This window comes from Ovis canadensis, chromosome 9 (genome assembly GCF_042477335.2).
Source record: "Ovis canadensis isolate MfBH-ARS-UI-01 breed Bighorn chromosome 9, ARS-UI_OviCan_v2, whole genome shotgun sequence".
NCBI classification, from domain to species: Eukaryota; Metazoa; Chordata; class Mammalia; order Artiodactyla; family Bovidae; genus Ovis; species Ovis canadensis.
In genome coordinates, this window is record NC_091253.1 from 78,521,307 (window position 1) to 78,809,664 (window position 288,358).

General features: G+C 38.7%; 1 protein-coding gene across 1 annotated transcript; it reads left to right on the top strand.

The window, feature by feature from the left end:
* The first annotated feature begins 82,622 nt into the window (after positions 1-82,622).
* On the top strand, positions 82,623-86,850 carry TMEM74 (transmembrane protein 74). Its single transcript, XM_069600818.1, has 2 exons — positions 82,623-82,775; positions 85,151-86,850. Exon 2 carries the CDS (start codon positions 85,190-85,192, stop codon positions 86,105-86,107), a length of 918 nt encoding a protein of 305 aa, XP_069456919.1. The 5' UTR covers positions 82,623-82,775; positions 85,151-85,189; the 3' UTR covers positions 86,108-86,850.
* Positions 86,851-288,358: the final 201,508 nt, after the last annotated feature.

Here is a 288,358-nt window from a genome sequence, read left to right on the forward strand (position 1 = left end):
GAAAAGGAAGACACAAAGAAATCAGTTTTATTTCCCATGTTGTACAGCATGGTTGGTGGGAATGGGGAATTACTAACATTCGTTTGGTGGAAAACTAAAGATTGCTATTCCTTTCTTTCTGTTTTTAAATTTGCGAATTAGAGATTTCAAATTATAATTTTTATAGAAGTGTAAACTAAGAGAAAAAATCAGCATGTAAATAAGGACTAATGGTAACCCATGTCTTTGGCTGGTAATACTTTATTTGTAAGGGTAGTATTAAAACTACCATCCCTTCTTCTTCCATCTGTCAGGCTATATTTTACTTGGATTATATCAGCACAATTATATCTTTAACAAAAAGCTCCTTCAAAGAAAATTTCATTTAATTAGAAAAGAAGTGAAGAAGGCATGTCACACTTGGTGATATAAGGCCACTTCTGTCATCAGAGTGTGAAAATCGTTTCTCCAGATGGCAGCTTCTTGCTTAGATGAGCTCATGATTCCCAACAGTAGGGTTGTTTTTTATTTTCCCTTTCTGAAGCATACTTACTTTCATTTATATGTGAATGGTTAACTTTTAATTATATGACTTTTTGACAAAAAAAAATTCAACCACCATCTATTTCCAAGGTATTTTTCAAAACAAAATGTCATGTTCTTGAACTTCACCTCTTTTTAGGATGACAAGTGATGATTAGCTACATTAAAAATGTAACTAAAAAAACACACACACATAATTCCATGTGATACAATTTTCTAGTTTAACAAGATGTAAAGGTTGGTAGAAATGATATACTAGGTCTGCTAAGTCTTAACAAGCAATTTTTTTAGGTTAGTAGGTAATAGATACCTTCCATGCAGGTAGGATAAACAAATAAGAACATACTGGTAGTTAAAAAGTATTGCTTTATTATTAGCCTTTAAAAATAACCTCTGTGTGGCAGGAATTATGATGTGTGTTAGGGTAACAATGTTGAACAAAAGAAAGAGATTCCTGACCTCAAACAGATAAGACAGACAGTCCTATGGTCATATATTTATAGTCCCATTGAAATAAGGGAGATGGTCGTAAGAGCATGTCTTAGAAAGACCTGATATATTCCAAGGGGTCAGAGAAGTCTTCATCTGAGGACTAATACTGAAATAAGATCTCAAGAATGACTGGAAGTTAACTGAACAAAACTGTGGAAAAACAGAGAGGAAATCAATGTGTCTGAAAGTCAGGAAGCAAACGAGAAAAAGATCCAGGAGTCAGCAGATGTCCCTTCAGTTCAGTTCAGTCGCTCAGTCGTGTCCGACTATTTGCAACCCCATGAATCGCAGCACGCCAGGCCTCCCTGTCCATCACCAACTCCCAGAGTTCACTCAGACTCATGTCCATCGAGTCAGTGATGCCATCCAGCCATCTCACCCTCTGTTGTCCCCTTCTCCTCCTGCCCCCAATCTCTCCCAGCATCAGAGTCTTTTCCAATGAGTCAACTCTTCGCAGGAGGTGGCCAAAGTATTGGAGTTTCAGCTTTAGCATCATTCCTTCCAAAGAAATCCCAGGGTTGATCTCCTTCAGAATGGACTGGTTGGATCTCCTTGCAGTCCAAGGGACTCTCAAGAGTCTTCTCCAACACCTCAGTTCAAAAGCATCAATTCTTCGGCGCTCAGCCTTCTCCATAGTCCAACTCTCACATCCATACATGACCACTGGAAAAACCATAGCCTTGACTAGACGGACCTTAGTCGGCAAAGTAATGTCTCTGCTTTTGAATATGCTATCTAGGTTGGTCATAACTTTTCTTCCAAAGAGTAAGTGTCTTTTAATTTCATGGCTGCAGTCACCATCTGCAGTGATTTTGGAGCCCCCCAAAATAAAGTTTGACACTGTTTCCACTATTTCCCCATCTATTTCCCATGAAGTGATGGGACCAGATGCCATGATCTTCGTTTTCTGAATGTTGAGCTTTAAGCCAACTTTTTCACTCTCCTCTTTCACTTTCATCAAGAGGCTTTTTAGTTCCTCTTCGCTTTCTGCCATAAGGGTGGTGTCATCTGCATATCTGAGGTTATTGATATTTCTCCTTCCAATCTTGATTCCAGCTTGTGTTTCTCAGGGAGGGCCTTTTAGATCTTGTTTAGGATTTTGGTCTTTATTCTTGGAATGTAGGAAAGTTTTTAATAATTTTAAGCAGGAAAATGATATAATCAGATTTTGTATTTTAAATTATCACCATAGCTAGAGTATAGACCCTGCACTGTATAAGAAATGATTAGAAGTGGTTAAAGGTAGACCTAGTGAAAACACTGAGAAGGCACATTGATGTGAATTAAAGGAAATTAATCCCCAGTATTACATTTTATTCAGACAGACTTCCTGTCTCTCTAGATATAAAAACAAAGCTGTGTATATATGTAGACACATTATGGTATAGACAGAGAGGATAAAATCAAAGGAAATAGAGGAAAACAATATGAATAAAAAATGATAATTAGACCTCCTAACAGACTTAACGCAACACAGAGGTGTGAAGATAATGGAATATTTTTAAACTGTGAAACCAAAATAGCGATTACTATAGAACTCTATGGGATCTTGAACTGTTACTCAAGAATGAGTGTAAACTAAAGATATTTTCAGATACACTATGAGAGATTTTACTACTAGCATGCACTTAGTGAAAGAGATACTAAACAAGATACATTTCAGGAAGAAATAATGAGCCAAGAATGAAGAAGTCGGATGTGAAAAGCAATTATAAGTAAAGTAATTGAGAAAGACATGAGTAAATTCAAATAGCATAAAAAATAAGTAATATTTAGAAATTTAAAAACAAAATAATAATAGTTTTTAAGACAGAGAGGGGTGATCATATTTATATATTTACAGCATTTTAAGCTCCCTTTAAAGGAGGAAGGTAGAATTGTAGATAAAATTCAGACATGGTTAGGTGAAGTTTATGTGTAAGAATTCTAAGGATCATCACTGAAGTGAAGTGAAGTGAAGTGAGCTGATTTCACTCAGTCGTGTCCGACTCTTTGCGACCCCTTGTACTTGTAGCCTACCAGGCTTCTCCGTCCATGGGATTTTCCAGGCAAGGATACTGGAAGGGGTTGTCATTTCCTTCTCCAGGAAATCTTCCTGACCCAGGGATTGAACCCGGGCCTCCCACAATGTAGGCAGACGCTTTACCATCTGAGCCACCAGGGAAGTCTTTAAGGATCATCACTGAAATAATAGAAATAATATGGGTAACTTCCCAAATGTTGCTAAGGCAAATGGAAGAAACGCAAACCTTGATAAATGTAGGAAATACAATACAAAACAAAAAATTAAATATACAAATAATCACAAAACATAGAAATGATATACAGATTATGGACATCTTTTCTCTCTGGGTCTCCAGCACTTCCACCTTAACTCACATGATAGGTTTACCATGGGAATGAGTGGTTTTAGTGGGAGGCCTGGCTCAACTTTTTGGAGCTGACACTTCACTTTTTAAGATCGTGAATTTAGGAAGACTTGGATATGCCTCTAGTTAAAAGGCTTCCATATTTCACTGGCAAAGAGTGAAATGTATATATTTTTTCTTATAGTTTAGATTTAAATGAGATTATATCGATTTCCTATAATTTCCTACCGAGTAAAGCATTTTTTAAAACATATGGGCATAATTTCACAGTTGCTTATCCTCAGTGAGACTTCTTTGCAGAACAGAGATAATTGACCTGATCTTACAGAGTCTTTCTAAATATATCAGAGTGGAGTCAGCATGCAAGCCTTTCACATTCCCTGAGGGTCTACATCTGCTACAAGTGGCTCCTGCAGCAGATGGGGGGACTGTGCAGAGATCCTTAGCACCTTCGTGGTACTTTTATTTATGAACGTCCTATTCATCTGCAGTCTAATCAGTCAGAAAGCTAATCAACCCCAAAGTATCTGCTTATTTACATTGCTCCATTTTGAAGTAAGAGATCCCAAAATTCTATTTCGGCCCACATGCTATGATTGGGCCTATAGGTCAGTTGAAACCAATCTTGCCTCTCAGGCCAGATTTTGGTACATTATCTGAAAAGTATCTTCCTGACCAAACACAAAAGAGATCAGGTGCCTCTGAGACTCAAGTTAGGTGGCAACAACCTAGCATAATTATATCATCTCTTTTTGTTAAAGTTTATAGAAAAAAGAAATAAGAGGAGGAAAAAGAGCAGCTGTTTTGGACAATGCCTGGTTATGTTCTGGTGCTCATGATGGCAGCTGTAGCTCTCAGTCTTGCATGCCCTGGATACCATGTAACTTCACTGTTCTTGCTACCCTATAGGGAGAACTCCTACCAGCCCTGAATATAATCTGTGCATGATCTGTCTTTGTGTTCCTGAAATTGCAGTCAAGAAAGAATCCCAGGGTAGGGATATCAGTCAGGGAATTCCAGGGAGGGGGACCTGAATATTGTCAACTCAAGTTAAAGCAGATTTTAAAATGCCAGATGCTGCAGCAGGTGTCTCCAGGTCATCAGCATCAGACCAAGACAATCTTAACGTGGGACTAAAGATCTAACCTCTCCTGTCTCCAACCAAGATGGAGCTAGGGAAACCTCATAATGGGCTTGTTTCAGCGACACATGGAGTTTGGAAGTAAAGAGCTAATGTAGAATATTATCCAGAATATACTTTCAGATGTGGTTTTCTCTAATGCTCTATAGAGAGAATTTCAATATTCTTCTACATTACTTTGCCTCTTTTCATAGCACTGACACAGTTTCTAAACAAGTTTTTTTTCTCCAAGTTGTTGGAAATGAGTCATAAAATAAATGACTTGTGTTTGACTTTCAAGTATTTCTAGCACCAAGCATTAGCACTAAATGAAATCCTTCTAATATTTCCTATGGGTGGGAATGTGTCAGATGCCTTCGGCTTTTAGATTAAACTAGAGTCAATTTCAATTTGCTATGTTTCATCACACATAGAGCAGGTTTATTCAGAAACTATCCAGCATGTGTCAAGGTGTTATCTGACAGAAAATTCACCCTGTGCTTTAGAATAAATACAGGTGAATCACTTCCCTCCTCTATCACTTCAAAACAAATTTATTTTGTTGAACGTCTTGGGAATTCAGCCCAGAATGAGAGAACACAGAATGTTATAACTGAAAAGAGGAAAAAAAAAACAAACAAACCCCAAAACCTGAATAGATCAGCTAACCTAATCCTTTAGCTTTACAAGGGAGGAAACCAAAGATCCAGGTGACAAGTTTCTCTTTGGGTCACAAAAAAGCAGGTAGCTTAAAATACTGATTTCCTGACAACCATTCTAGTGGTGTTTGAGCCATAAAAGGATCCTCCTGCTGTCAACAGCATTAAAAATTTTCTCTCTGCTCACACTGAAGATGTATATTCCCCATAAAAAGAGAATTGCTGTGATATTTTCTTTGCTTCAGAAATGTTTTCCAGGTTTTTTCTCCCACTTTACCCCTTCATATCAGGTTTCTGTCTATGGATTTCTAGAAGTCTGTCTGGTTGACTCAGTTGGATGGCCTGTCCTGGCTTTGGGTTAAGTTTTTCCCTAAAGGCAACCTTCCCCTTGGACTCTCCCATCTCAGTCTAAGCTGTTTCAGCACTGAAAACGCACACCAGATACTGCACATTCTCTGGTGCTTGAATTTGGTGCCTGCTCCTAGACTCAGATCAGCCTAAAGTCCCAGGATAATCTGAGAAGTCTTAGACATCTTCACAGCACTTGATGAGCCATCTAAAAACCAATATTCTTTCCCCAGTGGAATAGTAATACAAGTTCTCTGTAGTAAATTTAGAATATGAAGAATTTCAATGAAGCAAAAACCATCCACATTTTTCATCACCCACTCATAAATAGTTTTGGTTTATTTATTGATTCATTTAAGCATGTATTCATTCATGTATTTATTGATTCAATATGTCTTCATTAGGCACTCATTACATGATACGACCTGTTCTAAAGCTTCAAGATAGAGCAAAGAAAGAAAAGTCCCTGCTTGTGGAATTTACAGTCTAGAGATCTGGAGAGTGAACAAGAAATTATAATACAGAGTAGTGAGTAAGAGGGGGAAGAAGAGTGCTATAAGATTACCTAAGAATAGCACCCATTCCCAGGTGGCGCTAGTGGTAAAGAACTCGCCTGTCAATGCAAGAGAAATAAGAGATGCAGATTTGATCCCCGGGTTAGGAAGATTCCCCTGAAGAAGAAAATGGCAACCTACTCAGAACTGTTGCCTGGAGAATCCCGAGGACAGAGGAACCTGGTGGGCTACGGTCCACAGGCTCGCAAAGAATCAAGCATGACTGAAGCGACTTAGCTCGCGCGTGCGCACGAGCACACACACACACACACACACACACACAGAGTACCTACCAGACTTGGAGGATTCAAGGAAGGCTCCCCCAGTGAAATCATGTCATAGGTGAGACCTGAAGGAAGTATATGATTTAATCAAATAAAAGAGGGGCAGGATGGATGGAGGACTGTTTCAGGCAGAAGACACAGCCTTGACAAAGACTACAAGGTGAAAGAGAAGAGTATGTGTGAATAACTGAAGGAAATTCAATATGGTGGAAGTCTAGAACAGGAGGCAGTTAGTGGAAAAGGGCTAGGTGAGTGAAAAATACTGGCGCAAAGTCCTGCAGAGCCTTAGAAACCCAGAGTGGAATTTGGCTTTAGTTCCAAGAACGAAGGTATGATCTTGAAGTTTTGAGCAGGGGAGTGACATGATCCAATCTGTTCCAAAAGAATAATTTTGGCTACATTGTGGAGGATGGATGAGATGAGGAGAAATCCAGAAGCAGAGATGCCATTTTAGAGATGTTTGCATAATTTAGGCAAAAGACAACGTGGTCTAGAAAGGAAGTCCGGTTTGTGAGGATGGAAAGCAAAGCACAGACTTCAGAAATGGTTTAGGCAGTAAAATCGACTTCACTCTGTATTTCAACCCGGGGGTCAATTTTCTCTTCCATGTCACGCTGCCTTTCTCATGACTGAAAACTTCAGGTCTCAACTTGATGTCATCTTCTCAGAGAGGATATTCCTGACCATCCTACTTGAAATGTCTTCCATCATCATTATGTCAGAACATCAATTTTATTCCTTCACAGAATTATGAAAATATTTAATGATTTTATTTCTTTTCAATGACATAATTAGTGCCTCTTTCCCACTAGACAAGGAGCAGCTACATGGATGCAGGTACTGTTTCGATTTTAGATCCATAAAGGCCCTTTGGACCCTTCCACTTAGGTGATAGGGGTCTGGATTCAAATATATGTCAGCATACTTTTTCTCCATCCTGTAAGTTCTCAATTATTAAATAGGACCAATTTGAGATAATTGTACATTCTCCTGTAACAGGATCCCATTTTATTTTCTCCTTATATCAGGTTAATGGATAGGATTTGTGGATCATTTTGTTTGTCTGATCTACTTCTGCTAGATATAGAAGAGGATATAAACTGATATGTGAAGTTGAGTATAATCTATGTGAAAATATGTTCAGGTTTATGGACAGATGCTATACATTATAAGATACCAATAGCTCTCCAAAAGCTAAAATAATATCTGCAAAGTAAAATTGGATATAACAGTTTCCCTGGCAGTCTCTTTAAGTTCATCTTCTTGGACCGTGGGTTGCTGTGATGATGAGAGGTGATGCTTATACATAAAAATAGTATTCACTTTTTCAATGAGAAAAGTGTATGTGTGTTTGTGTGTGAGTGTGTGTGTGCACACACACGCATGTTTAAATAAGCTTTGCTCAAAGCATGTATTCTTTGGAGTTAGACTTGAGGGAGCCATGGCTTTGTTCTTATTATCAAGGCAAGCGTGAGTTCAATAAAGTTTTACAAGGTTCTTAAACCAATTTGGTCTCTCTGCTCTTATATGACCCTTAGGACTCAAAAAAAAGTAGAGCAACAAAATAAAGGGGACTCTTGATACATTTAAAATGTTTCTTCTAAGTTACTGTGTTCTTGCCGGGCTTTTCATTCACTTTGATATTTGATAGAACTGGAGATGTACAAAAATTTTGCATATCAAGGTCAATATGAGTGTAAGTGAATCTTTGAGATCATCAGAACCTGGAAGCAATGTGGGAGTGAGATGGAATCCAGGAACAAGCCACCTCCCAACCCAGGGCATTGCTGCCAACCTCCCTAACAGTTGGAATGAAGCTGTGACACCAGCTGCCTCTTTTGGGAAGGGAAAGAGGAGGATTTTTAATTCTCTGTGGTGAAACTTAAAGCTTTCATGCTAAAATCCTTTTCTCCTCCCACTCCTTTCCCTTTTTAGGAAGCTTGTGGCTGACCACCTGGTGTTCTGAATCATTAATTCATGGACGACATTCTATCAGGAATAACATGGAATAGACACCCTGGCAACTGCCATTGAAACCCTTCCAACTCCCCTTTCATTTTAATTCACTTCAGTAATTATTAATTGTACACCTACAATCATACCCAACCTGGTGATAGGCAATGAGGCTTTCAAATGAAGAAAGCATAGAATTCTTACCCTGGAGATTTAAATTTTTCATTTAATGCTGGATTCATTTTAGGAAGAGCTGATAAAATATTATATGAAACAGAAAATTTTCCAAAATTTACATAAGTTTTTCAAAGCACTATAGGAGTAAAAAAAAAATGAGGAAAAAATAGCTTCAGTGCTCAAGTATTTTACTAAGCAAGAGGTACCATACATGTATAGACGCTGGGTGCTTTTCACATGTCATCTCACTGAATTCTCAAAGCTACCTTAAGAGAAAGGAAAATTCCCACATGAGACAAGCAAAAATAGAGGTCTTAAAACTGGTTAACTAATCTTCTCACAATAGTTGATCCTTCAGTCAAGGAATTAGGAGTCCAAAGTCTATTAGGATAGGTGTAAATGTCCACATGACTGTAATAGGTAAGGCAATCAAGAGGTTTAGAGAAACCACGAGGGACTCCAGGTAGAACCGACTGTCAGTTGTCTGAGTCTGAAGCATGTGTCAAGAGTGGCAAGAAAAATGAAGAATATCAAAAGGCAGGTGACATGGGTATAGAAAACCAAGAGACAAAAAGGTGTAGGAGTACATAATCTGAAACTCAGATTAAATGATTAAAAATGCAGATTCTATGGGAACTGAGGGAACACAATGACGATGAATGTAAAGCAAATCACCACTAACAGGACTTTCCCTACAACCTAGTCCTGGTTTTTGATGGTTCGTAGGTGTTGGAAACCTATTCCAGGCAACTGGGGACAGATGAGTCAGAGATGGGGCTTCTGAGTTAGGAATATTAACATCTTTGATGAATCATTATTTTCCAATTTGAAATTTCTGTAACTGTAAGAACTTTCTTTTAGCTTATATTTTCTTCATGAAGCCTTGAAATAAGGAATTTCATTATATTTCTCAGTTATGTGTGTGTGTGTGTTAGTAGCACAGTTGTGTGTGACTCTTTGTGACCCCATGGACTATATCCTGCCAAGTTCCTCTGTCCATGGAATTCTCCAGGCAAGAATACTGGAGTAGGTGGCCATTTCCTTCTCCAGGGGATCTTCCCAACCCACGGATCAAACCTGGGCCTCTCAGTTATAAAGTTCAGGTAACTGGCCAAAAAGCAAATGATATTCTCCTCAGGTTATTGTAACTAAATATTTTGCATTTTCACTTTGTGCAGACATCTTGGGACTAAACTTGTTTTTCAAAATGTCATGGTTACCAAACAAGAAAATCAGCAGCACAATTGCTTAGCTCCACAGAGAACTGTATGATTAGGAATTTCCTCCTTACATATGTAAGGATATCCTTACATAATATCTTCTACAGAATACGTTTGAGGTTTTATGGTTATTCTCCTAATAAAATTTTCTCTGTGTTCTTGCGTGCATTTAGAACAAAAGTGTCAATCTGGCAAAGATCTCACCATCAAAATGAGATGTCTCTCTAATTAAGGTCATCATATTCTGTTTAGTAATTAGAATCAGAAGAACTAGATGTACTGAGTTCTTGAATGATCGCTGCAAGTACTGTGAAGGACTGTACTACCTGCCAGTCACTGGAGGCCTCAGTGTACTGGGTCACTGGGTAGGAAACCAAAATGGATTCAAGTGCATTGCCACTTAACTGAAGTATACAGCTGATGTCTAAACATGTAACAATTAGTTGGCCATGAAAATAATCACATCACAGTCAACCTTAAACACATTTGAAACTGTTATGCCCTTAGATAACTGTACTGATTTTTCCTGGAAAGAAGTAAACATTTATTTTGTTTTTATTTGAGATTCCTTTTTATTTGGAAATAATCAGAACATTTTTTTTAATTCCAGGAAGGAAATTATGTAAAGCAACAATACTGAGAATAAGGATTTGAATTGCCTCTAATGTTTATATTTTACAGAACCTTTTCCTAATTCTTTATTTTAATATATCCTGCTATAATAGTTGCAGTACAATTGCCTTTTTCTCCTAACTGATTCTATATTGATGACTGAGGAAATATCTAAGTCACTGATTCTCAAGTTATAGAACAAAACAAGAATCACCCAAATAACTAATTTAAACTGTAAATTCTCCTAGTTATTCTGATGTAGGTAGGCCACAAAATACGTATTGAGGTCTTTTATTAGTATTTAAAATTTTGTGTTTTGCTCAAAGCAATGTCAAATTTTTCATCCCCTTCATGAGATATGTTATGATAGAAACAGTGCTGTGTTCAGACTCAAACCAAGGTTCCATCTACTTCATCATCGATGAATTAAATGACTCAGGAGACATTTATTTCACCTTTAAAATGAAGTTGCCTCATATACCATTTTATCTCTATAAAGTCTATGCTATGATTGATTATATAGCCCCTATATTTCTTATTTACCCCAAATACTATTGATATTCTTAACAATTTATTGAAAAATGTAGTCACTTTAAAAAGTTAACATGTGTATAAATAAAATATTGAAGTATTGAGAGAGAACTATACCAATTTCATTATAATTTTGCTTGTAAGTGAAAATAAAACATTAATAGTAATAAAATATGAAGTTACCAAAGCAATAATCTATGTTCTGAGAGTAAATGAGATAATAGATGTAAACCGCCTAATGCCCATGACATGAAACTTACTCAATAAATGCTTGATTTCTTCTTCTTCTTTTTTTTTTTTTTTCCTGACATCTCAGCACAAAATGTAACCAGGTGAGCTGGATTGTCTCTTATCAACTCAGCGCCTTCCTTACTCTTTCCAACGCTGGGAACTACATCTCTGCAAGCCCTTTCCCTGTGTGATTCTAGCTTCAGTTCAGTTCAGTCACTCAGTTGTGTCTGACTCTTTGCATCCCCATGGACTGCAGCATGCCAGGCTTCCCTGTCCTTTACTAACTCCTAGAGCTTTCTCAAACTCATATCCATCGAGTTGGTGCTGCCATCCAATGATTCTAGCTTAGAGGTTGCTAATGAGGGAAACAGATTTGGAAGGCAAAAGAAAAGGGGAGACATATTCTCAAAAAGCATGTTGATGAGGCATGGTAGCTTTCTACAAATATTTCTGTGGCTGCCTCTTCTGGGTCATGGGGACCACAAGCAATGGTTTCTCAGACTCCTGTGTGAGCTCCAGCTTCTCCACCCTCTCTAGTGTTTAAAACTGAAGTCATCAGTGACTTTCCCAGTCCTCTAGTTTACCACATTTGTGTAAACCTAATTCCTATTTTAACTTTCTTATTCCAGTGATACTTATAGTGTATCTATAAGTGTATCTGTAGTGTATCTATAAGTACACTATAAATAAGTGATACTTATTTCTCTACCTAAACTGACGGATACACCGAAGTACCCTGACACATACTCTAATGTTATACTTTGCAACTAATATGTTTTTTAACAAACACTTATTGGATATAGGATACCCCCAATGTGCATTCCAGTTCTCTTTAAGTGTTCCCACGGAAACACATCTATTTTGGAAAAGCCTGGTTGTGTTTCATGTTTAACATGTAGGTCTCCAGCATTGCATTTCATGAAAGCTAAGTGTGGTGTATGCCAGATTAATGACCTCTGGCCATACTGTCTAAGCCAGAACAAGCTTAAGGAGACTTCTGACCTAAAATTGTAAGTGAAGGTATTCAAAGAACAATTAACATAGGCATTTAAACTACTATTGGATGTTCAGTTCTATCATTTCAATCCAATTCTACATCAGTTTCTTATTTGACAGTCAGTACAGGACTTTGTTTTCAAGACTAGCTTTAAAATCCAACCTAAATAAATCCAAACTTTATTTCCCAGATGGTGAATTCTTTGTCTTGCAAAAACTCCCTGAAGGTAGGCTGAGTGAGGCTTTTGCCTACCAGTTGGAGAGATTAGTTTCACTCTTGTCAAGGCTAGATCTGACTCTGAGACATGACTCATTTCAAATCATAAAAATGCTATTCTTTGTCAAACAGAAGTTATGATATGACCTATGGTCAGATTATGTAAAAGAATTTTATTATCCAGTAACAACCATCATAGACACAAGATTGATAGCTCTTTTTATGCTATTCTGCTTTTGGTGTTTGCTTATTTAATTTGTTTTCATTTTAGCCTAGGAGACACCTAATTTATAGGATATCTTTAGCCAGGAACATTATAAGATTAATCACTTGAGTCAGATATTTTTATCCTAATGTCATAGAAGAGCAAACTGAAGTTGAGAAAGATTAATAAACCTATTCAGGGTAATTAGTTAGGAAGTAGCAGAACTAGTACCCAATATTTGATCTGTTTGATTCCATAATGGGTGTGCTTCTTACTCTTCAAGTTTGCTTCACACTATAGATCTTATTATTAAAAAAAAATTATCCAGAAAGAAGCATTTCTTGTGACCCACTGAGCTGAATAAAGAATAAAATTTAGTGTTCAGTTGCTGCCCTCTTTTATCTCCTTAGGAGATTTTATTGAAATTGAAGACCTATGTGACCAGGACCCTAGCTTCTATGCACATCTTGCACAGCAGAGTCACAATAATTATTTTTTCTGCCAATCTACAGAAAGTTTGAACACTGCATGCCAGCGGGCACTCTTTGTAAGTGAGGCATCAGATGATTCCTGATACCAGTGTGACATTTGTCTATGTTTCAGCTAGACCATACTCATTTCACAGAGTTCTCCATGCCTTAGTTTTGGGCCCCTATAAATATTAAAATACCATTAAAAACTCTCCAAAAATTTCCACGTTTACCCTGTGCTATGGTTTGAATAAATAATCCAGAGAGCTGTAACCCAGTAACTATGAATGAATACATTGGTAGGAATGGTCTTATGATCATATGTGCGCATGCGTGCTTAGTTGTTCAGTCATGTCCAGCTCTTTGTGACCCTATGGACTGTAGCCAGGCTCCTCTGTCCATGGGATTCTTCCCTCTCCATAGGATTCTCCAGATGAGAATACAGGAGTGGGTAGCCATTCCCTTCTCCAGGGGATCTTCCTGACCCAGGGATTGAACCCAGGTCTCCTGCATTGCAGGTAGGTTCTTTTCCATCTGAGCCCCCAGGGACCATATGGGATGTGACAGACTCTCTGTCCCACTTCTCCTCTCTTCCAGTAGAGAAATGGAAGATTGGGGTGGGGGGAAGTAATGGGTCAAGGTCAACATCACGACACTTGGAGGTAGAAATTCAATATGAGGAGCCCTTTTCTCACTTGAGAGTCATAGTCTTTGGCTCCACTTATGAAGGGTTTCCTACTATGTGTCATACTGTAAGATAGGTCAGGGACTGGCTCTTCCTTGTAGTCTTGGAAAGCCTCGGGGTAGGGGTGGGCAGCTGAGTATGGTTATGCTATGCCTCTTGCCTCCTGAGTGGCAGAATCTCAAAGGCTTAGATAAAGGGGAGATTTGGGTAAAGCGCCCTAAGAGTCCAGAATTTACTCTAAGTCAGAGTTCCCAAAATATCTATTTTATATGGATATTAATAGGAATTTCATAGTTAAGAGTGTCTAGAAAAGCACAACATAATCAGTTCTTAATATTTATAACATATAGCAGTATCTTAATGCTTTTGGAAAATCTTAAGGAAGTCTCCTTACCTTTGTTCAATAGTTTCTCAAGTTTATTTGAGCACTGAACATTATTTTTAATGTTTTTTTTTTAAAATTTTCTTGTGTAATAGTGTTTCATGGGACACTCAGTTTGGGAAGCTGTGGTCTAGGTGTTACACTAAAAGGGCAGCAGAGGTCTCAAGGCATATGCTAGGACCACAGATCCACATGGAGATCTGGGTCCAATATCCTGCTGTAATGCGCGTGCGCATGCACACACACACACACACACACACACAGAGTGGATCAGTTTATACTCCTTCTTTTCTCAAGGCATATGCTAGGACCACAGATCCACATGGAGATCTGGGTCCAATATCCTGCTGTAATGCGCGCGTGCATACACACACACACACACACACACACAGAGTGGATCAGTTTATACTCCTTCTTTTCTCACAAAACTGATAATACAGATCTTTCACTACAAAAGAGCAAATTCTTTCCATTCATTTTGGCAAATTGGCATCCTGGGTTGTGTAGGCTTGCCTAATGCCAGAGGAATACAATAAAAGTGGTACATCTATCTTCCAGCTGCTGATTCTGTTTTGAAGATAAATCAGTTCTAACTGGGTTGAATCTATTTTATGCTTTCAATTTTGTTCATTTGTTGCCTTTTGTTATATTCAATCACATCTTGGAAAAACATTGATTTTTTTCTTTTTTTTCGGCCTAGCTTTCTTGTCTCCTGCAATATTAGCTTAAAAATTTTTTTGAGGGGCAGGGACTAGAGAGTATTTTCTCTTGGAATAGTCCCCATCTCAAGCAGGCAGTGTTTGGATTGTCCTTCAATGCATGAAGTGTTCATCCTGGGCATAATTGACGAATCTTTTCTGACAACTAGTGGCATAGCTTTGTTAGACTGAGAACGTTCTATTACAGATAAAGATGAACATTTGATTAAAAATCATACACAGGTATTAGATGCCTGGGTAAGCCCTTATCAAAATGTTTTTTTCTAAAAAAATTGGAGATAAATCTTCTTTGAAAATACAGAAATATAGTTACTTAAACAAATAAGTGAGTTTTCTCTATTTTATGAAAAGTGGATAATGTGTCTAAGTCTTGGTAAGAGTACAGTCCAATTATGCCTGTTACTTATTGGAACAGACAGTAAAGTGCATTTTCTTGCATGAAGAGAGAGAAACAACAAATAAATATTGTTGGTCCTAAAATGAAATATCTTCAGAACTGAGTGAAAAACACTGTGTCCTCTGCAAGCTTAACTAGTAAAGCACGTGCACAATCTAAGCGCCCTGACAATGGTGGGAGCTGAGGAAACAGGCGATACTAAAGTCTCTTGGCAGCAGATCTGCCTGTCAGCCTTTGTAGCCAAAGGGAACTGCAACCTATTCAGATACAGGAAGCACAATGCTAGACTAATCACAATCAGTTGTTATTTTCAGATTGAAGCAACATAACTTCAAGTGCATGTGGTTTTATGTATAAGTAGTATTGCTATACTAAGAAGCTGAGGGTCTTGGAAAGAAGAAACAAAAACCAGTCTTTGTGCAGGCAAACGGTCTTGATTGTGAACTGAAGCACTCTATCTCCTTGACAAGTTGTCCCTATAGTGGGAAGCAGTGCTTCATGTTATCTTAGCTCTGAGAGACTCTTAAAGATCGCCTAAATCCCTTTGTTCTGTTTCTGTTCTGGCCAGGCAAAACTTTGATTTTACACTGGCTGCCCACATGGCTCACCTACAGTAAGAGTGCACATATCTGCAGACAAGAACATTCCTGCCAATTTTGAACGAGCTCTCTCTCTTATGGCAAGTCATCCTTGGGTAATAGGAAAAAAATATATACTTCCTATATTTGCAAAATGGAAGCCTCCATTCCTCAAAATGGTAAATTCAATCTAGTATTGTTTCTAAAAACACTAAGTAAGTAGGTGTTAGAACTTCATGGAGCTACCATAAGTTTTGAAAAATTATCTTTTTCAATCTCAATATTGTACATTTTTCCTTCCAAAAAGTGGACAATAATAATTTTCGTTATAAAATAGCTGTTTTCTAACAGTGTAATACACTAATCATTGCCATTAGATCTGATTATCAAACACAATTCCTTCTCTGTAGGCAATATTACCCTATATTAGTAAAATTCTTCACAATAATACCCTTTACTGAAATTAATTATGAGCCAAGGCCCCCAAATTACTTTATTTATTCCCAGAATTTTATCTGTCCTATAATTTGTAATTTTCACAAGTAATTGAAATTATGTCACACTCCATGTTAATAATTATTCATATATATGTGTAGAGAAATATATTTTCCTAATTCTTTCACTACTAAAGAAGCAAAATAAACAAGAATTTTGGTAACTTGGGAGTGATTAATGAGAGGGAGGAAAGAAAATGCCTTGGTCCAATATAAAAAATGTTAAGTTCTGTTAGACAGTCTCTATTGTTCTTCCATTTGGCTTAAAATGCATCAATATGAAAAAAAGCAACATGAATACAAAAAAGAAAGATATGTCAAAAAATGTCAGTGTATGGCAAAACCAATACAGTATCGTAAAGTAAAAAAACAAAAAACAAAAAACAAAAGATGTAGAGATGAGAGTAGAACACGGACATTTTAAATCATTGTTTAAAACATTTCAAGCAAAGCAACTAAATAAAATGAAAGAAGCTACTGGAATAGGTAAGTATATCCATCAATTAATCCCCCCCGCCACCATCTCCACCAATTCTAATACTATTCCCTTCACACATAACTCTTAGGATGGGGATGCATATTAAGAGAAATTATACTTATGAGATCCTGAATAGAGGGCATGATAGTGGGATGGGGTGAACAAGACAAGTCAGAGAGGTTTTAGAAAATAGACTAGATAAGACTTGGTGAAGAACTGGATACTGGGAGGATAACTGGGAGGAGTCTGGAATAACTTCCAGGATACTCAGTGCCTTTAGAGACAGTCTTGAAGAAAAAAGAACAAGCAGACCTCAGTGGAAATGATTGATTCATTTTTAAAAATAGATTTATTGATGTATAATTCACCTACCATACAATTCCTATATTTTAAGTGTAAAATCTGTGGTTTTTAATATTTTCAGAGATATGTGCAAACATTAACACAGTCAATTTTAGAATATTTTATCAAAAAAAAGAACCTACAACTAATCTTTCTATCTCAATAGATCTAGACTTTCTTATGAATAGAACCACATACTGCGTGGTCTTTTGTGAGTAGCTTCTGTCACTTAATATACTGTTATCAAGGTTTACCCACATTGTAGCATGTATCAGTAGTTCATTCTTTTTTATGGCCAAATAATAGTCCATTATATGGATATACCACATTTGGTTATCCATTTGTTCCTTGGTAAAAATTTGGTTGGTTTCCACCTTTGACTATTATGAATAAAAACATAAATGGCTATAAACATTTGTGTACATGTAAAGAGCCTCTTGATGAGGCTGAAAGAAGAGAGTTAGCCACCAGTCCCATCACTTCATAACAAGTAGAAAGGGAAAAAGTGGAAGAAGTAACAGATTTTATTTTCTTTGGCTCCAAAATCACTATGATGGTGACTGTAGCCATGAAATTAAAAGATGCTTGCTCCTTGAAAGGAAAGCTATGACTAACCTAGGCAGCATATTAAAAACCAGAGACATCATTTTACTGACAAAGTCCATCTAGTCAAAGCTATGGTTTTTCAAGTTGTCGTATACTGATGTGAGTGTTGGTCTATAAAGAAGGCTGAGTGCCAAAGAACTAATGCTTTTGAATTATGGTGCTGGAGAAGACTCTTGAGAGTTCCTTGGACTGCAAGGGTATCAACCCAGTCAATAATAAAGGAAATCAACCTTGAATATTCATTGGAAGGGCTGATGCTGAATCTGAAGCTCCAATACTTTGGCCACCTGATGCAAAAAGCCTACTCATTGGAAAAGACCCTGATGCTGGGAAAGATTGAAGGCAAAAGGAGAAGGGGGCAGGAGAAGATGAGATGGTTAGATGGCATCGCTGAGTCAACTGACATGAATTTTAGCAAACTCCAGGAGATAGTGAAGGACAGGGGAGCTCGGTGTGTTGCAGTCAATGGGGTTGCAAAGAGTCAGACACAACTTAGTGACTGAACAACAACAACAACAAGTTTCTGTGTAGATATATGCTTTTATTTCTTTGGGGTATATACCTAGGAGTCAAGAGGCTTTATATGGTTGTATTTAAAATTTACTTTTTCCCAGTTTCATTGTGGAACAGATTAGAAGAGCCCCTCATGCTGTCGTGGTAGACTGATTGAATTAATTTTGAATACACAGAGTTGGGATGCTTATTATTTATCTAGGTGGAGAGCCTGAGCAAGCAGAAAGAAATATGGAACTGGTAGTCAAGGAACAGACTTAAGTGGATATTTAGATTTAAAGGTTGACCTTCAAACAGTGGTAAAAGTAATGGTAGAATGATAGAATGGTAGAGTAACAGGATTAGAAAAGGGTCAAGATCAGAACCTAAAAGAGTGCAAACACTTAAAGGACTTGGTGAAGGAATCTGAGAGGAACTGGTTTAGAGAAGTAAAAGCAAACCTAAGAAAGTGTTTTCTAAGGAAGAAAAGACTCAGTAAAGGATTTCAAACAGACAATTGTCAGAAGTACCAGAACAAAGAATTATAAAATCAGAGCTAAAATGTTTTGAGATGTAAAAACCATTACATTTTACTTCTAAAAATGTAAGATTTTCAAGTGTGAAATATATTACAAGATTGACACATGTTATTGAATTTGACAATTAGAAAGACACTGGTGAATTCTGCCAGAGTGGTTGGGGTGTCCTGTGGGTGGTGAAACCAGATTGCAGAGGGTGGATTTACAAGGAAGTGGTATTGAGGGGTGTAAACTGTTAGGAGTTTGATTGAGGCTGGTGTCCTAAACCTGTCATTTATCTGTGACTCTCCAAGATTCAGGCCATCATTGTATGGCCAGGCACAAAGACCAGGCATCAAGATGGTGATCACAGTGTAGGCTTCATTCATCTGATTTGTTAACACTTTGAGAGTAGGAATGAGAGGAGTCTCAGGTCTTCTTAAATGTCCATGAGACCTACAGTGAGAAATACAATGAAGTCAACTGCCTTTTTTGGGAACACAACAATTACATGCATAATTAATGTGGATCAAAGCAAACCAGATTTGGTACTTTACTAGGGAGAAGTGAGTAAGGAGAAGCTAGCTAGCTAGCTAAGTCACTCAGTCGTGTCCGACTCTTTGCGACCCTGTGGACTGTGGCTCACCAGGCTCCTCTGTCCATGAGATTCTCCAGGCAAGAATACTGGAGTGGGTTGCCATTTGTAAGGAGAAGGTGAAGGCTAAAGTGAAGGTGTCAGGGAAGAGGCAGATTCTGAAAATTCAGACAACAATAATAAGAGGCCTAAGCTCCTGCAGAAGATGGGTAGGGATTTAGATAGTTTGTATATAAGGAATCAGGGCTTCCCTGGTGGCTCAGTGGTAAAGAATTCACCTGCCAATGCAGGAGACATGGGTTAGAGCCCTGGTCTGGGAAGATCCCCTAGAGAAGGAAATGGCTACCCTTGTATTCTTGCCTGGGAAATCCCATGGTGGACAGAGGAGAGTGGCGTACTGCAGTCCATCTGGTTCCAAAGAGTTGGACATGACTGAGCGACTGGACAACAGCAACAACAGATACGTGGAACCAGGAGACTTCTGGCCTCAGTTTTCTCAAGATAAAGGAAGTAAGGTTGAATGCTGGGAGGAAGCGTGTGGAACTGTGCTGGCAGCTGGAAGAGGGTGAAAAGTGTGATTGTGAAGTTCAGCACATGCGCAGGAGACTGGCATGACAAGCGAAGCCTTGCTTCATGTTCCTTGGTGCCCCTGATGGGATAGAATTTGGGGCTGTAAAGACCGTTGGCCTTGACTAGAATAAGAGTGTCACATACTTGTGTTCACTTTCATTTTTCTACTGTATCTTTGAGAAAAGGTTTTCAAATACATATGTGTTTGTGGAACAGTTAATGTAATGTTCAATAGCCTAATAGAATGAATAAAGACAATGTGATTGATATTTTATAGAACTCTTCAAATTAAAGAATGTCTCCTATTTTAAAATTGTCCTTCCTACTTTTGGAGGACAAAATGTCCATTCTTTACTAAAACTAGGGAACTGGATGATTAGTTAAAAATTTTTGTCCTTATTTAGCAATAAAGCAGAAAAACATATATTCTCTAACATTTAAATTTTTTAGCCTGTAAAGTCCCCAAATCTGATCATCAGGGCTCTGGAGAATGTTTTCTGAACTGCGAGCATAATTAAGCAAATGAAAGAGGAGAATAAAAAATTATTTAGCAACTTGAATATTTTTAGGTCCTAAATAGAAATTAGGACCTACGGAATTGACATAAGGAAAACCTAATCCTCTGGGGCACATGGACATTAAGGTTCAGATGAGGGGTCGTTTAGGGATCCATAATGACAATATCTCATTGTGAAGCACTGCAGTGTCACTCTCAAATAGCTGCCATGGCAGAGACCATAGCTTATAATGTCATAGTCTATGTTGCCAAGGCAACAACACAGCCAGCAACAGAGGCTGACATTTTGAAACACACATGTGATTTCATTATTTACAAGCTATAGAGAGGAGAGCAGAGCCACTGTGGTGGCTTAGAAACATCTGTTCTAATACTGCCTACTTACTTTTAGAAAACAGCGCATTATCACAGGTACCCACACTCATAAAGAGGCATAAGCAGACTCATTCATTCATTCATTCATTCAACAAGCATTTACCTACTGAGCATCTGCTATATCCCTAATGCTGGAAATGGGACATAGCCTTTGCTATTTTTGCTACATGCCTGGTATATGATATAATGAAACTATCACAGAGATCAACGTACAATGTCTTAATCTGAGGGGGAAAGGTAATGCTCAAACAAGCAAGAGGTTGTGATTCTCCCCCATCTGTTGTCATGAACCTTTGGATGGTGATAATCTCTGCTACTGTTTGTTTTCATTCTTCCCTCAAATAGCAGTTCTAGTGGGGCATTTATCCTTCAAGATATTTTGTGAAAGGGGAACTCCTAATTGAATAATTTTGAAAAATGCAACAGCATATCTTGTTGCTACAGATTCACAGGAACATTTCTTGGTAGGGTGTCTCTCTAAAACTCTGTTATGCAGTGTTAGTCTTCCAACGGATACACTTTGGGAAAAGCCATCTCAATGTCTATTATAAATTAAGATGATGGTGATGACACTGGCAATAAGTGCATTAGTCATGGGCAATTGAAAGGCAGTAAGCAACATACATACCACGGCATCAACCAAAGGCTGCACTCATAATTTATGAATCCCAAAGATGTTATTCAACCTTTTATTACATCTTCCCATCAGAAACAGGCAGCAGGCACCCTGCAATATGAAAATGTTTCTCACAACATGCCTCGTTTATATGTCGTTTATGTACCTGCCTGATGAGCTCAAATTTAGTCATCTGAAAGCCAACCCTACTGGCTGTACGTAGGAGCATATTTAAATGGATGAATGCAACACTCTTACTGAAGGCACTTATTTATTAAAGCATAGGCGCAAATCTAAATACGGGGTAGGGTGGCAATGGTACAGATTTGCAGGGGGACGGGGAGGCATGGCTCAGCTGCAGACAGATTCCCCCCTAAGATGGCTGTTAGCTAGTGATTTCTGCTCCATGCCACTCCTGGCTTGAGATTTAGTGAGCAGCACCATGGTGCTGGCATGGCACTCAGGCTCATGGCTGGTTGAGTTATTGCTTTCAAAATAAAATCTCTCACTCTCAAACACCGTGGAGGACACTGGGATTCTTCTGTCTGCTTTTGTCATCAGTTTTATTCAGCTGGCACTGCCCTATTGCTACCTGGTCGTACAATTTAATTTGGGAGGGGAAGATAAATCATAGCTCTTATTCCCTAGGGAGGGCAAGACGACTGAAGGAGCCACGCTGAGCCCCTTGCTGTGGAGAGGCTGCAAAGGTGTTATTAGATAGAGACAGTGCATAATTCTGATGCTCTTTGCAGCATCAGTGAGCAAATTGTATTTGTGGGCAGGTGCTCCTGAATAGCAGCATTGCCACGACTGTGTGTGGAGGATGAGGTCTGCGGGGAGGTTTGGCTCAAAGCCTTTCTCTGAGACAGCTTGGTGCAGGCACAGATGTCCCAAGTAGTAATGCGACAGAGCAGCCCTCATGCTGAGAAACACTGTATTGTCTGACTCTTTTCAACACCCTCTGCATATGTTCTTGTATTTTTATATCCATTTAGCTCTCACACTTCACTGATCTTTTAAATTTGTAAATTAACAAAAGAGATGTCTGTTTTGAGAGAACCTAAACTGGATTACATACTAAAAAAGAGAAGGCTTCTATCTAAAGGGTGCATGTGTGGGAAGAAGACCACCAGTTTTATCTGGGCTTCAGTTAAAATGCCAAATGGAGATTTTTTTAAATGCACATGAATATTCTTTTCTATGATATTAGAAAGTTGAAATCTAGTAGTTAGCAGAAAGCAAAAAGCAAATGTTTGGGGGCCTTCTGTTTCTGAAATGAGGATTTTCCGAATAGTTTCAGTCATTCTAGTTTCATTCATTCCTTCTTTGCTATGCTGCATCAGATCTTTCGATATATGCTAAAATTACATCTTAAAAAGGACAAGACTTTATTACAGTACATGGCGTCTGATATAACTGGTGCTTTCAGTGTGAGAACAATATACTATTTCTTACCATTTCTAAATACCAGTTTCCTCAAGAGGTTAATGGGGATCATAGTGGAATCTCTTAAAGTGAGAATACTATAAACATAAGAATGTTGTGAAGAAAAAGCACTATATATAAATACTTTATATAGTGTTTGGCATAGTACATGCTTCTCAAATAATATTTATTATCTTTCTCTAAAAATGAATAATCTGTCAAAAACTTAAAAAGGTGAAGTACTGACCTTATTTTCATGTATGTGTACTTGGGTCCTTGTATCTATGTGTTTTGTTTTTCAACTGAAAGTGAAGATATGTAGTGTAAATCATCATACTTGTTTGAGCTACAATTTCTACCCCTTGTGTGATGAGAGATGATTTAGAATAAATGTAAACTTGGTTTTCAGTAGTATTTGGATGCCACTAAAATGGTACGGAAAACAGTGAGGAAGAATTCTAGATTTATAATTTTACTTTTGTCACCAAGTTACTGTGAAGTGAGAGCATTTGAAATAATGCAGATTTTTAGAGAATAATCAGAAAGTGCAAGTAACCCAGAAGCTTGGTGTGTAGAGGCATTCATACTTATTCATTCATGTATTCACTCACTTAATAAATATTAATATCACATCTATCATGTTGCCTATGAGAGTTACTAGTTGTAAAAAATAGATGAGTAAGAGGTAAAAATCCTTGCCCTTAAGGAGCTCGCCACCTTAGCTGAGAGACAAACAAGTAAAGAAATAACATCAATGTAATATGCAAAGAATTATAAGCACAAATTCAGCTAATTTGATTTGCACAGCAAGTTAACATCTCTCCCCTATTGAAAGGAACTGGAGGTCTTAATTCATAAATATATAGCACCACCTTTAAAATTCTTGAATAATTTTATTTCAACTAACTTTTACTTTTGCTTCATATATATACTCTCTCTTGAAAATGCTCAAGATTGTATATTTCTTTAAGCTTTTGTTAGCTTTTCATATTTTTTCTTTTAGAACAATTTACAGTTCAGTTTATTAAATGCCATCACAAACACAGGAGAGAATACAAAGAATTTAAAAGTAAAATAAACATAGTTCATTTTAAAGAAGTTATCATAAAATATTTATTTTCCATCAATATATGATATTAAGTAAAAGTAAATTTTATATGTTTTTGGTTTGATATAAAAATGGATTTCAGGGGATCAGCCCCAAATGTAGTTGTGTTGATCAAAACAATTTTCTTTCTCTCTTCTCCTTTATTTATCCATCTCTCATTTCCTTCATTTTTCTTTCATTCTCTCTCCTCCCTTTTATACTCCTTTCTCTCTCTTCATGTCATTTTTTTCCCTAAACTTGCTTCTTTAATCACATTTATAAAAATAGTCAAGTATTTCTATTCTCTGAAGCAACAAATAGTCAGTCTTACATAGAATTAAGACATAAACTTGGAAAATCACTCTTTATTAATTGGCTTTAAAACTAAAACAAACAAACCCTATAAACATTTCGACAGAAGTTATTTCCAAAAATTACATGGAGGAAGAGCCACATGTGAGTAGAAAGGACACTGGTGCCTGGCTCTCCCTCTAAAATGTTATTTTTCTCAGGGAAGTTTCTTTACATCATGGGTTTCTACAATTATTATCTGTAAAATGAGGTGGTACATTGACTGTCTCACAATTTTGAGTATCAGAATACTTTTTTTTTTTTTCAAGTGAAAGCTAACAAGTTATATCACATGAAACAGTAAAAAAAATAATTGGGTTAGCCAAAGTGAAGGTGAGCAGCTGAATGGGTAGGTCCTTGGTGCATCTGAGGAGTCCAGGGCACCAAAGAATGTAGTTTGAAAACTTCTGAGCTAGAAAATCTCTAAGGGCTTTCCTAGTGCTAACAGTGCATGACTACTGGCACTAAATAATTCACACTAAATTACACTTTAAAATCAATGGATGCCTCCCATTTTCAAGGAAGAAGTAACCAACGTTCTTTCTGCTTATGACATGTACTGCTTTTTTTAGCAACAAAACTCAGTAACCTAGAAGAAATCTGCCTGAAAATTATCCATGACCAGAAAGAAATTTAGGCATAAAATAGACTGCTATTATTAGATCAGTAGATGAGGGCTATTGAAAAGCATGTATTTTATATACCATGAAAAGAGACCTTTAAATATAATAATCTAATATAGTAGTTCTTTAACTATTTGATTACACTATGATTTCCCTTCAAACAACCTCTATTGACCTACGGTGCAGTTGACTGTACTATTATCTACATTTTTCTACATATGTACAATGTGCTGTGCTTAGTCGCTCAGTCATGCCCAACTCTTTGAGACCCCATTGACTGTAATCCCCTAGGTTTCTCTGTTCATGGGGATTCTCCAGGCAAGAATACTGGAATGGGTTGCCATGCCCTCCTCCAGGGGATCTTCCCAACCCAGGGACTGAACCCAGGTCTCCCGTATTGCTGGTAGATTTTCTACTGTCTGAGCCACCAGGGAAGCCCACCTATATACAATAATTAATACCTATTCACCAGAAAAGATATGTAACATTAGAAAGTTAATGAGTCAATGTTTGATTTTAGCATTTCTTTTATAAGGGAAGCTTCACACATTTATTTTGCTGACACCATATATTACCATCAATTACTCACTTTGTACACACTTTATTCATCTATTCACATTAATTTCTTGAGCTCCAAAATCGCTGCAGATGGTGACTGCAGCCATGAAACTAAAAAGATGCTTGCTCCTTGGAAGAAGCTATGACCAACCTAGACAGCATTTTAAAAAGCAGAGACATTACTTTGCCAACAAAGGTCCGTCTAGTCAAAGCTCTGGTTTTTCCAGTAGTCGTGTATGGATGTGAGAGTTGGACTGTAAAGAAAACTGAAAGTGAAATTCACTCAGTTGTGTCTGACTTTTTGCGACCTCATGGACTATATAGTCCATGGAAAGAAAGCTGAGTGCTAAAGAACTGATGTTCTTGAACTGTGGTATTGGAGAAAACTCTTGAGATTCCCTTGGACAGCACAGAGATCCAACCAGTCCATCCTAAAGGAAATCAGTTCTGAATACTCATTGGAATGACTGATGATGAAGCTGAAACTCCAATACTTTGGCCACCTGATGAGAAGAACTGACTCATTTAAAAGACACTGATGCTGGGAAAGATTGAAGGCAGGAGGAGGTGGGGACGACAGAGGATAAGATGGTTGGATGACATTACCGACTCAATGGACATGAGTTTGAGTAAGCTCTGGAAGCTGGTGATGGACAGGGAAGCCTAGTGTGCTGCAGTCCATGGGGTTGCAAAGAGTCGGACATGACTGAGCAATTGAACTGAACTGACTGACTGATGATTCACATTAAAGATAGGCAGAGAATTCCATTTAAAGTTTTTGATAGGATATGTTTTCTTCTTTACATCTCTCCCATAGGACCAGAGCTGCTTCTTTCTGCAGTGGCAGCTCATTATATTACAGGTATTAGGGATGGGAGGTGGATAACCTAGGAGATTTTCATTTCATGGAGGAGTTCCTCTCACAGTATTATCAGATAAAAAATGTTAACTTGATGTAAGGAGGATTACATCATGTTTTTACTTTTGTTACAATTGTAGATGGAGTTTTTCTTTACCAAAAATTGAGAGCTGGGATTTGGAGGGTGTGTGTGGAAATGTTCACCAGAACAGGAAGTACACTGTGTCATGCCTGCCTTCTTTTTATTAATGAAACGGAAGGTATATTAAGGCTTGGTAGGCTCATACATCTATTATTGCTATGGGTCTTGTCTTTTGGGAGAAGTGATTTATTAGGGTAAAGAATCTTCCTTTACCTTCCTGTACTCCTTATATTAGGCTTCCCTGGTGGCTCAGCAGTAAAGATCTCACTTCAGTGTAGCAGATGCTGGTTCGATCTCTGGGTCAGGAAGATCTCCTGAAGAAGGGCATGGCAGACTCCTCCAGTATTCTTGTCTGGAGAATCCCTGGACAGAGGAGCCTTGTGGGTTACAGCCCATAGGGTTGCACAGAGTTGGACACGACTGAAGCAACTTAGCACGTACAAACACACTCCATGTATCAACACATTTTATACCATGTGATCAAATTTACCTTTTCATGGTTCTTAGATATCTTAGTCACATTGGAAATGTCACTCTATTTGCACACATTATTTGTACTTAGTATTGAAATAGTGAGCAAATTTTACCTTGTGTCCCAAGAGTAGCCTGAAAAAGTTGTGAAATCTGTGGTCCATTCAGCATGAGTGAGAAGAGCTAAATATTTTTTATTCTCAACCAAAAGTCACTTTTGGCATGCATGTTTTCTCATCCTGGTGGTTAACATACACACACACACAAAATCAATAATATTCAGCACATCTTTAGTTTCTAATTCTTTTCAGAGTCTGGAGTGTTGTGTTAGGAAATTCAGAGGCTGCATCCAAGACCAAAAGGAAAGAATGCCATAATCAATAGGAATGTCTGCCAGAGGTACAGACGGAAGCAGTGACATATTCAATAAATCTGTCATATTTGTATTATTAGAAAATGTTGTTTAATGTATTTATTTAGTTATTTGAGAATGCTCAGACATCTTATCTTGCTCAAAGTTTATCAGGATGGAGTTTTACTCAAAATTTGCCATTATTTTGATTTCTCTATACAGTTTGGGTAAGTGCTGGTATCTGAAGTATTTTTCTGGTAACAGCTATTTTTTTTTTCCTGCTCCAATAAATTGGCATTTAAGCAGATTTTTGTGCATTTTTAACAACTCCAAACTGCTATTTTAAAATTTCTAGCATTTTAGATATATCTTTGGCATTAATGAAACACTAATGCATGAAGCAGCCTCATAGAAATACCTCTGTAACTTTATTATAACTCTGTTATTAGGAACCCTGTTCATTATATTTTCAATGTCTCATCTGTAAAAAAAGAAAATGTTGATACAATTTCTCCTGGAGTCCAGCATGTGGAACACATTTATATCTGTTGTTCAACTGGTTTGCTACCTCCCATTAAGAGCCATGTTTACATTTTTGCCCTGGCTTCTAGGAAACCTAGTAGAAACTTGATGTAAATTTCTTCTCATTTACAAAGTAGTTTTGTCTTTTTGATTGGATTAATGGTTTTTGGTTTGTTACCCCATTCCATTTTCATCGTCTTAAATTCTGTCTCAAATTGGATAAATTTTAAAGTAAAGTAAAAAATCTACACCTTTTCCATCTTATTCACACTCTTTCTTTTTCCAGCTTGTATGCTTTCGTGTGGGTCTGAAATGCTCTTGAAAGCAGTAACTGAGACAAGGGCTTTTGCGCAGATGGTGTTAGGGAAGTTAGAAGAGAGAAGAGGAAGGGAAGACAAGAGACAGTGAAACAAAAGGAGGGGCAGCCAACCCTCTGGGAATGTGCCACCATGGTTTCTGTGAGGCACCATGGAAGCTCTCTCCAGCCAAGACTTTTTGAAGTGTCATAGAGAACACACCTCAGGAATGTCTTCTTCTGTGAAAGAAAGGATCAGATTCCTTCTACCCTCTCTGTCAGTCAAAATGAGCCTCCTGGACAGATAATAAGTGTCACACCCACCCCATAATGTGGCATCCAAGAGTCTCCAGGCTAAAAACATGACAGATATATCGAGTTGTCGGGTTACACTGGTGAAAACCCATTGCTGTAGCACTGCTCAGGAAAAAAAGTGAGTCAGATGGATGCGAAGCAGTGGGCAAGAAACGTCCTATATGCTTTTCAACTCCAGGTAGTGCACCCTGAGGGCATGGCCTGAGTTTTCCCTCTAAGACCCGACCCCACTCTATGCTGCAGATCAGCATGAGGGTGGCATATACCGCACCCCTTCCTTGGTAGTCAGAGAACAGGGCCACACCATTTTGTTTATTGAGTGGGTCTTTTTGGGGGAGAATAAATTCACTTAGTGAAAGATAAAAGGGATATAATCAGGGAGTCTTAAAGGATCTCCCAGAGGTGGAGAATTGGGAATTACCTCAGTGGTTTTACTGAGATTTCTGGGATGGTGAAAATGATTCTTTTTCTGAACTGACATCTGTCAAATACACCTGGGTCTGTGTGACTAGGAATTAGTTTGCCATAGAGTTTGAATCATAGGAGCTGCCAATTAAGCAGAAAGGAGAATGCAGAATCTTGGTTATTGTTTACTCTATTTTCCTTCGCTTATCTTTGCCTCCTTCCTAACCCTCAACTTCCAATAACTGGCCCCCTTTCTCCATCTGAAGAGCTCTTACCAAATATCAAAAACTAGCATGAAGGTATATGCTACTCTTGTCTTCTCAGCTCCCACAGAACAATCTGGTATTTCCAGATTGGTGAATAGGTTTGAAATCTGTTGTTAGCCATGGGATCAGTTTACTAGATCCTTTATAGGACGTGGAAGCATATGTGACAACAGTTTACACTCCTGGTGGAGAAAACTGATAGATGTTCAAAGATGGAAAGCTGGAGGTTGTTGCCTAGGCAGTAGCAGCATTTCGTGTTTAGAGGCAAAGTCCCCAGGTTGCTGATCTGGCTTCAACACATTCTGGCTATATGGCCTTTGGAAAATTTACTTATCCTCTGTAGGCCTCGGTTCTTTCAACCAATAAAAGATTGAAAATTATGTAAATCGTATAGGTCTTTTGTGAGGAACAAATGAGGTTGTTTATGAAAATTGCTTAATATAGTGCCATGCACAAAGAAAGTGATTAACAAGGCTAGTTAGTAGTATACCAACCACTACAGTAAGAAAATGGAGAAGGTAGAGCCAGAGACTCCAAGGGATCCAGAAGTGAGGAAAATTAAGACGTGGTGAATTCTGTGACCGATACAAATCAACAAAGAAGATAAACCACATAATCTTGCAGCCCAACCAACTTATTGTCCCCATAGTCATGCTCTTTTATGGGGCCTAATTTACCCTCTTAATGGCTATACCAACTCTTAGTCCCAATAGCTAAAACACCCCAGCAGACTCAAAGGAATTTCTCTCATTAATTTGGTTCTTCCTCTTACCTACTTTGGGTCTTCCAGCTGCCATCTTAATACAGATGAACTAAAAGACGTTGCTGCAGCAAGGGTAGTGCAAAACAGTCACTCCGCACAAACTCATCAAAGCAAATCAAACTTCTGATTTCTCTAAGAGCATAGGAGAAATGTTTCCAAACAAAACTTTACAAATCAAGAAGAACGAGAATATGATGTTGATCTCAATAATTAAAAGCCATTAGGTAAATAGTCACTGACTAGATATTTTCACTGCATCCACTTTAGAACTGATTTTTCATTTGATAACTTTAATCTCCTAGTCCATAAAAGTGTATCATCTTTAGTTTGGAAAACTGTTTAAATTTTTTTTTTTTCTGTTCTATTATAGAAAACTAAACTAATAGTAGACAAGGTTATCTCATGTACAACTATCAGTGTTTGGGAACAGTTGCTAAACAGATAGAAAGTCATGCTTTTGCAGAGAATGAGTTTTTAAACCAGTGCTAATCTCTGTCTGGCTTCCCTAGTGGCTCAGACAGTAAAAGCGTCTGCCTGCAATGTGGGAGACCTGGGTTTGATTCCTGGGTCGGGAAGATCCCCTGGAGAAGGAAATGGCAATCCACTCCAGCACTCTTGCCTGGAAAATCCCATGAATGGAGGAGCCTGATAGGCTACAGTCTATGGGGTTGCAAAGAGTCTATTTTATTATTGCATTTTAAATTAGATCTCTTTTCAACTTAGCTAATTCTCTGTGGGTGTAGACACACATTGTCATAAATGTTAAGGAGCAATGGAAACAGATATTCCACGTCTTCATCATATTCTTTGATATGATATTGATACTATTTTCTATTGATTGAATACCAAAGAACTAATAATCTCTGAAAATGTAGCAGAATGCCTTGTATTCTCCAGATGAAGTGTTATTGTTTATCCACACAGAATTCATCTGCAGGGTAAGCTAATATTGAATTTTACATATCACCATGTACTCAGGCAATCATTGAACTGAAGATTTCAGAAGTCAAGATTGTTTGACTTATTTTAAAATCAAGTAGATATAAATGAATTTCATGGGAAAGAAAAAAGAACACCTAGTCAGGAAGGGAGTTTGATTGTGATGAGCCTATCAAGGGTGAGTAAGATGTCAACAGTCTCTTCAAAGCAGTTAAATTGCTTGGTTAATTGAAGTATTTTCCACATTGAAGGAAGTGTGCCATAGGTAGTCCATGAGCTCAGAGTTAAAATGCATTGTCTCCAGTTAAGAAGGAAATTATGCATTTTCAACTATTTTTTAATTCTTCTGATTACGTGTGTGAGATAGCCTCAGCTTGATGCTAAATGTCTTGTTTTTCCAACATTTACAAATTTCCTTTCTTAACATATAAGGAGAAGGGCTTAAGTTTTTGCTTTCTGCAGGCAAGAACATCAATAACAATACAAAAATAATAGCAAATGATTTTTAGAGCTCTATGTACCAGGTAGGCTTCCCAGGTAGCTCAGTGATAAAACAATCCACCTGCCAATGCAAGAGGCACAGGAGATGTGGGTTTGATCCCTAGGTCGGGAGGGTCCCCTGGAGTAGAAAAAGGCAATCCACCCCAGTATTCTTGCCTGGAAAATTCCATGGAGAAGAGCTGGCAGGCTACAGTCCATGGGGCTGCAAATAGTCAGACATAACTGAGCATGCATACACATGTACCAGGTAAACTTATAAGAACCTCACATATGTAAACTCACAGAGAAGTTCAGTTTATGTATACAGGAAAGTGGGTAAGTCATATATTCAGACTAATGATTTTAAAAAACTGAACTCATCCTTTTAACCTAAACCCTAGAGAAGAAACAGAATATAGCAAGCATCCTTCTGTTGGAAGACCTTTTCTATTCCTACATCATGTTAGTGCTAAGTTGCTTCGGTTGTGTCCAACTCTTTGCAACCCTATGGACTGTAGCCCACCAGGCTCCTGTGCCCATGGAATTCTCCAGGCAAGAATATTGGAGTGGGTTGCCACATCCTCCTCCAGGGGATCTTCCTGACCCAGGGATCAAACCCATATATTTTGTGGCTCCTACACCTCAGGCAGATTTTTTACTGCTGAGCCATCAGGGAAGCCCACTATTCCTACCTACCTGAGGGTAATTGTATCCTGACTTCTAACAACTTAGATTAATTTTGCCTCTTAACGTATTATATGAATAGATACAGCTGTATATCCTTCTTGTACTCAACGTTTTGTTTGTGAGATTCATCCATAACATTATTTGGAATTATAAATTATTTATTTTCATTGCTGAATACTATTCTATTGTTTAAAGATATCACCATTCATTTATCCATTCCATTATCATCCATTCCATTATTGTCCATTTGTACAGTTTCCAACTTGGGGCTGCAAAGAATGGTGCTGCTATGAATATTCTATTACATGTCTTTTGACAAATACATAAGTATATTTCTATTGTGCATATGCCCTATGAGTAGAATTGTTGAATTATGGGTATGCCTTGAATCAACTTTAGTAGAAGAGTTTTCCAAAGTGATTATACCAATTTACATTTATACCTGTAGTTTGTGAGTATTCCACTTACTCCATAATCCTCTCAATACTTGCTACTTTTTTTCATTTTAGCCATTCTAAAGGAGCCAAAGAAACACATCAGATATTCTAGACTAAGCTTCTATGAATTTAGTCATCCTGAAGAATTGGATTGCCAGGTGAGCTGTGCCTTTGTCATGACCCATATCAACAAAACAGATCCCCTTTCTCTATTTCTCTTTTCTTTTTACAACATTTAAAAATTGTAAAATATAGCATAATATATATAGAAAAGCTGTAAAGCTTAATAAATAATGGAGTGAACATTATTCATCAGCATCCAGATTAAGAAAGAGAACACTGTCTCCAGCTCCCAGAAGACCCTGTCTGTTTCTTCTGACCTTAAATTTCTACTTCCAACAACCTGACTTTTTGATGATACTTCTGTAAAAATTTCCTAATATTTCTTAATAGTTCTACCACATATATGTAAACATGTTAGCTTACTTTCTTTTTTGTTTTGAAGACAATCATCCTGAACTATTGTTGTATGTCATGCTTCTCTGTGAGGATCTTACATGTTACATGTATTGATAGCATAGTATTTTTCATTGCTTTATGATACCCTATTGCATATACTAAAAATTATTTATTCATTCTAATGTTAAAAGACTGGGCTTATTGCCTGTTGTTGGCCATCCTGAACAATGCTGCTACGAGAATTCTTATGTGTTCTTTGTACAAGTGTATAGGTTAATGGTGTATGCCTAACAAGTTTTTCACTTTTAATAGATAATGCAGGAGATGTGGGTTTGATCCCTGGGTCAGGAAGATCCCCTGGAGAAGAAAATGTCAACCCACTCCAGTATTCTTGCCTGGGAAATCCTATAGACAGAGGAGCCTGTCAGGCCTCAGTCCATGGGACCACAAAGAGTTGAACATGACTGAATGACTAAACAACAGCGACAGAATTTTCAGAAATTGTTTTGCTAATTTAAACTATTACTGGAAGTTTACAAGAATAGATATTGTTCTAAATTCTTACCCACACTTGTTATTGGTAGCCTTTATGTGACCTAGCCATTATGTTGTAATATTACATTGTGGTTTTTAATTTGTATTTCCATGATGATGGAGGAAGTTTAACACCTTTGCACGTTTATTGGTTCTTTGGATTTCATTCTTTGTGAATGGCCTGTTCAAGTCTTTTGCCCATTCTTCTACTGGGTAGTCTGTCCTATTGATTTCATTTTCAGAAATACTTTATATATTCTGGATACTAGTTTTGTGCCATGAAGTTCAGTTCAGTCGCTCAGTCGTGTCTGACTCTTTGTGACCCCATGAATCGCAACATGCCAGGCCTCCCTGTCCATCACCATCTCCTGGAATTCACTCAGAATCACATCCATCGAGTCAGTGATGTCATCCAGCCATCTCATCCTCTGTCATCCCCTTCTCCTCCTGCCCCCAATCCCTCCCAGCATCAGAGTCTTTTCCAATGAGTCAACTCTTCACATGAGGTGGCCAAAGTACTGGAGTTTGAGCTTTAGCATAAGTTCTTCCAAAGAAATCCCAGGGCTAATCTCCTTCAGAATGGACTGGTTGGATCTTCTTGCAGTCCAAGGGACTCTCAAGAGTCTTCTCCAACACCACAGTTCAAAAGCATCAATTCTTCAGTGCTCAGCCTTCTTCACAGCCCAACTCTCACATCCATACAAGACCGCTGGAAAAACCATAGCCTTGACTAGACGGACCTTTGTTGGCAAAGTAATGTCTCTGCTTTTGAATATGCTATCTAGGTCATAGCTTTTCTTCCAAGGAATAAGTGTCTTTTAATTTCATGGCTGCAATCACCATCTGCAGTGAATTTGGAGCCCCCTAAAACAAAGTCTGACACTGTTTCCACTGTTTCCCCATCTATTTCCCATGAAGTGTTGGGACCGGATGCCATGATCTTAGTTTTCTGAATGTTGAGCTTTAAGCCATTTTCACTCTCCTCTTCCACTTTCATCAAGAGGCTTTTTAGTTCCTCTTCACTTTCTGCCATAAGGGTGGTGTCATCTGCATATCTGAGGTTACCGATATTTCTCCCAGAAATCTTGATTCCAGCTTGTGTTCCAGTCCAGCATTTCTCATGATGTATTCTGCATAGAAGTTAAATAAGCAGGGTGACAACATACAGCCTTGACGTACTCCTTTTCCTATTTGGAACCAGTCTGTTGTTCCATGTCCAGTTCTAACTGCTGCTTCCTGACCTGCATACAGGTATCTCAAGAGGCAGGTCAGGTGGTCTGGTATTCCCAACTCGTTCAGAATTTTCCACAGCTTATTGGGATCCACACAGTCAAAGGCTTTGGCATAGTCAATAAAGCAGAAATAGATGTTTTTCTGGAACTCTCTTGCTTTTTCCATGATCCAACGGATGTTGGCAATTTGATCTCTGGTTCCTCTGCCTTTTCTAAAACCAGCTTGAACATTAGGAAGTTCATGGTTCACGTATTGTTGAAGTCTGGCTTGGAGAATTTTGAGCATTACTTTACTAGCATGTGAAATGAGTACAATTGTTCAGTAGTTTGAGCATTCTTAGGCATTGCCTTTCTTTGGGCTTGGAATGAAAACTGACTTTTTCCAGTCCTGTGGCCACTGCTGAGTTTTCCAAATTTGCTGGCATATTGAGTGTAGCACTTTCACAGCATCGTCTTTCAGGATTTGAACTAGCTCCACTGGAATGCCATCACCTCCACTAGCTTTGTTCGTAATGATGCTTTCTAAGGCCTACTTGACTTCACATTCCAGGATGTCTGGCTCTAGATGAGTGATCGCACCATCATGATTATCCAGGTCATGAAGATCTTTTTTGTACAGTGCTTATGTGTATTCTTGCCACCTCTTCTTAATATCTTCTGCTTCTGTTAAGTCTATACAATTTCTGTCCTTTATCGAGCCCATGTTTGCATGAAATGTTCCCTTGGTATCTCTAATTTTCTTGAAGAGACCTCTAGTCTTTCCTATTCTGTTCTTTTCCTCTATTTCTTTGCATTGATCGCTGAAGAAGGCTTTCTTATCTCTTCTTGCTATTCTTTGGAGCTCTGCATTCAGATGCTTATATCTTTCCTTTTCTCCTTTTCTTTTCACCTCTCTTCTTTTCACAGCTATTTGTAAGGCCTCCCCAGACAGCTATTTTGCTTTTTTGCTTTTCTTTCCATGGGGATGGTCTTGATCCCTGTCTCCTGTACAATGTCACGAACCTCATTCCATAGTTCATCAGGCACTCTATCTATCAGATCTAGGCCCTTAAATCTATTTCTCACTTCCACTGTAGAATCAGAAGGGATTTGATTGAGGTCATACCTGAATGGTCTAGCAGTTTTCCCTACTTTCTTCAATGTAAGTCTGAATTTGGTAATAAGGAGTTCATGATCTGAGCCACAGTCAGCTCCCTGTCTTGTTTTTGCTGACTGTATAGAGCTTCTCCATCTTTGGCTGCAAAGAATATAATCAATCTGATTTCATTGTTGACCATCTGGTGATGTCCATGTGTAGAGTCTTCTCTTGTGTTGTTGGAAGAGGGTGTTTGCTATGACCATTGCATTTTCTTGGCAAGACTCTATTAGTCTTTGCCCTGCTTCATTCCGCATTCCAAGGCCAAATTTGCCTGTTACTCCAGGTGTTTCTTGACTTCCTACTTTTGCATTCCAGTACCCTATAATGAAAAGGACATCTTTTTGGGGTGTTAGGACTAAAAGGTCTTGTAGGTCTTCATAGAACCCTTCAACTTCAGCTTCTTCAGCGTTACTGGTTGGGGCATAGACTTGGATTACTGTGATATTGAATGGCTTGCCTTGGAAATGAACAGAGATCATTCTGTCGTTTCTGAGATTGCATCCAAGTACTGCATTTTGGACTCTTTTGTTGACCAAGATGGCTACTCCATTTCTTCTGAGGGATTCCTGCCCGCAGTAGTAGGTATAATGGTCATCTGAGTTAAATTCACCCATTCCAGTCCATTTTAGTTTGCTGATTCCTAGAATGTCGACGTTCACTCTTGCCATCACTTGTTTGACCACTTCCAATTTGCCTTGATTCATGGACCTGACATTCCAGGTTCCTATGCAATATTGCTCTTTATAGCATCGGACCTTGCTTCTATCACCAGTCACATCCACAGCTGGGTATTGTTTTTGCTTTGGCTCCATCCCTTCATTCTTTCTGGAGTTATTTCTCCACTGATCTCCAGTAGCATATTGGGCACCTACTGACCTGGGGAGTTCCTCTTTCAATATCCTATCATTTTGCCTTTTCATACTGTTCATGGGGTTCTCAAGGCAAGAATACTGAAGTGGTTTGCCATTCCCTTCTCCAGTGGACCCCATTCTGTCAGACCTCTCCACCATGACCCACCCGTTTTGGGTTGCCCCGCGGGCATGGCTTAGTTTCATTGAGTTAGACAAGGCTGTGGTCCTAGTGTGATTAGACTGACTAGTTTTCTGTGAGTATGGTTTCAGTGTGTCTGCCCTCTGATGCCCTCTTGCAACACCTACCATCTTACTTGGGTTTCTCTTACCTTGGGCGTGGAGTCTTTCTTCATGGCTGCTCCAGCAAAGCACAGCCACTGCTCCTTACCTTGGACGAGGGCTAGCTCCTCACCACCGCCCTTCCTGACCTTCAACGTGGGATAGCTCCTCTCGGCCCTCCTGCGCCCACGTAGGCACCACTCCTTGGATGTGGGGAGGCTCCTCGCAGCCGCCGCCCGTGACCTTGGACGTGGGGTAGCTCCTCTTGGCCACCACCCTTCCGGCATGGGATCCTCCCGGCTTCTGCCCCCAACCTCGGATGCGGGGTAACTCCTCTAGGCTGCGCTTCGGTCGCAGCTGCCTGCGCTTAGTGCGCCGGTCGCAGCCGCCTGCACTAGTGTCATGCAACTATATTACAAATATATCATCTTATACTATGGGTGCTTTAATTTTCATTACCTTTGTAACTCCTGAAGTACAATATCTTTTTATGTTTATTAAGCATTTAGACATTCTCTTTGGAGAAATATTCAAACTTTTTTGTACAGATTTTTGTTTGGTTGTATAATTTGCAAGAGATTGTTGATTTGTAGTTCAGTTCAGTTCAGTTGCTCAGTTGTGTCCGACTCTTTGCAACACCATGGACAGCAGCATGCCAGGCCTCCCTGTCCATCACCAACTCCCGGAGTTCACTCAGACTCATGTCCATCGAGTTGGTGATGTCATCCAGCCATCTCATCCTCTGCCATCCCCTTCTCCTCCTGCCCCCAATCCCTCCCAGCATCAGAGTCTTTTCCAATGAGTCAGTTCTTTGCATGAGGTGGCCAGAGTATTGGAATTTCAGCTTCAACATCAGTCCTTCCAATGATTAGTCAGGACTGATCTCCTTTAGAATGGACTGGTTGGATTTCCTTGCAGTCAAAGGGACTCTCAAGAGTCTTTTCCAACACCACAGTTCAAAAGCATCAATTCTGTGGTGCTCAGCTTTCTTCACGGTCCAACTCTCACATCCATACATGACCACTGGAAAAACCATAGTCTTGACTAGATGACCTTTGTTGGTAAAGCAATGTCTTTGCTTTTGAATATGCTATCTAGGTTGACCATAACTTTCGTTCCAGGGAGTAAGCGTCTTTTAATTTTTCATGGCTGCAATCACCATCTGCAGCGATTTTGGAGCCCCTCAAAATAAAGCCTGACACTGTTTCCACTGTTTCCCCATCTATTTCCCATGAAGTGATTGGACCGGATGTCATGATCTTTGTTTTCTGAATGTTGAGCTTTAAGCCAACTTTTTCACTCTCCTCTTTCACTTTCATCAAGAGGCTTTTTAGTTCCTCTTCACTTTCTGCCATAAGGGTGGCATCATCTGCATATCTGAGGTGATTGATATTTCTCCCGGCAATCTTAATTCCAGCTTGTGCTTCTTCCAGCCCTGCATTTCTCATGGTGTACTCTGCATATAAGTGAAATAATCAGGGTGACAGTATACAGCCTTGACCTACTCCTTCCCTATTTGGAACCAGTCTGTTGTTCCATGTCCAGTTCTAACTGTTACTTCCTTACCTGCCCACAGGTATCTCAAGAGGCAGGTCAGGTGGTCTGGTATTCCCATCTCTTTCAGAATTTTCCACAGTTTTTTGGGATCCACACAGTCAAAGGCTTTGGCATAGTCAATAAAGCAGAAATAGATGTTTTTCTGGGACTCTCTTCTTTTTACCATGATCCAGTTGATGTTGGCGATTTGATCTCTGGTTCCTCTGCCTTTTCTAAAACCAGCTTGAACATCAGGAAGTTCATGGTTCACATATTGCTGAAGTCTGGCTTGGAGAATTTTGAGCATTACTTTACTAGTGTGTGAGATTAGTGCAATTGTGCGGTAGTTTGAGCATTCTTTGGCATTGCCTTTCTTTGGGATTGGAATGAAAACTGACCTTTTCCAGTCCTGTGGCCACTACTGAGTTTTCCAAATTTGCTGGCATATTGAGTGTAGCACTTTCACAGCATCATCTTTCAGGATTTGAAAAAGCTCAACTGGAATTCCATCACAAGGTTTTCTTTAAAAAATATATCATGGGTATAAGTTCTTTGTCAGATAAATATATTATAAATATATATATTTTTGCCCATGGTTTGCTTTTAGAACTATTATCACTGTCTTGATATACATAAATTCACAGTAAAATTCCATTTTAATTTTTTAAAAGGTAATGGTTTGTGGGCTTTGTTTTCTGCCTAAGAAATCTTTGTTTTAAATCTAACTCATGAAGATGGTCTTCTGTAAGTTTTGTTTTCTTTTTCGCGTTTACATCTTCAATTCACTGGAATTGATGTTTTGGTATAGTATGAAATAGGAGTCGAGATACATATTTTTCAATAGCTATCCAGTTGATGCAGCACTATTGAGCAGGAAGACTCTCCCCTTTCCACTGCATTGTGTGCTGCTATCTGAATTGTATTTCAGGTGACAGAAACAGGTAGCACTGAGCACATCGATTTCTGGCACTATATTTTGTCTATTGATCAGTTTGTCTATCTTCTCCAATGTACTGTTATCTTGATTACTATAGCTTTCTAATAGTGAAATGCTTTCAAGTTTGCTCTGCTTTTTCAAATTGCCTTGGCCATTTTCCTTATAAACTGCCCTGTACTTCATATAAAACTTAAAATCAAGTTGTAAATTTTCTTAAAACAACAACAACAAAAAATACTGTAGAGAATTTGATTAGAAAAATATAACATCTTTAGATCAGTTCCAAGAGACTTGACACCTTTATTTCATTTAATTTTCACTAAAGTTCTCTGCAATAAGAATTATTACTATCCACAATTTATCAGTGAGATAACTGATGCAAAGATCTTGAGAAATTTATCATCCAGATTATTAGTACTTTATTTTGAATTCTTATCCAGATTGTCCAAAGAAGAATATAGGTAAAAATTAATACATGTTTCATTTACATAACATTTAACTTTATAATTACTTTATACTTATGACCTGTGATAAAAGTTTCCAAATAAATAGTAATGGGAAGTTTATATTTGAAATTAAAAATGAAGCTATTTAATGAAAATTTTAAACAAATAATTTAGGTTCCAGGGAGACAGTAAAAATTGAGAAGTTTGTACATGAAAGATAAACTGTTCTTCAGGAAACTTTGACCAACTGACTTTAAGTTGCTTGTTTGGTGGTTACAAATTAATGCTGAGCTTGTCTGAAACAATAACTAGTCAAAGATGTCTAGCTCATGCCATTGACATTGATGCAGGTAGTTTACTTGATTTAACTCCTGCTACGTGGATGACATATGACTCTAAAACCATTAGGTACACCAAAATATTTAGGAAATGAGAAGGGAAACCAGGACACAGCCTCATTTTGAACTGTTTAGAATTGATATCTCCTCCATTAAAAAGCTATGTTATTTTTGCTTTTATTTCCAGAGTTCTGGGAGGTGGATCATAGAGGATCCTGCTGTGATTTATGTCTGAGAGTGTTTTGCCTATGTTCTCCTCTAGGAGTTTTATAGTTTCTGATCTTACATTTAGATCTTTAATCCATTTTGAGTTTATTTTTGTGTGCGGTGTTAGAAAGTGATCTAGTTTCATTCTTTTACAAGTGGTTGACCAGTTTTCCCAGCACCACTTGTCAAAGAGATTGTCTTTACTCCATTGTATATTCTTGCCTCCTTTGTCAAAGATAAGGTGTCCATATGTGTGTGGATTTATCTCTGGGCTTTCTATTTTGTTCCATTGATCTATATGTCTGTCTTTGTGCCAGTACCATACTGTCTTGATGACTGTGGCTTTGTAGTAGAGCCTGAAGTCAGGCAAGTTGATTCCTCCAGTTCCATTCTTCTTTCTCAAGATTGCTTTGGCTACTCGAGGTTTTTTGTATTTCCATACAAATCTTGAAATTATTTGTTCTAGCTCTGTGAAAAATGTGGCTGGTAGCTTGATAGGGATTGCATTGAATTTGTAAATTGCTTTGGGTAGTATACTCATTTTCACTATATTGATTCTTCCGATCCATGAACATGGTATATTTCTCCATCTATTAGTGTCCTCTTTGATTTCTTTCATCAGTGTTTTATAGTTTTCTATATATAGGTCTGGAAATAAAAGCAAAAATAAACAAATGGGATCTAATTAAAATTAAAAGCTTCTGCACAACAAAGGAAAATATAAGCAAGGTGAAAAGACAGCCTTCTGAATGGGAGAAAATAATAGCAAATGAAGCAACTGACAAACAACTAATCTCAAAAATATACAAGCAACTTATGCAGCTCAATTCCAGAAAAATAAATGACCCAATCAAAAAATGGGCCAAAGAACTAAATAGATATTTCTCCAAAGAAGCCATACGGATGGCTAACAAACACATGAAAAGATGCTCAACATCACTCATTATTAGAGAAATGCAAATCAAAACCACAATGAGGTACCACTTCACACCAGTCAGAATGGCTGCGATCCAAAAATCTGCAAGCAATAAATGCTGGAGAGGGTGTGGAGAAAAGGGAACCCTCCTACACTGTTGGTGGGAATGCAAACTAGTACAGCCACTATGGAGAACAGTGTGGAGATTCCTTAAAAAATTTCAAATAGAACTACCTTATGACCCAGCAATCCCACTGCTGGGCATACACACTGAGGAAACCAGAATTGAAAGAGACACATGTACCCCAATGCTCATCGCAGCACTGTTTATAATAGCCAGGACATGGAAACAACCTAGATGTCCATCAGCAGATGAATGGATAAGAAAGCTTTGGTACATATACACAATGGAGTATTACTTAGCCGTTAAAAAGAATTCATTTGAATCAGTTCTGATGAGATGGATGAAACTGGAGCCAATTATACAGAGTGAAGTAAGCTAGAAAGAAAAACACCGATACAGTATACTAACACATATATATGGAATTTAGGAAGATGGCAATGACGACCCTGTATGCAAGACAGGGAAAAAGACACAGATGTGTATAATGGACTTTTGGACTCAGAGGGAGAGGGAGAGGGTGGGATGATTTGGGAGAATGGGAATTCTAACATGTATACTATCATGTAAGAATTGAATCGCCAGTCTATGTCTGACGCAGGGTGCAGCATGCTTGGGGCTGGTGCACAGGGATGACCCAGAGAGATGTTGTGGGGAGGGAGGTGGGAGGGGGGTTCATGTTTGGGAACGCATGTAAGAATTAAAGATTTTAAAATTTAAAAAATAAAAAAACTAAAAAAATATATATATTGGCTTAAATAAAATATGTTAAATGTAAAAAAAAAAAGCTATGTTATAAACATTCCCATTCCAGTAATAATATTAATTTCTTAAAACCAAGATTAACTTGAACTTTACAATACAATTATTTTGCTTTAGGAACAGACATTCAGTTATGAGGGAACTGAGCTTATAATCCTGAAGTTTCCCTCAATGTATAAAATTCTATTATTCTGTGAAATCAAAGAACTGGAAAAGATTATTGAATACTGCAAAAAAAAAATCCTATACTATTTTCTTGGTGAAAATGAAACAGAGTTCATTCCATGGTAGCTATGACTTTAGCATGAACAATTAACAAATGCTTACTAAGCTACAGGCACAGTTGTAGGTATTGTGCATATGTGTGTGTTAGTCGCTAAGTCATGTCTGACTCTTTGCGAACCCGTGGACTGTAGCCCTCCAGGCTTCTCTGTCCATGGAATGTTCCAGGCAAGAATACTGGGGTGGGTAACCCCTTCCTTCTCCAGGGGTCTTCCTAACTCATGGATCAAAATTGGGTTTCCTGTATTGCAGGCGGATTCTTTACTGTCTGAGCCACCATATCACTAAACCAAATATACTTCTGCTTGTATGAAGCTTATAATCTATTAAATTAGTCTCCATGGAATATGTGTATGTGTGTGAGGTGGCAAGGATACACAGAAGAACTATATAAAAAAGATCTTCATGACCCAGATAATCACAATGGTGTAATCACTCGCCTAGAGCCAGACATCCTGGAATGTGAAGTCAAGTGGGCCTTAGGAAGAAGCGTCACTAGAAACAAAGCTAGTGGAGGTGATGGAATTCCAGTGGAACTATTTCAAATCCTAGAAGATGATGCTGAAAAAGTGCTGCACTCAATACGCCAGTAAATCTGGAAAACGCAGCAGTGGCCACAAGTTTGGAAAAGGTCAGTTTTCATTCCAATCCCAAAGAAAGGCAATGCCAAAGAATGCTCAAACTACCACACAATTGCACTCATCTTACATGCCAGCAAAGTAATGCTCAAAATTCTCCAAGCCAGGCTTCAACAGTACATGAACCATGAAATTCCAGATGTTCAAGCTGGATTTAGAAAAGGCAGGGGAACCAGAGATCAAATTGCCAACATCATTGAAAAGTGAGAGAGTTCCAGAAAAACATCTACTTTTGCTTTATTGACTCTGCCAAAGCCTTTGACTGTGTGGATCCCAAAAAAATGTGGAAAATTCTGAAAGAGGTGGGAATACCAGACCACCTGACCTGCCTCTTGAGATACCTGTGTGCAGGTCAGGAAGCAACAGTTAGAACTGGACATGGAACAACAGACTGGTTCCAAACAGGAAAAAGAGTGCGTCAAGGCTGTATATTGCTGCCCTGCTTATTTAACTTATATGCAGTGTACATCATGAGAAATCCAGGACTGGATGAAGCACAGCTGGAATCAAGATTGCCAGGAGAAATATCAATAACCTCAAATACACAGATGACACCACCCTTATGGCAGAAGATGAAGAACTAAAGAGCCTCTTGATGAAAGTGAAAGAGGGGAGTGAAAAAGTTGACTTAAAACTCAACATTAAGAAAACTAAGATCATGGCATCTGGTCCCATCACTTCATGGCAAATAGATGGGGAAACAGTGGATACAGTGACAGACTTTATTTTTTCGGGCTCCAAAATCACTGCAGATGGCGACTGCAGCCATAAAATTAAAAGACACTTGCTCCTTGAAAGAAAAGTTATGACTAACTTAGCATATTAAAAAGCAGAGTCATTAAAAGCTCTGGTTTTTCCAGTGGTCATGTATGGATGTGAGGTTGGACTATAAAGAAAGCTGAGTGCCAAAGAATTGGTGCTTTTGAACTGTGGTGTTGGAGAAGACTCTTGAGAGTCCCTTCGACTGCAAGGAGATCCAACCAGTCAATCCTAAAGGAAATCAGTCCTGAATATTCATTGGAAGGACTGATGCTAAAGCTGAAACTCCAATACTCTGGCCACCTGATGTGAAGAACTGACTTATTTGAAAAGACCCTGATGCTGGGGAAGATTGAGGGCAGGAGGAGAAGGGCACAACAGAGGATGAGATGTTTGGATGGCATCACTGATACAATGGGCATGAGTTTAAGTAAGCTCCAGGAGTTGGTGATGGACAGAGAGGCCTGGTGTGCTGCAGTCCATGGGGTCACAAAGAGTCGGGCATGTCTGAGTGACTGAACTCTGTGTGTGTGTGTGTTGTAGTCTCTTAGTCATGTCCGACTTTTGCGACCCCATGGACTTTAACTTGCCAGGCTCCTCTGTCCAAGGAATTCTCCAAGTAAGAATACTGGGTGGTTGTCATTTTCTTCTCTATTCCATGGAATATCACAATGAAAATTAAGTCTTGAAATTCGGCAAGACACTGAGAAAATTTCTGTTACTTCTTTGAGTCCTCGGTTGCCTATAGGGTGCTATTTTATAGGTTGTATGTGTTGATATGCATTTAGAGAGAAAGACCTCTCAGAAAAATCATGAGCAGAATACTGAGTATTTTTTTTTAACTTCTAAGTTCACTCATGAAATTCTAAAGAGCCTCAATTTGTTTTTTACCGTTCCAGTTATATGCTTTATCAGATCAGGTGCAATATTGAAGGTCAGAGTAAAGTTAAGGGAGAAATGATTCTCACCTGAGTCTAAAATAGCTTTCTTAAGGAAGGAGGGAAAAGTGTTGACCATTAAATAATGAAATATATTTCTCCCTTAATCAGAAAGGTAAGTAAATATTCCCTTTGGGCTTAATCGGAAGCCTATTTAGCATTTGCAATATATAATCATACAAAGTGTAAGCAAGAATTTTCATGTATTATTAATGTAGTAACTTCTGATATAAGAGCTGAAATAGCTTTTCCAAATGAGATTTTTCAATGTAAGAATCCTTTTCAGAATTACTGCCAGTTCAATCAGGCTGATATCCTAATACTGTGATGTCACCTAACAGACTATATTTGGTTAGAAAAACTGTGTACACATTAGCATTTGTGGTTGTATATTTTATAATATACCAGGCCAAAGATGCTCATCATCGCTTATTATTCAGTTCAGTTCAGTTCAGTTCAGTTCAGTCGCTCAGTCGTGTCCGACTCTTTGCGATCCCATGAATTGCAGCACGCCAGGCCTCCCTGTCCATCACCAATTCCCAAAGTTTACACAAATTCATGTCCATCGAGTCCGTGATGCCATCCAGCCATCTCATCCTTGGTCAACTCCTTCTCCTCCTGCCCCCAATCCTTCCCAGCATCACAGTCTTTTCCAATGAGTCAACTCTTCTCATGAGGTGGCCAAAGTACTGAAGTTTCAGCTTTAGCATCATTTCTTCCAAAGAACACCCAGGACTGATCTCCTTTAGAATGGACTGGTTGGATCTCCTTGCAGTCCAAGGGACTCTCAAGAGTCTTCTCCAACATCACAGTTCAAAAGCATCAATTCTTTGGCACTCAGCTTTTTCCAGTCCAATTCTCACATCCATACATGACCACTGGAAAAAGCATAGCCTTGACTAGATGGACCTTTGTTGGCAAAGTAATGTCTCTGCTTTTGAATATGTTATCTAGGTTGGTCATAACTTTCCCGCAGTATTAGAAAAATGCAAGTGAAAACTACAGTGAGATATCACCTCACATCGGTCAGAATGGCCATCATCAAAAGTCCACAAACAGTAAATGCTGGAGAGGGTGTGGAGAAAAGGGAATGCTCTTGCACTGCTGGTGGGAATGTAAATTGATAGAGTCACTATGCAAGATGGTATGGAGATTCCTTATAAAACTAGGAATGAAACCACCATATGACCCCACATTGCCACTACTAGGCATACACCCTGAGAAAACCAAAACTGAAAAAGACACATGTACCCCAGTGCTCATTGAAGCACTATTTACAATAGCTGGGACATGGAAGCAACCTAGATGGCCATAGATGGATGAATGGATAAAGAAATTGTGGTGCATATGTACAGTGGAATGTTAGCCATAAAAAGGAATGTGTTTGAGTCAGTTCTAATGAGGTGGATGAACCTAGAGTCTATTACACAGAGTGAAGCAAGTCAGAAAGAGAAAGACAAATATAGCCTCTTGAGAAACCTGTATGCAGGTCAGAAAGCAACAGTTAGAACTGGACATGGAACAACAGACTGGTTCCAAATAGGAAAAGGAGTACATCAAGGCTGTATACTGCCACTCTGATTATTTAACTAATATGCAGAGAACATTATGAGAAACGCTGGGCTGGAAGAAGCATAAGCTGGAATCAAGATTGCTGGGAGAAATATCAATAACCTCAGATAGGCAGATGACACCACCCTTATGGGAGAAAGTGAAGAGGAACTAAAAAGCTTCTTGATGAAAGTGAAAGAGGAGAGTTGAAAAAGTTGGCTTAAAGCTCAACATTCAGAAAACAAAGATCATGGCATCTGGTCCCATCACTTCATGGCAAATAGATGGGGAGACAGTGGAAACAGTGTCAGACTTTATTTTGGGGGGCTCCAAAATGACCAACCTAGATAGTATATTCAAAAGCAGAGACATTATTTTGCTGACTAAGGTCCGTCTAGTCAAGGCTATGGTTTTTCCAGTGGTTGTGTATGGATGTGAGAGTTGGACTGTGAAGAAGGCTGAGTGCCGAAGAATTGATGCTTTTGAACTGTGGTGTTGGAGAAGACTCTTGCGAGTCCCTTGGACTGCAAAGATGTCCAACCAGTCCATTCTTAAGGAGATCAACCCTGGGATTTCTTTGGAAGGAATGATGCTAAAGCTGAAGCTCCAGTACTTTGGCCACCTCATGCGAAGAGTTGACTCACTGGAAAAGACTCTGATGCTGGGAGGGATTGGGGGCAGGAGGAGAAGGGCATGACAGAGGATGAGATGGCTGGATGGCATCACCGACTCGATGGACATGAGTTTGTGTAAACTTCAGGAGTTGGTGATGGACAGGGAGCCTTGGCGTGCTGTAATTCATGGGGTCGCAAAGAGTCAGACACGACTGAGCAAGTGGACTGAACTGAACTGAACTGAATGCATATATATGGAGTCAGAAAGATGGTACTGATGAACCTATTTGCAGGGCAGTCATGGAGATGCAAACATAGAAAACAGACTTATGCCCACGAGGTGGCAGCGGAAAGGAGAGAGTGGGATGAATGGAGAGAGTAGCATGAAAACATGCACTGCTGCTGCTGCTGCGGCTAAATCGCTTCAGTCGTGTCGGACTCTGTGCGACCCCATACACGGCAGCCCACCAGGCTCCGCCGTCCCTGGGATTCTCCAGGCAAGAACACGGGAGTGGGTTGCCATTTCCTTCTCCAATGAGTGAAAATGAAAAGTGAAAGTGAAGTTGCTCAGTCGTGTCCGACTCTTCACGACCCCATGGACTGCAGCCTACCAGGTTCCTCCGTCAATACCATAGGTTAAATAGATAGCCAATAAGAACTTGCTGTATAACTCAGGGAGCTTAAACCCGGGCTCTGTAACAACCTAAAGAGGTGGGATGGGGTGGGAGGTGGAAGGGAGGTTTAAAAGGGAGGGGACATATGTATACCTATGGCTGATTCATGTTGATATATGACAGAAACCAACATAACATTATAAAGCAATTATCCTTCAATTAAAAAAAAAATACCAGGCCAGCCTCATCAGGAAGCATGGTATCAGGTGGAATGCATTTTTGTTATAAGAATAAGGCTATCTCAAAAGCTGATATTCAGGAATTATCAGCATAAACATGGTTGACCCAGTCTTGTCTCTATCAAAATTACTTTGAGGGCAGAACAAGAAAAGAGGCTGAAATCTCATTTTCTAAGAGTCAGGTCTCTTGTATTCATGAGTTAATTGAAGCCCAAGGCAGACAGTTGGGGGCGGAGCTGTGGGGGGGATAAAAAAAATCACCAGTATAGAGAGAATGTTCAATTATTCAACTCTTATTTTGTTTTTGTTTTTCTTTGTCTTGTGTTTTCAAAGCCCTGTGAGAAAGAAACTCAGACCACAAAAAGGATGAATCTAATACTGGTGCAAAAAGAACTGAAACCCAAGATAAATGAGCTGTTTGTAATGGTACACGATCTCAAAATGAATTGTTTCCTGACATATTCAAACTATAACCTAGAGTACAAAGAAAAACTGCACATTTGATTATTTATCCTCTGTTGGTAGTCTTTGAGTAACAAGAAATGAAAATGAAATGTGGAGAATGGAAGTAATGTGAAAGTTTTAAAAGAAAATTCTGGGAACGAAGTGTGAGATTTACTTATTTCAGAGAAGGAATGGGCCACAAATTATTAGATTAGTAAATGATGACCCTGCTGCTGCTGCTGCTGCTGCTGCTGCTGCTGCTGCTGCTGCTGCTAAGTCGCTTCAGTTGTGTCCGACTCTGTGCGACCCCATAGATGGCAGACCACTAGGCTCCTCTTGTCTCTGGGATTCTCCAGGCAAGAATACTGGAGTGGGTTGCCATTTCCTTCTCCAGTGCATGAAAGTGAAAAGCGAAAGTGAAGTCGCTCAGTCATGTCCTACTCTTAGCCACCCCATGGACTGCAGCCTACCAGGCTCCTCCGTCCATGGGATTTTCCAAGCAAGAGTACTGAAGTGGGGTGCCATTGCCTTCTCCAAAATGATGACCCTAATAGCAAACAATTGCTTTTCAGAGGTGTTTACTAATCTGGCAGAGAGGAAATAAGTATTCGAAATATTTCAATAAATGTTCTATAGATACTCTTCATCTGATTTTCAACATAGCCATTTGACACAGCAGAATAAGCCCTCACACTGTTCTGTTCCTAGCCACATGTTTGTACAATGAGCTTTATACTGTTTTCAATAAATATTTTACTGAAACCTAATTCTAATAAACACTTCAATAACCTGCTGTTATGAATGTAACTAAATTAATCAGAAAAATATTTTTACCTTGGTTTTCAGAGTAAAATGTATAAATAATCAAAATTCTTTAATTGTCAACTAGAATCTTTTTTTAGTATTTTCACTAAATTATTGATGTTTCCTCTGAAACATACAAGGTTTTTAATGACCAGACTTTACGGGTGAGACATTTTGAGTTTCTCTCGGTTTCTACCTTTTGTAGATTGGTAAAGCATCACAATTGTCCTATAATTAAACTCTTCAGCAATCACAGTTTGAGCTTTTCATTTAGCTATTTAGTACTTATTTTTCCAGGGCATTGTTGTTATCCATATGGGAGAGGAGCAGCAGATTGCCTATCTGTTCCCTTTGAATTTTCTGCTAAACCGTAAAATATGGTGTTTTCTTTCTGGTTTCTTGTCATTGTTCTCTACAATCAAGAAACATAGTGAAGCAGAGTAGGAATATCTCAGTCTCTCATGGAAAAGTCTCGATGCACCTGTCCAGACTCATTTGGGAACATAGGGCTTACCTACATATAACAATGTATGTGTTAATTTAAAAAAAATCTCAGGACTATAAAAGCCAGGAGGCAAATTGCTGTCTGGAAGTCACTCATGGTCAGTAACCTCTATATACATCCCGAGATATGTGTAGATAAACTTGAATTGCTTCTATGGTGAAGTAGTTTCACTTCATGATGCTCAGAGGTAAAGGTATCTATTTAGAAATAATAAAACTATTTTTATTATTGCCAACAAAGGTCCATATAGTCACAGCTATGGTTTTTCCAGTAATCATGTATGGATGTGAGGGGTGGACCATAAAGAAGGCTGAGTGTGTTGTAGTCCATGGGGTCACAAAGGGTCGGACACAACTGAGCAACTGAACAACAACTACAAAACTATTTTAGGTAATCTTTTGTTTATTATTGACAGTAAGTTCTTTTCTTAGCCATACAGATACAGTTATATATCACTCAAGTCTAGGCATGAAAGGGAAGGCTCACACAGATGGGATTTTAAAGAACATGTAATAAAAGAGCTGTCTACAAAGGAGTGGACAGAGACAAAGGAACCATCAAAGGGTGCAGAAGCACTCACATACTATCAATACCAAAAAGTGAAAGGCATTACCAGTTCTCAGCTAGAAGAAGCAAGGAGAAGAAATAGTCCTACTGCAACTTAGTGAGAGAAGGAAGGGTCATGAAGAAGGCAAGCAAGACGGGAATGGAAATTCTTTGCCCTCTCTACTCCTGCCCTCCAATCTCTCCATCATCTCGGGCTGAGGTTGGATGCGGCAAGGAGATGGGGATTGGGGTGCAAAGTGAAAAGAAGTAAACTTGCTAAATTAAAAAAAAATCACTGAAGGAGTATAACTCAAGATTATTGTAAGGTTCTATTTTGCCATTAGCTTTTTGTTTTTATTGGTATTGTTTTATTGTTACCAGTCAGGCTAATTCCATGACCCATTGTTGGAGGCAGTATAAATTTCAAGCATCCATGACATAATGAGCACTGAATATATCTCTATTGAATGAAAATATGAATGAGTAAATGGGAAATTTAGCTGAATCTTCTATTTGGAATTTTTCAAACTTACATTAATAAATGCCATGGTACTATTTTTATAATAATTTTAGGATTTAAGTATTATTTATAAATTTCTTCTTCTTTTTATTCCTGTTGCTCCACTCTAACTTTGAAGCTTATCAGTTCATTTCCGTAAGCGCCTTGAGATGGATGAGCCCTATGTTTTCCATTGTCAAGCCAGAATGCTTATTTCAAATCAACCAGGTATTCCTTAATAGAGGCTGGAGGAATCCAGTCCCCAGGCCTTGCATTCCAAAGAAAGAGGATGAAATATTATTAACTTAAACACTGCACTATGTTTTTTCCTCTGTTTATTCCAGTAAGTCATCAAATACTTTAAATTAGAAAATGGCCCTTGTCAAGGTGAGATAGTCATTTTCTATGCTTGAAATATAGCTTGCTGTGTGCCAGGAGGGACCGACAATGCTTTAAATAAGCTCTTTCTCCTCCCACCATGTAAACTTTAAAATGGTTGACCATTTTCAGTGATAACAGTAATATCAATAAATTAATAGCAACCATCTATTAGGTACCTACTATGCTTAAACCAGATCTTTCTGGTGGCTCAGACAGTAAAGCATCTGCCTGCAATGTGGGAGACCCGGGTTCTTTTCCTGGGTCGGGAAGATCCCCTGGAGAAGGAAATGAAAATCCACTCCAGCACTCTTGCCTGGAAAATCCCATGGACAGAGAAGCCTGATAGGCTACAGTCCATGGGGTTGCAAAAAGTCGGACACGACTGGGCGACTTCACTTTCTATTCTTAAACCTCATTTGCATCCTCTAATTCAATTATCCAGTTTTATGAAGTTGGAATGGTTGTAAAATTTTACAGAGCAGATAACCTTGCCCAGGACCGTGCAGTCAGAGTAGGAGAGAACATATATTTGGAGCCCAGACTGTGTGATACCAAAACTTTTGTTCTTAACCCTCTTTTGACTCCCACTCGATTGAATATAGTTCAGGCTGAAATTAGAAAAGCTCATGTCTCCCAGGATTCTGTAGAGATGCTGTTGAGAGCAGAAAGCTAAAAATTTCATTTCTGCCTTTTGTGGTATAGGGGAAGAAAACTTAGATAACACTATGGAGAATGGCTGTAATGAGAGAAGTCAAGAACATGCACAATGATAAAAGTGAAGTTTTGAAGGAAAAGGTATCACAGTTTACTAAAGGAGAATGTTATCAAACTACTCTGCTCTCCTTCCATTGGTACATAGTTTCAAAATGGAGTCAACTTGACCCGTCGCTGCCCTTCCGTAGAGTTAGCCCTCCCAAGCAACTCTAAGCAGCAGATGCTACATAAATGCTTTGGTGACAACACTACTAGTCCAGGTAATTTCTGCTTACTTTGACTGCTGTTTCTTGATAATCATGATGACACTGAATTCTAGATTTCCATATTAGTTTTGGTCTCTAGGCTGGTGGCCCATTTGGCTTCCCTTCCCTGGTTTTGGGGAATGAATCTTGCTCTTAACCTTTGGCTGTGTCTCACCTTCTCGTGTCATCATTTGCAATAGCTTTAAGGGAAAACACTTGCTTTTAAGTCTTGATCCACTAAGCCACTTCCAACCAAGCCAACCCCCAACATACCTACTCAGAGACGGAAAGTTGTCTACCTTTTTTTAAAGGAAAGATAAAAAACCTTTATGCACGCATGTTCAGTTGCTCAGTCATACCCGACTCTGTGAAACGCCATGGGCTGTAGCCCACCAGGGTCCTCTGTCCATGGAATTTTCCAGGCAAGAATACTGGAGTGGGTTGCCATATCCTACTACAGGGGATCTACTGGTCCTGAGGATGGAAACCAGTCTCCTGTGTCTCCTGCACTGGCACACAGATAATTTATCACTAGCACCACCTGGGAAGCCCTAAAAACCTTTATAAATTTAGACGTATTTAAGTATGGCAGTTCTCACGTATTCTCTTCAAACAACACTTAATATGTGTTTTTGTGTGATAAAACTATGCAATAAACTCTTCAATCCCTAGGGTTCCATCTTTACATATAAAAAAGAAGACTTATTGTAGAGTGTTTCATAGTAAAGAAGTTTGTTGGAGTCAGTTAATTTTCAATGCTTCTTAAAAATGACTTTTTAAATTTTAATTATTTATTTATTTTATTTTACTTTTTTAAAAACTTTTAATTTTATATTGGGGTATAGCTGATTAACAATGTTCTGACAGACATGTATATGTAAGTACACATATGTTTGTACACGTGTATATATATATGTATGCATGTATATATGTATATGTATGTATATGTGTCTGATAGACACGTATATGTATGTATATATATGTCCCTTCACTGTTCACTGGAAAAATGACTTTTTACCATTTTTAATATAAGCATAGTGAGGAGGGGCTCAAAAAAGATCTAATCTGCATTACTGACTTTAGGAACGCTAGAATGTTAAAGCAAGTGAGATGTAGATACCCCAAATCCAAATGCCGCTCAGAAAATGGAAAAGCAGACATTGATTTACAGTAAAGAGCAAGCGCCTAGTACAGACTACAGAGTTAAGTCTCCTAGACTCAGATCCCATCTGTAGTACCTACTAGTGGTACAACTTTAGACACATTTCTTAACTTTTTTTTTTTCTCTGCTTCTGTTTTATCTGTAAAATGTGAATAATTATAATTAGAGCACCTTGTATTATATGCGGTTGTATGAGAATTGAATGTGTGCCATGCTTAGTCGCCCAGTCATATCTGACTCTTTGTGACCTTGTGGACTGTAGCCCGCCAGGCTCCTCTGTTCATGGGGATTCTCCAGGTAAGAATACTGGAGTGGGTTGCCAAGCCCTCCTCCAGGGGATCTTCCCAATCCAGGGATTGAACCCAGGTCTCCCTCATTCAGGCGAATTCTTTACCGTCTGAGCCACCAGGGAAGCCCTGAGAACTGAATGATACTATAGTAAAGCATTGGGAGCTCTAAGAGAGGTGCCTAGATTGGGAAGTGCTTGATGAAAGGCAGCTGTCATTATAATTAACAACTAGCCATGTGACCACTGCAAGTCACAGACCTTAGGAGCTCACTGTCTTCCTTCTCAACAGCACTGGCCTTTGATCTAGAAGTTTCTTATTTCTCTGATAAACTATTCTTTCACTAGAAATAGGCTTCTTTGACCAAATGGCAACCAGTTAAATTCTGACTGGTAGCATCTCACACATTTTAATATTTGTAGGCTCTAATGGAAATCCCCTCCCACCCTCATACAATATGTCAAACTAAAGAAGGAGACAGCAAGAACAGAAATCTCATCACTCCTATTATTCCCCATGCATGATTCCAATGCACTACTGTTTGTCTGGTATCTGCAGTAACTCCCAAGAAACCTCATTCTGTCACTAGAGATACAGCCTTTTAGGATTTGCCTGTATTGTTTGTCAAGCTTTGCAGCTTTCACTTTAATCTCTCAGCCAGACTGGTTGTCTTCTAAAGAGAGGTCATTCTAAACCCTATTCAGGTAATGTATTTTCCTTTGCTCTTTTGTTCTCTCCTTTTTGAGCTCCCTTCCCCTTTAGGATTAGAGACAAGAATCACAGACAGGATTCATTCAAAATCCATGCCTCTCTCCTCCTCTTTTGTGTTAGGAGAATGTAGTATTTGAGTTCAACACTGGGGACAAACAGACATCATTCCTGGCTCCCCAGCTTATTAGCTGCTTCAGACAAGGCGATTTTATTGATATCCTTGAGCCTCAGTAAATAACGTTATTCTGATAAACAAGATGGCACAATTAATCGCATACTACGTACAGTAACCTTTCAGTAGTGGTATCAATTATTGTTGTACTTTCCGCTCTCTAACATCTGACATACTTTTCCATGTTTCTTCTCTGCAGCAATGTCAAGATCTTTATACTTCATTCGTCAGTCTGTTCTCTCCCTCCCAACAGCCCCCTGGAAAAGTACATCCTCTCAGTTATCTATTCACCACTTGATGTCACTCAAATTTTGGATCCTGTTACCCTCATTTAGACTAAAACACTTCTGGTTTGGTAATCTCCCATATTCCTTTCAAAACACTTATTCTAACACTTCTGTTTGATTATCTGAAGAACCATACAATAAAAGCAACTACCACTCCACTGTTCCTAATGCACAAGGGTAAAGCTTCAATAATCCTCTCACCACGTTTTCTAAAGGCCCCTTTTCTGAAGCACCAGAGCACTCTGGGGGAGAGTTCCTGGAGCTGCTGGTGACGCAGGTGTTGGGCAGACTTGAAGTTGACCGCAGCTGCCTCACACAGATGCTCCCAGCACAGCTCTGTCCCCACAGTCACCCCAAAGCCTGAGAGTTTGGAAGTTGAAAGGAATCCCTGGTACCTGTACATCTAGATCAGATGGTAAGCACAGAATAAAGCTTAAGGATATGGGTTTTAGACTCAAGACAGAAATAAAGTCAGATCCCAGCAGTGTTGCTTTATATCTGTTTGGCCTTGATCAAGTTATTTTAACTTTTCTGACTTTTAGTTTAACAAAGAATTAAGAAAGCAGTATCTGCCTTTTAAAGAAAGGATAAAATGGTATAATGCACTTGAAAGGGCTTAATAAATTGCTTGGCAAATATACTATTATTATCATCGTTACTGTAAAAAAGAAGTACAGCTAAAAATGTAAATATACACATATATGAAAATGTATACATACCTCTTCAGCTGCATTTAAAATTTATAATGATTACTATTGTAATAATATAAAATGTCAGGCAATTTATATGTAAAATATTCGTTCATCTCTTTCTTCTCTGCTATGATGCTTCCTTCAGCTGTTATATTCTCCTTGGAATAATACAACAGCTTTTAACTGGTCATCATTCTGTTCTGCTCCTGTATCGTTCATCTCCATTATTCACAAAGCTATCCAAGTGCTTTTTTTTTTTTACTTTCTTCATTTCTTTCTTTTTTCAATTTTTTTTATTGAAGGATAATTGCTTTACAGAATTTCGTTGTCTTCTGTCAAACCTCAACATGAACGTAAACTAGATCATGAATGAATTTTCATCGCATTTAAGAAAAAACCCAGGCTTTAATAAGCCCAGTCTAGATCCTGTCTACTTCTCTTTCTTCATGTGGTACCAGGCCTCCCCACCCCGTAGCTAAATTTCAGCCTAGTAGCCTCCCTGCAGTTCTTCAGGGGCGTGTGTTTCTTCCCTCCGCCTGGAGTTCACCTCACCAATCTATTTGCCTGTTATCACATTCTGTTTCAGAAGGTCTCAGCAATGTTTCCTCAAAGAGGCCTTTCTGAATACATTTGAATCAGTTCTAATGAGATGGATGAAACTGGAGCCGATTATACAGAGTGAAGTAAGCCAGAAAGAAAAACACCAATACAGTATACTAACACATATATATGGAATTTAGGAAGATGGCAATGATGACCCTGTATGCAAGACAGCAAAAGAGACATAGATGTGTAGAACGGACTTTTGGACTCTGTGGGAGAGGGAGAGGGTGGGATGATTTGGGAGAATGGCATTGAAACATGTATATTATCATGTAAGAAACGAATCGCCAGTCTATGTCCGATGCAGGATACAGCATGCTTGGGGCTGGTGCACAGGGATGACCCAGAGAGATGTTATGGGGAGGGAGGTGGGCGGGGGGTTCATGTTTGGGAACGCATGTGCACCTGTGGTGGATTCATGTCAATGTATGGCAAAACCAATACAGTATTGTAAAGTAAAATAAAGTAAAAATTAAAATTAAAAAAAAGAAACTTCACATCCTACTTCCTAAAAACAAAACAAAACAAAACAAAGAGGCCTTTCTTCACCCCCATCTGTGTTTATGCCCCTTTTATATTTTCCTATATTACTGCGAATTTTTCTTTATAAAACATACTTATTTGCATTTCTACATTTATGTGTATGACTCTCAGTTTATCATCTGTCTCATGACTCGTCCATAAGCTCAGTGAACACAGGAGTCATACCTATTTTGTGTGTATCTTTATGCCAGGCGTCTAACCCAGGATCAGACCCATGGCTTCATGAATATTTGAAGAAACAATGTTGAGTGAATTTGACAAATAGAGGATGAACATTCTTACTACTCTTACCTTAGCATACTTGTCACCATTGGCAGCATCAGCAGGCTCTTCACAAGAGCAGCTGTGGTTTACTGAAAGCCTGCCATGGGCTAGGTCCTGTGTTATTACTTTTCCTGTGTATATGGCCATTTCATCTTCACTACCATCCTACCATACTTTACAGATGAGAAAAAAATGAATGTTCAAGGATATATAGCTATGGTAGGGCCCAGAATCAAATCCATACCTAGCTGACTTAAGACATTGACCTTGACACAGAAGAGAAAACTGAGTAGGTTATCACTTATCCAGAGGAATAAATTAGTGTTTTATTTTTCTTTAAAAATCCTAATTTTTAAAATTTCCCTCAAAAGGTACATTACAGTTCTTAACATTTCCAAATGACTAAGAAATCAACCATGAATCAAAATTGTTTTCTTTCAATGCTAACTGAAAATTAATAAAAAATTGTCTGTGTCCTAAGCTATGACAAACCTAGACAGCGTATTAAAAACCAGAGGCATCACTTTGCTGACAAAGGTCTATATAGTCAAGGCTATGGTTTTTTCCAGTAGTCTTATATGGATGTGAGAGTTGGACCATAAAGAAGGCTGAGCACCAAAGAACTGATGTTCTTGAATTGTGATGCTGGAGAAGACTCTTGAGAGTCCCTTGGACTGCAAGGAGATCAAACTAGTCAATCCTAAAGGAAATCAACCTTGAATATTCATTAGGACTGCTCCTGAAGCTGAAGCTCCAGTCCTTTGGCCACCTGATGTGAAGAACCAACGCATTGATGCTGAGAAAGATTGCAGGCAAAAGGAGAAGGGAGATGCAGAGGATGAAATGGTTGGATAGCATCACCGACTCAATGGACATGAATTTGAGCAAACTCCAGGAGATAGTGGAAGGCAGAGGAGCCTGATATGCTGTAGTCCATGGAGTCACAGAGTCAGACACAACTTAGTGACTGAACAACAACAACAAGCTCAGTAAATCTTTTCATGATGTTTCTATTCTTTCAGGCTGTCATGTAGGAAGAAATATTGGTCAGACATTAGTGAACCACTGCACTGATCCTAGAAAGGTCATTTGCCCCATCACTCTATATAGCTACCTCATCACCGACTGTGCTTTTTTAAAATAGCAAATAAAACAGAGTCCATCTTAGTTTATAAAGAAAAAAAAAAGCATTGTAGTGTAATGGAATTTTATTTGTGACTTCCCATGGCAGAAGTATTGTATCATCTTAAATGCTCACGTGTGCTTAGTTGCTCAGTTATGGCTAACTCTTTGTGACCCCATGAATTGCAGTCTGCCAGGCTCCATAGGGATTCTCCAGGCAAGAATACTGAAGTGGGTTGCCATGCCCTCCTCCAGGGGATCTTCCCAACCCAGGGCTTGAATCCAGGGCTCCTGCATTTCAGGTGGATTCTTTACCATCTGAGCCTCCAGAGTAGCCCAAGAACACTGGAGAGAGTAGCCTATCCGTTCTCCAGGGGATCTTCCAGACCCAGAATCAAACAGGGGTCTCCTGCATTGCAGGTGGATTCTTTACCAGTGGAGCTAGCAGGGAAGCCCTAGGCAATGTGTTTTAATTATTTAATCATTCCAGAATTTGGTTACAAACCATTGATCTCAATAAATTTTCACTCCACTTTCCTATAAGAATAAGAAAAAAGAAGATATTTACATCTCAGAGATACGGAGATTCTTAAAAAAACACTCCAGGACTTTGTATGGGCAATATTCAGACCACAAGGAAAATATGCCTTTTTATGGCTGGCCTTTTAAAATGTCATATTAGTTAGCTTCGGGTAAGAGATGGCCAACTGCACACAATGTTAAGCTGACCTTGAGTAACAAGGTCACCAGTACTCAGATTTCTCCTTTAAATTTATCTGTTTGGCATCCATGTGAGTGTCTAGAAGCAGTAGAAATACTTCTTGGTCTTATGCTTGTGGTATTATATACATTCACTCCCATTAAACTTGACCCTATACCTCTTACCAAGGAAAACCAGTGATTCATTATTTTGATGTGACTATTATAACTTATTTCATTAGCTCAGAGTACGAAGATGGTGACATTACTAGTCAGCCTGGGCTGCCATAACAACATACCATCGACCAAGTGGCTTAAATAACAGAATTTAATTTTCTCACAATTCTGAAGACTGGAAGGCCAAGATCAAGATTCTGGTTAACTCGCCTCTTGGTGAGAGCTCCTTTCTGACTTGCAGATGGCCACTTTTCCCCTGCGTTCTCACACAGTGGACACAGATGTGACCTTGGTGTCTCAGAAGGACATTAATCCTATTAGAACTGGGCCCAATCCTTGTGACTTCCCATTTAACTTTCTGTTCAGTTCAGTTCAATTGCTCAGTCATGTCCGACTCTTTGTGACCCCATGAATGGCAGCACGCCAGGCCTCCCTGTCCATCACCAGCTCCCGGACTTCACTCAAACTCATGTCCATCGAGTCGGTGATGCCATCCAGCCATCTCATCCTTGGTCGTCCCCTTCTCCTCCTGCCCCCAATTCCTCCCAGCATCACAGTCTTTTCCAATGAGTCAACTCTTCACATGAGGTGGCCAAAGTACTGGAGTTTCAGCTTTAGCATCATTCCTTCCAAAGAAATCCCAGGATTGATCTCCTCCAGAATGGACTGGTTGGATCTCCTTGCAGTCCAAGGGACTCTCAAGAGTTTTCTCCAACACCACAGTTCAAAAGCATCAATTCTTCGGTGCTCAGCCTTCTTCACAGTCCAACTCTCACACCCATACATGACCACAGGAAAAACCATAGCCTTGACTAGACAGACCTTAGTCGGCAAAGTAATGTCTCTGCTTTTGAATATGCTATCTAGGCTGGTCATAACTTTTCTTCCAAGGAGTAAGTGTCTTTTAATTTCATGGCTGCAATCACCATCTGCAGTGATTTTGGAGTCCAAAAAAATAAAGTCTGACACTGTTTCCACTGTTTCCCCATCTATTTCCCATGAAGTGATGGGACCGGATGCCATGATCTTCGTTTTCTGAATGTTGAGCTTTAAGCCAACTTTTTCACTCTCCACTTTCACTTTAATTAGCTCCAAAAACTTCCATCTCCAAGTATTGTCACACTGGGAATAAGGGCTACAATGTATGAATGTTGGGGGCACAGAAACATTCGGTCCATAATAGTCACCTTTATTTTATTTTAAAATTAAGTAATCCAGTTTCCACACAGTCAAATGAGCAGATAACTAATAATCCCCTTCTTGAGGTCACATTCTACCCCTAAATTATTTAAGAACACTTTTGCTTTAATCTTTGCAAAAAGTCCATTCTGCTTTTAAACACTAAGCATAGAAAATATAAATATCAGATTGATTTGCCAGTGGAGCCCAGCTTTCTGCCTATGTTACTCTGTTGCTACAATAAGAAATTAACACTAGGCATACAGAACCCTATGCTTCAGTGAGTCCCTAATTGGCCCCAGATCTGAACAGGTCATGCTGCTGCTAAGTCACTTCAGTTGTGTCCAACGTTATGTGACACTGTGGACTGTAGGCCTCCAGGCTCCTCTGTCCATGGCATTCTCCAGGCATTCTCCACTAAAGTGGGTTGCCATGCCCTCCTCCAGGGGATCTTCCTGACCCAGAGATAGAACCCACGTCTCTTGTGTCTCCTGCATTGGCAGGTGGGTTCTTTACCACTAGTGCCACCTGGGAAGCCCAGAACAGGTCACAGTAGTGCCCATGATTTGGGTTCCATAATGACAATTCAACCACTAGAACACTGAACTAAACACAGCCCTTGCCTTCATCACTTGAGTCTAGGTACTAAACCAGAGTCACCAGTCCAGACTTCTCCATTCCTGAGACTCTTTTTTCAGGGTCTTGATTTCTTGTCCAGCCATAAAACACTAGTAAGACCATCTCCATCTGTCATAACAGTCCTTGAATTTTGAAAGAAGGGGTCCTTTATGCTGTCTGTTTACCTTTTCCCCAGCAACCAGAACCACATAGCGAGGGCTAGTATTCAGAGGAACATCCTTTCTCAAGTCTGCAAACATCTTCTAATATCATTCCCCTAAGACTAGGGGTGTATAAGACCCTTAAAACTGCAAAGCTGGAAAAGCCCATTAAAATGATTCTTCCGGAGGAGAAATGATATATACAAGGAAGTGGCCAAAAGAGGCAAATTTTATTCACTTACCAACTTTATTTATACCATCATCTACCAACCCACCAAGCAATCAAGAGTATCTTCCTTAGGACCCAACCAACTTAGAAAGTAAGTTGGGAATTATCAATATTTAAAATTAATGGTCTTTAGTCAACTGATATTTTCTGTAATTTTTAAGGAAATAGAAATCATAGGAAAATCTAGGCAACAACACCTTAAAAAGTACAACAAGTAGAAACAAGACACATAGTGAAACCTGGACAAGAGGACGATGACCCTGGGGTGATGGCCCTGGAAATGTTTCCAGATGATGTGAAGGGCTTGGCTACTGGGGCAGGCTTCTTAAGAGGATGTGGCAGAAAAACTTTGTATAAACCGTCCATGCTACTTTCATTTCTAGAGTTTGTTATTTTTTAAGCTACTTCAAGTTTCAAAAGACATTTAAGATTCAGAATTGTCAACAGAGGTTTTTCCAATATCTGGTGATTACGACAAACTTCACATTAAACTGCTATACAATAAAAAACTGGGGAAAAATGCGTCAGTATTCATAAGATAATTTGAAGACTTTCTGGGGGTTTAAAAAATTCACTAGGTTCTCCATTTTCCTTCTTTCTGACCGTATGTGACTACTTTTAAAATATTTATTCCTAAATTATGCTTTAATGACTATCTTCAGGTTTGTATTACTTAAATATCCTTTGCTTATAGAAGAAATAGCATTTTTATTCAGTTTGGCTAAAATATTACTTAGCCTTTTGTTCTATGGGTTTTTCTGTCTTTTCTGCCTTATGTGTCTATCACACATACTTCAACTGTAACTGCTATTTTGAGGCTTCAGTTCAGTCAGTTCAATTCAGTCGCTCAGTTGCGTCCGACTCTTTGTAACACCATGGACTGTAGCACGTCAGGCTTTGTTGTCCACCACCAACTACCAGAGCTTGTTCAAACTCATGTTCATCACGTCAGTGATGCCATCCAACCATCTCATCCTCTGTTGTCCCCTTCTCCTCCTACCTTCAATCTTTCCCAGCATCAGGGTATTTTCCAATGAGTCAGTTCTTTGCATCAGGTGACCAAAGTATTGGAGTTTCAGCTTCAGCTTCCAGTGAATATTCAGTACTGATTTCCTTTAGGATTGACTGGTTGGATCTCCTTGCAGTCCAAAGGACTCAACAGTCTTCTCCAACACCACAGTTCAAAAGCATCAATTCTTCGGCGCTTGGCTTTTCTTTATAGTACAACTCTTGCATCCATACACGGCTACTGGAAAAAACATAGCTTTGACTAGTTGGACCTTATTTGGCAAAGTAATGTCTCTGCTTTTTAATATGCTGTCTAGGTTGGTCATAGCTTTTCTTCCAAGGACCAAGCGTCTTTTAATTTCATGACTGCAGTCACCATCTGCAGTAATTTTGGAGCCCAAGAAAATAAAGTCTGTTACTATTTCCATTGTTTCCCCATCTATTTGCCATGAAGTGATGGGACCAGATGCCATGATCTTAGTTTTTTGAATGTCAAGTTTTAAGCCAGCTTTTCCACTGTCTTCTTTCACTTTCATCAAGAGGCTCTTCAATTCCTCTTTGCTTTCTGCCATAAGAGTGGCTTCATCTGCATATCTGAGGTTATTGATGTTATGAGGCTTACAAATGTTTAAAGATGAATGTATGTGTTAGTAGGAGATGAATGTATATGTTAATAGGGCAAACCAAATTATCCAAGTTTGCTTCTTAAATCAATAAACTCTGCCAAATACCCAATTATTTCAATTTTTAAAAAATGATGTATGTGACTAATATTCTCCCATATTAAGCTATTCTCCTTCACTAATTCAAACTATTTAGATTCAGTTTCTTCAAAAAAATTAAGGCAAAATTCTTTTAAACTTGCTTTTTTATCAGAAAAAATGTTATTATTCTAAGTCAGGTCGAAAAACTTGTGACTATTTGTCTTAAAAGCCACAAGAAGTATAAATGTTGAGGTCAAGTTGTTATAGGCCAAGTTTATATTGTAATATTTGTGGCATTTTAGAGGTTTTAGAGTAAATAGTTATTTTGAGTCCCTATGCTTTAAAGACGTTAGTCCCATCGTAGTCTATTTCTACCTGAATATTTATTTCTTTTTGACAACCTCTTCTACCTTAAGCTTTTAACAAACATGATGCTTTTGTCAAGTATTTGTTACAACAGAGAGTTTCTAACCACCTACTACCCGATTATTAAATACTTTTCCACTTGTGGATTGTCATATTCTTCTCCTCCATATTTCCTTATTTTTTATTCCTCCCTTCTCTCCACCCCATACTCTCTTCCTTCCTTTCTTATCCAATATGCTTTGACTTCTGGTTCCCAACTCTGCTTGGCACTGGGGACACTGAAATAAATAAACCATATTCCCTGCTCTACAGGAATTTCCATTTTGTTGGCAAAGATGGGAACTGAAACTGACAGATGTGTGGTAAATATGATTGCAGAGATATATGAAGAGGATTATAGGAGCAATGAGGCAAGACTGAAGTGCCTCAACATCTTAGTTACTGGAGAGGGGGCAGGGCAAATTCATATTCAAAGACAGAAGGAACAAATTTAAGGTCTGAGATACATGACTATGACACCCACACATTTCTGGATCATGAGTTTCAAAATATAAATCAGCTTATCTCTTACAAATAATATTCTTTTAAAAATACGATTTTCCACATTTATACAAACATCTGAAAATATGCATTAATTTGAAATCAACTTCTGTCTCCTTCCAATAATCAAACCATTGAAGTCAGCTTCTTTGGTATAGCAGGAAATCCCTTAAGATTGTCAGAAGTGCTAACTCACTCCAGTGATTGGATTCTCAGAGTTCAATTTAAAAAGAAATAGCACATCTGGTCATAAAATTTAAAATATTTATGAGGGTAAAAGGCCTTTAAGGGTGTTTTTTTTTAACTATTAATTCACAGCTAGATGGAATAAGAATACTTTGGAATCTTTTACTTCAGTATAATTACTATGACAAAATGTACCAACCATTTCCCTTTTGGTTTAGCTTGAGGATCAAATGAATGCTTGATTTTCTGATAATTTTAAGGTAGTTTCTCTGTATCTTTCCCTCAAGAGAATTTTGATCTTTACTGTTGTTGAGAGAAGGCAGTAGAAAAAGGAACTCCAGTTTATGAAAGATCATCAGCACATTCTACTCAGTAGAATGCCAGGTATCTAAAGTGATTCAGTTGAGCGACTGGCTAAGTTGGGAGATGTTTAGAACATCTTAGGAGGAGGTAAATGGGCAGTAAGGCATTTAATACACATGAACAACTGCTTATAGAATAAACCACTGGGACTTCTCTGGCATTTTTAGAAAGACTGATAAGATAGGAAAGTGTCCCTTCTACAAGCTGGCATGTATTGCACTGGGAAGCATTTGCAAGTAGAGATGTTAATAATATGTCTCTCGTCTCTAACTACCAGCATCTAGCATAGTGCCTGACCAGAGTGTGTGCTCAATAAATTTCACTTAATGTGTGAAGCAATGAATGTGATGTGCAGACTGCAACATAATAAAAAATAATTACCAAGTATAGCTAGGTAAAGTGATAGTCACTCAGTTGTGTCTGACTCTTTGTGACTCCGTGGACTATACAGTCCATGGAATTCTCTAGGCCAGAATACTGGAGTGGGTAGGCTTTCCCTTCTCCAGGGGATCTTCCCAACCCAGGGATTGAACCCAGGTCTCCCACATTGCAGGCAAATTCTTTACCAGCTGAGCCACAAGGGAAGCACATACCTAGCCTCTTTCCCTGGGATTCTCCAGGCAAGAATACTGGAGTGGATTGCCATTTTCTTCTCCGATGCATGAAAGTGAAAAGTGAAAGTGAAGTCGCTCAGTCGTGCCCAAGTCTTAGTGACCCCATGGACTGCAGCCTACCATGAGAATTTCCAGGCAAGAGTACTGGAGTGGATTGCCATTGCCTTCTCCGAGATAGCTAGGTAAGGGGTGGACAAATTAAGTTGCCTTGTGTATTTGAAATGTGCAATTTCATTTTCCTTGGTATTATTCTAAGATAGCATCTGTTTTTACCATCCTAATAATAAATCTTGAAGAAATACATGCCATAGTCTCATCTGACATGACTATAAAGAATATATAAGACTTTAATAAATGTACAAAAGTAGAAACGAAGACTCCGCGGAGTTAAGAGAATTTGGTAATGAGTTACTTAGTCTGCCTACACAGTGAGGGGGAGATAGAGTAATACAGTAATGATCCACTTAATTATTTCTAAAGTATTTTTGATAGACACGTGTCACAACTTAGCAGATGTGACAATGACATTGATTTTGCAGTGACAGATTCTTTCATTACATATTTTACAGTTCATTATGGTGTTTTTCCCCCAATATTTAGCCTTTGTTTCTATTGCTACTTAAACTTACTTTGTCTTGATTTTGGGGGGCTTCCCAGGTGGCTCAGTGATAGAGTCTGCCTGCCAAAGCAGGAGACCCAAGAAATGCGGGTTCAATTCCTGGGTTGGGAAGATCCACTGGAGGAGGGCACTGCACTCCAGCATTCTTGCCTGGAAAATCCCACGGAGAGAGGAGCCTGGTGGGCTACAGTTTTTATTTTTGTCTTGACTTTTAAAAGGATGGATTTTATCTTGCAGGCTGAGACATGCATTACATTCTAATTCCCATTAAGATAAAAAAAAGATAGAATTCTTACCAATAAGAGCTCTGTCTCTGTCTCACAGAACTAACATTTCACATTGCTATTTGGTTCTCATTTTAGCAAAGCATCTATTTTAGTTAATTTCTGCTACAACCATTGCCAGATTACCAAATTCCCTTTTCCTTGTAACACTAAAATCAAAATGCTAATAAGGACTAGTGAATCAGGCTTATCTTGCTTATACATTTTGCAAAATAAGGATGCTGTTTGTAGAAGTGCTATGTTCCTGACATTTTACTATGAACTTATACTTCAGTTCTTCTGTCGCTTATTTTCCTTTTCCTTTTCTTATTTTTATTTGAAACCCACTATCCATTAAAAAAAAAAAAGATTGGATTGGGCATTTTTTTTCTTTTGGAGCATTTCCTTCTTTTTTGATTAGAGCCTTTTATTTTCTATGTTTCAATGTTCAGATGTTGTTTAACCAAAATCATTTATTTGTACCTATTCATTTTAGCTAGCATGGTAGCAAAATAGGAGATTTATATGAAATGATAGATTTCAGGTTTAAATTGTTCACTTACCAATTTATTTACACATTCATTTATAAATTTGAATTGAGCCCTATAAGTTGGAGTCTACTTACTGTCTTTTGTTTTCTTATTTATAGATACTGTTTCTATTCTATCCAAAACTGAGAACTATGTTATAGCAGACTGCAGATTATTTAGGGTCCTTGACCACTTATTTCAGACTTATGATGAGATAGACAGTATGCTTCACCTGGGGAGTTGGGAATTAATTAAACCTGGTACCTACTTCAAGGAGTCTAAGGAGATAGAAAAATGTATGAAAATACATCATACTTAAATGCTTTCATAGGTATTAGAAAATCCAACTCAAGCTGGCATTTTGTTGACTTGCTATCGAGGAGCTCAAAGGTAGGAGAAAAGTCAGCACAATCTAAACTTGACTTTTATTCCGTTTCTTTGTGCTGCTTTAGCCTCTTGCCTTCTTATCTGGTGGTTCTAAACAGAAGCAGGGACTCTGTGCTTCCTCCATTTTCAACCATCATGAAAATTATACACTTTACCTTGATTGGAATATTTCTGAGTCAAGTGTGGCTAGAGGAGTCCCTGTTTCTGGCTTCCTTTTCCTTAACTAATTGCTATCCCCTGAGAGAACGTGATAAGTCTTATTGATTTGTGCCCTTGAGCAGAGGGTAGAGGTGGTGTCTCCCAAACCACAAAGCTACCAAGCAAAAGAGAAAGACAGTTACTTAGAGGAAGGTTCAAGTAGTGTAACAAAAGAGAATGGTAAAATGGGAAATTGGCATTGATAAGGCAGCCAGTGACGATCTGGACGGCATCAGTTTTCCACCCACTCCCACTTCATGTTCAGACTCAGCATTTTATTATTATGGTATCCTGATTACAAAATTGTTCAAATAATTCTACGTGCCAAGTAATATGACTTTGTAGGTTCTTGCAGCAAAAGAAAGTCTATTCTTCTATTTCATAAATCGGTGCTAAACTGGTGATTTCATTTTAACACAATAACGCCATGGAAATGATCCTGTTCTATGCTTGCTTCCCAAAAGGCTTAATGTACTTCCACTCACTCTTAGAACCCTGCTGCTGCCACCCTGTGAACTAGCCCAATCTGGTTGGCCGAAGGCTGGAAGTCCACACAGAGACAAGTAGTCATTCTAGCTCAGGCCATCCCAGACTGATCAGTGACCCAGCATTGACCACAGACACATAAGTGAGCCTAGTCTGGACCAGAAGGATCTGGTAGGGAGGGCACAGCAAGGATTTACGTAGGGCCAAGGTTGTTTAGTCGTGATTCTGCAATCCAATAAACTCTTAAAAACAAAAGCATTTTTATTAATTTTCAGTAAATCCATTTGGCAGCAAAAACAAATCTAAATTTATTGAAAGGCTACTTACACTCTTTCTTTACCCAAACTAGTGTGAATATCTACTTTACTGAAAAATATATTAATGTACTTGATGACAGGCTGCTGCTGCTGCAGGTCCTACTGGGGGTTTTACAAAATATATTATAAATGAACTGCCCTAGTGAAACAGTGGATAGCAATCCACCTGCCAGTGCGGGGGACATGGGTTTGATTCTTGGTCTGGGAAGATTCTGTATGCCATGGAGCAACTAAGACCTTGCGCCACAACAACTGAGTCTGAGTTCTAGAGCCCACGAGCTGCAACTACTGAGCCCGCGTGCTGCAACTACTGAAGCCCACATGCCCAGAGCACATGCTCCGCAACAAGAGAAGCCACCTCAATGAGAAGCCTGTGCACCACTAAGAAGAATAAGCAGCCCTTGCTTGCTGCAGCTGGAGAAAGCCCGTGTGCAGCAATGAAGACCGAATACAGCCAAAATATATATAATACATATATACACATACTTATATACATATATATACTTGTATACATATACATATAAAAGTATATACATATATGTGTGCAAAGTTTTAGCTTTTTAAATTATATAAAGAAAAACCCAAATCGAACCAGAACCAAAACAAACAGATCACTTGACTTTTGAAAATATCAGACTCAAGAATTTGGGGACCCCAAAATTATTTTGCACAGAATGTCACCCCCATTTTTTTCCCGCCTGCCATCCTACTCATGAAGAATATTCCCTAATCTTCTTACACTGTTTTTTGTTTGTTTGTTTGTTTTAATTTCCCTTCTCCCTCCTCCTTCAAAATCCCTCTTTTGCAGCCTCTCAGTGTCTGACTTGAGCCTCCCTCCTACTCTGGGATTTTCCTCCACCACCTTTTTCCTTAAATAGTACTACTGCTATCTTTCTCAGCTCCCCAGTTTGCACCTTCGTGTATCACACAGCTCAGCGAGTCGAAAGATATTCCTTGACATTTGCTTTCTTTTGAAGGGAAGTGGAGATTGGAGATCAAGAGCTAAAAAGTGATGACTAATGTTCTACCCTTTCACACTTATAAACAAATATAGATAATGATATATTACTGATGCTCCAATAGGAGTGTAAAAGATCAGTTAGGCTGAGATACAAAGAAAGTAGTGATCAATTCAGTCTAGGTTAGTGAAACGTTGTTAAAGAAGTTTATAGAGAAACCATGTTCTGGAAGAGTTGACATGTGGGGAATGAAATTCAGAACCAGCTGATCTAAGTAGGGGAGGCAGCTTTTGAAAAGGAACACTGTGGGTTCAACTGGTAATATTAGTGAACTACATATAGTTTATGAAGCTGGAGCATATGGAGGGAGATGAGGAAGAGGAGTTAGGCAAAGGCCAAGTCATAAGAAAACTTTCTCTGAAATAAGCTTTCAAGTATGTATAAGACTGTCAGTGGAACAGAATTCAAGAGAAACTTCAAAAATATGAAAAGCAGATAGGGTGTGATGGAAGAAATATAAGACCACTAAACAGAAGCTATCAAAACAGATGGAGGAATAAATTCAGCACAAAATCTCCACCATGAAGAAGGGCATAATAAAAAAAAAATGACCAAAGATCTGAGGAAAGATATTCTGAGAAAGAGAGACAAAATTGAAGACCTTATACCCAATAAATAGTTCAAAGAATAATCAAAATTGATATAGTTATTTAAGGGAGGATATTACATTTAGAAAATAAGAAATAGCATGGACAATTACAAATAAGAAAGAAACAAAATGGCCAGGAAGTGAAAAATATAATTGTTAAAATTAAACAATTAATAGATGAACTGCACAGCATAATGGAAGCAGCTGAAGAGCTAATTAAAAAAAATAACATACTGACACTTACTGGATCACTTAAATGTCAAGCACTTCTAAGTGCTGTGTATACATTTTATTTACTTCCTCCTCACAGCAGTCAAATAAGCAATACTATTACGATCTTTATTTTAAATAAAAAGTTAAACTGCAGTACTTTTATAAAACTCACTTAAAACCACACCAACCCCAGAGAACACATACTAACCACTGTATAGTGTACGGAAGACTGAATCTAAGAATCACTTTAGAATGCAATACAAGAAGATAAAAAGATGGGTATAAAGAAATAAAGGTTAAGTCCATGTCTGACGTAGGGTGCAGCATGCTTGGGGCTGGTGCATGGGGAGGACCCAGAGAGATGTTGTGGGGAGGGAGGTGGGAGGGGGGGGTCATGTTTGGGAACGCATGTAAGAATTAAAGATTTTAAAATTAAAAAAAAAAATAAAGTGCTTTGTCCCATTGTCAAAAAATAAATAAATAAATAAATAAATTAAAAAAAAAACAAAACTGAAAGATCTAGTTTTGTCAAAGATAAGGGAGGAAGTTTAATAAATATCAAATTCTTATTCTAAAAAAAAAAAAAAAGAAATAAAGGTTAAGAACAAGGAGAACAGATCTAGAAGCCACAGCCTCTAAGAGCTTAGCGTGAGCTATCAGGGAACCCCAACGAAAAGAAAGCAATATCTAAATGTATGAGAGTTAAAATTTCTTAGAATTAAAAAAAGGTAAGAGTCTTCATTTAAGAGAAGTGATTAAGTGCTAAACAAGACAATTTAGGCAACGGAGACAAAGTTTAGGATTTAAGAAGAGGATTGGGGCTGGTGCACGGTGATGACCCAGAGGGATGTTATGGGGAGGGAGGTGGGAGGGGGGTTCAAGTTTGGGAACGCATGTACACCCGTGGTAGATTCATGTCAACCAATACAGTATTGTAAAGTAAAATAAAGTAAAAATAAAAATTAAAAAAAAAATTAAAATAAACATCCAAAAAAAAAAAAAAAAGAAGAAGAGGATTGCCATAATCAGACTTTTTTCTTTCATAAAGATCAATTCACAGGCAGCATTAAGCATGAATTACAGACTCAAGATTATAGGCAAGGTACTACCTATCAAATAGTTGCAGTAGTCTAGACAAGAGACAATGAGTCTACACTGAGGAAGGAGGGATAAGGAAGAACAACCAAGCACAGAGTCAGAAAACTGATGCTAATAATAATGGTGAGATATCAAAATGTCACATCACATACCATAAAAGTTTAAGGACATTAAAAAAAAGTTAATGAAGTATAGCCACCACCTAAAACATTTGTTAATCTAGGGTCTCCAACAGTAGCATAGAAGAATTGAATCACAAAGTGTCATGAAAAACACAAATCAAAATATGAAATATTCTTATCCAATACAAGTGTTGAAAATAAAATAGTAATTTCTTTATAGTAGTATATCCCAAAGTTTATTATAAAACACTAGTTCTATAAGATGATTTGTGGAAAATTAAAGATTCATAATCTTACAAGGTTGGGAAAATTTAAAAACAGGGTTTACCCTTAGAGCCTCAAATTATGCCTTAGCAAATTAAAGAGTCTCAGTAGTATTACAATAATGAAATATGCTGAAGTTTTAGAATGGAATATTCTTCAGAAATATTTAGTCATATCCCATGACACTAATTTTATATATATATATATATATATATATATATATATATATATATATATATATATATAGTATATGCTGCTAAGTCGCTTCAGTTGTGTCCGACTCTGTGCGACCCCATAGACAGCAGCCCACCAGGCTCCCCGTGGGATTCTCCAGGCAAGAACACTGGAGTGGGTTGCCATTTCCTTCTCCAGTGCATGAAAGTGAAGTTGCTCAGTCGTGTCTGATTCCTAGCGACCCCATGGACTGCAGCCTACAAGGCTCCTCTGTCCATGGGATTTTCCAGGCAAGAGTACTGAAGTGGGTTGCCATTGCCTTCTCCATATATGTGTATGCATATATATATATATGGAAATAGATAGGCTTCCCCAGTGGCTCAGCGGTAAAGAATCTGCCTGCAATGCAGGAGCCACAGGAAACGCAGGTTCAATCCCTGGGTCAGGAAAATCCACTGGAGGAGGACATGGCAACCCAGTCCAGTATTCTTGCCTGGAAAATCCCATGGACAGAGAAGCCTGGTGGGCTACAGTCCACCAGTCCATAGGGTCTCAAAGAGTCAGACATGACTGCAGCAACTTAGCTCGCATGCATGCATACAATTTTAGAGGCATATATTAATGCATTTATAGGAATCCAACTTTTATTATTCATATGCTGTATATTCAAAGTGTGAGATATAGCTGTAAAGTGTTATTATGCCTTTCAAATATTTTATAGAAAAGGAGGCTGTGAGGATAAATGAGGAAAATTCAAATAGAACATAACTTAGTGTAAGTATTAACAATATTACTCAAAAGATTAGCTGTAATAATAAATCTAAAGTCTTTACTCTCTTTAATGTTAAAGGAAAGCAAAATACAATAATTGCTTAAACCACTATCCATTGGTAGATAACCAGATTCCTTCTGTCCCCCATCTGAGCTCCTTTTTGGCTCAGGAGGGGCTGCAATTAAGGAAAGAAAGCTAACTGCTGTGCTAAACAAGTTCAAAACCTCACCGCCACAATAGAAGCTTGTTTTATGCTCATATCTGAGTCTGATATGGATCAGACTCTTCTAAGTTGTAATTCAGCATCCCAGACTGCTTTCATATTGTGGCTTCAAGGTCATTTTAGCATTATCCAGATAGCACATGACATGAAATAGAAACATCAGATCCTTAACTGTCTTACACTGGAAGTTAACACACATCATTTCCATACACATTCTATTTACCAGAGCCAGAAATGTGGCCCCACAGAGATTTTGAGGGGCACATTCATAGCTTTGATTGGTGTATCTTCCTGATGAATTACCTTTTTATCATTTTTATTTCCCTTCATCGCTAGTAATATTTGTCATCCTGAAGCCCACTTTAATATGGCCACTTCAGCTTTTTTCTGATTCATGTCTGCATGATACATATTTTTTTCCTGTAACTTATCTGTATCATTATATCTAAATTTCACTGTTATTATCTCTAGCTTGAAGATGGTTTTATATGCTATTTGATTATACTAAACTAGTGCCTTTTCAGTCTATTCCCCAGCATGATCTTTTAAAAATTCAAGTATGATCTTATTATCCTGCTTAAAAACCATCACTGACATTTTGTTTTTAAAATTAAGTCCACACACCTTATCCTTAATTATAAGTCCAAAGATGATCTGTCCTCTAGGACACTTCCAATATTGTTACTGACATACTTTCCCTCACATTTCGTACTATAGACATACTGAACTTTTTTCAACTCCAGTAATTTAACTTCTGAATTGCCTCCCACTGTTCATCATGCTACCTCATTCTTCAAAGGACTAACTTCTTTCTGTATTTATTTCACTTGGATATTCTATCATCGAAAGTCTACTTTGACCTGTAAATTCTGAATTAAGTCCTCTTCCTTTATGGTCCCACCATACCATCTATTCCTTTATCACAGCACTGATGAATTGGCATTATACTTGCCCATTAAATTGGCACATCCCCCATCAGATTGTAAATTCCCCCAAAGTTACGATGTATCCATTCAGTTCACAGTTGTACATCTGGCACTTACCATAGAATCCTTTGACATTTAATTAATACTTGTTGAGTGAGTGGCTGAATTTTTGAATATTATTAATGACTTCAGCAAAAAGCTTTGGTGCAGTAATAAACCCATTAGCTGGTTCATATCTTGAAAATGAGAAGTGAAAGGACAGGGATAAAGTTGAAGTCAGTTGAACATTTCTTGAAAAAATGACAAAGGAGAGCATGGTGACTTGGTGTTCGAGGGACCGTACAACTGTATGCTCTCCCATCCTCCATGCACAGCAAGATGCTTGGTGATTCCAAGCCAGAGAAAATCCTTTTCTAGTTCTTAAAATGAGAGAATAAAATTCTTGGATTATAATATAAACTCTTAGAGATTCAAATCAGGTACCTGAAAGTTGAATTCTCTCCAAAAGTAAACTGATCTTTTATTATGAACTACTACATACAGAACTGTGCATGAGATAGAGTCACCTTCAATATTTAACTCAAGAAGAATGCTCATATAAGCATATCTAGGTCAAGAAGTAGAAAAGTGTGGTGCCCCAAAGCCTGTCCTTTTGCTTTCTCCAAATCACTATTTCCTCCCTCCTTTGAATATGTAGCCTCTATCTTGAAATTTATGGTAATCACATCCTTGCTTTTCACATTATTTCACCAGTATCGCAAAACACTCTGGTATAATTTTGCCTCTTTAGCTAACAGTAGAAATGGACTTACATATTAGCATTTTGTAGTGGCTAGTTTCTTTTCTTCATTCTAACTTTTGGGTTTTTAAAATATTCACTTATCCAGAATGTGTGCACGGTGTTTGATTCAGAGGCATATTACTATGATTCAAAAATAATGATCATTTGGTTCCCAACACTCCACTTTTTACCCCTGGGCAACACAATGAAAGCCAAGTCAAATTTTTGCATACAAACTTTGAAATCTGTCTCAGAGATGAGAAGCAGAGGGGGGAAAATTTGTCTGCTTATACATAGAAGCTAGAAAAGGCTTCCTTTTCCTCCCTTCCCAAAGAGGAAAAAGAAAAACTTCACTCTTTGGGCACATGATCTCTGATTGAAACTTGATTGTTTATTCTCTATGTCTTTTTACACTCATTTTTGTCTTTTTCATCCTTTGTTTCTTTGTGCCTTATTCTTAAGATGTTTTATTCTGATCTATCTCCAGTTTACTAATTCTCTTCTTAATCTTTCCCTGAGTTCTTAATTTTGATCATGATAATTTTCATTTTTGTTCCCAGTTACCTGATAAAATTCTAAATTTTGTCTCATTTCGTTGAGCACAGTAAATGCATTGTTTAGTTGCTAAGTCATCTCTTTTGTGACCCCATGGACTGTAGCCCGCCAGGCTCCTCTGTCCATGGAATTTCCCAGGCAAGAATACTGGCATGGGCTGCCATTTCCTTCTCTGTGGGATCTTTCCCATCCAGGGGTTGAACCTGCATCTCCTGCACTGCAGGCGGATTCTTTACCACTGAACCACTAGGGAAGCCCAGAGTAAATAGAGTTATTAAAATTTTCTAATATCTGAAGTCTCCCATTGGTCTTTTTCTATTGTTTTATGTTTCTATTTGTTTTCATACTTGTGATCTAATCTTTTGATGTACTTGGGCTTTTTGTTTGCTTTATTTTTATATTTTAAAGTATATGAAATATAAAAAAATTAAAAGATTTTATATTTTATATTCTAAAATAACTATAGATTCTTGGAACACTGCAAAGATATTACAGAAAAATCGTGTGTACCTCTCACTCAGTTCCCCCCACTGGTTACATTTTGTGTAACTGTATGTAATATCAACCCAGGTTGGTAAACTGGTAAACCATAGATTCATGTAGCCACTATCCCTATCAAGATACAGAACTATTCCATCCCCACAAAGATCTCGCCCATGCTCTCCCTTAAAGTTACGGTTCCACGCACCCCTATAACCCATGTAATCCCTACCCATGGAAACCACCAATCTGTTTTCCATCTTTTTATACATGGAGGGGGGGGGAGGTGCGGAGAATATAATACAGGATGTGATCTTTAGAAATTGGCTTTTTTCATTAATTTTTTATTGTGAGTTAATACATTTGCAAAATTATAAAACTGGTTTGAGGTGATGCTATATTCCCCCCGTACCCCCCTCCCCTGCCACCTTTTGAAAGATTGCTTCTGATGCCAAATACCTGGTATTCTAGCACTCTGAAACCACCTTAGTTAAAGTTTGAAGACTGAAATCTTAACAACGTGAGAGGCACTCCTTGTGAAGGACTATCTAATGGCTTCTCACTGCTAGGATAGACCTTTATAGGATTTTAACCCAAAGTTTAAGGAGCAGAGTGGATTCACCATGATCCTTCCCTTGGTAGGCTCAGGAACCCAGTCTCCACTCTCAGCTTCTTAGCCTCTCAACTTTTTCTCCTGGAATCACTTATCATCCTCAAGTAAAACAAAGCTCCAAGTGCCTGGCTTGCCTTCATGAGCCTCTCTTCTTTTCTGGACTCTAGCACAGTAATTTTTCTCTCGCTTGTTAAATTTACTTGTCTTCAAGCAAGTGATTTTTTTGTACATTTTGTCCCCATTCTCTAATTATCCCCAGCAGTGAGTGGGTCTCAATCACCTTATCTGCTATTATCTGCTAAAAAAAATGTTTCCTATACTTATGTTTTCTTTGACCTATACAGATTTTAACATGTTTCAATTTAAATTTTAAAGACTGAATTTTTAAATAAAAAGTGGGATATCTGATTTATATTGATGTCTGAATTCACTCAAGACAAACATCAGGTAAAGATAAACAGGGGATGCTATACCCTTAGGAAAAGCACTTGCTCTCAATTTGGCTACAGTCTTCCCTCACCCCTAGTGTCTATATCCATCCACTTTACTTATTTAAATAACAAGGTATCTTGGCCACTAGAGCATTTTTATTTTTTATTTAAAGAAAAATTTAAATTGAAAAATTTAAATTTTTAAATTTAAAATTTAATACTACTTTTATGTTGTTCCTAGAATTTTTTAGTAAATGAGATCTTCACTACTTTAAAATTTGACCATTTTCATTCTTTTCTTCATCATTTAGAAATAGATATGAAGTAAATAATATTCCTTGTACTAGTCCCATTAAATGACTGAGCCTCTATCCAGCCAATGTCTTTCTTACCTCCCAACAGCCTAGCCTCTCCTGATAACTCTAAATCCACTAAGAACATTTGTTTACAATCAGTCCTTACTATTATTGCTGAAGACAGAAAACTGGAAAGTATCCTCAGTTATCGTTACAAGAGACGCTTTTGTTAAAATTCCCTGCGTTACCCTTGACTCACATGGTAAATTTACTTCTCAGAAATTATTTTTCTACTCGATGTAATCATGATTACACCTCCTATACCTCATGGAGTATAAGTAAACAGGAAAATAAGAACTACATTAAAAATTATGCAGGATCAAAGTTGTACTTAGACTTTATTATCATCTTTTTATCAGTGTGAATCATTGTGTGCACATCTAACATCTAGTGAAGAACCATTGTTGACCATGTGTTTTTGTTGTTTCATGTCCATGTATAGCTTCAAATTTATAGGAAGAAAATATTGGTTCTCAAAGGGCTTAAATTTTATCTGGGAAGAGAGACACATAGAAAGCTGTATAAAATATACATGAAATACTTCTCTATATGTAAGATGACAGGATAAAAGGAAGTATATTATACCACTGTGTATATTATACGAGAATGCCAATTAGAACAGCAATAAGAATTGGGGGGTTATAAACAAGAAAGGCTCTTGAGAAAAGGTCTGGGGTGAGATTTTGATGAAAGTGTAGACATGGACTGATAGGAAACAGTGTTGAAGTTATTCCTGCAAGTGGTATTTTCTGCAGAGCTTTTATTTCCAGGAGCTAAATCCGCATTTACTCTTTTTCTGAAGAATTTTGTAGGAGATTTTGTAGCGTGTTGGCATAGAGTTGATTTTATTTTAATGCTCAAGAATATGTAGACAGTCGAGTGTACTATATTCAGAAATAGGAAATGAGAGAGAATAATGTGAAGAGATAATCATCTCCAGTCTCAGTTCAGTCTTGGCATTTTCCCATCACTCTATTCAACAGAAATATTTTACTTTCTGTAGGAGATAATAAGACATTTAATATATGGATACTGACCTTAAGGAACTTACAATTGATATTAGAGGTTTGGGCACCTAAGTGACAAGTTAAATGATACACAGTAGTTACCTAGACATACTAGAAATGTCACAGGGTAGTGGCTGATAAATATAAAAATTATTAGTGCTGACAAGTCCTAGTATAGTTCATAGGAGGCAGAATCTTTGGGAGCTGGCTTGGAGAAAAATGGCTTCATGAGTGAGATGTAACTAGAATCATTTCAGCAGGGAAACCGTAGAGTTCCTCTAATCCAACTAGATGAATCCCTTCTACCACATCACTAATAAATGGTTCTTCTTTTTTTATCCTCTCTAGTAATAATAAAATTCATGAGACACCCTGTTTCAAGAACTTGAAGAGAATGTTCCTTTTTATGCTCAGCCCCAAATTAACCTCCTTGTTAAGTCTGATAGTGCTACCCAGAGCACCCTAGGCCCTGTGTCCATCATTCTTAGGTGCCCCAGTGGACTATAGAGGTGCTGGGTTATCTCTTCTCTTGGCAGCCCTAGCTGTCTTGCAGGGGCTCAAGTAGCCACAACACCAAAATGATGGCCATGAGAAACCTCCCGTGTTTATCCCAGGGCAACAAACATTGTCACCTTACTGATGCTCTGCAGTGGCAGTGACTGTGAAGTACTGCTCAGTGTAGCATAGTGGTGAAGAGATCCAAGTTCTGGAATCAGATAGACTCAAGCTAGAATCTTGGCTCTGCCAGTTATTTATTACTTCTAATACCTTTGAAAAGAAACATTTTCAATCCTCAATTTCTACATGTAAATGGGTATGATAATAATAACTCCCTTACGGCGCTGATGCAAGAATTAAAGATAACCCATTAGGACTAATAAATGCTTTTATTGTCATTGGTTCTGCTTCCCCTCCTTTTAACCATGATATAAAATTCTTATTCACAAACATCTAATTTTTTAGTTAGTTTTTGTTTCCTCTAAGTCTCCTCTTCTGGCTAAATATCCCAAGTTCCTTCAGTGTCTCATCCAACATGAGTTCAAGTTTCTTCAACTTCTCAGTTGCTTGCTTCTGGACAACATATGGTGTCTTGGGGCTCCCTTTCAAATATACAGTATTAATACTAATAATGTACCCCAGCAAATGTGGCTTGATGAGCTAATCTTTGAAAGGTGGAGGAAATAGGGGAATGAAAAAAGGATATTCTCACTGGAGAACAGTGTAATTAGTGAGCAAAGGAGAAGAAGCCATAATAGATATATCATGTTTAACAATAAATGGGCTTAACTAGCTAAAAGACAGTCATGGTGAGAAAAGATTTAAAAGCAGCTGTGTTATGATACCCCTGGAACTATGAAAGTATGAATTCTATCAGTATAAAGGAAAACCAAAGCCATTCTCAGGTGGCTCAGTGGTAAAGAATATGCCTTCCAATACAGGAGACGTAAAAGATGCGGGTTTGATCCTTGGATTGGGAGGATCCCGTAGGGCAGGAAATCGTAACCCACTCCAGTAATCTTGCCTGGAAATTTTCATGGACAGAGGAGCCTGATGGGCCACAGTTCATGGGGTTGGACATGACTGAGCACACAGGCTACACTGCACTAAAGGAAAACCAACCAAGTCATCATTATAGGAGACTGATCTATTACTCGAAAGCAACCACAAAATTCATGTGAGCTACTCACAAGCAGCAAAATGTCATATTATAATATAACTCTTCTCTTGCTCCCTTTAGATTAAACAATCAATAACCCCCCGACTTCCCTGGTGGCTCAGACGGTAAAGCGTCTGTCTACAATGTGGGAGACTTGGTTCGATCCCTGGGTCGGGAAGATCCGCTGGAGAAGGAAATGGCAATCCACTCCAGTGCTATTGCCTGGAAAATCCCATTGACAGAGGAGCCTAATAGGTTACAGTCCATGGGGTCGCAAAGAGTCGGACACGACTTCACTTTCACTTTCACTTTGGGCAATTTCAACTTCTTTGTAATTCAGTTTTATCTTTTCTAAAAATCCACTCTTGCAAAAGAGGAATTTTACAGAATTTTAAAGATTCAGTAAGCCAGAAAGAAAAACACCAATAAAGTATACTGACACATATATATGGAATTTAGAAAGATGGTAATGATAACCCTGTATGCAAGACAACAAAAGAGACACAGATGTATAGAACAGACTTTTGGACTCTGTGGGAGAAGGAGAGGGTGGGATGATTTGGGAGAATGGCATTGAAACATGTATACTATCATATAAGAAACAAATTGCCAGTCTAGGTTTGATACAGGATACAGAATGCTTGAGGCTGGTGCACTGGGATGACCCAGAGAGATAATATGGGGAGGGTGGTGGGAGGGGGGTTCAGGACTGGGAACTCATGTACAACCATGACGGATTCAAGTCAATGTATGCCAAAACCAATACAGTATTGTAAAGTAAAAAAATAAAAAATAAAGAGCAAAAAAAAAAAAAAAAGATTCAGTTCAGTTCAGTTCAGTCACTCAGTCATGTCCGACTCTTTGCGACCCCATGAATTGTAGCAGGCCAGGCCTCCCTGTCCATCACCAATTCCTGGAGTTCACTCAGACTCATGTCCATCGAGTCTGTGATGCCATCCAGCCATCTCATCCTCTGTCGTCCCCTTCTCCTCCTGCCACCAATCCCTCCCAGCATCACAGTCTTTTCCAATGAGTCAACTCTTCCCATGAGGTGGCCAAAGTACTGGAGTTTCAGCTTTAGCATCATTCCTTCCAAAGAAATACCAGGGCTGATCTCTTTCAGAATGGACTGGTTGGATCTCCTTGCAGTCCAAGGGACTCTCAAGAGTCTTCTCCAACACCTCAGTTCAAAAGCATCAATTCTTCGGCACTCAGCCTTCTTCACAGTTCAACTCTTACATCCATACGTGACTACTGGAAAAACCATAGCCTTGACTAGACGGACCTTAGTCGACAAAGTAATGTCTCTGCTTTTGAATATACTATCTAGGTTGGTCATAAGTTTTCTTCCAAGGAGTAAGCATCTTTTAATTTCATGGCTGCAGTCACCATCTGCAGTGATTTTGGAGCCCCCCAGAATAAAGTCTGACACTGTTTCCACTGTTTCCCCATCTATTTTCCATGAAATGATGGGACTGGATGCCATGATCTTCGTTTTCTGAATGTTGTAAAGATTAACTGTGACCATTAACTGAGTTATATCAGCAATGTTTAGAAGATAGCCTGACAATAGTAAGTGCTTTGTATGTTAATTATTGTTATTTTGGGTCATTATTATTGACTGGAAAAATTCAGTTTTCATTCCAATCCCAAAGAAAGGCAATGCAAAAGAATGTTTAAACTACTGCACCACTGCACTCTTCTCACACGCTAGCAAAGTAATGCTCAAAATTCTCCAAGCCAGGCTTCAACAGTATGTGAATTGTGAACTTCCAGAAGTACACGCTGGTTTTAGAAAAGGCAGAGGAACCAGAGATCAAATTGCCAACATCCATTGGATCATCAAAAAAGCAAGAGAGTTCCAGAAAAACATCTACTTTTGTTTTATTGACTACGCCAAAGCCTTTGACTGTGTGGATCACAACAAACTGGAAAATTCTTAAAGAGGTGGGAATACCAGACCATCTGACCTGCCTCCTGAGAAATCTGTATGCAGGTCAAGAAGCAACAGTTAGAACGGGACATGGAACAATGGACTGGTTCCAAATTATGAAAGGAGTATGCTAAGGCTGCATATTGTCACTTTGCTTATTTAACTTATATGCAGAGTACATGAGAAATTCTCGGCTGGATGAAGCACAAGCTGGAATCAAGATTGCCTGGAGAAATATCACTAACCTCAGATATGCAGATAACACCTCACTTATGGTAGAAAGTGAAGAAAAACTAAAGAGCCTCTTGATGAGAGTGAAAGAGGAGAGTGAAAAAGTTGGCTTAAAACTCAACGTTTAGAAAACTAAGATCATGGCATCTGGTCCAATCACTTCATGGCAAATGGATGAGGAGACAGTGGAAACAGTGACAGACTTTATTTTTTTGGGCTTCACAATCACTGCAGATGGTGACTACAGCCATGAAATTAAGACACTTGCTCCTTGGAAGGAAAGCTATGACCAACCTAGACAATATTAAAAGGCAGAGACATTACTTTGCCAACAAAAGTCCATCTAGTCAAAGCTCTGGTTTTTCCAGTAGTGATGTATGGATGTGAGAGTTGGACTGTAAAGTAATTAGCCTCCAATTAAAATAAATAAATAAATATATATATATATATATATAAAGAAAGCTGAATGCCGAAGAACTGATGCTTTTGAACTGTGGCGTTGAAGACTCTTGAGAGTCCTTTGGACAACAAGGAGATCCAACCAATCTATTCTAAATGAAATCAGTTCCGAATATTCACTGGAAGGACTGCTGCTGAAGCTGAAACTCCAGTACTTTGGCTACCTGATGAGAAGAACTGACTGACTAGAAAAGACCCTGATGCTGGGAAAGAATGAAGGCGGGAGGAGAAGGGGACAACAGAGGATGAGATGGTTGGATGGCATCACCAACTGAATGGACATGAGTTTGAGAAAACTCCGGGAGTTGGTGATGGACAGGGAAGCCTGGTGTGCTTCAGTCCATGGGGTCGCAGTCCATGCCTGAGCGATTGAACAGAACAGATTATTCAGACACTCTGCTAGGCACAGGGGAAGCAGAAATCAACAGGACAATCCCTTGCCATATTTCTCCAGATTTTGTGGGCAAGGCAATGACTTTGGAAACAGATTTTTGAGCACAATATTAGAGATCGTTTATTGTCTTTTTTTCACCCTGGATGAGGTATCAATTCCTCTGAGCCTCTTTCTTCATTTGTAAAATGAGAATTAAAATCTTGGAGGATTTGTTATGATGGTGGGTCAGAGGTTAAAGTGTGTGCCCCCAATGCGGGAGACCCCGGGTTCGATTCCTGGGTCGGTAAGATCTTCTGGAGAAGGAAATGGCAACCCGCCTGGAGAATCCCATGGACGGAAGAGCCTGGTAGGCTACAGTCCATGGGGTCGCAAAGAGTCGGACACGACTGAGCGACTTCACTTTCACTTAAACAAAATTAAATATGCATACTGCCCGGCACACAGTTGAAACTAAATATACACCTAGAATACTCAAATATTCCCTCATAACACGGAGAATAGAGGACCTTACTCTGAGTTTAGTAGCCATTGACTTGAGTTTAGGAGCCAGTGAGTTCAGCGAGAGAGAGAGAGAGAGAGAGAGAGAGAGAGAGAGAGAGAGAGAGAGAGAGACAGAGAGAGAGAGAGAGAGAGGGAGGAGGGGAGGGAGGGAGGAAGGGAGGGGGAGAGAGACAGAGAGAGAGGAGGAAGAGAGAGAGGAGGAAGAGAGAGAGGAGGAAGAGAGAGAGGAGGAAGAGAGAGAGGAGGAAGAGAGAGAGGAGGAAGAGAGAGAGGAGGAAGAGAGAGAGGAGGAAGAGAGAGAGGAGGAAGAGAGAGAGGAGGAAGAGAGAGAGGAGGAAGAGAGAGAGGAGGAAGAGAGAGAGGAGGAAGAGAGAGAGGAGGAAGAGAGAGAGGAGGAAGAGAGAGAGGAGGAAGAGAGAGAGGAGGAAGAGAGGAGGGAGGCAGGGCGGCCGACCCAGACTACATCTCCCGGGATGCTCAGCAAGAGGGAGAGCCCCGCCCAGCCCCGCCCCGCGGGCACCGCAGGCGCTGCCCACACCATGAAGCCGGCGGCGCGCAGAGGCTACAAGTGCTGCGGCTGCTGAGCGGGGTACTTTCCCGAGGAGCAGCTCAAGGACTAGCGCGCGGTGCTCTAGGTTCACTGGGTGGCCAAGGCAGGAGGTGAGTGGCGGCGAGTGGAACGGGGAGGAGGCGCTGGAGCGCGCGAGAGACCCCGAGAGCCTGGCGGAGCTGGGGAGCGCGTCCCTTGTCCCTGCCTAAGGTGCCTGCCTAGCCTTTGGGTATTTGGCGAACGCATCCCAACTCAGGGCACCACGGCGGACGCGGAGCTCACCCAGAATGGGTTGATTGAGTCGGTGGGGAACATCGATCGCTGCCCGGTGCTTGCGGCGCGCCCTTGCAGGACGGATCCCGAGATCGCTAGACCAGCCTCGCCCGTGTCAGTTAGTTCCCAGGCAGATATTAATGCTCTTAATTGCTGGCGGACGGACGAGGAAAAGTGCTCTCTCCGCGTTCTGCGGGTGCATTTTTATTAACCGCGCTCTTAAACCAGAGAGGAGAGAGGGATGAGGCTGAAGGAAAGAGCCTTTGGCTGGTCCCCTGGGCTTATCCATTCTCCCCTGGGAATGGAAGCCCCGGATTACCGAGCTGCAAAGGAAATCGACTGTGCAGCTTGTTCCGACGGAACAAGCGGAGTCTCTCTTTTAAGAGACAGAGGCAGAAGAAGGGAATTAAGTGGAGATTTCTCTCTCCCTCTCTTTGTTATAAATTGGAAGTCCCATAAGGAGTTCTGCCGATTTTTATCTAAAGTAATCCAATTTGATGGGCTAATTGTGCCAAAGGTTAATCAGCGCATCTAATGTTTGAGGGAACTGCTAGATTTCTCATTTTAGTAATCGATCAAACCCGTTACCATTGCTTCCTTCACTGAGGGATCCCGCAGTGGAGGGTGGGGGTGGGGGTGGGGGGTCTATGCAGTTACTAAAGGAAAGCTCTGGTTCAGTTGTGGTTTTCCTGCATCTGATTTTTTGTTTGTTTTCCTGTTTTAGCTGCAAAGAAACTGCAATAATAGGAGAAGCGTGTGTGTGTGTGTGTGTGTGTGTGTGTGTGTGTGTGTGTGTGTGTTTTAAACAAACTCTAATGTAGAGCATAAAACATGTGGATTTCCCCTGTCATATTTTAAATGAGTTGCCAGGTGGATTTCCGCTTCACCTTACCTGTGTTTCTGTGTAGGTTACCAGCCGTTGGAGCTGTGGATTTTGAAGCATAATAAACCTCTAAGACATGAGTTAAATATGTTATTATCCTGGACTTAGAAGCAAAATAAAAGGGGAATTTACTTGAAACCTCTGTACTTTCTGATAGTAGAAAGTAAAATTTTATTCCTTAGAAAGATGGCAGAGGCAGAAAAGGACAGGCAAATGGTTTTCTGCTCAACGCAAATTTTTTTCCCATGAAGGTGCCTTGCTGTGGTGAGATAGGGCAAAGTTCTAGAGGTAACCCTGGAAATAGTTTCTCCCCTATTGGCCTCAACAGAACTGTGACTCTGTGGGTTTATGATTTGTATTTTATTGTCAGTTTATTTCTAGACTGGGGTTTGTGAAAACTTCCCAGATGGTTGATGCCCTGTACACATTTGTTAGCAAAGCGTGCAGAGGAAGAGGAATTCATACTCACTCAGACCTGGAGTGCAGGGGTAGTGGAACTTTACCCGAAACAGGCAACTCTGTGTGTGTGTGTGTGTGTGTGTGTGTGTGTGTAGGAGTGGGCTAGCTCATTGTATTTTTCAGAGATCACCCTATGAGGAGTGTGTCTACGTATTTTTGGGTCTAGAACATGCTGCCATCGTGTAGCAGTAAGCTGAGAATGGAATCACAATGAACAAGGCTGTGTGATTAGGGTCTCTGGGTGTACAAAGTGTACCGTTAGGAGGGTGGCTTAATCAAGCCAGCCATCTTTTATCCACTTCAGAGCCAACCAGTCAAAATACCGAGCTCCAGTAGAGCCCAACTGCTGGTGACATATTGATTGGTTCACCCATGGTGATGCTCTAACAATGCTAATCTGTATTAGCATCTGTTCTGAACTACAGAGAGTGTAAACACTTATAATTTAACTGAATTATTGAGAAGTCTGTGCTTCCCCAAGTTCTTCAGAAAATCAGCAGCTCCGCTGAAAAAGGTCCTGCTTTTCTCATTTGTATCTCTGTGCAGGAAACCTGCCTTCTCGTTTGAGGGATCCTGTCACCGAAATGTGTGATCCTTGGATAAATTTGGCTTGATGACGGCAATGCTTTCTTCCCAGACACTGCCACTTCCTCCATGTTCCTTTTTACCCTGACCATGTTCCTTTTTGCCCTTTTCACACTTTCCCGCCACTAGGTAGCTTCTCCTTTCTCTTACCTATTTTAGGGGGAATTGGGGCTGAAGTGTCAAAACCTGTAGCTACAAAGGAGAAGAGGGCCTCAGGAGCAGTACTCCTGGTGGTCTGGTCTTAGCTCCTGGTGGGTTCTTATCTAACTGTGTTGCTATTGGCAGACTCTCTGGAAGCTGCTGGGGGATGTCTGACTAGCTCGAATGGAGCTCCACTACCTTGTTAAGAAAAGCAGCCAGGCAGCCCTGTGTGATGGTGCTGACTGGAGTTCAAGAGGGCCTCCCGGGGACCAGTCAGATGCAACAGCCACCAGAGCTGCTCTCTGCTGCCAGAGACGTTGTACCTTGAAGCCAAGAGCATTGGAGATGGAAGCATCTAAACTTAGCCCTTCCCCAGCATCCCCTTCCCCCTCACTGCAAGACAGTGCTATTCACACAGACTCGTTGCCACCAGGACCTCTCAACTCAGGGAACAACCAGATAACAGCAGAACAGAAAGTCTGCAACTGCTGCAGTCAGGAATTAGAAACCTCTTTTACCTACGTGGACGAGAATGTCAACCTGGAGCAAAGGAACAGGCGCTCCCCTTCAGCAAAAGGGAGTGATCACCTGGGAGACCTCGACTGGGGAAATCCAAATGAGTGGTCCCATGAGTCTGCCATATCCCTGATTTCCGAAGATGAAGATGATACCAGCTCGGAAGCCACCTCTTCAGGGAAGTCAGTAGACTATGGTTTCATAAGCGCCATCTTGTTCTTGGTCACTGGCATCTTGCTGGTGATCGTCTCGTACATTGTCCCACGGGATGTGACTGTGGATCCCAACACTGTGGCGGCCCGGGAGATGGAACGCCTAGAGAAGGAGAGCGCGAGGCTGGGGGCTCATCTGGACCGCTGTGTGATTGCCGGACTCTGCCTGCTCACGCTTGGGGGAGTCGTTCTGTCCTGCTTGCTGATGATGTCCATGTGGAAGGGGGAGCTATACCGTCGTGACAGGTTTGCCTCCTCTAAAGAGTCTGCGAAACTCTATGGTTCCTTCAACTTCAGGATGAAAACAAGCACTAATGAAAACACCCTGGAACTGTCACTGGTGGAGGAAGATGCTCTCGCTGTACAGAGTTAATTCTGGTTGTGAACTTCTTGAGAGTCTGCCTTGGTATTTTATATGAACAAAACAAAGCAAAACACATTTCTTAAAATTACTAGTGCAGTTTATTTGCCTGGCAAGAAAAGTTTGTTCCCCAAACCAACAGCCAGTGAGAGTTTTTGCTCTTGTATTTTTTATTTAGAAGAAAAGCCATGTAAGATGCATTAAGAAACCACAGCCAGCTACACTGGTCCTTCTAAAGAGCTGAGACTAGCTAATCTGTAATGGCCACCTGCTTCTTCTATTAATACTTCTATAGCAAAATATTTCTAACAATTCAGTGTTCAAATGATTTATTTTACACGATATGGGATATTTTTCTTTAGACACTAGAGGGTATAGAACCAATTAGTAACCTGTTTTGTGAAAAAGAATGTAAGCACTCATCACATAAGGCTTACATATAATTCTTGAAGGTGCTTATCCACTTTCTTACTCAACTTATTCTTTCTGTAACTTGGCTAAACATTAAAATATGGGGTTTTGAATTTGAATATTTTGAAGCTTGAAGATACTGATTATTAAAAAATGCAAAAACACATATGTTATATTCAAAATTATTCCTGTCTTCAGAAGTGGTAATTAAGTCATTAGAATAAATGTTCTAATAAAATTATATAAATCAGCCAATCTGAATTTAACCCAGAATGGTAGTGCCAGATATTAGCCAGTGTCACATGCCTGTTTTCTAGATAAGTAAAATTAATTGCTGATATGAACCTCATTTTCTGTTTGTGATTTAGCCATCATATATGTTACACATGCTGAAGTCTTTCCTGGTTCTCACCCCAGAGAGGTAAGCATAAGATGTTTTTATCCTATTTCCAGATACGTACACATCTAGGCAGGTTGAGTCATAATCGGCTCAGGCACACTCCCAGGTCGTTGTTGTTTGGAGAAAACCTCCACTGTAAGTGCAGCTAGACTCTTGGGGACTGTGCCTAGAAACTGGTATCACTTGTTCTAGGTCAAGCAACAAGTCATTGCCCCAGGATGGCAGCAGTCCTTAAGCTCACAGCCAAAAAATAAAAAACTAAAATGAGACGAGAGAGACTGAACACACTGAATCCATGGGAATTGTACTTCTCACTCAAACTTGCTTCCTGCTAACAATCGTCTAAGGCATCATTCTGAGCACCTTATATCCAGGCTCTCATACCTGTGAGATCTTGCCTCATAAATTCAGACTTATTTTATTAGAAGCACCATAAGAAAAACAGTAACCACTTTGCAAAAGACACACCTAGAATCCCTGCTAACTCAGTGTCTCTGTGGGTTATGGTTCAAGAAGGGGATGGAGGGAGAATGCAGCCTCAGAAATATCTTGCATTTTACAGCTCTTCTTCAAGGTGTTTTCAACCTCCTACTTCAAGAGTAGTTTCAGTTACTGTGTTACCAGGGTTGTTTGGGTCATTCTTAAAGAGGACTAGAGCTGGGAATCAGGGTGGAGAGCAGGGGAGGGGAAGTGAGAAAGTGATTTCTTTGTAGATTCTAAAGCCTGATTCTAATGTCTGAAGTTTTTGTTGTTATTGAAGACTGTGGAGTATGTGGGTGACTCTGGCTGGCAGAGTGTGTGAGTCAGGATATTTATGTGAATGAGCTCTTGTGGGTGTCAGGTTGATTTGATGAATTGGGTACACTGTGTTGGTAAGGGTTAAAGTGAAATGCAGAAGAGAAGATCAGAGAATAATAAAAATAGTGAGGACAGATGTGTGAAAGAATTATTAGGTTAAAATGGTAAATTATATGGATCTCAGAAGAAGCTAGATGTAACTGGATTACCTTATCCTTTATAAGAGACCATTACTGATTTGGAAATAATTGAGATAATACAGACATGATTTCTGTTTTCTATAGCTGGTTCTCTGTGCTTTTTGAAGAAACTTTGTTTTATTGTGACTCTCATGTGTTGAGGCCAGCTTTTCCCAGCAGTATAAATTTCTTATCCTGAAGGTTTATATAATATAAATTGTCAGATTCTAGCCTGCTTGAGGATCTACAATGCATGATGTTGAGGTAACAAGGGAATGATCTCTTTGGCTGAGTTAGTAGGTCTGAGCTGTGTTATTTTTTTTTTAATATACTGTACAAAATACATGTTTATTCATAGACACTAATTGGCATCCTCTGAGCTTTGTTTATTTATTGATGAATCAAGATTAGTCAAATTGCAGACATAAACAATTAATGAGAAGCCTGAATTTCAGGTTGTGAAGGAAGACAACATTGAGATTCAAACGTGAGAAAACTTTTTCAGCTCTGTAAAGCTGTTGATAAAGGAAAAGTCAAAGCTTTTCATTTGGAAGTATTTTATGATTCTTGTAGTGCTACCAAATTATATATAGTTCCAATGTGATCTACAAGATATATATTCCTACACACACACACACACACACACACACACACACACACACACGCTTAGTTGCTCAGTTGTGTCTGACTCTGCAACCCTGTGGATTATAGCCTGCTAGGTTCCTCTGTCCATGGGATTTTCCAGGCAAGAATACTGGAGTGAGTAGCCATTTCCTTCCCCAAGGGATCTTCCTGACCCAGGGATTGAACCCAGATCTGTGTTGCAGGCAGATTCTTTACCATCTGAGTCACTAGGGAAGCCCTACATGTTTATATCCCAATTAGGAAAAAGTATTCAGGGAAAAAAGACTTAAATCAGAGTATATTTCTTCCTTTTCATCCTTAAAATTGTAAAATTGAAATATAGTAAGTATATGGTAGACTACAGTCCATAGAGTTGCAAAACGTTGCAGAGTCAGACGTGATTGAAGTGATAGCACGGATGCGTGTACCTATATGGTAACTTATTTTACCACTATTTAAATCTGCTCATATATGGGGCATATCTCTTTTACCTTCTCCTTATATGAGGGCAGACCATTACACCAAAAGGAAGCAATTCAGAACATCATCTGGGTGTCTCTAGGGCTGCATTAACATGACTCAGATAACTGCCTTCATCAGTTATGATTTCTCCAGGTGTTCAGCTATGTAGCTCTAGTTTATACTGTCAGTGCCTGAATTCAAGATGAAAATTAATTGAATTTTAAGTGGTGGTAACACAGTTAACAAAAGACCCTGAACTTTGGGTTTGGGGCTCTAAATATATTTATTTAGAAGTACTTTGGCAAGATCAGGTTATACTGTTACAGATAGTGAACAGAACATAGCTATGGTGTGGGTCTTGGATTTCTCATGGAGATTTGTGACCCTATGCCTGTCTCTTTAACATGGTGCTGGTTGTTACCACTGAGAACATTGCTAGACCTAGAGAAGCAAAACTACTTTTTCAGAGGTCCATAGTTTAGGTCTTTGACTTTTTACCAGGTTTTAGAAAACTAGAGTCACCTTCCTAATCTTAAAAGAAGGCAACTCATTGTTTAGCATGGAGGCCTGAAGGGGTGAGTACCAGAAAGAGAGCTGCTTTTCTCCATTACTGCTGGGATCTACAGGCTGCTAATGGCCAGTTTAACTGTCTTAAGACTTTAATAAAAACTGTTCCTTTTCAGAGCACCTTAAACTGTTTTGGCAGAGCTGAAGTGATTTCTTTGCAGTCTTGTGTGTCCTTTTCAGCCATCTGGAGCTCCATATCATATGATGTACTGGACCTTTCATAAGAAGAATGTCTTTTCTCCAGGCTCCCATTTCATAGCTGATTCATAGTTTAGAGGATTACAGGACTACTTGGAATCATGAAATTCTTGGTGGCTGTGGGTACTTTTACCCACAAAACTGCCATGCTGCTTGATGCTCTACTGTCTAGCTACTTGCATTGATATCAATATCACATGCTTTACTGTCTGCCTAAAAACACCTGAGTCCATTCCTCCCATACTTATTTGTTTTAGGGACTCAAGCTGGCCCAGTACAGGAACATATCTTTCGATGTGCCAGTTTAGACAAAGACTGCCCTGCCAAGTTCATTTGTGCCTTCTGTTTGCTGCCGGGTATAAGGATAAGTGAGTGAGTCAGAATTATGTCAGTTGAATATCAGGAATTAAAGGTCTGAATCCAAGTGGTTCTACTTTTTGTTACTTCTTTGTAACAAAGTTCTAGGCAGGACCCTTTGAACATTTTATCCTTCATCTTTCACATGTGCAGTGATAGGCACATGCAAAACCTTGATTATTCATATAAAGTTAAAGAAAAATGTACTATATATCTGTTAGGAGAAGGTTTTTCAGTCTGAAGGTTGTATTGCATTGCAGCAATAACTGCTACCACAAAAATGTGGTCTGACTAAAGAGACTCAAAACCTTCATCAATGGTTCACCTGTTTAGCAAGATTTAATACCACCAACTAGATTCCACTGTGACAAAGTAATAAGAGCCTTACAGTTCTCTGTATTGGGGTTTAACCTTTTCCAGAATGGGGCATAAAGAATGACTATAATAAAAAAGAATTATAAGGAAGTCTAACTGGCTTTTCTCAGTATAAAATGTTTTATAAAGAGAATTAACACTTCATCTTTTAGCTGATTTTCAGCTGTACAATTTTATGGTCCTTAGTTTTCTGTAGTATTTCCTTCCAACTTGTACAGGCATAAGTCTTGGGAAGTAATTTGCCTGGCTCGTGCAATAGCACTGTAAAAAGTAAGATGTTATTTTAAATATGAAAAATTGCTTTAAAAAATCCATGGGTTACCCTTAAGAGCATACCTCTCCATTTTTTCTGTTTTTAGTGTGCAAGTTTATGTACACTCAAGTCTATGTATTTATTAGAATATTTATAACTATAAACTGTAATATTTAAAGCTATTACTAGAATAATTTTCTTATGGGAAACTTGGCATGCCTAATGTTAACTTTAAGGACAAGAGAAATCTTTCACACGTCATGAATGAAGAAGTTGGAATCAACCTCAGAATGAGATGCCATAATTATATGGATTCTTGCTTATTTGTTTTTTTTTGTTATTCAGCTTCCTGCAGATGTTTAATTGACTTTTTTTACCCTCTCAGTTTTAGGCGTACAAAAGCATGGCATATTTAGAAATTATTTTACCCTGATTATTTCATTTTAAGGAAATATGGGTAGCAGACAATATTTTCCTTTCCTTCATTTTAGCAGTTTTCCTGTGTTTCAGGAAGAGCCAGCCTTATTTTCCCGCTGCCATCTTCATGCTTCCTTGCCAGACTCCAAATAAATGTCATACCAGAAAGCAAAGACAAGTTATTACTATACAGTGTACTGAGAGTTTATGGTTCTCATCGTGCTTTTCATTTTACTTTCTTGACAAACAATAAAAATAATTTGATGTTGATTATGTGTTTTTTATATTATAAAAAGGGAAGTTATTCAGGTTCTAGATTTTTATTAGAGCATTTGATGCTGTATATGTTAATAGTATGTGTGTCATTATCATTTTAAAATAAAACTATTAAGATGTTTTATTGTGTGTGTTAACTTTTATTTAAATCTGAATATGTAATGTTGATTTTGTCTTTTCAAATTACATTTGAAATTATCAGTAAAAAATTAAAGTTATTATTTATCATTGATTCAAGTAGAACATTCTTTTTGGTACCGTATCATTGAACAATGTAAACTATGCCTCATTTTTCTCTACTTTATGTGAAATAGTCTATGAATAGTTATTTGGGTTTCTCCAAATTATTCAGTATTGAACTTAGAGTATGAATTGCACAATGTGGAAAAAATACAGGAATAAATATTTTAAATACACTCATCTAGAAATATAGAAAGCTTTGAGGTGAGAAACAAATATTGGATTAGCTCCTGCTCCTGCTGTTAATAATTTTTAATGTAATTTTGATGTCTCTATTTTCATTTGAGAGATAGATAATAATGTATGTAATGAAGTGGAATTTTATCCTTACTATATGTAGTGCTGTCAAGGTTGAGAATCCTAAAGGGACAATTTGAAATGAGGCCCCATTTATTGCTCCACTCGTTTGAAACCAAATGGATCCAGATTCTTATCTACTATAAAAGAAGAAAATGTAGTGCTTTTTCATACATATTTTTTGCTAGAAGACCTTGTTTTGGTAAACCACCTCTGGTCATTCAGAATGAGCTGCACAATGGTGCTATAACTCCATGGTCTCTTGCTACCTGACCCTCAGAGGTCAGCAGGGAGCCTCCCAGGGACCCAGTCTGATACGTTTCAAATGTTGCTGATTATGCACTCAGAGGGAAAAAAGAGAGTCAGAAAGGTCTCAAACAGACATCGTACCTCCTCACAACTTGTTAGCCAGGACTAGCTACATAGTCCCACTTATGCTAGGAAATGCATTTCTAGTATGTGCTCTGAAATGGCACACATCTGAGCCATTTTCATCTGTAAAATAGGTATAAACTGTTTGCTTTGCAGGACTCTAATGAAACTTAGAGATATCAGATAAACTTAGAAGCAGAGGTATTACTTTGCCAACAAAGTTCTGTCTAGTCAAAGCTATGGTTTTTCCAGTGGTCTAATGTATGGATGTGAGAATTGGAAGAAAGCTGAGCACTGAAGAATTGATGCTTTTGAACTGTGGTGTTGGAGAAGACTCTTGAGAGTCTCTTGGACTGCAAGGAGATCCAGCCAGTCCATCCTAAAGGAGATCAGTCCTGGGTGTTCATTGGAAGGACTGATGCTGAAACTGCAATACTTTGGCCACTTCATGCAAAGAGTTGACTCATTGGAAAAGACCCTGATGCTGGGAGGGATTGAGGACAGGAGGAGAAGGGGATGACAGAGGATGAGATGGCTGGATGGCATCACCAACTCGATGGACATGAGTTTGGGTGAACTCTGGGAGTTGGTGATGGACAGGGAGGCCTGGTGTGCTGTGATTCATGGGGTCGCAAGGAGTCAGACACGACTGAGCAACTGAACTGAACTGAACTGAACTGAACTGAACTGAATGAAACTTAAGATAAATTAGACAAAGTCTGAGAGAGAATCCTGTTAGGCATTCTCTCATTGGATCCACAGTATCTTATGTGTGCTGCTTTGTAACAGCAGAACCTGGGTTTTCGGAAGTACTTGGGAATCATGATCATGAGCTGCTGACAAACTTCTGTATTGCGTCATCATCATGATCATAAATAATCTCCTCCTCTTCTTTCTTTTCCTTTTCTTTTTTCCCTTCCCCTCTTTTTCCTCTTCTTAGCCCCCTCCTCTTATTTTTCTCTCCTCTGTCTTCCTTTACCATAATCATCAACTATGTGGAAACCATTCATTTGCAGGTCTTTTAACATTTCACCATCATAGATATGTCTGAGGAAGCAAATTATATTTCCCTTCATGAGACAGAAAATCAGTCTGGAAAACTGTCTTTTGCTTAATTGTGGATAGTTCTAACCATCACATGCTATGTGGCAGAAAACTCAGATATCTCTTTAAATAGAAGAGTTTTGCCATAAGAAAGTCCAACAAAATCCTTTTATTTGGTTGAAAAAATATATATATTTTACATTCATAGTGTTAAAACTTAAACGATTCTATTCAGTTAGCACTTTGGCAAAAGGCTGTTCTTCACTGCCATTCATCCAGAGCTGAGTGTGTGTGTGCTTATATTGAATTTATCTTTGAATTTTGTTCGAATTACTCACAATCTGCCAAATTAGGAAAATTAGCTGCTCTGGAATACAGATGATATTAAGAGCAATTAAGAACATTAAGATCAATTGCCAAAAATTAAACTTTATTTTCCCTTGATATTTAAGTGGCATAGTCAGCTATGCCCCCTGCTTCTAAGTGATCCATAGCAGAGAAATCAGGGACACCAGAGAAGGAAGAGGGCAAAGCCAGGATTTGATTGCAAGCAGAATAAAAGGGGATTGGGAGAGACGGATGCTAGATTTTAAACAGTAATAGATGAGGCTGAGAGAGCGAGAGAAAAAGTTTCATTAACAACACAGCCTTATGTCAGAGATTATATTAAGGGCATAGCTGTTTTGGCTAATCTCAAGAGCCATCATTAAGCTGAGAAAGAGAAGCTGGGATTGAGAACTCAGCAAATGATTCAGGCTGGAAGCAGGAAAATTTTGAGTTTAGTTAATAGTACATGAAACTGATGGAAACAAGTAGCACAGAAGCCTAAGTTGCTGAAGGAATTTTCTTGCCAAAGAAGCCTGTAAATATGTGAGCCTTTATAACAACACTTGGGCCCCAGTACTTGTACTAGCAGGAAGCAGGTCTGAAAATTTGTACAGGCCCCAAGGAAGGCATAGCATGAATATCCATTTTAGATGTGGCCAGAGATGGCAAGGAAGAAACAAACTCCTGGAGGCTTGAACAGGGGCTTTGGAGAATGGTAGATAAGTGAAGTTCTTCCAGAAATCAGAACAGAGCCTAATAAAAGAATTTACCATCCCCATCTTCCCTGGTGGCTCAAGCGTCTGCCTACAAAGCGGCAGACCCGGGTTCAATCCGTGGGTCGGGAAGATCTGGAGAGGGAAATGGCAACCCACTCCAGTATTCTTGCCTGGAAAATCCACCAGACAGAGGAGCCTGGTGGTCTACAGTCCATGGAGTCCCAAAGAATCGGACATGACTGAGCGACTTCACTAAGGACAAAAGGACTATATAATGCCTGACAGAGTTTCAGCATTTCTGTGGACCCATAATATGATTATCATGTGGTTATCATGTCCCTGCTACCATCATTGTATATTATATATGAGGGATAACTTGTCTTCCTGGTTTATACTTTTCTTGATTCGAAGAAGAGATATACAGGCCTTATGAGGAAGTCTGTGCACACCCTGGAGGGCTTGGACTTGGAGCTGGAAACAGTATCTAGATGGATCTTGTAGTCATCCCTCTTGGGAGCTGTGTATGCTCTGTGTGTAAGCAGGAAAGACAGATCCGAGCAGCCCAACCAAAGATCATACCCCATTTCCTTTGGGTAGAGTTGTTGCCAGAGAGCTGTAGACCAACAGGGACCACATTTCCCAGCATGTTTTTCATTTAGGTGAGGCTGAATGACTAATTTTCACCAATGAAATGTGAGCAAAGTGATGTGTGTCACTTCCTGGATGAAGTAGTTAAGGAACCTGCACACTTTTATTCCTGTACATTCCCCAATCTCGTGGCTGAATGAAGCTGATGGTTAATTTTTTGTGTCAACTTGACTGGACTAAATGATGCCCAGATAGTAAGTAAAGCATTATTTCTGTATGTGTCTGTAAGGATGTTTCTAGAAAAGATTAGCTTTTGAATGGGGAGACTGAGTAAAGATTGCCCTCATCAATGTGGGTTGGCATCATCCAATCCTTTGCTGCTGCTGCTGCTGCTGCTGCTGCTAAGTCGCTTCAGTCGTGTCTGAATCTGTGTGACCCCATAGACGGCAGCCCACCAGGCTCCCCAGTCCCTGGGATTCTCCAGGCAAGAACACTGGAGTGGGCTGCCATTTCCTTCTCCAATGCATGAAAGTGAAAAGTGAAAGTGAAGTCGCTCAGTCGTGTCCAACTCCTAGCGACCCCATGGACTGCAGCCTACCAGGCTCCTCCATCCATGGGATTTGTCAGGCAAGAGAACTGGAGTGGGGTGCCATTGCCTTCTCTGCCAATCCTTTGAGGGCCTGTATAAAAAAAAGGTAGAGGAGGGATGTATTTGTTCTCTACTTATGCTGGGTCATTCATTTTCTCCTGTCCCCCAGCATTGGCACCCCTGGTTCTCAGGCCTTTGGGTATGGACTTGAACTACATTATCAGCTTTTTGGGCCTCCAGTTTACAGTCAGACGATTGTGGGACTTCTTAGCCTCTTAGTAAGTACATGAGCTTATCCCTCATAATAAGTCTCTTTGTGAATATCTACATCTGTATCAATATATTGATCTATCTTCTGTTGGTTCTATTTCTGTGGAAAACACTGAGTAATACACTGCCCAAGAAGAACTTTGAAGTTACAGTGAAGATGTCAAACCCTCCATTAGCAAGGTTTGGGGTGGGGGTGGTGGCGGCTGTCTACTCCACAGTTATTCAGGAAACTGTGCTGATAAGGACTCTATTGTCTTCAACATATGACTTCCCAGATCACCCTGGTTGTCAGTATTTCGCCAGCAGACGGAAAAAGACAGCATGGAGACTTTCATTTCAGTTGGTTAGCACTCAACCTGATTGCCACATCTAACTACAAAAGAGTCTGAGAAATGTTGTCCAGCAGTATATCCAGGAAAAAGAAGAAATGGCTTTGATGGATGGCTAGATAATCCCTGCCAAAATGTGTGACCTGGTTCCAGTCAATTTCCTGATTGATATTTACTGTTTCTCATTATTTTCTTCATTTTTGCTTACCAAACCCTCATCTAATTAACTATGAGTATCTGACTTGTTTTTTCCTCAAGTGAATTACGTTAAGTATCTCATTTTATATTATGTTCAATTATTATCCCCAAACTTAATGACTTAAAAATAAACTTTTATTATTTGAGACCAGCTTAGCTATGTGGTTTTGGCTCAGGGCCTCCCCTAAAGTTGCAATCAAGATATTGGCTGGGGCTGTAGCACTTCAAGGCCCGACTGGGACTGGAGGAGTCAATTCTAAGACAGCTCACTCACGAGGCTGGCAAGTATGTGCTAGCTCTTGGTGGGAGACCTTGGTTTCTTAACACACGGGCCTCTCCATAGGGCTTCTTAAGGTTACTGCTGGAGTCCCCAAAAGAGAATGATACTAAATAGAAAGAGAATACTGCAGAGTTTCCTATGGCCAAGTTTCAGAAGTCAAACACTGTCCCTTCCACCACATTCTATGTAAGTCCAGTCCACATTCAAGGAAAGGGGAACTAGGCTCCACCTTATGGAGAGAGTGTCGAAATAGATACCTATATTTTAAAACCTCCACACTCAGGGTTTTTATTTTTCTTTTCTAAATCCTTTCCTCTACTTTAGTGTTGCTAATATACTTCTTTAGCTAATTGGTACTTTAATTAACTCCTTTATTTAGTTACTGTTTTAATTAACATTCCCATTTTTAGGAATATTAATTACATCTTTTATTTGGATATATTAAAAAGAGTGCTGAATTTGATTTTTAAAAAGTCAGCTGACTTTGGGTCTGGCAGAGAAAATTTAGGCTTTCAAGCCCGAGTGGAGAGAGACCTAGCTAGGTCTGTGAATATGGGCTATAATTAACAATAAACTGACCTTAAAAGAAGAGGCAAGCATTCTACTTCAAAACATAAAATGTGCACCATGATTTGGGGGAAAATCTCCGGATCCAGTTTCTTTTTCACCTTTGCAATGACAAATCTGACCAATTCTCAAAACACCCATATTTATCTGTTTGGTGTGTGCATATTCAGTTGCTCATTTGTGTCCGACTCTTATAATCCCATGGGCAGTAGCCCTCCAGGCTCCTCTGTCCATGGATTTTCCAAGCAAGAATACTGAAGTGGGTTGCCATTTCCTACTCCAGGGAATCTTCCCCTCCCAGGATCAAACCTATATCTCTTGCTTCTCCTGAATTGGCAGGCGGATTCTTTAACACTGTGCCACCTGGGAAGCCCCATCTATTATGGTTGACAATCATTATTACATCATACAAACAAGTGATTGACTAAATTGATGCTTAAAATAGGTTAATGATGAAAACTAACACTATTGAGTACTTAAAATTTTCCATGCCCCAGTTTTCATATTTGCTCATTTAATCCCCACAATGATCCTATGAGGTAGGTTCTCTGATTATTCTGATGTTATCCATGAACAAAGGTAGATTTAGCATTATCAAGAAATTATTAGCTTGCCCAAATTATTAGCTATGTCACACAGGTTATAAGTGGCAGAGCTGGGATTCAAATCCAGAGTTTGACTGGTTAATACACTTGCTAAAGTAAATGGCGGAGTTGAGATTTCCCATCCAAGTCTGACACAAAAATTCATGCTCTTTGTATCTATACTAAGCTGCCATTCACTTCTGTAGTTATTTTCACCTGATGCCCACCCTTCTCACTGCCAAGGCCAACCTCATTGATGATTACTCTCATCACCATTGATTTCTCCTTTCTTTAAATGACCATAGCGCTTACTACTTGTATCTCTATTCAGCAATTCACCCGTGTAGGCTGCCTTGTGAAAGCGTTAGTCACTTAGTTGTGTTCAACTCTCTGCGACCCAGTGGACTGTAGCCTGCCAGGCTCCTCTGTCTGTGGGATTCCCTGGAGTAGGAAATGGCAAGAATATTGGCGTGGGTTTCCGTTATTTTCTCCAGGGAATCTTCCTGACCCAGGGATTGAACCTGCGCCTCCTGCATTGTAGGCAGATTCTTTACCATCTGAGCCACCAGGGAGGCCCAGGATGGCTTGTATTGATCACTGTTTCATGGATTAGGCATTTCTCTCCAGTTAAACTCTGGGAGGACATGAACCTCACTTACCCTCACAGTCCCTGCTGCTGCTGCTAAGTCTCTTCAGTCGTGTCCAACTCTGTGCAACCCCATAGATGGCAACCCACCAGGCCCCCCGTCCCTGGGATTCTCCAGGAAAGAACACTGGAGTGGGTTGCCATTTCCTTCTCCACCATAGTCCCTAGATTAACATTAATACTATACCAGTCACTTGATGATTCTTCATGATTTGCATAAATAGGAACATGATAAATTCTCCTGATTTATAAATTCTTGCAAAAAAATAATCGCGCCCTATAGTAAAGTTGCCTCTTATCCTGAAAACCAGGATAAGAAAAGAACCCAACAACAGAAAAACACCCTAGAGGAGCACTACAAAGTGGATTAACGTTGGAAACCATGACACAAGGGATTGTAAAGAACAATGACTTCCGCTTGCAGAGCCAAAGGCTAAGGCATAACTTAATAAAACCACTAATTTTTAATAGATGATATTCAGAATCATTTATTTCCAATAGAAATGGAGTCTTCAGAATATCATTTCAAGACAAGTTGAGTAGAAATATTCAAAGAGATAGATATAATTATTTATAAAGATATTTATCACTGCATTAACTAAAACAATGAAATATTGAAAACAATCTCATAGCTCTATAATAGGGGGATTTCTGAGATAGGGTAAGCCCATAAATGGATCACTGTAAAACCTCTAAACATGATTTTCAGAGATTTTTAAGAATATGGAGAAATGCTCATAAAATAACATTAAGCAAAGAAGTTCTTTAGGTAGAACCTTTTTTCAAATATAGCATCATCCCAATTGTGTGCTATCGATGTTATTCATATATACATAAGACAGAAGAAAACATCAAAATGTAGTTATTTCTAGAGTGGGGTTATTGGTGATTTCTTTTTTTGTTGTTGAATTTTATAGATTTTATTTTTAAATGTGCTTTTAATTTTTTAACAAACATTTTTATAATACAGTATTTGGGTTTCCCTGATGTCTCAGATGGTAAAGAATATGCCTGCCAATGTAGGAGACCAAGTGTTCAGTTCCTGGTTTGGGAAGATCCCCTAGAGAAGGGAATGGCTACCGACTCTTGTATTCTTGCCTGGAGAATCCTATGGACAGAGGCGCTACAATCCATGGGGTTGCAAAGAGTTGGACACGACTGAATGATGAAGCACACACAATATTTATCCAAAGGATTTACAGATATTAACTCATTTAATTTCATCCTCGTAAGAACCCTAATATAAAAAGCAGAGATATTACTTTGCCAACAAAGGTCCGTCTAGTCAAGGCTATGGTTTTTCCAGTGGTCTAATGTATGGATGTGAGAGTTGGACTGTGAAGAAGGCTGAGCACTAAAGAATTGATGCTTTTGAACTGTGGTGTTGGAGAGGACTCTTGAGAGTCCCTTGGACTGCAAGGAGATCCAACCAGTCCATCCTAAAGGAGATCAGTCCTGGGTGTTCATTGGAAGGACTAATGTTGAAGCTGAAACTCCAATACTTTGGCCACCTCATGAAAAGAATTGACTCATTGGAAAATACTTTGATGCTGGGAGGGATTGGGGGCAGGAGGAGAAGGGGACGACAGAAGATGAGATGGCTGGATGGCATCACTGGCTCGATGGACGTGAGTCTGAGTGAACTCCGGGAGATGGTGATGGACAGGGAGGCCTGGCATGCTGCGATTCATGGGATCACAAAGAGTCAGACATGACTGAGCAACTGAACTGAACTGAACTGACTGAAGAACCCTAATAGGTAGGTACTGTTGTTACCTCAGTGTTATTGATTATGAAAGCAGAGGAGTTTAAAAATTTCCCCAAGGTCACACAGATAGTAAGTTGTGGAAGCAGGATTTGAGCCCATGTACTTAACTATACTATCATTGTGAAAGGTTTTTAAAACCAGAAAGTAAAATAAAATAAGTTTTAATTGGAGAAAATTAAGAGCTAATTATCCAGACTTCTCTGGGCTCATATAAGAAGGTAAGAAAACAACAAGAAAATTTCAGCTATTCATTAGGGAAGACTATTGTGATATTCAGGATTATTACACTAGCATGAGTTAAAAGGCAAAATGTGGGAAGTTCTCAGTGAGATGGGACAATAAAAATGGGATTGATGGTCTGTTATATGTAATGTTGTCTTGCTGAGATTGGTGGTGTGACTCTCAAGGTCCCTGTCAGGCCTATGAGTCAGTGATTCATGAAATAATAAAGCAGGTTTGCATGACCCAGTTTGTCCCCTAATTATATTTATACTCATCCTTTAAAGGAGCCACATAGATGAGACTCTCCTTCCTGTTATTATAATAATTTAATATTTTAATCTACAACCTAGAATAACAAACATAATCAAAATACTTTCTAAGAAGAGAGAATCCACTGTTCCCTCACTTTTTTCTCAGACTTGAATTTGAATAAGTTGACTGAGGAAAATATAGTAGAAAGAACTCGTCAGCACATTGTCAGGTAAGTATAAGAATTACACCATATAAATAGCTACGATGAATAATTTATCTGGTAGCTAGATGGCATTATATTTGGGCTGAACTGTACTTTATCAGTTTTCCTTCCTCTTCTTTTAGGGCTTTTACAAGTTTAGGTTTTGCGTCAGAATATATGTCAAGGAAAAAGAAATACCTGTTTAACAATCAAAAATATTATTTGCCAAGAGGCCTGTAGTTACTTTGGAAGTTGATATTATTGTTGTTAATTTCTATCCAATTGCAATAGGAAAACAGTTCAATTCAGTTCAGTCACTCAGTTGTGTCCAACTTTTCATGATCCCATGGAACACAGCACTCCAGGCCTCCCGGTCCATCACCAACTGCCAGAGTTTACTCAACTCATCTCCACTGAGTTGGTGATGCCATCCAACCATTTCATCCTCTGCTGTCCCCTTCTCCTGGCTTCAATCTTTCCCAGCATCAGGGTCTTTTCAAATGAGTCAGCTCTTTGCATCACGTGGCCAAAGTGAGTTTCAGCTTCAACATCAGTCCTTCCAATGAACACTCAGGACTGATCTCCTTCAGGATGGACTGGTTGGACCTCCTTGCAGTCCAAGGGACTCTCAAGAGTCTTCTCCAACACCACAGTTAAAAAGCATCAATTCTTCAGCGCTCAGCCTTCTTCACAGTCCAACTCTCACATCCATACATGACCACTGGAAAAACCATAGCCTTGACTAGACGGACCTTTGTTGGCAAAGTATGTTTCTGTTTTTTAATATGCTGTCTAGGCTGGTCATAACTTCCTTTCAAGGAGTAAGTATCTTTTAATTTCATGGCTGCAGTCACCATTTGCAGTGATTTTGGAGCCCCCCAAAATAAAGTCTGACACTGTTTCCCCATGTATTTGCCATGAAATGATGGGACCAGAAGCTATGATCTTAGTATTTTGAATGTTGAGTTTTAAACCAACTTTTTCACTCTCCTCTTTCACTTTCATCAAGAGGTTCTTTAGTTCCTCTTTGCTTTCTGCCATAAGGGTGGTGTCATCCGCATATCTGAGGTTATTGATATTTCTCCCAGAAATCTTGATTCCAGCTTGTGTTTCATCCAGCCAGCATTTCTCATGATGTATTCTGCATATAACTTAAATAAGCAGGGTGACAATATACAGCCTTGATGTACTCCTTTTCCTATTTGGAACCAGTCTATTGTTCCATGTCCAGTTCTAACTGTTGCTTTCTGACCTGCATACAGATTTCTCAAGAGGCAGGTTGGGTGGTCTGGTATTCCCATCTCTTTCAGAATTTTCCACAGTTTATTGTGATCCACACAGTCAAAGGCTTTGGCATAGTCAAGGAAGCAGAAATAGATGTTTTTCTGGAACTCTCTTGCTTTTCCGATGATCCAGGGGATGTTGGCAATTTAATCTCTGGTTCCCCTGCCTTTTTTAAACCAGCTTGAACATCTGGAAGTTTACAGTTCATGTATTGCTGAAGCCTGGCTTGGAGAATTTTGAGCATTACTTTACTAGCGTGTGAGATAAGTGCAATTGTGCAGTAGTTTGAGCATTCTTTGGCATTGCCTTTCTTTGGGATTTAGAATGAAAACTGACTTTTCCAGTCCTGTGGCCACTACTGAGTTTTCCAAATTTGCTGGCATATTGAGTGCAGCACTTCCCAGCATCATCTTTAAGGGTTTGAAACAGCTCCACTGGAATTCCATCACCTCCACTAGCTTTGTTCATAGTGATGCTTCCAAAAGCCCACTTGACTTCACATTCCAGGATGCCTGGCTCTAGGTGAGTGATCACCATCGTTATTATCTGGGTCATGAAGATCTTTTTTGTACATTTCTTCTGTGTATTCTTGCTATCTCTTCTTAATATCTTTTGCTTTTGTTAGGTCCATATCATTTCTGTCCCTTATTGAGCATATCTTTGCATGAAATGTTCCCTTGGTATCTCTAATTTTATTGAAGAGATCTCTAGTCTTTCCCATTCTGTTGTTTTCCTCTATTTCTTTGCACTGATCACTGAGGAAGGCTTTCTTATCTCTCTTTGCCAATCTTTGGAACTCAGATTAGTAGAAAAAATTACTAACTTATTTTCTTACTGTGCTAGGCCATATTGGTTTTAGAAAAGAATGGCTCACTTCATAGCTTGTTACTCACAGACTGAACCTCTTCTTTCTCAGGGAGAGTGAGTGAAAAGTAAAACTATTCTATATGATAAATATGAGGAACTTGAGAGTTGGGTATAGGCATCTAGGGAGAAAAGAGGACAAAGGGAGAAAAGGGCAGAGAGAGAGGGCCCAGGAAAGAGGTTAGAGGACTCAGAAGGAAAAGCCTACTTATTCAAAATTCGCAGTTGCAAAGATGGGTGAAGAGTCTGAATATCAGAGATGTTACATATTTAATATTAAGCTGGTCCCTGTTCCTAATTATTCTATATGTTCTCTTTCAATGTCTTCAAGCCTTTCATACAAGTCAGCCATAGATAACAGCCTCATATTAGTAGAGCCAGGGGGAATTTAAGGATAGGACATAGAAGAAAAGGGCAGGCCCCTTGGCATTACCCCTCTATTGATGCCCACATAGAGGAGGCACCAGTAGTTGAGAGGAATGGTTGTTCCTTTTTTCCTAAGTACTGTCATGTTAAACTGTGTGCATGAAAGACTATCTAAATAATCAGAAACATGTAAAGTTACTAGATGGAAGAATTGCTGTTTCATTCTAAGACTATGCAAATAGTCAGTAGACCTATACCTGGCTGTGGAATAACTGAAGATCATCATAGTTTCAAGAAATCAGATACACATTTCATTAACTGAAATAAAGATACTGATCAGAGAATTAGACCTTTCACTAGAGAAGTACCTTGAATACCTGCTTTGAATGCTAGGTGTTTGTAGATATTTATTTCTCAAAGCACCGTCAAGAAGCTTCCCTGGTGGCTCAGTGGTAAAGAATCCACCTGCCAATGCATGAGACACAGGATTGATCCTTGACCTGAGGAGATCCTACATGCTGCAGAGCAACTAAGGCCATGCCCCACAACTACTGAGCTTGTGCTCTAGAGCCTGGGAGCCGCGACTCCTGAAGCCCACGCACCCCAGAGCCTGTGCTCTGCAGGAAGAGAAGCCACTGCAAAGAGAAGCATGTACCACAACTAGAGAATAGCCCCCTCTAGCTGCAACTAGAGAAAGTCCACAGAGCAACCAAGACAGCACAGCCAAAAATAAATAAGTAAATACAGTTATATTTTAAAAACTACCATTAAGGGTAGACATTCTTACCCAAGTTATAAGTGAATACATTCTGGTGACCTTCATAGTCATGACTACTAATCTAAACCACAAATTCAAATCTCAATGATCTATTGTTCCTTTTATATTATTTATAAAATCTCTACTGGTAACTAAATTCTAAATATTAGAATTAATTTTTAAAAACATTCCAATACTATGCAAACTTTGTCATGCCTAGATTTTTGTTTATTTATCTAAATCCCAGGATAAAATTTTTATCACTTTAGAAGTAAAGTTAGCATTTTTCAGAATTTATCTAAAATGCAGCTCTTTGCCTTTAACTGCTTGGGGTTTGTGTTTATTGTGGCTGACTCATAACACCTACTTTATCTGAGCTGATTTGAGATATAACATATGGGAGTGTTACAATGAGGAAAAGGTTGGTTTCTTATATTCATCAATGGGAAGAGAGGAAGGGTTTAATTATGATTCAGCCAGTTACATGAGATAGTTTCATTCCATGAGAAATATGAACTAGGAAATATCTGGAAGACTGTAGTAAGGCAAAATGAAAGAAAAAAAATTGGAGGAAATTCATTCTTTAATTCATTCAATAGTTTTCACTGATTGACTAGTGTTCTAGGAGTTTTGATAGGCAAATAGAACATAAAGGAAAGAAAAATCAACCCAGAAGCTATCTATCCTCAAGGAATTTTAATCTAGCGGAGAAGAAAAGTGTGAATAAGCCACATATGAAAATAATTAAATTGATGATAAATAAAACAAAAGGGTACAGCATGGGGAGAGATGAAACTATAATATGGTGAAGTGACACTTGGACCTGAAAGCTGATGATGGTGGGAAGATAAATGCTGTCATTCAGGTCACTGAAAGTGTCATCAAGGTAGGGTCTACCCACATGGTTGGCCTGAAAAATTTCTAAATTCTCATGAGAAAGTCTGAAAGGAAGAACAGATTAAGAAATTAAAAGAAAATGTGGAGCTTACAATAAGCCCTGATCTTGTGTATTACTAAGTTTGCTTTGAAGGGTTTTCAGCCTGTTCATGAAAATCAGCTATTTGTCCTTAGGAAAATATATAAAATAATGGAGGATATTTTCCTTCATGTTGGAGGTAATCCAGCATGATGGAGGCTGAAGTCCCTCATGTCAGGGTGTACTATGTACTTTTATTCTTTGAATCTCTGAAACTTTAGTCATGTGTGCTTGGAGAGATGATGGAGATTATTGTCTATGCCAGCTTTATTTGTGTGCAAATAGATCCTGTTTAAAATGATGCCCATTCTATCAACTTTCATCTTTAGTGTTAATAGCAAAAACAATGAAACACTGCTAAATCATTTTCAAACATTACTGCATTTAATTTTAATTAGTTAAGAAGCATAGTAGGAAGCATTACTTTAGGTCAAAAAGGATTCTTTTTTTTTTTAACCTTCCAAAAAGTTGTTTTATAATCTTTATTGGCCTTTCTTCCCAAAAGCTATGCAGAAAGGGACCAAGCCCTTTGGCTAGGCTTGCTCTGTGTTGTGATTTGATAGAAACAGGGGCTAATTAATTTTTTTGGAAGTAAGTTATTTTTATATTTTTTTAGAATGAACCCTTGAAATAAATATTTTAAATAAAGGAATTGCCTGACCTTTGGAAAGTATGGTTGATGTTATGAATATTAACCTGAAAGGACTAAGTAGAAAAAAAAAAAAAAACAATTTAGTTACTTCGCCAGGAAGAGTTTTTGGACTGTGTATAATTTGAATGAGCTTCCCTGGTGGCTTAGACATTAAAAAGTCTGCCTGCAAACTGAAAGGGACACGTGTAATCCCAATGTTCATTGCAGCACTGTTTATAATAGCCAGGACATGGAAGCAACCTAGATGTCCATCAGCAGATGAATGGATAAGAAAGCTGTGGTACATATACACTATGGAGTATTACTCAGCCATTAAAAAGAATACATTTAAATCAGTTCTAATGAGGTGGATGAAACTGGAGCTGATTATACAGAGTGAAGTAAGCCAGAAAGAAAAACACCGGTACAGTATACTAACACATATATATGGAGTTTATAAAGATGGTAATGATAACCCTATATGCGAGATAGCAAAAGAGACACAGATGTAAAGAACAGACTTTTGGACTCTGTGGGAGAGGGAGAGGGTGGGATGATTTGGGAGAATGGCATTGAAACATGTATACTATCATGTAAGAAATGAATCACTAGTCTAGGTTCTATACAGGATGCTTGGGCCTGGTGCACTGGGATGACCCAGAGAGATAATATGGGGAGGGTGGTGGGAGGGGGGTTCAGGGTTGGGAACTCATGTACACCTGTGGTGGATTCATGTCAATGTATGGCCAAACCAATACAGTATTGTAAAGTAAAAAAAAAAAAAAAAAGGTCTGCCTGCAATGTGGGAGACCTGAGTTTGATCTCTGAGTTGGGAAGATCCCCTGGGGAAGGGAATGGCAACCCACTCCAGTATTCTTGCCTGGAGAATTCCAAGGATAGAAGAGCCTGGATTTGAATAGATGGGGAGATGGGACAAGAGTAACATTTTTCCTGTGTCTTCTGTGAACGGAAGAATGGGAATGGGATTCCTTTGTAGCTCAGTTGGTAAAGAATCTGCCTGCAATGCAGGAGACCTGGGTTTGATCCCTGGGTTGGGAAGATCCCCTGGAGAAGGGAAAGGCTCCCCACTCCAGTATTCTGGCCTGAAGAATTCCATGGACATGTATAGTCCATGGGGTCGCAAAGAGTTGAACACAACTGAATGATTTTCACGTCACTCTGAACAGAGGCCTCTCTTGGATCTGAGACTGAGACTATCAGTTTCAGGTCAAGGTGATTTTCCTGGAGAAGAGAGTCAATTTAGATGCTGCTAAAATATCCTCCAATAATATGAAAAAGGCCTCTTTGCTTCAGGCATGGCATAGCTGTAGAACTATTCCTATGGCTCTTATTTAAAAACATAAGGTAAGTAGATGATCCTGGATTGAAGCTCAGGTTTCTTACTCCACAAACCATGTTTTTAACCATGATAGCATACAGAATCTAATATTGTATCAGTTACACTAAAGATGTTTATTAGATTAATGGAGGAATGGGTTCATGAATGAATAGAAACAAAAATTAGGTAAATGAATTCAGTGAGATTCTCTTGCAAAGGAATAAAGTTAATAAAGACTGTGGCTTTGGTGAAAACTGAAACACATAGAGCAAAATGACTCACGAAGGACCCTACACAAGTAAAGAGTTGTTAAAAAGCTTCTAGGAAAGGTGCTGGGTAGCTGGATTTCTTCTCAAAGAAGGGTCTCATAGTATTCAGAGGGAGGGAGAGAAAAAGATACAGTCAGACAGACAGACAGACAGACAGAGAAACAGAGAGACAGAGCCCTCATTTTTCACTTAATTCAGGAATTCAGGACCTGGTGTATCTGACCTGCAATCAGAGGATGATCCTTTAGCTGACATAGTCCAGCCAGTTCTGACCAGATACTTTGCCTTCTGCACAGCAGCTTGGCTTGAGTGTTGAACCAGTAAAAGCTTTGGGGGTTGTAACAACACAGGATAGTTCACTATAGATCATCATATAGAGTTACATCACTGTACCCTCTCCAGTTAATGACAGCCTTGGCCAGAGATTGTATTAGACACCAGTCATCAGGTATGACATTGCTGCAGCCAGAATACAAAGTGACAGGGAGAGACTCTGAAAAAGGGCAAGAGGATAATTGCATCTCTTCTAAGGAGAGTTTCAGGCACTCATCCAAGTAAAGGTTAAGACAAGTTAATGTTGTAGTCAGAGCAGAAGCAAGCCACAAGCATTTGCTGCCTCTCACACTCCTGCCAATGAATGCATTCTGTCGAAACCACACTCTGAATGGACTTGCTAATAATCGTCTAGCTCTGCTATTGGCAACTCATCTCCTGTGACTAGCAAGGCCCAGGAGACCCAGCATTGCTTCTCTGGTGCACTGGGCTTTTCATCCCACATTGCCAATCCCAAGACACTAGCTTGAGCCTTGTTCTGCTTCATCTAAGTTTGTTGGGGGTACCACTTGGCATCAACAGATCTATTATGGGGTCTGAATGTCAGTGTGCTCTTCTAATCAATGCTTTGCATCAGGTGTATTGGATGATCAAATCATATCAAATCACTCTTGTTATAAGTCAAACATATATAATGGTTCAATTTAATGTATTTATTATACCACATTTTTTTGACCATATGTGTTTGTGTGCTAAGTCACTTCAGTCGCGTCTGATTCTTTGTGACCCCATGGACTGTAGCCTGTGAGGCTCCTCTGTCTATGTGATTCTCTAAGTAAGAATACTGGAGTGGGTTGCCACGCCCTGCTCCAGGGGATCTTCCCGACCCAGGATCAAACCCTCGTCTCTTGTGTCTCCTGCATTGGCAGGTGGGTTCTTTACCATTAGCACCAATATGTATATGTTTGGAATAGTATCCATGACTCTGTTCACAATTCCACCCTCTGAGTGCATAGCTCAAAGTAAATGTAAGATGGGAAAAGGGTATTTGTATATCTTACTCTCTTAATTTGGTTTTCCTCCATTACCAAGGTGATTACATATCTTTTCATAAGCTTATTGGCCATTTGCATTTCCTGTTTTGTGAACTGTCTTTACATGTGTCAGTCCTTCCCCTAATGCAAGTCAAGAGAGTTATGCCTGGTGAGTGGAGTTTTCCTAATACTTGCCTTTGTGGAGGATGTAAATACGATGGATCCTGCATGTAGGCTGAGAGCTCAGTTTGCTTGTTCACTTACTGGTTTTCAGCATCACCTTTGTTTCTGCTATGCATTTAAAAGTATACTTGCTCTGTGTTTACTTTGTGATGGTTTTTCTTTTAATAAAGGGATTATTATGGTAATTTCCAAACTATTCCTGGAACTGGAAATTTTCTGTTAAATTTACTTTTGAGTTATTAGAAAATTCTTATAGAATTCACTAAATGATATAGCTACTGATATCTCTAAGATTGTAGCTGTATAACTGTTTGAAATATATTCTGCTTTTAAAAATGTCATTTTCCTTAATTTATCTTTCTATTTTCTCATTAGTAGTATATAGGAATGCAAGGGACTTCTGTTGCAATGAAAAGAATAAAATACTTAGGAATATATCTACCCAAAGAAACTAAAGATCTATATATTGAAAACTATAAAACACTGGTGAAAGAAATCAAAGATGACACTAATAGATGGAGAAATATACCATGTTCATGGATTGAAATAATCAGTATAGTGAAAATGAGTATACTACCCAAAGCAATCTATAGATTCAATGCAAGCCCTATCAAGCTACCAACGGTATTTTTCACAGAGCTAGAACAAATAATTTCACAATTTGTATGGAAATACAAAAAACCTCAGATAGCCACAGAAATCTTGAGAAAGAAGAATGAAACTGGAGGAATCAACCTGTCTGACTTCAGGCTCTACTAAAAAGCCACAGTCATCAAGACAGTATGGTACTGGCACAAAGACAGAAATATAGATCAATGGAACAAAATAGAAAGCTGAGAGGTAAATCTACGCAACTATGGACACCTTATCTTTGACAAAGGAGGCAAGAATATACACAATGGATTAAAGACAATTTCTTTAACAAGTGGTGCTGGGAAAACTGGTCAACCACTTGTAAAAGAATGAAACTAGAACACTTTCTAACACCATTTACAAAAATAAACTCAAAATGGATTAAAGGTCTAAACGTAAGACCAGAAACTATAAAACTCCTAGAGGAGAACATAGGCAAAACACTCTCCAACATAAATCACAGCAGGATCCTCTATGATCCACCTCTCAGAATACTGGAAATGAAAACAAAAATAAACAAATGGGACCTAATTAAAATTAAAAGCTTCTGCACAACAAAGGAAACTATAAGCAAGGTGAAAAGACAGCCTTTGGAATGGAGAAAATAATAGCAAATGAAGCAACTGACAAACAACTAATCTCAAAAATATACAAGCAACTCCTGCAGCTCAATTCCAGAAAAATAAATGACCCAATCAAAAAACAGGCCAACGAACTAAATAGACATTTCTCCAAAGAAGACATACAGTTGGCTAACAAACACATGAAAAGATGCTCAACATCACTCATTATCAGAGAAATGCAAATCAAAACCACAATGAGGTACCATTTCACACCAGTCAGAATGGCTGCGATCCAAAAGTCTACAAGCAATAAATGCTGGAGAGGGTGTGGAGAAAAGGGAACCCTCTTACACTCTTAGTGGGAATGCAAACTAATACAGCCACTGTGGAGAACAGTGTGGAGATTCCTTAAAAAACTGGAAATAGAACTGCCTTATGACCCAGCAATCCCACTGTTGGGCATACACATGGAGGAAACCAGAATTGAAAGAGACACGTGTACCCCAATGTTCATCACAGCACTGTTTATAATAGCCAGGACATGGAAGCAACCTAGATGTCCATCAGCAGACGAATGGATAAGAAAGCTGTGGTACATATACACAATGGAGTATTACTCAGCCATTAAAAAGAATACATTTGAATCAGTTCTAATGAGGTGGATGAAACTGGAGCCGATTATACAGAGTGAAGTAAGCCAGAAAGAAAAACACCGGTATAGTATACTAACGCATATAGATGGAATTGAGAAAGATGGTAATGATAACCCTGTATGCAAGACAGCAAAAGAGACATAGATGTATCTTTTGGACTCTGTGGGAGAGGGAGAGAGTGGGATGATTTGGGAGAATGGCATTGAAACATGTATAATATCATATTATATCATATCATATAATCGCCAGTCCAGGTTCAATGCAGGATACAGGATGCTTGGGGCTGGTGTACTGGGATGACCCAGCGGGATGGTATGGGGAGGGAGGTGGGAGGGGGGTTCAGGATGGGGAACATGTGTACACCCATGGCAGATTCATGTTGATGCATGGCAAAACCAATACAATATTGTAAAGTAATTAGCCTCCAATTAAAATAAATAAATTTAAATTTTAAAAAATAAAAATGTCATTTTTAAATGCTCGGGGGGGGGGGAGAATTTAATTTCTGGTGGCTCAGATAGTAAAGAATCTGCCTGTGATGAAGGACACTCAGGTTAGATCCCTGGGTCAGGAAGATCTCCTGGAGAAGGAAATGGCAACCCACTCTAGTATTCTTGCCTGGGAAATCCCGTGGACAGAGGAGCCTGGTGGGCTATAGTCCATGGGTTCACAAAGAGCTGGATGTGACTGAGTGACTAACACTTTCACTTTCTTCCTTGATAACATGAGAAAAAAGCACAATTCAATAGACAAGTGAAATACGCAGAGTTCAATACATAAATGATTCAGTACTAACTAAGCCAGTAATGGTATAGACTCCAGAGTAAATTTCAAAGCATTTACTAAGGTGAAATTGCTCCTAATTTAAACAGGGTAAAATACTGTATGCGAGACAGTAAAAGAGACACAGATGTATAGAACGGACTTTTGGACTCTGAGGGAGAGGGAGAGGGTGGGATGATTTGGGAGAATGGCACTGGAACATATATACTATCATGTAAGAAACGAATTGCCAGTCTATGTTTGATACAGGATACAGGGTGCTTGGGGCTGGTGCATGGGGATGATCTAGAGAGATGATATGAGGTGGGAGGTGGGAGGGGGGTTCAGGATTGGGAACTCATGTACACCCGTGGTGGATTCATGTCAATGTATGGCAAAACCAATACAGTATTGTAAAGTAAAATAAAGTAAAAATAAAAATTGCAAAAAAAATAAACAGAGTAAAATAAAAGATGACCAAGGAAGTCATAGGAAAATTGAGCACATTAATGTACTTTTAATTCTGGCACTGTTAGGCTCATTTTCTCTGTAATAACCACATAAAATTTAAAAGTACATACATGGCTGCTTCTTGAAGGCAATAAAAGCAATTTATTGGTTTAAAAAAATAAAAGAGAAGCAATTTATAGCAGCAAGCACTTAAATCAACTCTGTTAAGGTCTTTTCTCTGATAAAAGTAATTAATTAATTCACCCCATATGTAAGCATATGAATACCCTTAAAAAGACAGCAAAATAACATATCTTCAGAATATTATAATATTTGAAAATCAATCACCATATTATTTTTTGTGTGTTGAGGTAAATATTGATGTATAAATCTGTGGAACCCTATATAGTAATACAAAGAGAATATTATATACTTCTTTTAAAGGGATTTCACTAAATTAAGGCTACATATTTCTTATCTTTAAATTATCCACATCAAGGATGATCCTCACCATTTAGCCTGAGTAATCCTAATCAGGCATCACTGTCTCTTACTGCCAGCAGTAAGAACTACCTGGCTTCTTAAATGCTGAGTTTGTAGACTCCAAATTAGGAAATGAAAGAACAGCCTATAATCTTATCCTCTTCTAGTAATGCTCCTTTGTGTATAATCACCAACTCTTAAGGAAACAAAAATGATTTATGGAATTGCTGAGGTCTGTGGTCAAAGCAGAGGTCTGCTGGGAATAATGAGCAGTGTTGGTGCTATAAGCTTGGAACTTCTGCTTTACCAGGTAAAAGAAACACTTCCCCAATTTAGTATCATTTTCAGAATTCCTGCAACATGTCCCAACCCAGTCATTTTGAACATAATTACAAGGAGATGTTAGGTGTAGCCTTATGAAGAAAAAATGATTTTATTTCATGCAGTGGTCTCACTCTGTTCCTCTAAATTTTCAGATATGTATCTTAGATTATAAGGAATGAACGTGTTGATTTGATAAGGTTCAGGTCCTTGTTCAAACAAAAACACTGATGTTAAATATCTCAAGAATATACTGTAACAGATTCAGTCACTTCCATCTATTTTTAAGTCAGAAAGGGAAACCAAGAGATAAAGTGATTTCCCATATGCTATTTACTAAAACATACAGGTGAGGAGGAGGAGAATGCAATAGCACCCCACTCCAGTACTCTTGCCTGGAAAATCCCATGGATGGAGGAGCCTGGTAGGCTGCAGTCCAGGGGGTCTCGAAGAGTCGGACACGACTGAACGACTTCACTTTCACTTTTCACTTTCATTCATTGGAGAAGGAAATGGTAACCCACTCCAGTGTTCTTGCCAGGAGAATCTCAGGGACGGGGGAGCCTGGTGGGCTGCCATCTATGGGGTCGCACAGAGTCAGACATGACTGAAGTGACTTAGCAGCAGCAGCACAGGTGAGGAGGACCCAAGAATTCTGTAAATGCAAACACTTTTTATCATATATTAAAAGAGCTCCCCAATTTCTGAACATGGTAAAATTTAACTTCTATATCATCCTGTAGATTTACGTTCCCAAGTTCTGGAATGTTGTCTTTCATTTTGTTGAAGGTGGATAAATCCAAGTGTTTTTAAAATTTAATAAAATGATAAAGTAAATAACTTTAAAAGTTCAGAAACAAATTCAAACTCTTTCAATTATACTTTACTTTCTTATCACACAGTATTTTGTTGTTGATTTCAAGTGAATAGAATACGCTCATAGGACCCCTGTAAGTATTGACTGAATGACAAACACACACACAAAAACAAACAAACAAACAAAAAAACACTTTTTATTCCCTCTCATTCCTATATTCTTCAGTGGCTAATAATATACATTTTCCTGTATTCTTTTCTCTTTTTATCTGTTCATACTCTTCTCTAAACCTTAAGTTCACTTTAATTTGATATTAAATTTATGTTGCTATTGATATTCAATCAATAACTTCCACTCTGACCTTAATTCAAATATGAGTTTTATAAAAATATAGTACCTATTTTTTGTGTGTATCTCCTGTCTTAAATAAATTTATTTGTTGTTTATTTGCTAATGAAGCAAATCAGTAACATAATTCAAAATGACTTCTTAAACTTCTGTTAAAAAGCAAACTGTGAGGGTATAGAATGCAAAAGTGAGATTTTTTTTTAAATTGAAGTTTAATACAGAAATCTTAGTTAGGCTTGCACCCTTGAGAAATAAAATCAGTGATGCCAGCTAACTATTTTATTATAGTATAAAATGTCCTCTTTAGAATTAATTTTGAAAGACAAATTTTTAAGTGGGACTTACAACCTTCTTTTCTTCAGCTATATTTTTAAAATTATTATTTTTAATAATTCTTATCAAAGTACAGTCAATTTACAATGTGGTGTTAGTTTCAGGTATGTATGTGTATATATATATATACACACACATATATCCGCTCTTTTTTAGATTCTTTTCCTGTATAGGCCATTGCAGAGTATTGAATAGAGTTCCCAGTACTATACTACAGTCGGACTGTGTTAGTTATCTATTTTATTTATAGTAGCATATATTTTACAGCATGCCTACTCTTTGACTGATAGCTGATTTCTCATTAGAAACAATGGCTCCCAAAAGGCAATGAATATCTTTAAAATGCTGAAGGAAAAATATATTGTTAACCTGTAAGTCTATAGCCAATGGAAACATACTCCAGAAATAAAACTCAATAAAAACATTTTCAAACAGACAAAAATAGAAGTTTTAATCTCCAACCATCCTGCACTACAAGAAGTGTTGAAGGAAGTTCTGGCAGAAGGAAAATGATATCAGAGGAAGCCTGATCAGAAAAGAAAAGCATAATAAAGGAAAGGTATATAGGTTGTATTCATTTTCTATTCTATGTAACATCACAGATGTTTGCAGCTCAAAACAGTGCACATTCGTTATTTCACAGTTTCTGTGAGTTAGGCATCCAGGTACAGTTTAACTGCATTATCTGCTCAGGGTCTCACAAGGCAGCAATCAAGGTATCAGCCAAGCTGCTTTCTCTTTTGGTAACTTAGAAAAGCTATGGCTAATGTAGACAGTGTATTAAAAAGCAAAGATATCACTGCTGACAAAGGTCCGTATAGTCAAAGCTATAGTTTTTCCAGTAGTCATATATAGATGTGAGAGTTGGACCGTAAAGAAGGCTGAGAACCGAAGAATTGATGCTTTCGAACTGTGGTGCTAAAGAAAACTCTTGAGAGTCCCTTGGACAGCAAGGAGATCAAACCAGTCAATCCTAAGGGAAATCAACCCTGAATATTCATTGGGAGGACTAATGCTTAAGTTGAAGCTACAACAGTTTGGTCCCCCGATGGGAAGAGTCAACCGCTGGAAAAGATCCTGATGCTAAAAAAGATTAAAAGCAGAAGGAGAAGTAGAAAACAGAGAATGAGATGGTTGGATGGCATCATCAACTCAATGGTCATGAGTTTGAGCAAACTCCAGGAGATAGTGAAGGGCAAGGAAGTCTGGAGGGCTACAATCCATGAGGTTGCAAAGAGTCTGACATGACTGAGCAACTGAACAACAACAAATTTGACTGGGGAGGAATATGCTTCCAGGATCACTCATGTTGCTAGCAGAATTCATTTCCTTGAGGTTGTAAGACTGAGAGCCCTGGTTTCCTGCTGGCTATTGGTCACAGTTCTGAGAGGCTACCAGAAGTTTTAGAGGCAGCTTGCAGTTAATTGCTACATGGCCAGTAACTTCATAACCACAAAGGGAGTCTCTAGAATCAGTCTGCTAACAAGACAGAGTCTCATACAATGTAATCACAGGTGTGACATCCTATTATATTTGCCATATTCTATTGGTTAGAAGCAGGTCAGACTTTCTGCCCACTCTAAAGTAGAGCAGATTATACAAGGGCATGTAGACCCAAACACAGGAATCATGGTGGTGGGCACCCCCGGGCCTGTCTATCACATAGGTAAATATAAAAAATGTTTTTATTACCTGTAATATATTTTAAAATTAATTTTAAAAGCTGCTCACAGTTTAAAACAAAAATAATCACTATATAATGGAATTTTAGCATTCATGGAAGTAAAACCCATGTCAACAATAGCAAAAAAGGAGTAAAGGATAAAATGGATTTTGCACTTTTCAGTTTTTTTATAGTGCTCATGAGGTCAATCATTTGATAGTAAATTGGGATAAGTTAAAGATGCATAATATACTCTCTAGAAAACTGGTTCTTGATATATTATCCTGGAACTTGTTGGAAATATAAATTCTTAGCTCTTATCTCCTACTTTTAAAATAAAAACCCTGAAATTGGTACCAGCAATATGTGTTTTAATAAGCTCTCCAGACAAATTTCATGATTCTAAAGTTAGAGAATACACACACACACACACACAAATGCAATGAGGTATAGCTACAAACATAGCTCAGTAGAGGAGATAAGGTAGAATACCAAAATATGCTTGATAAGCATAACTGAATGCAGTAAAAGAGAAAGGGAGGAACAAAGAACAGATGGAACACATTCCATGATGAAAAACCCATGTATAAATTAAAAGCAATATAAAACAGAATAGATATGTCTGAAAATTGAAGTGCTGATATAAATAAAGCTTTGGAGTAACCTCACTTCTGAAAATGTAGATGAAAAAGACAAAGAGATGAGAACAGTCAGAATAAAGCTGATAGCTGTAATAAGCAATCTTTCCAGTAAGCGTAACTGGTGCCCCTGAAACATGGAACACTACAAATGAAAGAAAAAAATATAAGAAAATCCCCCTAAATGAAGCAACACCTGAAATTGCCATTCACAGGGCACATTGGTTCTAGGAAATTTTGATTCCAAACATTTAGCACTAAGGGTAGCAGGAAAAGTTGAAGGCAGATTTTCAGCATCAAGGAATATCATGAAGTTATGTAATTTTAAGCATCCACACACAATAACAAAAATGTCCAAGAGAGAAAAATTAGGCTGGCATCAATTTCTGTCAACAAATATACAATGCTAGAAACAATGAAGTTCTGAAGGCAAGAACCTAAGAATATTATATACAGTCAAGATATTTTTTAAGTAGAAGCAGACATTCTCAAGTATGAAATAATTCAGAAAATATAATGCCTTTAAGTCCTTCTTGAAAAAAATACTTGACTACAAACTCTAGAAAATTAAGAAATGAATCAAAATGTTTAAGAAAATTTGAGAAACGAAGAAGCTTAGAATACGTAACACAAACTGAAACTACTTAACACAAACTGCAACATGCCAGGGATTGGAGATGGGTGTTAAAGGTATGACTATGTGCTACCAAAAGGCAAATTGAGGTTGGAGACACCAGTAAATCTGTGCTGACATTAGGAATTCTGCCCTTCAGCTGTCCAGTTATAGTATTTTCATGTCAAGTGCAAGAGAAATACAGAGGAAAATAAAACTGTTGTACTGACAAGAGACTTTCCCAGGTGGCTCAGTGATAAAGAAGCCACCTGCCAAAGCAGGACACCCAGGAGATGAGGGTTTGACCCCTGGGTCAGGAAGATCTTTTGGAGGCAGAAATGGCAACTTACTCCAGTTTTCTTGCCTGGGAAATCCCATGGACAGGGGAGCCTGGTTGTCTGCAATCCATGGGGTCCCAAAGAGTCGGACATGACTGAGCGACTGAGTACAAACGCCCACACTGACAAGATGTTGTATCTAAGTCCGCTAAGGAAGAAGCAAATCCATGAGGTAGTGAGGGGCTGAAAGAAAGGGAGAGGTTTAAGATGCTAGGAAAAGTGAAGGAGCAGTGGGAGTGGGTATGAAGGAGTGAACATGGTGAAAGACTATAAGGTTACGGGCAGAAATTAATACATCTGAGTGGACAGAGATTGTTATATAAGGTTCCAGAGAGAATTAAATTGAAGTGACAATAGGTTTGGTTGAGACCATGTAAGTAGGTTGGTAAAGTGGTTTATGGGTGCATAGTTGGAATAAAAGGCAGTAAAAGAACTTTGAGACTAGTATATTAGGTCATTCACATGAAAGCAGATATTTAGATTTAAGATGCTGTATCACTGACCTTTGAGAAAGGCTGTGTGAGTGTGCTAAGTTGCTTCAGTCATGTCTGATTCTTTGAGATCCTATGGACTCTAGCCCGTCAAGTTCCTCTGTTCATGGGATTATCCAGGCAAGAATACTGGAGTGGGTTGCCATGCCCTCCTCCAGAGGATCTTCCCAACCCAGGGATCAAACTCACATCTCTTACATCTCCTGCACTGGCAGGCAGGTTCTTTACAACTAGTGCCACCTGGGAAACCCAAAATTTTCATCCTTCATTTCTTTATTCTACCAATTGCCTGAGAAATATTCAGTGCTAGGTGTCCTTCACAGGCTTTAGTTGGATAATAGAATTACTCTCAACTGTATGAGGTAAGTATAGCTGTCATCCCTAGTTTAGAGATAAACTGAGGCAACAAGAAGTTAAGGAATTTAAGCAAGGCCTTTCAGCTGGCAAGTAATGGAATCAGGATTCAAAACCCAAAACTTCAACTTCAGAATCAGTGCTTCTTCAGCACTGATACTTTGTTTTATATTGTCCCATCCTCTGTATCACTGGAAAATGAAGGGTTATCTACATTTGCACCTAAAGAAGCTTAGTCATTCTTTCATCCATTCAGCCAACAGCAGCATTGACTGCTCAGGCACTGTTCTGTGTTTTGGGTGTGGCTGTGAACACAACAAACAAGAGCCTGCAGCCATGGAGCTAATATGTGAAGTTTTCTAATAGCATCTGATAAGGCAGGATTTTCCTCTTTCCTCTTACTGTTCAAAAATTTCCTGGCTGTTTTCACATGTTTCTTCATTCTAATTGATTTTAGAATCGCTTTGTATGTTCTCCAAAATCCTGTTAGGACTTTGATTCACAGTATATCATGTATAGACATGAATTTAGGGAAAACAAACATATTTACAGTTTTTATTTCCCAGCAAAGTATTTCATTCCGTTTAGTTGCTTTTGTTGTTGTTTTACTATACCTCATAGAAAGATTTTCATTTTTCATTTTTAAATTTTGGTTCTGAACATTTTGTGTTATATTTATTGTTTTTGCTGCTGTTATAAAGGAAAACTTTTTCCCCACTAAATTTCCTAACCAGTTACTGTCAGTATATAGTAAAACTATTGATTTCTACATATAAATTTTGTAACCAATGACCTGCTAAATTCTTCTCTAGTTTCTAGTAGTTTTGAGTATGCTTTTGTGTTTTCTAAATATATAATCATGCCATTGTTTTGCTTCAGGACAGAAAGAATGTGTGACAGAGCCAGGATTCGAATTTATATCTCCTGATTGCAAGTTCTATGCCATTTTTACAGTGCTGCAAATGGTATTTGAGAGTATATGGACTAGCTTGCATGTGCATGGTATGGTCTAGGAAACATTGATCCTGGGCCCCTCCCTAAAAACATCTCCTCTGCACTGCCTGTCGTGAAGCCTAAAATGTTTCAACCCTAAACAATTATCCCTCTGGGTCCTTTTTTTTTGGCTGTGCCGGGTCTTCTTTGTCACTCTGGCTTTCTCTAGTTGTGGTGAGCAGAGGCTACTCTCTAGTTGCAGTCTGTGAGCTTGCCATTTGCAGTGGCTTCTCTTGTTTCAGAGCATGGGCTCTAGGTGTGTGGGCTCAGTAGCTGGGCTCACAGGCTCTAGAGCTCAGTAGCTGTGGCTCATGGGCTTAGTTGCTCCGAGGCATGTGGGATCTTCCCGGACCAGGAATTGAACCCATGTATCCTGCACCGGCAGATGGATTCTTTATCACTGGAGCCACCAGGGAAGCCCCCTGCCTTCCCTTTTAAGGCAAGATAAACTTTGCCTGCTTTTCAAAATTTTGCCTAATTCTCACTTCAGAACTCAGTCTTTCAAAGGTAGAGAGTATAAATATACAATTAGTAATCCAGCACCAGTTCCATAATATTGTGACCACTTTCTCCCTTAATAACATCTGGAGACCAGTCACGGTCTACATCTGCTTGCATATCAGGGCAAACTTCTACAAAATACAAGTTTTAGTGTTCATATATATATATTGGGGAACACAGACACATCCCTTAATGTATTGTCTCTGGCTACTTTTACCCTGTAACAGTTCAGTTGAGTAGTTGCAGTATAAACAATGATGCCCCACAAACCTAAAATATTTACCCTCCGGTTCTTTACCAAGAAACTTGCTGACCTCCAAGATATACCATTGTTCAATCTGCACAAGAAGTTAGGCAAGTAGTCACTGTGTGTGTGTGTTAGTCATTCAGTCATGTCTGACTCTTTGTGACCCCATGCACTGTAGCTCACCAGGCTCCTCTGTCCATGGAATTCTCCAGCCAAGAAAAGTAGTCACTACAATAGAGCAAAAGAAGAACGAGGCCAAGGAGTCTAAGATCACATCTCCTGTGAGTACGTATTCTAGGCAATATAGGCAGATTCCTGACCTCACATGCAATCTCTTTTCATTACAGTAAATCTACATACATTTTGACCATTTTGCTTTAGTTGTTGTTACTATTTTTGTTTGAAATTTTGTCTCAGTTAGTTTTGTTTCTTTTGGATAGGGTAAAAATTCTGGTTCCTTCTGCTGAGGTGGCTAAACTCTCTGGCCTAAAAATACTCAAGACATCTGAAGTGAGGTCAGGTTGGCTCTAAAACCCACACTCAGAAATTGCCTCCCAGAAAGCTTTTGCCTACTGATTCTGTGAGTTCTGGAGAGAAGATAACAGTTAAGTAATAAATCCCTAAATAAGAGGAAATGTTGAATTCCAACCAGGGTGCAGGTGTACTAAGCATTTTCCACATTCTTGCTTTATTCTTCTGTTAAGAAAATAGGACTGAGTACCTTGGTCGGCATTTTTTAAATCTCCAGATATCTAAATAAAGATTATCCTGTGAGTTGTAGTTGACATCTTCCCCAACATTTCAAACATCCCTTCTCCCCTTAGAAAGCTGCTTCCCAGAGGGCCACTGCAGAGGGATGAGGGATTCCATGAGGGAGGTGGCGGGGAGAGGGAGACAGGACACTGTTGAAAGAAAAATAAAACTTCTATGCAAAAATAAACTAAGCTGTTGAGGCCTACTGGTGTTATGAATTTTTAAATCGCCAATGAGATAAAGGTCTCTATGAGATTTTTCTGGATTTCAACTATTATAAGAGCCAAGAAAAGCCAAAATAAACCAAACCATAGGCGAGTCTGCCAGGTAACTTTCCAAAGCTGCAAAAACAACTAAGCTATATATTTTACCTTTCTTTTCATTTCTCTAACAATTCCATTTTTATATATGACAGTTTGAAAGGTTTTTAATTTGATAAACCCTCTAGAAAACTCTGCATATATTTTCAAAGATGTTATTTATTAAAGCAAATTATTTTTTTTTTCTGTTTGATTTCCAGTAAGACTTTTTGTCATTATTTTGCAGTATTTTACATACTTGTTTTGTTCCTGAAAAGAAGAAGACCAAGAAGGAGGAGGAGGCGAGGGAGGTGGAAGAGAAGGAGGAATAAAGTCTGCTCCCAAATTAGGCAAAAGAAAAGGGAGTGAAGCTAAATAAATACTGTACAATATTTCCAAGGCTTTCTTAAGAGAAAACGCCACAAACTTATCTTGCCATTGTATCATCAAATGTTGAATTTATTTATGTACAGTAAATGACATGAGGTCATTTGCTTTCTTTTCAACTGAGAAAACCACCTCCTGAATTAATCGAGGCTTAGCTCATAACAACAGACATGGATCATTTAACATTTCCTGGTTAAAGTATGTTCATTATGTACTTGCTGATCCAAGGCTGTTGCTATGCATAAAACTATTGACTATATAAAGCAACAAGCAATGAGGAAATGCCACTTGTGCTGAAAATGAAAATGGTCTTCAAATTGTTTTCAGTTACATCTCTATTGATTTATGGCTTTCTGACAGAAGTGTCACACTAGGTCATTAATAATAATAGTAACTCAAATTCCTATGCTACATTCTTAACCTACTTTGATATGAATGCCTTTATTTGATCCTCACAGTAAGCCAGTAAAATGTGAAAGTGAAAGTGAAGTTGCTCAGTCGTGTCCGACTGTTTGCGACCCCATGGACTGTAGCCCACCAGGCTCCTCAGTCCATGGAATTTTCCAGGCAAGAGTATTGGAGTGGGTTGCCATTTCCTTCTCCAGGGTATCTTCCCAACCCAGGGATTGAACCCGGGTCTCCCGCACTGCAGGCGGACGCTTTACCATCTGAGCTACCAGGAAGTAAAGCGAAGAGCCTTCTTGTTTTCATTCTATGGTGAAAACCCAGCCTTTCTCAGAAAGTGGTTCGCTGAGGTTTGCATAGGTAGTAAGTAGCTGAGCAAGAAAAAGGGCATGGTCAGTTATGTCTGACTCTTTTGCACCCCTATGGACTGCAGCCTGTCAGGCTCCTCTGTCCATGGAATTTTCCAGGCAAGAATACTGGAGTGGATTGCCATTACCTCCTCTAGGGGATCTTCCAGACCCAGGGAAAGAACCCTCATTTCCTGCATCTCCTGTATTGGCAGAAGGATTCTTTACACTGAGCCACCTGGGAAGCCCAAGGGAAAGGGTTCAGGACTTCAAATATAGAAAGAACACTTCCTACTATAGCCACTAACTTAGCAAACATTCAGCATTATCATGTGGTATCATGGAATCAGCAGGAATAAGAACAGTATAAATAGGATAAAATAAAGAGTTTTATAGAGGAAATCAGGCAACTTTTCTTAATCACACAGCTAATAGTAGTGCTACTTACCTCAGGTTTGATATGAAAATTAATTAATCTAATGTATGTACAGTGGTTAGACCTGTGCCTGGCAGAATAAGAACCCAATAAATGGAAGCTAATATGGTAATAGCTCTCATGGCATGACTCACATTGTATTGAAAATGAATTTTGTTGTTTTAAATTGCTCTTCCAAATAGGTAATACATGGATAAGGCACAGAATTCTAGTAGGGCACATGGGTTTACAGAGAAAAGTAAGTCTCTGACACTTGTCTTCTAGCCACAGGACTGGAAGTCTCCTGATCCTGCTCCACAGGCATCCACTGTTATCATATGTAAAGTATCCTATTCCACAAGTATTATGTTTCCACAAGTTCTCCTTTTTGTTAAAATGTTGGCCATAACTTTTATTTAAATTTAAATTTATGTGGTTTTGAATAGGTCATATTATACATACCGACATAAACACTATTCTCTATCTTATGTTTTGTAATTTAACAATAAGATAAACATAATTTATCATTTCAATTGGCCAATTTAAGGGTGAAAATGATATAATTAGTAATTATACTAGGACCCCAGGTGTGAACCATGACTGTCCCATGCAACCCAGGATATAGCTACCTGACTTGTGAGTCTATGTTAGACATCATTCCATACCAGCACACATGGTGAGTCTTCATGATTATGCAATTTACATTTAAAACAGCCTCTTTCTAGATGACAACCTTATTAATCCCATCTTTTCCTTCAAAGTCAAAACCTGTGTTTGATAGAGGACTCTTAAGGAAAGTTGCTTGGGTCAGTCTTTGCTCTTGCCAAGGTTGCCACTGCCATGGAATTTGTTTAGAATGTAAGGACAATTTTTAAAACAATCTTCCAGTATCTAAATTCAGCATGAAATGTAGATTTCCGGACACAGGCCTAAAGCAACTCTCTCAGCAGGCTTTTATTCTCTTTCCAAAGAAAGAACCCCAACTCTTACGAAGCATGCTTCTTGGGATTCGCAAACTTGTGTAGTCCCCACTTTTTGGATCAGGGTTGGCCCTATAATTCACAGTGATTGTAGAATGTGACAGAAGCAAAACTATATTTGTTCCAAGGGTAGATTATAAGAAGTCTAGTAACTTTGAGCTAGGTCTCTCATACACTCAGTCTGGGGATAGCCAACAACTCTGTAAGAAGCACGATAGTCATGCTGTGAGGAAGTCCAATTTAGCTGTGAGAAGAGGCTGCATGGAGCGAGAGATCCACAGGATCCCAGCTACCTAACTAAAGCATCAGATATATAAGGAGAAAAGCCTTCTTGGATGTCCAGATCAGTCAGTACATCAGGTATCTCCATTCCCATTTACTATCTGACATGAAATTACATGCAAGACCCTATAGGAAAATCACCTGGCTGAGCCCAGTCATCCCATAAGAACCATAGTAGTATTAATTACTGTTTTGAACCATTTGGTGTTGCAGTAGTCTGAATTGCCCTTCCATTTTTCCTAATAGCCTGGGGATTGATGTGGCCTACCTCCTAAAATGCAACAGACAACAGTTTGACCTAATTCCACAGAATGATCACCACCAGTTTTGGGGCATTCAGTATATGAGTCCTTATTGTCCAAAGCACCACTTTCTTCCTTTAGTCAATTCCATATTTTATCTTCTGTTATTCTTCGTGGTCTCATTTAGGATCTAAATTCTGAATTAATTAAGGACTGCTTTTGGCTTCATGTAATTGAATCACAATTTTACGTTTAATCAAATGGGGAATTTTTTTGACATATCAAACAGTCAAAGATGAGCAACTGGGGTTGCCACAGCATTCATGACTATTAGCTGAATACATGGCTTGGTGTGTGTGTGTGTGTGTGTGTGTGTGTGCATTTTAAGTTGCTTCAGTTGTGTCCAACTCTTTGTGACCCTATGGGTTGAAGCCCACCAGACTCCTCTGTCCATGGGATTCTCCAGACAGGGATACTGGAGTGAATTGCCATGCCCTCCTCCAGAGGATCTTCTTGACCCAGGCATCAAACCTGCATCTCCTGTGACTCCTGCATTGCAGGTGGAGTCTTTACTGCTGAGCCACCAGGGAAGCCTGAATGCATGGCTACTTTGTGGTTACTGCATGATTAATTTCTGGCTGATGGATCTGAATAGAAGTGTCTTACGTGACTTCTGTATTTTAAAAAGGAGACATGTGTCCTTCTTTTGTCCTCTTTCTTGTTCATGAATTACATGTGGATATAATAACTGGATTATTTGACTAAGTTTCCTTCTTATTCCCAAAGTTATAAGCAAGAAAATGTAAGGAGTCTCAGTGCCCAATGATTAATGAATCACTATATCGGTCCTGTCAAACCACAACTTCATTCACACCGAAGAGAAATGAACTTATATACTGTTATACCACTACTATTTTGAGACTTTATTATACTCGCAACTGAAATTATTCTAATACAGTCTGGGCTGGTGCAGAAGATATAAAGTTCTGCAATGTTCCAGTCCGCTTCTCTCTTTCTGACCTACCACGCTTGCTCCCATCCTTATAGCCACCTCACTGCAGCTAAATAACTATTCTTCCTTCAGCTTTCAATTACATTCCAGGTAGAAAGAAAAAGAAGGAAGCAACAAGGAGGAAGAGGTGATTCAAAGCTTTCTAAAATCTTTAGAAGACTTCACCTATGTCACATTGGCCTTGTTTTGATGTTTAATTTAGTATCTGGGCACATTGACACCCAAAAAAATGAAAGTTCTATTAGTAAGATCAAACAAGAAATTAAGATTAAGGAGACCACAGCAGAGTCTACTACAATAGTATGTCAGGAGTAGTGCTCAGAAATAATGTTCCAAACTAGACAGAAATGCCAACAGGTGTTTAATATAGGTCCCTAACACTGGTGGGCTGCTGTCTATGGGGTTGCACAGTCGGACACGACTGAAGCGACTTAGCAGCAGCAGCAGCAACAATACATCCTAAGTGGAGATGTACAGTTAAGACATTTACAGTTATTAAATGTCAGTAGGGAGGGTAGGACTGGATACATCAACAGGGTGATCCCACAGATCACAGTTCAAACTAGAGTCATGTCAAGAAAGAGCACATACTTTTAGAATAGTGAGCTAAAAATGAAATCGTGAGGTAAAATTAATGGAAATAAGCTGAGTAGGGGAGAGACTTTGAAACACATCAAGAGGGTTAAAGTGATAGTAAAAACCAGAGAGAGAAGTTTATGAGAGTTACAATGGAAGTATTCACATACTATGTACAGTTTGAAATGCAGCTAGTGGGTACAATACGCTAAGGGCTGAAAAGTGTTCCTATTAATTTGGAGACTATGTGCTACTTTCAAGGATAGTTTCACTAAAATAGACAATATCAAAACCAGTTTGCAGGGAACTGAGGACTGAAAGGACAATAAGAAAGTGGAGATACAGAGTAGACTACATTATGGAAGCCTTCTCTACTCAAGCTTGGCTTCTATACATATCCATATCTTCTTATAAAGAAGAAAGGTTTTGAGTACTTGGATGACAAGAAAGGGTAATGGAAAATAAGAATATTGCTTTGAGTAAAGTATTCAGAAAATTCCTCCTTTATTGAATTTGCATTGTATTGTTTTGTGCTGGATTGCATTAAAGTTTTATTGATTTGTAGCTACAGAGATCCAAGGATATCCTTGGCCTAGACAGGTGATGCCTGCCTCTACTGATCCCAAAAAGGTGAGTATGTCTCTCTGCCAATGCGAGAAGATGATTTCAACATCAGACTGCCTTTAATATTAAATGGTGAATTTAAATATATTTTAATATTAAAAGTCTACACATTTAATTTAATCAACAAATTATGCTTCTCTTTAAATAGTGCCTGAACCAGATCCAAAGGGCAAGTGTTCTGAGTGATAACTGTGCCTGGAGCACATGACAACTCTGCCCAGTTGATCTGATATGCAAGTCATTGAGAAATCATGTTAGTTCAATCCAGAAGAATCAGCCTAGAGCCAAAGAGAATAAAGGAATGAGAAGAAACTGTATACCAGGCGCTTTATACATACTAGCTCCTCATCAGTACACTAAGAGGCTTTCATTTTGAGGCTGAGAAAGAAACAAGACTTAGTGGGGTCAGTAGCTTACTCAGGAGTCCATAGCAAGGAGCAGGGACAGGATAAGAACTCACAGCTTCCTGATATTCAGATCATTTTCTACTTGACCCTCTGCCTTCTACAATGGACACTTTAAAGAAAATAAAAAGAAAGACAAGGGGTTTTTTAACAAATGACTGATAATACTGTTTTACTTTTTAAAAATTAAGTGTTTTAGAGGAATACCCTGAAATAATCTGACCAAAGGGCACCTATAACAAAGTCAAACATTGAATTCTATAAAAGGAAATTGGCTGATGCTAAGTGAGGGTACCCTTGTTTATAGTGAGTATAATATCAAGGTAGAGTTGTCATTTCTTTGAAATTGTTATCTTAGAATAAGATAACTTAGATAATAAGATAATAAGATAACAGAATAAGATATCATTACTTAGAAAAAGTAACTCAAGGTTCTACTCACATAGCTCAATAGGGTTACCTACCTGCATAACAAACTCTAAATGTGGTAAAGAGAGTTCTGGTAAAAATTTTCCAAGGTCTCAAATTTTAAGGTTATTTAATCTGCCTGAAAAGAGACTTTGATAGGGTTATTGGGAACCTGTAGGTATTTCAATGTTTTTGCTTACCTTGTGATCTTGTTCTGAATTAAGGAATAAAAGAAGTACTTATGATACATAGCTGTTCGTGTGCCATACATGTTGATAATGTTTTGTATAAAGGGATATCTTTTTCTCTGGGGAAAAAAAGGCACAATGAAACATTTGTCCTGCATAAAGATCTTTTTTGATAGTCACTCAGGTCATTTTGCTCATCAACATGATATTTTCCTTAAAGGTTATCTATGTATGTTTTGCATCCCCCTGGCATTGAAAATTGTAGCCTCTGTGATACTAATGGGAAAGAATAAATAACATTCTAAGAGTGGCATGCAGACTAATAATATCTAATTATCATTAGAGTTGTCACATCTACAAATTTATGTAGGAGTACAGGGAGAAAAGGACATCTATGACATTAATTCTATGAATCATTAATTTCCCATTTTCAAAATAATTTACAAACCACATTTCAAGTAAAAAGAAAAGAAAGCAAAAGGCCCTGTTTTACTGAAAGTAAGCAAAATGATATAACCAGTAGATCTGAAATACAAAATAGCTCAAACACAATAGATGTTAGTTTCATATGTGACAGGCCACTGGTGGTGCCAGCTTGCTGGTAGAGTAGGGTGATGTGGGGTTCTTTCCACGCAGTCTTGTGGAGACCCAGTCTGGTGGAATGCATGGTTCCAAGGCCACTCTAAGTGTCAATATCCAGTTGGTTAAAGGCAAACTCATGGAGGATCATACATACTTTAATTGGCCAGCCCTGCAAGTGGCTTACAAGGACATGCTGATTCTTTTTTGGATATGCACTTACTACCCTTCACTGCTGCCAAGTCCAACATTGCACAGTTGGAAAAATTCAAAACCTAAAAGGAGTGGCAGATTCATGTAAGCAGAATTCTGGAGAGCATGTATGGGATTAGCTTCTAAGTATCTACATTGGTGCAAAAGTAATTGTGGTTTTCCACTGTTGAATTTTGCTGTTTGATATTGGAATCATTTCAGTTCAGTCGCTCAGTTGTGTCTGACTTTTTAGGACCCCATGAACTGCAGCATGCCAGGCTTCCCTGTCCATCACCAACCCCTGGAGCTTGCTCAAACTAATGTCCATTGAATCGGTGATGCCATCCAAACATATTACCCTCTGTCATCCCCTTATTTTTCTGCCTTCCATCTTGCCCAGCATCAGGGTCTTTTCTAATGAGTCAGTTCTTTGCATCAGGTGGCCAAATTATTGAAGTACATTGGAATACATTCTTAAATAAATGTGGTTATGTTATACATCATTTTAATGCACATTCCTGCTTTATTTTATTTTATATATTTTTTTGCTAGTGACATTACTAGCTGTCCATTTTACATTTATTTTAGACTAGGGAAATGGTGTTAGACAAAAATGAAATTTGAGCAATTTTTTATTCAAGTCATAAAGCAGTGGGTCATAAAGCAGTGGAGACAACAATCAACAATAAATTTGGCCCAGAAACTGCTGATGAACATACAGTGCTGTGGTGGTTCAAGAAATTTTGCAAATGAAATGAGAGCCCTGAAGATGAGGAGTGCAATGACTGGCCATCAGAAGTTGACAACAACCAACTGAGAGGATCAACAAAGCTGATCCTTGTACAACTACACAAGAACTTGACGAAGAACTCAATGTCGACCATTCTGTGGTTGTTCGGCATTTGAAGAGAATTGGAAAGGTGGGAAAGTCTGACAAATGGATGCCTCATGAGCTGACTGCAAATCAAAAAAAGCTTTGATTCTTATTCTATGCAATAAGAATGAATCATTTCTTGATAGGACTGTGATATGTGACGAAAAGTGGATTTTATACAACTAGCAACAACCAGCTCAGTGGTTAGACTGAAAAGAAGCTCCAAAGTACTTCCCAAAGCCAAACTTACACAAAAAGAGGTCATGGTCACTGGTGGTCTGTTGCCTGTCTGATCCACTACAGCTTTCTGAATTCCAACAAAACCATTACATCTGAGAAATATGCACAGCAAATTGATGCACCAAAGATTGCAATGCCTGCAGCCAGCATTGGTCAATAGATTGGGCCCAATTCTTCTCCACAAGAACACCCAACCACATGTTGCACAACCAATGCTTCAAAAGTTGAACAAATTAGGCTACAAAGTTTTGCCTCATCCGCCATATGCACCTGACCTCTTGCCAACTGACTACCACTTCTTCAAGCATCTCAACAACTTTTTTCAGGAATAATGCTTCCACAACCAGCGAGATGCAGAAAATACTGTTTAAGAGTTCATCAAATCCTGAAGCATGGATTTTCCACACTACAGGAATAAACAAACATATTCCTAGTTGGCAAAAATGTGTTGATTGTAATGGTTTCTATTTTGATTAATAAAGATGTGTTTGAGTTAGTTATAATGATTTAAAATTCATGGTCCAAAACTGCAATTACTTTTTCACTAACCTTAATAGTTTAGACCAAGGTACAACTCACAGGATGACATCAGTTTTATTTATTGATATGGGAGTACATTCAAGACTCAGAATTTAATGTGTTAACTCATGCATGTGGAAGTTTCAGTTACCTTCTTGAACTAGATGTATTAATTGAAGCCTGGACTCAGTGGTGGCCTGTAGCTAGTGATGGGAAAATGGTGGCAGTGCTGGAATTTCCCTGGCACATTTTGGATAAAGGGAGTCTAAAAGGATCAAAAGGATATAAGTAAACTTCTTTTATGCCAACTGTGTAACTACCCCTAACCATATCCCCTATGGTATGGACTCAGAGGATATTTCCCTCATCTACACAATAAGAAGTTGTAATACTACTATCTTTGAAAAACTATGTGTTAATTGTAAGCCAGAGATAGTATTGAGTCTGTCTCAAGGAAATTGGAATCCTCAGTTTTAATAGGAATATTGGGATCCTGAACTGGTGATCACTTAATAATCAGATAAAGTGGGTGAAAGTGAAATAATAAACCTCAGGGTTAGAATAGCAATTAGATTGTTTTGAACATAGAGATCTATGACAATGACAGTATTTCTTCATGTGGCAAGAGCTACAGTAGACTTCCTTATCTTGACATCAGGGTTAGGGCATTATTCCTGCTCTATGTTATATATCATCCAGATGTCCCTTCATCATCTTAATACCACCCAGAATATCATGCTGGTCCATTATATAACATGGCACTACTTGGATCTGTTGAGCAGAAATTAGAAAGCATCTCTACATGTCTGCTAAAACATATGCGCATCAGAATATGGGAAATAAGTGCAAGAGTTCAGGGAAATGCTCATTAGAAAAATATCTAGGTCTAGTGGCCTATGGGCACATACAGATATGTCCTATAATGTGAGTGACAAGTTGTAAGTTGCTCTCATATATCTTGCCATCAAGAAAGAGGCATATTGCTTGGACTCTTTGGTTTTAGGAGGCCACGTTTAATGTATTTGGGTGGGCTTTCCAAAACCATTTATTAGATGACACAAAACTTCCCCTATGAGTGAGACTTGGACCAAAAAAAAAAAAAAAAAGAAAGGCTTTCCAAAGGGTTCTAGCTGTGTTAGAATAAATGGCTCTACCATTTAGATCCTATGAGCAGTTGACACAATGTTATCACAATTATCTATGGTAGAAGAAACCTTGAGTGGAACCTCTAGCAATACCCAGTAGAGTAACCACAACACAAATGTCTACAACCTGGGGTTAAGATCAAACCTGCTTCTAAGCACAATTTTTCATTTGAGAAGTAACCCTAGATTTGCTCCTGAGCTCTAGAAGACTGAACACCTAATAGTGAGACACCAAGTGACTATGTGACCCACACTGTTCATCAAGAATGTTATCTAATTTGTTGAAACATAAAGTTGAACATGCACAGTAGTATGTGGAAGGTGCGAGTCAACTTCACAAGTAGATGACTGAGGCTCCCATGGTGTCATGGTAAGGTGGTGTCATAGAGTTCCCTCTGACCAAATAACAAAGAAACAAAAATTGTGGACCTGGTTATGAATGGGTCTGCATGGCATGCTTGCCTCTTTATCCTCCACCTCAGTGCTAATTCAATTGGCCCATATGCAAAGATGCCATGATGGTAAGTGTGGTGGCTTTTCAGAGCTCTAGGTGAGTACTGGACCAGATGACACCAAAGGACAATATAGAGTTCTGATTGTCCCATCCTCTGAGGTACCGTCCAGGCACCTAGTACCATGTGGATTATTTTGGATAGCCATTCTATCATGAGTTGGTGAGCAAGGGAAAGTTGTTGCCCTCCTAGTAATCGGTGACAGTTTGGGTGAAGATGATTCTTTTCTGATTGCAGTGCCTCTGTTAACACCATCACCTGTGAACCTGTTGATCTTAATAAAAAGTCTTATTCATCACTACATCCTAATTGAGATTAGGACACCATCTCAGATCAAAGAACTAATTTGCTGGTAAAATAAATGCTGCAGTCAGCTCACAGCCATAGAATTCACTAGTTTTACAGTCCTTGTAACCTAGAAGTGGCTGACTTGACAGGACAGTTAGAATACCTGAGGACAATTTATTTATGGGGATGGCTTGGAGTCAACATCCTGCAAGGCTGAGCTGACATTCTACAGGATTTGTTATATACCAGTGATCCATATCTGTGAAGGCAATGCAACCCACTCCAGTACTCTTGCCTGGAAAACCACATGGACGGAGGAGCCTGGTAGGCTGCAGTCCAGGGGGTCGCTAAGAGTTGGACGCGACTGAAGCGACTTAGCAGCAGCAGCAATGACCAGTATATGGTATAATCTTACCAAAAGCCAGAATTCAGGGTCTGGCAAAAGAATGGAGGTAGGAAAGGTTCGTCTCAGTGACCTTGCGATCTAGAATTGGAGATTTTAGTGCCTCATGGAGGAGTGCTTCCACTAAGGAATACAGTCATTATTCTACTAACTTGTGATTTGAGGCTGCCATCAGATCATTTTGTATTTTTCATACCCTGAACTAACAAAGAAGGAGAACATTGGTAGTTGATCCTTATTATCTGGGAAAACTGGGGCACAGCTATACAGTGAGGGGAAAGAAGACTAGTATCCAGGGATCTACTGGATTCTTTCTCCGTGATCATTTGCCCAATAGCTCTGATCAAGGGAAAACTGTACCAATCAATGAGAACTTTTACTCTATGGTGAAGAAGGGTCATCACAAAGGAGGAAATAAAAACAGCCAAGATGCCAATAGACAGGGTAATGCAGAAAGATTGATGGAGGAAGAAATATATGAATATGTAGTCCCTGTGACTAGTAACAGAATCAGGGACTGTAGGGCTAATTTTAATTTATTCTCTCCACCTTTTTGGACCACTACTGTTTCATGCTGATCAGCCTATTGATAACCAATGTTGTGGAGGGACCAGGACTTCTTGTTTTTATTACAATTGCAAGATGATCTCAGCAACAAACATCAGGAAACTTAAAAGAAATGTTTTATTACTCGCAGGTCCTGAAAAGCAAGGGCACACCTAGGGCCACAGAGCAAGGTCACAGGTAGGGAGAAAGAGGGAGAAAGAGAGACAGAAACAGGGGAGGAAGGAGGGGAGGAAGGCCCAGGACTCTGCTTCATTGAGGTCCAGGATAGGGGTCTAGGGTTGCCAAGTCTCACTTTTAAATGATGAATTTAAAATGTAAGAGTGGTAATTTAAAGCATGGAAAGAGAAAAAGAACAAGCAGCTCAAATGGTCAGTTTTCAAAATCAACCAAGACTTCTAAAACAAAGGAGCCTTGGTGGAGGGAAGTGGAGTTGGCTCTTTATCTAGTCATGTGGCCGGCAATGTGCTTAGTCAAGATATTTAATTTAGCCATCTTTGAAGTGGATGCCATCTTTGAAGTGGATGCCATCTTTGAAGTAGACGACTCTTTGAAGTGGGTGCCTGAGCAATCAAAGCTTAAGTCAGGTACTTGTGTTATAGAAAGAAAAGCCAGCTGTCAGGGTTTATGCTATAGCTACCTTAAATGAAATACACTGGTGCTACTATTTTAACTTTCAGGTAAGACTGACTGAATTGATATCACTCCAAAAAGACATGCTAACTGATAAGACTTGCTATTCTCCTGTGTTGGAACAAGGTGTTCATCTTGACAAACAACATTGATGGATGCTGACAGAGAAAAGAGGTAAACTGGGTATTCACTGTTGGCCCCTCCAATTCTACTTTGTGTCCTTCTCAACCTCCAGGAATGACTCATATAGGCAACATCAAAAAGGCCCCCTTGTCCTCTGGCTTCCCACAAGGTCACCCAGTCAGAGAGTGGGAGAAAGCAGAGGTCAATTATTCTGTCTTTCCTTCTCACTTTTTGCTTGGCCATGCTTTGTCAGTGGCTGTATATCTGAAGGACACAGCTTCTGTCAGGCTGTAACTATCACCTAGTACTGCTAGTCTTTCTCTGATGCACAACTTTTTGCTGTTGCCAAGAGGCAACAGAGTGTTTTACTGTTCCTTGTAAATTTCCCTACATCTACCCATATCTACCCATAAATGCTATTTTTATTAAAATTCTTTAATTATTCCCTTTTTGGTATGACATATTTGCTATGAGGATCCTGAGAGATATAGTCACACAGAAGGTGACTTAGAACAAGAAGGACAAAAAAGAAGTGTTCCAGGCAGAAATGATAGCAAATATAAGTCTGCAGGAAAGAGTTAAGCTTGTGCCTTTTTTTTTTTTGCAATAGGAAGAAGGCTGGCATAGCTGAACAGAGTGAAAGGATGCATCTGAAATTCTGGGAGACATCAACATTTAAATAATAAGTTGAGGAAGCTGAGTCTATGTTAGAGAATAAGAACATAAAAAATCAGAAAGATAGCAAGAAAAAAGGATCATGCTAGTGTCAAGAAGACAGATATGTTCAACAGGTCACTGCCCTAGAAGGGCCGTTAGGATACGGAAACACACTGTCCATCAACTGTGACTTTGACATTACAAATATCATGGTAAATTTTAAGATGAAAATAATCTTTGCGGAGTAGGTAGAGAAGAATTCAGGATACTGTAGGTTGAGGAATGACATGAACAATGAGAAAGTGGAAATAATATAAATAGAATTCTTTCTCATGAAACTTGGCTGCAAATGGAAGTATAGATAGATATAGATATATAGAAAAAGTAGCACACCTGGGGAATGTGGATTCTAGAGAACTTTTTTGTTTTGTTTTTAGGTAACACAAACTCAAGTGTGCTTATTGGCTCCAGGAAAAGGGGCAGTTTACCTCTGCGCAGAGGAGAAATTAAGGATATAGGGAAAATGGGGAATAAATTGTGAAAATTTCCAGGTTAAAAGTCAAAGGTGAGATAAAGAACATAGAAGAACCCTCTTTGAAGGAGCAGGACATTTATTCACTGAGACAGATACGAAGAAAGGATAGGTGCTTGTGAAAAAGATTGAGTGGATATGAGAGTAGAGGAAGATAGTAACCTTTTGAGAGAAGAAGGAAGTGGTATAAATATTACTTTCATCAATTCCACAAAATTTATTGAGTCCTTCTTATATCTAAGTGTTTCTCAGTGCTAAAATACATGAGTGACCATAAGAAGATGAATGCCTTGATCTCATGGAACGTACATCCTCACAGGGGAAGGAAGACAATAAAAAAACAAATAATAAGCCAGATGAAGATAAGTGCTAAGAAGTTGTTCACTTATTGTTGTTCCATTGTATAAATATATAATTTATTTAATCATTGTTCTCCTATTGATGGACACTGGGTTTTTTCCCAGTTTCAGGCTACTACAAATAAAGTAGTTTTAAACATTATATAACAAGGCTTTTGTGGGTAGATGTTTCTAGTTCTTAGACAAACACCTAGGAGTATAACTACTGAATCATAGGATGCACAAATGTATGTTTAACTTTTAAAGGAACTGCCCAACTACTTTCCAAAGGTATTGTACCATTCTATATATTATAGCTATGTATGAGATTTCCAGATGGTCTATGTTCTCTAGAGCTTTTGGTATTGTCAATCTTTTATCAATTTGTTTTAAATTGCATTTCCTTGAGAATCAGTGATGTTGAATACTTTTTAATGTGCTCATCAGTAATACATATGTGATCTTTGTGAAGTATTTACTTAAATATTTTGTCCATTTTTCATACAATTATGACACTATTACTGAGTTGTAGGAATTCTATGTATAGTCTCTATATATTATAAGCCCTGTGTCAAATGTATTTGTTATGATTATTTTCTTAAAGTCTGTTGTTTTATATATTTGTTTTCTTAACACTGTCTTTCGATGAACAGAAGGTTTTGATTATAACTAAGACTGCAAGGAGATCCAACCAGTCCATTCTGAAGGAGATCAGCCCTGGGATTTCTTTGGAAGGAATGATGCTAAAGCTGAAACTCTAGTACTTTGGCCACCTCATGTGAGGAGTTGACTCATTGGAAAAGACTCTGATGCTGGCAGGGATTGGGGGCAGGAGAAGGGGATGACAGAGGATGAGATGGCTGGATGGCATCACTGACTCGATGCACGTGAGTCTGAGTGAACTCTGGGAGTTGGTGATGGACAGGGAGGCCTGGCGTGCTGCGATTCATGGGGTTGCAAAGAGTCGGGACACGACTGAGTGACTGAACTGAACTGAACTGAAGTCTAGTTTGTGATTTCTTTGTCCTAAGAAATATTAGCCTGCTCCAAGGTCATGAAGATATTTTCCAATTTATTGTTCTAGCAGCTTTATAATTTCAGCACTTATCTATAGGTCTATGTCCATTTCAGATAATTTCTGAGTATGGAGTGAAGTAGAAGTTGAAGTGCTTTTTCTGTTTAAATACCTAGTTTTTCTAGCACTATTTGTGCAAAGATTTTGCTCTCCTCAATGAATCACTTTGATGCCTTTGTTGAAAATTACTTAACCATATATGTATGTGTGAGTCTCTTCTGAGATACTATATTTTAATTTATTTATCTATTATCATTTTAGTATATTTGTCTACTATCTTTACTACTGTAGCCTTGTAACAAACACATCCTGAGGTCAGGTATTGCTAGCGTTGTCAGAAGACTGGTTTTTTTTTGCTACTCTAGGTCCTTTGCATTTCCAAATATACTTTAAAAATCACAGGGAATTTAGACGATTCTTTAAAAACCCACAGGGAATTTAGACAATTTGTAATTATGCTGAATACACATATACACATAAAATTGTGGGGAGAATGGACACCTTAACAGTAGCATCTTCCAAACTAGTAAATATATTAGTTCTTCCTATTCACATAAGTCTTTTAACACTGCTTTCAGCACCATTTTGTAGTTTTTCAGTGAGGCAATTTTATGTACCTTAAGAAAAAAATAATCCCTTAGCATTTTATGGTTTTAACACTATTATAAATGGTATTTTTAAATTTTTACTTTCCAGTTTTTCATTGTCTAAAATATTTGAAAGGAAGAATTAGATTTTAGAAGTGCTGGAATTGGGAATAGGAAGCAACTGAGATGAGGGGATCAAATACTGAGTCCAAGAAGAAAAATCTGCTGTTAAACTGTGAAATAAAGAAGCTGATTGAGAAGAAAAAAATGGTATTCTTTTTAAAAATATTTACCTTCATCTGTTTTTGTGTGGTGTAGATTCCCAGAAATAATTATAGATTCCTTTGTAAAAATTGAGAGGGGCAACTCCTTCTGTAGGAAATATGATTAAACTAAAAATCTTCTACAAAACAACACTCCAATATTGAAAAATATTCAGACATGATTCTATTAAGAATAATTTTTATATAACAGATGAAACTGACCTGGTTGCTCCATTTACCCAGAATGTAAGGCTGACCACCTGTGTTAAGCATATTAGTAATGCTCAGAGATTTAACATGAGGTTAGAAACATTATCAAGCCAAGTCTAACAGATGCCATGTCCTATTTTGAGTGCATTCGTGCTCTCTACTACCTAATACTCCCAGGGATTTAATGTGTCCTACAGAAGAAATTTTTATTTGAAAACTCAGCACCATCCTTATTATATAAACAAGTAGGGCTGCATTAAATGCTTTGGCAAGCAGAAGGAGTATAGAGATTTTATGCTCCTGAGTGTGTAAGTAATTTTTGCTAAATATAAGTTGCTACATTCAATCAATATGTTGTTTCCAACTATTGAGAACATGTATCCTTTAAATTGATCATGAGATTATACATTTTCCCAGAAAATTCTGATCATCTTTTTTGAGAGCTCAGATGTCTACAATTTTAATGACCTTTCACTGTGTTAGTTTTCTTTGGACAATAATGTATGACAGCAATTTTGTCAACTCCCTAAATTTGGGTATAAAAACAAGGAATAGAGGGTTAAGCTATAACCCTATATTATTATCAGATAAGCTTATTATTATCAGATAAGCTATAGGACACACCAAAAAAAGGCAAATAAATTTAGAGAAAGGATGAAAAAACGTGAAAACAGAAAAGGATGAAGAAAGCAAGGTAAGATGTTTTCCAAATGAAGAGAAATTTCCACGTTGCAAAATTCTGCCAACCATGGCCATGCTGGTTCAACAAAGATCTTTACAGTAATACATGATAATAATTCTCTAGTAAATTAGTTCTGACTCTGGCTGAACAAAGATGTCACATCAGAACTTTTAAAAAATTCATATTCCCAAATCCAGGATAGATTTCCTGAATCAGACCACAGTAAGGAGGATCCTGGTAATTTGTATACTTATATTTAAAGGCCCTTTAATTAAATGAATACTGCTTAAACATTGTTAAGAATCATAGATATAAAACTTCTGTGTTTAATTATGGAAGCAATCATTAGAAGAATTAAATACTGAAATAGTAAAAGTGAATTCTTCTGGGATATGTTTTCACAAAGTAGAAATGTAGGACAAGTGATTTACCTTTCTAATAACCCTGAGGGGTGGGATGGGGAGGGAGGTGAGAGGGGGGTTCAGGATGAGGGACACATGTATACCCAAGGCTGATTCATGTCAATGAATGGGAAAAACCAATACAGTATTGTAAAGTAATTAGCCTCCAATTAAAATTAATCAATTAATTTTTACAAAAGCTAACAAAATTTAAAACAAAGCTCACCGTAACTCTTAAGGAAAGGGAGATCTGGGAAACATTGCTCTTATAGGCAGTTTTAAAGGAGTGAGTAGGTCAAAATAAAGAAACAACAGAAAGATATTGCCCACAGCAAACTCATCTGCTAATTCATGTAAATACTCTTACTCAGGATTGATATTTAGCTCTCACGACCAGTATAGCTATACTAAGTGTTAAAATATCTAAATATTTTCCTACTGATTAGTAGTGTATCCTCTTGTCTGACACCTAAAGCCTCCAGTTCAGTTCAGTTCAGTCGCTCAGTCGTGTCTGACTCTTTGTGACCCCATGAATCGCAGCACGCCAGACCTCCCTGTCCATCACCAACTCCCAGAGTTCACTCAAACTCACGTCCATTGAGTCTGTGATGCCATCCAGCCATCTCATCCTCTGTCGTCCCCTTCTCCTCCTGCCCCCAATCCCTCCCACCATCAGAGTCTTTTCCAATGAGTCAACTCTTTGCATGAGGTGGCCAAAGTACTGGAGCTTCAGTTTTAGCATCATTCCTTTCAAAGAAATCCCAGGGTTGATCTCCTTCAGAATGGACTGGTTGGATCTCCTTGCAGTCCAAGGGACTCTCAACAGTCTTCTCCAACACTGCAGTTCAAAAGCATCAATTCTTCGGTGCTCAGCCTTCTTCACAGTCCAACTCTCACATCCATATATGACCACAGGAAAAACCATAGCCTTGACTAGATGGATCTTAGTCAGCAAAGTAATGTCTCTGCTTTTGAATATGCTGTCTAGGTTGGTCATAACTTTCCTTCCAAGGAATAAGCGTCTTTTAATTTCATGGCTGCAATCACCATCTGCAGTGATTTTGGAGCCCAAAAAAATAAAGTCTGACACTGTTTCCACTGTTTGCCCATCTATTTCTCATGAAGTGATGGGACTGGATACCATGATCTTCATTTTCTGAATGTTGAGCTTTAAGCCAACTTTCTACCCATTTTCCCAAAACTAAAAAGTTAATGCCATACCAGCTATAGCAAGGGGTTGTCCCCAAGACCTCTGACTGACATGTATTTGGACTGGTTAGTGCCTTGGTGTTGCTGCTGCTAAGTCGCTTCAGTCGTGTCCGACTCTGTGCGACCCCATAGATGGCAGCCAACCAGGCTCCCCCATCCCTGGGATTCTCCAGGCAACAACACTGGAGTGGGTTGCCATTTCCTCCTCCAGTGCATGAAAGTGAAAAGTGAAAGTGAAGTCGTTCAGTCGTGTCCAACTCTTCGTGACCCCATGGACTGCAGTCTACCAGGCTCCTCCGTCCATGGGATTTTCCAGGCAAGAGTACTGGAGTGAGGTGCCATCGCCTTCTCCGGTTAGTGCCTTATGTATGCTCAAAAATATGAGCATCCCTGCTTTCGTCTTATCCCTGCAAACTAATGGTTAACTGCACATGCTAGACCGAACCAAGTTCTAAATTCCCTTAAAAAAACAGTGGGGAAGTCTGCATACATTTCAAGCTAAAACTTAGAGTCATAGTCTGGAGATGTACAACAAAATGAAGGAATAAATGAACACATGAATAAATTATTTAATGAACAATATGAAAGAATTCTATCTGAGGAGGAAATCACATTTTCTCTGAAATACTGGTACCCAAAAGGGCAACCAAAAGCCAGACAGATATCTTGATTGTGTTGATAAAAGCTTGAGACATTTTTGTCTGTGAAGGACAGTGCCAGGGTCTATATAATTGCTTCAGAGCTCTGCCAACGAGCATCTCAGCAATCTCCTACAATGTACGCACAGCAAGAATGAATGCCAAAGGTTCAGACAGAGTACTCCTGGGGGATTGACTCGTATGCAGGCCCCAGCCCAGCTGCCAGCTTGATGCCCTCACTCTAATGATCACAAGGGGAAGCCTGGGTTTTATAGGCTTGTATTTGACCTTATAAAGTTATAGAAAGATGAGCAGGCTCATGCCAAGTCTGAAATGTTTTCCCTTTTAGTCACAAGTCAATGCCCCAAAAGATTTTTATACGGGCAGCTGAAGATATAAACAAAGGAGAAAAATGTTTTATGGAGACTGCTGCGGCTTCTTGAAAATCTAGTTACTTTGGACATATTCCTGTGGTCCAGTATAGCGTTAGGTGTACAAGTAGTTCTAACTCAATTTATTTGGCCACTAACGTTCATTTGCTATATCATGTTGCTGAAAATTACATTTGTGAGGTTTCTCCAAATAAGTTGTGAGCTTCTTAAGAGCTAAAAATATGTCTTCTGTCTTTATAGCCAGTGCAACTAACATTGGTGTCTGGCATATGGAAATTGTTCACCTAAAACTGTGGAATTGAATGGAATGAAATGGAATCAAATGCAAATGAAAAAGAAGAAAAGGAAAGAAATTATATTTAGGAAATTAATTACATTTTGCAAATTAAAATTTTTTTTTTGCTTTTCTTCTGGATTGTCTAAATGGGGTATTATCTATAATCTCTTATCTCACAGAAAAAGCTTAAAATTATAGGATATTTTTTGGAAAACGCCTTGAATCTTTAAGTGAAAGATTTGGGGAGGCAAAATGCTCCCTCTCCCAAAGATGTCCATGCCCTAATCCCTGGAATTTGTGAATAAATTACATGGCAAAGGGGCATTGCAATTGTGATTAAGGTTACAGAGAAATCATACTAAATTATCTTCATTGGCTGAATCTAATCGCATGAGTCCTTAAAAGCAAGGAACTTTATTTGACTGAAGTTAGAGAGATTCCAAGTGTTAGTAGGACTCATCCCACCACTGTCGGAGAAGGCCACATGAAAGGTATAGTGAAGAAATGTGGGCAGCCTCTAGGAGCAAAAACCAGCCCCTGTCTAATAGCTGTAAAGAAATAGGAACCTCAGTCTTACAAAGAACTAAATTAAGTCAATGACGTGAATGAACTTGAAAGTGGTTTCTTCCACAGAGCCTTTAGTAAGACAAATCTCACCCCTTTCACCATGGCAGCTGCTATCCTCCTAGTCAAGATCATAAAGTTCTCTCACATGGATTATGCCAACAGACCCCTCATGGGTTTCTTTGCTTCTGTCCTTGAAACTCTACTCTCTATAGTCTATTCTTAACATAGCAACTGAAACAATCTTTTAAGGGCTTAAATAAAGTTGAGTTATTTCTCTGGTTAAAGTCTTGCAGTGGCTCCCCATTTCACTCAGAGAAAAAGCCAAAAGCTTTAAACTGCCCAGAGGAATCATCATGAGCAACCCTCTCCGTCTCGTCACCTGTGACCCTCCCTCTGGCTCATCTTGCTTAAGCCATATCAGTCCCCTTACTTTTGCTTGAATATTGAACTTGTTCTTACCTTAGCATTGGCTGCTGGTACGCAGTGGGCGTGTGATAAATGTTGAGTGAATGAAATATATGTTTAGAGTTAACTCATTTTCTTTGCTGATGAATTTCTAGGACCTTTAATACACAGATTTGAGATTTTTCAGCCAAATATAGTGTGCAGTGTTTTCCATACTTATTTAAACACAGAACTCATTTGTTACATAATACCTGTTAACATCTCATAATACTTGGTCTTCCCTGGTGGCTCAGTAGGTAAAGAATCTGCCTTTACCTCCTCATGGGAGACCTGGGTTCAGTCCCTGGGTCAGGAAGATCCCCTGGAGAAGGAAATGGCAACCCACTACAGTGTTCTTGCAGGGAGAATTCCATGGACAGAGGAGCTTGGTGGGCTACAGTCCATGGGATCACAAAGAGTCAGACATGACTGAGTGACTTCTTCACTTTCATAATACTTATATTTCACAGATTAAAAAGAAAAGCTACATCAAATCATTTTTTAGGTCCCGTCTATCTACAAAGCATATAATTTTGCCAGAAAAAGTTTTGCAATCTTAAATTAATAGGCATGGCCTATTGTTGCTATTTGTTCATTGATTTACTCTACTTTGAAAGAGTTAATGCATTCTCCACGTGACACATAAAGCCATCCAATCAGAGATTTGGAGAGGATGAATTTTACCTTCACTGATCTCATTTGTATGCTTTCCTCTGCTTTCAGCATATTTTGCTTCTGAAACCTGTAACATTCCAATTCATTACAGAGTTTTCAGATCTATTAGAGACCTTAGAGATGCCAAATATTGTAATTTTAAAAATGAAGAAATCTATTCAACAATTGGAGTTTTCCAAGTCTCTGGCCACTGGAGCCCCACTGATGCAGGACCCATCAATATGAGCCAATATGTCCAGAATAAATAGTGAATTATCTATTACACTCCAAACTTACTCAGGCACATTTTTCACTTATTATCACATAATAGGTGGTATACCAAAATGTTTTCTGATCCCTCCTTCTTTAAAAAGCTAAAAACTTCACCTTAATTATGACACTAATTACATATTAGCATCTTCTGGAAATATGATTTTTCTCTGTGTAACTTATAGCAATTTACACATGAAAAATAAATCTCGAATGTCTATAAAACATGTCCTAATTAATATAATCTTTGCCACTTTACCATTTTTAGAGACTTCTTCCATTTTACAAAGAAAAATAAAACTTCCTCTTAGCCCTACTTCCATCTCACCTTTTCTTTGGCTGCATTTTCAGCAAATCTTGGAAGATCTGCTATGGTCTCTGCGTCAGCTTGGTTCTAGCAGAATCTATAACCTGCCTTTGGATATCTTAAAACCAACAGTAATTTCAACATTAATGTCTCAAAATGCTGCTCCTTACAATTAATCTACTAATTTTTAAACATTTAAGATAATTTAGATGAATGTATTATTAACACCAACTTTCTCAGGAAATATTTTTAAAGAATACCAGGGGAAAAGATAAAGAAGAAATCTGATTCCCTTTAGAAATGCTCTTGAGCCTCTATTTGCCTTTTTGGGGGTCTGTGTCACAGATGAACAAAGTTATCTGTTTTTAAAGATTGTACCATCTAGTGGAGAGGGATGGAAAACTAAACAAATATCAAGAAGCAATCAGGTAGTGCTAAATACTGTAACAAAGATAAAACAAGATGATACACTTGAAAGGTTTGAGGAGCTATTTAGATCAGGCAATCAAGGAAAGCTGAGTGTCTTTAATGTGGATCTAAACCACGACATAGCAGGTCTTTTAAAAGAGGTAAGGAAAAAGCTCTCCAGAAGAGAAGAATATTCTTCAAAGACTAAAAGTGGTACTAAGCTTGGTGCCTTCAAATAAAAGAAGACAGGAGAGTGTGACTGTAGCTCATGAATGAAGCAGAATACAGTGAGAAAGGACAAGAGCGATCAGCAGAAGGCAGGCCATGTAGGGTCTGGAGGCCAGAAAAAGGGGTTTGAGTTTTATTCTAAGTGGATTGGGAAGTCATCAGAGAGTCTTAAGCAGGTACGTGATACACTCTTTTTAAAAAAGAAATTGCACTGGCTTCTGCGTGGAGACCATCTAGCAAAAGGAAGAGATAAGAAGAAATTTTAGCAAATGGAGTCTGTCCAGTGCACCTCAAAATACACTGTGAAAGTAATTTTCTCTGTACCTAAGACTCCTGAGTTTGCCAAAATGAGAAGTTTAAGTATAGGCATAAGTAATTTTAACTTGTTCTGCTTTTATCCGAAACATTAATAACTCATTTTGGAAAAAAAAAAAAAGGGAAATTCTTGTAATAAGCATAATAATGAGTAACATTTTATTACTGAAAAGATAGGAAATAATGGTCTCTTAATTTTGTATATTAGGTTTCCCATGTAGTTAAATCATCATCCTTATCACTACTGACCTCATCTCACAGACTCCAAGTTGCCTGTGGATACATGGTACTATGGATACCCAGCCCTACAAAAATCAAACTTAATTTTATAACATGTTCTAAGCACCATGGAAGGTTCCAAAGAAACTGAAACATGTAAAGCATGTTTTACACTGATATATTTAAAACAGATAACCAACAAGGACCTGCTGAATAGCACAGGGAACTCAACTAAATGCTATGTGGCAGCAGGGACAGGAAGGGAGTTAGGAGAGAATGGATACATGTATATATATGGCTGAGTCCCTTTGTTATTCACCTGAAACTATCACAACGTTGTTAATCAGCTATACCCCAATAAAAAATTAAAAGTTAAAAAAAATTAGGTATGTTCTCTGCTCACACAAAGTTCATAATTTAGTCATGGAGACAAGATCATAAACCAATAGCTGGGGTAGAAAGTGTGTTTTGGGAAATACAATGAGGAAATAAATAACACTGCACAGCATGGGGAAGGGAGGAGGGGCGGAAAAATTATTCAGGAATTATTGAGAAGATGGGATAATTGAGTTCTGTCCAAAGAGCAGAAAACAAGGGTGGAAGGAATGGAATTCTCACCAGAAAAAATCAAACAGAAATTCTTAGATACTTTGAAAGTGCAAAGTATGTTAAGGTAATAGCAAGTCCTGCTGTGGGGCTTAGGCTCAGGCCCACTCTTCATAACACTGAAGAAAATTAACTGAACTGTTGTAAATTAATTGTGAATAAAGTTTCGCAGTATCTGAGATAGGACGTTATTTCCTCCCTTCTCTTTAGGATAGTTCATATATTGTTGCTTTATAATTTAACAATTTCTTAAATGTTTTAAACTACATTATCTTATTTCTTGCCACGTGATGAGTAAAATTCACATTAATCTTTCTGTTAATGTATCTCCTTTTAAACTTATTAATATTGCATTCTAGTTTTAGTGTTGAGCGTGACATCTTTCATGTTTTATATCTTATTTTTTCAATAGCCCAAAATAAGTTTAGAACCACTCTGGGTTATCTGCCTTGTTGATGTTAAAATTATGTCTTCTTTCTGGATTTGTTTCCATAAAAGCCATTTATAGCTTATTGCCTCAGCAATCTTTGTCACAGGAAGAATTAATTTCTTTGAAAGGTTATGGTTTGAAAGATTCAAAATGATCACCACCTTGCCTATTTTAGTGTAATCATTACTTGTATGTGTGTGTTTATATATATATATATACATACTAAAAATATATTTTATGAATTATGGAATTTATGATCTTGGTTAGCCACTGAAGGACACTCTAGCATGTAAATTACTCACATTTTCTGACCTTGCCAAGGAATTAAGCATTTTGCAAAATAGCTCAAATTAATGTTAACTGAGAATGAACCTAAATTAAATCTGCTTCAAAAATGTAAAAATGCATATATAATGTCACATGGTTGTGAGTCTGTGTGATTTAAATTACCTCTTAATCAATTTTGCTAAAAACAGAATCCAGGGAAAGAAGCACCAACATAGCTCATCTGCTTCACAGGCTTCTCACTCTCATGGAGCTCCCTCTAAGGGCCAAACGAATTACTGCACCACAGTCCCGTGATCGGTACTTCATATGCACCTCCACTGTCTTCACAGCAAACCATCAGACAGGTAGGTCCCATCACTCTCCTTGAGGAGATAAGAACACCGAGGTGTAAACAAATGACCTGATCTCACACAACTAGCACAGACTGACATCAAGATTTAGAACCAGGGACCTATAACTCAACCTCTCTACTAACGTGCTCTTTGCCATTGAAACTAATTTGAAGATGAAAGACTTCAGTGCACATAAACTGATAGCATAAGCATCAGGGATAAATAATGCACATTCTTTGTCCAGAAGAATAAAGCCTAATAGAAGCAAAATTTTTCTGGAAGAAATGTATACTGTTATACATTTTATGTTCTAGGTGCTGTCTGGACACTTATACTATCTTTTTAGTCCTCAAAATAGCCCTATAATATGAGCACCATTACCCCATTATTGGGTTTCCCTGATGGCTTAGCTGGTAAAGGATCCACCTGAAAAGCAAGAGACCTGGGTTCGATCTCTGGGTTGGAAAAATCCCCTGGAGAAGAGAACAGCTACCCACTCCAGTATTCTGGCCTAGAGAATTCCATGGACTGCATAGTCCATGTGATTGCAAAGAGTTGGACATGCTGCCACTGCTGCTAAGTCACTTCAGTCGTGTCCAGCTCTGTGCGACCCTGTAGATGGCAGCCCACCAGGCTCCCCCATCTCTGGGATTCTCCAGGCAAGAACACTGGAGTGGGTTGCCATTTCCTTCTCCAATGCATGAAAAGGAGAAGTGAAAGTGAAGTTACTCAGTCATGTCCGACTCTTAGCGACCTCATGGACTGCGGCCTACCAGGCTTCTCCGTCCATGGGATTTTCCAGGCAAGAGTATTGGAGTGGGGTGCCATTCTCCAGAGTTGGACATGACTGAGTGACTTTCACTTTCACCCTATTATTAAATAACAAACCTGATGATAGTAAATTAAAGGCCGCAGAATGAATAATGGAAAAATTAAGCATTCAGATCCAATTCCTTATTACTCTAAAGCCTCATTATTCTTTCCACTACAAACTGAGTGAGCTTTTGGTGGAAAGGCTCAGTTCAGTGTTCAGTCTTTCTACTCCCATCCCCAAGTTATTCGTCATATTAAACCATTGTAGAACATGGAAGTCACTTGTATAGTATGGAAAATCCAGGGATATTTGCTTACAAGAATCCCTCTGTTGTAGGCAGAATATACTTTCCCACCAAAAGAGATCCAAAGCCTAGTTCCTGGAACATGTGACTATTTCTCCTTACAAAGCAGGGTGTGGTTTGCAGGTATGGTTAATGTAATGATTTTGAGACGAAGAGATTATTTTAGATTATCCAGGTAGGCCCAATATAAGCACAAAGGTCCACCATAACTCAAAACTGGTCATAGACCTAAAAGTAAAATCTAAAACTATAGTATTTCTAGGATAATATAAAAGATAAAACATATTTGACCTATGTAAAGAGTCCTTAGATTCAATGCCAAAAGCATAATTGATAATAACAAATTGTTATATTCTACACATTGAAAAACATCACAATATGCTGAATGAAAGATGTCAGACAAAAATTAGCGCATACCATATGCTTCCATTTGTATAAAATTTTAGGAAATGAAAACTAATGTATGGCAGCAGAAAGCAGATTAGTGGTTGCCTGGGGATCAGGGTGAAAGTGAAAGTTCTCAGTCATGTCCAACTCTTTGTGACCCCATGGACTATACAGTCCATGGAGTTCTCCAAGCCAGAATACTGGAGAGGGTAGGCTTTCCCTTCTCCAGGGGATCTTCCGAACCCAGGTCTCCTGCATTGCAGGTGGATTCTTTACCTGCTGAGCCACAAGGGAAGCCACAAGTGTAGGAGATAGGGAAAAATAATTAGGAATGGGCCACCAAGAAAGTTTTGGCAGCAATAGATATGTTCAGTATTTTAATCATAGTGATGATTTTACCAATACCATAATTTATCAAATTACATAATTTTAATATGTGAAACTCATTCTATGTCAATTATACCTCAATAAATCTGTAAGAAAGTCAAGCAACATAATTCATTATCATAGGAGAATTAAAGAAAAAAATAAATCATTTCAATAGTTGCAGAAAGAACACTTCATGAAATTTAACACTCATTCATAATAAAAGGTCTCAGCAAACTTGGAATAGTAGTAGGAAACTTCTTGAATATGATAAAATGTATCAGAGGAAACCTATAGCCAACATCACATTCAATGGTCAAATATTAAGGCAAGGACGCCTCATCTTACTGCTTCTATTCAACACTGAACTAGAATGTTCTAACTTGTATAGTAGGAAAGAAGAAGAAATACAAGGTAGAAAGCTTGAAAAGGAACATCGTAAACTATAATTACTCACAGATGATATGACAGGGAGTGCTGAAAACTCTGTAGCAAACCAAAGAAAATTCTTAGCCAAAATAAGTAAATTTAGCAAGGGGCATCTAGTATAAAGAGACCTAGTTCAAGAGGTTTTGGGTTTTTCATTTCTTTCCTGGAAGAAATTTTGTATAAATGAAATATCTAGACTGAATTACTGTTCAGTATTCACTTCCTTTTCCTCAGTCCATGAGAGAAAAATACTTTTCTGCTGCTTTAACATTACACCTGACCACATGACTTGTTTTGTTTAACCAGATGTTGGCCAGTGTGACACAGCGGAAGCTTGGAACGCATTTATGCAGGCGGGCTTGCATAAGGTCCTTGCATATGACCTTGCATGAAGGTCCACCATAATCAAAATTGGTCATAGACCTTTAAGTAAAAATCTAAAACTATAATATATACCTGGAACTTCTGCCATCACCATGAGAAAAGCCTGCACAGGTTGGGACACTAACCCAAGATAGAAAATGAGAGATACTTGCAGAAAAGTTTCCCCATCCTAACTGTGATAGACCCAACCTCAATCAGACATCCCCAGCCAACTCCCAGATGCATAAGCTAAATACACAACAGTACCACTGAGATTTTGTGTTTGTTTGTTATGCAGCAAGAGCCAACTGATTTCCAGATGGTCTGCTTGGCTAAATGTTATGGAAAATTTTAGTATGCTCCAAAAATTAATCAGATATCTTCATGTTCAGGCAAAGAGATAAATGTTGTTGCGGAGTAAAGTATAAAACTGAGTCAATAGGATCTGTGGTCAATAGATTTTCAACAAGGGTGTCAGAAACATTCACTAAGGAAAAGGATAGTCTTTTCAACAAATGGTGCTGGGACAACTGGAGAGGTACATGTAAAACAACTAAGTAGGACCCTTACCTAATAACATATACAGAAAACATCCACTTGAAATGGGTCAATGATCTAAATATAAGAGCTTAAACTATGAAACTCTTAGAAGAAAATATAGAGGTAAATCTTCATGAGCCTAGATCTGGAAAAGAATTCTAGATATGACACCAAAAGTACAAGCAACAAAAGAAAAATATAGACCAATTGGTCTTTATCAAAATTTAAAACTTTTGTGTTTCAAAGGATACCATTAAGAAAGTAAAAATCTCAAATTGGGGGAAACATTTGCAAATCATAAGGGACTTAAATCTAGAATATATAAAGAACTCTAACAACTCACTTATGAAGACAACTCAGTTTTAAAATGGGCAAAGATCTGAATAAACATTTATTTCTCCAAGGAAAATATCACAGATAGAGAATAAGTAAATGAATAGATATTCACAGCCTAGGTTATCAGGGGAATGCAAAACAAAGCACAATGGGATACCACCTCACAAATAGTAGGATGCTTAGAATCAAAAGTTTAAATATCAACAAGTATTGGCAAGAATGTAAAAAAATCAGAGCACTAGTTTACTGCTAGTTAGAATGTAAAATGGTAAAACTGCTTTGGAGAACAATCTGACAGTTCCCCAAACAACTAAAAATAAAGATACCATATGACTCAGTAATTCAAATTCTAGAGAAATGTGTATATATATATATATATATATATATATATATATAGCCACATAAACATTTGTACATAAATGCTTATAGCATCATTACTCATAATAACCAAAAGGTAGAAACAATTCAAATGTCTATCAATGGATGAATGAATAATCAAAATTTTAAAAATACCAACAATGGAGGGCAAGCTGTGTGCTTTGTAACCCAGCTTGCATTCCTATTGAATTTGATGGAAATTGCCTTGTTGCTTCCAATATTTGCCACCACTAAGCAAAGGGTTTCTCCCAGAGCATGAGAAAAGAGATGATAAAGTCATTATAGGTTTACCTAACTGATTTTCCAGAATTGTAGGAAGTTTAGCCTTTTATTTTGAATTGTATTTTTAGAGCCTTAGCAAGGTATAAGTGACATGCAACAAACTGATTATATTTAAACTCAACAATCTGATTAAGATTTGACATCCATATAAATCCATAAAACCACCAAAACATAGTAATGAGCCTTTCCATCATCTTTTGGTTTACCTCATGCCCTTTTATAATGTCTCTCTCTCTACCATCTCTGCTCTTCAGACTAGCATTGGTTTACTTTTCATTACCATAGATTAGCTTCCATTTTAGAATTAGATATAATTCTGCTCATGAAAAGTTTATTGTTTTTTTTTTTCTTTGAGTAGCCTCACATGGCTTACTCATTTTGCTGCTGCTGCTGCTTCTGCTAAGTCACTTCAGTCATTTTGGTAGTCATCAATAGTGCTTTAATGAGTAGTTTATTTTTCATATCGCTTAGAAGTATGACAGTCTGTGGATATACTACTATTTGTTTATTCTTTAGTTTTTATCTACATATTTGAGTTCTTTCCAGTTTTTGATTGATGCAAATAAACCTTCTAAAGACATTTGAATGTAAATGCATAAATAAAATGAATATATAGACATGAACTATTATTTGACCATAAAAGGGAATGAAGTATTGATATATACTCTAACTTGAATGCATCTGGAAAACATTATGCTCAGTGAAAGAAGCCAGTCACAAAAGTCCACATATTATATGATTCCACTCATATAAAATTTCAGAACAGGAAACTGTATAGAGACGTAAAGTAGATTAGTGCTTGCTTAGGGATGGGTGGTGGAAGGGATGAGGGAATAGGAAAGAGATAGCTAAAGGGTACAGAGTTTTTTAATATTTATTTACTTGGTTCCATCAAGTCTTAGTGGCACACAGACTCTCTAATTGTGCCACCTAGGCTGAGTAGTTGTGGTGTATGGGTTTAGCTTCTCCAAGGCATGGGGAATCTTATTTCTCCCACCAGGGATCGGACCCATGTCCCCTACATTGCAAGGCAGATTCTTAACCACTGGACCACCAGGGAAGTTCCTAGTTTCTTTTTGAGTGACAAAAATGTTCTAAAATTGACTGCGACAACCAATACATGACTGTCTGAATATACTAAAAGCCATGGACTTGTAACACCTCAATGGGTGAATTGCATGCTATGTAAATTATATCCTTAAATAGCATGAATCATGTATATTACCATATGTGAAATAGATCGCCAGTCCAGGTTCGATGCATGAGACAGCGTGCTCAGGGCCGGGGCACTGGGATGACCCTGAGGGATGGGATGGGGAGGGAGGTGGGAGGGGGGTTCAGGATGGGGAACACATGTACACCCATGGCTGATTCATGTCAATGTATGGCAAAAAGCCACTACAATATTATAAAGTAATTAGCCTCCAATTAAAAAAATAAATTAAATTTTTAAAGCTATTTTTAAATATAATAAAACAGAAATTATCCTTGTCAGGATGAGAAAGTTTTAACTTTTTCTAATTAACTAAAGGGAACCTTTATGAAGAATTTGGAATTTCAGATAAGACTTGAAAATCTGAAACCAGACAACTTGATAAATGAAAGACTAGAAAGAATACTTAAATTGGCAGAGGAAAAACTGTTCTGGACATGCCTCAAAGGCAAAGAAACTTTGAGCATTTGTGGCGATGAAGAAGGAAATACAGAAAAAGCAATTCTCTGGCTTCACCATAGCACTAACCACACTATTGTGTTATTATCTCTGTATAATTCCACCCAAATTCTGTCTTTCAGAAAGTTATCACTTGCTTCAACAAGGATTAGGCTCTTATTAATTAACAAAGTAGGAGATCTTACCATATTATTACTATATTTATGTTCTGCAAAGCTTGAAGGAAGGCTCAGGGACCAGGTAAAAGGAATGTGTTGCACTTTAAATAATGGCAAACTGAATGATTCTGATGTGAATAGTATAAAAATACTCCAACATTAAAACTACTATTCAAAATCACGCAACTAATTGTCACATGCTGATGTCTGGTTCTGTATGGCAGATTGAGCATTGTTTGCCTCTCTGTGTTCTCAAGACTACCTTGAAATTTCAGTAAAAAGTTTATTGAAAATAATAAATCCATGCCAGCACTGAAAATGAGTATGTCATGTACATAGTAGAGATTTTGACACATTTCTGGGAGACAAAATTTGAATGGATCATTCTAATGGAAACACAAGAGCAAGGGAAATTTCAAGGAATAGAGCACAAGGGAGCCATCTTAAGGGTCCCAAATAGAGCCTCTAGGTCCAAGTTTTATTTGGACTTTGAATCAATTATCAATGCATTTAGTTAAAAACACTTTGGACTCTTTGGCTTCTCTCCAATCCAGTCTAGCAGTTAGCTGGAACTTTTGTCTCCAGTTAGAATGTCAAAAATTTTCCTAGGTAGGCTCCAAGATGTTGTTGGTCTTAGAGTTGGGAAAAAGAGCAGATCCTAAGATAAATTTAGATTTCCACAGCAGATCTAGAATAAGAGTTTGGGGTTTTATTGTTTGTTTGTTTATGGTTAAATGTGAGGGTTTCAAACAAATTTGCTTGTTCCTTACAAAATCATTATAGTAAAAGTTCCAAAAGGCATGAGGATGAGGACAGAGATAATGAATAGCAGGAAATAATAAACAAAAATATTCCAGATTAAAGGTAGTTTTTAATCTTCAGATTGAAAGTCCCTCCCATGGGTCAAGGAGAATAGATGGGAAAAAGAAGAAAACCTACAGTTGTTAACATCCTGGTGAAATTTTTAAACTTTTAGGACAAAATTCCTTATAAAATGATTACTTATAAAATAAAATGAATAAGATCAGGATCAGATGTTCCAATCAGGTATAATGGATGCTAGAAGCCAGAGGAAAGATATCTTTGCTGCTGCTGCTGCTAAGTCACTTCAGTCATGTCTGACTCTGTGTGACCCCACACGGCAGCCCCCCAGGCTCCCCCTGGTGGGATTCTCCAGACAAGAACAATGGAGTGGGTTACCATTTCCTTCTCCAGTGCGTGAAAGTGAAGTCATTCAGTCATGTCTGACTGGTAGTGACCCCATGGACTGCAGCCTACCAGGCTCCTCTGTCCATGGGATTTTCCAGGCAAGAGTACTGAAGTGGCTTGCCATTGCCTTCTCAGAAATATACCTTTAGAGTTGTAAAAAAATCATTTGGCATATAATTTTTTTTTTTACTAACTAGGTTATCATCAAGAATGATCAAAATGAAATAATTTTCAGATCTGCATGTGCTGAAGAATTTATATCCCATTTCTCATTCTCTGAAAAAAACAAACAAACAAAAAAACAAAATCAAACTTAAACATATACATAAGCAGAATAAAGTTAGTGAGGCAAGATGGATAAAGTCTTTTCTAAAAAAAGTGGTGGAACCAAATCATAATAGAACAAAAATGAATCCCATAATTATGGTCATGCAATTAGAAATGAATAAATTTATATTGCAACAGACAGAAGGCTCTAGGAATCATATTTTCAGGATAAAAGTATATTCCACTAGGCAACTGCACTTCAGAAACTGGAAAATTTTAAAACATAATAAAGTGAATTATCTCTTTAGCCAATGAGAAGGAAAAACAAATAGAAACCCCAAAAAGAAAGTGTATTTGAAAATAATGATCCAAATATGAAGTTAACTAAAATGTGATGTGAATTAAGCAATTGATAGGCTTAAGAAAATTTATCTGAACTTTGCTCTTAAAACATTATCCTTAGAGAAGCATATGGATAGCGGCATTGGTTTAGGGTTTCTCCTGTATATCTGAAAAATTTCACACAACAATACTTTCATAAATAGTGGTTAAAGGACTGGTTAAAATATTAGAATCAACCTACAGATTGCAAATATTACAACCTTGCTAATGAAGAAGTGATGACAAACATTATGAAGAGATGAGAAGAAAATATCAAGAAACTGTACAAGAGTTAATTGCCCAATTTTTGATAATTATCATAATTAGACAATATCTAGTTGGGTTAATCAAGAGATTTAAATCTATTGTTAAATATTGAGAGAGTAATCATGAGTATTAAAGTAGCAATATTGAGAAAAGGGAAATAAAGAAGGAGATGTAGAGAAAGTACAGTTGGCTCATTGTATCCATAAGTTCTATATCCAAGGATTCAACCAACCAGAGTTGAAAAATATTCAAAAAAATAATTCCCAAAAGTTCCAAAAGAGCAAAACTTGAATTTGCTTTACAGTTGGCAAAGTATAAGTAATCTAGAGGTGATTTAAAACATTTGGGAGGATGTGCATAAATTACATGCAAATACTACATCATTTCATATAAGGGACTTGAGCCTCAGTGCACTTCAGTGTGTGTGGGGTTGTCCTGGAACCATTGCCCAGGGGGTTGGGGACAACTGTACACCAATTCCTCATCTTCTATGGTAAGGTACTGTCTAACTCGGCAATACATGAACTGTGACCTGCCAGATGTTCAAGCTGGTTTTAGAAAAGGCAGAGGAACCAGAGATCAAATTGCCAACAGCTGCTGGATCATGGAAAAAGCAAGAGAGTTCCAGAAAAACATCTATTTCTGCTTTATTGACTATGCCAAAGCCTTTGACTGTGTGTATCACAATAAACTGTGGAAAATGCTGAAAGAGATAGGAATACCAGACCACTTGATCTGCCTCTGTATGCAGATATCTGTATGCAGGTCAGGAAGCAACAGTTAGAACTGGACATGGAACAACAGACTGGTTCCAAATAGGAAAAGGAGTACGTCAAGGCTGTATACTGTCACCCTGCTTATTTAACTTCTATGCAGAGTACATCATGAGAAACTCTGGCTGGAGGAAGCACAAGCTGGAATCAAGATTGCTGGGAGAAATATCAACAACCTCAGATATGCAGATGACATCACCCTTATGGCAGAAAGTGAAGAAGAACTAAAGAGCCTCTTGATGAAAGTGAAAGAGGAGAATGAAGAAGTTGGCTTAAAGCTCAACATTCAGGAAATTAAGATCATGGCATCTAGTCCCATCACGTCATGGCAAATAGATGGGGAAACAATGGAAACAATGACTGACTATTTTTGGGGGCTCCAAACTCACTGTAGATGGTGATTGCAGCCGTGATATTAAAAGACACTTACTCCTTGGAAGGCAAGTTATGACCAACCTAGACAGCACATTAAAAAGCGAGACAGTACTTTGCCAACAAAAGTCCGTCTTGTCAAGTCTATATTTTTTCCAGTGGTCATGTATGGATATGAGAGTTGTACTGTGAAGAACGCTAAGCACCAAAGAATTGATGCTTTTGAACTGTGGTGTGGTAGAAGACTCTTGAGAGTCCCTTGAACTGCAAGGAGATCCAACCAGTCCATTCTGAAGGAGATCAGTCCTGGGTGTTCATTGGAAGGACTGATGCTGAAGCTGAAACTCCAATACTTTGGTCACCTGATGCGAAGAGCTGACTCATTGGAAAAGATCCTGATGCTGGGAAAGATTAAGGGCAGGAGGAGAAGGGGATGACAGAGGATGAGATGCTTGGATGGCATCACTGACTCGATGGACATGGGTTTGAGTGGACTCCAGGAGTTGGTGATGGACAGGGAGGCCTGGCGTGCTGTGGTTCATGGGGTCGCAAAGAGTTGGACATGACTGAGAGACTGAGCTGAACTGAAATGAACTATGATAAATCAATAAATATAAGTAAGTTACTAGAGTCCCAGTAGTAACTGCTAATAGCATTTGAAACAGAAATGTTTCTAAGTTAAAAGTTAAATTTCTGGGGAGTGTAACTGAGATTGAGAGTGGGGAAAAAAGGAGAGACTTTTACATTTCTTTCCATATCTTTCTCTACTATTTTAATTTTTTAAAATTTTAATTCTTTGTTTTAACATAAAATAATAACTAGTGTTTTGTCCCCTTGAACTGTATATTTCCAGTGTCTCACATATAGCTGTTATTCAAAAATGGAAAAAAATGTTTTCTTAACCTAGTTGTCTAGATAAAATTGAGGGGTTGTTCTTTTATGCACTGGAATAGAGTGGTGAACAGATAGATTTGCTTTCATGAAAAGTCTTTGCTTTCTTATAATTTATATTCTGTATTCAGGAACTAATTTAAAAAAAGCAGATAAATAGACAACATAATTTCAAAAATTTATCATTGCTATAACATGACAGAGTGACTGGGATGGAAATGACCAGTTGAGACTGGGGAGGAGAAAACAGGTAAGAACTCTTTAAGGAGACAATATTCAACCCAAATTCTGAGCAAAAAGATATGAGGTAGACTGTCCCAGTTAGGTGGAAGAAGAAAGACAACAGGCCTAAGAATGGAAAGTGCTTAAGGAACCCAAAGACAAAAAGATGACCGGTATCACTAGAGCACAGAAAAAGAGGAACCGTAGGAGTGAAGTTGTTCTTATTACTGATTTTCAGAATCATTCTATGCTGGTGTGTCCAGTTGTGATTTACGAAAATTCTGGTGAGACAGATTACCTTTCTTGATAGAGAGAACAAGATGGGATTTAGGAACATGCTCATCTTCTTAGCAACACAAATACTACCCTTATTGGATACAAGGATTGGGGACTCTCTGGTTTACTCAATACTATATCTCCAGTTCTTGGCTGATAGCAGGCATTCAGTTACTGTTGATTAAATCAGGGGAATCATCTCTGAAGTGTATATTTTAATTTTGTATCATAATTTTGGGATCACATACTGCATTTCCCATGGAGGAATGCATGGAAACCCATTCAAAGTATTCTTGCCTGGAAAATCCCATGGAGAGAGAAGCCTGGGAGGCTACAGTCCATAGGGTTGCAAAAAGTCAGACATGAGCACACACGTATACTACCTTTTATCTATTTAAGAACTTTTACTGGGTTTCTTTTTATGCCAAATACTGTGTTGAGTACTAGAGATATAAAGATGAGAGTCCATTCTATAATCTACCTAATTTATTAGTGTTTATAACATAATTGTAGCTTAAAAACATTTGTACAACGACTACAGTATCATTAAACCACTATGCATGAAGAACAAAATGTTAGATTGACATGAAAAGGCACTTCAATGAATTACAAAAACGGGAGTCTTATAACCAGTGCAATACCCACGTCTGTCCTTTCAAGACTGAATTCTGATTATTATTTGATCATTTTCCACCATACTGCACATTCAACAGTTCTCATTGCTATGGTCACAAAACAATATTCATTTCTAACTGTGGTTGGGCTGACAGCTGTCTCTGAAAATCTAGAACAGATTTTTTTTCCTTAATCAAAGTCAATGCATAATGTGATGATTTCATTTTAAAATAAATTTGGATAGCCACAAATAATTTTTTTTTAATTTGGGTACAGCTGATCTGACCACCCTCATAGAGTGAGTTTGAAAATCACTTTAATTCTTACCTGTTTATAGAGTCAGAGAAAGAAGCACAAAATTTGTACTAACTGAAAATTAGCTAAGGCTTCAAAGAGGTTATATATATGAACACCTCAAGATGGTGACTTAGGTAGGATGAGAAGAAAGAAATGTTGACGTGGTAGACATTTGTGTCCTGGTTGTTCTTCTTTTTAAACTATATCTTTAAATATTATAGTCAATGGAAGATTATACCACCCACCAACAAACTGACACAGTTTTTAATAGATATAGGGCTAAGGGAAACATTCATGACGTGGATGCTTATGCTCACTCACTTCAGTTGTGTCTGACTCTTTGCAACCCCATGGAATGTAGCCCACCAGGCTTCTCTGTCCATGAGATTCTCCAGGCAAGAATGCTGGAGTGGGTTGTCATGTCCTCCTCCTGGGGATCTTCCCAATCCAGGGATCTAACCTGCCTCTCCTGCACTGCAGGCAGATTCATTATTGCTGAGCCACTGTGGAAGCCCTTGCCATGTGGATAAAAACAATCATAAAAATGGAAATGCCATTTGATCTACAAATTCTTTCAAAGCTATCCTAAATGCTTCTCAAACTTCTCCATTGAAAAAGCTCTGATGATACAAGTAAATGGGAAAAGTGAAGTCGCTCAGTTGTGTCCGACTCTCTGTGACCCCATGTACTGTAGCCTGCCAGGCTCCTCAATCCATGGGATTTTCCAGGCAAGAACACTGGAGTGGGTTGCCATTTCCTCACCGTTCCACTTAACCTCACCTGCTAGCTTCCTCACTGTCAAAGTGACCTGCTGACAGCTTGACATTTCTTTGAAATTCCAGTTTTATACTCAAAATGTGTACATGCTTTACAATGTACTCGACTACAAAACTGCATATATCAAACACAAAAAATGAAAATTTTATTCTATGACTTCCTGTAAAATTAAGGTCACCTGGAAAAATGTAGTTTCCCTTTAGTTAGAACCAGAATAAGAATACAATTAGGCAAGTGCACAAAGATATGCCAACAAGGGTAGAAATGGCAGTGCTCTCATATTTGAACTAAAACTTAAATGATGCACATCTGCCCAGTGGGAGACTGGTCTAATAAATTATTATGTGGATTGCTACACTCCTCTGGAAAACTTAAGTGAGAATGTATATTAATAAAAAAATAGGGATGATCATGACATAGTCTCTAGATTTAAAAAAAATGAAACAATTCAAAGAGCTGATCCCATTTAAAAAATATATGTGCCTGTGTATGTCTATGTATCTCCCCAATTAAAAAAGATACTTATCCCATTAGGCTATTTCAGTAGAATCTGGATTCAGAGAATTAGAGTAGAAATATTTTAAAGTAATATATTTAAATATTAAAGGACAAACTTAAACTAGCAAACTAACTGCTTATCTATACACTGATGTGTTTTCAAAATACATTGATAATTTGTGTGATTTTTATGCAATATTTTGCATATATGATTAGAAGAATATATGTATATATATAATGCTATCAATAGCTATCTTGTAGTATGCTAGCTATCTTGTAGTATGATATAATGGGTACATTTCATTCATTTTCCTTTTTTTGCTTATTTTCTGATTTCTAGAAAGATTATAAATTACATGTGTAAATAATGAAAAATGTACTATTTTCCTACTGATGCCACATTACTAAATGTTGAATTTGTTTTAAAAGTCCATAAGAATATAGAACAGCAACAGCTTTCATTTTCCTTCTCATATTTTTCCATTTCAGAAACTCTCAGACACTGGGACTCTGTAATAACCTAGAGGGGTGTGTGAATCAGAGGGAGGTGGGAGGGAAATTCAAGAGAGAGGGGACATATGTATACCTATGGTTCATTTATGTTGATGTATGACAAAAATCAAAACAACATTGTAAAGCAATCATCAATCAATTAAAGATAAACTAAAATGCACACACACACATACACACAGCTCCCAGACAATGGAATCTTACAGTTCACACTCTCCTCTCCTTCTCAATAACTTCAGCCATGGTCTCTCTCAAAGAGAGAACTTTTTCTAAAGTAATATTACTGTTTTATATCTATGAAATCATCAAGATTGTGTTCTTCAGCACAAAATAGGAATTAAAGAGGTCTGATTGACTACCTAGAAGTTTATATTGTTTGGTAACGTTTTGTGACAGTGAGCAAGTGATTCTTATACGTCAAAATGTGGTTGGCTGGTAGAAGATAAAAACTTAATAGGGAAAATGAATGGTAAACATGAATATGATTAGAGATACTGTATCTTTTCTGAGCAAAGAAATAAGGTATTCTCAAAACCAAGCCTAGTGTCTGGGGGAGCTATAGCCACCCAGAATGGGTGTGCCATTTCTAATCTGCACAAAGGCACCATGCGGGCTACAGGTAAGCCTGTATCTGCATCTTGGAGGGATTAAACAACCTGCCCAAGATTCATTCAGAAATTAACTATCTTTCTCTGCTAATCAAATTTCTTCTAATTAACTTTGCATGCCATTATAATATATTAAAATAGGCTTCAAGGCATTGTTAACACAGTAGTCCCAGAACACTTTGCAAACACAAGTTCATTGATTTCCAGTCTCACTCTTAGATACTTTCCTAGTTTTATTTTGTTTTTTTCTATATTGAACAGCTTACAGAGTTTGCTCGTCACAAGTTAATACAAATCTTCAATAAAGTAAAGGGCTTTATAAATCATCAGGCTACTTTAAGCTATATAAATATGTGAATATCAATTATAGAAGTAGATGGAAAGACAATTAAATATTATCACAAATTTATTAAAAGTGATGTTTCTGAATGATTTATTTGTAAACTTTGGTCTCATATATTTTATTTATTTTTTTTAAAATATAAATTTATTTATTTTAATTGGAGGTTAATTACTTTACAATATTGTATTGGTTTTGCCATACATCAACATGAATCCGCCATGGGTGTACACATGTTCCCCATCCTGAAACCCCCCTCCCTCCTCCCTCCCCGTACCATCCCTCTGGGTCATCTCAGTGCACCAGCCCCAGGCATCCAGTATCATGCATCAATCCTGGACTGGCGATTCATTTCTTATATGATATTATACATGTTTCAATGCCATTCTCCCAAATCATCCCACCCTCTCCCTCTCCCACAGAGTCCAAAAGACTGTTCTATACATCTGTGTCTCTTTTGCTGTCTCGCATACAGGGTTATCATCACCATCTTTCTAAATTCCATATATATGCATTAGCATACTGTATTGGTGTTTTTCTTTCTGGCTTACTTCACTCTGTATAATCGGCTCCAGTTTCATCCACCTCATTAGAACTGATTCAAATGTATTCTTTTTAATGGCTGAGTAATACTCCATTGTGTATATGTACCACAGCTTTCTTATCCATTCATCTGCTGATGGACATCTAGGTTGCTTCCATGTCCTGGCTATTATAAACAGTGCTGTGATGAACATTAGGGTACACGTGTCTCTTTCAATTCGGTCTCATATATTTTATGAGATATTTATATTCTTGAGCTTCAGCAATCACTGAGATGATACATCTATTTTGCGATTTATAAATCTCTGAGGCCTCTTAAGAAACGAAGAATTGAATATGAATGTCTATGAAACTTTTTCTTGCAGTTTGACCTTTATACTTGCCCTTCATCTTACACAGAATCATCAAAAATCTGGAAGGTGAGGCACCTCACCTTCCTTCAAGCTGTGTAGATGCCTCCTCCATTCTCTGGGATTCCCTCTTTGAGGGGCCTCATCATGCTGCTGCCTCTGATCATCTGTTTACTTTTCTGTCATCCCCCAAAATAAGTCCTGGAGAGGAGAGAGCTTGACTTTATTTTTGTATTCATGACATCTAATGTGTAGGAGATAAGCAGTGAATGTTTGCTAAATAATTATCTGAGTGGAAGAGAAGACAACGTGTGGTTTGTTCATATAGAACTAAAATCATAAATGAGTGGACTTTAAATGCCCTTATCCAGAAATCTACAGAAGGTATCAATCAGACGGACAAAAGATCAGAAGACCGATACACAGAGAGTGACTGGTGGAGACAGCTCTTAACCTGCTTTAACTACTTAAGAGGAATCTATCACAACACTATGGAAAGGGAAACAGGGAAGAGATGAAATCATGGACTAAATGTGATGCAAAATGAAGGGAAATGTATAGGCAAATACACGTGGGTGTGGGCTCATTCACTTCAGTCATGCCTGACTCTTTGCAACCCTATGGGCTGTGGCCCAGCAGGCTCCTCAGGCCATGGGCTTCTCTAGGCAAGAATATTGGAGTGGGTTGCCGTAACCTCCTCTAGGGCATCTTCCTGACCCAGGGATCAAACCCATGTCTCCTGTGTCTCTGGCACTGCAGACAGATTCTTTACAACTGAGCCACCAGGGAAGGCCCAGGCAAATACATATGTAGAAGCAATTAAAACATCTATAACCATGTCTCCGGTCTAGTAAACTTAAAAGGAGGGACCATGAACTAAGAGTCTGAAAGCATAGGTTTCAGTCCCCTTTTTCATTCCCTGTTGTTACTAACTCTCTTATCTTCCAAGATATAAACAGACAAGCTGAGCTTCCCATGCATCAAACTTCCCATTGGTAATACAGTGAGATTTAACCAAAGTTAAATTTAAACCTTTCAAGAGTTATAAGAATTTTCACTGCTAGAAGTCAATATTCCAGAAGAGGGCAGCATTTATTCATAATAGGGAAACCAAGAAAGTTTTCAAAGCAGTAAAGGTTGAGAAATTGGATGAAAGGAACACTTTACACTCTTTCTTGAATTAAGCGTGAGTACATAAGGATATCAAGAGTAGGAAAGTGGGTGGACATCTGGTGTCTGCTCTGCTGTGTGGGCATTTAATAAGGAACAAGTCAAACAGTTCTGTGAGAAAGAGATCATCCCTCTTATTCACTAATTCTTGAATACTTGATGGTGAGTGCAGTTTCTGGCACATGGTTATTGCTTATTAAATGAATGATTGATGACAAAAATTTTAATGGAGGTGGAATAGATTCGTTCCCAGGCAGAGAAGGTAACAATCTGGGTCAAGAGGACCTGTTCAGTTCCTTAGGAAGCCCATCACTTATATGAACTCCCCCAAAGTAGCCTTAATTGCTTTGTTCCAAAACTAAGCAAATGGGAGCGGGAGAGGAGCCTTAGAGAACACCTTTTCCACTTGCTTCTTTTTTCATATGAGAAAATAAAGCTTAGAGAAGTGCTATTTTCCCAAAGTACTGCTGACTAGTCACAGAACAGGGTCTAGAAGCTCTTCTCCATGGCCCCTGTGTAGTGCTCTCTATGGGTCGACTACTCTTTTAATAAAATTATCCCCACCCACTCATGGTCTGTTGCAGTTTTTTTAAACAGACTTTATTTTTTTAGGGCAGTTTTAAATTCATACAAAAGTTGAACTTAGAACTTAGAATTGAAAAAGAACTTAATTTGGTTCTTTAGTTCATGCCTTTGATGTATCTAAAAAGTCATGGCTAAAATTCAGGATCTATATTTTCTCCTATGTTATCTTCTAGGAGTTTTATAGTTTTTTACTTTATATTTAAGTCTATTATCCATTTTGTGTTAATTCTTGTGAAGGGTATAAACTCTCTGTTTATATTCATTTTTTTTGCATGTGAGTGCCCAGGTGTGTCCAACTTTGTGACCCCATGAACTGTAGCCCACCAGGCTCCTCTGCGCATGGAATTCTCTAAGAGAGAATACTGGAGTGGGTAGCCATTCTCTTCTCTAGGGGATCTTCCTGACCCAGGGATTGAGCCTGGGTCTCCTGCCTTCTTAGCATCTGAGTCTCCAGGGAAGCCCTGATTTTAGCATAACTTGTTGAAAATACAATTTGTGCTACACTGTATTGTCTTTGCTCCTTTGTCAAAAATCAGTCACCTATATTTCTGAGGGCCTGTTTCTGGGTTGTCTATTCTGTTCCACTGATCTGTCTATCTTTCACCAATACCACACTATTTTGGTTTGTGTAGATTTATAGCAAGTCTTGAATTTGGGTAGTGTCATTCCTCCAACTTTGCTTTTCTTCATCAATATTGTGTTGGCTAATCTGGGTCTTTTGCCTACTGATATAAACTCTAGAGTCTGCAAAATACCTTTCTGGGTTTCTCATTGGGATTGCATTGAATCTGCAGATCAAGTTAGAAAGAACCGATAACTTGATGATATTGAGTCTATCTATGAATGTAGGATATTCATTTAGGGCTTCCCTCATAGCTCAGTTAGTAAAGAATCTGCCTGCAATGCAGGAGACCTGGGTTTGATTCCTAGGTTGGGAAGATCCCCTGGAGAAGGAAGTGGCAACCCACTCCAGTATTCTTGCCTGGGGAATCCCATGAACAGAGGAGCCTGGCAGGCTACAGTCCATAGGGTTGCAAGAGTTGGAAGCAACTACCACCATGAGTATAGACCAACTCCTTTTTTTTTTTAATTTAAATTTGTTTATTTTAATTGGAGGCTAATTACTTTACAATATTGTATGTCTAACAAACACATGAAAAGATGCTCAACATCATTCATTATCAGAGAAATGCAAATCAAAACCACAATGAGGTACCATTTCACACCAGTCAGAATAGCTGCGATCCAAAAGTCTATAAGCAATAAATGCTGGAGAAGGTATGGAGAAAAGGGAACCCTCTTACACTCTTGGTGGGAATGCAAACTAGTACAGCCAGTGTGGAGATTCCTTAAAACACTGGAAATAGAACTGCCTTATGACCCAGCAATCCCACTGCTGGGCATACACACCGAGGAAACCAGAATTGAAAGAGACACGTGTACCCCAGTGTTCATCGCAGCACTGTTTACAATAGCCAGGACATGGAAGCAATCTAGATGTCCATCAGCAGATGAATGGATAAGAAAGCTGTGGTACATATACACAATGGAGTATTACTCAGCCATTAAAAACACAAACTCTTAATTTATAAATTTAGTTGATTTTTCTCATCAGTTTTGTATTTTGCCTCTAAAACTCTCATGCATATTTTGTTAGATTTATACCTAAATATTCACTGAGGTTTCAATATAAAGGTTTTGTTTTTAATTTCAAATTTTACTTGTTCATTGCTGGGGATATAGGAAAGAAACTGACTACTGTAAGTTAATTTTGTGTCCTGCAAACTTGCTACGATTGCTTATTAACTCCAGACAATTTCTGGTCAGTTCTTTTGGATTTTCTACATGAATAATCAAGTCACCTGCAAACAAAGACATTTTATTTCCTCCATCGCAATTTGTATACCTTTTACTTCCTTTTTTATCTTAATGCAACTTTCTCAATTCATTCCCCCCTTTCCTCCCTCCCCTGTGCCCACAAGTCCATCCTCTACATCTACACCTCCTTTCCTTCCCTACAAATAGGTTCATCTTAATGTATTAGCTAGGACTTTTAGCACAATGTTAAAATAAAATGGTGACTTTTTTTTCCACTGTGAATGAGTATTCAGTTCAGTTCAGTTGCTCAGTTGTGCCCGACTCTTTGTGACCCCGTGGACTACAGCACTCCAGGCACCCCTGTCCATCACCAGCTCCCAGAGTTTACTCAAATTCATGTGCATCGAGTCAGTGATGCCATCCAACCATCTCATCTTCTGTCGTCCCCTTCTCCTCCCACCTTCAATCTTTCCCAGCATCAGGGTCTTCCCCAATGAGTCAGTTCTTCACATCAGGTGGCCAAAGTATTGGAGTTTCAGCTGTAGCATCAGTCCTTCCAATGAATATTCAGGTCTGATTTCCTTTAGAATAGACTGGTTGTATCTCCTTGAAGTCCAAGGGATTCTCAAGAGTCTTCTCAAACACCACAGTTCAAAAGCATCAATTCTTTAGTGCTCAGCTTTCTTTGTAATCCAACTCTCACATCCATCTATGACTACTGGAAAAACCATAGCCTTGACTAGACAGACCTAACTTATATGCAAAGTACATCATGAGAAACGCTGGACTGGAAGAAACAAAAGCTGGAATCAAGATTGCCGGGAGAAATATCAATAACCTCAGATATGCAGATGACACCACCCTTATGGCAGAAAGTGAAGAGGAACTAAAAAACCTCTTGATGAAAGTGAAAGAGGAGAGTGGAAAAGTTGGCTTAAAGCTCAACATTCAGAAAACGAAGATTATGGCATCTGGTCCCTTTACTTCATGGGAAATAGATGGGAAAATAGTGGAAACAGTGTCAGACTTTATTTTTGGGGGCTCCAAAATCACTGCAGATGGTGATTGCAGCCATGAAATTAAAAGACGCTTACTCCTTGGAAGGAAAGTTATGACCAACCTAGATAGCATATTCAAAAGCAGAAACATTACTTTGCTGACTAAGGTCCATCTAGAAGGCTAAGATTAAGGCTATGGTTTTTCCTGTGGTCATGTATGGATGTGAGAGTTGGACTGTGAAGAAGGCTGAGCGCTGAAGAATTGATGCTTTTGAACTGTGGTGTTGGAGAAGACTCTTGAGAGTCCCTTTGACTGCAAGGAGATCCAACCAATCCATTCTGAAGAGATCAGCCCTGGGATTACTTTGGAAGGAATGATGCTAAAGCTGAAACTCCAGTACTATGGCCACCTCATGTGAAGAGTTGACTCATTGGAAAAGACTCTGATGCTGGGAGGGACTGGGGGCAGGAGGAGAAGGGGACGACCGGGGATGAGATGGCTGGATGGCATCACGGACTCGATGGACGTGAGTCTGAGTGAACTCCGGGAGTTGGTGATTGACAGGGAGGCCTGGCATGCTGCGATTCATGGGATCGCAAAGAGTCGGATATGATTGAGCGACTGAACTGAACTGAATGTCTCTGCTTTTTAATATACTGTCTAGGTTGGTCATAACTTTCCTTCCAAGGAGTAAGTGTCTTTTAATTTCACGGCTGCAAGTCACCATCTACAGTGATTTTGAAGCCCCAAAAGTAAAGTCTCTCACTGTTTCTATTGTTTCTCTGTCTTTTTGCCATGAAGTGATGTCCCTGCTTTTGCATATGCTGTCTAGGTTGGTCACAACTTTTATTTCAAGGAGCAAGTGTCTTGGATTGTTTCAATTTCTTTTCTACATCTATTACAAAAATTTGATTTCAAATGTTGAACTATCTTTGCACATGTGAAATAAATCCTCTTTGGAAAAGGTATAATTTTTTTGGGGGGGGGGTGCTATACTGCCCAGATTGCAACACCTTAGTTCCTTGACCAGATATCAGACCCCAGGCCCTGGCAGTAAAAGTGTCAAATCCTAACTACTTGACCACCAGGGAACTTCCTATAAAATTATTTTTACACTTTGTTAGATTCAGTTTGCTAGTTTGTTTTTAGACAGGTTACCAGGCTCTCCAATGCATTTATGGCCTCTTTCTCTAAAACTAGGGTAATACTCTTTGCACCAGATATTTTTCTAAAAGTCCTGTGCCATCAGGAATGATGAAAATCCATTAGTTCAGGGGATAAGCCTGATTTTGAATCCAGCTCTGCCACTCCTCTACTACACAGACACACAGACCTGGGCCATTCACCTTCCTGAGGACTTTATTCATTGTTTTACTATGGAATTACTAAGGACATCCAAAAATGGCACTTAAAAGCAAAATTTTAATTAGATCATTAAATTATTTTATGTCTGTTGAGATGATGTATGTGTAAGCACTTCTTTTTTCCTCTCTTTCTTGATATACTGAGATTGCACTTCCCCCAAAGCATCATCAATCAAGTCTTGCTGTGTATTCTCTTTTCTAAAAAACTTGAGCCATGGTGTTCATTTAAAGAACCACTATTATGAGGAACAGCATCACAGTATTTTTTTTTCATTCATTTTAAGTTGTTGACTCTTCATCAAGGTTATTCTTATGAAACAATTTTATTCAGGTGAAATCACGTTAAAAGGGACACCGAGTACAGCTTAGAGGAAAAAAAAATACATTCCAAAGAGCAATGACAATATTAAAGATTTGTCTATAATGGAATAGGTACCTCTTCGGTTTCAGGTATTCCTCTGCTTTAGCAATCATCTGACTGCTCCTAACATGTCCCATGGAGTTCCCATTAGAAGCCTCCTTTAAGATACTGTCCAGTCACCTTGAGGTGGGTGCCTGGCCATTGGTTCAGTTCAGTTTAGTCGCTCAGTCATGTTCGACTCTTTGTGACCCCATGAATCGCAGCACACCAGGCCTCCCTGTCCATCACCAACTCCCAGAGTTCACTCAGACTCACATCCATCGAATCAGTGATGCCATCCAGCCATCTCATCCTTTGTCATCCCCTTCTCCTCCTGCCCCCAATCCCTCCCAGCATCAGGGTCTTTCCCAACGAGCCAGCTCTTCACATCAGGTGGCCAAGGTATTGGAGTTTTAGCTTCAGCATCAGTCCTTGCAATGAACACCCAGGACTGATCTCCTTCAGAATGGACTGGTTGGCTCTCCTTGCAGTCCAAGGGACTCTCAAGTCTTCTCCAGCACCACAGTTCAAAAGCATCAATTCTTTGGCGCTCAGCTTTCTTCACAGTCCAACTCTCACATCCATACATGACCACATAACACACACATATACACAGGCACATATCATATGTGGAGTAGAGCAGCTCTCCATTTCACATTTCCTAAAGTCAAAAGTCATGGCTTCTTGATCTTCATCTTTTGCAGATCTTTTCATGAAATAGGAATTACATAATCACAGATTCAATTGTATTCTTTCAGTTAAATAAATTTATCCCAAATAAAAAGGCCCTGCTAAGTCGCTTCAGTCGTGTCTGACTCTGTGCGACCCCAGAGATGGCAACCCATCAGGCTCCCCTGTCCCTGGGATTCTCCAGGCAAGAACACTGGAGTGGGTTTCCATTTGCTTCTCCAATGCATGAAAGTGAAACGTGAAAGTGAAGTCGCTCAGTCGTGTCTGACTCCTAGCGACCCCATGGACTGCAGCCTACAAGGCTTCTCCGTCCATGGGATTTTCCAGGCAAGAGTACTGGAGTGGGTTGCCATTGCCTTTTCCAAAAAAGGCCCTACATTATCCTTATTTTTTCATTTTACCTCATACTGGTGAAATTTTGTCACATACTGGTATTTGGAAATCACTGGAAGAGGGACAACTCAGTTAATGAGCTAAATAGAGAACAGGGAAAGGCTGACTCACCTCACCAAGGTGAAGAATGTTCCAGTATAGAAAAATACAAGGAAATACCCAATCCAAAAAGGGACCATTTAGGATCAACATCAGTATTTTAAGTGGCTAATAGGTGTTGTGCAGCAAAGCAGACAGGAGAGTGCTGGTCCAGGCGCCCAGGCCTTCTCTTTCTTTTGCAGAGATCATCCTTACAACCAGAATCAAAGGACCAATTTTTCACTTCTTTTTTAGTTATTTGTTTTATATATATATATATATATATATATATATATATATTTTTTTTTTAGTTATTTATTTTTTTAATTTTAAAATCTTTCATTCTTATGTTTTTTCTCCAAACATATCTGAGGTATTATGGCCAATGCCATAGAACACTAAGATTAACATTTGTGAATAAATGTTTGTTTTGAGAACATGACCACCCTCAGTGACTCTGTGGCCGAGTGTGAAGTTCTGGGTATTATCTCAGGTACCATTCAGAGCAAGACCAGACCAAGTCTTTGCCCCTGAAGTCCCAACTTTCCAAGTTTATATACACAGCACATGCAGGATGAAAAACACAGAGCATACCAGAGGGTTGGTTTTGATGTCTGCTTTAATTCCCTAATAGAAGAAAAGAAAGGAAGGAAAGAGAATGGGGGAGGGGGATGGGGAAGGAGGAAGGGAGAAAAAATGGAAAACAATAACGGTGGTTCCCAGAAAGAAGGACAATGGCCAGTGGGAGATTTATGGGAAGTGAAAGCCCTGATCCTGCCCAGATTGTCCGGGAACTCCTTGTGCAGGAGGGTGATTTGTTAACTGCTGTCTGGTCAGCATTTCCAGGGAGTCAGTTTTGGACTCTAATCCTCACATTTAGAATCGCCAAACCCAAGCCAAAGTTGTCTTCCAGGCATAGGGCTTTATTGGATGAGGCTACTTCATGTATTGTATGGTAACTGGTGGATACTCCACTTTGTATTTAAGAACAGCATCAAGACAGGAAAAAAAAAAAAATAAAGTGGCAATATTACCAAAGCTTGGAAAGCACCATTTTAAAAACAATTCATTTCTTTCCAGGATAGATATGACCCTACATGACAATGAGTATGAAACGGTTCAATACTCAAAACAGTCCTTTGAAAGTCACGAAGAACTTTCACAGATGCTTCAGAATAACCATCATGATACCAATAGTTCTGTTAATAACCACTTTCAGTTTAATAATAATAGCAGCCAGCATATATTGAAGTCTCCCCATATGCCAGCCACTGTATTAAATATTGATATCACCTGCAGTATATTTAGTCTCCACACTAGTCCAGAAAGTTAATTAATATAATCATGTCCATTCTACAGATGAAGAAACTATGCCTCAGAAAGTTCAAGTCACTTAGTCAGTTAGTTTGATAATAAAGGTGGAACCATGATTTGAGCCCAAACAGTCAAGTTGTAGAATCTCACATTTTAAGACCATTATATATTTCCTGCCATTCTAATAGTTACTTTTCTCACTCAAAGTCACTCTGAGCTTTAAAGTCACATAGATATAGATTTAAATCCTGGTGTGTGACCCTAGAAAAGTCTTCTTGGGGGTCTTACTTTTTAATTTGTAAAACAGATGTAATCATACTGTTCTGCAGGATTACTGCGAAAATGAGAGGTAGTACTGGTAGTTATTCAATATATGGAAAGTATTACCCCAGCACAGACAAGACACAGACCATCATGACTAAAAGGGGAAATAAGCATGCAGAAAAACAGACCATCATGACTAAAAGGGGAAATAAGCATACAGAAAAACACGGAGCCCAGGTACTTAGGACCTATCTCCATGGCAAGGGATACCTGGTAGTAGCTCACCTTCAGAAATATTGAAGGTAATAATTTCCCTTTAAGCAATTCAATTGATAAAGTAAAAATTTAAGTATACTTGCAAAATAAGATTTCAGTAATAACATTTAAAGCAAATCAAACAAAAACAAGAAAGAGGAATAGATCCTGTACAAAGAAAACAAAATCTATACCATTAAAAAGATAATGCTCTGAGTCACACCAAAACAAATTAATTCGTATAGTAAAGGAGGAATTGATATCTGTATCAGAACCCATCTGCCTGTCATACATAATTCAGTATCCACAAAAGCAGGTTAAACCAGACACATTCCTTATCCTATGTTGTGGAGGAGTCATCTCTGTGACTATTGTATCAAATAAGCTCTAGGTTAAACAATCACTCTGGTAGAATCCTAGACAGAGTGGATTGGCAATCCACTGGCAATTGCCATCAAGAATCTGATGTGTGGTGTGGAAGAACAAATAGATAACAGACCTTAGAGAAGATCACATTGGCCAGGTCTCCAGCATTGTTGTGCTCTGCATTCTCTAAGTAGTGTAATTTCCCACTCCAGTAGAAGTTCATAGACTTTCCATTGTAGAAACATTAAAGATCTAAGATTAAAAGGAAAAAACAATATTATAAAAGAGAGAGTGGAAATGATAGCACAAATAGCAAAAGCACAAAAGAAACTAGTCGGAGAGAGGATCTGCTGTACTAGCAGCAGAACTCCCCATGAGTATTTTGCTACTGTAAGTTGGAGTCTCATTCTGTGGTCCCTATCTTCACAGTGCACTGCAACAAAGAGGTAAAATTTATGAAAATAAAACCTTTTATTTTTTGGTAGCTTGTTTTGTGTACATAAATTTTGCAGAGAAAACGTGAATTCAAAAACTTCAGTCAATTAAACCTGCAGTTGTAAGACTTGCTTAAGTCCTGCCTACTGAAACAAAATCAGCAAACTTTTGGTGAGATCCTTCAAAAAGGCTTTCATCAAATGTTACTTTCAGAAACTAACTTTAAAGACAGCTATTAGAATACAAAAAATTTCTTATGATTGTCAGATCAGTTCAGTCACTAAGTCGTGTCCGACTCTTCGCAACACCATGGACTGCTTCGCAACACCATGGACTGCAGCACACCAGGCCTCCCTGTCCATCACCAACTCCTGGAGTTTACCCAAACTCATGTCCACTGAGTCGGTGATGCCATCCAACCTTCTCATCCTCTGTCATCCCCTTCTCCTCCTGCCCTAAATCTTTCCCAGCATCTGGGTCTTTTCCAGTGAGTCAGTTCTTCACATCAGGTGGCCAAAGTATTAGAGTTTCAGCTTCAACATCAGTCCTTCTAATGAACACTCAGGACTGATTTCCTTTAGGATGAACTGGTTGGATCTCCTTGCAGCCCAAGGGACTCTCAAGAGTCTTCTCTAACACCACAGTTCAAAAGCATCAATTCTTTGGCGCTCAGCGTTCTTTATAGTCCAACTCTCACATCCATACATGACTACTGGAAAAACCATAGCCTTGACTAGACAGACCTTAGTTGGCAAAGTAATGTTTCTGCTTTTTAATAAGCTGTCTAGGTTGGTCATAACTTTCCTTCCAAAGAGTAAACATCTTTTAATTTCATGGCTTCAGTCACCATCTGCAGTGATTTTGGAACCCCCCCAAAATAGTCAGCCACTGTTTCCCCATCTGTTTGTTATGAAGTGATGGGACCAGATGCCATGATCTTCGTTTTCTGAATGTTGAGCTTTAAGTCAACTTTTTCATTCCCCTCTTTCACTTTCATCAAGAGTTTCTTTAGTTCTTCTTCACTTTCTGCTATAAGGGTGGTGTCATCTGCATATCTGAGATTATTGGTATTTCTCCCAGCAATCTTGATTCCAGCTTGTGTTTCATCCAGCCCAGCGTTTCTCATGATGTACTCTGCATATAAGTTAAATAAGCAGGCTAACAATATACAGCCTTGACATACTCCTTTTCCTATTTGGAACTGGTTTGTTCTTCCATGTCCAGTTCTAACTGTGGCTTCCTGACTTGCATACAGATTTCTCAAGAGGCAGGTCAGGTGGCCTGGTATTCCCATCTATTTCTTATGATATCCCATGCTATGGTGTTTTTAACCTGCTGTTATTACTTGAATACTTAGAAGGGCCTCGGTGGATATTTGTTAAACAATAGAGAGGATTTTCTGGAAAGTTTTTGAACCTTTTATGATTTCATAGTTTAACTTTTCATAATAATTAAGATCAAGCTCTGAGATCAGATGGATCTAACTATCTGTGTCCTTCAGCAGGTTTTTGCAACTTGTTTAAGTCTCAGATCATTTTTTTATTAAAAGAAATCTCAGTATATAATCACGTCTTCCATTGGGTGTTCACTTAGGTTAAAAAGAGAATTTATATAAAACTCATAGCTCAGAACCATGTCCATGGCTCTAAAATGCTAAAAACATTAGCTACTAACATTTTATACCTCATCTTAGGCAAATGATGTACACAATTCTTTAATCTGATCTTCTTTGCCATATGAAGCATATATTAAGCCTTTTTGTGATAGTATCAAGTATTTGGTCATGGCAAAATGACATACTTTTTGACGGAGATTTGTATGACTCATCAACAAACAAACAGACAAAGATTCCTGATTTTTCATGGTAGTTTATTGGTAGTAGGAGATGGACATGTATTCTATAGCAGAGGCCAGAGCACAGAGACCAAGACGGATAGAATAATATACTTAGAGAATAAAAGGAAAGGCCCTATTTTCTGATGTTGAGCTTCATAACATGTTTGATGGGCACATCACTGAAAAAGCTGGATCATCCATAATAACAGTAGTGGGAGGAAAAGGATGCTTCCTCCCCAGCACCCCCCCCCAGCTTTTTTTTGGCAGAGGAGAGGCAAGGAAAAAGATAGAAACAGGAGGAAGAAGCAGAAAACTTCACTATACACAAAATGGAGGTCAAAGTGAGCCTACTGGAGGCAGTGTGATACAGTAGACGTAGCATGGGCTTTATAATGGGATAAATCTAAATCTGGTTTTCTAGCTGGGTTATTTGTTATGGAGGCTAAGTACCTATTGCTATTTGACAATCTGTGAACCTGTCACTTCATCTTTGTCATGGTAATAAAAATCATAATTATAAAATGTATAAAATAAAAATTATGTCATAGGGGTCTAGTGAAGATATAATGAAACAACATTGCTAGTTGAGTGCACAATCCATTTTCTGGTCTTAGAAAATACTTCTCGCTCACTCTGCAGGCAAAAAAGGCACAAAAATGCTTGCTGAAGCATTGTTTCTTGCACTTTTTTACTCATTTCTGCCATAAGCATTCCTGGCAGTTGTGGGAGATTTGTGTTGTGTCAATTTAGCTAAGCTGGGACATTTCCCAGAATCCACCTTTCCCTCATGCAGTCAGCTCAAGCCCAGGCTCAGAAGTGTGAAGGAAAGCCTAGCTGGCTTCTGGAGCTGAGAAGGTTGGTGCAGACTAGGTACTGTTGCAGCTCCTGCCAGTGGTATTGCCTCCTGGCTTCTTGGTTGGAGAGTGGCAGCAGCCAGGGGCTTAACTCCTCCAGATTCTATCGAATCTCCTGTTCCGAGTTCTCCAACTCTCAGCCCAGTTTTGTGTTTGGCAGTGTGACAAAGGGGCATCGGCTTCTCCTGATGAAAACCCTTAGCATCAAAGTTTGAAACTTGGAGGCAATAAGGAACCAATACATGTTCCAGTTCATTCTTGAGGGTCCCAATTCAGGCTTGGGGGTTGCAGTTTGGCCTGTTGCATTTGCACAGGCAACTGGCTTTTCTTCACTCCACAGCCATCTTCCCTTCCCAAACATCTGCCTGTGGTATCAGGTTCCAGCATAGACTCAGACACTAAACCTCACATGCATTGTTTCTTCTGTTTCAATAGTTATATAAGATTAACCTTTATGATCAATGCCTATATATATATATGCCTGAACTTCCCAGGTGGCGCTAGTGGTAAAGAACGCGGCTGCCAATGCAGATGTGGGTTCAATCCCTGGGTTGGGAAGATTCCCTTGGAGGAGGAAATGGCAACCCACTCCACATTCTTGCCTGGAGAATCCCATGGACAGAGGAGCCTGATGGGCTACAGTCCATAGGGTCACAAAGAGTCAGACATGGCTGCAGTGAGTTAGCACATATGTGCATATACTTACAGATACACATATACTTATCCTGGTCATCTTACTTCTCTGATAATCTGATAAAAAGCTTAACTGATTCAGTGGGCTTTCTATGTTATGGACTGATAAAACCAATGAGTAAGTACAGACTCTGTACACAGTTCTTACAGGAAAAATCAGATATCACTCATAATATAAGAAATTATAAAGTTTCTATGGATTTGCCAACTCTGGACTATATAATATGTGACCTGTTGTATCTGGTTTTTTTCCCCACTTAGCATGCTTACTAAGTTTATCCACATTGCTGGTTATATCAGTACTTCAACTTTTATGGCTGAATAATATTCAATCATATGGATATATCACATTTTGTTTATTCATTTATCCACTGATGGACGTTTGGGTTGTTTTCAATTTTGGGAACTATATAGTTTCAAACAAGATAGTGGTAATGACAAAACATTGTGAACATATTAAATGTCACTGAAATACACACTTTAAAATTGTTAAGCTTGTATTACATAAATTTCACTTCAATAAAAAATTTAAGGTTATGAAGTTATAATGTTGATTTTCTTTAGTTTAAAAAATTTTTACATGTACATACATGTACATGTTCACAATGAAATTGAAGATACTCTATTGAAGTTTATGGGTGCCAAACTGGTAAAAAGTATGTTCACTTAACTAGATATTTTCAGTAATAAGGTCAAATGTTTTCTACATGTGACTCCAATCTACTTCGTATATTATTCTTTGCTCTGCTGTTTCACTACAAACTTGTCATTGATTGGCTTCTTGACATGCACATAAAATCAAATTAGCATCCAGCCTGTGAGAATAATTCTCTTAAAAGATTACTGCTTTCACCATTTAGCCAATAGCGAAATGTTTCTGTCTACACCATCCCACACTTATTTTGGAAGGCATTTGGTAACACTTATCAGCCTGCACATGCCAGCAATTAGATGTCAATAGAATTACTATGTTCAATCCTTTGTATACAAGGAACATATTAACCAAAATTTCCAGTCCTCACAATTTTCTGAACACATCAGTTTTTGTCCTTTTAGCATGGAGTGTCTTTAGAGACATATAAAGGCCCACATCTGCCTCCAAACAGTATGAAAGAAGATTTCAAGACTGAGGATATACCAAGCCAGTTCTCTTTCCCTTATGTTTCAGGAAGTACAAAAAAAAAGTCAGTATTTTCCTTCAACTGCCAAGTCCACTCTCTTTTTTCGTTTGTTTTAATTCTTTCTTATTCTATCTAATATGATTATCATTGTTTTAGAGAAATCCCTAGCCCCACCTCCCCCATTACCCCTCTCTTACACTATACTCCAGTCACACTGGTTTACCTTTAGCTTCAGGAACATGTGAAACTCATCTCCATCTCAAGACCTTTAGAATTGCTCATTCTGCTTGAACATGCTGTCTCAACAAGGTCATTTTTTCAACATCCACATCTCAAATCATATGGTACCTTTTCCCAGTGGGATCCTCTAGCTATATCAGCCTTTCAGTCACACTCTACCACATTACTCTATTTATTTTTTATTTTATGTATTCCATTACTATATCATGGCTTCCCAGGTGGCTCAGCAGTAAAGAATCCACCTGCCAAAGTAGGAGACGCAAGACACATGGGTTTGATCCCTGGGTTGGGAAGGTCCCCTGGAGGAGGAAATGGCAACCCACCCCAATATTCTTGCCATGGAGAGAGGAGCCTTTGGGCTACAGTCCACAGGGTCACAAAGAGTTGAACACATCTGAGCATCTAAGGCCAGCACATCATTGTATCATATTGTTAACATAGTGGAGGCTCTGCCTGTCTGATTGACAGCTGTTTTCCCAGAGTTTTGAACAACGTTGGAGCAGTTAGGAGATGTAAAGTAACTATCTTGACTGACTAATAAACTAACAGGTTTATTAGTTTATTAACTGATAATAAACTAATCATGCTAATAAATGTAAATTTGCAATGTGATTCACAGTGGTACCATCATGGTAACACAAAATGCTGAAAAAGATTGGGTATTTATACATATATACACGCATGTATGTATATATGTACGCTGGTTAGGGGGTTTTGAGGTGGTGAAAGGACAAGGTTATAAGTTCAGTTTTGATATTTTCATTTTGAAGTATCATTAATATCCCAAGAAATGATATCAAATAAGTAATTTTGTGGATTAGACCAAACAAAAATTAGAAGTGTGGTATAGTGATGATTCATGAGACATCTGCTCCTCAGTGTTTATTAAATGTGGGCATGGATAAGATCATTCAGGAATAGCAAGAAGAATAGAAAGAGAGGAATGAAAGTGAGAATGGATAACAATTGAAAGCAAACAGAACAAGAGTTGTCAGTGAGAGAGGAGGATAACCATGAAGGTGCGGCACCCTGAAGAAGTTTTAGGCTGAGTATGTCTTAAGAAAATCCACACGCTGAAGTCCTAATCCCCAGTGTAATGGGATCTGGAGGCGGGGCCTTGGGAAGTAATCAGATTTAGATGGGGTCATGAAGGTGGAGCATCAGATGGGATTAGCGCTTTTATAAGATGAGAGACACCAGAACATTTCTTTTTCTCCCCTGAATTTGAACAAAGAGGAGGTCATGTGAAGACACGTGAGATTTGTTGTTGTTCAGTCGCTAAGGCATGTCCAATTCTTTGCAACCCCATGGACTGCAGCACTCCAGGCTTCCTTGTCCTTCACTATCTCCTGGAGCTTGCTCAAACTCATGTCCACTGAGTCAGTGATGCCATCCAACATCTTACCCTCTGTCATCCCTTTCTCCTCTTGCCCTCAATCTTTCCCAGCATCAGATCTTTCCAATGAGTTGGCTCTTCGTATCAGGTGGCCAAAGTGTTGGAACTTCAGCTTCAGAAGCACTCCTTCCAATGAATATTCAGGACTGATTTCCTTTAGGAATGACTGGTTTGATCTCCCTGCTGTCCAAGGGACATTCAAGAGCCTTTCCCAGCACCACAACTCAAAAGCATCAATTCTTCGGTGCTCAGCTCTCTTTATGGTCCAACTTTCACATCCATACATGATTACTAGAAAAACCATAGCTTTGATTATACAAAACTTTGTCACCAAAGTGATGTCTCTGCTTTTTAATATGCTAAATTTGTCATAACTTTTCTTCCAAGGAGCAAGCATCTTTTAATTTCATGGCTGCAGTCACCATGCACAGTGATTGTGGGGCCTAAGAAAATAAAATCTGCCAGTTTCCAATGTTTCCCCATTCATTTGCCATGAAGTGTTGGGACCAGATGCTATGATCTTAGTTTTTTGAACATTGAGTTTTAAGCTAGCTTTTTCACTCTCCTCTTTCACTTTCATCAAGAGGCTTTTTAGTTCCTCTTTGCTTTCAGCCATTAGAGTGGTAACATCTGCATAGTTGAGGTTGTTGGTATTTTTCCTGGTAACCTTGATCCCAGCTTGTGATTCATCCAGTCTGGGATTTTGCATGATGTACTATGCATGTAAGTTGAATAAACAGGGTGACAACATACAGCCTTGACATACTCCTTTCCCAATTTGGAAGCAGTCTGTTGTCCCATGTTCAGTTCTAACTATTGCTTCTTTACCTGCATACAGGTTTCTCAGGAGACAGTAAGGTGTTCTGGTATTCCCATCTCTTTAAGAATTTTCCACAGTTTGCTGTGATCCATGCAGTCAAAGTTTTTAGCGTAGTCAATGAAGCAGAAGCAGATGTTTTTGGGATTCCTTTGCTTTCTCTATTATCTAATGAATGTTGGCAATTTGATCTCTGGTTACTCTGCCTTTTCTAAACCCAGTTTGTACATCTGGAAGTTCTTGGTTCACATACTGCTAAAACCTAGCTTGAAGGATTTTGAATATTGCCTTGCTAGCTTATGAACTATGTATTTGAACATTCTTTGGCATATGCAATTGTATGTTTGAACATTCTTGTGCATTGCCCTTCTTTAGGATTGGGATGAAAACTGACCTTTTCCAGTCCTGTGGCTGCTGCTGAGCTTAACAAATTTGCTAACATTTTAAGGGCAGCACTTTAACAACAGCACCATTTAGGATTTGAAATAGCTCCATTGGGGGCTTCCCTGGTAACTCAGCTGGTAAAGAATCTGCCTGCAATGCAGCAGACCCTGGTTTGATTCCTGGGTTGGGAAGATCCCCTAGAGAAAGGATATACTACCCACTCCAGTATTCTTGGGTTTCCCTGGTGGCTCAGCTGGTAAAGAATCTTCCTGCAAGGTGAGAAACCTGGGTTCAATCCCTGGATTGGGCAGATTCCCTGGAGAAGGGCATGGCAACCTACTTCTGTATTCTTGCCTGGAGAATCCCCATGAAGAGAGGAGTCTGGGGCTCTATGGTCTATGGGGACACAAAGAGTTGAACAGGACTAAGCACAGCACAATAGCTCCACTGGAATTCTGTCACCTCCACTAGATTTGTTCATAGCAATGCTTTCCTAAGGCCCACTTCACTTTACACTCCAAGATGCCTGGCTCTAGGTGAGTGACCGCACAATCATGTTTTATCCGGGTCATCAGACTTTTTGTATAGTTCCTTTGTGTATTCTTGCCACCTCTTCTTAATCTCTTCTGCTTCTGTTAGATCCTTGCCATTTCTGTCCTTTATTGTGCCTGTATTTGCATGAAATGTTCCTTTGGTATCTCCAATTTTCTTGAGATCTCCAGTCTTTCCCATTCTACTGCTTTCCTCCATTTCTTTGTATTGTTCACTTAAGAAGGCTTTCTTAAGTCTCCTTGCGATTCTCTGGAACTCTGCCTTCAGCTGGGTATATCTTTCCCTTTCTCCTTTACCTTTCACCTCTCTTTCCTTAGCTATTTGTAAGGCTTCCTCAGACAACCACTCTGCCCTCTTGCATTTATTTTTCCTTGGGATATTTTTTTTTCCATCACCTCCTGTACAATGTTATATGCCTCTGTCCACAGTTCTTCAGGCAATCTACAAGACTACCAGATATACTAGTCTCTCTCTTTTTTTTTTAATTTTAATTTTTACTTTATTTTGCTTTACAATACTGTATTGGTTTTGCCGTACATTGACATGAATCTGCCACGGGTGTACATGAGTTCCCGATCCTGAACCCCCCTCCCACCTCCCACTCCATATCATCTCTCTGGATCATCCCGTGCACCAGCCCCAAGCACCCTGTATCCTGTATCAAACATAGACTGGCAATTCATTTCTTACCTGATAGTATACATGTTTCAATGCCATTCTCCCAAATCATCCCAACTTCTCTCTCTCCCACAGAGTCTAAAGGTCTGTTCTATACATCTGTGTCTCTTTTGCTATCTCGCATAGAGGGTTATCATTACCATCTTTCTAAATTCCATATATATGTGTTAGTATACTGTATTGGTGTTTTTCTTTCTGGCTTACACAATGGAGTATTACTCAACCATTAAAAAGAATACATTTGAATCAGTTCTAATGAGGTGGATGAAAATGGAGCCTATTAAATAGAGTCAAGTAAGCCAGAAAGAAAAATATACTAGTCTCTTGATATACTAGTCAAAATATCTAGTCTCTTGAATCTATTCATCATCTTTACTGTGTAATCATAACAGATATGATTTAGGTCATACCTTAATGGCCTAATGGTTTTCCATACTTTCTTCAATTTCAGCCTGAATTTTGCAGTAAGGTCATCATGATCTGAGCCATAGTCAGCTCCAGGCATTATTTTTGACGATTGTATAGAGCTTCTTCATCTTTGGCTGCAAAGAATATAATCAACCTGATTTTGGTACTGACCATCTGATGATGATGACAGTGAGATGGTTAACCTCTAAAAGCCAGAAAGAGTGTTCTCATCAGGAATGAAAACTATCAGCAACTTAATCTTGGACTTTCAGCTTCCAGAACTGTAGGAAAATACATTTCTGTTCTTTAAGTCAATTAATCTATGGCATTTTGTTATAGAGCCCAAGTCGGCTAAGGCAAGAGTATTTCAAGAAGGAGAGAATTTATATTTCATCCTAACTTAGAGATTTTTATTGGAGACTCTACTTCCTAACCAGCTTATTCCTCTGCTTTTTTTTTTTTTTTTCCTATTTCCTATGTTTTCTACAGGAATCATTTACATGTCTCTTTAGGTAAGATTTTTTACATGACTCTCAGTAGACTACATTTCCTCATTGGTCAAGACTTTCATGACCTTGAAATGTCCATGCCATGGATCACTTCTCCAGTTTATAATACTTACCCATTCAGACCTGCTGTAATCATTGCAAACTTTAGGTACTTATTTCAGATTTCAGTTCTTTAGGAATGCCAAGCACAAATGACTGTATACTCTGTTTCTATCATCTTATTTTGACCCCAAGTTCTAAGGGTTCTAAGCATATGCTGGAAGGTTGGCAGGTTTCATCCACGTCTTCTAGTTCAGGTGCTCATCTTCTGAGTGTAGAGGACATTTATCATATAAGGCAGTTCCCCATCAACACCCTTTTCTAGCGAGAAACCAGAGATCATTGGAGTACCATCCAACGATCTTTCTTTTTTCTTTGGAGTGGCATCTGACAGAACAGGCGCAAATGTCCCAGTCTCAATCAACCAGAGGCTCCAACACGGGACAGTGACTCTGTAGTGAGGGACACAAAACCAAAGTGACCATTTAGATTCATTCATAGCAGCAACAGCAACATCAATGATGTCCTACATGCAGCAGCAACTCTAGACCATCCTGCTTGGTTAAAAGACCCTGGCTTCCTCTCTCTTGGCATAAAAGTACGGAAGTGCCTTCATTCATACCCAGTCTCTATGCCTGGTTCTCTATCCTCACATTGCTTCTGTGACATCCTCAGTATCCTTGCAAATTTATATACTTATTTTACCCCTTTTTCCTAACACTAACCAGTTAGTTTTTGTTACCTGTAATCAAAACCTTTCAAACTAATAGAAAGGGAGGTATTCACATGATCCGCTCAAGTAAGAACCATGTCACCATGATTAGTGGCTAAGCTAGCACTTCCTAACAGAATTATTTGTTACTCTTGGCAGATTTCAGGGAGAAAAAACCCACTGCTTTGCCAGAGCTTCTGTTGCCAGTGACTATCACTCTAGGGGTATTCTCAAGAGAAAGAGAACATTGTGGGGGTGGGGGGGAAACCAGCATTTGCAATTTAGATTGCCACTGCATTTAATAAATGGGGAGATGGTATTACTTTACTGGTAATTAATTTTTTAAAGCCTTTGTAAAATGTCATCTGGACTCTGTTTATTGGAACATACCAACACATTAGACAAAACTAACCTTGTTGATTTACTCAAGACAGCTAAGCTGACAAATTTCAGTGGAGCCTGTTACAATGCTAGCTCTGACTTATAAAAATGTCTATTTTGAGTCATGACTAAGTAGGACTGTATATGTATTTATAAGAGTATTTTCCTGCCTCTAATGAAAGACACAGACATGTGGGAAGTTGTTTATCCTATGAGCACCAAACATCATACTGAATCCCCTTGAAATGTTAAAATTTGGAGCCATTGGTCTGTTATCTACAGAGAGAAAAACAATACTGTGGGTTCAGGAGAAACGGATAGGAGGGTTTGAAATGGGAAGAAAAACACCAACAGGAATGATAAACTGGGTTTTAATGACAAAGTGACTTTGCCAATTGTAACTCGGGTGCTGGGTAAGCTGATCTGACTTCATTAGGTGATAGCCAGCCTCCCAAAGCCATCATCAGGCTGGAAGAAAGCCATATGTGTTGGTCGCACAAATGGACATTGATTTTTCAATAAACTGGAACCCAAAGCCAACATTATTCCAATGATATCTTTTCTCGGGAGAGATGATTTCTCGCTCATGCCTGGCACCATGTCTCAGCCCTTTTATTACAAGAATTACATGGGTGAAGCAGAGTAGAAAACATCAGCTCACTTAAGTCAGGTGATGAATGAGGCAATTAAGTCAATTAGATGCAGAGTTACTGAGCTATATCTATTTTGCTTTGTAAAATATAATTTTAAATAAGATCATCTGTCATACCATACTTGACAGCATCAGAATTCTGTGTGGCAGAAAAAATGTGGTTCATTACTCTGTGAAAACAGTGTCTACTCTCTCAACTGGATAAAGTAACCTTCTTCTTTAAGTTGAAGGTTGTTGTCTCTTAACTCTTTCTCTATAAGAAAGCAGAACACATTTTATATTTGCTATATATTTCCACATTTCTTTAAATGGTTTTTACAACAGTCATCATGTGTTTGGGGGATTAGCAGACAGAACTAATTTGAGTTTTTCAGTGTATGATATACCAGACGCATCTCTTTCTGGAGGGAGAGAGAGAGCACAGATTTTCTTTGTTCTGGTAAGCATCACTTGAGTGACTTTGTGGTGAAAAATGAACAGGTACTCTTGTCTAAGAGAAGAGTGCCAGGATCTTTAAGTTGCTTAACTAAAGGTATTCACCACCACTCTATCCCTTTGGTATGCAGAACTTGTCACTGGGGAAGAGGTGTGTATCTACAGTGGAACCAAGGAGGCCTTTGCAGTGACCGTAATCAGACTCTTTGCTTTTGGAGGAATATTTCTACAGCCTCTGATGGATTGTGATGGTCCTACTGAAGATGCATGGGCAGGTTAGGACACCAGGAGCTACCATGGGAAACTAACAACAAATGTGGATAATACTGGACTGGTGGCTAAGGCTTATCAATAAATTGCTTATGAGCTAAGCTGTTTTTTTGTTTTAAGGTAGAGAACCAATAAAACTTAGTGAACTGTTTATCAGTTAGAATATTTCACATATAAATATGAATTACATTGGCCAGTGCACATTTTCTGAAGTTTTCTCAAAAGCCTACCACTCACATATATATTATTACTCTCCCTGCTTCACTCATTTCTCTAACTTTCTGGAACACAGAAGGCAATTGAGTTATTCGCCTTTTGCCAAGATGGTTGTGAAAGTGAATGCCTCTAAGTTCAGTTCAGTTCAGTCGCTCAGTCATGTCCTACTCTTTGCGACCCCATGAATCGTAGCACACCAGGCCTCCCCGTCCATCACCAACTCCCGGAGTTCACCCAGACTCACGTCCATCGAGTCCGTGATGCCATCCAGCCATCTTATCCCCGGTCGTCCCCTTCTCCTCCTGCCCCCAATCCCTCCCAGCATCAGAGACTTTTCCAATGAGTCAACTCTTTGAATGAGGTGTCCAAAGTACTGGAGTTTCAGCTTTAGCATCATTCCCTCCAAAGAAATCCCAGGGCTGATCTCCTTCAGAATGGACTGGTTGGATCTCCTTGCAGTCCAAGGGACTCTCAAGAGTCTTCTCCAACACCACAGTTCAAAAGCATCGATTCTTCAGTGCTCAGCTTTCTTCACAATCCAACTCTCACATCCATACATGACCACTGGAAAAACCAATGCCTCTCAGTTGTCTGACTCTTTGTGACCTGGACTCTGTTGCACAGTCCATGGAATTCTCCAGGCCAGAATACTGGGGTGGGTAGCCTTTCCCTTCTCCACAGGATCTTCCCAACCCAGGGATCGAATCCAGGTCTCCCACATTGCAGATGTATTCTTTACCAGCTGAGCCACAAGGGGAGCCCCCTTTTCTTCAAAATAGTGGAGTAGAAGGACAAGCACACTTCTCCTGCAAGAACTCCAAAATTACAACTTGCTTCTGAACAACCATTGGCAGGAAAAGTTGGATCCCACCAAAAAAAGATACCCCATGTCCAAGGGCAAAGGAGAAGCCCCAGCAAGATGGTAGGAGGTGCAAAATTACATTTAGAATCAAAGCCCATACCTGCCAGAGACACTCGGAGGGCTCAAACAAAACCTTGCGTGCATCAGGAGACCCTACAGAGACTGAGCCAGACCTGCCTCTGAGTGTTTGAGTATCTCCCGTGGGGGTATGGCTCAGGTTACCTGCTGCAGGGGCAGGGGCTCTGGGTGCAGCAATCCTTGGTGTGGCATAAGCCCTCTTGGAGAAAGTCACCATTAACCCCACCATAGAGCCGCTGAGCAGACAACCCACAAACTTCAGAACAATTATACCAAATAAATTCTCACACTGTTAAGAAAGTGCTAGGACACACAACAGATTTCTCAACCTGGGGGTCTGACAAAGGGACTGAGAACCCTCAGGGAATATAACTTTGGAGACCAGTGGGAATTGATTACAGAAATTATACAAGACTGAGGAAACAGACTCTTAGAGGGCACAAACAAACCTTGAGCAGACCAGGACCCAGGAGAAAGGAGCAGTGACCCTACAAGAGACTGACCCGGACTTGTCCATGAGTCTCCAGGAGTCCCTGGCAGAGGCATGAGTCAGCAGTGGCTTGCTACAGGGTCAGGGCACTGAGTGCAGCAGTGCATGCATGGAACCTTTTGAAGGAGGTCACCATTATCTTCATTACCTCCACCATAGTTTGGTCTCAGGTCAAGCAACAGGGAGGGAACACAAACCTGAGCATCAACAGAAAATTGGAGTAAAGATTTACTGAGAATGGCCTCACCATCAGAAAAGACCCAGTTTCATCCACAGTCAGTCTCTCCCATCAGGAAGCTTCCATAAGCCTCTTATCCTTACCAATCAGACGGTGACAGAATGAAAACCACAGTCACAGGAAACTAATAAAAACTGATCACACGGACCACAGTCTTGTCTAACTCAATGAAACTAGGAGCCATGCCATGTAGAGCCACCCAAGATGGACAGCTCATGGTGGAGAGGTCTAAAAACATGTGTCCACTGGAGAAGGGAATGGCAAACCACTTCAGTATTCTTGCCTTGAGAACCGCATGAATAGTATGAAAAGGCAAAAAGATAGGCCACAGAAAGATGAACTCCCCAGGATGGTAGGTATCCAACATGCTACTGGAGAAGAGTGGAGAAATAACTCCAGAAAGAATGAAGAGATGAAGCCAAGTGAAAACAATGTCCAGTTGTGGATGTGACTGGTGATGGAAGTAAAGTCCAATGCTGTAAAGAACAGTATTGCATAAGAACCTGGAATGTTAGGTTCATGAATCAAGGCACATCGGAAGTGGTCAAACAGGAGATGGCAAGAATGAACACTGACATTTTAGGAGTCAGCGAACTAAAATGGACTGGAATGGGTGAATTTAACTCAGATGACCATTATATCTACTACTGTGGGCAAGAATCCCTTAGAAGAAATGGAGTAGCCCTCATAGTCAACAAAAGAGTCTGAAATGCAGTACTTGTGTGCAATCTCCAAAACAACAGAATGATCTCTATTCACTTCCAAGGCAAACCACTCAATATCACAGCAACCCTATGCCCCAACCAGTAATGCTGAAGAAGCTGAAGTTGAATGGCTCTCTGAAGACCTACAAGACCTTCTAGAACTAACATCCCCAAAAGATGTTCTTTTCATTATAGGGGACTGGAATGCAAAAGTAGGAAGTCAAGAGATACCTGGAGTAACAGGCAAATTTGGCTTTCGAGTACAAAATGAAGCAGGGCAAAGGCGAACAGAGTTTTGCCAACAGAAGCACTGGTCATAGCAAACATTCTTTTCCAACAACACAAGAGAAGACTCTACACATGGACATCACTAGATGGTCAACACCGAAATCAGACTGATTATATTCTTTACAGCCAAAGATGGAGAAGCTCTATACAGTCAGCAAAAACAAGACTAGGAGCTTACTGTGGCTCAGATCATGAACTCCTTATTGCCAAATTGAGACTTAAATTGAAGAAAGTATGGAAAACCACTAGACCATTCAGGTATGACCTAAGTCAAATACTTTATGGTTATACAGTGGAAGTGACAAATAGATTCAAAGAATTAGATCTGAAAGAGTGCCTGAAGAACTATGGACAGAGGTTCATGACATTGTATAGGAGGCAGTGACCAAGACAATCCCCAAGAAAAAGAAATCCAAAAAGGCAAAATGGTTGTCTGAGGAGGTCTTACAAACAGCTGTGAATAGAAGAGAAGCAAAAGGCAATGGAGAAAAGGAAAGATATACCCATCTAAATGCAGTAGAGTTTCTAAGAACTTAGAGTTCCTAAGAATAGCAAGGAGGGATAAGAAAGCCTTCCTCGGTGATCAGTGCAAAGAAATAGAGGAAAACAACAGAATGGGAAAGATTAGAGATCTCTTCAAGAAAATTAGTGATTCCAAGGGAACATCTCATACAAAGATGAAAAAAGGACAGAAATGGTCTGGACCTAAAAGAAGCAGAAGATATTAAGAAGAGATGGCAAGAATATACAGAACTATACAAAAAAGATCTTTATGATCCAGATAACCACGATGGTGTGATCACTAACCTAGAGCCAGACATCCTGGAATGCAAAGTCAAGTTGGCCTTAGGAAGCATCACTATGAACAAAGCTAGTGGAGGTGATGGAATTCCAGTTAAGCTATTTCAAATCCTAAAAGATGATACTGTGAAAGTGCTGCACTCAATATGTCAGCAAATCTGGAAAACTCAGTAGTGGCCACAGCACTGGAAAAGGTCAGTTTTCAGTCCAATTCCAAAGAATGGCAATGCTAAAGAATGTTCAAACTACTGCACAATTGCACTCATCTCAAGCACTAGCAAAGTAAGGCTTAAAATTCTCCAAACCAGGCTTCTACAGTATGTGAACTGAGAAATTCAAGATGTTCAAGCTGGATTTAGAAAAGGTAGAGGAACCAGAGATCAAATTGTCAACATACGTTGCATCATATAAAAAGCAAGAGAGTTTCAGAAAAACATCTACTTCTACTGCCTTGACTATGCCAAAGCCTGTGACTGTGGGGATCACAACAAATTGTGGAAAATTCTTAGAGATTGGAATACCAGGCCACCTTATCTGTCTCTTGAGAAATCTGTATGCAGGTCAAGAAGCAACAGTTAGAACCGGAAATGAAACAACAGCCTAGTTCCAAACTGGGAAAGGAGTACGTCAGGTTTGTATGTTGTCACCCTGCTTGTTTAACTTGTATGCAGAGTATGTCATGTGAAATGCCAGCCTGAATGAAGCACAAGCTGGAATCAAGGTTGCCAGGACAAATATCAATAACCTCAGATATGCAGATGACACCACCCTTATGGCAGAAAGCAAAGAAGAACTAAATAACCTGTTGATGAAAATGAAAGATGAGAGTGAAAGAGTTGTCTCAAAGCTCAATGTTCAGAAAACTAAGATCATGGCATCTGGTCCCATTATTTCGTAACATATAGATGCAGAAACAATGGAAACATTGAGAGACTATTTTGGAGGGCTCCAAAATCACCGCAGATGGTGACTACAGCCATGAAATTAAAAGATGCTTGCTCCTTGGAATAAAACCTATGCAAACCTAGAAAGCATGTTAAAAAGCACAGACATTACTTTTCCAACAAAGGTCCATCTAGTCAAAGCTATGGTTTTTCTAGTAGTCATATATGGATATGAGAGTTGGACCATAAAGAAGGCTGAGCACCGAAGAACTGATGCTTTTGAACTGTGGTGTTGGAGAAGATTCTTGAGAATCCCTTGGACTGCAAGGAGATCCAACCAGTCAATCCTAAAGGAAATCAGTCCTGAATATTCATTGGAAGGACTGATGCTGCAGCTGAAACTCCAATACTTTGGCCACCTAATGTGAAGAACTGACTCATTGGAAAAGACCCTGATGCTGGGAAAGATTGAAGGCAGGATGAGAAGGGGAAGACAGAGGATGAGATGGTTGGGTGGCATCACAAATTTGATGGGCATGGGTTTGAGCAAGCTCTGGGAGTTGGTGATGGACAGGGAAGCTGGTGTGCCGAAGTCCATGGGGTCACAATGAGTCAGACACAACTGAGCATCTGGACTGAACTGAAGATGGTTGTGGGGAGAGGGTATCAAGTCTTTCATAGAATAGGGCTGAGACTGGCAGCCTCTTTAAGCCAGCCACCTGGGAATATGCTTGAGAAACTGTGACTGAACATGTGGAGAGAAACTGACTTGTGACCTTGGGAACATACTTAGTTGAACTGGGTATATGAGTCTTTATCTCACACACAAAGTGTGGGGATCTAGCCAAGGGCATTATTGCAGGAGAGGACAAGGAGATCAAACATGGATTTTTAAAGATATAATTGCTTGTATATTTTTGAGATTAGTTGTTTGTCAGTTGCTTCATTTGCTATTATTTTCTCCCATTCAGATGGCTGTCTTTTCACCTTGCTTATATTTTCCTTTGTTGTGCAGAAGCTTTTAATTTTAATTAGATCCCATTTGTTTATTTTTGCTTTTATTTCCAGCATTCTGGGAGGTGGATCATAGAGGATCCTGCTGTGATTTATGTCGGAGAGTGTTTTGCCTATGTTCTCCTCTAGGAGTTTTATAGTTTCTGATCTTACATTTAGATCTTTAATCCATTTTGAGTTTATTTTTGTGTGCGGTGTTAGAAAGTGATCTAGTTTCATTCTTTTACAAGTGGTTGACCAGTTTTCCCAGCACCACTTGTTAAAGAGATTGTCTTTACTCCATTGTATATTCTTGCCTCCTTTGTCAAAGGTAAGGTGTCCATATGTGTGTGGATTTATCTCTGGGCTTTCTATTTTGTTCCATTGATCTATATGTCTGTCTTTGTGCCAGTACCATACTGTCTTGATGACTGTGGCTTTGTAGTAGAGCCTGAAGTCAGGCAAGTTGATTCCTCCAGTTCCATTCTTCTTTCTCAAGATTGCTTTGGCTATTCGAGGTTTTTTGTATTTCCATACAAAGCTTGAAATTATTTGTTCTAGTTCTGTGAAAAATGTGGCTGGTAGCTTGATAGGGATTGCATTGAATTTGTAAATTGCTTTGGGTAGTATACTCATTTTCACTATATTGATTCTTCCAATCCATGAACATGGTATATTTCTCCATCTATTAGTGTCCTCTTTGATTTCTTTCATCAGTGTTTTATAGTTTTCTATATATAGGTCTTTAGTTTCTTTAGGTAGATATATTCCTAAGTATTTTATTCTTTTCGTTGCAATGGTGAATGGAATTGTTTCCTTAATTTCTTTTTCTACTTTCTCATTATTCGTGTATAGGAATGTAAGGGATTTCTGTGTGTTGATTTTATATCCTGCAACTTTACTATATTCATTGATTAGCTCTAGTAATTTTCTGGTGGAGTCTTTAGGGTTTTCCATGTAGAGGATCATGTCATCTGCAAACAGTGAGAGTTTTACTTCTTCTTTTCCAATGCAACTTATGCAGCTCAACTCCAGAAAAATAAACGACCCAATCAAAAAATGGGCCAAAGAACTAAATAGACATTTCTCCAAAGAAGACATACGGATGGCTAACAAACACATGAAAAGATGCTCAACATCACTCATTATTAGAGAAATGCAAATCAAAACCACAATGAGGTACCACTTCACACCAGTCAGAATGGCTGCGATCCAAAAATCTGCAAGCAATAAATGCTGGAGAGGGTGTGGAGAAAAGGGAACCCTCCTACACTGTTGGTGGGAATGCAAACTAGTACAGCCACTATGGAGAACAGTGTGGAGATTCCTTAAAAAATTGCAAATAGAACTACCTTATGACCCAGCAATCCCACTTCTGGGCATACACACCGAGGAAACCAGAATTGAAGGAGACACATGTACCCCAATGTTCATTGCAGCACTGTTTATAATAGCCAGGACATGGAAACAACCTAGATGTCCATCAGCAGATGAATGGATAAGAAAGCTGTGGTACATATACACAATGGAGTATTACTCAGCCGTTAAAAAGAATTCATTTGAATCAGTTCTGATGAGATGGATGAAACTGGAGCCGATTATACAGAGTGAAGTAAGCCAGAAAGAAAAACACCAATACAGTATACTAACACATATATATGGAATTTAGGAAGATGGCAATGACGACCCTGTATTCAAGACAGGGAAAGAGACACAGATGTGTATAACGGACTTTTGGACTCAGAGGGAGAGGGAGAGGGTGGGATGATTTGGGAGAATGACATTCTAACATGTATACTATCATGTGAATTGAATCGCCAGTCTATGTCTGACGCAGGATGCAGCATGCTTGGGGCTGGTGCATGGGGATGACCCAGAAAGATGTTCTGGGGAGGGAGGTGGGAGGGGGGTTCATGTTTGGGAATGCATGTAAGAATTAAAGATTTTAAAATTTAAAAAATAAAAAACTAAAAATTAAAAAAAATAAAATAAAATAAAATAAAATAAAATCTAAAAAAAAAAAAAAAAGATATAATTGCTGGTTAAAGAATATGTTAAATCATAAGTTTAAAAAATGTTATCAAGTTGACCTCAGAAAGGTTGGACCAGGTTATATACAAACCAACAATTCATGAGAACACCAGTTTGCATATTAGTCAGCAATGGCTATCATTGATTTTTAAAGTTTTGTTAATCTGATGGGGAAAAATTGATGCTTTAATTTAACTTTTCCTGAATACTGGTAAATTTAGGCATATTTTGAGATGTATGCTGGCCATTTTTATTTTTTCTAAAAACTACCAGGTTATAACTATTGTTTCTTTTCATTTTTAGGTTTATTTGCTTTTCCTCATTGAACTGTAAGAACTCTTAGATGGTTCTCTTTCTTTGTCATATTTGTTGCAAATATTTTTCCAATCTGTTAATCGCCTTTTAACTTTGCTGCTGCATCATACATTGTGCATAAATAGTTAATTTTTACTTAGAAAATTGTTACTTTTAAAAAATGATTTTGGGATTTAATGTCATTCATAGATCACCTCAGCTATACAATGCCAAAATAATCCCCTCAGATCAGTTCAGTTGTTCAGTCGTGTCTGACTCTGTGTTACCTTGTAATGTAGTCTGCCAGGCTTCCCTGTCCATCACCAACTCCCAGAGCTTGCTCAAAATCATGTCCATTGAGTCAGTGATACCATTTCATCTTCTGTCATCCCCTTATCCTCCTGCCTTCAATCTTTCCCAGCATCAGGGTCTTCTCTAATGAGTCAGCTCTTCACATTGGGTGAGCAAAGTATTGTAGCTTCAGCTTCAGCATCAATCCTTCCAATGAATATTCAGGTTTCATTTCCTTTGGGATTGACTGGTTTGATCGCCTTCCAGTCCAGGGGACTCTCAAGAGTCTTCTCCAACACTACAGTTCAAAAGCATCAATTTTTCAGCACTCAGCTTTCTTTATGGTCCAAATATGTTATACAGGTTGGTCATAACTTTTCTTCCAAGGAGTGAGCGTCTTTTAATTTCATGGCTGCAGTCACCATCTGCAGTGAGTTTGGAGCCCAGAAAAGTAAAGTCAGCCACTGATTCCACTGTTTCCCCATCTATTTCCCATGAAGTGATGGGACCAGATGCTATGATCTTCGTTTTTCTGAACGTTGTGCTTTAAGCCAACTTTTTCACTCTCCTCTTTCACTTTCATCAAGAGGCTCTTTAGTTCTTCTTCACTTTCTGTCATAAGGGTGGTGTCATCTGCATATCTGAGGTTATTTCTCCCGCCAATCTTGATCCCAGCTTGTGCTTCTTCCAGCCCAGCGTTTATCATGATGTACTCTGCATATAAGTTAAATAAGCAGGGTGACAATATATAGCCTTGACAATACTCTTTTTCCTATTTGCATTCTTATTTTGGTCAGAGCTTAAATGGGAAGTGTTTTAATGTTATCATGTTTGCTAAGTTTTTGTGACAATTTTCTTAATTAAATTAGGGAGGAGCCTATTTATTCCTAGTTTGATTTTATTAATTATGGTATTGATTCATGGGAAACACCCTTTTTATAATAAGATAGGTGTATAATATTCTCTGAATGTGTTTATCTAATTGAATTTTCTAAACAGATTTCTCCATGTGAAACTTATTACACTTCTAGAATAAATCCTAGTCATTTTATTATTCTGTGAAAAAGTTACATGTTATAATTTGTGAATATGTAACTTGAGATGTTCATCTTTATGTTTGTAAATGAGATTAATCTATAGTTCTTCCCAGTTTTTGTTCTTTTGTTTCTGGTTTTGTAACGCAGCTTAACTAAATGAATTTTGAAGTTTTTGTCAACATTTTAAATTCTTCGGTAAGTTTATTTAACGGAGTAATTACCCTATCTTTAAAAGTTGAATACATTTATTTTGAATTATTGTGTTATAAATGGGATCCTTGTTGCAACATGTGGAATCTTTGCTAGCAGCACAAGGACTCAGTAGTTTCAGGGTGCGATCTTAGTTGCCCCAAGGTGTGTGGGATCTCAGCTCCCTGACCAGAGATAAAACCCATGTTCCCTGCACTGGAAGGCAGATTCTTAACCAGTGGACCACCAGGGAAGTCCCTTTCTTTTATTCATAGAATTTATTCTTTAATTCATAGAATTATATCACAGTTTCTTGACATTGCATACCCTTGGCTATATTTTTTATTGTTTCAAGTTATTTTATCTTTTCTCTTTTTTCCTTCAATATATTTACCAAAGAAAATTTAAAAGTTTTCATTTTATTGATTAAATCTGTTATACATTTTATAAATGTCCACTTCTTTCTTTATTGAGTCCTGTTCCCATTTCAGCAGGTGTTGGTCCTTAGTGTGTGCTTTACTGGAAGTTTTTGAAAGCACACTACAGCACCGTGAAATTTTTTTATGTGAGATTCTCTCAGTTTATGAGAGCTTTCTCATTGATATTATGGAAAATGAGATAAATTTAATTACAAATCACATTCTTTCTGGGTGGATAGAGCTTGTGAAATCTTCCAGCCTTACTGCATTTGTATTTATTCAAATAATATTTTATATAAAAATTTTAATTCCCACCATGTATTACATGCTATACTGGGCTAAGAATATATCAGCTAATCAAATAAACATTGTTCCTACCTTCATAAGGCTTCAGTGTGATGGAAAAAACAGACCAATAATTCATGATAAAAAGATAAGTAAATTAGAATTGTTCTGTGAAGTTTAAGAAAGTAAAAGAGAATAATTTAGATGGAGAAATCAGAGAATGTGTCTCTGAAGAAACGACATTTAAGTTAAGAGGAGAATGATGGTCGGCGAAGGTATACTGCTGCTGCTGCTGCTAAGTCGCTTCAGTCGTGTCCAGCTCTGTGCGACCCCATAGACGGCAGCCCATCAGGCTCCCCCGTTCCTGGGATTCTCCAGGAAAGTACACTGGAGTGGGTTGCCATTTCCTTCTCCAACGCATGAAAGTGAAAAGTGAAAGGGAAATCGCTCAGTCGTGTCCGACTGTTGGCGACCCCATGGACTGCAGCCTACCAGGCTCCTCCGTTCATGGGATTTTCCAGGCAAGAGTACTGGAGGGGGGTGCCATCGCCTTCTCCGAGGCGTAGGTATACAAAGGTAGGCAAAGAATGAAGGGAGGGCAGTGGCAGTAAGGAGAATAGCATATGCAAAAGCACGGAGAAGAGAATGATTCTGGCTTGCTCAAAGATTAAGAGTGAGACTACACCAAATTAAGCAGCAGGAGAGAAGGAAAACTAACATATAGGCTAAGATCTGAGCTTGATGGGCCTGTAGCCACAACCAGAAGTTTGTGATTTGATTATAAATAAAATGATAAACCACTAAGAGGCTATGATATGGGGAATGATATAATCTAATTCACATTTGTAAAGACCAATCTGGCTTCAAGGCAGAGAACAAATTGAAGCAGAGCAATTGGACTTCCCTAAAGCTCAGATGCTAAAGAAACTGCCTGCAATGCAGGAGATCCGGGTTCAATCCCTGGGTCAAGAAGATCCCCTGGAGAAGGAAATGGCAACCCACTCCAGTATTCTTGCCTCAAGAATCCCATGGATAGAGGAGCTTGGCAGGCTACAGTCCATAGGGTCACAAAGAGTCAGGCACGACTAAGCAACTAACACACATACACATACACAAAGGTAGAAAGGAGAACAATAGTTAGAAATTGTTATATATCATGCAAGAAATAATGGTGGCTTGGCTTCCCTGATGACTCAGATGATAAAGAGTTCGCCTGCAATGCAAGAGACCTGGCTTTGATCCTTGGGTTGGGGATATCCCCTGGAGAAGGGAGCAACTACCCACTCCAGTATTCTGGCCTGGAGAATTCCATGTACAGAGGAGCCTGGCATGCTACAATCCATGGGGTCTCAAAGAGTCAGACATGACTAAGCACCTTTCACTCTCACTCTTGGGCTAGAATAGTAGAATTAGGATGACAGTTGTACCCTGATTCAAGACATTTTACGAGATAAAATCAGTATGACTAGATGGTGATTTTTTGCTGTGGTAAGATATGCACAACATAAAATTTACCATTTTAAGTGTACAATTCTGTAGCACTTAGTATGGTCTCCTGCATGGCAGGCAGATGCTTTACCATCTGAGCCACCAGGGAAGCTGCATTTAGTATATTCACAATGTTTGCAACCATTACCGTCATCAAGTTCCAGAATATTTCATTACTCTAAAAAAAAGAGTCACATCCATTGAGCAGTTGTTCCTTGTTATGGGCTGAATTAGGCTCTCCCCAAATTCCTATGTTGATATCCCAACTCTGAGTACCTCAGAAGATGACTGTATTTGGAGACAGAATCTTTAAAGAGGAAATTAAGGCAAAATGAGGTCATATGTTAGGCTATACTTCAATATGGCCGGTGTCCTTCTAAGAAGAATAGATTAGGACATAGACGAGCAGAGGAGAGATCATATGAAGACAGAGGGAAAAAACATCCATGTTCAAGCCAAGGATATAGGACTCAGAAGAAATCAACACTGCTAATACCTTGATCTCAGAGGCCCAGCTTCAAGAATTGTGAGAAAATATATTCTGTTGTTTAAGCCACCCAGTCTGTGACACTTTGTTATGCAGGCCTAGCAAACTAATGTACACTTCTTTCCTTCCCTCCCCTCAGCTCATGGCAACCAATTATCTGCTTTTTCTCATTATAGTTTTGCCTGTTCTGGATATTTTCTATACAGAGAACCTCACAATATGTGGCCTTTTGTGTTGTTTATTTTACTTAGCATAATGCTTGCAAGGTTCATCCATGTTATATGTATCATTACTTTATCCCTTTTTTGGCTGAATAATATTTCATTATATAAATATATCACTTTTTGTTTACTCTTCAGTTGGCTGAAGATGACTTTGTTGTAAGGAATGAGGAAGAAGTTTTCAAGAATGACTTCTAGATTTCTGAATGAACGGATGCCATTTACTGAGGTGGAAATGAATGCAGTAAGTGTACGTTAGAGGAAAGCTTTGGGAAGCTTATGTCTTCAAAGGGTTAATGACGAGTCACCTGGTTTATGCAGGTCCGTATCCTACCATTCTATTACCCTCTCTCTTTCTCTAAGAAATCAGCATGTGTGAGACAATCTAAACCATTTCAGTCATTTCAGCTATTTACCTTTTCTTATCTACCAAGTGAAATTATTTCTGATCAATTCTAGTCCAGGTATATGCCCTCTGACCAATGACAACAAAAATTCCTGAAACAAACTAACAGAAAGTATGAGCAAAGACTTTCAACATATGAACACATAACTGGGTTTAAGTACTAAGTCAGCCACAGTGTTAGAATTCAATCAACTAACCACCAAGTGATCTTTTCTCTTGGTCTCCCAGAACACTGTAGTTCTTTTTAAGCAGTACTTTTTCTATTTATGAAAATAGTAAGTACACATTTTTAAGTGTAAGTACACATCTGGTATATACAGAAAGGAACACAAAAATAAACTCTTATGATCTTTTGTGATCTCTCCACTTACAGATAAGCATTGTTTACATTTCTGAATATTTCTTTTTTTCCTATAAATTTTACAGAAGTATCTCTCCAAATTTAGGGGTTGTATTCCTAAAAGAATTGTGATGGTAAAAGAACGATTGGCATACTCAAGGTGCTATAGGAAATATAGGTTTAAGGCGAAGGGTTAAACTGTACTGAATTAGTTTTAAAACATTGCAAATAGAAATTCTAAAGTATGTTTACTTTAAAAAGAAATCTTACACATTTGTTAGAAAGCCCTTGTCTAAATCACCTTCTTCAGTTGCACAGGAAATATTGCTCCAGTGTCATGACCTGTTAGGGATTTTAACTTATGCAGAGTCTGTCACTTTTTAGTTTTTAAACAAGTTTTTACTGCCTTGAAATGTCCTTTGCATTCAAGGTCTCCATCATTTGTTTTTGCAATTAGTGGCAAAATGTTTGAGTATTTCATTACCCCTACTCCTTTATCTTGTCCCAGCCTCTTCACAATCTATCACTGGGCTTAAGGACACATTTGTTTGACCATAGCCTTCCATTTCTCCATGAGAGGGTGTGTTCTCTTTTGTTTGGAGTATCCCATAGGTTGGCTGACATGGAATATAGAAAGAGCTATAAAGTGGTGTTCTTTTAAGAGAATCTAACAAGAATAGGAATGATATTCATCATCATCAACAACAACAACAAGAACAGAAGCAGCAGCACAGAATGACATTTTCCAGGTGTTTTAATTGTTATGCTAATATAAAACTAAGTTACCTAAAAGCCAAAATTATGAGTTTGAGCAAATTCCGAGAGATCATGAAGGACAGGGAATCCTGGAGTGCTGCAGTCCCACGGGGTTGCAAAAAGTTGGGCAAGACTGAGCAACTGAACAACAGCAACAATATATTTTTATATTGAAATCTATTCTTTTTGTCATCTTGTACTCTTCACTTAATATCCTAGAAGAATTTCTGCTGTGTGATTAAGATACAGCCTTTCTTTGAAAAATGCAAAGGATTGATGCATAGTCCAATGCTTTGTTTTTTACAGTTAAAGAGACATGGCTGTTAGGGAACATCCTCTCTAGGAGAAAGGTAGCATGAAAACTGACCTCCTTATTGAAAATTACGTACATGTAGCCATGGTCAAAGTACTATCTACTATGATCTCTTTCAAGGCTATGGTGAATTTCTGGTGCCACTGCACCACTATCTATCATCACTTTCTGGTGATAGAAAGAATAAAAATAAAATGTCAAAACTTGGATCACTGTAGCTTGTCACAACTCATCTATATGAATGTACCCTTAAACTTGAGTCTTATTAAATAGGAAAGTCATAAGAAGACCTAGACTGATCCAATCCCATGGCTCCAAAGCCAATTAGCCACATTTAGCAGCATGGCCAAGTGAAAATAAAATGCTGATCAACACAGAAAGATGAATTTTGTGGCAAAAATACAAAGTCAAAGTAACTGTCATTACTTGTCAATATCCCCTCTTCCCAGAGGTAATGGTGGAAACATGGCTAGAGTTTGAGCCATTTCTGGAAAAAAGTCATCTGGTCAGATTGCACATGATTCACTTGTTTCGGAAAAGGTTAAAATATCAAGGTTGTTTTGAAACTGACTTCAGCCAAAAATCAATTTTTCCACGTTAAATTTAAGCTACTATATTTCCAAATATTTTAGAATATTTTATAACATAGCACTTCTAGCTTACTGATATGCATAATGCATTATATACATTAATTTTCCTTATTTTAAAACATTTTATTTTGGAAGATTAAAATTTTTATGTTCATGGTCAGTATTTATAAACTGTGTTTGAATATTTAAAATTTAATGAAAATAAAGATTTGAGTGACTATTTTTGGAATCACTGAGATGGAAAGAAGATAAATTAGATTGAATTCCCTTCCCTCCAGGCTGGATAATCCTAGCATGCGTGCATGCTAAGTCACTTCAGTCATATCTGACTCTTTGTAACGTTATGGACTGTAGCCTGCCAATCTCCTCTGTCCATGGGATTCTCCAGGCAAGAATACTGGCGTGGCTTGCCATTTCCTCCTCCAGGGCATCTTCCTGATCCAGGGATCAAAGCGGCATCTCTTGTGCCTCCTGCAGTGGCAAGAGGGTTCTTTACCACTAGCACCACCTGGGAAGCCCAGTAGCTGGAAGGGATAACTAGTTGGCCTTTGAACAATGTTTTGATTTATGTTTTCTTGTTAACTTGAAATTTTATCTCAATACCTGTAAGATTTTTCTAGTCAAGCCCATGAAGTTTCACTGATTCTTTAATTCAGATATTCAGCAATTATTTTGTGCCAACTGATGGGGTTAGCAGAGCAAGCAATGCCATCATTCATTCATTCCATAAATGTTCACTGGCTACCTACTATGAGTCAGGCATTGTTTTAGATGGTTGAGATATATCAATGAAAAAAAAAATTAGACAAAGTTCCAGCCCTTGAGGTGCTTACAACATTCTTATTCAGGGAGAAGGGAAATTAAATAAAAGATAAACATAGTATGTACTGTGCATTTTGTTAGAAGGTGAAAAATACAATTCGAAAAAATATATAGCAAGGTGGTCGGTGGAAAGATTGGAATTTTAAATAGAAAAATCATGGCAGGTCTCATTGGGATAGTAACATGTGAGCAAAGACTTGAAGGAGAAGAGAGGGTGAGCCATGTGCATATCCTCATGGACAAAGGGAATAGCCTATACGAAGGCACTGGGATAGGATAGAGTGGGCCTGCCAAGTTTAAGACCCTGAAGAGAGGTCAGAATATCTAGAAATGAGTGAACAAGAAGAAGCATCAGAGGAGATAAGGGTAGAGAAGTCAGGGGAAAGACCATGGAAAAGTCCGTTGAAAGTTTCTGGCTTTTATTCTGAGGGTTTTGTCTGAAGGAGTGACATGAACTGATTTCGAGTCCCCAAAAGTGCTCCTACAAAGGGTTTTGGTATCCTGTACATGTTCTCCTAATTTACTGACCTCCCACATTCCATTTCTGTGATCCAGTTCTGATATCTTTTTCCTCTCCTTAATGGTAATTCTCCCTTTGAATTTCCTCCCCTTCAGTATTTCACATTCACTATTCCTTTACCTTTCACGTGAGTCCCTTACAATTTGTTATCTCTTTTTAAAACAGTTAATAATTTTTTCTGCCTATTTTCTGTTTTTATTCCTTCTTTCAAATTATTTGCTACCATAGTATAACCAATATGGATAATATTACCTAATTGTCATGTTGCTGCTGCTGCTAAGTCGCTTCAGTAGTGTCCGACTCTGTGCGACCCCATAGATGTCAGCCCACCAGGCTCCCCCATCCCTGGGATTCTCCAGGCAACAACACTGGAGTGGGTTGCCATTTCCTTCTCCAATGCATGAAAGTGAAAAGTGAAAGGGAAGTCACTCAGCCGTGTCCAACTCTTCGCAACCCCATGGACTGCAGCCTACCAGGCTCCTCCGTCCATTGGATTTTCCAGGCAAGAGTACTGGAGTGGGGTGCCATTCATAATTCCCCATATTAAACTATATTCAATATCATACGTTCCCGCCCATTTCCAAATTAGTGGCATTCTCTGGAATGAGTATCTTAACAACTGTGGATAGCATTCTCCTAGATAATGAGGCAAAGACCTAGGCATATTCACCATTTCCTAATGTTTTTATTTATTTATTTTTAAATAATTTATTTTTTATTGAAGGAAAATTGCTTTACTTAATTTTGTTGTTTTCTGTCACACCTCAACATGAATCAGCCACATGTATACAGATATCTCCTCCCTTTTGAACCTCCCACCCATCTCACGACCCATCTCACCCCTCTAGGTTGATACAGAGCCCCTGTTTGAGTTTCCTGAGCCATACAGCAAATTTCCTTTGGCTATTTTACATATGGTAATGAAAGTTTCCATGTTACTCTTTCCATACATCTCACCCTCCCCTACCCTCTCCCCATGTCCATAAATCTATTCTCTATGTCTGCTTCTCCACTGTTGCCCTGTAAATAAATTCCTCAGTATCATTTCTCTAGATTCTAGATATATGCATTAGAATATGATGTTTCTCTTTCTCTTTCTGACTCACTTCACTCTGTATAATAGGTTCTAGGTTCATCCACCTCATCACAACTGAATCAAATGTGTTCCTTTTTATGGCTGAGTCATATTCCATTGTGTATATGTACCACAACTTCTTTATCCATTCATCTGTCAATGGACATCTAGGCTGCATCCATGTTCTAGCTATTGTAAATAGTGCTGCATGAACAATGGGATACATGTGTCTCTTTCCATTTTGGTTTCCTCAGGGTAGATGCCTAGGAGTGGGATTGCTGGGTCATATGGTGGTTTTATTCTTAGTTTTTAATGGAATTTCCATACCATCTTCCATAGTGGCTATATCAATTTATATTCCCATCAACAGTGCAAGAGTGTTCCCTTTTCTTTACACCCTTTCCAGCATTTATTGTTTGTAGACTTTTAAACTGGTGTGAGGTGATATCTCATTGTAGTTTTGATTTGCTTTTCTCGAATAATGAGTGATGTTGAGCATCTTTTCATGTGTTTGTTAGTCATCTGTGTGTCTTCTTTGGAGAAATGTCTGTTTAAGTCTTTTCCCCACTTTTTGATTGCGTTGTTTGTTTTTCTGGCATTGAGATGTATATGCTGCTTGTACATTTTGGAAATTAATCCTTTATCAGTTGTTTCATTTGCTATTATTTTCTCCCATTCTGAGGGTTGTCTTTTCACCTTGCTTATAGTTTCCTTTGCTGTGCAAAAGCTTTTAAGTTTAATCAGGTTCCACTTGTTTACTTTTGTTTTTATTTCCATTACTCTAGGAGGTGGGTCATAGAGGATCTTGCTTTGATTTATGTCATTGAGGGTTCTGCCTATGTTTTCCTCTAAGAGTTTTACAGTTTCTGGTCATACATTTAGGTCTTTAATCGGTTTTGAGTTTATCTTTGTGTATGGTGTTAGGAAGTGTTCTAATTTCATTCTTTTACATGTAGCTCTCCAGGTTTCCCAGCACCATTTATTGAAGAGGCTGTCTTTGTCCCATTGTATATTCTTGCTTCCTTTGTCAAAAATAAGATACCCATAGATGCATGGGTATACTTCTGGGCTTTCTATCTTGTTCCATTGATCTATATTTCTGTTTTTGTGCCAGTACCATACTGTCTTGATTGTGGCTTTGTAGTAAACCTGAAGTCAGGAAGGTTGATTCCTCCAGCTCCATTCTTTTTTCTCAAGACTTCTTTGGCTATTTGGGGTCTTTTGTGTTTCCACATGAATTGTGAAATTTTTTGTTTTAGTTCTGTGAAAAATGTCATTGGTAATTTGATAGGGATTGCACTGAATCTGCAGATTGCATTTGGTAACATAGTCATTTTCATGATATTGATTCTTCCTACCCAGAAACATGGGATATCTATCTGTTTATGTTATCTTTGATTTCTTTCATTAGTGTCTTATAATTTTCTGTGTACAGCTCTTTTGTCTCCTTAGGCAAGTTTATTCCTAGATACTTAATTCTTTTTGTTGCAGTGGTGAATGGGATTGATTCCTTAATTGCTCTTTCTGATTTTTCATTGTTAGTATATAGAAATGCAAGTGATTTCTGTGTATTGATTTTGTATCCCGCAACTTTGCTAAATTCGCTGATTAGCTCTAGTAATTTTCTGATGCTATCTCTAGGGTTTTCTACGTACAGTATGATGTCATCTGCAAACAGTGAGAGCTTTATTTCTTCTTTTCTGATCTGGATTCCTTTTCTTTCTTTTACTTCTCTGGTTGCTGTAGCTAGGACTTCCAGAACTATGTTGAACAATAGTGGTGAAAGTGGACGCCATTGTCTTGTTCCTGATCTTAGTGGGAATGCTTTCAGTTTTTCACCATTGAGAATAATGCTTCCTGTAGGCCTTTACTATGTTGATGTATGTGCCTTCTATGCCCATTTTTTGAAGAGTTTTAATCATAAATAGGTGCTGAATTTTGTCAAAGGTTTTTTCTGCATCTGCTGAGATGATCATAGGGTTTTTATTTTTTCAATCTATACAATAGATTGACCCGAGGAACAAAGGAAACCAAAAACTATATCTACCAGAACAAAACTAATTAAAGCACAAACTGGAAAACAAAACTAAAGCAAGGTACCAATTGGGGAATAAAGCAATGAAAATAAAACTAACAAGTTTGTTGAGAGGAAAGGAGAGAAAGAAAAGAAAGAAAGAAGAGATATGCAAAGTTAAATAGAGGTAGATAAAGAAGATTTATATACACTATTAACTGTAAGGGGAAAAGAACAGTAGGAAAAGCAAACAAAGAATAAATGTAGAAAAAATAATAATAGGTTTAAAAATTAAAATAAAAAGGAAAAGAAAAAAAATAAAGAAGGAAACTCCACAAAACTGCAAAAGCCCAATGTATAGGCAGAGGTTGATGACAACAATAAAAAATGTGACTGAGGAAAAAGAAAAATAAAAAATTTAAAAGGCTCAAAAGCATAATTGGATTTCTTAGTGCCAATAAAATCAACTACAACAGGGTGGGTAGGAGGAGGAAAGAAAGAAGAAAAAAATCCAAAAGAATCTACAGAACAAGTCAAAAGATAAGAATAATAAATGCTTTTCTTCAGTCACTGCTGTCAAAGTCCTTTCCTGAGCTGGGAATCACAGTCCACCTTACTTCCCTAGGATGCCTTCCAACACTGTACCGATCTCTGGACCTGCTGTGGGGGCAGCTCAGATTCTAATCTGGTCCTACTCCTGTGTGTTCTTGCCTCTAATGTCCACAGCTATCAGAGCTAGTGCATTGTGTGTGTGTGTGTGTGTGTGAGCTCTCAATGGCCTTTTATATATTCCATAGACACAAAATCTGCTTAGTTGATCGTGCGGATTTAATGTGCAGCTTGTACAGCTGGTGGGAAGGTTTTGGGTCTTCTTCCTTAGCCACACTGCCCCTGGGTTTCAATTGTGGTTTTATTTCCACCTCTACCCATGGGTTGTCCTCTGGAGTTTAGCTCACGAGACTGCCCTGGAGGGCTTGGGTTTGCCCCTGTGAGGTCCAGGTGTAGAAGTGGTGCAGCTGCTTGGGTCACAGGGGTTTTGGCAGCACCAGGTACTCAGGGGGGTTGGCGGCTAGGGCAGCAGGATATATAGTGCTCTAGAAGGGTATGGCAACCAGTAATGGCCAATACGCTCCAGTATTCTTGCCTGGAGAACTCCCTCTCTGACAGAGAAGCTTGGCAGGCCACAGTCTACAGGGTCGCAAAGAGTTGGACAGGACTCTTTTTTTTTTTTTTTTTGGCCTGTGGCATCACTACCCCAGTGAGAGTTGAATGTGAAGGTGATGCAGCTGCTTGGCTTGCAGGGACCCTGGTGGTACCAAGTGTTCAGGGACACAAACTGCCTCCGGTGTGGGAGTTATGGCCCTATCCGAGTCTTTTTTTGAGCCTTTTGTAGCTGGCAATCAGAAGGCCTCTTTGGCCAGTCTTTCTCTGTAGCTCCACCCATTCAGGCACATAGAGGGGCCCCCCTTGACTGGGGTCCTACTCTATAGAGCAGCCCATCAGGCACTTAAAGGGGCACCCTGGGTGGGGTCCTACTCTGTAGTTCAGTGCCTCAGGCATTTGATGGGCCAGCCTCTCTATTGTTCAGCTGCCATCGCTGGCATGTGGAGAGAGAGAGGCTATGGTGATGCCTCCGTGTGACTAAGCAGTATTGCCTTGCTTCCATGGCTGCTTGGCTTTCCTCCACAGGCATTTCCCATCATGATCTCCTCCCTCACATCCCCTCCATCTGCCTCTCCGCAGTCAACAGCAGACCTCGCACTGGGATTGCTCCACAATCCCTAAACTCTGGCTCCCAGACACTGCCTCTTCCAGGAGACCCAGGTTCCTTCTCAGCATATGCACGGCTGTGGTAAAGGCTGTCTGATACTCATTCCATTTAGGCTGTCACAGATCAGCCATTTCACTCTCAGTCTTAAATGTTTCTCCTCTGACTCAGACAGTTGCCCTGCTATGGGCATCAGACCCCTGCTTCAGTTCCCCCACCCGCAGAGAGTAGGTCCAGAACTACTAATACTCCTGTTTTTCCCCCTAGTTCCTTCGTCCTACCTTTTCCGTGGTTCTCTACATCCTTTTCCACTGCTCAGGTCCTCCTGTATGCTCTCAGCTGGTGTTCTGCATGCACTTCTGTGTCTGAAGGTGTATTCCTGATGTATCTGTGGAGAGAGATGTACTCCATGTCCACCCACTCCTCCACCATCTTGTTCTTTTTAATGCTGCCCCTAATGTATTTTTGACTGCTGTGTCACAGCCTCTGAGTTTCTGTGCTGCTGCTGCTAAGTCGCTTCAGTCGGGTCCAACTCTGTGTGACCCCATAGATGGCAGCCCACCAGGCTCCCCCGTCCCTGGGATTCTCCAGGCAACAACACTGGAGTGGGTTGCCATTTCCTTCTCCAATGCGTGAAAGTGAAGTTGCTCAGTCGTGTCCGACTCCTAGCGACCACATGGACTGCAGCCTACCAGGCTCCTCCGCCCATGGGATTTTCCAGGCAAGAGTACTGGAGTGGGTTGCCATTGCCTTCTCCAAATTTCATTTTTTCTACTATTTAGCTCCCTATATGGCTAATAGAAAAAACTGTGGTTTTCACATTTCACTTCCATGTACCCTGAAAAGAGAATAAGGTTGTGACTACAGTAACTTTAACGACCTGTAATATTGGGTCGAAACAGAAGCAACATTCATTTGAGCACTTTGTGACTTGTTACAGTCCTTTAATTGGGATTTTTAAATTGTTTATTCAATTTATGGCAGTAGAAGACTACATCTTGCAGGAATGTCCATTGTACCTTGGCAGCTGTTCAGGGCCAATAATCCAACTTCAGTAGACAAGGAAGAGGCCTCTACAAAGGAATCAGAATTGCAACCACATTCTGGAAAATTTATAGCAGATATACATTGCACCGTGTTTTAGTTTCAGATCACCCAGAAGATCCTGGGATAATAATTCAAATTTGAGTGATTTATTTGGCAAGTAGAGGGACTACCAAAAGAAGAGTGTGGAGGTAACCCAAGAAGTGGAAGGCAATCAATAAAGGATATACTATTCCAGCCACCATAGTGGGCAACTGAAGCTTATTCCCATAGGGAACCTCTGGGAAATGGTACAATACACATGCCTCAGAATTATCCCACCCAAGATGGAAGGGAGCTGGGTATATATATATATATATATATATATATATATATATATACTTTCAGATTCATTTGTCAAGAGCTGTTCTGTGGGTATTAACTCAGTACTTCTGGCATGTCATTTTTCACAGTTGGGGTAAGAGGATGAAGAAAAGTCCTTGGGCTCATCTGGAAGTTAAAAGTCTGGCAGAGCAAATTGAGACATTTGAGTAATATAATAGCATCTGCTGCACATATGGATCTACCTCCCCTCCAGGGCTGCATACATGAACTCACAGGTTGTCTGCTGCATATATTCATAGAACACAACACATATAGATGACAAGGTGAGTGGTGCCCCTCTGGAGTGATGCAGCTTGACTATTCCCATTTGGGGTCCAGTTCCGTCCTCACAATTATTAGTCATTTGGTCCATATGACATTAAACTGTCAACTTCTCTCATAAACTTCTCCCACAATTGGTTTTCATAGTAATCTACATAGAAGGCCTGACTCCAGCCACCATGGTTCAATTAGAGAAATTTCTAACTAGCTTCCATTGAGATTGAGACTGAATTTTCAGATTTGTTAACCCTTGTCTGTTTAGAATAATTATTTTTCACTAACGGGCCTAATCAGTCAGATATATACAATCCATTACACTTAATATGATGCTTTTAGAACCAAAGTAGAGACTGATGGATTACAACAGGCAAGACAAAAAGCTAAGAATAATTGTTTCCACTATAACACACTTTGTATCTTGGGCAATGCTCTCTTTCTCTAGTAATACAGGAAAACACACACACACACACACACACACATATATATACATGCTTTTATTTAATAAATTCATGAAGTACCAATGATAGCCCCTCTTTTTTTTAAATTGGCATATGATTACTGTATGATGTTGTGTTAATTTCTGCTATATGACAAAGCAAATCAGATATATGTATATACATAATTCCTCCCTCCAAAGCCTCCTTCCAAACCCCACCATATCCCACCCCTCTAGGCCATCACAGAACAGATGACCCTTCTTTGATGTTGGGTATATTCACAAGAATAAGACACACTCTCAATCCACATTAAGCTCATGATGTATGAAAAACACAGACACAAAAACAATTATAATACAACAGCTGGTAACATTCTTGTTGAAAGGTGCTAATGAGGGATGCTAATGTAATTTTGAAAATTCCAGGTGTCAATATTTAAATGTAGTAGTCAAGTTGGATTCACAAAGCTCAGGCAATCTTCTTTACAAAGTCTTTAACTTGGAACTTTATGAAAACAATAAGAAAACTTGCAAATGTTTGAACTTAGTCATTGACATGGGAACTATACAATCTGTCACACCCTATCTTAAGCCAGGGTATGAATAATAAGCCAAAAACAAAAAATCACTGCAGATGGTGACTTCAGCCATGAAATTAAAAGATGCTTACTCCTTGGAAGAAAAGTTATGACCAACCTAGATAGCATATTGAAAAGCAGAGACATTACTTTGCCAACAAAGATCCATCTAGTCAAGGCTATGGTTTTTCCAGTGGTCATGTATCGATGTGAGAGTTGGACTGTGAAGAAGGCTGAGCACTGAAGAATTGATGCTTTTGAACTGTGATGTTGGAGAAGACTCTTGAGAGTCCCTTGGACTGCAAGGAGATCCAACCAGTCCATCCTGAAGGAGATCAGCCCTGGTTGTTCTTTGGAAGGAATGATGCTAAAGCTGAAACTCCAGTACTATGGCCACCTCATGCAAAGGGTTGACTCATTGGAAAAGAGTCTGATGCTGGGAAGGATTGGGGGCAGGAGGAGAAGGGGACAACAGAGGATGAGATGGCTGGATGGCATCACCGACTCGATGGATGTGAGTTTGAGTGAACTCCGGGAGATGGTGATGGACAGAGAGGCCTGGTGTGCTGCGATTCATGGGGCCACAAAGAGTCAGACATGACTGAGCGACTGAACTGAACTGAAATACCATTCAGTGGGGTTATTATACCAGTGTTTGACTATTGCTCACTTAAGGAATGACTAGAAGAGTAGTCAAGACAATGTCTATTCTGATCTCAACTGGGATTCTTATTCTTCTAAGTTTGCTGATTTTTTGTATCTCCCACAATGTTTTATTTTTGTCCCATACAATCTACCCTGGGATGATGTCATCCTGAGAACTTATCTGAAATCTCTTTGAGGTAGAATCTTTATCATTATTTGCTTTTGAGTTTTATTTCCCTCTAAAGTTCTCTTTAAAATGCTTGCTTGGCTTTCTTAGTAAGCTTATTGATTTCTGGATGTGTTCTCCTGCCATGGTGAAGGATGGCTCCATTCAGCTCCAGCTCTCCTGAAGATCTGCTTCTTAATTAAAGCCTATGCTCAAAATAAGCCCCTCACTTCATACTGCCAAGACTTTTCAATATACAGAAGTACATAGCAGCTCAACACAGGAGGTTCAATGTTCTGAGGTCATGTGATAACAAAAGCAGGAGCTAGAATTTCCAGTAGATACTGAGTACTCTAACTGTATACTGACTCTACCAGGTATGTCCTGATACAACATAAGAGTCTTACTCTGGAATATATTTCCTTGATTTGCCTTTGAATATAATAAAGATGGCTTTATAGCTAATTCTACAAATACTATAGTTTCTTGGATTAGCCATAGCATTAGTTCTCTGGCTTTCCTTCCATGGAATAAGGATGATCTGATTGTTTGACTTTTTTCTCAAAAATAAGCAACTTCAATAGCAGATCTTATAGAACTATGTATCTATTTCCTGAGTTTTGAAAAACTTGTTAAAATCACTATAAAGTATACTCATCACCATAAATTGGAAAATTATTACCAATTTACACTTGGTTATTTAACTTATATGCAGAGTACATCATGAAAAATGCCAGAATGGATGAAGCACAAGCTGGAATCAAGATTTCAGGGAGAAATATCAATAATTTCAGATATGCAGATGACACCACCCTTATGACAAAAAGCAAAGAGGAACTAAAGAGCCTCTTGATGAAAGTGAAAGAGGAGAGTGAAAAAGCTGACTTAAAACTCAACATTCAAATACAAAGACCCTGAATAGCCAAAGCAGTCTTGAAAAAGAATGGAGCTGGAGGAATCAACCTTCCTGACTTCAGGTTTACTACAAAGCCACAGTCATCAAGACAGTGTGATACTGGCACAAAAACAGAAACATAGATCAATGGAACAATATAGAAAACCCAAAAATATACCCATGCACCCATGGATATCTTATTTTTGACAAGAAGCAAGAATATACAATGGGGCAAAGATAGCCTCTTCAATAAATGGTGCTGGGAAAACTGGAGAGCTACATGCAAAAGAATGAAATTAGAACACTTCCTAACACCATACACAAAGATAAACTCAAAACCGATTAAAGACCTAAATGTATGACCAGAAACTGTAAAACTCTTAGAGGAAAACATAGGCAGAACCCTCAATGACATAAATCAAAGCAAGATCCTCTATGACCCACTTTCCAGAGTAACAGAAATAAGAACAAAAGTAAACAAGTGGGACCTGATTAAATGTAAAAGCTTTTGCACAGCAAAGGAAACTATAAGCAAAGTGAAAAGACAGCCCTCAGAATGGGAGAAAATAATAGCAAATGAAACAACTGATAGAGGATTAATTTCCAAAATGTGCAAGCAACTTATATAGCTCATGCCAGAGAAACAAACAATGCAATCAAAAAGTGGGGAAAAGACTTAAACAGACATTTCTCCAAAGAAGACACACAGATGACTAACAAACACATGAAAAGATGTTCAACATCACTCATTATTCGAGAAAAGCAAATCAAAACTACAATGAGATATCACCTCACACCAGTTTAAAAGTCTACAAACAATAAATGCTGGAAAGGGTGTAAAGAAAAGGGAACACTCTTGCACTGTTGATGGGAATGTAAATTGATATAGCCACTATGGAAGATGGTATGGAAATTCCATTAAAAACTAAGAATAAAACCACCATATGACCCAGCAATCCCACTCCTAGGCATCTACCCTGAGGAAACCAAAATGGAAAGAGACACATGTATCCCATTGTTCATGCAGCACTATTTACAATAGCTAGAACATGGTAGCAACCTAGACGTCCATCGATAGATGAATGGATAAAGAAGTTGTGGTACATATACACAATGGAATATGACTCAGCCATAAAAAGGAACACATTTGATTCAGTTGTGATGAGGTGGATGAACCTAGAACCTATTATACAGAGTGAAGTGAGTCAGAAAGAGAAAGAGAAACATCATATTCTAATGCATATATCTAGAGAAATGATACTGAGGAATTTATTTACAGGGCAACAATGGAGAAACAGACATAGAGAAAAGACTTACGGACATGGGGAAAGGGTAGGGGAGGGTGAGATGTACGGAAAGAGTAACATGGAAACTTTCATTACCATATGTAAAATAGCCAAAGGAAATTTGCTGTATGGCTCAGGAAACTCAAACAGGGGCTCTGTATCAATCTAGAGGGGTGGGATGGGTCGTAAGATGGGTGGGAGGTTCAAAAGGGATGGCATATATGTATATCTATGGCTGATTCATGTTGAGGTTTGACAGAAAACAAAAAAAATTCTGTAAAGCAATTATCCTTCAATGAAAAAAAATTTTTTTTAACCACTTCAACATCCAAAAAACTAAGATCATCGCATCTGGTTCCATCATTTCATGTCAAATAGATGGGGAAAACAATGGAAATAGTGACGGACTTTATTTTCTTGGGCTCCAAAATCTCTGCAGATATTGACTGCAATCATGAAATTAAAAGACACTTGCTCCTTGGAAGAAAAGCTATTACCAACCTGGACAGCATATAAAAAGCAGACACATCCCTTTGCTGACAAAGGTCCATATAGTCAGCTATGATTTTTCCAGTAGTCATGTATGGATGTGAGGGTTGGACCATAAAGAAAGCTGAAGTAGTGATGCTTTTGAACTGTGGTATTGGAGAAGAGTCTTGAGAGTCCCTTGGACTGCAAGAAGATCAAACCAGTCATTTCTAAAGGAAATCAGTCCTAAGTATTCATTGGAAGGACTGATACTGAAGGTTAAGCTCCAGTACTTTGGCCATCTGATACAAAGAACTGACTCATTGGAAAATATCTTGATGCTGGGAAAGATTGAAGGCAGGAGGAGAAGGGGAGAACAGTGGATGAATTGGTTGGATGGCCTCACCGATTCAATGCACATGAGTTTGAGCAAGCTTTGGGAGTTGGTGATGGACAGGAAAGCCTGGTGTGCTGCAGTCCATGGCATCACAAAGTGTCGGACACAACTGAACTACTGAACTGAACTGGACTGATTGCCAGTACTACTCAGAGTGTGCTGCTCATTGCTGTCTAGTCCACCTAGTGACATCATGAAAAATAAATATGGAGTGGACCACTAGAATTGACTTTCTCCAAAAGATTTGTCTCAGGATTTTGCTTTTATCCCTTCGCATGCTAAGCATCTATGCCTGGAACTAAAGTCAGTTTTAAGGAGAGGGTTAAAAGAACAAATGGTGAGAGAGAACTCATATTTACTAAGCACCTCCTATGAATTAGGTAAGGCTCCTTATCTGATTTCATTTTCATAAAATTCTTGCAGGCTATAAATTTTCTCTTATGGTTTAGGTAACTTGAAGAAGATAAATGACATAGGAGTTGAATCTATGACCTTCAGACTACTGAGATCATGGTTTTCCATTTATTTTTCTGCTACATAATATACATGAAGTTGAAAAACTGTTTAATTAAATCTTGATCTTCGTGTTAAAACCATTTCTATTTGAAATATTCTCATTCATTCACTCAACAGCCAATATCTGGAGCATCTACTTTATGTCAATTGTCGTATTAAATCTATTGTTACTCTGCTCATTCTCTATCATCTTATCCTGCGCAAAGAACTGATCTTGCTTAACTTCCTAGATGCCCATGGACATAACACTTTTACAGATTTGAATTGATTTAACCTTTTTAAGCTTTGGAAGGATCATGGTTGATCTCTTTCAGATATATCTGTGGTACAGGGGGGAATGTTAATGCCAGTGCTTTGAACATTTTAATCCTTTGACTTGAAACCACCAATGTACTAAACTCAATTGGCTCATTCCAGTGAGCCAAATATCAAACTGGGCTCCATTCCTCTGTGAACTTTGCACAAAACAGAGTCCTCTACAGATCAAAGAGGGGTCCTAGAAGTGGATTCACATCCCAGAAAGCAGCTATGCTCATACAGGCTGAATCCATGACATAGTCTTAAATAGAGAGATCCACAAGCCAACCAGAGAGATATTGAGATTGTGTCTCACAGTGCCAGAAAAGAAAACCTCATCTTCCCCTGATTTCATCTACAATGAAGTCAAAGATTGGATTTCTGGAAATATCTGGATGACTGAGTAGAATTTTATGCAACTTCATCTCAATATTTGGTAACATTTATACATAGCCTGAGGTTGCTAAATTCAAGCCATTCTCTACTGTTTAAAACACTTTTTCCTCCTCCCCCACCCCCACTCCATGAAATGGCTTCATTGTTCCTTATTTAGTCTAACAGAAAGATCCATGCACCAGGCACTGCCTTAGCTTTGCTTGGCTTCAATTATACAAACTAACCACACTCAGTTGGATGGTAACTGCTGCTAGCAGTGTGCCTGCCCTCTCCAATTCATGAGTGGAGTTTTTCCACCCACAATGTCAGGTACAGGATATGAACCAACTATCAAAATTCTCTAGTGCAAATGGGGGGGAAGTTCCAATGAAATGATACTGCTTCTAAGATGATACTGCTTCCCCACACTTAATAACAATTAAAACAGCCAGATTTTTAATTGATTAATAACTATGATCCTGGCACTAAACTAACTTCCTTACATACATTATCTCATTTAACAATATGGAATTCATCTATATTTTGTCAAATTCTTGACTACTTGAATACGTTACTCTCTTTTTTAAAATCACGGTTTAATTCAGTTGAGCTGTCTGTCCTCTCCTGTTTGCGGTCCCCGAGGGCTGTCAACTCCCTGCTGCCATGCAATACCAATTACATACTTTCAGACCACTAATCTCTCTCCACCCCACCAGCTTTCCTGCTCCTGACCACAGAGTGACAACATCAGCTGCGCCATGCCACGGAAAACAGGACTCAACATTTCAGGAGAACCAGCTCAGCTAAGAGAGTTTCCTGAGTTGTGAAAAACCTCTTAGCACTTCAGTGTTGTATTAACCTGAGCTTCACCTGCTTTTGTTTGGCTAACAGGGATCATTAGCCATGTGAACATCTTCCATGCAACCACAAACAGAAACAGGATGATTGCTCTTGGCCCAGAGGGACCCTCTCAGCCTTGCAACAAGCTGATATAGCTCAGTGGGCAATGTAGTTGAATGGAAACCCTGTTTTCAGGAGAACCAATAAACCAAGATACTCTGTGACCCTGAACTAGTATTTAACCTTTGGCTTTACCCTGAGCCCAGCTGCAGGCACCTTTTAAAAACAATTAGATACCTCCTAGCCAAATACAAAAGGAACTATTTTCAAGAATGAGCACAGGTCATCACCTGTCTCGGCCAGTAAATTAGGTCATATATTTTGACCATGTTCAACCAAGACTCCTGTGGATGCTTATCAGGTCCCAGGACCCTTTCCTGTTTCCATATACCCAGCTTTGACAGGATTAATGAAGAGTTTTATCTTATTATTTCAACTGTACATGCACTTTAAAAACATTACTAAGCATAGGTATGATATTCTCTTAATTTCTACAAGGTTCTTTGTTGTTAATTGGCCATTCTTTGGAAGTTTCATCCACATCTTATAAGGATTTTGAAGTTTAAAATAGATCTGAAAGGATTACAAGTCAATTACATTGTGATTATTTTCTTATTTCTTTTCATTTTCCCCAGCTTTATTTTAATCTAAAATGTATCTACTTTTCAAGTTATTCTCTCCATATTGCTGGGTTAATGCCAGAGTGAACGTGGGATGAGAAAGAAGCTTCCTGGTAATATCTCACAAACCACTGAATTCATCCATCTTTCATAGGTTTCTGTCTCCAGACCTTCCACAAAAGTGTAGAACACTTGCACTTTACCTTTTGTTGGATATAATTATTTTCAAAGTTCCTTCATCTGTTTCTAAAAGATTGAAACAGTTTTATTAAGGGTCTTGTGGGTAGTTGAGGACACAGTTAAAGTAAGGAAATTAAGTTTAAAGTATTACTATACATCACTATGATCTTTGTTTTATAAACAGGGAAGTGATATCATAGGGTACATTAAGACTCAGCCAAAACCACACAGCATAACAGCATATGGGAGACTTAGAAACAAAACTCTGATAATGATCTAAAGCTTTCATATATTGTGCTACATGATGCTTGATAATACTAGATTAAACTAAGACACTCCTTTATTTTCAAAGACTGCAAGGTAAATCATTATGTAAGCAGATGGCACTTCTGATTCAACACAGTCAGTGCTCAGAAGTAAGTGTTGAACATGGCACCAGAATGATCACAGTTGTCGGCCATTTGTCCATAGAGGAGTTAAACTGGAATGAGAGTACCATATATTTTTCCATGGGACAAATAAAGGAATTTTTGTAACAGTTCAAATAATCCAAATTTAGAGCGAATATCTTATCTGTGAGTCTATTGTCAGCATTTTTTTTTTTTGAGTGCAGGAAAAATGATATGAGGAAAAGAAATGGGTCTGCTCATTTCTGGGGAGAATGTTCCATCCTTTCATTTTAGAGATAATTGGCACTTCCAGTTGATTTGTGGATATTAATGATAAGCTGACCATATAAAAAGTATACAAGTGGGTAGATTTCCCTCTCCTTTTGAAAATATTAGGTTGAATCTTATAAAGTTAGAAAAAATGAAATACGTAAGTGCTCCAAATAAGTTTGCCCAGAGTCACAGGTGATTTCCACTTATGACCACGAATTAGAGGATAGTTGAATTCCTTCTACTCCTTTCCATGGCCAATGCAAATCAGTGGCCAGTGTGTGCGTGCTCAGTTGTGTCCGACTCTGCAACACCAAAGACTGTAGCCCACCAGGCTCCTCTGCCCCTGGGATTTCCTAGGCAAGAACACTGGAGTGGGTTGCCATTTCCTTCTCCAGGGGATCTTTCTGACCCAGGGATCAAACCTACATCTCTCAAGTCTTCTGCATTCGCAGGCAGGTTCTTTACCACTAACGCCACCTGGGAAGCCCTGCCAGGTCACCAGCCCAACAACCTCTACATTTCAGTCCAGAATAGAAAGCAAAAGCTTTGTGGCCCTGTATATTTTTCAAATAACTAAAAGGACTGATGATGATTAACTTTTATGGTAATTTGTTTGGCAGGATAATATGTGTAAATCCTCCCCATATCCACTCCTTCTCAAGCAGATTGTTAATATTTTGTAATGCCAGCCCTAGAGACTTTGGCAAGGTGAGAAACAGAAAGAGGAAATGGTGTTTTGAGGCTCAGGAAGTCAAGTTCAAGAAGAAAGGAGAGGTGATGCTTTTGAAAAACTAAACGTAGTTGGAAAGGGGAAAGAGATCTATAAATCCTCTGAGCAATGTCCATACATAGTCTGTGACAGCAATGTCAGAAGGTGGCAAGACTTTGGAGGGGAATGGTGGCATGGTGTGTATAAGGAGGCAGGATCATAGATACCAAGATTCCCAGATCATAAAAGTTCTTCCCTGCACCCGAGTATAGCACATAAACAGCAGAGTTCCAGGCCTGAAGTGACAACATGAACTGAATTAATGTTGCAATGCAAAATATTGATTGATGTCCATATAAATTTCTCCAGTGCTTTAGCACTAAGTAGGATCACAAAGTTTTAGAGGATGGGGAAAGCTAGTTGCATCGACCAAGAAGTTTTCATTCTCAGGAATGATGTAAAAAAATGTTAAGTGGTATTTCTGTATAAATATGTTTACTTACTTTACTTTGATGAGAGGCAAACTTTCTTGATATATAAGATGTTTACAATGTAACAAAATACCCAAGAACAAGATGTGTATTCTTGAAAGTTAAAGAAACTTGGGTCTTTCCCTGCTTCGGTTTGGGTATGTCCTTTGACCTTGAACAAGCCCTTGAAATATGCTCAGCTTCACGAACTTCATTTAAGATGGGAACAAGTATAGCTATCAGGCTTACCTCATAAAGCTAGTAGACACAGAATTACCGATAGGGGTAGTAGGACCAATAGAGTTGGTGCTATTGTTGCTATTGTTGTTTATTAGTATTGCTGTGATGTGTGAGAATAGTTTCTTTAATAAGACCTACCAATGATTGTTGCCAATATATCAATTAATAAGGATCATAGTTTCTCTAGCTGAAAAATGTAAATGTTGCAGGTAATATGAATACACTTTTATATATCTGTACATATTTTAATAAGTTTGTTTTTTTGCTAAGTTGCTTCAGTTGTGTCCAACTCTGCAATCCTATGGACTGTAGCTGGCAGGCTCCTTTGTCCATGGGGATTCTCCAGGCAAGAATACTGGAGTTTATCACAAGATAACTAGAAACCAACCTACAGATTATATTTCTAAAAGCAATACAATTATAAACAGCTCTTTGAAAAGTCACTTATTAAATTATTATTAAAAGTCAAATGATAAATTCACTGAGAAGGTGCCCTGGTTCATTTTTGATCATGTGAGTAATATTGAAATATGGATAGTTTGTATTTTAAATGATATGTCAATAACCAAAGTTTGGGGGCAGACTTGCTTGAAATAGAGCATGGTGTTTCACCAAGCAATATTTTTGCTCTAGGTCAGGGAAACAAGAGCTGCAGAACCAGGAAATGTAGAGGGAGCATGGAAAATATTTAATCAACAGTTATCCCTCTAAAGGAAAATCACTAGTATCTATAAAATGAAGCAGATGACAGTGCTGTTCTGCTTCTCAGTATGAAGGGAGGAGGTACTAGCCATGTAGTTTCTTTCATATTAAAGAGAAAAAAGTACATATGCAAAAATATGGGGGAGGGGAAAGATGCAGAGGGGCAGATTCCACATTCCACAATCCAGAGATGAACGAGAGCTAGGAATGCTACCTTTATAAATTATGTATACAAAGGGGAAATGAGTGAAACCATTAAAAAATTCAGATCTAAGGGATAACTTGAAACTTTCTTTATCATAACCAGATTTATGGAAATAGCTAGTCAGTTCCTGTCTACTTTAAGCATAGAGTGAAAGTGAAGTCATTCAGTCGTGTCCGACTCTTTGTGACCCGGTGGACTGTAGCCTACCAGACTCCTCCCTCCATGGGATTCTCCAGGCAAGAGTACTGGAGTGGGTTGCCATTTCCTTCTCCAGGGGATCTTCCCTGACCCAGAGATCGAACCCTGGTCTCCCGCATTCCAGGCAGACGCTTTACCCTCTGAGCCACCAGGGAGTTAAGCCCCACTTTAAGCATGGCCACCTGATAAGTTATCTATCATAGCAATAATCTATCTGTGTTTAAATATAGCAGTGAAGTATTTCCATAATCTTTGAAGTCTTTATTTCTAATTAGCTAAAATTAGATCTACAGCAACTTAGTGTTTACCTATATTTCCTTTCCTCTTGAGGCTCAGATCTTGGTTTCAGCACCTGTCATCCAAGAGAATGACCGAGTTGAGGCCAAATTGATACTGATCACACTCAACCTCAGAGAGGAGAGATGAGGGGCAAAACTCAGGAGAAAGTCTTTTCTCATACCATCCTCGTTTAACCTTGATAAGGTCACACTGGTGGAAGAGTTGCTTTTTTAAAGTTAAAGCACAAAGACATGAGGTCTAGCATAAAGATATGAATAGATATGGAAATCCTACTTCTTTATTTTATGCTCTAAGTGAGGATAAAAAGAAGCATGCAAGTGAAATAAATATACTTAACTCAAGTACTGGTAGAGAGACAGCCAGGGGAAATGATGTTTCAACTTTCATGGCACAGGTTCCAGCTCCAGAGTCAACTTGTGTTTCCTCCAAGTGAACTACATAAGGGTAAAAATGTGGCCATAGTATATTGACAAATCAGAGTTTTCCTGTCTTGGTACTGACAATTGCAATGGGAGAGCTCTAGCCCCCGACGAGGTCTCCACAGCTAGTTCAGGAAGACCCCAAGCAGTGCTTTCACTTGTTGTCTTGTCCATCCTGTGGTCCTGTATTTCCTCTTCTCCTTATTCAGCAGCTTCTAATGCCCCTTCTAAGAGTGAAATCCTCTGCTTTGTTTCCTATTTGTGGTATTCACTAGTTATTTTTGCCACCAACCTTCATTTATCCATCTTCTAGCTATAGCAACCAAAGTTTTGCTTTGTGGGAATTCCTCCTTTTCCTCCTCCTTGCTCAGTCCTGTTGCTTAAATGCAGTTGCCCCCACCCTGACATGTATTAACTAACTGTATGTATAGCCTTTCTTCCTGGTTACAATAACCTATTCGGGAACAGACATGTAACCCATCCACGGTAAATAAGACTGAGATGTTTGCTCTGTCTTCTATGGCAGCAATCAGAAAAGCCTGGCTCAACCCCTTGAGATGGTACAGGATGGACATGCCATTTCCTCTGACTGCCCCTGCCATTTCCTCCCTCTGTAAGAGGCCTGTGGAAGCCCTGCTCTGCCACCCACTAGCTATGTGGTCCTGGACAAGTTGTTTAACCTCTGTTTCCTCATTGTTGTTGTTCAGTCGCTAAGTCAAGTTCAACTCTGCAACCCCATGCAAAGATAGCAGCATGCCAGACTCCTCTGTCCTTCACTATCTCCTAGAGTTTGCTCCAGGGTCCTCTGGAGTATGCCAGGATCTTCTGTCCTTCGCTATCTCCTGGAGTTTGCTCAAATCATGTCTATTGACTCCGTGATGCTATCTAACCATCTCATTCTCTGTCATCCCTTTCTGCTCCTGCCTTCAATCTTTCCCAGCATCAGGGTCTTTTCCAATGAGTCAGTTCTTCACATTAGGTGGCCAAAGTATTGGGAGTTTCAGCTTCAGCATCAGTACTTCCAATAAATATTCAGGGCCTATTTCCTTTAGGATTGACTGGTTTGATATCCTTGCAGTCCAAGGAACTCTTTTTAAAAGTCTTCTCCAACACCACAGTTCAAAAGCACCAATTCTTCAGTGCTCAGCTTTCTTTATACTTCAATTCTCACATCCATACATGACTACTAGAAAAACCATAGCTTTGACTGGACAGACATTTATTGGAAAAATAATGTCTCTGCCTTTTTTTTTTTTTTAATGACTTCCCTGGTGGCTCAGAGGTTAAAGCGTCTGCCTCCGATGCGGGAGACCTGGGTTCGATCCCTGGGTCAGGAAGATCCCCTGGAGAAGGAAATGGTAATCCACTCCAGTATTCTTGCCTGGAGAATCCCATAGACGGAGAAGCCTAGTAGGTTACAGTCCACAGGGTCACAAAGAGTTGGACACGACTGAATGACTTCACCTTCACCTGCTTTTTAATAGGCTGTCTAGGTTGGTCATAGCTTTCTTTCCAAGGAGAAAGTGTCTTTTAATTTCATGGCTACAGTCACGGTCAGCAGTGATTTTGAAACCCAAGAAAATAAAACCTGTCACTGTTTTCACTTTTTCCTCTTCTATTTGCCATGAAGTGATGGGGCCAGATGCCATGATCTTTGTTTTTTGAGTGCTGGGTTTTAAGCCAGCTTTTCTGCTCTCCTCTTTCATTTCCATCAAGAGGCTCTTTAGTTCCTCTTCACTTTCTGCCATTAGCATGGTATCATCTGCATATCTGAGGTTATTGATATTTCTCCCAGCAATCTTGATTTCAGCCTGTGATTTATCCAGCCTGGCATTTCACATGATTTACTCTGCATAGAAGTTAAATAAACAGGGTGATGATATACAGCCTTGATGTGCTCCTTTCCTGATTTTGAACCTGTCAGTTGTCCCATGTAGGGTTCTAACTGTTGTTTCTTGAGCTACATACAGGTTTCTCAGAAGACAGGTAAGATGGTCTGGTACCCCTGTCTTTTTAAGAGTTTTCCATAGTTTGTTGTGATCCACACAGTCACATTAATTTTGAGATGTATGCTGCTACTGCTGCTGCTAAGTCACTTCAGTTGTGTCCGACTCTGTGTAACCCCATAGATGGCAGCCCATCAGGCTCCAGGCAAGAACACTGGAGTGGGTTGCTATTTCCTCTCCAGTGTATGTATGTATGGTAAGTCACTTCAGTTGTGTCCGACTGTGAGACCCTATGGACAGCAGCCCACCAGGCTCCTCTCTCCATGGGATTCTCTAGGCAAGAATGCTGGAGGAGATGTATTCTACTGTGGTTTAAAATCTAGGAGCACCATTTTTTTCCTTGTTAGAACAGAAGTGACCCTAATTTAAAACAGACTTTTCAGAACTTCTCTGCACAAAATCTCTAATTATGCTTTTATTATTGTTATTGTCATAAGGACAATAACAATGGATAGCAACTCAAATTATTTTATGTAATACTAACTCAAATTTACTTATGGAAATAAGGAAACAAGACTTTTTTCATACAGATTATCTTCCCAGAAGCCAAGGGAAGCTAAAGAACCAGATATCAGGAAGGGCAGAAATCAGAATAGAACTCATGGAAGTCAGAATCAAAAGGCCATTCAGAATCTAAGGCAGATCTAGTATCAAGAGGTGGTGGATATTCAGTCAGATCTATGCTTTTTAACTGACTCAGCTACTCTCTTATTTTCTGTGTCCTTTTCTCCCATACTTGGCAGTGCAGTGTCCTAAGAGTAGAAATCTAATGGGTTCAACTAATAACCCTTCATCATTTTTTTGGAGCAGATTTTTGGGACAATATCACATAGGTTGTTGCCCATGCCATGGATTTGCTAACCTTGGCTCAGTTGCCCATTAAGTCTCACCACCTGGGTGCAGTGGATCACATGGCACTGGGTCACGTGTTGCACAGCCTGGCCATCTGAAACTAACTTCTCACAATCTGTTGTAACTGCATCCTTGACCTTGGAAAAGAAAATAAATAAGAAGAGAAATTTTTCCTCTGGAATGATCAACTCATACATCTAGCTGAAAAAATAGAATCACTGAATCCACCATCATCATCAGACTAATTTAAGAAAGGAAAATAAGTCATTTTACTGTAATATTCTAGCTTGACAAAAAATGCTTAACAATCTTGTGTTAATTTATTCTTTTTGCATCCCTTAGAAATTGGTAAATTTTTGCCTATTCAAAAAAGTAGAATTGTCATATAGCTAGAATTTGTACTCAGCATTCTAGGACATGAAATCTGTTTTTAATCTAAACCAACTAGCTTCCAGCTGCTGTGATACTGGCTGCTTTGAAAAATACACAGATCTCTTTTTACTGCACCAAAAAAAAAAAATCAATCCATATTGGGAAATTAGACCTCTCCTTGCAACTATCAATTGGAGAAATAGCCATTTGTTTCTGTGGGAGTGCAGGATGAACCTGGCTGTTTTTAACAGATGACCTAAGAAGCCCATTACAGATGAATCAAGATTGGATTAGAAAATAAATATGAAAAAAATTATCAGAGTTAATGCTGTGAAATGGCCTAAGTTCATTTTCACAAGAAGTGCCAACTGCACTGAATTATTGATAATGCTGTATAATGTGGTAAATGTAATACAGTGTTTGGAAAGGATTCTGTTTGGTTGGTTGTTGATTTTAAGCCACTGAGTCTTTAAAATGTTAAAGCCCTTAAATCTGAGATGGGATATGGTTACAACATGTCTTATGAAGTCTGTATTATTCTCCTCCTTCTGTTGTCTAATCTCTCATCCCTCAATACTGAGAAGACAAGTAGCCATAGTGTAAGGTCAGACAGAGGTCCATTAGCATGATCTTATGTAGTAAATTAGATGGATAAGAGAAAGTCTTCCTCTACATCCACTCCTATGTCCAAAAGCTATGGTTCAATTTGACTATAGCCTTAAAAGGGAGTAGTGAATAGGATAAGAATGATCCAGCAAGGCTAACATTCAAACTACACTCCTGAAACCAACTATCATTAGTTTCTTTTGACCTAATTCATGACTACAATGCTTTTAAATATTTTAGGAGTCATTGCCAACAGGTGCACTGATACTCAAGTTTTTGTAGTCACTAGTTCTCCTACATAGTGATCTAGCTATTAAACAAATAATATCTATCAAGTTAATGTTAGATAAACACCTATGTTGTCATCTGATTAATAATACAGGGAATCTGTTTCTGAGCATGTGGCTCTTTGAGAAAATATATAACCAGACTCCCTCTTAAAAGAGCTTTCAATTGGAAAGTAAAATCTGTGCCTAAAGATTTGATTTTTTTTATCATTTTAATATTTGTTATGTGTTGAGTTTCTTCTCTCTCCACATTCTTCTACTCAACATCACAGCAATAAAAACAAACTTCTTTCTTTTTTTTTTTGCAAATGCAGGTGAAAAGTTAACTTACTCCTTATGCCTAGTCTTAATGATATATTTTTAGCATCATCCCTGGTATTTCATATCTTAACAAACATTTTATATTATTATTTTTGTGCTGCAAGCATATTGTTTTGAATCAAGTACCCTTTAGAGCACCTTCTTCACCTGGCTACACATCTCTGCATGAGCACCTGAGTCAGATGCTCAAAAATAGTACTGCTATCTATGCAATAAACAAGTATTAAGCTTTTGCTATTCCCTAGACCCTGCAACCTCTCTGCATCTTTACATACTGACTCCAATTTGCATACTTAAGTAACCACATTTTCTCAGGATGTCGAGTTTAAGCAAATAGGCTCTAAGCATCTCCATTCACCATTCTTTGACTTGCTCTCATTACTCTTTCTGTAGTCCAGCCTTCCTACATATTTAGTGTCTGAGTTCCTAGGCTATTAATGCACTTAGACATCTTTGGGACTGAAACATTTCTTGCATCATTTAGTCTTCTGCTGCTCTCTTGATCCAGGATAGCTCAACCTTGTATCCCAGGGCTGGGGCTTTGCTTCCTGCTACTCTTTTCCCTGATACTCACTCCAGTATCCAGGATTCCAGATTTCCAGAAGATCACTTGCTCTCACACCCCTTATAACTATATTCCCTTAGTTGAAACAATTGCCTCGTTACATTCCTCTTACCCTATTCCTACCATTCCAGGCTGCTAGTCTAGCTACTTTTATATAATCATTCACATACTGACTTCCATATTCCAATTGCCAAATTGGATTTATTTCCCTGCCTGTAAATGGGACATGTGGGAGAAACCAGTTCCAAATCCTGGACCCTCTCAACTTGGCCTGTCCCATTGTTATTCACTACCCACAGTTAATTGTTCCTAACATAAGGAAAAAAAAAAAAAAGGATATCATGATATTTGATCTTTAATGGAAGAGAGAATTTGTATAGTCTATCAGAAAAAAAAAAAGCTAAGTTAGATCCAAGCATCTACAATTTCTACTTGGCCTCCTGATAATCTCTCAACAGGTTAAGTATGTGGACTATGCTGGATGAGGCAGTTACACTATTCTTCCAAGTTACTGAATTTCTCTGCAGTGAGAAGCAACATTGTAGAGTAGAAATGGCAGAGAAATAAACAGAAAAATCTATGATCTTGATCTTGATTTTCCACTTACTCTTATACCCTCACCTTGAGCAGTCTCTTAACATCTCCTAGCTGTCCTCCTAGGGAATGTGGGAACAATAACAGTTCATTAGCAGTGCCTATAAACCATCAAATCTTTAAGATTTGACTTTGGTAAACTACAAAAGTCAATAAGTAAATGAAGAAGAATTTGTCTGGCTTGGTTGAGAATAACTTAAGGTTTCTCTCCACTTGCGCTATGCTCTAGGACAAGTTTGTGTAAAAGCATGTCCATGAAATGGGCTAGTTTCCTGCATGTATATTGTACCCATTCCCCATTAAAAAGTCAGATTCCAGTTTTTCTATGGATATCAAGTTTCACAATGTCTATTTTAAAGAAAACACAGAGCAACCTGCTCCACAGACGTGCTTGGCTCCTATGGCCCTGTCCCGCTGCCACCCCTATCGCGTCCACATATGGACCTGGTTTCAGATGGTCTTGCTCAGAGGATAAAATGGCCTGGATTAATCCAGGACATGTAGCTGGCGGTCTCCACCATGACCCTCCTGCTTAACTCTTTTCTTGCTCTTACTTCCCTTTAGGAAGTGACATGTTTTTAGCACAAAGGAAAAAAAAAATCCTGGTCTTGAAACTTATTTAACTGCCGGGGAAAAAAAAACTTTTTCTAAAACTGAAAAATAAACCATGAAGAATGAGGCTATGTGGCCCCATATGGCTAGAGGTCACTTATGCTCTACCTAGGGTAAATAAAGTGAGACTAGGTGCTGTGGGAACAAAAAGCAGGGGCACCTGACCAGATCTGGGAGGACAGGGAATACTTCCTGGGGGAGGTGATGCCCAATAGCTCTTCCCGAGATGAGCTATATTTCCCAGAGCTCCCTAGGCATAAGTCCTGGTGCTGGAACTGAGAAAAGTCACTCTGACCACAACAAGGCACAGTAGGGGTCTCCAACTCACTAACGGGGCACATAGGCTTCCTTGCTCTCATCACTGTTCACCTCTAGGGTACCTGCTGCGTGTCTATGAGGCCAATTTGACCATGTTCATACATCTTAAAGCAAAAACTCTAAACATGTTGATAAATAGGTAGTTTTAATAAACTTTCTGTGGAGAAACAAAGAGCATTACATAACACAATACATTCAAAGGACAGGAAAACCTTAGAAACCTTTATAAGCACTCCTTTTCTGCCAAAGTTCTAGTAACTGTAGTAGCTACTACATCTCATTCTCTCTAATGTACCATTTGATGTCTGTCTTTTTTATATGTCTCTATCTTTGTCTCTCTGTTCTCTTACTGCCTTTGCCTCTGTCTGGGTGTATATTCTATTTTTATTGAGATATAATTGACCTAAAACATCATGTAAGTTTAAGGTGTATAATGTGTTGATTTGGTACATTTACACATTGCTATATGATTACCACTATAGCGTTAGGTAACACTTCTATCATGTTGCATAATTATCATTTCTTTTTTATGCTGAGAACATTAAGATCTAGTCTCAGCCACTTTGAAGTTTATAATATGCTACTGTGAACTATAACCACTATGCTCTACACTAGATCTCCAGCACCTATTTATCTATTAGTTGCAAATTTATACCCTTAAAAAACACCTCCTCACTATATGGCTCAGGAAACTCAAACAGGGGCTCTGTATCAACCTAGATGGATGGGATGGGGAGAGAGATGGGAGGGAGTTTCAAAAGAAAGGGGATATATATATACCTATGGCTGATTCATGTCGAGGTTTGACAATACACAGCAAAATTCTATAAAGAAATTATCCTTCAATAAAAAATAGATTAACTAAAAAAAAAGCAGACACCTCCTTATTCCCCCATTCCCACAGCCCTGGTAATTACCATTCTACTTTCTGTTTTTATTATTTGGCTTTTTAGATTCCATATGAGTGAAATGTATGAAGGGAAAGTGGTTATCTGAGGAGGCTTTACAAATAGTTGAGGAAAGAAGAGAAGCAAAAGGCAAGGGAGAAAGGGAAAGACATAACTGAATGCAGAGTTCCAGAGCATAGCAAGGAGAGATTAGAAGACCTTCTTCAATGAACAATGGAAAGAAGTACAGGAAAACAATGGAATAAGAAAGACTAGAGATCGCTTCAAGAAAACTGGAGACATCACAGGAACATTTCATACAAGAATATGCATGATAAAGGATAGAAATGGAAGGACCTAACAGAAACAGAAGAAATTAAGAAGAGGTGGCATGAATACACAAAAGAAGTCTACAAAAAGGTCTTCAGTTCAGTCGCTCAGTCGTGTCTGACTCTTTGCGACCCCATGAATCACAGCACGCCAGGCCTCCCTGTCCATCACCAACTCCCAGAGTTCACTCAGACTCACATCCATCGAGTCAGTGATGCCGTCCAGCCATCTCATCCACTGTCATTCCCTTCTCCTCCTGCCCCCAATCCCTCCCAGCATCAGAGTCTTTTCCAATGAGTCAACTCTTCACATGAGGTGGCCAGAGTACTGGAGTTTCAGCTTTAGCATCATTCCTTCCAAAGAAATCCCAGGGCTGATCTCCTTTAGAATGGACTGGTTGGATCTCCTTGCAGTCCAAGGGACTCTCAAGAGTCTTCTACAACACTACAGTTCAAAAGCATCAATCCTTCGGCGCTCAGCCTTCTTCACAGTCCAACTCTCACATCCATACATGACTACTGGAAAAACCATAGCCTTGACTAGATGGACCTTAGTCGGCAAAGTAATGTCTCTGCTTTTGAATATGCTGTCTAAAGTTGATCATAAGTTTTCTTCCAAGGAGTAAGCATCTTTTAATTTCATGGCTGCAGTCACCATCTGCAGTGATTTTGGAGCCCCAAAAAATAAAGTCTGCCACTGTTTCCACTGTTTCCCCATCTATTTCCCATGAAGTGATGGGACCGGATGCCATGATCTTCATTCTTAATGACATAGATAACCACTATGGTGTTTTCGCTCACCTAGAGTCCGACATCCTGGAGTGTGAAGTCAAGTGGGCCTTAGGAATCATCACAAGGAACGAAGCTAGTGGAAGTGATGGAATTCCAGCTGAGCTATTTAAAACCCTAAAAGATGATGCTGTTAAAGTTCTGCATTCAATATGTCAGCAAATTCTAAAAACTCAGCAGTGGCCACAGGGCTGGAAAAGGACAGTTTTCATTCCAATCCCAAAGAAAGGCAAGGCCAAAGAATAGTCAAACTACTGTACAATGGTGTTCATTTCACATGCTAGTAAGGTTATGTTCAAAATCCTTCAAGCTAGGCTTCAGCACTATGTGAACCAAACACTTCCAGATGTACAAGCTGTGTTTAAAAAAATCAGAGGAACCAGAGATCAAATTGCCAATACTTGTTGCATCATGGAGAAAGCAAGGGAATTCCAGGAAAACATCTACTTCTTCTTCATTGATTATGCTAAAACCTTTGTGTAGATCACAACAAACTGTGGAAAACTCTTAAACAGATGGGAGTACCAGACCACCTTTTCTGTTTCCAGAGAAACCTGTATGCAGGTCAAGAAGAAACAGTTAGAACTAGACATAGAATGACTGGCTGGCTCAAAATTGGGAAAGGAGTAAGATAAGGCAATGTTGTCACCTTGCTTATTTAACTTACATGCAGAATACATCATGCAAAATGTTGGATTGGATGACTCACAAGCTGGAATCAGATTGCTGGGAGAAATATCAACAACCTCAGATATGCAGATGACACAATTCTAATGGCAGAAAGTGAAAAGGAATTAAAGAGTCTTTTCATGAAGGTGAAGGAGAAGAGTGAAAAGCTGGCTTAAAACTTAACATTCAGAAAACTAAGATTATGGCATCTGTTTATATCACTTCATGGCAAAGAGAAGGGGAAAAGTGGAAGCCATGACAAATTTTATTTTCCTGGGCTTTAAAAATCACTGGGAATAGTGACTACAGCCGTGAAATTAAAAGATGCCTGCTCTTTGGAGGGAAAGCTATGACAAACATAGACAGTGTATTAAAAATTAGAGACACTACTTTGCTGACAAAGGTCCACATAGTCAAAACTACGTTTTTTTCCAGTAGTCATGTATGGATGTGAGAGTTGATCCATAAAGAAGGTGGAGCACTGAAGAACTGATGCTTTTGAATTGTGATGCTGAGGAAGACTCTTGGGAATGCCTTGGACAGCAAGGAAATCAAACTGTTCATTCCTAAAGGAAATCAACCCTAAATATTCATTGCAAGGACTGCTGCTAAAGCTGAAGCTCCAATACTTTGGCCACCGAATGTGAAGTCCTGATTCACTGGAAAAGACCCTGATGCTAGGGAAGATTGAAGGCAAAAGGAGAAGCGGGTAGAAGAGGATGAGATGGTTAGATAGTATCACTGACTCAATTGATGTGAATTTGAACAAACTCCAGGAGATAGTGGAGGACAGAAGATCCTGGTGTGTTGTAGACCATGGGGTTGCAAAGCATTAGACACGACTTAGTGACTGAACAAGAACACAATAACATATGAGTTATATCATATAGTATTTGTCTTTTTCTGTCTGACTTATGTCACTTAGCATAATGCCCTCAAGGTTGAACAATACTGTCACAATTGGCAAGATTTCTTTCTTTCTCATGGATGAATAGTATTCCATTGTGTGTGTGTGTGTGTGTGTGTGTGTTTGAGACATCATCTTATCCATTCATCCATTGACAGCAAGTCATATGCCATATGTCTTTCAGAGTTATGTCTGAGGTGTGTTTGTATGTGTGCATGTCTTTGTTAATCTTCGTCTGTCTTTTTTAATCTCTCCTTTTCCTTCTATCCTACCACTATCTCCTCAACTTTTCCACCTGAATCTTCCTTCATCCAGATTGTCCAAGACTCTAAGCTCTATCTCCCAATTCTTGGCTCTCACTATGGGTCTACCCATATTTTTTAGTGTATGAAGCTATTCTTAGTTTCTTTAATTTTCTATTACCATCCCTCATCCTACTCAGAAAATAAGGACTACTCTCTTTGGTCTCTATAGTTCATAGAATATTGAAGATGAAAGATGGTAAATCTTATAATGTAATTGTATTCTTTTCACCAGCCTCATCTCTTATTTCTCCACTCTTTGCACTCTTCTTATGAGGTAGACAGAACTCCTTGCAGTGCCACAAACTCCCTTCTGCTAATAGCCTGTCAATCTTATCTGTCTTACTACTCCCTCTTTTTCCCTGGAAACTTCCACTCTTCTTCTAAGGACTGGGTCATCCACCTAGAAAGGAAGATACTCCCTTCAATGTGGAGTTAGATAAGCCTCAGGGAAGCCCTTTCTGCTTCCCCTTACAGATTAACTACATTGATCAGGAAATGTCAGCAAGCTTGAATGTCTTCTCCACAGGACATGGTTCCTTAGACATGTGAATGTATATATACCTTTGGTGTTTGGCTTCCAGTCAGCCCTCCATAAATGTTTGTGGAATGAAGATAGAAAGTCTATGCAATAAGTAGTGACCTATGACAATCTCTCTTTTCTCTGAGTCAATTTTAAACTTAAAACAACAACTATAAAAACAACGTGCCAATGTCTATAAGCCTCTCTATCTTCCTCAAAAAACTTCAGAAAAAAGACAAAGCTTGCCAGAGAAAGAATGAAAGACCAAGTTCAGTGCTAAAAATCATGAGGCCATTCTCACACAATCACAAACTAAAACCATCTTGGTCACAAAGAGCCACTTTTAAATGGGAACCACATAATTTTAAAAGACCATTTGTATAAGGGAGGCATTAACTTTGGCCAACAATTCTCTTGCCACTGATTTAAAGATTTTGAATTAGGTGATTTCAAGAGAAAGGTTTAAAGTAAAGGAAAAATATATCCAAATCATAATCAAATGAAATGTTACAGAGGAGGTCATTGAGTGGAATTCTTCCATGGTCCTACATTTAACTATATGGGATTTTTTTTTTCAAAGTATCATCATAGTCAGTCTTTGGGAATGAAGGATTTTCTTCTTAATAGTAAACTACATTTCATCACAGAGATGGACCCCTCTATTTAGTTATTCCCCTTGACCACAGGCAATTTTTCATGTTCCATATGTAACATATAAGAAAATCAATGATTGTAGCTTTTCTTTATCATGGCAAACTGAGCTACAAATATATGAAATAAGCAATATTTCATATATTTAAAACAGTTTAAATCTGTTTTCCTCTCTCAATGAGCTGAGTTACCTACACTAAATACTCTCAGTGGGGATATCACAGCTAACCATTTCACAATGCAATATAACAAAAGGACTAAAGGGGGGCAGTTTTATGATGTGTGAATGATGTGCTTAAATCATTTTATAAACAAGTGCACTATAATAGAGGCTATTTAATGGTAGGTTTAAATGATATGATGCTAAGCATTGTTTAAACCTTATTTACCTGGGTTATACTCATTTAGTAACTACCCCAATAATTATAGGGTTTCTCTAAGTGTCAGAGACTGAGTGAGTTTTCTACTATAGAGTTAAGGGTATGAGTGAAGTTTTGGGGATTGTATACCAAGATGAATGAGACTTGGCTTCTAGCCTGGAAAGGCTCATAGTTAAATAAAGGAGAGAAACTTGTAAACTTGCAGTTGAGCAAGAAGGAGAACAATGGTTCTTCTGAGTCCATTCAACAGATGGAGCCTTAACAATCAAGCTTAAGATAGGATTATCTTTCATATGTCCTGGTATAAAAAACAACTGGCCAGATACTAGCATTCCTAGCTGAATCACCAAAGAGATTAAAGTCACTAGCAATAGTGCTGGTTTTAGGAGAAAAAGAAAACTGCTTATGCTCATTCATATATTCATTCATTGAAATAACATTTAGTGAGTAGGTAATATAGGTTAAGAAATGCACTTAGCAGTAAGGATATAGATACTGCAATGTAACAGAGAGACATATAAACTGACCACATTACAGTGTGGATAGAGGTATGGTGGCCTACGGCATATCAAGGACAGTGGGAATGTACAGAAGAATTAATAACTGAGATGGCTTGTGAAGAGGCTGTCGTCTTTTCCATGTCTTTAGTTTTGGAAGAGAAATGGTCTTTTCCTTACATTAAATTTGAGTGACTTCTTGATTTCTTTCACTTCTCTCCTTTCTCTATAATCTTTTCCTCAGTTGGCTATGCCTACCAAGCTTTCTTATTTTCACAGATCTGCCTTATCTTAGGGTAGGGAGAGGATAGATAGTTAAACAGGTTGAACTTGATGTCATGTTCTAGCTATCATCTGATTTCTCTAAAGTATTTCATCTGATTACATTCCTTACATTTCACCTATATATGTATTACTTTCATCTCCTCTCCATTCATTGTTTTGGCTTGCTTTCCCACCACTGACATGACTATTTAAAAAAAAATTATTGGAGTATAGTTGCTTTACAAAATTGTATTAGTTTCTGCTGTACAGCAAAGTGAACCAGCTATATGTATACATATATACCCTTTTTAAAAATTTCCTTCATATTTAGGTCACCACAGAGCATTCAGTAGAGTTCCCTGTGCTATACAGTAGGTTCTCATTAGTTATCTATTTTATATATGTGAAAGTGATGCATTAGTTGCTCAGTCATGTTCAATTCTTTGTGATCCCGTGGACTGTAGCCCGCCAGGCTCCTCTGTCCGTGGAATTCTCCAGACAAGAATACTAGAGTGGGAAGCCATACCCTTCTCCAGGGGATCTCACTTCTGTTTTATGCATAGAAGTGTATATATGTGAATCCCAACCTCCCACTTCATCCAGCCTTCTTTTCCCTCCTCGGTTTCCATAAGTTAGTTTTCTATGTCTATGTCTCTATTTCTGTTTTTCAAATAAGTTAATCTATACCATTTTTCTAGATTCCACATATATGAGCTACTGTACATTTATTTTTCTCTTTGTGACTTACCTCATTCTGTATGGCAGTCTCTAGGTCCATCCACATCTCTGTAAATGGCACAATTTTTCTGAAATAACTGTTTTCTTAAAAAGTGTTAATACTAATAACTAGTTATATACTGAAGGGTTTTCAAAACCTCATCTTCAAGTTATTAACGATGAGTCAGAATTTTGACTTTACTATTGAGGATCAGAGAAATTCTTTGATTTGACAGAGATTACAAAATTACTAAGAGGCTGACCCAAGATGCAGATTGACATTTACCTGGCTGCAAAATTCAGAGGTTTTTCTTTCCTCCTCGTAATTCTTGTCTTCTGTCGCATTTGATATTTTAACTTTCCTCTTTGTGGACATCTGTTTTTGCTGATCTGAAATCTGTTTCTCTTAAAATTTAAAACAGCATTCCAGTATTCCCTTTAGAGACCAACCTATGCTTCTATTTCCTAATAGTTTGAAGCCAGGCTGATTTCAGTCACCCCCAGATCTAGAGGTAAACACCTGATATAAAAGAAAGCAAGCATAGGAAGTCCAAAAAATACATTTATGTGCTGCTGTTTCTGCTTATTTTAGGTACCCCATGTCTACATAACCCTACTTCTTCTAGTGACAGGCCCATGCATCGGTTCTAAAAACTGAGCTTGCTGAAAATAACAACTAACTTGTATGATTTGGTGAAATCCCTGACCCCCTTCCACTGCACTATTATGGTCTAGCGTTTGGCTGGTGTTTCTTCAACTCAGGCCTTTAGCTCACAGTTTACATGGCCAGAAGCCACCAGAAATGAATCACTGGCTGGCCAGCCAGTTCTCTGTAACGATTTTGGATCTTCTTATTTTCCTTCTGCCTACTCCAATTCTCTACTTGGTCTTGGTGTCTACAAGACTCCTGGTCTTCTGAATTTTAATTTACAGCAATGAAATTTCATTCTTAAAAGTCTGAAAGTAATTGACTTTAGAATTCTCCAAGAATGTGTTTTTGTTGCTTTGTTTTCTTATTCATAAACTAGGTCTGCCCACTCATGAATGCTTCAGAGCCATTACTAACATAAGATCTAGCCTTCAACTATCCAGATCTAGACTTAATTCATTTTGCTAAAAACCCAGGCTAGTTCTCCTGGTCCCTCAGAAGAGAATTTGACAGTCAATAGGTTGAATTCACATTTTCCTCTCTCATTTATGAGTTAGAACCTCAGAGAAAATGACCAGGTCCAGTTACTCTTTGGATTCCCCAGTTTCTAACATCATACTTCATACATGTTAACTCTGTAAGTCAATGCTGACTGAACTGACTAGACCTTATATATCTTAGGATTATAACCTTACAGTTTCAATTTTTAACTGTGCCAGGCATTCTCCCTCTAACCTGGAAAGACTCAAGGTTTCCCTTACATATAACTTAGGGAGGCTGACTGAAATTGTGTATAAAAGTCTGTAATATTTTAATAATTCAAGTGAATACTATAAAATACATTTCATGACTATCATGTAGCAGAGAAAACCCAAAAGAAAAATGCTTTCATTTGTCATGGATTCTGAGCCTAATTTAAAAGTTTATCTTTTATATAATAACGGCTACAAGACAAAAAAAAAAAACATTCTAGAGTTTGGAGAAAATTGGTTTTCATTCAGATAAGTTATAATAAAATCCTAGAAAACTAGAGAATTATATGATATTGAAAGTGAATGTGAAAGTCAGTCATGTCCAACTCTTTGTGACATTAGAGGAGATGGACTATTAGAGGAGATTTGATTTCCCAATGAAGATGGCAGGATTTCTCTTACACCTGTTCCTAGTAATTTCTTATTTTGGGGGGTGATAGACCCTTCTTTGTTTTTTATCTACATGATAAAAATAGGGAATAAAACCATATGACCACAAGAATTCTGCTGAATCAACTATTGTGAGATGGATACTATGAACATACAGAAGAGGGATGTAGTTTGGCCTCTTTGAGATGATTAAATCATCCAAAAAGTAGTTATATCTTGCCTTAAAAATCATAAAAAGATTTCTATCTGTATCTACTGCCAGGTAGGACAATATGTCTCTGAAATGATTGTTCTCTGATGCATACTGTTACAAATAATGGAGAGTTAACTCACTGTGGAAGTTAACATTAGTTTTGAGGGAATTAGTAAGTAGCTCCCCAGTTTTCCCCTCCTGCATTCTGAATCAATGAGATGGACAAAAGAATGAGGCAGATGGAGACAAAACGGGGCTCTTGGAGAATATATGGTGAGAACAGACTTCCTGATTCTGAGTCCTAGAATTAAGCATATGTTATCTCCCACTCACTCTGACTAAAAAGCAAGTTTGAGACCTTTACCACTGAGTTTTCCATAGGATCCATCAGGGCAGATACTCTACAGGCAGGCAGATACTCTACAGGCAGGCAGATCCTCTACAGGCAGGCAGATCCTAAAAACTTAAGGGACAGGAAGGAACCCCACTTGCCAGGTCCTCCTCTGAAACTCACCAAGCTTTAAATCATTCTACTCTGCGAAGAAACAGAAAGGAAAGAAACAGAGAAGGAAAAATATTCTTTCTGAAGGAAAGGAGGAGTGGGAAATGAGTGAGAGCAGTCCCTATCCCTGTCAGCACCACCAGATTATGTGTTTACAATTGGTACACTCTTGAGAGTATCTGCTTTTCAGTAAAGCGTTTGAGGGAGTGAAGGAGAATAATAGAGAGCTTCTAGGGAAGTTAGTTCTCTAAGAGCTAAATTAAAATTTTATTCTAGTGATGGTTTTGGCTTTGTAAGTCACTTTGTAACTGTCCTGTTTAATTTACCTCTGTACACCAAAATAATTGTTGTTTAACTCTATCACAGAATTTTTCCCCCACAGTTTTGGGTGCTTCAAACCATGCTATTACCTCAATAATAATAATTTCCCTAGAATGTATTACTTGGTATATCAAATATCATACAATGTTTAAACTCTTAATACTATTTCCTAATAAATATGACATTAGCCTACTTACTATTCAGTTTCTAATATTTATATTTGCCAGCTGAGGAATGAAAGATCTGCAAAACGTCTTCTTAAATATGGATGCTGATGAAGAAGACTGAGAGAAGGAATGGTGAGGGTGGGATGTGAGCTGAGAAGACTTTCCTGAAATCCAACAGAGAAGATTCAAGAAGCTTCAAGAGTATTCAAAATTCAAGAAGTGGTCAAAATGTTGATGTTGAATGGTTAAGCAAATTAAGGACTAAAATAGATAACTGCCCCTGGCAACTAGGAAGTTGGTGCACACCCCAAGGAGAGTCTGAGCAGAGTAGAGGGATTAAAGCAAGCTGTAGTGGGTTAGAGTAAATGAGCTATAGAAATGGAAACTACACTACTATAGAATGCAGGTTTCCATTTCTAAAGATTTAGCTATTAAAAGAAGAAAGTACAAAGTGTTACAGGAAAGGTTAGGTTAAAGGAAAATTAATATTCTTTCATAAAAATTGCTATACTAAATAAATATACTCTATAAACCCATAGTAATTAGTAAAATGTTTTCTACTTAATAGCATCATATAATAAAGAACTAATTTCTGTCCCAATAATTAGAGTATGCAATATAAAATGGGGCTAAATGCAGTTAAAAAGTAACATACGCAAGAGATAAAGAGAGTTCTGAGTGGGCCATGGATTTTGCAAAATGCTCTGTGAAGGGAGTAAGCCTTGTGTTTTCCTTATATTATACAATACTAACAAAAGAGACAAAAGGAATGTTGATCAAGACACTCTACAAGTTGCATTTTTAAACATCCAATCAAATTAAGATTTCCTCCATCCCTTGCTCCTTTTTCAGAAATCCCAAACAATTGCTCAGACTCAACCTTTATTCTTCTCCTTCAATAGACTACCAAACCAAGAATTATGAGAGAAATGAGACATGGGTCAATTTAGAGTACATAAAACAGATTGAATTGGTTCATAATTTTTTTTTTTCTTTTTCCCTTCCTGAGCATATAATTACAATATATCACATACAGAAGACACTGGTTTAAGTACCATACCAACTAATTTTGTTTCCTGTTTACCAACAGCAAACCTGTAAGGAAAACACCTCTATTATGTCCATTTTACAAATAGTAAAACTGAGGCACAAACTAAGTAAATTACCCAAGGTTATCCAGCTAGGAAGTAGCACACCTGTGATTCAAACTCAGGCAGTCCGGTGCCTGGGCTGATTCAGCCAAGTGCTACTCCATGCTGTCTTTTTCCTACTGCCTTTAATCATTTTCCATCTTTTTCAAAATCTAAGTCAAAGTAATATATGCTCATGATCTAAAACATTCAAAAGTACACTACGTCTTGGCATGCTCACTAAGTCTGCTGTGAACAGCTGTGTGTTTAACAATGGGGAGAGGATATGGGTGAGCAGACTGATGCAGCTTTCTATAAACACATGTCAATTTTCTCCTTTTGGCTTTACTTCTTATCCCCGACCTTGCTCTCCATCAGTTAGGGTTCCATATTCTCTCTAGGGATCGCCAAGGATATTAGCTGACAGTGCCCTACCCCCCACCCCACTAATCCCACACACACGTACTAAAGCTCCTTCCTCCTTCTGGGCTACAATTACCCTCAGCTTCTATTTCATCTTTCAACTTGCTCCCATTTTCTTCCTATTACTAATTTTTTTTTGAAATTCACTCTTGATGTCTAGCCCAACCCTCATTTCCTATGTGTTTAATCCCATTTTGTGTTCCTTTTATTTTTCATAAAATCTCAGCTTGAACTGGAAATCACAGGAAAGATTTTGTAAGAGATATCAGTGATATTTAACTATATTTATGGGCTGAAAACACTGATTTAGATGAGAAGCAGAGAGGAAAAATACAGGAAAATTTGAGAATAGTTGATAAAACAATTTCTAAACAGACACTAGAGAGTGGATTCAGTGTATAAAAAAAGAAGTTGCTTAGGAAGAAAAAAATCATCCATTCAACATACATTTATTGAATTTCAACTGTGTGCCAGGCAATGTCATAACTACTGGGAGATAGAGCAGTAAAGAACACAAACAAGCATCTTTTTTAATGTATCTCATATTCTGGGAAAGATTGAAGGCAGGAAGAGAAGGGGATGACAGAGGACAAGACGGTTGGATGATATCACCGACTCAATGAACATGAGTCTGAGTAATTTCCAAGAGGCAGTAAAGGACAGGGAAGCCTGGCATACTACAGTCCATGGGCTTGCAAAGAGTTGGACGTGACTGAGTGACTGAACAACAACAACATCCTAGGGGGAGGAGACAGACAATGAAAAAAGAGGTGAACATACCAAATGTTTGATTGTGGTAAGCACTATGGAGAAAATAAGACATGAAAGGGAAATAGATAGTGATCAGTAGGATTAGATGCGTGGGAGCAATTTTAAATACAGTGATCAGAAAGGACTCACTGAGAAGAAAATGTTTGAACAGCAACCTGAAATAAGTAAAAGGAAAGGCAGGCAAATAACCTGGGGAAGACTGTTGCAGGCAGAGAGCAACAAGGCAGAGGCCTAAGGCCAAAGCAAGTCCATCATATCCAAGGAAGAGCAAGGAGGCAGATAAGTGAGAAGAGCAGTCAACCTTAAAGGCAATAGTGAACCCACTGGTGAAGAGCCTTATAGGCCATTGTAGAGACTTGGGCTTTTCTTTAAGGTGTAATGGGGCTTCTGTGGTGGCTCAGATGGTAAAGTATCTGACTGCAATGCAGGAGATCCAGGTTCAATCCCTGGGTAGGAAAAGTCCCCTGCAGAAGAAAATGGCAACCTACCCCAGTAATCTTGCCTGGAAAAACACTTGGTCAGAGGAGCCTGGAGAGCTACAGTTCATGGGAACAAAGAATTGGACATGACTTAGTGACTAACAGGCTTCCTTTGTAGTTCAGTTGGTAAAGAATCTGCCTGCAATGCAGGAAACCTGGGTTTGATCCCTGGGTTAGGAAGATACCCTGGAGAAGGAAATGGCAACCCACTCCAGTATCCTTGCCTGGAAAATATCATGGACAGAGGAGCCTGGTGAGCTGCAGTTCATGGGGTCGCAAAGCATCGGGCATGACTGAGCGACTAACACCTACTTATACTTAGTGACTAACACATTCACTTTACTTTCACTTTAGGATGTAATAGGAAGAAGACAGTGGAAAGGCTGGGGTAGAGAATGTGATCTGATTTACAGTTTTGACAGAATGACTCCAGATGTTGTGCTGAGAATAGATTGTAGGGCTCCAAGGGCAGAATAAAAAAGGACAAACTAGGAGATTATTACAATAATCCAAACAAGAGATGATAATGACTTAGTTGGCAAGGATGATGCCAAAATCTGGGGCCTGAACAACCAGAAGGATAGAGTCATCATCAACTGGCAAGGGGAATACCCTAGAGCAGTGGAACTTGGTAGAAAAGGTCAAGAGTTTTGATGTCAACATCTTAAGTTTGAGAAATTTATTGGATATCCAAAGGAGATGTTTAGCAGGCAATAAGAAATGAGTCTTCCATTTAGGAGAGAAGTTTGGATGGAGATATACAGCAAATCACTGATAAATATCACCTCATTTTCCTTTAATACAAAAAAGAAGGATGAACACTACTATGGACAGTTTTATAATGTAGGGAAGAGGATTTATTAATATTATATTTATTAATATATTTTTTCTCTGTCAAGGCTGAGGCAAAGTTATATACTAAAAAAGAAACAGCTTTGGCTATTAACCACCATCGACTAAAGGTTTTCCTAGTAGCATTGTGAGGCCAGCTGGGCTTGAAAATCCTAAATTTGTGGCAGTTCCGGTTTGTGGTTATATAAGCCTATGTGATAAAGCATGCAAGATATATGTTAAATCTGTTAGGGGAAGTACATTGACTGAAACGGCCCACCCTGGCCAAGCACCATAGTAACCATTTGCATGAGTTGTTTTAAGACACGAGGTCCTGGTAAGGAACACGGAATTAATAAGCTACCACAAACCAGAAAGGTTCAGGAAAGGTCAAAAGGCACACTACATGTCCAACCACCTCCCAGAATCCTCCTCTCTGGCATCCATCTTGGCTGAACAAAGCATGCACCACCAGGAAGGACTCTGAGTCAGAATGATTGGCTAAAGACAACTTCCTGCAACAAATCCATTCAGGGTTAGGGAATGACTGGTGGATGTAGAGGAAGGAAAGGGAGATAGAAAATTGATGATTCTGATGAATTGCTGACCATAGAACCCAAACTGAGCAAGAGGCATATATCATAGTGGTGATGAACTAACTCTCTTACTATATATATATATAGTGTGTGTATATATATTATATATATATAAGTTATATATATATAATATATATATATACTTACATAACACAAGAAATTGATGTAATACTGGGACTCAAAGGAGCTAGATAGCATGTAACAGAAGTTATGTTTTACAACACCAAGATCCTTGATCACCTTCTAAAAAGTACACCACTGTATATACAATTTACAGGACATTTAAGGAAGGAAAATTTTGCAGTAAAATTGGCACTTTTAACAGTTGTGAAATTTGTTTTACTGCTCATATTATCTTTGCTTTTTCGTTTCAAATTGGTTTCATTTGACTCAAGCCAAAATCCCATGTGATTCTTTCTAAATTTCCCTGGAATTTTTCAACAGACATAGGCATAATAATACAATTGTGGTCAGGCAAGTTCCTTAACAAAGGATAGAATGTCTTCTCATGGCATTCCAAAGAGATGACTTAGTCTCAGCTGAGTAGAGAGCAAGACAAGTAATGGTCTTAGACATGGAGGCTCTCTTTAAGCACCTCTAGGCTTACATTGACATGTTTCAATGAGATAATAATCAATATAGAGTCTTTATTTTAGAGTCTTCAAAACTCCAAAAATTTAAAAGATAAATTCGGAAATGAGTGAATATCTTTCCTATCATGCTTCTAAAATATTGGGGTATCTATAAATTTATAACAGCTGGGTAATGAGAAGGAATTCTCAAATTACATCTTGAAGCTCACAGTCTAGCATTAACAAAAACCAGCTCTGGCTGCTTTAAGTCAAAAGGGGACCATATTTGAAGGAGGCCCAAGGAAATAGAAATACAAACAAGAGGTGAACAATGGATCTTGGGGAGGGTAAGAATCAGGGTGGACTGGGAACTAGGAGGTAGAATTCATGAGCCTTGCTTTAGACAGCTGCCATCAACACGGCAGAGTTCCAGTTCCCTGAGGCTCTATATCTCTTTGTTCAAATTCTCAGCAGAATGAAACCAAACAGTCAGCCTTAGTTAAATGCTCACCCCTGGATCAAGGGCAGGATGGAGGGGTAATTAAGTTTAGAAATAGAGATATGGTTCTGAGAGACCATTCCTGTGTCCTGAGGACAAAGAAAGGGAACTCTTGAACCAAGGAGCCATTAGAAGTTTATACTACTGAGAAAGACAGGTAATAAGCCAAGGAACTTCAAAGGTGAAGGCTAAGAAAGGAAAGAAGAGAATGTTAAAGAAAAATAGATAACAAAGAGAATTAAAGTGATCTAAGTATCAGGGGAAAAGATGGTACCTAAACTTAGATGCAAATGGTGACTTGCAGCCATGAAATTAAAAGACACTTACTCCTTGGAAGGAAAGTTATGACCAACCTAGATAGCATATTTAAAAGCAGAGACATTACTTTGCCAGCAAAAGTCTGTCTAGTCAAGGCTATGGTTTTTCCAGGACTCATGTACAGATGTGAGAGCTGGGCTATAAAGAAAGCTGACTGCTGAAGAATTGATGCTTTTGAACTGTGGTATTGAAGAAGACTCTTGAGAGTCCCTTGAACTGCAAGGAGATCCAACCAGTTCATCCTAAAGGAAATCAGTCCTGAATATTCATTGGAAGGATTGATGTTGAAGCTGAAATTCCAATACTTTGGCCACCTGATGTGAAGAACTGACTCATTGGAAAAGACCTTGATGCTTGGAAAGATTGAAGGCGGGAGGAGAAGAGGAGGACAGAGGATGAGATGGTTGGATGGCATCGCCGACTCAATGGGCATGAGTTAGAGTAAACTCCAGGAGTTGGTGATGGACAGGGAGGCCTGGAGTGCTGCAGTCCATGGAGTCCCAAAGAGTTGGACATGGCTGAGTGACTGAACTGAACTGCAACTGAGATGAGAAGGATAAGGGAGGGTTGAGTCCAAGAGGAAAGAGCGTGTTCAAGGAGGGATATGAGCATGTGCAAAGAGTTTCGAAGTAGGAAGGAGAGGGACATTTTACCCACTGGTAGGTGATAGTATCCTCTTTGCGGATAACAGCCTTGTCTGTATCAAAGGGGTAAACTTCATTGGTTTTGCTATGTAGGGGTACCCAAAGATGAATGGGTCATAGTGAAGAGTTCTGATTAAACATGGTCCACAGGAGGAGAAATGGTAAACCACTCTAGTATTCTTGCAAGGAGAACTCCATGAACAGCATGAAAATGCAAAAAACATGACACTGGAAGATGAGCCTCCCAGGTTAGAAGGTGTCCAAAACGCTAAGGAGGAAGAGCAGAGGGAATTACTAATAGCTCCAGAAAGAATGAAGCAGCTGGGCCAAAGTGGAAATGACGCTCAGTTGTGAATGTGGGTGGTGTGAAAGTAAAGTGCAATGTTGTAAAGAACAATATTGCATAGGAACTGGAATGTTAGGCCCATGAACCAAGGTAAGTTGGAGGTGGTCAAGTAAGAGTAAATATCAACATCTTAGGAATCGGTGAGGTAAAATGGATGGAAATGGATGAATATAATTCAGATGACCATCATACCTACTACTGCAGGCAAGAATCCCACAGAAGAAATGGAGTAGCCTTCATAGTCAACAAAAGAGTCCAAAAAGCAGTACTTGGATGCAATTTCAAAAATGATAGAATGATCTCAGTTCGTTTCCAAAGTAAACCATTCAAAATCACAGTAATCCAGGTCTATGTTCCAACTACTAATGCTGAAAAAGCTGAAGCTGACCAGTTCTATGAAGACCTAAAAAACTTTCTAGAACTAACAACAAAAAAAGATATCTTTTTCATCACAGGGGATTCAAATGCAAAAACAGGAAGTTAAGAGATACCCAGAATAACAAGGCAACAACTAACAAGAGTTTTGTGAAGAGAACTCTCTGATCACAACAAATACCCTTTTCCAAAACCCAAGAGACGACTCTATACATGGACATCATCAGATGATCAATACTGAAACCAGATTGCTTATGTTCTTTGCAGCCAAAGATGGAGAAGTTCTACACAGCTAGCAAAAACAAGACCCAGAGCTGACTGTGGTTCAGATAATGAGCTTCTTATTACAAAATTCAGTCTTAAATTGAAGGAAGTAGAGAAAACCACTAGGCCATTCAGATATCAGTTCAGTCACTCAGTCAGGTCTGACTCTTTGCGACCCCATGAATTGCAGCACACCAGGCCTCCCTGTCCATCACCAACTCCCGGAGTGCACTCAGATTCATGTTCATCAAGTCAGTGATGCCATCCAGCCATCTCATCCTCGGTCGTCCCCTTCTTCTCCTGCCCCCAATCCCTCCAGCATCAAAGTCTTTTCCAATGAGTCAACTCTTCGCATGAGGTGGCCAAAAATATAACCTAAATAAAATCTCTTATGGTTACACAGTGGAGATAATATATTCAAAGGATGAGATCTGGTAGACAGAGTGCCTGAAGAACTGTGGACAGAGGTATGTAACACTGTACAGGAGGCAGTGACCAAAATCATCCCAAAGAAAAAGAAATGAAAGAAGGCAAAGTGGTTGTTTGAGGAGGCTTTACAAATAGCTCAGAAAAGAAGAGAAATGAAAAGCAAGGGAGAAAGGAAAAGATATACCCAACTGAATGCAGAGTTCCAGAGAACAGTAAGGAGAAATAAGAAGGCCTTCTTCAATTAGCAAGGCAAAGAAATAGAGGAAAACAACAGAATGGGAAAGACTTGAGATGTTTTCAAGAAAATTGGAGACATCAAGGGAACATTTCATACAAGGATGGGCATGATAAAGGTCAGAAACAGCAAGGACCTAAAAGAAACAGAAGAGATTAAAAAGATGTGGAAAGAATACGTAGAACTATACAGAATAGTTCTTAATGACGTGGATAAAACACAATAGTGTGGGCACTCACTGAGAACTGGATATGCTGGAGTGTGAGGTCAAGTTGGCCTTAAATACTACTACAAACGAAGTTAGAGGAGGTGATATAATTCCAGCTGAGCTATTTTAAATCTTAAAAGATAATGCTGCACTCAGTATGTCAGCAAATTTGTAAAACTCAGCAGTGGCCACAAGACTGGAAAAGGTCAGTTTTCATTTCAATCCAAAAGAAGGGCAATGTCAAAGAATGCTCAAACACTCTTTGTGTAGTAGTACAATTGCTCGCATTTCACATGTTAGCAAGATTATGCTCAAAATCCTTCAAGCTAGGCTTCAGTAGTATGTGAACTGAGAACTTCCAAAGGTACAAGCTGGGTTTCGAAGAGGCAGAAGAACCAGAGACCAATTGCCAACATTTTTTGCATTGTGGAGAAAGCAAGGGAATTCCATGAAACCATCTACTTCTGCTTCATTGACCATGCTAAAGCCTTTGATTGTGTGATCATAACAAACAGCAGAAAATTCTAAGAGAGATTGGAGTACCAGACCACCTTTCCTGTTTCCAAAGAAACCTGTGTGCAGGACAAGAGGCAATAGTTAGAATCAGACATGGAATAGCTGCTGCTGATGCTAAGTCACTTTAGTCGTGTCCGACTCTGTGTGACCCCATAGATGGCAGCCCACCAGGCTCCCCGGTCCCTGGGATTCTCCAGGCAAGAACACTGGAGTGGGTTTCCATTTCCTTCTCCAATGCATGAAAGTTAAAAGTGAAAGTGAAGTTGCTCAGCCGTGCCTGACTCTTCGAGACCCCATGGACTGTAGCCTGCCAGGCTCCTCCATCCATGGGATTTTCCAGGCAAGAGTACAGGAGTGGGTTGCCATTTCCTTCTCCACATGGAATGATTAACTGGTTCAAAATTGGGAAATGAGTACGACAAGGCTGTATATTGTCATCCTGCTTATTTAACTTATATGCAGAGTACATCATGTGAAATACCAGGCTGGAAGAATCACCAACTGGAATTAAGATTGCTGGTAGAAATATCAATAACCTCAGATATGTAGATGATACCACTCTAATGGCAGAAATGGAAGAGGAACTAAAGAGCCTCTTGATGAGCATGAAAAAGGAGAGTGAAAAAGCTGTCTTGAAACTCAACATTCAAAAACACTAAGATCATGGCATCTGGTCTCATCACTTCATGTCAAATAGAAGGGGAAAAAATGGAAGCAGTGACATATTTTATTTTTCTGAGCTCTAAAATCACTGTGGATGGTAACTGTAACCATGAAATTAAAAGATGCTTCCTCCTTGGAAGGAAAGCTATGACAAAACTAGACAGCATACTAAAAAGCAGAGGCATCAGTTTCTAACCAAGGTCCATATAAGTTAAAGCTATTGTTTTTCCAGTAGCCATTTACAGCTGTGAGATTTGGCCCATAAAGGGGGTCGAGGAAATGATGCTTTCGAATTGTGGTGCTAAAGAAGACTCTTGAGAGTCACTTGGGCTTCAAGAATATTAAACCAGTCAATCCTAAAGGAAATCAAACTTGAATATTCATTGGAAGGACTGTTGCTGAAGCTAAAGCTCCAATAATTTGGCCACCTGATGTGAAGAGTCGACTTACCGGAAAAGTCTTGATGCTGGGAAAGATTGAAGGCAAACAGAGAAGAAAGGGGAAGAAGATAAGATGGTTAGGTAGAATCACAGACTCAATGGACATTAATTTCAGCAAACTCCAGGAGACAGTGGAGGACAGTGGAGCCTGGCATGCTGCAGTCCATGGGGTCGCAAAGGGTCAGACGTGACTTAGCAACTGAACAACAACAGATGTCAGTATACCCAGAACAGAGTAACGTGATATGAAATGGGAAAGTTAGTGAAAAGCAACTTGGACCATGTAAAGGATGTTGGACTTGATTCTGTAAGCAATAAGGAGCTGTAAGAGTAGCTGACCAGATCAGATACAGCTTTTTAAAGATAATCCTAGCTGCTGCTGATTTAGTCACAACAACCTGTGGGCCACTAGGCACTGAAGGATGAAGGGCTTTAGAATCAGAGAGTGTGAGGTTAGAGGCTTTGTGCCACTAGCTTATTATATGATGTTAAAGAAGAAACTTAATCGTCTGAATCTTAATTTTAAATTAATTAGCATATGGAAAATGCAAATACCAACACCTATCTTTGAGGGTTATAGTAACTTAATAAGCATAAAGTCTGGAACATGTAAACAATAGGTAGCATTTATTGTTACTTCTCATATTATTGTCTTTTCTATTGCCACTTAGTTTTCCCTCATCTTCTGATTTGGTTGACATTTATTGGATATTTATTGTATGTCATGCAAAGATAAATATTTTACAAGCATTTTCTCATCTAATCTTCAAAACACTCCTCTAGGCCAAGTACTGGGGCCTCCCAGGTGACTCAGTAGGTAAAGATTCTGCCTGCAATGTCAGAGACGCAGGAGACGTGGATTTGATCCCTGGGTCAAGAAGATATCCTGGAGGAGGCCATGGCAACCCACGCTCCAGTATTCTTGCCTGGAGAATCCCATGGACTGAGGGGTATGGTGGGCTACAGTCCATACGGTCACAAAGAGTAGGACATGACAGCCACTGGGCATGAGGTCAAGTATTAATGTTTTCCCTTTTTTGGAGAGACAGATACTAAAATGTACAGATTTGAGCAAGTTGGTCAATATCAGACATTCAGAAAAAGAACTATATGCTCCTTGAGAGCAGAAACAAGTTTTAAGTTTCTACCACAGGGTCTAGTCTAGTACAATAGGCAGTGGAAAATCATTTTGTATTGGATCAAAAGTGAAAGTGAAGTCACTCAGTCGTGTCTGACTCTTTGTGACCCCATGGACGGTAGCCTACCAGGCTCTTCAGTTAGTGGAATTTTCCAGGCAAGAGTACTGGAGTGGGTTGCCATTTCCTTCTCCAGGGGATCTTCCCAACCCAGGGACTGAACCTGGGTCTCCCACATTTCAGGGAGACGCTTTACCGTCTGAGCCACCAGGGAAGCCCCTGGTGGGGTATTGGACGAAATTCTCATTTAAAATTCCAGACAATGTAAAGAACCCACATAAAAGTCCGTAAGAGAGTTAGAGAAATAACTTCTAAAAATATTTTGTTGAACTACAGTTGATTTACAATGTTGTATTAGTTGCAGGTATACAGCAAAAAATAACTTTTGAAGTAACAGCATAAAAATATATTTTGGTCTATTTTTTTCATTTTGACTATATGGATCAGTATATCAGGTAGCTAGCTGTTCCTGAGGAAGAAATCACTCCAAACCAGTAACTTAAAACAATAACTGTTTATTATAATTCACAATCCAGTAGGTAGTCTTTGTGGTTCTTCTAATCAGTACCAGCTTGACTGATCTCTGCTGGGTTTTGCCATGCAGTTGTGGGCAGCTGGCCAGTTGGCTGGCAGCTAGATAATCCAGTACGGTGTATTAGCTTCCTTTGCTGTTCTAAGTATTGCCACAAACTTAGTAGCTTAAAACGACACGAATTTACTGTCTTGTGGCTAGGAAGGTCAGAAGTTTTGACTGGACTAAAATCAAGGTATTACACCTTCCCAGGCGGCACTAGTGGTAAAGAACTCACTTGCCAATGAAGTAGACATAAGAGACAGGTTCGATCCCTGGGTCAGGAAGGTTCCCTGGAGGAGGGCATGGCAACCCACTCCAGAATTCTTGCCTGCAGAATCCCATGGACAGAGGAGCCTGCAGGCTATGATCCATGCAGGCGCAGAGTCAGACACGACTGAAGTGATTTAGCACAGAAAATCAAGGTATTAGCAGGACTGTGCTCCTTCTGGAGACTTTAGAGGAGAGTCTGTTTCCTTGCCTTTTCTCAATTCAAGAGGTCGCCTGCATTCCTTGTCATGTGGCTGGCAGGACAGTATCATCAGTCTCTGACTCCCACCCTTGCTTGCATTCTCACCTCTCTAGCTCTCTTTCTGTTTCTCTCCTATAAGAGATACAGTGAGATGACAGTGAAACCCCTCAGATAATTCAGGAGAATCTCCTCATGTCAAAATCCCTAATTTAATCACATATTTGAAGTCTTTTTTGTCTTGTAAGGTAATATATTTATAGGCTCTGGGGCTTAGGATGTGGATATCTTCGTGTAGAGGCTTATTTTGCTTCCCACAGATGACTTTCCTCACATTTCTGGCAGCTGTCAGCCTGTCAGTCAGGATGCCTGGATTCTCTTCCCCCAGCATGATAGCTTAGGCTCATAAAACATGATGACTCAGAGCTCTAGCTCAGCAAGAGGTCAGGCTCCAGCAAACAAGTACTCCTCATGTCTCTTCTAGAATCACATTTGCTTATGTCTCTTTGACCAAAGTCACACGGGCTACTCAGATTCAAGAGGTAGAGAAATATACTACAGCTCTTTATGGGAGGATCTGTAACATCACCTTAAAAGACTTGAATGCAAAGAGGGGAAGAATTTGTGGTGATTTTTACAATCCACCATGACTAGCATAATACATGAGAGAAATCTTCTAAGACAAGCCCATCACTAGTTAGAACAAGCCAAATCTTTGTACAGTTGTTTCCTCTGTCTAGAATGCTCAAAACCCGTTCATATCTATTTATATCCTTGTTATCATGGCTTAGATGTAATCGCCTCCAGGATGCCTTCTCTTTGTGCTCTTACCATATTCAGTACTTACCCCTAATACGGCACTTTGCGCACTGTATTGAAATTACCTGTTTATTTTTCTCCCCTTCAACCTAGACTATAAGCTCCTTGTGGACAGCAAATGGATCTTAGTAGTGCTTGCTTTCCCAGTGACTTAGTAATGTACCCTGCATGAAATAGGTTAGTTAGAATTTATTGAAAAAAAATGCATGAACAAGTGATCTATAAACTCCATCCCTCACATACTACTAATGTTTCCTAAAATATAATTATATTTAATGAATCTTTAATCCTTTATTTTTTCTACATTGGAATCTGGACTTTTATTAATAAACTAAATAGGAAAGAAGGGAATGACTTATATTAAATATTAGTTGCAGGAAAAGTTTTCCTTGGAATAAAAAGTTAAATTATGATTTTGGAAGCTTAATATCACAAATTGATTGTATGATATTTAGGAAATCCACAGTTTCTCACCAAGGGTGCTGATTTGCCAACAAGAGATTTCTGAGGCTGTCTTCAGTTGGATGGCCAGTCAAAATTAGGAACCCAAGGCTAACTTAACTGGAATTCCTTCAAACTAAATACAAAATAAAAACCAAGGTCTTTTGGAATATTTCCAGAAAGGTCTTATGGGGCTGCCTGATTGCTGTTAATACATAATGCAGATAGCAAAGATTTCCAAAATTACATGACTCAAGGGCTAAGACTCCAGAGCTGCAGACACAACATGAGTAAGCAGGCTGCTCCAAATTGCCAGTGGAATTAAGAAATCAAAAAGGAGATGGTGAGTTACAAGAAACAGAGCTTGTTTGTGGGAGAAGGTATTCTGCATGCCTGTAAGCAAGAAAGCCAGCTGTAATGTGAGTTAAAATAAAGTGTACAGTTGGTTAATACGATGAAATAAGAAGAACCCATCCCTACATTTATTCTTCAATATAATGTTACACTGGACAAGACCTGGAATATATGTGGATGCCCTGTATTTTTATCTCAGGGAATGAATATTTTTATAACGTGAGTTATAAAGGACAAAAATGAATAAAAACAGCATTTAAGTCCAAAGGGAATCAAATTAAAGTTTAAATATCTTCAGAGTGTTTCTATCCCAGTGGTAAAACTGTCACTGTTAATGCACTGACTATTTTACAGAAGCTCAGTGAATCATGCCTTGAAACAGATAACCTATAAAAAACAGTAACAATAAACTCTGGGTTTTTTGAGTTTCTTAATTCTGAGTCTTCAAATAGACTATACCCTAAAAGGGACATTCATGTTTATTTGAAATTCATTTATGAAATACCCACCCAGGCAATTTGATGTAGCAAATAAATTGTCATTAATGTTGAATTTTCATATTTAAAAATCCAAAGACTGTATTGTCTTAGTCCTCACAATAACCATGAGAGGTTTATTATTATACTCATTTTTCAAATGTAAAATGTAGGGAAGAACATTTAGCTAACTTGTCCAAGGTCATATAGTTATCCTATGATATACCTAAATTTAAGCAAGTGATTCTTGAACCTATTTTCATAACCATAGCACTACACTGCTTCTTACAGTGTACTATGCCCCTCATTCTAAACTGAATATTTAGCATGGATACAGTTTCAACTTAAATATTTCTCGTTTATGTTAAGTGTGACGTTTATTAGCCTTTTCCTTGAAAATTCATGGAAAACATATATAAAGTAGTGGTTTGCTGGTTTCACAATTTCTTTTAAAATAATTTTACAATTGTCACATAAACCAACAGTTTTTGTTGTTGCTCAGTTGGCAAGTCATGTCCAACTCTTTGCAACCCCATGGACTGCAGCATGCCAGGCTTTTCTGTCCTCCACAGTCTCCTGGAGTGTGCTCAGATTCACAGCCATTGAGCCAGTGATGCTATCTAACCATCTCACTCTCTGCTGCGCTCTTCTCCTTTTGCCTTCAATTTTTCCCAGCATCAAGGTCTTTTCCAATGAGTCAGCTCTTTGCATCAGGTGTCCAAATTATTGGAGCTTTGGCTTCAGCAGCAGTCCTTCAATGAATATTCAGGGTTGATTTAACTTAGGATTCACTGATTTAATCTCCTTGTAGTCCAAGGGACTCTCAAGAGTCTTCTCCAGCACTACAATTGGAAAGCATCTATTCTTCGGCACTTGGCTCTCTTTATGGACCAACTCTCAAATCTATACATGACTACTGGAAAAACAATAGGTATGATTATATGGACCTTTGCTGGTAAAGGGATGTCTCTGGTTTTTAATATGCTGTCTAGGTTTGTCATAACATTTCCCCCAAGGAGCAAACATCTTTTAATTTCATGGCTGCAATTATCATCCACAGTGATTTTGGAGCCCAAGAAAATAAAATCTGTCACTGTTTCTGCTTTTCCTCTACTATTTTCCATGAAGTGATGGAACCAGATGCCATTATCTTAATGTTTTGAATGTTGAGTTTCAAGCCAGCTTTTTCGCTCTCCTCTTTCACCCTCATCAAGAGGTTCTTGAGTTCCTCTGCTTTCTGCCATTAGAGTGGTATCATCTGCATATCTGAGGTTGTTGGATATTAACCTTGAGAGGCAAGTATAAATCTGAATCCACAAACTCAGATGTGTAAGATATAACATTTATTCACTATCATTGTTTTTAAATCCTTGTTTAAGCCTCTCTTTTGTTTAGCTGACAAGAGATGCATTATGGTATTAGGGTACATCATTCTCCAGAATTGTTAGAGGGCCAAAGTCTTACCCAGCACAGGATTATTCGGGGTGGGGGTGAGGGGAGTCCCTTAGTCATTATTCAGTATTTCCTTATCCCATTTCCAAAGCTTCCTGTAAGTCTTGATTGCTCTGCTGCTTCCATGGCACATGTGAGGGTGTGAGAATCATAGGCAAGGTTGGGAGGCCCCATACATGGACCATTCTTGCTTGATGCTCCAATTTCAGAGATGTTGCCATATCCCCAGGATATGGTTAGAAAATGTGCAAGCTTACTCTCTGAATACATACTTCTGATCCTAGGCTTCCAATTTCTCTTCAGACTAACCAAACTATTTTCTTCTAGATCTCAAAGGGGCCTCATTTCCCCTCATCTCTTTCAAGAACACATGGCATAAACTCTTTCAAATTGAAGGTAGGTAATTATAAAAGCATCTTGAACTCAAAGAATTTCTTCCTTACACTGTAAAAAAATCCATGTGGCAAGAAATTGCTAAAGTTCAAGTTCTTTCCTTAAAAAGGAAGGATGAAATAAATGCATCTGTATAAATTAATATTTCAATGAATCTTCCTTCCCTCAAGTTACAATTGAAATGATGAAGTCACAGAATTCCATCCCGTGCTCTCACCAATGGCTCTCTGGAACATTCAAACTATTAAAGAAGAATAGGTAATGTCACTCAGCTATTTAAATGCTTCTGTATTTTTTAAACTCTGTTTATTTCTAACTGTTTAGTGAACATATTCATTGAATGATACATGGATCTTCCAACTTAAAATATCTGCTACTAATTATTGTATCTGCTAAGATTCATTGATTTTGAGTTTTCACTGTGTCAGGTACTGGGTGAAATACAAACTATTCATTATTCTTACATCATAACATAACATATACCATACCATAACATAACAATATCCCCTGAGAGCAACTGAATTCTCTCTCAAAGACCTACAAAGCTATGAGGTCCCATGGAAAATAAAGATGAAGTGAAGTTTATTAAATCTCTTAATGATCAGATCTTCCCCAATTAGTGGTAAAAGGGAAAGCTTACAGGGAAGACTATTGGCCTGGGCTACAAATTAATGAATGTAGTGTTATTTTACATCCTAATTGACCATCTAGACTGGTGGACCCAAGGAACCATTGGTTGCACAAGACTGCTCATTTTGCAGAAATGCTCACTGTAGTCCGATATCTTAGGGGGAGATCTACAGAGCAGGACAGAAGACAAGTTCCATGCAGGATTATGGACAAAACCAAATTGTGGATGAATTCCCATGATGGGTTGTCCCTCACAGTCATCAACCTTGAGTACAGTGGCAGCTGAAATATATGGCAGGAGAGAGGAAAGCATACCAGTTCATACTGGCAGCCCCCACTGATACAGGACTAACAGAATGGTATTTGGGCAATGGCAGTAGCATGTAACTCCTGAAAATGACAACTAAACAAATGGCCTTAAAAATTAGGAGAATGAACTCTATCAAGAAGACACCATTCTCTAATTTTTATGATTTTTCTTTGTACTTTTTGTTTTCTCCCAAAAAGTCTCCTATGATGAATATGCACTGGTATTATAATCAGAAAGCAAGTTTGTTGGTTTTTAATAGCAGTTAGATTTCCAGGCAATCAACTTAACCTTCTAACCTCAAAAGGATAAGTAGCTTCTTACCTTTCCTATTATTCTGTAAATTGATATTCTAAAATCATCCTGACTTGAAGTATAGAATTAAGGAAAAAAAATAAACACAGCCTAATCTGTAGCACTATGATCCCACATAATGACTAGGCTTTGATTATTTTTTGCCTAATTTGAAAGGAGAATGTCATGAAATAGCAATTGGACAGAGAGAAAGCACTGAAGCAAAAGCATTTTGATATTCTTGATCGAAAAAAGTACTATATAAATGGCTAAAGTGATGATATCATTCTTGAACAGGTGTGGGGGGAATAGATCTGTTAATAACTTCCCTGGAAGCAGTCAAGGCCTATTGTTTGAGAAATAATTATTAACTTCACTGTTTAACATAATACATTCCTTGGCCTTGGTGCTAATTGAAGAAAGTCATAATCTCAGGATATAACTGTGCCAAAATGACAATATGTTCCTGAACCAATGCACAGAAGTGACAGACTGAATAAACTGCACAAGAGCTGATTATATAAATGATGTGCCATAGTTTTTTCCATCTCACAGATTCACTGCCTCAGGCCTGAAATAATAAAACATACAAATAATAAAAGATACAAGGTCCTTCAACAAATAAGTTACAAGAAAAAGTGATGGGTAAGATACTTTAGATGAAGAGAAACTGATAAGGGATATTTAGGGGAAAAATAAGCATAATCAAAACAAAACACTTTGACTTGGGACACACATCTGGGTGATGAAACTAAAAAAAAAGATAAAATTCTGGAGCCGATTATACAGAGTGAAGTAAGCCAGAAAGAAAAACACCAATACAGTATACTAACACATATATATGGAATTTAGAAAGATGGCAATGATGACCCTGTATGCAAGACACCAAAAAAGACACAGATGTGTATAGCGGACTTTTGGACTCAGAGGGAGAGGGAGAGGGTGGGATGATTTGGGAGAATGGCATTGAAACATGTATACTATCATGTAAGAATCGAATCGCCAGTCTATGGCTGATGCAGGATACAGCATGCTTGGGGCTGGTGCACAGGGATGACCCGGAGAGATGTTATGGGGAGGGAGGTGGGCGGGGGGTTCATGTTTGGGAACGTATGTACACCTGTGGTGGATTCATGTCAATGTATGGCAAAACCAATACAGTATTGTAAAGTAAAATAAAGTAAAAATAAAAATTAAAAAAAAATTAAGAAGTGATTACTATAAAATCCAAAAAGTAGTTACTATTGAGGAGACAGAGGAATATGGGAGGGATATCTGCAATGACTGATACAATACTTCTTCTTTATCTGAGTGGTTATATCAAGGACATTTACCTTATAATAAATCTTAAAAATTAAATTATTAGCCTTAATAATTAAATTATTTCTTAAAATTAGTATGTCTACACCAAAAAAAAAAAAAAAACCCACCTGTATTTAGTAGTAAATCTTACATTTTGTAAACTCCAACAGTGGTTGTCAACTAGAATCACTTTTCCCCAGCCCTTTTCCCTCATCTAGGGAGGTTTGAAAATTTGGGGTGATGGATAATGCCAAAATTAGTAGTCAAAATTATTATGAGCTCATTTTTTAGTGGTCATTATTACTGGAGAGGGGAGAGGAATTATAGGGGAAAGGTCCATAAACATGCTTCAGACCCAAAACATCCCTCCCAGAAATGTTAAGAGTGTCACCTGTGTGAAATTAACAGATCAACAATGATCACCTACTGCCTCATTATATCACATATATTTCATAATGTTTGTTTCTGTCCTTTAAGAATGGAGATACCATTTGTGTGTGAGTATAAAATGTGTCTGAGTATAAAAGAACTATTCTGTCCATTTTTATGCTGAAGAATTCACTTAAAAGTTTTGCAAAGTGTGGTTTGATTATATATGGTTATGTTCATGAACTTTAGAATCAGTTTTGAGCAAGTTACTCAATCCTTCTGGAATTCAGTTTACCTATACATAAAATGGAGGATGAGATGGTTGGATGGCATTGCCGATTCAATGGACATGAGTTTGGGTAAACCCCGGGAATTGGTGATGGACAGGGACCCCTGGTGTGCTGCAGTTGTTGCAAAGAGTTGGACATGACTGAGCAATTGAACTGAACTGATACATAAAATGATAATAATATTAGTATCTATGTGTATAAATAGCCAACCACCTCAAAATTTACAGCTTACACTAATCAGCATTTCTTATTTCTCAAAATTTGGGCTGGACTGACTTTAGCTGGGCTTCTACAATCACCTGGCTGGGGCTCTGATAGGTTAGGATGGCTTTGCTTGGGATATCTTGGCTCTTCTCCAATGTATCTCATGTCTCCCCAGAAAGCTGGGCCAGCCTGTTCACTGGTGGTGGCAGAAGTCCAAGAGACAGAAGAGAAACATACAAGCATTTTTTTATTTCAAATCTTCGTTTGCATCAAATTTGCCTTAGCCTATCGGGTCAGGGTAAGTGACATGGTCAAACCCCGAGTCAGTGTTGAAAGAAATTGTCAAAGGGTGTGGATTCAGGGATGCTCCAGTCAGGAATGTATCTCCCTAGAATTTATGCCCAAAGATGATGGTATTAAGAGGGAGGGTCTTTGGGAACCCTCATGAATGGGATTAGTGCCTTATAAGTGAAGGTCCAGAGATATTCCTAGCCCCTTCCTCCAGGTGAGAATGCAGAGAAGGTACCAGCTATGATATCACTGAAGAATTTATGCCTTTGAACTGTGGTGCTGGGGAAGACTCTTGAGAGTCCTTTGGACAGCAAGGAGATCAAACCAGTTAATCCTAAGGAAATACAGCCCTGAATATTCATTGGAAGGATTGATGCTGAAGCTGAAATTCCAATACTTTGGCCACCTGATGCGAAGAGTCGACTTACTGAAAAAGTCCCTGATGCTGGGAAAGATTGAAGGCAAAAGAAGAAGAGGGAGGCAGAGAATGAGATGGTTGGATGGCATCACCAATTCAATGCATATGAATTTGAGAAACCTCCGGGAGATAGTGAAGGACAAGGAAGGCTGGCATGCTATAGTCAATGAGGTCGCAAAGAATTGGACACTACTGAGCAACTGAACAACAGCAACAACAACATGGAATTACAGCAATGTCTGAATTCAAAACTGCTTATTTCTTGAGAAATTTTTTCAATAGTAGAGACTTTGGAAACTTCACAAAGTTATTGAAAGTTTATTACTTATGTCTGAGTTGACTTAGTTTGAACCCCTTGAAAAACCGCAAAACAAACAATGAGGAAATCAGCATGAAGAACATGAGTTTTCCTAGAATCTTATTAACAACAAAATAGACTCTTAGTTAAAAAAATTTAATGTGAAGGTTATTTCTCTCCAGTGAAGTTTAACAGACAACCCTGAAAACTTTGAACTTGAACCCCAATAAGTTGAAAAGTACATAGAGGTTTCTGAGCAGAGTTCTCCATATGGTCATAAAAGCATATCCTCATTTTTAATTAAAAATTGTGAAATGACATGGTATTACTGGACCTTGAAAATAGCTTGAAAAAGTTTTAAGCAAGCAAAAGTTTTCGCTGACCCTTCAGAACATGCACTGGCTCTACCCACAGTTTTATTTTGATAACTAAGCAGGAAGTGTGCAGACATGTGTACACAGAAGTACATTCAGTCAGGCTGCATTAGCAGAATGTGTCTGCAAAGAGAGATGTTTGTGATACCTGGACAGTAGGAATACAAAGGCCCTCTCAAGTTAAGTGAACACTAAATAATTCCCTTCCCATCAATTGTTTTACAAACTTCGCTTTCATCAGAAAATATACAGGCCTTAATATAGATTACATTATCAGCTTTGTTGCTAAAGACTTGCCACTAACTGTGTCTGAACAAATTAGCACAAATGTTTAAAACAACACTAATCTTACAGTTCTGTATCTAAATTCCTAAAATGAAGGTGTCAGCAGGACTACCTTCCTTCAGGAGGCTCTAGAAGACAATGTTTCTTTCCTTTTCTTAGCTTCTAGATACCACTTGCCTTCCTTGGCTCATGGCCCCTTCCTCCATTTTCAAAGCCACTGGCATAGCATTTTCAAATCTCTCTCTCTCCATTTGCTTCTGTGATCACACCTACTTTTAGACTCTGACTTTCTTCTTATGAGGATCTTTGTGATTATATTGTGCTCAACTAGATAATCCAAGATAATCTTCCCATCTCAAGATACTTAATCACATCCAGAAATTCTCTTTGAAATGTAAAATAGCATATTCACAGTTTCCAGAAATTAGGAAAGAGCAGGGCATTATTCTGCCTACTATTGCTGGCTAAGATGATTAGGTATTTTAAATTATACAATCAATAAGCATTTCTTGACTATTAGCTTCAAAGAACTGATATTTCAAATGGAGAAAGTAATATATGGTCCTGAAATTTACAAGTCAATTGTAAAGAATAAAATAATATGGAACTATCTATATTCTGCATGCATGTAGAATGAAGAATATGCCTCAACCAAATCCCAAAATATAATTATGCTTGAACTTCTTTTGTCAGGAGTAGCAGGAGGTTTGGTTTTTATTTCTTCAAAGCCTTCAGTTCAGTTCAGTTCAGTCACTCCATCGTTTCTGACTCTTTGCAACCCCATGAATCGCAGCACACCAGGCCTCCCTGTCCATCACCAACTCCCGGAGCTCACCCAATCTCATGTCCATCGAATCGTTGATGCCATCCAGCCATCTCACCCTCTGTCATCCCCTTCTCCTCCTGCCCCCAATCCCTCCCAGTATCAGGGTCTTTTCCAATAATTCAACTCTTCGCATGAGGTGGCCAAAGTATTGGAGTTTCAGCTCAGCATCAGTCCTTCCAATGAATATTCAGGACTGATTTCCTTTAGGATGGATTGGTTGGATCTCCTTGCATCCAAGGGACTCTCAAGAGTCTTCTTCAACACCACAGTTCAAAAGCATCAATTCTTCAGCACTCAGCTTTCTTCACAGTCCAACTCTCATATCCATACATGACCACTGGAAAAACCATAGCCTTGACTAGATGGACCTTTGTTTGTAAAGTAATGTCTCTGCTTTTGAATATGCTATCTAGGTTGGTCATAACTTTTCTTCCAAGGAGTAAACGTCTTTTAATTTCATGGCTGCAATCACCATCTGCAGTGAGTTTGGAGCCCCCCAAAATAAAGTCTGACACTGTTTCCACATCTATTTGCCATGAAGTAATGGGACCAGATGCCATGATCTTCGTTTTCTGAATGTTGAGCTTTAAGCCAACTTTTTTACTCTCCTCTTTCACTTTCATCAAGAGGCTTTTTAGTTCCTCTTCACTTTCTCCCATAAGGGTGGTGTCATCTGCATATCTGAGGTGCTTGATATTTCTCCTGGCAATCTTGACTCCAATTTGTGCTTCTTCCAGCCCAGCGTTTCTCATGATGTACTCTGCATAGAAGTTAAATAAGCAGGGTGACAATACACAGCCTTGACATACTCCTTTTCCTATTTGGAACCAGTCTGTTATTCCATGTCCAGTTCTAACTGTTGCTTCCTGACCTGCATATAGGTTTCTCAAGAGGCAAGTCAGATGATCTGGTATTCCCAGCTCTTTAAGAATTTTCCACAGTTGATTGTGATCCACACTGTCAAAGGCTTTGGCGTAGTCAATAAAGCACAAATGTTCTTCTGGAACTCTTTAGCTTTTTCGATGATCCAGCAGATGTTGGCAATTTGATCTCTGGTTCCTCTGCCTTTTCTAAAACCAGCTTGAATATCTGGAAGTTCATGGTTCACGTATTGCTGAAGCCTGGCTTGGAGAATTTTGAGCATTACTTTACTAGCGTGTGAGATGAGTGCAATTGTGAGGTAGTTTGAGCATTCTCTGGCATTGCCTTTCTTTTGGATTGGAATGAAAACGGACCTTTTCCAGTCCTGTGGCCATTGGTGAGTTTTCCAAATTTGCTAGCATATTGAGTGCAGCACTTTCACAGCATCATCTTTTAGGATTTGAAATAGCTCAACTGGAATTCCATCACCTCCACTAGCGTTGTTTGTAGTGATGCTTTCTAAGGCCCACTTGACTTCACATTCCAGGATGTCTGGCTCTAGGTGAGTGATCACACCATCATGATTAGTCTTCAGTTCAGTTCAGTTCAGTTCAGTCACTCAGTTATGTCTGACTCTTTGCGACCCCATGAATCGCAGCATGCCAGGCCTCCCTGTCCATCACCAACTCCCAGAGTTCACTTAGACTCAGGTCCAACGAGTCGGTGATGCCATCCAGCCATCTCATCCTCAGTCATCCCATTCTCCTCCTGCCCCCAGTCCCTCCCAGCATCAGAGTCTTTTCCAATGAGTCAACTCTTCGCATGAGGTGGCCAAACACTGGAGTTTCAGCTTCAGCATCATTCCTTCCAAAGAATTCCCAGGACTGATCTCCTTTAGAATGGACTGGTTGAATCTCCTTGCAGTCCAAGGGACTCTCAAGAGTCTTCTCCAACACCACAGTTCAAAAGCATCAATTCTTCAGCACTCAGCTTTCTTCACAGTCCACTCTCACATCCATACATGACCACAGGAAAAACCATAGCCTTGACTAGATGGACCTTTGTTGGCAAAGTAATGTTTCTGCTTTTGAATGTGCTATCTAGGTTGGTCATAACTTTCCTTCCAAGGAGTAAGCATCTTTTAATTTCATGGCTGCAGTCACCATCAGCAGTGATTTTGGAGCCCCCCAAAATAAAGTCTGACACTGTTTCCACCCTCTCCAAATTGTAATTCCAAGGAAGCTCTTGTGCTTAATATTATCCAGAAAAGCAAAGTATTTAATATGGTAGAGAGCAACTGAGCAGAAGCTGGATTTGACTTGACTGGTCATGGCCAAAACACAGAAGCTGAGACAAATTGTCTTCTGCCTTCATTGCCATTCTTTGAGGAAGGGCAGATCCATTCCTCAGTGTAACAGTCATTCAAGAGGGTTGGGGCTCCCAACATCAAAGTTTCACTTTTCTCACTCAGCCACTTACATAGGATATACTGTATCAGGCAATAGGCCTGAATGAAATGTGGGTAGTGTTGGTCCTAGGCAAAGAAGTTTCCAATCATTTTACCCAGAGATGTGATGGGGAATAAAATCCTTGTATGCTGCCCACTGCTGTCTTCAGGGTTTCTTTACGGAGGTGTTGTGCTGAGCCTCATTGTGGGTTGACCCCTAATTATGGCCTTGGTTTTCAGATCTTTGGGGCCTTTTGTTCCTCAGGACAGGTAATCTCCAAGAAGAGCTCAATTAAAGCTGATTTCAGTGCTTGCTGCCTCAGACATAGAAAACCATGCTTCTCTTTTCCTCCTTCTAAGGGCCATCCTTCTTTGAACTTGTGTTAACATTAAAGGCTTTTGTTGCCCTCTCTCACCAGTGGTGTTTGGTCAGGATCACTCTCAGTTAAGCAGGGCTTCCCAATTCTGAATATCAGGGATCAGGGGCTGAGGGAAATACATTGGTTTTCTCCCAGACAACTCTCTGGGCTCTTCATGCAGGCTAACCTACTCCCATTAAAAGTTCTTCAGGCTAGTAGAAGGTTAAGTGAATAAAACAGAAGCTCTCCTAGCAACTTTTTGTCCCTGCAGTGTGCTATCTGGCATGTATGTGCTCACTCAAATAGGCATCAAGGCTGTTTCCAAGATGACCTTGTGACTCTAGAGAGAGTGATCAGCACCTGCTTTCTCTGATTGAAAGTACAAATTAATTAAATTCTGGTAGGCTTTCTGATTTAATGATAATGCATGAAAGCACTCTACAGATTTCAAAGCACTATTTAAGTAGAAATGGTAGAAAATTTTATCTTTTATCAAGGAATGAGTGATAGACATCACAAAAATTAGCTTGATAAGTTTATAATTTAACTAGAAATATGAGGCTAATTATTAGTAAAGTAGTCAAGAAAACTAAGTAAATATTCAATAAGAAGAATGAAACTAACAGAAATTCAGAGAAGTAAAAAAATCAGTCAAGGTTGCAGGCCAGAGCAGAAAAAGCTTCATGAAGAAGAAGAGATATAGAGTAACATGGAAACTTACATTACCATATGTAAAATAGAAAGCCAAAGGGAATTTGCTGTATGACTCCGGGAACTCAAGCCACTCAAACAGGGGCTCTGTAACAACCTAGAGGAGTGGGATGGGAAGGGATGTGGGAAGGTGGTTCAAGAGGAAGGGGAGATATGCATACCTATGGCTGATTCATGTGATGTTTGGCAGAAACCAACACAATTCTGTAAAGCAATTATCCTTCAATTAAAAAAAATAAATCTTAAAAAAGAAAAGATTTTAATTTTAATGAATAGGACTCATACAAAGTATTTTTAAAAACCTTCTAAGTGAGAAGAGATATGGAAGTTGAAAATAAACCCAGTGTTGGTGAGGTGAAAGAGAATTGTCTTGTCTAACATAGAGATGTGCTTAAGGGAGTAGAGGATGTGAGGTTTTAGTAAATTTGAAGAAGTTTCTACAATATCTAAACAATTAGCAATGCATTTAGAGCTGATTCATGATCATGCTTCAGGCTTCTGAACAGAGAAGACACTCAAGGACAACATGGTCTTAAGCAAAATGCAACTATATGACAAGCAGAAAAGACTGGAAGGAAAAAGACTAGAGACAGCAATATCAGCTAGGGCATGATTAATTTCTTGGATGTAAAGGCTCAGAGAGCATCAGTGGAAAAACAAACAAACAAAATCTGAGACAAGATACACTGTGGAGGGTGATGTAATAATTTTTGTCTTTTTTTTTTCCCAATTCAGTTGATATTGAGCAGAGAGAGAAATTTGAAGGAGAAGTCAAAGATTGCTTAAAAACAACAACAGCAACAACAAACCAGACATACAAGAGATTCAGAAAGATGCCAGCCAACTGAGTGGGGAAGGTGAAGGACTTGATTTGGCCTTGATATATTTGCAATTGTGAAGACATATAACAGGGCCTGGCAAAATGATATTGCAAGGCTGGAGAATCAGGACTAGAGGTAAAGATGAATACGTACAAAAGACCAGCTACAATGGTGACTGAGAAAAAGAAGGGAATCTACTGATATCCTCTCAGACCAGAGTGAAAAGGCACTCTTAGGGGCAGGACTCCCAGATCACCTCTGCTGCTCAGACTCTAAAGGCTTGTTCATCCTGGGGACCCTTGGTGTTGTGGATATAATACTGTACAGACCCACTAGCATCACCAAGCTTCCAGGGCTTAAGCTAGGTGTCCAGGTCAGCTATAATGTCAAGTTGAGGGAATCTCTCCCTGTATGCTTTAAGAAGACTGCAGTCCTGGTTTTGTTAGAATGGACAATACCCCAAAACTCAGCCACATCGCCAAAATAAAGGGGGAAACCCAAATGGCTGACCATAAACAAAGGGACCAGTTTGGCAAAGCTGAATAGTCTTTCAGTTGGCATAGACAGCCTTATGCTGCAGAACATCTTCAAAAGCTGCAACAGGCCCACAAGACAAACACTTCTTTCCAAAAAATTTGATGCATTTTAGAGATGGACGGAGGGACAATTTATAAGTGGAAAATGAGAGGAATATTTGGTTGAACTTAGCTAACTAATGCTAGAACATGCTAAGCAACTCATTCTACAAGAGCCAAAACATGATTTTTGCTTATTTCAACAGCTATCACTTGTTAAATACCATTTTGTTCAGAGTTGGGGCAGGGAGGAGAGCTTATTATTGTGGTTTCTCCAGTTATTTTGCTTCTGTTCTGATTCCTCCACCAGAATGTTAAGTCATATGGCCATGACAATTCTCCCAACTGTGCCCACACACTTTCTTTTCTCTCAATGGCCATATGAAATGTCAATGAGGAGCCTCAATTTGTCACTTTTTGTTTTGTTTTGTTTTTTACTTGGTAAATTCTTTTTCTGTCTTTGGCTGATAGTCACTTCCCATAAAGAAAGATACTTGTTTTCAAGATTTATAACAAGTGATCTTCCTATTAAAACCAAATAAAATAAAATATCAATTATTTGCTTGATCTAAATAATGTGTAATTACTTAAAAAATACACATGTTGGAAGGTTTATGCCTAAAGTTATGGCAGGAAAAACAAAAGGCTTAGTTCCCCCAAAGTTATACATGGTAGTGATAAAACACTGAAGCAAGGTAGAGGGAGGGTGGCCATGCTCCATGAAAGAGCATGGATTATTGTTTAGAAAGCAATATTAATACAACTACCGCCAAACTGATACTTACAAGAAGCATGTTCATTGAATACTAGCTAACTCTTCCAGAGGGAGGGAAGTGAGTATAGGAGGAAGAGGGGTGTGGTGATGTGAGTTGGAGGTGGAGGGGGTGGAGAAAGATAAAGAAAATGAATAACAACAAGAACTGGTGGGAAACCAGATCTAGGTTCTAATCCCAATCTGGGATTGGACTAGTAAATCCCAATACAATTTACTAGTTGTATAATCTTGGGAAAGTTATATCTCAGAGTCTCAGTTTCCTTACCTGTGAAAGGGAATAATGCTATCTTCTTCATGGATGATTATAAGGGATACAAGAGATCATTTTCTTAAGTACATAACTAGTGGTTGATAAGTATAAGTCATTCATTGGTTACCAATCTAAATCAGAACACGAGTTGAGATGGGGAAGAGAAACAATGGAGGGGTACTTAGCAAGGTCAGGGAGTGAAGGAGATACCAGCACAAGTTCTGTTTGCTTGAGATATTTCTCTAGGACTAGCCATGTTTCTCTCCTTTTAATGCTTAATATTTTCATAATGGAATCATGATTGTTCATAAACTAAGATGTAAAAATCCCATTATTTCTTGGAGGCAGAACGAGTATAAAAACAGTCTACAATTATTAAAGTAACACTCTGAATGATAAAAACCAGTTTCCACAAAGACATGAGTTTTTCACAGAAACAACCAAAGCTCACAGTGTTTATTTCATACAAGTCATAAACATGTGACTTTTATTACTCTGGGAGGAGGGGACTGCTGCCTAACCAGACTGTTATATGAACAATCTGCTTCCCGATATGGAATTATTAATACTAACAGTATACGCAGGGCCACAGTCCTCTGAGTCAATTCATCATTCTACTTATGTCAACTAGGAGAACATGTTCTTCTTACTGTTCATGGCAGAATCATCTCAGAACTAAGAACCACATTGGTCTAGCTCTCCCACTTTGCCAACAAGGGAATTAAGTACTGAGTTTCTCAATCTAGGTTGGTAACTTATTCAGAACCCACACAAAAAGGAAATGACATGGCCATGAGGCACACAGAAGCCTTTCCCATGAGGTCAAAATGACTGTTGTTATTCAATTACTCAGTCATGTGAACTCTGCAACCGCATGGACTGCAGCACACCAGGCTTCCCTGTCCTTCACCATCTCCCAGAGCTTGCTCAAACTCATGTCCATTGAGTTGGTGATGCCATCAAACTGTATGGATGTAGTCATTCTAAAAGCCTAACATATTTAGAACTTCAATAAATACTTATTGAATGAATGAATGAACTCTAACTTCCAAACTAGCTCATTTTCTACTCCATTTGGCTACTGTACCTCTTCTTAAGGATAACCTTTCCCCTACAGTATCCAACCCTCCTATCCTTCTTCCTTCCCTCTGTACCTAACCCCTTCTTGAAAAAATCATTCACACTTTCTGTAGATGTGCCATGTTCTTCCAATCCCCTCCCTATGACACTGCCTTTGTGATGCCCACTATCTGGATTGTCTCTCTTTTCCTTCCACCTCTATTCTCCTAGTGAGGAGGGTCTATTAGACTTGGCTTGGGCATTATCTATTCCTCAAAGATGTTCAAAGACTCCCCAGCCCTATGCAGGCTGGGATAATGCCCTTTCTGTATGCTCTCATAGCATCCCTGAGTTACTGGCCAACTGTTACAGTCTGAGGTGGCCTTGTTTATTCAACTGCATTCCTCTTTAAACTGTAAGTCCCCTGAGAACAGGAACCAAGTGTTATCTACCACTGAAGCCCTAATATCAATGGAGCCTGATATACAGTAAGAGCTCAATAAATAACTGACAAAAGACTAGATGAATGCTACTAATTTTCATACAACTATCTACAACTCTGGTGGCCTATCTCTCAAAACAAAAGTAGAAATATTTCTATCTGATATTTCCAATCACTTCAGTTTGATTAATCACTTCAGTGGAAGAGTGAAGGAGTAAGTCATACCTTCCCCTTCCCAATCTTAAACCAAATATGAGTCCCTATGTAAACAGGTTGAGTCCTTTGAGCATGCTTTTAGCACCAATAATGGAAGGGTTATCCCCACTGTGATACAAAAGCCTTTAGAAAACTCAAGGTGGGGAAGGTCTTGGCATCCTCTCTTTTCCAAATTCCCTAACAAGATTAAACCACATCCAAACCGGCAATTCCTCTGAGATGACTTTCCAGGCTTGGTATTTGTGACCATGACTTTGTAACCTAGGAAGCCTTGCTTCTTTCACATGCCACTACCTCTACCTCTAATATTTTCACCAACTCCATTTTAGGACATTTGAGGGGCAGTATTTTTTATTAAGTATCCATATTAGTTCTCTAGGGCTGCCATAAAAAACAGGAAACAAAACACACAAACAAACAAAACCACAAACAGGGCCATTTAAACAACAGAAATTTTATTGTCTCACATTTCAAAATCTAAGACCTCACCAGACAGGTTCCTTGTGAGGGCTATAAGGGGAAGATCTGTTCCAGACCTCTCTCCTTGGCTTGTGGATGGCTCTCTTCTCCTTATAACTCTCCACAAATGGCATTTCCCTTCTAGTCTATCCCTAATTTTCTCCTTTCTATAGGGACACCAATCATACTGGATTAGGGCCCACCCTAAAGACCTCATTTTAATTTGATTACCTCTGTAAAGACCCTGAATCCAAATAAAGTCACATTCTGAGGTCCTGTGGGGATGCAATTCTTCCTGTAACAGTATCCAAGGTTATGGACAAAAGGGTTTTGCTGGGTCGATGGACAATGTCTCACCACTCTTCTGAGAATTCAAGGTACTTACACATTGTTTGATTTGCTGGGTTTCTTAGGCACTGTAACTTCTTTCCACTACTCTTTCATCGCAAATTGCTAGCTAGGGTATGCTCCTCCATGTTCTTAGGTCTCTGGTTCCCTAAGGATCCCACTGCTACTACATTTAACTCAAAGAAAATTTTATCTTACTAGAATAACTTTCTGATATGGAACCGACAGCCCTCCAAACAAAATCCCTAATTTGTTGAGCATTTAATTTTTCAACAAATGTGCCGAGTTCTTTATTTTCATTATCTGATTTTACTCCCTCCCCTACCTCCCCCCACACCCGCCCCCCCCCAAAGCCTATGAGGTAGGTATCATTTTGGAGATGAAGAAATTAAAGTTAAAAGGCTAAAAGATTTCCCAAGGTCACAGGCACAATTGTGACTAAGACACACTTTAAATCCAGGGAGTCTGACTTCAGAAAGAGAATGCTTAACCAACTCACCAGGCTAAACTGTGTCCCTGATTATTTTCTTTGATGATGTAACTGAGGAAGAAACTAGCTCCAAAGAAGTTTTAAGCCAAAAATGATAGGATCCAGAAATGCCAAGTTCTTTCTCAGGCATCATTCTCCTCCTGTATGGAAAGTCTTCCGCTGTGACAGTCTCTCCTTTTGCCCAATCTCCATAATAGGTTTGCTAAGAATAACTAGTCTAATAGACATTACATGGTGGCATGCTACTAGAAATCTGTACTCACCTGTCTGTACGTGAGTGTGTTTTAGTTGCTCAGTCATGTCTGACTCTTAAGACCCCATGGACTGTAGCCCACCAGGCTCCTCTGTCCATGGAATTCTCCAGGCACTAGTTGGAACTCTAACCTGCTGGAGTGGGTTGCCATGCCCTCCTGCAGGGGATTTTCTCTACCCAGGGATCGAACCTGCATCTCTTACATGTCCTGCATTGGCAGGCAGGTTTTTTGCCATCTGAGTCACCAGAGAAGCCACTTTCTATATGTTCCTAATCAAATTTGGGAAAGTGGAAAGGCTTCTATTACACAAATTCTCCTAAAGGCATCCCACTGATTCCATTATGCCAACCTTCCATGGTGAATATGGAAAGCAATTAGACAAGCCTCTTCATCATGCTTAAGCGTGTTGTGCTTAAACATACTTAGGAGGATAAAGACTCCCAACTTTTATGGACTACAATAGATAGTATCTTTGAAAGTTCCTTTTGCTATGTTTATAACTCTAAATGATGACAAATTGGTTTGAATTAGCTCTCTATATTCTAAACAGGGGTGGTTGTAGCAGTGGAATTCGTTGAAGGTAGAAATTTTCACTTTTGACCAGATTCTTTGCTAAGGTACCAAATTAAATGACAATACTGAGCACAATTCAGAGAATAAAGCTGCAAACCCTTCTGTGAACCTTTATTCACATAGTTACTTGTATCTCTTATTAAGTCCAAATAAACAGCACCATTGCTCACTCTGTGGGCCCTGGTGAAAATTTTGACCTCTCATTTGGGGAATTTGTTTTTAACTTTTTAGCTGTACTCCCATATTGCACAGGGGTCCTCCCCTTCAAGTGTGGGAAGTTTTTCTCAATGTACTTTCTTGGACACAAAAGTGGAGATAAGAGTAATGATTAATCTTATTGAGTACTTACTGCATAATAGGACTTGTGATGGAAGATTTTATTCATTATCCATTTATTCTTTTGGGCTTCCATGGTGGTTCAGACAGTAAAGAATCTGCCTGCAGTGTAGGAGATCTGGGTTCAATCCCTAGGTTGGAAAGATCCCCCGGATAAGGGAATGACAACCCACTCCAATACTCTTGCCTAGAGAAGTCAATGGATAGAGGTACAGTCCAGAGGGTCACAAAGAGTCAGACACAACTGAGTGACTTTCATTTTTCATTTATTCTTTAACAAGCATACAAGTTATGTATTAGCATCAATGCTACTTCACAGGAGACTTGCCCCAAAACACAACTAGGATGTGGTGGAGCCAGCCAGGATTTGAACTCTATCTGTATTAAACCCCCTGTTTCTGTGTTATACTATATGCCACAACATTATAGACCATTCCTCAGGTGGCACAAGTGCCCACAGGTGCTAGAAACCATATCTAAGCTCAGTAGTACTAAGCACTTTGTCTACAGCTGCTGTTACTCAAGGAACCAACAGAAGTGTGCATTGAGTGGGGGTGAGGAGACTAATCAGAAGGATTTCTCACCTCCTTTGTAGATTATAGCCGCAACTTCCTTATTTAAATCCAACATGTTATAATAATGGAGAGTGAAAATGGAGTTTGCTCATTTATTATACTGGTTTTAATGTGTAGTAAAAATTTTGAATCATTCTTACTCAAAAGGGAAATGATAGTATTAACAAAAGAGAATAACAGAATTCACATATTAAATATTTTTTTTGAAGTCTCCATAAGATAACTTCTAGCCTGTCCAAGATTGTTTAATACTGATTAGTAAAGACCATTAAAAATCATTTATGGAGTTTTTGTGAGTGTTCAGAGGACTAATGGGTTTTAGAATTGCTTGGGAACCTTCCTGGGGTCAAAGGAAGAAAATAAAGTATGAGGTGATAATAAAATGTATAAAGTGACTAATGGACAGGTTGTATATATATAAGGGTTCCAGCAAAGAAAAAACATTCAATTTTTACAGCATACATTTAAACAAATGGAAATCTCACTGCCATAGCCTCTTGTCTTCACTCAAAAGCTAAGAAGGATGATAACTGTGTATCACCACAGTCCATATCAGATTCTTAACCATTTTTCAGCCATCAGGTCATTGGCCCCAGCCACCTCCTCAGCCACTCCCACCTTTAGCTGACAAAGATCTTTTGAAAAGTAGTGAGAAAACAATGCCACATTTACTGGAACCAATAAAATGACTGGATCTTACACAGCATAAATAAATTACTCAAGCATGGCTTTTACATAGCAAACATTAATACTGAAAACAGCTCTCCAACAGCCCATCAAAGGATCAGCTATCTCTCTAAGCTTTTGCTACACATGTAAGTCAACAAAATGATAATAAATAAATGAAATAAAAAGGTGCATGATATAAAATTTTGAATCATAAGAGGGAAATTCAGAGTAAAACTTAATTTGAGGATTTCATTTTAAATCACAAAATAGCACTCTTGACTTCCCCAATAGAGACACAAACGCAAATGATGTTTTATCAAAAATAAATGTATTAAGAATTAGAGATTTTAAAATTTAAAAAATAAAAAACTAAAAAAAAATAATAAAAATAAATAAATAAATAAATAAATATCTCTGTGGGGCTTGAAAGCACCTTCCCTAAAAATAAATAAATAAATAAATAAATGTATTAGAGATACATAATAATATAGATAATATAGAAAATGATATAACGTATAATACAGTATTGGATGTTATCATTTCAAAAGAATTTTGTCTGGTGTCATCAGAGAGGCTAATGAAGGAGGATGGATGAGATGTTTAATTGTTGTCCAATAAAATCATTTTTATCTTGGTTTGCAGTAAAGTAGTTCTTAATATCTAGGGTCATCAAGTCAATTGGCTACATTGTTGAGTGATTCCATTATGCACTGACTATTCTTCTGTGGTTTAGAGTGTACATAAAGTTTATATTAAGTATGCTTGACCTACTACGTAACTCTTACATACTATTCCTGCATTTGGAGAATGCATTTGTTTGAAGTAGGATGTAATTGGCATTTTCCAAATATAAAATCTCCTTTTTAGACATATCAAACTTCATAACTACAACATCCCTACAGTAAAATTAAGCCTGTTTCCAGGTTAATATTGAGCAGAGAGTCTTAAAATGAATAGGTTTCCCCATGAGCAAAATAATTCAACAAGAATTATTTTGTATAGTGGGCAACAGACTAAGCACATTGGGGATATTAAGTGATATATAATTGATAAAGTATACCCTGCAAATATTTAAGCTGCTATGCCTTATCTTTAGACCTTAAGTTGTGATCCCATTTTTAATCTAAAGAATTCACATCTGCAATATATAATTTTATGTTTTGTTTGGAAAAGAAAATCTGAATGGTCCAAAAGAATTTTTAGTACTGAGATGGGAAGAGTAACGCTACTTGTGAATTGGAAAGATGAAAATACTTTCAAGGGCATGCTAGAAAGAAATATGTTAGTATTTAAATGTGATTGCATCACATGCATATATAGAATATATGCCTCATCATATTCTGGATTATTCTTTATGATATGAACACAGTTAGGAAAAAATTTCAAAACACAAATGAAAAATTGCAAAACTTGGTTCCCTGCTTTTATGTTTCATTGCTACCTTCTCACATGTGTGGGTTTTGTTGCATTTAACAGTTTGAAATCTGTGTGCTCCCTCTTCCACATGATTCACAAGTATGTTAGATAAGCTCTGGGCATCCAAATCAAAGCCATACCACTTGCTACCCTGTGAGAAACACACATCTAAATTCTTATCTGTCCTCACCTTTTACCCTCCGCCTCTCTCCCTCCAGAGTTTTCACTAACAAGAAAGAACATTCTGTGGGAAAAAGGGTTTTAGAAACTCTAAACGCTTTAAAAATTTATCAAACTAAACAGGAAAATTTATGTTGGTATAGCTCTCTGTCTTTCCACTATTAGCTAATAAGTTACCTTTTTTTCTGGTACTTTACAACATTGTGAAATAAATTTGGATGAGAGTATTTGAGAGATAACCAAAGTAAGGAGGGATAATAAGGAATTTTCTTTAGCATGTTATGGACACAGTTCCTCCACAATAAGAAATACTATTTTGGTAATATCTTTACTATAATCTACAAATCCAGAGTATCAATCTGAATCTTTTGAATGCCAGTTAAGTGTATGTTCACTAGATAGGTGTTATGATAAAAATGAAAGATATAAAACAGTGTCTTACCTTTAAATATAAAATATTTAAAATTCAGTTGAAGATGCCATATACCTTAAATAAGATACACATATTTATAAATGCATACATATAAAATTTTTGACAGAGGACTGAGGTAGGAGACAATGGACCTCTGGGCTGGACACCTGGTATTTGTCAAGCAGAATAAAATTCAAGCTTTGTTCTCACCCAAACACTCCAAGGACAAAGCTAGTAGTAAAAGCTGAACTCTGCTAAAACAGAGATAAGGTGCCTACTCCTGCACATGTGTAGGGAGGTTTCTTGAAGGTCAAAGAGGGAGGAGGCCCCACCCCATAATAAGTGTGGAAATGCACCCATAGGCTTCTGTGGTGGGATTTATCTTAGCAAAAAGTTCCACATGTATCTTGGGGAGGATCCAGGGACCAGTCAGGTGTGAAGAAACAAGATAATTGGCCAATAGTAAACAAAGACCGGAAGGACTGTTCTGTACAAGTGATTTACATCACCTCTGTACTGCACTAATCTTCACTCAGGATGCCCACACTCCTCTCCAGGCATGAATCTCTGCCTAACTTCTAACTTACTGTGCCTCTCTCTTCATTAGAGAGGAGGCCCATACCCTTTCTTTCTGGGTGTGTATCTCTGCCATGCTTCTGAGTTGGATAAACAGATTGTTTTCCTGTGTGCTCTACCATACACTGTGCTGTGTTTCCAATAATAAATTTTTTAACTGTTTTTATAGTTTTTGCCTCCTTGAAACATTCTTGCTTTCAAATAGGGGCAAGAGCCAGGGCGCTTTGCTTCTGGCCCTAGCCCCTGGTGGTCTAGTGGCTAAAGCTCTTGGTTTTCATCTAGGTGTCCTAGGTTTAATTCCTGGGCAGGAAGCTAAGATCTCTCTTCAGTACCATTTACTGCTCTCCCTCCAAGATCAGGATTACAGAAAGGCTGCTGGAATCCATGAAAATCATGTAAAAAAGAAGCAATCCATTTTTTACGGACTCATCCAGAAAGGCTTTACATAGAGCTGGTTCTAAAGAATAGATAGAATTTTAATAGCTAGAAAAGAGTGGAAAAGTGTGAGAAAAGGTCTAAAAATTAGAAAACTCGATGGAGAGTTTGGAAAAAGTGAATAATTCACAATGGTTGCCCAAATTCTGGTGCTTTAGCAATTAATAGTTACATTCATTAATCTTTACCTTTCTATTTAATTACAGATCTTAGACACTAAAAAGATTAAGGTGGTGTTCTCATTGATACACACATATCATATATATATTTAAAATAAAAGGAAGAGGGTCTTTCAGTCAGTTCAGTTCAGTCGCTCAGTCGTGTCCAAATCTTTGCAACCCCATGAATTGCAGCACACTAGGCCTCCCTGTCCATCATCAACTCCCAGAGTTCACTCAGACTCACGGCAATCGAGTCAGTGATGCCATCCAGCCTTCTCATCCTCTGTCGTCCCCTTCTTCTCCTGCCCCCAATCCCTCCCAGCATCACAGTCTTTTCCAATGAGTCAACTTTTCGCATGAGGTGGCCAAAGTACGGGAGCTTCAGTTTCAGCATCATTTCTTCCAAACAATTCCCAGGGCTGATCTCCTTCAGAATGGACTGGATGGATCTCCTTGCAGTCCAAGGGACTCTCAAGAGTCTTCTCCAACACCACAGTTCAAAAGCATCAGTTCTTCGGCATTCAGCTTTCTTCACAGTCCAACTCTCACATCCATACATGACTACTGGAAAAACCATAGCCTTAACTAGATGGACGTTTGTGGGCAGAGTAATGTCTCTGCTTTTCAATATGCTATCTAGGTTGGTTACAACTTTTCTTCCAAGGAGTAAGCGTATTTTAATTTCATGGCTGCAATCACCATCTGCAGTGATTTTGGAGCCCCCAAAATAAAGTCTGACGCTCTTTCCCCATCTATTTCCCATGAAGTGATGGGACCAGATGCCATGATTTTCGTTTTCTGAATGTTGAGCTTTAGGCCAACTTTTTCGCTCTCCACTTTCACTTTCATCAAGAGGCTTTTTAGTTCCTCTTCACTTTCTGCCATAAGGGTGGTGTCATCTGCATAGCTGAGGTGCTTGATATTTCTCCTGGCAACCTTGATTCCAGCTTGTGCTTCTTCCAGCCCAGCGTTTCTCATGATGTTCTCTGCATAGAAGATAAATAAGCAGGGTGACAATATACAGCCTTGACGTATTCCTTTCCCTATTTGGAACCAGTCTGTTGTTCCATGTCCAGTTCTAACTGTTGCTTCCTGACCTGCATATAGGTTTCTCAAGAGGCAGGTCAGGTGGTCTGGTATTCCCATCTCTTTCAGAATTTTCCACAGTTTACTGTGATCCACACAGTCAAAAGCTTTGGCATAGTCAATAAAGCCGAAATAGATGTTTTTCTGGAACTCTTTTGCTTTTTTGATGATCCAATGGATGTTGGCAATTTGATCTTTGCTTCCTTTCCCTTTTCTAAAACCAACTTGAACATCTGGGAGTTCATGATTCATGTATTGCTGAAGCCTGGCTTGGAGAATTTTGAGCATTACTTTACTAGTGTGTGAGATTAGTGCAATTGTGCGGTAGTCTGAGCAATCTTTGGCATTGCCTTTCTTTGGGATTGGAATGAAAACTGACCTTTTCCAGTCCTGTGCCACTGCTGAGCTTTCCAAATTTGCTGGCATATTGAGTGAAGCACTTTCACAGCATCATCTTTCAGGATTTGAAATAGTTCACCTGGAATTCCATCACCTCCACTAGCTTTGTTCGTAGTGATGCTTTTTTTTTTATGTGGGTCAACATTTCTTATTTTAATATTTTTTAATATAAATTTATTTTAATTGGAGGTTAATTACTTTACAATATTGTATTGGCTTTGCCATACATCAACATGAATCTGCCGCAGGTATACATGTGTTCCCCATCCTGAACACCCCTCCCTCCTCCCTCCCTGTACCATCCCTCTGGGTTGTCCCAGTGCACCAGCCCCAAGCATCCTGTATCCTGCATCAAAACTAGACTGGCAATTCGTTTCATATATGATATTATACATGTTTCAATGACATTCTCCCAAATCATCCCACCCTCTTCCTCTCCCATAGAGTCCAAAAGACTGTTCTATACATCTGTGTCTCTTTTGCTGTCTCGCATACAGGGTTATCATCACCATCTTTCCAAATTCCATATATATGCGTTAGTATACTGTATTGGTGTTTTTCTTTCTGGCTTACTTCACTCTGTATAGTAGGCTCCAGTTTCATCCACCATTGTGTGTATGTACCACAGCTTTCTTATCCATTCATCTGCTGATGGACATCTAGGTTGCTTCCATGTCCTGGCTATTATGAACAGTGCTGCGATGAACATTGGGGTACACGTGTCTCTTTCAATTCTGGTTTCCTCGGTGTGTATGACCAGCAGTGGGATTGCTGGGTCATAAGGCAGTTCTATTTCCAGTTTTTAAAGGAATCTCCACACTGTTCTTCATAGTGGCTGTACTAGTTTGCATTCCCACCAACAGTGTAAGAGGGTTCTCTTCTCCACACCCTCTCCAGCATTTATTGCTTGTAGACTTTTGGATCACAGCCATTCTGACTGGTGTGAAATGGTATCTCATTGTGGTTTTGATTTTCATTTCTCTGATAATGAGTGATGTGGAGCATCTTTTCATGTGTTTGTTAGCCATCTGTATGTCTTCTTTGGAGAAATGTCTGTTTAGTTCTTTGTCTCATTTTTTGATTGGGTAGTTTATTTTTCTGGAGTTGAGCTGCAGGAGTTGCTTGTATATTTTTGAGATTAGTTGTTTGTCAGTTGCTTCATTTGCTATTACTTTCTCCCATTCCAAAGGCTGTCTTTTCACCTTGCTTATAGTTTCCTTTGTTGTGCAGAAGCTTTTAAGTTTAATTAGGTCCCATTTGTTTATTTTTGCTTTTATTTCCAATATTCTGGGAGGTGGGTCCTAGAGGATCCTGCTGTGATGTATGTTGGCGAGTGTTTTTCCTGTTCTCCTCTAGGAGTTTTATAGTTTCTGGTCTTACGTTTAGATCTTTAATCCATTTGGAGTTTATTTTTGTGTATGGTGTTAGAAAGTGTTCTAGTTTCATTCTTTTACAAATGGTTGACCAGTTTTCCCAGCACCACTTGTTAAAGAGTTTGTCTTTAATCCATTGTATATTCTTGCCTCCTTTGTCAAAGATAAGGTGTCCATATGTGTGTGGATTTATCTCTGGGCTTTCTATTTCGTTCCATTGATCTATATTTCTGTCTTTGTGCCAGTACCATACTGTCTTGATGACTGTGGCTTTGTAGTAGAGCCTGAAGTCAGACAGGTTGATTCTTCCAGTTCCATTCTTCTTTCTCAAGATTGCTTTGGCTATTTGAGGTTTTTTGTATTTCCATACAAATTCTGAAATTATTTGTTAGGCTTACTTGACTTCACATTCCAGAATGTCTGGCTCTAGGTGAGTGATCACACCATCATGATTATCTTGGTCTTGAAACTTCTTTGACTCATTTTAAAGAGGGTCTTTAAAGTGAGTCAAAGACGTTAAAATTCTGATTTGCTTCATTTTGGAATAATAAATCTTTTGGATGTGGTGTTGTTGGTTCCTCTAATTTGCTGATGGATTAAGTTTACAAGATCTTCCTTATCCTGCCACTGGAAATCCAGGACTATGGCTAGCCGAATTAACCTTAGAGAATGCAGTTAATCTCCCAAAGTTTTTAATTTTTACAAAAGAAGAGAGTAGATTCACAGAGTTTCTCAATCTCAGCACTGCAGATATTTCTGTTGTCGTTCACTTACTAAGTTGTGTCTGACCCTGTGACACCATGGACTGCAGAACACCAGGCTCATCTGTCCTCCACTATCTCCCAGAGTTTGCTCAAACTCATGCCCAGAGTCAGCAATGCCATCTAGCCCTCTCATCCTCTGATGCCCCTTCTCCTTTTGCCGTCAGTCTTTCCCAACATCAGAGTGTTTTCCAATGAGTTAGCTCTTCCCATTAATTCTGTATTGTAGAGACTGCCTTGTACTTTGTAGGGTAATGAGCAGCATCCTTGGAGTCTTTCTTTACCTATTAGATGGCAGTAGCAGTTGTAACAACCAAAATTGTGTCCAGATATTGGCAGAAGTCCTCTGGGAGGCGGGGTTGGGGTGGGGGTTGGAATCGCACCTTAAGAACCAGGGCTTAGAGGAAGGGATTGAGACTACTGAATTAACAGGAAAACCCATCAAATTTCCCTGGGAAATTCAGAAAGACCTTTTCAAGCTCTATTTGCACTTATACAGTAATTGACTATTTGAGTAAAAAGACACGTGTGTATTAGCTATTAAGGCCAGTATTGGGTCAAGAGATGAGTAAGTAGATAACTAATTATATACAAGCAGAAAGACTAACACAAATCAGGAAACCATTAAAGGCTATTCACAGCCAACATAGAAACATTGCTATCTGCACCTGTGAGAAACACTAGACACAAAATAATGAAGCCCATCAGAAAATTATCAGGCTGAGAGATAAGCTATTTTTTGAAACTGTGGCTTCCTTGAGCTTCAAAAGCCAATAAAGGCAGCAAAACTAATTCTTACTTGGAAAGGGGTTTGTTTATTCTGCTTATCTGCAGCCAAAGCTAACAGTCTTAATGGTTTTAAAAACCTTAATATTTCACAGCATTGGGAAGGCCTTATTCGCAGATAGACATATCTATGTACAAATGAGCACATGTCTAAATGAAAGCATTTACTTAACTATGTCCAAACAATAAGTTTGAGGGCAGACAAAATGGTGAGCTGGTTATCTCTCTTTTTTTTTTTTTTTTCTCAGTTAAGATCCAAAGTAGAATTTTTAAAAAGAAGAAAAGAGGAAGGCAAGAAGGATGGAAGGAGAAAAAAGAAGAGGGCGGGCAAAACGAAATCTCATAACCATAATCTCCTTACTGCTATTTTGAGAAAAATTCTGAGATATTTTTTATGCTCCTAGACTTTTAAGCAACTTGAATGTATCAATAGATACCATGTTACTTTCACCTTTATATTCCCAGCTCATAAAGCATGCCTTATATAGTAAGTATTTAATACAGACTTGTGATGTGAATTAATAAGATGAAAAAAGAAAAAGAATATTAATTAGAAGCTTAACTATATTAATATAAAGTCGATTATTAACTAAATTTTAATCTGAATTCCCTTGTTACTATTTTTATTGAGACTCTCAGCCTCTCATTCCAAAACTCTTATCCTTTTACATGATTAAATTTATATATTACTGAATTATAAAGTATTTTTAATTTCATAGAATTCCCAAAATAACCCCATGAAGCAAAAACCATTATTCCTCTCATACAGAAAATACAATATTACAAGCTCAGAAAGATTAAGTGATGCCATAAGTAATAGAGCAGAACTCAACACAAGCTTTGATTCCAAGCCACCCTGAGTATATAGTATCTCAAGTGAATGTCAGTAGAGAATAACATTTAGCTCGTTGCAGTGTTTCAATTGCACATAGTGGTTTAAAAAAGCATGCACTGGTGTCAGACTCCCAATGCCCACAAATTACTAGTTTCGGATCTTGAGCAAGTCATTTTAGCTTTCTGAATCTGTCTCTTCATCTGAAGAACTGAGTGATGATATCTACCCCATGGATTTGATATAAAGATTAAAGGAGATGATGAATTTAGCACACTTAGCACTTGACCCCTCAGTTATAACCCCCTGCCATATTTCATCTCCAATACAAAGGAATCTAGGTAATAGTAGGTATTGTTTATTTGGAGTGCTGAAGATGTCCAAACCATTTATGGCAATACCAGTCCTTTCTGGTTTTCAGAACCTCTTGCTGTTTTGTAAACTTTTACCCCTTAAAAGTTGAATTCTCTGATTACTCAAAATTTGGATAGATTGTGTGTTAAGATATATGTGAATTCTTGGGTCTAGGTAGGTAGAATTTGATGATAGAGCATAAAAGAAGACTTTCTAGTTAAAAAATTCACTAGGAAGATTTTTGAAATTTCAGTTCTATATTTGTAAAATTCAGGAGGCAATATAGGTCTGTATGAATAAAAATAAAGAGTGCTTGAGTGCTTATTTTGAGATTGGTACTGTTGTAAATATGATGATACCACTCTAATGGCAAAAAGCAAAGAGGAACTAAAGAACCTCTTGGTGAGGGTGAAGGAGGAGAGCAAAAAAAGCCAGCTTAAAGCTTAATGTAAAAAAAAAAATAACTAACATCATGGCATCAGGTTCCATCACTTCATGGCAAATAGAAGGGGAAAAGCTGGAAGCAGTGACAGATTTCCTCTTCTTGGGCTCTAAAATCACTATAGATGGTGACTGCAGCCATGAAATTACAAGGTGATTGCTTCTTGGCAGGAAAGCTATGACAAACCTAGACAGAGTGTTAAAAAGCTAAGATACCACTTTGCTGACAAAGGTCTATATAGTCAAGGTTATGGTCTTTACAGCAGTCATGTATGGTTGTGAGTGCTGGAACATAAAGAAGGCAAAGTGCTGAAGAATTGATGCCCTTGAACTTTGGCACTGGAGAAGACTCTTGAGAGTCCCTTGGACAGCAAGGAGATCAAACCAGTCAAACCTAAAGGAAATCAACCCTGAATATTCACTGGAAGGACTGTTGCTAAAGCTGAAGTTCCAATACTTTGGCCACCTGATGCAAATGGCTGACTCATTGGAAAAGACCTGCTGCTAGGAAAGATTTAAGGCAGAAAGGGAAGAGAGCAACAGACGATGAGATGGTTGGATGGCATCACTGATTCAAAGGACATGAACTGGGGCAAATTCCAGGAGATGGTGAGGGACAGGGAAATGGGACATGCTGCATTCCATGGGGTCATGAAGAGAGTTGAACACAACTTGGCAACTGAACAATGAACAATTGTAAATGCTTCACCTATATTAGTTTATTTCAACCTGACACTAGCATACCTGAGGTAGGTTTTATTATCACCATCCTCATTATATACAGATGGGAGAACAGGTACTGAGAGGTCAAATAACTTGACCAAGTTAACCCAGCTAGAAGTATCAGAGATGATTTGAATCTAGAGTCCATGCTCAGACCCGGGGCACTGTACTGCCTCTTTCCAGAGTGTCCAATCACTAATCAATCACACACTCACAAGGAGTTTACAAAACAGTGCAAAGCACCCTGTACTGCTATCAATTCATAGAGATGTCTGTAGCAGCTGCTGTCGATATCCTGCTCCATACTTCTTTGGCTCCCAGTTTACTAATACCTAGGCCTTCTCAGGTGGCTCAGTGGTAAAGAATACAGTTGTCAATGCCGAGCCACAGGAGACTTCGGATTGATACCTGGGTTGGGAAGATCTCCTGGAGGAGGAATTGGCAACCTGCTCCAGTATTTTGTCTGGGATAATCCCTTTGGTGCTGCGATTTCCACTAATAGCTACAGTAAAATTCATGACAAATATACAGCTTCTCACCTGGGTTTCTCTTGACCCTGCCTGAAGGCTTTTTCAGGGACTGTGAAAGCAGGACCTGTGACAAGACAGGCACAACTTAAAGTACAGGAGAATTAAAGACCCTAGGAATAAACTTCAACTAAGAAAAAAAATAGAAATTAATAAATAAATGCCCAGCCTCCCCATCACATTCACTTTCTCAAAGGGCCTCTAGTGGAATTGAGTCCAGTTGGCCCCCAGCAGTAACTTGTTCATTGCAATACCTAGTATTGGCTCTCCACACTTCCTTGCCTCATTTTCCATACTTCCCCACTTATTTTTTCTGGGATCATCTTTTAAATAGACTGGGCATCCCAGGTGGCATTAGTGGTAAGAAACCTGCCTGCCAATGCAGGAGACAAAAGAGATGCAGGTTGGATCCCTGAGTTGAGACGATCCCCTGGAAGAGGGCATGGCAACCTACTCCAGTATTCTTGCTTGGGTAATCCCATGGACAGAGGAACCTGTCAGGTTACAGTCCATAGGGTCCCTCAGAGTTGGACACGATTGAAACAACTTAGCATTCATGCACCTGTAGCCTTTTCTCAAGTTCTGCTTTAGAGAAACTCATCAATATTAATAAGCTGGGCATCTGCAGTTTCCAGCCGTCTCCAATTTCATAATCCCCTTGACACCAGCTCCATCTCCATCAGCTTGCCAAGGATCAGGCTCCATGGGAGGAGCACAATGGAATGAGGAAGAGCTTCAGAAGACTTCGATTCTTTGGAATCTTCAAACTGAAACAAAACACTTCCTCTTGTTGATATCAACTATGCTCATAACATTGCTTCAGCATGTTATGATGTTGGCCAAATTTCTTTCTCTCTTCTCTTACTAAGGATTTTCTATCAAGAAGGAAGAGTATGGGTAAATAAGGGGTAAGAAGGGAAGAAAACACCATAGCATCAGACAAGGATTCCAAAGAGTTACTAGTGTATCTAACAAGATTGTCATGAATGTGCTGCGTGTGTCATTAGGAAGCTGAATGATCCTACTGAATGATATCCTTCTGAGATATGGGATTCAGTGGAAAGAGTATGCACAAATCTTGATACCTACATACCTGAGTTTGAACTTCAGCTTTATCAAAAAGGGTATGACATTAAGCAAATTAACATCCTAAAGCCCAATTTTTCATACATATACAATGGTGTGGAAATATTTACCTCTCAAAACTGTTGAAGATTTAAATGAAATAATATATATGAAACTTGCTGGCAGATATTTAACAAATATTAGTTTCCTTTCCTTATCTACCCATGGCCCACCCCAATCTGCTATCCCACAGAGAAAATACAACGGGAAATGTTCTTTATGATCTAACAATCTTATATATGTTAGGGATCTCTGCTGCTCTATTGCATTAACATCCTGGAAATTCTAAATTTTTGTAGTTAAAAAAAATGAATTCTGTGAGCATTTCTTTTGTGGGCATTATGTGCCAGATTCTTCAGGTTAATTAAGGAAAAGTAAAGCAGTTAGGGAAAGTCAGGACAGATGAAAATAAACATCAGAGGTTGAAACTACAATGTGTCCACTAACACAAATGAATAATAGCTTCTATTATGTGCCACTGAAATAGCAAGGGAATAGATAAACCTCCCTATCCCTATGACAAATGGACTGGTTTTCAACAAACTTTTTTTTTTTTTTTTTAAAGAAGCAGCAGCAGAGGGTAGACATTTTTTATCTCTATATCCAGCACAGACTCTTCTACCTTTCACATTTCTCCCATGGAGTCATGTGGTCCCTAATAAAAGTGTGATGTTTGGAGGATTAGCAAAAACAAGTTTTGAACATAAGTGCACTTCATAATGTTTTGATTAATTTAGCAGAATAATCTAGCTTTAAATTAGAGGAGCATGCATGTATGGGAATAACTGCTCTTTCAGAACCCGAAACTGCCTTTAATTATTAGAACTTCAACTTTCTCAGGGCAGGACCTACATTTAAGATCTGACTAGAAAGCCAGGGAGGATGCCCACCCATAAAGTTATCCATGCCACAGAGACAGAGAAAAAGCACAGGGAGCTGTGGCCTGGCTTATCCAACATCCAGCTTGCACCACAACTTAATGCTTACATCGTGGTGGACCACTCACTTTTTTAGTGATGAAATTGTGGACAGTGGACAGGTCTCAGCTCTCATGCTGAGTCACATGATCAATGCAATATCTGTACATGCATGTGGAATTCAGAGAAGTCTAGAACATTCAGAAAGTCAATACTCCCAGACCGCCAACCTTCAATAACTGCTTTTTTTTAAAAACTACTGTGCTTAGTTCTGGATGTTTTAAAATTATTACTCAGAGTTCCTAGTTTCTGTTTCTAGTTTTTATTCCTGGGAAGCAGTGTTTTATAGAGATAGCAACATTTTTTAAGTAGAACTATAACTTCTGGATTTGAATACTTACTCTGCCACTTAACAACTGTATAAGCTCTCTATGGCTCAATTTCTTCGCCTATAGAATTAGAGCTGATAACAAATATATAACAATTTTCTTTCTTAGAAATGAACACTTGCCAAAGTGAGATGATGGTTTACCGTGTTCTCTGATGCAACCCTTGGCTGCCCATGGCATTATCATCTTTATAAATCTTGGACTGTGGTGCCAACGATTATGATCCATTATCATGGCTTACATTTTGCTGCCTGGGTGAAACTGGATGGTTACTAAAACTTCTCTATTGTGTCTGTTTTGTGACATTAATCCATCTAAAAATCAAACCACTGCACAAAGTCAGGGAACCATTCTTTCCCATTTCAGCAAAAAATGGCAAATGTAACTCCTCTCAAAGCTGAAAAGGTGAGTGGCATTTCAATTACCATGGCACTTCCTGGGCTGTTTCAGTGAATTTGTAGTATTTTCAGTGCATTTTTAGCCTGTAGGGACAGACTTCACGGTAGTGAAAAGATTCACTGAGTAGCTTCAAACAGAAGCAAACCTTTATAGTACTCCAACCAGCACTGATAGCCAGTGACAGGACTACCATGGTAGAGCACAAGAGCCATAACATGTTCAAGCTAGAACAGAAGAGCTTTCATGCTTCCATCCTTTGGCTCCTTAGGTCACAGATGAGGAAACTAAGGAACAGAGAGATCAAGCTGTAATGAAACTGATTTCCCATTAGCAAAGCTAGTTTCAAAACCACAATCAAGCAAACATCTACAAAGGGTAAAATCTAGCAACTGGTCTAGATCTCCACCATCAAATCCTTTTCACCTATTAACCACTGCTCCAAAGTATTCAAACAATGAAATGCATCATACATTTTACAAACAATATGTGACTTACTTTCAAACTATAGACTCTACAGTTGATGAAAAGTTCATGGAGTATATTGAGGACAACAGGCACATGAGGGAGAGTGGAGTGTGTGCCTGGATCATTCACTACCATCATTTCTGGAAGCTTGAGTATGGAGGACAGAAGCTTGTCGCTTGATGCAGGTTTATCTTTAGGCTTTCTTGAAGCAGTAAAAACAGGAAGGCAGGGGGCATCCCTTTCATTTTATTATAAATCTTGGCATCATGACACATACAATGATGTGCCCACAGTCTCTCCAGAAACATGACTGTGAAGTTCATTCATAAGATTCTTCTTATTGCTAATACAATGATGTGCCCACAGTCTCTCCAGAAACATGACTGTGAAGTTCATTCATAAGATTCTTCTTATTGCTAAGACTCTCTCCTGCCCCTCTATTCTAATAGTGCTCCCAATACAAGAGCTGAGAGAATACAAGTGTGAAAGACTTTAGAAATCAGCAGTGAAATTGTCCTTGTAATTAAGAGAGGATGAATTATCAAGTAGATAAACTTTTTCTTTTATACCTTTTCATTCCCTCCCTGAGGATCTGGTTTCCCATCTCCACTTTCTCCCTCCCTCCAGTGCTCTTTGCATCCATTTTCAAGAGGTCCAGGTTCTTTCTGTTAGATCATATATTCCTGTTTAATTATAACGTCCCTCAGGATGCCTATGTTTTAGAAAATGACTTTCTATCAAAAGTCAACCAGTTGAATTTTAGGTGACCTAATACTAAACAAATAGCAGGTACCTTTCAGACAGTGTGGGGCAAGCGGGGGTTTCTTACACTCCCAAATCAAGATCACATGTAAAAGCAGCTGCTTCTATGTTAGCTTCCCCATTTGCAGGACTTTAAAACAAAAAGGATCTTGGTAATATTACAACTGACTCCATCACAATTAAAGGACATATGGAAGATAATCCATAGGACTTGGTGACATTTATGCTCTAAACTGTTAAGCTTCAGACTAAAGACAGAAGAAAGTAAATGTTGCCTTCATCTGCTCCTTCCTATCTCCTTCTTTTGCCTGAAGTGCTCTTCTAAATTCTCCCTATCAGTTCCTACATTTGCCTCACTGATTCCTACTTTTCCGTCAGTGCTCAGGTGATACTGAATCAGGAAAGAGTTCTCGAGTGCCCAGAATAGATCATCACCTCATTCTACTCTAAATCTCTCTGTTCTATTGCTCTATATAAATACATATAGTCAGATGCTGCTGCTGCTGCTGCTGCTAAGTTGCTTCAGTCGTGTCCGACTCTGTGCGACCAATAGATGGCAGCCCACCAGGCTCCTTTGTCCCTGGGATTCTCCAGGCAAGAATACTGGAGTGGGTTGCCATTTCCTTCTCCAATGAATGCATGCATGCTAAGTTGCTTCAGTCATGTCCAACTCTGTGTGACCCTATGGACAGCAGCCCGCCAGGTTCCTCTGTCCACAGGATTCTCCAGGCAAGAATACTGGAGTAGGTTGCCATTTCCTTCTCCAGTAGTCAGATGAAGTTGACCAATTCCAGCTATCTTTATTTACAATAGTCAACTGAGGGTTCACTGTTACATACGAAGTCTCAGTATTACAGAGGAGCTTTCCTTCTAGCTAGGGTCTCTGTGCAAAGTGCTGACAGCCTGGTTGCTACTAAAGTTTTGTTCCGCATTTTCCAACAAAACCTCCATAATTACACAACTCATTTATCATCATGAACTATGTGAATAACACTAAAACTTTGGCACCTAATATACTAGCACTCAGCTGTTAGGTAAATTTGATACCTCCTCCCTCTTTTTTACAAGAATTTTTATAATTGGACTTTCTAGCACATTATTTTTGCATCTCTGGACCTATCCCTTCTCGTTTCCTCTTGCCTTCTTATCTATGCAAATTGCATTCCTACTCCCTTTTTATCTCTGGCCATTATTAGTGAATTTTATCTAGAAAATATTCTTAAAATCAAACTAAGGTAATGTCAAATGCCCTTGGTATATAGTCAGGGGTATGGAGATGAAGGGAAATAGGGGGAAATATTGATCTGGGTTTAGTAAAAATGTGAAAAGACTTTAGTTTGGGCTTAAGCATTACAGAAGAAGAGAGGAAAAGAATAGATAGCAGTATTGCAATATGTTGGACAGAAGTTGTTATATAAGTAATACCTATTTGCTCAGTCACTCAATGATGGCCAACTCTTTGTGACCCTGTGAACAAGCAGCCTACTAGCCTTCGCTGCCCTTGGGATTTTCCCGGCGAAATAATGGAATGGGTGGCCATTTCCTTCTCTAGGGGATCTTCCCCACCCAAGGATTGAATCTGTGTCCTCTGTGCCTCTGGCATTTCAAGCAGATTTTTTACTGTTGAGCCACTGGTGAAGTCCAATAACTATTTAAGATATTTTAAAATTATTTTTTAAAACTAACAGTCTGTAACATTGTGTAATTGCTTATTTAGTTTCCTTTATCAATAAGGAATTCATTTCAAATCATTTGCATGAAAAGGAAATACTAAAATGAAAATAAACCTTACCAAAAATTAGTTTGCCCCAGTCTTCTCATAAATTACTTAATGTGTGTCAGGTTCCCAAATGCTCAGTGTACAGTGTAACAAGGAACTTGGTACTTTTACTACACATTGGAAGGAGAAGTAAACAGGCTAAATAAAATGAGGACATTTCCTTGACGATACCTTTGAGGGGTTTGAATTTGGATAGTCTGCTCCACAGTATGTAGTCTTCACTGTGACATCATACTGTCCCATTCGATGTAAGGTCTGGATCTCTGAAGGATAGTCTAGCCAAGTATAGAAGCCAATGAGAGTTTGTGGGTTTGGACTTTCAAAGTGAACTCAGACCTTTTGGCATTTACATTTTCTATGTGGTGGACAAAATGAAAACTTCTATTTGAAAAGGGGGAAAGAACATAGCCTAAATGACTTCAAAGTCATGAACATCAAATAGTTCTTACCAAAAAACAGTACAATCACTGAAGTGCATCTGAATAAAAAAATACATGGATTTGACAGCAATCTGATTCACAACATACCAAGAGCCATTTCGTGGTTACTATGGTTCCAAGCTAAATAGAAAACTCTTTCTTGCCTTCTTGTTCCCATTAATTAATTCCTGATTGGGCATTCTTGCTTTTCCAAGGGCATGTCAGGGGACACACTTTGGGGCACTCCATCATTCAGGAAACGATGTTGGCAAGACAGAGAGGTTTGGCAGGGTAGGTGGCTTTGGGGCAGGCCTGGCCAGCACTGTCTCACCTCATACGGCCCAAATCATCAGCAGCAACAACTACAGGCACTTTTAATCCGAATGTTTCACACTGGGTGTTTTTCCATGTCCTTCAAAGTCTGTGGATGTAGAGATGGGCAAGTAATTGTGCCTACAACTTGGTAGTGTGGGCAGCTAAGATCAAAGCAAGGGAAATTGTACAAATTGTCCACTTGAATACTAAAGAAGCAAAGAAAGCCAAGCCAACTCAACCAAGTAATGCTTCTTTTTCTTTGAATTCCTTATATTTCTGATCCAAAAGTTTATATTCTAAATGGCTGGTTAGCAGAGCAGCAGAAGTGGCACACAGTCAAGATTTTGAGATTGCTACCAGAAAACTTGACTTAGAAAAAGGAAGACCTAGACATTTTTATTTTGCTGCCAATGAAGAGAATAAACTGGCATAATTCAAATAATCATGTTAGGCAAATCTAAGTTGTAGTGATTTACAGAGGAGCACTGAGTTGGAAAATAGTATCAGCTTGAAAAAGAAATGCACTAGACCCAGGACACAGCTGAAGAACAAAAATCTCACAGAACACATTTCTTTTCTAAAAAATGAGAGAGTTGGACCACCTTCTCCACTGTGCCTTCCCATTCTAACATTCCATGACCCTATTTTATGTTAAATGCATGCATGGAGCTAGACAGATCACTTATCTTGAGTAGGGGTTTAGGTAATAAATCATAGATAGCACCCACCAATTCTTAGGCAATTCTTGTTAGAATTATCTCTAATCTTGTAGAACATTCCAGAGCCCAATGCTGAAAGTGAGATAAACTGGTAGAGCTTGACCTACCTCTAATATTGGTAGCTATGTAAAAATCGGCAAGCCAACTTAGTTTCATTTCCTTATCTGGAAAATGAGACTAATCCTTATACTTCTAATATTTGATTCCCACATATTCACTATTCATTACACTTGTGACTCTTTATAAAATCTTTATATATTATTCAACATTTCTTGAGCTAGAATAATGTTAAGTAGGTCCAGTATCTTTAACATCCATAAACTATGAAATATGGACAGTATCTTTAATCTCATTTTCTTTAATAGAGAAATAATATGGACTTTAAAATCCAAGATTCAGTGCCCAAGAAATAATATCTATCAGTCATGAACAAATATTAGAAAATGTTATTGTACAGTTGTTAAGTCATTTCCAACTCTTTGCGACACAATTTCAGGCTTCCCTGTCCTTCACTATCTCCCAGAGTTTGCTCAGCTCATGTCTATTGAGTCACTGATGCCATCCAACCATCTCATCCTCTGTTTCCCCCTTTTCCTCTTGTCCTCAACCTTTCCCAGCATCAGGGTCTTTTCCAGTGAGTCAGTTCTTTGCATCAGGTGGCCAAAGTATTGCAGCTTCAGTTTCAGCATCAGTCCTTCCAATGAATATTCAAGATTGATTCCTTTTAGGATTGACTAGTTTGATCTCCTTGCAGCCCAAGGGACTCTCAAGAGTCTTCTCCAACACCACAGTTCAAAAGCATCAATTCTTCAGTGCTCGGCTTTCTTTATGGTTCAATTCTCACATCTATACATGACTACTGGAAAAACCGTAGCTTTGACTAGATGGACCTTTGTCAGCAAGGTGCCTGTCTCTACTTTGTAATATGCTGTCTAGATTTGGCATAGCTTTTCTTCCAAGGAGCAAGCATCTTTTAATTTCATGGCTGCAGTCAACATCTGCAGTGATTTTGGAGCCCAAGAATATAAAGTCTGTCACTGTTTCCATTGTCTTCCCATTTATTTGCCATGAAGTGATGACAGTGTATGCCATCATCCATCCAAATAGCCCCACAACACAAATACTACACACTGCTATCTCTGAAAGTGCTGCAGAGTGAATAAGTAAGCTGTCACTTTATTTCCATTTCATTTACAGTGAAAACATTTTGTGTTGGTTTTCCCTCAGTTCAAACACTTTCATGTCATCCCATACTTCTCAGAGAAGCCAAAATCTTCTTTAAAGCTCCTTCCCATTTACATTCTCTCACTTTTTTGTTGTCTACTGTCTGAGACCATTCCATTCCAACTATGCCAGCCATGCTTCCACTTCAAGACCTTTGCAGTTGCTGTTCCCTCATACTGGAAGCTTTCCTTCTAGGGTATTCCAGTGACTCTTCTCTGTTTCCTTGCATCCTTTAAGTTTCACTCAAATATCACCTTCTTAACAAGGCTTTTTCTCTCCATTCTTCCTAAAATTTTCAACTCTAGCCTTACTTTTTCTTCTTGACACTTATCATTACCTGATGGTTTATATAAGCTATTTTATTAATGTTTTTATAGAATATGCCCCCCAACTAGAATGTAAAATTCATGAAGACATGGACTTGTATTTTTATTTTTTGAAAAAACTTACCTGGCTATTTAATAAATATGTATTAAATGAACAGATGCATTACTGGAAATTCATAATTATAGTCTAAAAATATCTACAAACTGGTGCTGATTAGGTGATGTAACTGTCCTTGTCTTCCTATGCCTTGAAGTAGAATTTCCTTAGTGCTTCTTCCTGATATCAGTCTCAAGCTTTCTCTTCATCCAAATCTATGTTTGTACTACTTGGATAATCACCATTAGAATCAACTTGGATCTATGATGAAAATGAAGATTCCTGACCCCTGGTTTAGTCAAAACCTCTATGCCGAGAAGGAGACTTTTGCAACCTGAATTTTTAATAACCTTTCCAGGTGATAATAATTCAGTCTCACATGTGAGCACCATTGACAGAAATATTTTATGGCCCATTAACTTCTTAATGTCTTTCTTCTTCTGTACTAAGGTATACATATCCATGTATATCTAACCTATATCTAACCATAGACCATATTTATGTGATTCTCCTTAAACTGTGCTCAGTACAGGGACATAGTTACGTAACAAATTATTTGCTGGCTTTTGATGAAGAGGATGAAAAGAATGATAAGGACCATTACAATAAAATGTGTTTTGAACCTAAAACAATTCCTTTTACTAAGCAGGATTTCGGGACTAATTTACTTTAAAGTTTGTTTTTTGAGTGATAAAGGCATTTTTTTCTTTTCACAAGTCATGTGATGTCGAAAATTTTGAACAGTTTAAGTTGAACAAGTTAACTGCTTCTCTTACAAAGTAACTATTTCAGATAAACTCTGCAGTTAACATTCAGAAATCAAATAAATATTACAAATTCATCTTACATCACTCAATCCATTAAAATCTATTGAGAAACATCAGCATTGCATACTTACATTCTCAAGAATATTCACCTATAGAGCTATTTGCCTTCAATGATGAAGCAAAGTAGAAAAATACGGACTTCTCAAAAACATTTATAAAACTTGGCTGTGACCTGACCTGAGAATTTTTACAGTGAGTGCGAGATTTTACAAGGCAAGAGGGAAATAAAACTTGTTTGTTTGTTTATCTAACCAGCACACACATTTTTTAAACAATTTGAGTTTGGCATCACCCATAATGCTTCTAGCCAAACACTTTTTCCCCTTAATTTTATAACCAAAGAAATTTTCAGGGAGATTAAATCCACATGTTTCTGATTCATTCCATATCCAGAAATGTTTCAGTAAAGTATATTTGATTTCAAGAACTTTGGAAAAAATTCTATTATCAGCAATTTCTAAAACTACAGGTAAGTTAGTGTAAATAATAGGGAAGCTTCAGTGGGTTAATTCAGGCATAGAAAGATTCACCCAAAATGCAATTGGACAAATAATCCTAAGTAGCCAAACGTTTTCCTCGAGATTCTGGGACGCTGCAATAGCCTGCTTTGACTTCAAATTCCCAGTGTGGTCAAATCAGAATTCATTTAACAGCAGGAGTGGTTTCATGTGCTTAGAAACTCTACTACAGAGGGTTGAGTACTCAGTATTTACTGGGTACATAAAGTGTGCCAGGTACTATAGCTGTAGGAAAATAAAGATGAAAAAGACATAGTGTTGACCCTGAAGAACTTCCAGTTTAGTAGGTGAGGATAAGACCCAGGAGATAATAGCAATATTCTGTCTTAAAACTTTAAGATAGACTAGTTCCCTGTGTAGCAGACATCAGCAAACCCACTCAAATCCTAAAGCACATAAACAGAAACATAGGACTGTAAAGCAAAAAATCAGAAACTAATATCTTATTCCATTCAGTTTAACTAAAATTCATCTTGTATCCTGCATGGATAAAACACATTTTAAGAAAAATATTCTAGCCAAAGTGGTGGAGAAAATAAGCTAGAAAGAAAGAAAAGAAAGAAAGCGGGAGGGACGAAGGAAGGGACACAGGAAGGAAGACAAATGAAAAGGCTCAAATAAAAGGGAGATTAAAGAAAAAATTGTAGGAAAACTGTCTTGGCTGGAATAAAGAGATGCTTGGGGTTAGGAAAGTGTATTTTGAGACAAATCTTGTTACATTTGAGGTAAAGGAATAAACACAAATACATGTACAAATATGTATACAGTGAGCTTTAACCTAATCA

What these genes read in the sequence shown, in the direction of transcription:
- TMEM74 (XM_069600818.1), top strand. Translation starts at nt 85,190, where the DNA reads ATGGAGCTCCACTACCTTGTTAAGAAAAGCAGCCAGGCAGCCCTGTGT.